A 288,358-nucleotide genomic window follows, 5' to 3' on the forward strand; every position below is an offset into this window, starting at 1 on the left:
TACCTGGTACTCCAGGGGGCCAGAAGAGGACCCAGAACTCCCACTGGAGCTACAAATAACTGTGAGGTGCTAAGCAGGTGTGGGGAACTGAACCTGGATCTTCTGCAGGAGCAGCCAGCTCTTCTTCACTGAGCCTCTCTCCTGCCCCAGCCAGTACATTCTCTACATCCCAGCTGTGACACTTCTTCAAAAGACTCTCACCACACCCGACAAAGGCATTCCCAGCTCAGCTGTGGCTCAATAAACTTTTATTATTTTTTATTTATTTTTATTTAAAAGAATTTGTTTCCCTATCACAAAAATTAGCCACACTGCCAACAGCAAAGTTCATAGTTACACTGATGGCGGAGAATTCTCTGGGTATTCCCAATGGCGTAAAAGGAGGAAAAAAAGTACTCAGTACAAATCCAAAACCCAGGATGACTTTGGAGAGACATCACATGTCATTTCTTTCTTTTCTCATCATCTGCTGCAGATGGTTTTCAGGAGGATCAAACACAACTTGACTTCAGGAAACCCTTTACACCAATTCTAGCACCTAATGGGGGAAACACAAAGAAGAGTTTCACAGAAGAGTTCTAAAACATCCAAAGTTTAAAGACACTTTACTGCATGTACTTCTGGAAAATACAAATGCCTACTAACTGGTATAATGCCAAGGAACTGGAAAGAACCAGATGCTCATTCCTTCTTTCAATTCAAGCACTGTATGAAAAATTTCAAATTAGTTACTGCGCCAATTAGGAAGTCTTTAAAGTAAACTACGTGAAACTGTTGGATACAAATGGTGAGGTGAAGCATGCACGGAATATCTTTGGAGTATCTTTTGGTATTTTAATACATTCTTACGGAAAAATATTGTAAAGGATTTTAATATTTCTTTCTTCCCTTAATGAGCACTGGGTCAATGCTACAGCAACAGTGATCAAGACTTTAAAGGATATCAATGCTGCCTTTCCTGTTGTTTCTTTCAACTTCAATGCTAACCATCTGGTATCAAAAAACTTGGTTAGATTTTTAGTGTTACGTTATTACCAAGCCATGAAAGTAAGCTGTTATGGTGATAAAAATAAAAGTGAGGAAAACAAGGAAGACAATGGCTAAGAGAGAACACAAAGGTGGTTGGGGGACTGTCAAGGACTGTTCCATGGACACTGTAATTTTAGGTCATAAAGACCTGAAATGTGCGATCCTTCACCTTCTGCTTGAGCTTTACAGTGCTTTTTGTATGCACTCTGTAGTACATTAGGGTCTTCTAGATATGACAGGTCAATGCTGAAAAATGTTTGGTTCTAAGAATCTATGGGATTCCATTGTAGCCTTATAGGGATGTTAATAATTCCACTTGCTCCTTATGGCTGCTGATTAAGATGTTCTATTTTTAATTCATGTCTTGCCAAGAGAATATGAAACTGAGAGAATAGGGACTTCAGTCAAATTCCAAGACCTACCACCTTGCTTGAGGCCTCCCAAAAGGAACTAATAGTTTCAATCAAAGGCCTAGCTGTCAATGGAGCTGGGGTCCCTCTTTAGGAAAGATATTACCAAACAGACTACCTGCCTAGAAAAGGCGACTGTCATATGAATCAGCTGACCAGCTGACCCAAGCAGTTCTGCCTTGAGTTTGTACGGTCATCTCCACAGGATGAGGTTAGTTTGGATTTTCTCCCTTGGATGCTTCAGGTTACTTATTTATGAATTATAGGATGTTGTGGCAAAATAACACACATCATAAAAAATGCTTTCTAAAATTTCCAAAAGAATATATAAGAGAAGGCTGTTCTCTCAAAGTATGTGTTAGCATCAAACTTATATACATAAAAATTTCCATCCAAACAAGGTTGTGTTTAGAAAAACTTCACTGCTTAGCTCATCATTTATTTATATAAATAATGCATTATGCCCAAGGGCTAAATACTAAAAGTTATAATCAAATGAAAGTTTGATTTCCTTGAACCATTAACTAAAAAAGAAAGCATGTGGAACACTATGAGTCTGTGACTCAGACTATGCTGTTGGGTGCACACAGATTTTCAGATTACAGAACACTAGAATTTCTTTTCTATTCTGACTCCCACCTTAGTAGTAAAAAACTCTACTTGTTATTGAAGAGGAGAAGAGAAACATGAGGAAGAACAAAGTACAGATGAAGGCTGCAAATATATAGGCACTTGTGTCCTGCCAAATGTCCTACTAAATGTCCCATGTATGGCTGTGCAGGCCCAGAGTAAACACCCAGCAGCCCTCACCTGTTTCTCTTTGACCATTTATCAAACCATCTAGCCCTCAGCCCCAACAAGAATTATCGTCTCCATAGCTGTGAGCTACCTATTTGTTTCAATGTCAATTAACTCATTTCTGAGTGCTGAAACCCCTAAGTTGGAACGATCATAAAGGCTCAGTATAGCTGTATATTTCTAAGAGCCAGTTGCAGTTTAAAAAGTGGATCTGAGTTTAAACTGAGGGATGTATGAAATGGCTTACCTTAATTGTACCCTGGCTGTTAGCAGCAATCAACACATTGGACTCCTAGGGAGAAAAACAAAACAAAAACAAAAGCTTTAGGAACAGAGGAGATTTCCTGAAGGGCAGATGAAAAGAGTAATTTCTTCCCCTTCTTCTTCTACTTCAACCTAAGATACCAGGGGAATCTAAAATGGAAAGCCAGCTTTTAGCATGCGTAAAGATAACTTGAGAATGAGCAACTGTTTGTCTAGAACATTCACTGAGTTAGTTCAGACATTTTCACTGGGACCTTAGCATAGCATCAACGCTCTCACACTGAGAGGGTATTTGAAGTGAAAGGAGCAGGAAGTAAATGGGATTTATCTACTCTTTCACTGATCTGAATTTAGAAAGCTGAGACTAGACAGAATTTCTATACCTGCCTCAGAAAAGAGTAATGCTCAAATGAAAGCTGTGTGTATGATACCAAAAACTACCCCTAGACACCTGGAAAGGACTGGCTTGCAGAGAGTAACAAGAACTAAAGCAAAAAAACAAAACACAACAACAACAAAAACAGAACAAAAACTCCAATGTAGTGATACTTTCTTTATGTTTTAACAAATAAAGCTTGCCTAAATATCAGAGTACAGAGCTAAACCATTACAGGCCAGGGAGTCTTGTCATACACCTTTAATCCCAGGACCTGAAAGACAGAGGCAGAGGGATCTCTGTTAGTTCAAGGCTACCCTGGGCTACACAAGATCGAATCTGTCTAGAAGAGAAATACAGCTCATACAAAGGACGTAGTGCCTTTAATGCCAACACTAGGAAGGTGGAGACAGATGTGATAAGGCTGGTGCAGAGAGGAATATGAGGTGGAAAGAGACAGCAACTCAGTGCAGTCTGAGGTTTGGTGGAGAGAGCTACAGTCTGAGACAGTCTGAGGACAGGATCGCCCCTTCGGCCTGAGTGGTGAAAGAACTCTCTATGTCTGACTGCTCTGTTCCTCTGATCATCAGCATTAATTCCTATATCTGATTCTGTTTTTTGTTTGTTTGGTTTTTGTTTTATGAGACAGGGTTTCTCTGTGTAACAGTAGCTGTCTTGGAACTAGCTCTTGTAAACCACTAGCTTCTGTTGACCAGGCTGGGCTAGAATTCCTGCCTCTGCCTTCCAAGTGCTGAGATTAAAGGCATATGCCACTGTTGCCCAGCATGACTCTGGGTTTTTATTAATCCCAATTAGAATTTGTGTCATACCTCTATCAACTGGTTGCTGCTTAAGAAGGGCTAAGACTCCACACTTTTCAAGAAGGCTATTGCTAGGAACAGGTACCATGAGGTGCTGGGGCCCTTAAGAACCATTCACTGCTATGGGAACATATAAGGACAATGAAAAGCTTTTAGATTTAGCATCAGTTCTTTCTTTCATTTTAGTTCTAGTGACTTTTTAATGTAAAGGGGAAGGTAGAAAGGAGAAAATGAGGACTGACTCTGCAATTAGCAGGGAAGTCTTTTTGCTGTAAATTGAGACTATAAATTATGTAATTCAGTCATCTGATTCCTGGGGAAAGGGAACATGGAAAAATGTGTTATATACTGACTGAGTATTCTTGTCTGGAACAGGACAGATACAATTCCTTTTATTTCTGTACATATTATATACACAGCCTTTTAGTGTGCCTGCATTTATCCTGCAACCTGTTAAATAAAATCAAGTATTTAATTTTCCACCTGTAGTAGCATGCTGATGTTCAAAAGTTTTAGCATTCAGATTAGTATCCTAACAGACTATCTCACAATATATAAGTTTAGAATCAATATATAAATAGGACAATTTATCTAAATGACCACACATAAGGAGTTTGAAGGCTGTAGCACGTGAGATCAAGAAAGAAGACATCTGATAACTACCAGCCATGTATAGGCACTTTTTGTTTGCAGTCTTAGGATTGGCATTTATAGATGACGCAACTGTTGTTACCAGAGGTCCTAACACATTCTGTCTATGGAGACAGATAAATACATAACCTATTAAAAAGTCAATGTATAAATTGAGTAGCTCAAATGGTCTTGTAGGATTGACAGATACAAAGCACGGTGTCCTAAGAATTCTTACACACACTCAAAAAACTATTCAACACAGCAAACAATGAAATAAAGAAAATAGCAACATCATCGTATCTTAGTACACCCTTCCTCAAAACACTATACAAAGGAGTGATTTAGTACTAGATTTTATTTTCAATCTAGCAGAAAAATAAAACCAGAGACATTACTTCTGTTATTAGGGGTTATTACTTAAAAGCTTTAAACAAGCCAAGACATATTTGCATCTTGGATGACTGGTGTTTGCTCGCTGTAATTGCAGTCTTGCCAGATGTAACTTTTTACTTGTAAAATAAAAATGACAGCAATTCTCATTATCTTTTTCTTTCCTTTTTTTTTTTTAAACTGCAAAACTCTCCTCAAAGAGAGCTAGTACTTTGTGCCCACTTTTTCCTCCATCTGAGAATTAGAAAAAGACAACGAAAAACTTAGCAGGACTTTTTATAAAAATAAAAATCACATATACCAAAATTTGTCATAATACCAGCACAGTATTTTCTCTACAACAGTGTTTAACAAAAGCAGTATGTTAAAGTCCTGACTAACCTGACAAAAGAATAAGTATTTGCTTAGTTTGAGATTTATTTCTTGAGAGATATACTTGAAATGTGAATATATTATAAAATGTATTTTATAGGCACACACACAAATAAAATATGCATAAATATAAGTATTATTTCTGGCCAGGACACAGTAAACAAGTGGGATTTGTTCTCCGACTATGAACAACTAGGAGAGTGAACAAAACACATATGGCACCATTGGAGTACAGACAATATAGCATTCTCAATCCCTGAGAAAAGAAGTCAATGCTGTGACTCTCCTAACCACCCTAGGGCTTTCTGCTTAGAGCCAATTTATGGACCATAAAGTAGGGAAGGGGAGTCTAAGCAGAAGATGGGGGCTCGCTGAATTGAGAAGGCAAAGAATGATGTCCAGAGTTCTGGGAGGATAGGATGCACTGATGGACTAGAATTTGTATGCAAAATATAAAGAAGCAATGCTTCAGTAACTTGCCCAGGGCTCAGTTCCCCTTGATTCTGGGTCTGAATAATAAACTGTACTTTTATATGTTAAAACTATACAGTGTCAGAAATATAGTAATTTTTAAAAAGCAAAACTGTTAATGCACATTATTAAATCCCAGAGTTCCCAAAGTTCAAAGTTTTAAACAGCATGCAGCATAAAGAAAGCAAGCGCAAGGAACTGCCCTACTTCTCTGTATTTAAGTTTTACTAGAGCACAGCTATGCTTATTTATTCATATATTGGCTCTGAAAGAATGCAGTGGCAGAATCCTAGCCTATGAATCTGAAACATTTGCTCTCCAGTTTTTCTTAACTGTCTCTTTATATTTACTCTAATACAGCTTAAAGAAGGAAAGATCAACATAATCAAGTTCACCTGAAAAAAAATTTAACTTTTTTAAAATTTAACTTTCTAACAGAATAAATTTCAACATTTAAAAAGAATTCAACAAAAACATGCATTATATAAAAACAAAGAGATGCAGCAATGACTAGGACAATGAAAATGAGAACATTAAAAGTAGGATATCATAATTATATTCAAGTAGACAAATGAAACACGGAAGACATAATTATAAGGACCCAAAGAGAAACATACAATATTGAAAATGGGAACACAACAGTGAAAAAAAGGACAAGGCAAAGGAGAACACAAACCATATCTGGCAAGACAGAAACAAACAAATACAACCAAGGCAAGGGGAAAACTGGTGGAAATTCAGAGATCAGCACTTCATTGATCAACAAAGTGAACACAGACATTGTGTACATGTATAATTGGAACCCCAAGTAGAGAAGGGGGAGCATATGAAGATGTGTGACAGGAATTTTACATTATCAGAAAAAAACAAAAGGTAAGCTAATATCAGGAATGAAGGAAGATATATCAGTAGATATCCCAGGCATTAAAATAATATCATTATAAAAAACTTTATGGCAATAAGACTGACAACTAATAACATGAATTATACAAAAAATGCAAAATACCTCAATATGACAGAAGGAAAAGTTACTGACTAAGGAATGAGGAACATTTTCAAACATTCATAAATGAACATTTATGAATGAAACAAAGCCAAAAAATCATGAAAATAAAACTAGCCAATTGTCTTTATAAGCAGATTTTTAAAAAACCTTAAAATATATCATTAAAGGAATTAATCTATATAAAAAAGAAAAACACATTGGGGGTTGGTGATTTAGGAAGCTGAGGAATTGAGCGCTATCTCTAGGATCCACAAACATAGGAACAAAGCTCCCTCCCACAAGTTGTTCTCTGATTTCCACATTCAAGTTGCAGTGCATACACACCCACACACAAAATATAAGACTTACACTGTAATAAAAATGTAAAAACAATACATGGCATATAGGTAGGATTTATCCCAACATTAACTTGGTCTCTAGCACAGCGAAGCTTAGCAATTATACAAGTCCCTAGTATCAAAAAATTTAAATTGTCAAAGAATACAATTCATTACGTTGAGAAGACAAACTCACATATAATACAAAATTCACTTGAACTTATCACTAACAGAAAAAAAACTTTTATTCAAGGCAGCAAATGATCAACGTATAAATGTGCAATTAAATCTTGAACGCACCACACTCTGACACAAAAAAACAATATTATAGTCAGAAGGCAGTAAAACTATCCACACTTGCAAATTACATGTCTGTCCATGTAGAAAATCCCAATGAGTATTAATAAACTATCTCCTGGAACTATTAAACAGACTATTGCAGGAGTATACAACATCATTTACATGAAAATCAGTTTTTCTATAAACCAGTTATAAATGACAAACAAATGGAACTTTACAAGTGTTACTTATAGAAGCATCTAAAACAATTTTCCACTTACAGATAAAGACTTAATATTAAAAATTATAAAACAATTCTGTGTGTTGCTTAAAATCAAGACTACATATATCTATGTGGGTCAGAAAGCATTTAAGATATTAATTATTTTTGCAATCACAATTAAAGTTCTACGACTTTAAAAATAGAAATTTAGCTGATCTCTCGGCACCAGGAGAGACAGCGTTGGGCCCACCCAGCTCCCATCCAGAACCCTCCCCACTTCGGCCCCACTGTCCTCTTTCGGCACATAACATCACCCAGCCCAGCCTGTCTGGGCACTGGGTCCGATTCCTTGGGGCACCCAAGTGGGCGGGAGTCCCTTTGTTTCTATCGCCTGCCTGCACCAAGCAGGGTAGGCGCTTTGCGACCTGCCCACCAGCACGGAGGCCTGATATCTCGGTGCCAGGAGAGACAGCGTTGGGGAGAGCCAACGTTGGGGAGAGCCAGCGTTGGGTAGGCAAGGAGACCTGATCCGGTAGAAGAAGATTCATAAGGGAGCATTTGGAAAAGGAGATGGGCAGACGCCAAGGCAAGAATTCGCCCAACAAGCTGAAAAGCAACATGAAGCCACCAGAAACCAGCGACCTCACAACGGGAGGACATGAACACCTTAATCAAGAAGAAGTAGAAAAGACTGACTTCATGAAAGTGATTGATGCCCTTAAACAACATGTAAAAAACGCCCTTATAGAAATGGATGAGAAATATAACAGAAAGTTTGAAGAATTGAATAAATCAGTGAATGATACCCTAGAAAACCAAGGAAAAACAATCAAACAGATAATGGAAACAGTTCAAGACTTGAAAACTGAAATGGAGGCAAAGAAGAAAACACAAACAGAGGGCCGGCTGGACATGGAAAATTTAAGTAAACAAACAGAGTCTACAGAAACAAGCATAACCAACAGAATACAAGAGTTAGAAGAAAGAATCTCAGATTCTGAAGATACCATAGAGAAAATAAACACACTGATCAAAGAAAACAGCAAGTCCAACAAACTCTCATCACAAAATATTCAGGAAATATGGGACACAATAAAAAGACCAAATCTAAGAATAATAGGAGTAGAAGAAGGAGAAGAAGTGCAGCTCAATGGTCCAGAAAATATATTTAATAAAATTATAGAAGAAAACTTTCCCAACCTAAAGAAAGATATACCTATGAAGGTTCAAGAAGCATACAGAACACCGAATAGGCTAGATCAAAAAAAAAAAAACCATCCCCTCGCCATATAATTATCAAAACACAAAGCATACAGAATAAGGAAAGAATATTAAGAGCTGCAAAGGAAAAAGGCCAAATTACTTATAAAGGTAAACCTATCAGACTTACACCTGACTTCTCCATGGAAACCATGAAAGCCAGAAGGTCCTGGATAGATGTACTGCAGAAACTGAGAGACCATGGATGTAAGCCCAGATTACTATACCCAGCCAAGCTTTCGTTCACTATAAATGGAGAAAATAAAATTTTCCAGGATAAAAACAAATTTAAACAATACGCAGCCACAAATCCAGCCTTACAGAAAGTACTAGAAGGAAAATGACTAACCAAGGAGTCCAACAATGACCACAATAACTCAGACATCTAGAGACCCTTCACCAACACAAATCAAAGAAGGGAAACACACAAACTCTACGACTAATAAAATGACCGGAGTTAACAACCACTGGTCATTAATATCACTTAATGTCAATGGACTCAACTCACCTATTAAAAGGCACAGGCTAAGAGATTGGATACGAAAACAGGATCCAACATTCTGCTGTTTACAAGAAACACACGTCAACCACAAAGACAGGCACCTACTCAGAGTAAAGGGCTGGGAAAAGGCTTATCAAGCAAATGTACCTAAGAAACAAGCAGGTGTGGCCATACTAATCTCTAACAAAGTAGACTTCAAACTTAAATCAATCAGAAGAGATGGAGAGGGGCATTTTATACTCATAACAGGAACAGTTCATCAGGACGAAGTCTCAATCCTGAACATCTATGCCCCTAATATAAAAGCACCCACGTACATAAAAGAAGCATTGCTAAAACTCAAGGCAGCCATCAAACTGCACACACTAATAGTAGGAGACTTCAACACTCCTCTCTCACCAATGGGCAGGTCAATCAGACAGAAACCTAACAGAGAAATAAGAGAATTAATGGAGGTAATGAATCAAATCGACTTAACAGACATCTATAGAACATTCCACCCAAATAGGAAAGAATATACCTTCTTCTCTGCAGCTCATGGAACCTTCTCAAAAATCGACCACATAGTCGGTAACAAAGCAAACATTCGCAGTTACAAAAAAATATTAGTAACCACCTGTGTCTTACCAGATCACCATGGATTAAAGTTAGAATTCAACTACAATCCTACCCCCAGAAAGCCTACAAATTCATGGAAACTGAACAGTCAACTACTGAACCATACCTGGATTAAGGAAGAAATTAAGAAAGAAATTAAAGTCTTCCTGGAATTCAATGAAAATAAAGAAACAACATACTTAAACTTATGGGACACTATGAAAGCAGTCCTAAGAGGAAAGTTCATAGCACTAAGTGCCCACTTAAAGAAAACAGAGAAAGCTCACATTGGAGACTTAACAGCCCACCTGAAAGCTCTAGAAAAAAAAGAAGCAGACTCACCTAGGAGGAGTAGAAGACTGGAAATAATCAAACTGAGGGCTGAAATCAACAAAATAGAAACACAGAAAACAATCCAAAGAATCAATGAAACAAAAAGCTGGTTCCTGGAGAAAATCAACAAGATTGATAAACCCCTATCCAAACTAATCAAACGGCAGAGAGAGAATTTGCAAATTAATAAGATCAGAAATGAAAAGGGGGACATAACCACAGACACAGAGGAAATTCAGAGACTCATTAGATCTTACTACAAAAGCCTATATGCCACAAAACTGGAAAATGAAAAGGAAATGGACACCTTTTTAGATAAATACCATATACCAAAGTTAAACCAGGAACAGGTGAACAATCTAAATAGACCTGTTGGTCGCGGAGAATTAGAAGAGGTTATCAAAAACCTCCCTACCAAAAAAAGCCCAGGACCAGATGGCTTCAATGCGGAATTCTTCCAGAACTTCCAAGAAGAACTAATACCTATACTCCTTAATGTATTTCACAATATAGAAACAGAAGAGGCATTGCCAAATTCCTTTCATGAAGCTACAGTTACCCTGATACCAAAACCGCACAAAGACTCAACCAAGAAAGAAAATTATAGACCAATCTCACTCATGAACATCGATGCAAAAATCCTCAACAAAATACTGGCAAACCGTATCCAAGGACACATTAGGAAAATTATCCATTATGATCAAGTAGGCTTCATCCCAGGGATGCAGGGCTGGTTCAACATACGAAAATCTATCAATGTAATCCAGCATATAAATAAACTGAAAGAAAAAAACCATATGATCATTTCATTAGATGCTGAAAAAGCATTTGACAAAATTCAACATCCCTTTATGATAAAAGTATTGGAGAGATTAGGGATACAAGGGTCATACCTAAATATAATAAAAGCTATATACAGCAAGCCGGCAGCTAACATAAAATTAAATGGAGAGAAACTTAAAGCCATCCCACTAAACTCAGGAACACGACAAGGCTGTCCACTCTCGCCATACCTCTTCAATATAGTGCTTGAAGTTCTAGCAATAGCAATAAGACAACATAAGGGGATCAAGGGGATTCGAATAGGAAAGGAAGAAGTGAAACTTTCGTTATTTGCAGATGATATGATAGTGTACATAAGCGACCCCCAAAACTCCACCAAAGAACTTTTACACCTGATAAACAGCTTTAGTAATGTGGCAGGATACAAGATCAACTCCAAAAAATCAGTCGCCCTCTTATACACAAAGGATATGGAAGCAGAGAGGGAAATCAGAGAAGCATCACCTTTCACGATAGCCACAAACAGCATAAAATATCTTGGGGTAACTCTAACCAAGGAAGTGAAAGATCTATTTGACAAGAATTTTAAGGTATTGAAGAAAGAAACTGAGGAGTATACCAGAAAATGGAAGGACCTCCCTTGCTCTTGGATTGGGAGGATCAACATAGTAAAAATGGCAATTCTACCAAAGGCAATTTATAGATTCAATGCAATCCCCATCAAGGTTCCTTCAAAATTCTTCACAGATCTTGAGAGGACAATAATCAACTTTATATGGAAAAACAAAAAACCCAGGATAGCCAAAATAATCCTATACAATAAAGAATTGTCTGGAGGAATTACCATCCCTGACTTCAAACTCTATTACAGTGCTACAGTGATGAAAACAGTGTGGTATTGGCATAAAAACAGAGAAGTCGACCAATGGAATCGTATAGAAGACCCGAATTTTGACCCACAAACCTATGAACACCTCATTTTTGATAAAGGAGCCAAAAGTATACAATGGAAGAAAGAAAGCATCTTCAACAAATGGTGCTGGCATAACTGGATGTCAACCTGTAGAAGAATGAAAATAGACCCATATCTATCACCATGCACAAAACTCAAGTCCAAATGGATTAAAGACCTCACTATCAGTCAGAACACATTGAACCTGAAAGAAGAGAAAGTGGGAAGTACCCTACAGGAGATGGGCACAGGAGATCGCTTCCTATGTGTAATCCCAACAGCACAGACATTAAGGGCAACATTGAATAAATGGGACCTACTAAAACTGAGAAGCTTCTGTAAAGCAAAGGACACTGTCACCAAGACAAAAAGGCAACCTACTGACTGGGAGAAGATCTTCACCAACCCCGCAACAGACAAAGGTCTGATCTCCAAAATATATAGAGAACTCAGGAAACTAGACTTTAAAATGCTAATTAACCCAATTAAAAAATGGGGCACTGAACTGAATAGAGAATTCTCAGCAGAGGAAGTTCAAATGGCCAAAAGACACTTAAGGTCATGCTCAACCTCCTTAGCAATCAGGGAAATGCAAATCAAAACAACTTTGAGATATCATCTTACACCTGTCAGAATGGCTAAAATAAAAAACTCCAATGATAGCCTTTGCTGGAGAGGCTGTGGAGGAAGGGGTACCCTCATCCAATGCTGGTGGGAATGCAATCATGTGCAACCACTTTGGAAATCAGTGTTTCGGTTTCTCAGGAAATTCGGGATCAACCTACCCCTGGACCCAGCAATACCACTCCTGGGAATATACCCAAGAGATGCCGTATCATATGACAAGAGCATTTGTTCAACTATGTTCATAGCAGTATTATTTGTAATAGCCAGAACCTGGAAACAACCTAGATGCCCTTCAATGGAAGAATGGATGAAGAAAGTGTGGAATATCTACACATTAGAGTACTACGCTGTGGTACAAAACAATGACTTCTCAAATTTTGCATGCAAATGGATGGAAACAGAAAACACTATCCTGAGTGAGGTAACCCAGACCCAAAAAGATGAATATGGGATGTACTCATTCATAATTGGTTTCTAGCCATAAACAAGGGTCACGGAGTCTACAATTGGTGATCCTAAAGAAGCTAAGAAGGTGAACCAAAGGAAAAACAAATAGTTGTCCTCTTGGCTATGGGAAGTAGACAAAATTGCCGGGGAGAAAATTGAGATCTTGGGGGTGGGGTGGGATGGGGGTAAGGGGAGATGGGGAGAGAAAAGTAAGAAGGGGAGAATGGGGGGGAACTTGGGGAAAAAGGAGGATTGGGATAAAGGACGGTTAGATAGGGGAGCACGGAAGCACAATTCTTAGTTAAGGGAGCCACCTTAGAGTTGGCAAGAGACTTGAACCTAGAGTGGCTCCCAGGTGCCCAAGCAGAGGTCCCCAGTTAGTTCCTTGGGCAGCTGAGGATAGGGAACCTGAAATGACCCTATCCTATAGCAATACTGATGAATATCTTGCATATCATCATAGAACCTTCATCTGGTGATGGATGGAGATAGAGACAGAGACCCACACTGGAGCACTGGACTGAGCTCCCAAGGTCCCAATGAGAAGCAGAAGGAGGGAGAACATGAGCAAAGAAGTCGGGACCACGAGGGGTGCACCCACCCACTGAGACAGTGGAGCTGATCTATTGGGAGCTCACCAAGGCCAGCTGGACTGTGACTGAAAAAGCATGGGATAAAACTGGACTCTCTGAGCATGGCGAACAATGAGGGCTGATGAGAAGCCAAGGACAATGGCACGGGGTTTTGAACCTACGTAATGTGCTGGCTTTGTGGGAGCCTAGCCAGTTTGGATGTTCACCTTCCTAGGAATGGATGGAGAGGGTAGGACCTAGGACTTACCACAGGGCAGAGAATCCTGATTGCTCTTTGGACTGGAGAGGGAGGGGGAGAGGAGTGGGGGGAGGGGGAGAAGGGTGGGAGGAGGGGGAGAAGGGTGGGAGGAGGGGGAGGGAAATGGGAGGCTGGGAGGAGGTGGAAACTTGTTTTTTTTTTCTCCTTTTCTCAATAAAAAAAATGGGAAAAAAAATAGAAATTTAGAGGTTGATTACAGCATGTCACCAAAAAGAAACTATAGCAGATAAGAAAATAGAAAGCTCAGAAACAAATCACTATGCAATCATGTGAATTTTCAAAATAACTTGGCAAGAATAATTAGAGTGACAAAGAGTACTGAAAATACTGAAACAACCATTGCTTTTACGACTCTAGTCGGCAGTGTAAACCTAGAGCCCAAAACTGAGGTGAACTAAAGTCTCATGCAATAGCCAACTTTATTCAGAGCATCAGACAATTTATACTCAGGGTTAAAAATCATATGAATAAAGTGTCCAATCACAAGGATAAGCAAATGTGCCAGGCATAGAGGCACATGAACAAGTAACAATAGTCAGCTGTAATGAATAATCAAAAGGAAACTCACGCCTAACTGCTACACCTGGGAGGAGCACAAAAGCACATTCCAAGAACAATTCCTTGTTTTTGAAGAAACTGAGGCGACAAGACTCTTTGTTGTTGTTGTTTTTGATTTTCTCACAAGAACTTCAAAATTCCCCTCACATTCTTGGACTGTGTTCTGACAAGCTATATTTGAAAAGCAATTGTGTGTCTGCTGAAATGTATATTAAAAAATCCCTCAATTATATTGTATCACCCTAAAAATTCTAAATGTAAAAAACAACAAAATATAGGATTAAAAAAAACACAGAAAATAATGTTTGAGTTTGAAAATATTCTTAGAATGAAAAAAAAAAGGCCACCTTAAGACCGCTGACAGTTTAAGAAGAGTACAGTCCTTGGTAAATGGACTACATCCCAGTGGAAGTCCACACATCTAAGAATATTGGGCAACACAAACTGGACCTGATGGGTTAAAAAAAGAAACTAAAAAGAGGATAGCAAAGTTGGATGGAGAGAGTATGGGGTGGGGTAGGGGTGGAATCAGAGGAGTTGGAAGAGAGTGGAGTATGATCAAAACACACTGCATGAAATTTTCAAACAACTTAAAAGAACTGCCCACACTGAGGTTAAGAAGACAAATAAAACCAAGGACTTTATGGCTTTCCTCATAAAAATGTTGAAAAACTTATCTCATCAAAATTTAACATAATTTTCACTTACTAGAAGAAATAAATTAAACCAACAACGTCAAATATGGGCAAGGGTAAGAAGCAAGTAGGTGATCACAGTCTCCTGATAAGAACAAAAAATAAGATGACAACTTTGGGAAAAGGTCTGAAAGTTCCTTACAAAGCTAACTTCATACCTATCCTATGATGTAGCCATTCTACCCTGTAGATATATGCATGCAAAAGAAAGAATATTAAACCATATAAATATTACTCAAAATAATTAAAAACCAGAAAAATGTTTTATGTTCAAAATGGGTGAACCTCTGTGTGTTAATGGGTTATAAATAAAAATGTTGCTTACATAAAAAAAAACCCCACAACATAAAACTATATATACAAGCTGGGTAGTGGTAGCACATGGCTTTAATCCCAGCACTCAGGAGGCAGAGGTAGGGGGATTTCTGAGTTTAACGCCAGCCTGGTCTACAGCTACACAGAGAAACCCTGTCTTGAAAAAAAAAAAAAAGAAAAAAAAGGAAAAAAAGAAAAGGTGTCTAAGGAGATGTCCTCAGCTTGTTCCTTGAGCAGCTGAGGAGAGGGCGCCTGAACTGGCCCCATCCTATAGCCACACTGATGAATATCTTGCATATCACCAGAACCTTCATCTGGCGATGGATGAGATAGAGACAGAGACCCACACTGGAGCAATGGACTGAGCTCCCAAGGTCCAAATGAGGAGCGGAAGAAGAGAGAACATGAGCAAGGAAGTCAGGACCACCAGGGGTGAACCCACCCACTGAGACAGTGGGGCTGATCTAATGGGAGCTCACCAAAGCCAGCTGGACTGGGACTGATGGAGCATGTGATCAAAGCAGACTCTCTGAATGTGGCTGACAAGAAGGGCTGATGAGAAGCCAAGGACAATGGCACTGGGTTTTGATCCTACTGAATGTACTGGCTTTGTGGGAGCCTAGCCAGTTTGGATGTTCACCTTCCTAGACCAGGATGGAGGGAGGAGGACTTTGGACTTTCCACAGGGCAGGGAACCCTGACTGCTCTTTGGTCTGGAGAGGGAGGGGGGGGAAATGGGGGGGGGAATGAGAGGGAAATGGGAGGTGAAAATTTGTCATAATAATATATATATATATATATATATATACAAAAAGAAAAAAACAAAAGAAAAAACGTACACACATGAGGGGGGTGGAGGAATGGCACCAACAAAACAAGCTGAAGAAACCAGACAAAAAGAAAAATATATTTATTTATATAATTATAAATATTTATAATGTATATAAGAAATAACATATATATGTTGTTTCTACTATATGAAGTTGTAAGGAAAACTGAAGTCAGGAATCAGTTCGTGAAGATTAATAAATACATCAATATTGGTTTCTGTATTATTGAACTAGTCATCTTGTCATGCACCTAAGAGAATGAAATCTTAGGAAAGTATTTAACAAGTACAAGAGAGCCTCAACTCTCATCACTACATACAGAGACATTTCAAATTACACACATGCACACATCCAAGTGCTTTCAATAAAATAAAGGGTCTGGCTATGGAATGAAGGTTGAAGGGGGTGGTGTTTCTCAGTGTACATAGCTTAGTTGGGCTGCCAAATGTTCCCTTCTTTGACATCTGGGAGAATGGAGCTTCTTCATCAAAAGAGAACAAGCTTATCCCACTACATTCCAATCCCTTAATTCCTCTTTACTTAGGTGTTCTTGCTTAACATCATCTAGGATAATACTAAGTGATGATGAAGATGATTATTTGACTGACAGAATGAACCCTCGGTTTTTTGATTCATTCAAACAAATATCTGGTTTCTTAAAAAACTTGACAAATAAGAAGAAAGGATTTACATTATTAATTAAAGAGATTTATCATAGCTTCAATTCTGAGATTAAGTTTCTTAATTAAGACCTTTCTATGTGCAGAGTCAGTGGTTGTGTGGGGAGCTGGCCAGGTTTTATTTAGGCCATTTCTCAGTGAAGGTTGAACTTAACATTTCAGTAGACTGTTTTGTCAGTAAGCCCTTGGGTTCTGGGGTGTAGCACATGATGGTATGTTTAACTTCTTACATAAGTACTATGTAACCAACTTGGGCACTCATGATTGTGTAGGATGCACTTCACCCACTGACTCATTTCCTCAGCTCAAACTGAGATTTTTCTGAATGAGCAATGAAGATATTTTATATTGATATTTTTCCTTCTTATTTCTCTGTATAGGTGCTTTGCCTGTATGTCTGTGCACCATGTGTGTGAAGTGCCTGAGGAGGTCATACAAAGACACTGCATACCCTAGAACTGAAGTTACAGATTATGAATCACCATGTGAGTGCTGGGAATCGAACCTGTACCATCTGGAAGAGCAGGCCAGTGTTCTCACCTGATTAATCTCTTCATCCCCTGATTTTTTTAAAACATAATAATTCCAAAAAAAGATAAGACAGATCTTTTGCTGCACATAAATGTCATTTTAAGTGCTGAATAATTCCTAGTATCTTTATTGTCAGATATAAGAAAATATAGCAATTAGAGGAAAATTATGTATTAATCTGAACTTCAAATCTTAAGGTTATTCTAATGCAATAGTAAATAAACATATAAAACATCAAGAATAAATTAGCGACTGATATTTACCTCTATATGCATGAAAATCAGCATTAAAAACTGGTATTAGTGGTTGTTCCCTGGGGAAAATGGTCTTTTAACACACAGAGATTAGTCTAGGAATATTTTATATTTTTATAGGTCTAAGATGTTTTAACATTCTGGAAAAAAGGGACAATTTGCTACTTCAAAAATGTATTCAGTTAGTTCAAAGTAGTCAAAACTTGTGACTATTATTTTAGTGCATTTCCTTGCCTTTGTATTGGGAACTGAACTCAGGGACTTGTGTTTGCTGGGTAAACTAGCAAACACTATCACTGAGCTCAGCTACATGCCTGCTATTTTAAAACATGTCAGATGAATATAATCATAAACTCTTTGAGAAGGAAAAGAAAGATCCATCCCAACCATGAACCTACCTTCACTGGAATCAACAGATTCTCTTTCCTTTCCTTCCTGTTCTCCATTTAACCATGTTAATATTTAACCTTTAGATTTGTGTCCTCAAAGTCCTTAGGTTCACTAATAAGTAGTCCTCAGTGGTAAACAGCAAAAAATTTAAAAGCCACAGTCTCAACCTAACATTAAAAAACTAAATATTACACATGTGATTAGCTCCAGGTTTGGTATGTGATTATTCCTAGGCCACAAAAATAGTTACATTCAACCTTGGAGCATAACAATATAGACAGGTTCTGTAATTAATGATATTGAACAATGTACAGAATTATTATTAATATGGACATCAAGTGGCTCATAATTATCCACCTGGTTAGATAGATTATATCGAATAGCTTTTAAAGAAGTTTGTGGATGAGAAAAATCAAGAAAGGCATAATCATGTCAAAAAGGGTAAAAATATACACATATATCTACACACAGCAGATATAAATAAACTGATAGCAAAAAACAAGGAGACATCTCCAAAAGGGTACCCTAAATGATTTAAATAATAAAGGAAAAATACATTTCTTGGCCTTGGATTTTTTCTTTCAATTTCACCTATATAATATTTATGCCACTTATTAGTCAGGTCACTATAGAAAGGAATCTTAGATCTACATTAGAATTTATTATGCTAAAAAATAAGGAAAATAAATATAATGATTAGAAAATTTTAAAATTGTTTATTGAAATGAAGAGCTAGACCATGGATTTCTAATGAGCCAGGAAAATTCAACAAACTGCTTCAATATCTGCCTCAAGCAAAATTTACTCAAAGAAAGAAATACAGAAAGTTTAGAACCACAAACATGGTATTTCCATAATTAATTACAAATAAGACCAGTTGTAGTTGCTCACAGCTCACCCTAGTACTGTGGGCCACTCAATTTCTGCTCAGCTCCTTTCCTCCTGCCCTTCTCCCCAAAACTTAGACTCAACCATAACTTCAAACTTAATACTAAGAAACAAGAACTTTTAATAAAAAGTACTTCATGAAAGCTACTTTCAATAACTGATAACTTTAGATTAATTAGTCTAACCCATTCCCTAGAAAAATAGCAATTCTACATACATTGTACATTCTGGTTGTAGGTTCTTCAAACAAACAAGCCAACAGAAACAGTAACCTATTTTCACAAACCATCAACTAACCTGTAACCCCTGTACTTCAATAGCAAAGGAAGTAGTTCAAGGCTAACTTGAGTGACAAGGGACCTTGTTTCAAAAAGCATTAAAAAGAAAAGGGCCAAAACACAGACAACGCAATCATAAAATACTTCCAAATGGCTGAACTAACTTTACTTGGTTTTCTTTTTTGTTTGCTTCTACAATCTAATACACTCAGCCAGCAGAGATACTGAACAAAATAATAAGGAAAACAGTATTTAGAGTGGTAGTTCAAAAAGTTGTATGGAGGGGAACGATCAGACTTAGCCCGCTGTCCTAAGTCAGACAGAGACCTCCATGTTTATGTAGGATTGCTGCCTTTTGCAGACAAAAGATATTTTCTCATTTGTCTACATGGTTGACTCCGCAGCTTCCACTTTTAGTGCATTTTATTATTAATACATTTGTTATACAGTCTTTATATTTCAATATTTTCATGTACTTCTTTATAATTCTAATTTCTAACTGCTTTCTCATCTAGATATACCTTAATACATTAAAAACAACTTAAATGATAACAAAAAACAGCATCCAGGTAACAGAAAAGAACCATCATAAAGGCATATTTAACAAACAAAGGCAAAGTGATTCCTAGTCAGAAAGAAAAACTCTAAAAGTATGTACATAAAAGAAGGATGGAGATACACAGACACATTTACTCACCACACCTCAGTCACTCCAATGTCAAGTGGCCCACATCACATATTATCTTTGCTATTCAAGACATACAGATGCCTTCAAGTTCCATCGCATGCCAAGATCTCATACTTGATAATACCTTGCATACGCGTGAGAACACTATTCACAAAGATATCTATAACAAGGGAAACGATTCTGTACTAGTGATGAATATTAAAAACTTCTAAAAGAAAAACTGTACTTTCTGTCTTTAAAAAGTGATTTATTTTGGCTGAAAGACACTTAAGGAAATGCTCAACATTCTCAGCCATCAGAGAAATGTAAATCAAAATAACTCTGAGATTCAGAATGTCCAAGATCAAAAACACTGATGACAGCTTGTGCTGGAGAGTATGTGGGATAAGGGGAACTTTCCTCCATTATTGGTTGGAGTGCAAACTTGTACAGCTGCTTTGGAAATCAGTATGGCAATTTCTCAGAAAATTAGGAAACCATCTACTTGAAGACCCAGCAATACCACTGTTGGATATATATCCAAAGGATGCTCAATCATATCACAAGGACATGTGCTCAACTATGTTCACAGTAGCATTATCTGTCACAGCCAGAACCTGAAAACAACCTAAATGCCCCTCGATTGAAAAACAGAATAAAAAAATGTGGTATATTTACACGATGGAATACTACTCAGTGGTAAAAAACAAGGCCATTTTGAAATTTGCAGACAAATGGATGGATGGATCTAGAAAACACCATATTGAACAAAGTAATCCAGACCCAGAAAGACAAATGTAATATGTACTCACAAATAAGTGGCTTTTAGACAAAGCAAAGAAAAACCATTCTACAGTTCACAACCCCAGAGAACCTAGACAACAAAGAGGACCCTAAGAGAGACATACATGGAGTTACATAGCACGCCTTTAATCCCAGCACTTGGGAGGCAGAGGCAGGCGGATCTCTGTGAGTTCGAGACCAGCCTGGTCTACAAGAGCTAGTTCCAGGACAAGCTCCAAAACCACAGAGAAACCCTGTCTCGAAAAACCAAAAAAAAAAAAAAAAAAAGAAAGAAGAAAAAGACACAATCTCCTGAGTAAATTGGGATCATTGGGATCACAGGAGACGGGAGCAAAGATGTATAGCTCAATAAAAACAGTAAAAAATAAATAAAAATGATTTATTTATTTATGTGTATTATGTGCACCACGTGCCTGTAGAGGCTAGAAGAACATGTTGGTTCCCCTGGAACAGGAGGTACAGGCAGTTGTAAGCTGCTATGTGAATGTTGGAAAGTGACCCTGGTCCTCTGCAAGTGCGGTGATTTTAATTGCTGAGCCATTTCTCCAGCACCAGAAATTTGCACTTCTAAAATTGCGACTGCAAATTTCCCCTGGTCATATACGTAAAGCTACTCCTAGAGTTCTGTGCTATTTTTAGAGATACTCTGAAACACTATGGGGGAAAATACACATGCACTCAAGCAGTATGTATGAAATGAAGGGTAGGATACAAATAGCGAATTTAGGAAGTGGCACCAGGAAACAGGGTTAAAGACCTAGAGGCATATGAATGGGCAGAAACCTCTAAGGAACATCTTCAGTTTTTGTATTTTAGCAAAAATAATACAAAAAGTGACCTAAAATTCTTAATGGTCAATTTGTATAAAAATGAATGTTAAAAATCAGAAGGCTGTGCAAAGAGAGGTGTATAGCTAGAAAGGTGTATTTTATAGCAAAAAACCAAAACCACCACCAACAAAACCCAAAACCCAAAGCAAACCAAACCAAACCAAACCAAAACAAACAAACAACAACCAAAAAAACCCAACCAGCTAGCTACAGATAACTGCAAATTCTCTTCATCCCCTCCCTGCCTCCCCCTACACTCCCCTTTAATAAAACTTTGCATTCAGTCTCTGTCAGCATGATATACTCTGTTTTCTATCCACCTGGTCCCCCACCCGCAGGGACCTGCTAGATTTCCCTGACAAAATCTTTCATTGGTGTCTTGAACTCGGGCAGGCTCCCCCTTTCAGCTGAGGGCTCCCGGGGATTCTCTAATGTTTAACCCTTTCATGAGGTCACTTTTCCAACTCAAAATCATTCTACACCCAACATTGACACTAACCACTTCTGACCATGCCTCCATGATTTGTCTTGGAGGTGGTTCCCCCACATGAAAAGACCCAGTACTGGTCAATGACTTGTCTATCAGACTTACAGCCCCTTACTAGCCCCCAACTCCATGTGACAATGCAGGGGTTTGGTTTGTGTCCACCCATTCTCATGGCCCAGGACCTTGTAAGTGATGACTCAAGGCCAGGTCTGAGCCATGGTCCATACTGAACTTTTGGGATACAGGAGTTCAGTTTCTTGGACTTTCTTCTTTCCTTACTCATGGAAACTGCACCTCCCCCCTCACATATCAAGCTACATAGCTGCCCATCGTCAGCTTACATTCTGCCAATGATTGGTAGTTGGAAGTTTTATAAGAAAAAGAAAGATGGTAATGTTATAATTTTGCAGGCCTTCCCTGTCAGTACCCTGTCCCTTTAAGAGACAAGTTCCACCCACACCCAATCTCCCCCTTCCTGTTGAGGCCAGCTGGCTCTCTTCCTCCCTTCCTCCTCCCAGCTCTTCTTCTAAAGAGGCAGCTCTTTGATTCCCTCTTCCCCTCCTCTCCCTCCTTCTCTCTCTCTCTCTCTCTCTCTCTCTCTCTCTCTCTCTCCTTCCCTTCCTCCCTCTTCCCCTACACTCCCCTTGAATAAAACTTGACACTCACTTTCCATTCACATGGCATATTCTGTTTTTTACCCACCAGGCTCTGTAGGACCTGCTAGGGTCACTGTGTGAAACTCTGAAGGCAAGGCTTGCTTTAGTCCAGTATTTCCAAACTATACTTCTTTCCCTCAATTTTGGGATCGTAATGTGTATCCTGTGCTATTATATATTGGAAGTATGTGATCTGCTTTTTGATTTTTATTTCTCAGGGGATTACAATAAAGAGATTGTATAAATCTCAGAAGAAACTTTGAACTTTGGAGTCTGCATTAAGGTATGGCCAGGGAGTGAAATGTGGTGGTTTGAATAGGAATGGCCCCCACAGACTCTTGGGTTTGAATGTTTGGCCCATAGGCATTTGCTTAGCACTATTAGGTGTGGCCTTTTGGGGATAAGTATGTCACTTTGGAGACAGGCTTTCTTTCAAGTGTCATATATGCTCAAGGAACACCCAATTTGGCAGTCTCATTCTCCAGCACCATGCTTCCTGCCTTGACTATAATGAACCAAAACCTCTGAATGTTTTTCATAAATAATCTTCTTCTTTTTTTAAAATAATTCACTTCTTTATTTGGTAAAGTTTCTAGCTTAAAATCTAAGCCGTATATTTCAGCTTAGGCCCATACATTAATCTTAGTAGTCTCTTTCTTTGACATGATTGGTCCTCCTGAAAAGCCTTCTGCGGTAACAACATATACAAAATTGTTTTCAGTAACACCAATACCATCTAGACTCCTTAAAGACAGGTGTGAGACTCACAGGACTTGTCAGACATTTCAGAAGTATGAACATGAGGCGTGCAAATGTGTAACATGTGTCTTTGTTCATCACAGAGTTGCCTGCACACAGAGGGCTCACTGCGAATATCCTGTCCTATGAAGGAAACCCTTCTGATATTGGTAACCAGGTTTCCAACTTTTTAAGGACATTGTTAGGACTGAAAAGAGTTCTGCTGTTTACTAAAAAGTTTCAAGTTCTTTCTTGGCTCTCCAAATTCCTGTGTTTGTTGCCCCCTTTTCAGCTATACTTAATAAATAACATCAATTTTTTGAGCTCTGGGATAAGCTGAGATTATTGCCACACATACAACTTGTCACCAACAAACATATACTCATGTGATGTGTTACAGCGCATGAACTTTGGTATAACTTTCATAATTCTACACGGTGAGAAGGCTCATACAAATTACACAGTTCTATTATTATCAAACCTGGAGGCTGAGTCACAAATTTTAAAAGGACACCAAGAGTGTATCAAATAAAACTGCACCTGGAAGTCAAATACTTTAAATTATGTGTCATGTCAGAATTTTTTATGTTGAAAATAAAATTAGGGCCAGGCAGTGGTGGCGCACGCCTTTAATCCCAGCACTCAGGAGGCAGAGGCAGGCGGATCTCTGGGAGTTCGAGGCCAGCCTGGTCTACAAGAGCTAGTTCTGGGACGGGCACCAAAGCTACTGAGAAACCCTGTCACGAAAACAAAACAAAACGAAAAAAAAAAAAAGAAAAAGAAAATTAGGGCTATCACTCAGTGGAAGAATTCATTTTTCCTTGTACAAGGCCGAGGGATCAATTCACAGACCCTAAACTGTAGGGATAAGTCCCGCCCCTTGGGGGGCGTGCTCGCCTCGGGCTAATGTCTGCCTATAAATTTGGCAAGCGTGCTCCCAGCCGTAGCTTCTGCTTTCCTGGTCTCTGTGCAAACGGTGGTTCTGTAAGTCTATTTCTACATTAAAGCTATAGATATATATATTTTTACAATCTGTCTGCATTCGTTTACGCCGTTACACTAAACACAACCTACATACAACAACAACAACGATAAAATTTCTCCTTCTCCCTAATCAAGCATTAAAAGACTTTTAAAAAAATAACACTGACAACTGTTAAGACATAAAATAATAAAAATATTCTTTCTACATATTTCATTGAAATCTTTAAAATGTATAAAGTGAAAAATTTGATGATCTGATTTTTATAACCTAGCAGTGTGACTCTCTTGTAAATAAATTGATTAAATATTACTATATATCTGTAGAGTAAATTCTACCCTGAAATAGTATTTAATTACGAATACATGAGCTAAGCCCTTTTTTTGATCATTAAGAATGAGACACAGATGATATTCTGGAGGAACTTCTAGTCTTAAAAAAGGTAACTGAGGTATGCACATGTGTCCTGGGTATATAAGATTCATCAAGACACTGCTTTACTGGTGACATTTTAATTAGTGCCTAAAACATCCATTTTCTCTGATGATAAAATGCCAGAATAAAACAACAACAACAACAAAAAAACAGAAAAGAAAAAGAAAACACCTACCATTTATCTGGCTATACCTTAAATATAAAACAAAGACAATAAAACAACCAATGCTAAGTATTCATAAACATTATGAAATGCCATGGTTAAAATTACATGAAAACTTACCCCATCTGATAGTGCCCGCCAACACACAGCACTAACAAATTCATTTGTATCATCTTCTTTCCGGTCTTTGTCCAGAACACTCTTGACTGTATCAAACTTAAAAGTCAGCAAAGTCTTAGAAAGTCCTTTATAGTACAGGTAGAGGGAATTGTTTTCACTTCCTGAAAAGAAAGAATAAGTGCAATCTTTTTAGAATGGGAGAACCTGGAATTAGAATACATACATACATACATACATACATACATACATACTCACTTGAGACACTCTTGCTATGTTGCCCAGATCGTCCTTAAATTAAAACTGTCTTCCTCTGCTTCTCAAATGCTGGGAGTCATAGGTGTATGATACTACACTTAGCTAAGAATACCATCCTTCCTATAATCCCTACCCTCTGTCCTAGAGATTGAATATAAGGCCTTTGGCTACAGTGAACTACATCTCTAGACCCAGTTCCAGAACACAACATTTAGATAGTAATTATTAATCCAAGTTTTAGCAATGAGACCAATTATCTTTTATATTCAAATCTGAAAGACAAGACTAATTAATTGGCAACTATGGGAGAAGGAACAAAACTACAGCTTACTAACCTAAAGAAATAACCATTGCAAAATGATGTGACTGTGCTTATAATTCTAAGTTTGAAATGTTTCATATTAAAAAGAAAAATACCTATAGCAGAGGTCTATACATTTAAAAAGCATCTATGAAACAAGAATCTTAAACTGCATTTAAAAATATTACAATGTACAGAGGAAAAAAAGTTGTGGTACTTGTAAAGGCCAATTTGAACAGCCTAAACAACTCAATTCTCCATTCCCCATACAACATTACCCTACCAATGAGAAAGTTGAACTAACACATTTCAGGAGCCTCCTAAGGATAAACGTGCTGTATATCTACTTTGGCGGTAATCAAGCTCATACATTAGGAAAAAATACAATTTACTGAATAAGGGCCATGTCATTTAAAAGTGTTGACAATTCTTTTATTAGAATATTTGAAAACAGAAAATTGAATTTTTCCACTTCTGATTTAAATTTGCATAAATTATATATTAATAAAAAATTTAGAATAACATATTCATGCAATCCAAACAGACTGTTTAATGAAAAGGATACTAGACAGGACAAAATGATAATAATGTTTCTGAAAACATGTCTTCTTGAAATACTAGTAGCAGAATTTAATAGTTTTTATAGTTTAGATAATTCCAATAAAAATTATGGCATGTTTAGAAATACCAGAAAGCAGTTAAAGATCTTTTTCATTACTAAGAATACAGGGCTTGGGTTCAGAAAAGAAACACTAATGCTCTCCAGCATGACTGGAGGAAAGAATTCAGTCCTAAGCATTAAGTGATGCTGTCTTCTGAGAACACAGATCATTTTTCCACTGCAAACTACCATGACGTGTCTTTGCAAAAAGTTTCTTTAAAAATATAATTTCACTTACCACAAGCTATATAATCTCCATTGGAAGCAAGTCCTACGAAGTTTTTTTCATTAATATGACCCTTGAAGGAACGCAGACAGTATGGTTTCCCCACATTCCACAGTTTTAGTTGGCTGTCTGTTGAGCTGAGATAAACACAAAGAGGACTAAATTTTAGATTTCATAGTATGAAACTCATCACCATTAGTAATTAAAAAGCAATCCAGTTTTGTGGTTAAGAATGCAGACTTTGGTGCCAGTGTGTCTGAGTCTTATGTTCTCATTGGCCAATGTTTTAACAGGTAAATATGATATATAATTGTCTACTTTATAGAATTAAATGGGCTTGGACCCAACACTGTGAAAACCAAATTCATCTAACATGCTTTCAATAATGCCTGGGTAAACAGGAAATAGCATTGTCACACTATCAATAAATAATGAGTCTTTGCACTCAGAGATGTGCTCCATTTTGGGAAGACCCTCATTTTTCTTGTTACTGGTATACTAGACATAAACTTTTCATGCAATTCCTACATGTGAGAGATACGGTTGGAAAGCACGCAATGTAGTTTATTTTGCTGACAGAATATATAGATCTCATTGCTTACCCAAAACTCTTTTTTGTTTTTTTCTAAAACCCACTGGTAATTCTAATAGACAAATTTAGGACTCATACTATTTTGCAAACTGCTTTCTTATATTGAATTGCTTGCTTTAAACTTTTTGTATACTTTTTTAAGGGATTGTATCAATATTTATTAAGGACTACATAATTAAATCATTTTGAGTAGGACACTATGGTACACCTTTTCCATATATTATTTAAAGATTTAAAAATTTAGTGCTGCTATTAGCCCCATTTTGAAGATGAGGAAATTGAGGTTCAGAATGTTACAACTGTATATAGACAAGATTCAAACCGTTTGATTTGAGCTCCTTTAGAAATCCCAGCACTTGGGAGGCAGAGGCAGGGAGATCTCTGTGAATTCGAGGCCAGCCTGGGCTATAAGAGCTAGTTCCAGGACAAGCTCCAAAGCTATAGAGAAATCTTGTCTCAAAAAAAAAAAAAAAACACCAAAAAAACCCACACACAAAGAAAAAGAAATGTGCTTTAATCTATTTTATTCCACAGTATTGCAATGACTTTTCATTTAAAACTTCATTAAAGTCATTTACTGCCTATAATAGTTATTCTAAAGATAGAATTCTCTTTAGCTACCACCTAATTTAAGTTTGTGAATTCATTACCCACATAACTCCCTTGGAAAGCTCAGTTTTGAATATTTTTTGTCCTCTTTTGTAACTGAACTGAAATCATTTTTGCAACATCACTAAATTCTTATTTACAGCAACCAATGTGAAGATGAAGGAGAGATGCAAAATTCAAGGCCCTGGTGTAAACAAGCTTCTAAGAGAGATAAGGAACTAACTTAAAAAGAAGAAAGCAAGAAACCAGTAAGTTTGTGTGTGTGTGCAGAAATTAAGAATGAGTATTTACTAGATAATAAGAAAACTATGAGAATGATAAACAAAACATGGAACTACCCATGTTAGAAAAGTTCTGTAGTTTCCCATTGGAGATTACTTTGTATCACTGATATTTTCTTACCTTCAAAAATAGCAACTAATATTTTATAAAAGGACATTTGCTGAGTATAAACAGACACACTTAAAAAGTTATCTTTAAAACAGATTTTACTGTGAAACTGATGTACGTTATTATAAAATCAACAAAATATTTAAAACCAAAAACCATTCTACTACTATGTTGAAAGCAGACCTATAAGTAACACATACTGATTGACTTTAATCTAATAAATTATTTTTCTTTATATTGCATCAACCATGTTGGTTACCTCTTCAGGAGAAGCAGTGGCAGATCAAATTTGAAGTTCAACTGTTAATTAAATTATAAATATCACTTAAGAGGGCTTATCAGAAAGTAACACAGCCTTTTATTTATAAGTAACATAAAATAAACAATGAAGGTAAGATACATGTATTTTAATTAAAGACATGTAAATCTGTCACTTGAGAAAGAAAATACAATCCAAGGTCAATCTTTGCATATACCCAAAACATCAATGCTGAGACCTCTGTACCAAACTCACCCTCCAAGGGGAGTAATACTCACGCAGAGACAATTTCTTCACCACTAACAAACTTGGCATAAGAGACTGCTTTTCTGTGTCCCTTGAATACCATTATTGGTTGTTTAGTGTTACGAAGATCATAGTAGTGAACACAGTGATCTAAAAGAAAATAAAGAGATAAACGTAGTTAAATGAAGAAAAGGAAGAAAAAGAACTGAAATGGATTTGGTGTTTACAACTGAGTAAAGTAGTGGCTGAGTAAGAGCGATCATCTTCACATAGAAATATTATTTTGAAGCCTTGTTTAAAAACTACCCTCGCAAAAGTTAGAACGGAGCCCAGGAGAGAGATCTCAGTATCTTGTTTATGCCTAACAGAAGCAAGCAGGCTATAAAATACAAAAGACAACAACAAAAAGAAAAGAGTTGCCCACAAACCTCTCCTTAATTCCAAATAACACACCATACAAATAAGCCATTAGGTAAGGGAAGAAGAAACTAGCTTTTTAGACCTAAAACGTAGAGCCTAGTAACAGAACATGAAGATGCAATCCAGTATCTGACAGTGCCTAAGGTCGATTACCAAGCCAGTGCTCATGCACCAAAACTTTGGGTGAAGCTGACCTGGTGTCAACAAGCTGCCCCTACCTCTTCCCTGAGTCCATCATTGCTCCATTCCCTGGAGCTAAGGAAAAACCACACAACATTGCCAGGCCACTGAAACCCAGCAAGCTTTTGGTCTTCAAGAAAACAGCATCTGATCTCACTGTGATGTTAGGCAGGAAGGGATCTGTAGCCACAGTAAAAGCAATCTGTATTTTGACCAGCATCTCCTGTGGCTGACTTAGCTACCTAAGGCTCCAAATATACCAGAGCAGCAGACAGGCACAACACCATGGTCCTATGTTCAGTCCGTGCTATGCTGGTCTTAGGTGTGGGCTCTAAGGATGACTCTATACTGAGGTGTCATCCTGAACCCAACAGAACAAGGAAAGAGCCAGTTTTACTTGGGATTAAAGGAAGTAGTTGACAATTTACTGCGTAAGATCACTGGGTCTAGTTTGTAGTCTAATGAACACTTTGGCATATTAAGTATCACTGTTCATTAATCTAGAATACATTTCCATTATTTAGGGTTTCTTTATTAGTTGCTGTGATAATAAACCCTGATCAAAAAGAGTTTCAAGCCAGGCGGTGGTGGCGCACGCCTTTAATCCCAACACTCGGGAGGCAGAGGCAGGCGGATCTCTGTGAGTTCGAGGCCAGCCTGGTCTACAGAGCTAGTTCCAGGACAGGCTCCAAAAACCACAGAGAAACCCTGTCTCGAAAAAAAAACCAAAAGAAAAAAAAAAAAAAGCAGAGTTTCAATGTTGTAAACTCATAGGCAGATTTTCTTGGGCTATTTAACCCCCCTTAATAGTGAATCCCTGCTCACTTGTGTCTGACTCAACAAACCTGAACTACCAAGTAAAATACCCTGGGATGTATTATCTTAACAAACCACTAGATTCCACCAATCCTAAAGGCTAAAATGTCAACAAATAGCATCTGAATCCAATATCAGGTATTTTCCTATCTGTCTGTAACTCTCCTGGCCTGATGTTTTCACCAATGTAGCTAAAAATGCCTTAATTTATGTTTTCTGTTGTTCTATGTTTACAAAAACAACACAATTCTGAAATCATATTGGAACACGGTATTTGGGACAAAATCAGTCAGTGTGCCAGGACCACGGTAACTCCTATTGGGCTTCAGATATACACTCTCTTTTTCCTTTCAGTGTTTTGTTATCTCATTTACAAAAAGTATTTTGAACAAATACCTAATTCTGGGATTACACACTTTTCCTAACTTTTAAGAACTTTTTGTGATAACTCTGTTGATCTCTTGGTCTCATGTACTTGTTGATGCTAAGTCAGCTGTTAACCTTTACCTTATTCTGAAAATATTTTTGCCATCAAAGTTATTGCTTTCAATAGTAAGCATTATACCAAACTATAAATGAATGACGCTGACCACATGTTAAATGATCCTTTTTTCTTATTTTCTATTCTGAGCCTATTCAACATTATGAAAACAGTTAAAGGAGAGAAACAATAGTAGAGAAGTACAGGATATGGATATGGTTGCAGTACTAAGAAGAAAATCAGGTTTCACTGGATGAATTCTATCAATTATGTTCAAGCCATGGTGAATTTATTCAAGAAAGACAAACAATTCTGGAAGATGTGTACAGGTGTACACAGTAAGCATCAAAATGAGAATCTACTGTAATAGCCAATGGTTAGAGACAACTCGCGAGACAAGTTAGTCAACTTGCTCAAGATTACATTTCTCGCTAATGGAAAAAAGAGTAAACAAACAGGGAAGTAAGAAGATTTACAGAAACAAGTAGCACTAGTAACGACAAGGTTTAAAACATGTTCTCTTAAAGTTGTTATTGTTCTCATTACATGGTGTCAGCTTATCTTTTTTAAAAAAAAACAGACATAATATTAGAAAAAATAACAAGGAACTTTCACATTTTAAATTGTAAGTATTTACTTTTTATTTCAGTAAGAATTAAAGAGAGAAAAAAAATTGAGTAGGGTGAGCATATGACTTACTCTGCAACTCATGGCCCTCTCAAAATGAAAACTGCTACTACTAGTAACGTGAAGGGACCAGTGTAAAATAGGAGTGCAAAATACTTAAGGTGATTTGTTGCTATAACTAGAACACCTATCTTTAAAAAAATAGACTACACATCAGCATGTCTCCATGCTAAACAACTGGCAAGTTCATTCCCCTTAGGTGAGTGCATTATGCATAGCAAGAACTGAATAAATAAAGTCAGAGGAATTAATAGGCTTCTTAAAAAATCCTGACCCTCTATAGTACAGCTGTTTAATAAACACTATTCTGTTAGTCTCTAAGAAAAATGCACACAAACATTTAACAGACAGCCAACAAAAATTAGCATGCCCATCTCTATTATTAAAGATATGTGACAGAATAACACAACTAGGTATAACAATAAATGAGTAATAACAATGTACTTCTCACTAAAACCTAACAACAAAAAAATTTAAGATTACAAAAGTATAATTTATTTTTAATTGCACTAGCAGGCATGGGAATAAAAAGTGAAAGAGGATAAATCTACTTTTATTTTTTACCTGCACAGCCAAAAGCCAAATGGTATCTGGAGGAGGGGCTGAATTTCACACAGCAGACGTTAGCCTTTGCCTCAATGCTTGCCACGGAATTGTCTAAATTGGTAGACCACAGCTTCACTAAGGTAATGAAGATAAAAATAAAAAGAACAATACACTGAGAAAATGTTTCTGCAACTGGACAAGTGCTACCAATGTAGCTTTTGTGTCAATATAAAACATTTTATTAGGACAAAATATTAAGATGAATAATCATATAATAGAACAATACTTGAATCTGAGAGCAAGCTTTCAATGCTAAAACTCAACAGATATGAGCAGTGATTTCACAAAGATATGTGGGACCCATAAGACAAAGGAACAAAACAAGATTCTGGAGCTAGATGGTGGGTCCATTATACATAAATTAATATCAATATTCAATAGTGAAGATATAACACACATTTAAATAAAACCCACAATTTTCACATGTATGAGATTGTTAAAATAAAAATGTCTCTTAAAACACTTCAAAACTTCCAGCGAAGGTAGATCTGGGCTGCTCTTAACCTCTGTCAAAGAAGCAACTTCTTTACATTGGAAAGTAGTTAATGGAGAGGTGTGTAACTTGTCAGACACCGAGAAGAAGAGACTCAGTGCTCTCAGCACTAAGTGGGACATTGATATTCCTAGCCCTTCCCAGCAGTCCCAACACCTTGGAAGAGGAAAGAATGTAAGGACTGAAATATGGGAGGAGTGCTGTCAAATGCTGACTTCTGGATAGCACAGTCATGTGGTTACATACCTAAAACCTGCAGCATTGTAAACTACCCCCAATTCTGACACAAATGTGATAGATGACTCTAGGACTCAGCCCAAACCAAGGAGCAACAGGAAGTCGATACTTGCAGGGAGAGGAAGAATCATTCTTTATTGGTACTGGTGGGTCTCCCATGCTCCATTGTGTGGCTTCATAACCAAGAACACACATGCAACTAGACTTAATAGGTTATCAAAAAACAGCAATGTGGTGATGCGGTTTGCCACAGTGCTTGGGAGGCAGAGGCAGGCAGATATCTGGAAGTTCAAGTCCAGCCTATTATCACAGTTCCAGGCCAGTCAGGGGCTAAAGTGAGGACCCCGACCCCCCCCCCCCCGTCTCTCCACACACACACACCAGAAAAACAAACAAACAAAAATTATGTAAATTTTATTTTTCTATGGTTTATGTAAACATAAATAACAGGATATGAAAATCCATGGCTATATTTTAAAGTTCTTTATATGATACAGTCTATTCTAGTGGAATATACTAGAATTTGATTAATTAAGAATCAAATTAGAGCAGATCTGATCTGAAGCAGAAAAGTAAGCTGTTATTTTACAAAAGTACCAGAGCAAATTTTAAACAATGAAAATATATGAGAATAAATATAATTCACAAAACAGAATTTTAAGGCACAAGTTGCCATCCTGGCTGAATAAAAGAATAAAAGCATTAAAAGTACGGGGAAAGGTTTACCAGACAACTTTATCCATCTTTTGGTCTGTTTCAATATCTGATTCAGGAATATTTCTTAGACGGTGCCAGGTAATTGCAATTTAAATAAACATTTTTTTTTTTTTTTTTGGTTTTTCGAGACAGGGTTTCGCTGTGGCTTTGGAGCCTGTCCTGGAACTAGCTCTGTAGACCAGGCTGGTCTCGAACTCACAGAGATCCGCCTGCCTCTGCCTCTGCCTCCCGAGTGCTGGGAAACATTTTTTTTAAACAAAACACCCCAAGTGATTCAAACATATTTTTGGGGTTGGAAGCACAGAAAACTTCAGGGCCTTTAAAGATTACTGACAAAGTTACCTCTAAAAATGAGTAACTAAAAAGAGTCACAATAAAGAGGACTTCAATGAAGATGGCTTTCATAATTTACACATGAAGTCTCAGTAAAAACTACTTATAACCAAAATAAGTAAGCTTTAAAAGAGACACTCACCAGAGTAAGGATTTTAAACACAATTGTTTGTTTTGTGCTCTTTACTAATAAGAAGATTCTACTTCAGTAAACATAGATTCACTTGGTTAACACATATAAACTTTCTATGGTTATTAGTCACTAGTACCTTGCTTTCCATTTCAGATAATTTTCTATCACCATATAACCAAATTACTAATTTCTGTATACTCATTTTGTGGAGATGGGTTGTTTGAGTCAACAGAGTGTTTTTTTTTTTTTTAAATTGGCAAGCCAGGGAGTGGTGGCACAGGCCTTTAACCCCAGCACTAGGGAGGCAGAGGTAGGTGAATCTAGTGAGTTCAAGGCCAGCCTGGCCAATGGAGGGAGTTCCAGGCTACAGAGAGAAACATTGTCTCAAAAAGAGGGGTGGGTGTGGGGTTAGAAAAATCAATGTAAAGCTATTTCTCAAGAGAACACATACAAATGGGAAGCAAATACACAAAAACAAGCTCAACATAACTAAACAGAGGAATTCAAAGAGAAACCACAAATAGAAACCACAACTGGTGGTTACTCCAGTAAGAATGATTATTATGAAAATGGCAAAAGGTACAAAAGTTGTCGGGGCTGTGGAGAAAGGGACCACCATGATCCAGTAACCCCAACACTAGGCATATATCCCACAAAAGCAAAATGTGTTTACTGAAACACCCACACTCACATATTTATTACACTATTTATAATGGCCAAGTTATACAAATAAGCTATTTGTTCATCAGACACTCAAGCCTGTCCACTTGGCAAGGACGCACCTTCCAACCCTCATCAGAAAAGCTTTTATGGCTACAGATGATGATTAACACAAAGAAACACAACTGGGCAAGGTGCAGAGAACAAGTGCCATCAGAATACTCAGTCCCAAATGGAAAATTTATACTGCACCCTCTCCTTAAAAGGGTCAAGAAAGAGGGAGCAGAAAGACAATAAGACCCAGAAATGTGAATGAATACAAGAAAATAGTGTCCTCCAGACACAGCCAGGAAGCTGCACTCTGAATTCAAGCAGTTAAGACTACAAACAATCCCTGTGCAATCCCTCTATGGAGAAGAGAGGTAGACATAATGTCCCACCTTAGGGCTAGTGGCAATGGATAGCTGCTGGGAGAGACTCGTCTTCTTTACTGGTAGGTAAACTAAGCCCCAGTGGAAGATCATATATTCATGAATATACAGACAGAACAAGATGAGACTTGTGGAAAAAAAGAGGACACAAAGTTGGCCTGAAGAAGAAGAGGTGGTGGTAAATGTAACTAAAACTCAGCATATGAAATTCTTAAAAAAAAAAACCTAAAAATTAATTTAAAGACAAGATCCAAAGCAATAAAATCAAACAAAACACATATTTATTTACATATGCTCTCCTTTAGTTCTAATAAAAAATATAAAAATGAGTGATGGAAAAACCATATAGCAATGAAGGACGAGAAAAACAAACTCATTATCTAGTTGGCACTAGGAAATAAGTCTGATATGTAACATTAAGTGTTCTATAAAAGTTTTATTACCTCAATGTTACTAGGTAAAGGAATGGTTTTTCCCTTAGTACCATCTGATTCCTCAGCTCAATAAAAATTAATAAATTTTCAAAAATTCAATTACCTTATAGAGCAAAGTTTATTATCTAGTAATCTGCAATATTTGAGCTAATCAATTCCCTAAATTTATTTTTCAAAATGCTATTTAAAAAAAAACAGAATATACATTGTATTTACATAAAACAGAAAAAAATACTCACAAATAAAATTGACAATGCTGTTTACCAGAACTATCACAAAACCTAAGATCTCATATGAAATACAGGAAATATTCTGAAAATAACCCAGGGACTCTGTGACCATTGTTTTTACAAAACATTACTAATACAGGCTCATGGTCTTGATTTATATATTCAACAGTTGGTTTTGTACTACAGCAATAGAGGGGAGTGTGTATAGCTGGCACTTCATGGTCCTCCTAGTTAACAATATTCACTATGTGGACCTTCACAGAAGAGAAAAGTTAAATCAATGACAAAGTATTGTCAAGCTAAGGGGAACATAGATGAGGGTCACAAGGGTCCCATGTAATTCACAGGCATGTTTTGTTTCCCTGAGTGATATCTGTTTATAGAGCAAAATAAAAAAAGAAATTTACTTTGAAGAATAAAAAGAATGTAGGAAAAATTTTAGAAAAATGGAGGTAGACAAGTGAATCAGTAAACTACAAAATAAAATAAGAATTAACCTGAAGAATAAAAATACTGACAAGAAAGAAAATAGTATATTTAAGGCTCATAAAAGAAAACAGAAAGATAAAATATTAATACAAATAGGTATAAAGAAGAGATTTCAGATTCATGAATATTCAATGGTGTAGTTCTCAGAAGACTACTAAGAGACTTAAAGAATGGTACTATGTATTAATAAAGGGGCAATTTACCAACATATACCAACCTTCAATTGGTTTATGCCCTTAAGATAACAGCTTCAAAATACACGAAGGCATACATCTCTACTTTATGTGTCAGGCAGAACTGAACTCAGGTTTTTCTTTTTTGTTTTAAAGTTTATTATGTGTAGGTATGTACGTGGGCCTGGGTAACTAAAAGTACACCAAATGCATGCAGGAGCCTGTGGAGACAAGAGGGAGTCATATCCCCTAGAACTGAAATAGAAGTTGGTTCTGAATTGTCATATGGGTGCTGAGAAATGATGTAAAATGTCCTTCTGTATTACTGTGTTACTTTCATTGGCTAGTGAATAAAGCTGTTTGGCCAATGGCTTAGTAGAGTAAAGCAAGACAGGAAATCTAAATAGAGATATAGAGAGAAAGCAGGTTGAGTCAAGAAAACACCACGTAGCACCAAAGGAAAAAGACAACAGAACCTTACCAATAGGCCACAACCTCATGGTGATATATAGATTAATAGAAATAGATTAATTTAAGATGCAAGAACTAGCTAGGAATATGTCTGAATCATTGGCCAAACAGTGTTTTAATTAATACAGTTTTCGTGTGATTATTTGGGTCTGGACACTGGAAAATGAATGAGGAGTCTCCGCTTACAGAGAACCAAATATAGCCCTCTGTAAGACAAGAAAGTACTTTTAATTGTTAAGTTATCTCTTTTAATGCTGTCTCTAAATATAGCTTGTGTGAGGTTTTTATTTTTAAATAATCAATCAGAGCCATTAAACCCCACATACTCTTGATTTCCCCAGCTTTTGCCCTAACATGTACAGAAATTAAGGGAAAAAAAAGTGTACCTCAAGACTGTGTTGTAGTTTCTTACAGAAAGAGTCACTGGCATGCTACCTTCCTGGTCAACTATTGCAGGTTCTATTGGCATATGTGGGACTTCAAAAAGGGATTATTTGACACAATGAAAATTGCAGCTAGTGCCAGATTATGAGCAATTCATTGACTAATTCCTAAGAAGTAGACAGAAACAAAACTCATTTAGCAATTGTAGTTACTTCTTTTGAATAAATAAATGGGACACACATTTATTGTCACCTATCTATTTTTTTGTCCAGATTTATTTTTAAATTTTGAGTATGTGTGTGAGTGTGTGTGTACATGTAAATACAGGTGCCCTGGGAGGCCAGAGTCCTTAAAGTCTCTGGAAATGAACACAGAATATCCACTTAACCACTGAGCCAGCTCCAGAAAACATGCCTGTGTCACTTCAAAGATTTATTTTTATATCTACTCTCATATAAATAGTCTGTAGTTTGCAGGAAAAAAAAGAAAGGAAAAACATTACACAGAACATAGAAATAAATTAGACTTCATGTTTCTATCTCATAACCTGAAAAATCAGTAGGATATGGAAAACCAGAACAATACTACCAAGAGTTCCCTAAATGACACTTATTGAATTCTCTATAAAAGACAGAGTAGAGATTCTTCTCAATGCCTCTGAAATATTTACCAGGGTAGTTCATAAACTGGACCACAAAGTGAATCACAACATATTTAGAGGAATTAAAATTATATAAACTGTTTGTACATAAATTAGATTTCTGAAAAATTTAAAATACATTTTATAATGATCCACAGCTAAACAAGCTACTCAAAAAAAAAAAAACCATGGAATTAGAAGTTGAAACTAAAAACAAATGTTAATACATGAAATCTAAGGATTAGCTAGAGCAGTGCTTAGAAGAAAGTGTATGAAGAACAAAGCTTAAAAGAGAAGGTCTCAAGTCAGAGACATGAACTATAATAGGACGAAAATAATTACACAGAAATACAGAAATATTAATGAATAAAATTCACTGAAGTCTGAACAGCTTCCCTACAAACACTCAATTGTTTTACAGAAATAAAATATATACTGTCAATGGGCCCAAAACAGCCAAAATGGGTCCTGAAAACAATCAAAGATGGCAGATTCATACTTCTTGATTTCAAAACAGCACTATAATTATTAAAACAATGTGGTACTGGAATGAAGATACACATAAAAACCAATGGCATACAATAAAAAGACAAGGGCTAAACCCATGAATGTAAAGTGTAATTTTGTTAATTGTTCCAAGATTATGAAATGGGAAAAGAATAAATAATCTTTTTAGTAAGAGACGTTAGAAATTCAGGACATTTGTGTGTAAAAACAAAGTTGTATTTTTAAACCATATACAAATTAAAATGGGTCAAAGACACAAATGTTAGACTTACTGCAAAACTCATGGAAGAAAATACAGGAGAAAAGTCTCACAACAATGAATTTGGCAGTGATTTCTCAAATATTCTAAAGGCATATACAACAAAAGCAAAAATTAAACAAACTGAACTTTATAACAATAATTTATAAATGTACCAAATGCTATCAACACTATAAAAAGGGAACCCAAAGGTGGAATACAAACTACGCGCTTGGTTAATACCCAGAATATAAAGATAACTCTCATTTCAAGCAAAAACAGAGAAAGAAAAATGAGAATTCTGTTTTTTTTGTGGGTGTGTGTGTGTTAACTTATAATTCAACAAAGATAGCTAGATTGTTAACACACACACACATAAAGAAAGATGTTATGTATCACGGCACTGTAGAGAAATTAAAATAAAAACTATATTCAATTACCCCCCCCAAACCCACTTTTAGACTTTTCTATATATTTTACAACAAATCAAAAACAGCGGGTAGAAAGACATGAAGGCACGTAGGCAGGCAAAAAAAGAAGTTAGTGAATGAAAGCAGGGGGATATGGAAAGAAAAAGGAAAGGTGGGAATAAAGAAAAAGGCAGAGAGGGATGGAGTCAGCTGGGCAGGTAGGCAGGTAAATCCAAACTAAGAGGCTAAGGATGTTGGCATGAATGTGGAGAAATCAGAACACTCAGGCACTATACCCATTATATATGGGATCTTAAATGGTATAGATAACATGATAAATATGGTGACAGTTCCAAAAATGTAACCACAGATTATCATGATAGGGCAATTTCACTTCTGAGAACTAAAACAAATTAAATAAACATATTTGCAGATAGATAGATAGATAGATAGATAGTAATATTGTTCCGAACAGTCAAAAGGGGCCTTTATATATAAAAAGAGGGAAGAAAAAGCACAATATGTGAAATAAAGGCTCCAATGCTGGGACCACTATTATTTAGTCCTTACTGTGGAAGCTACACAATGAAAGGAATGAAAAAAGGCAAAGAAAATTATGGCAACTCTCTTTAAAAGTTATTTTTAAAAGGTTTATATTTTTTCCTTTATATGATTGTATGTTTGTGTGTATACATGTGTGTGCAGATGCCTGTGAAAGCTTGAAGAAGGAATCTGATCCTCTGGAGTTGGAAATACAAATAGAGAGAGACTTGTCTGGCTAACTTACAAACCTACAGAAGTGGGGACTCCAGACAAGGTCTCTGATTTGCCAACTGAGAAGTATCACAGACATACTAATATTTGTTTAATTATAACACAAAAACTACTTAGAAGGCAAACTGAATGTAAAAATACATTCTTTGTTAGTTACACAGACATTCAAAAATGCAGCATAAAATAGAAAAATTCAGAAACTGGAGTACAGTATTTTCTAACATTATTTATTGCTTCATAAATAATTATGTTACAAAAATAATATTCACCATCATTTTTTTTCAATACAGCCACTGCTGAATCAGTTGACAGTTTCCATAGTAATTAATTTTTATTTCCATCTAAAATTTTTTGGGACATGGTCCCCTTTAAATCTGTATAAAGCTGGGTTTATTGGCATTTATTATCATAGGTCACACACAAAAAAAAAACATTCAAAAGGCATTAGTATACTTGATTAAAAAGTAAGTTAACCTGTTCACAACACCTCTACAAAAACAGGAAAGGAAGAATAGTAGAAAATAACAAATAGTAAAGAACGACAAAGAAGAAAAGCAGAAAAGGCCAATTGAGATAAAAAAAAGAGATATAAACAAAAATATTATACTACCATGAGGCTTTAGAATATATTGGATATTTCAAATAATTTCAGATGGAGAAATTTCTAAATGCTTCAGGAAATAAAGTTTACTAAATGGTATATCTAAAACACTTGGTTAAAAGATAATAGTAGGGGTAGACACTGGTAAATAGCACTTGCTATAAAATTGTAAGGAATGGAATTCTGACCCAAGTACCCACAGTAGTGTGCCACTACTGCCTGTAACTCCAACTCAGGGACCTGACACCCTCTTCTGGCTTCTGTACACATATGTGCATATACACGGACACACAAACACACAGACACACACATGAGGCAGGGGGAGGACATACACACACATAAGGAAAATAAGAATCTTTAGGAAGTTGCTAGCAATTCAGAGGGCACCGTGTGACACAAATAGAAAAACCTTATTATGAAGAAGCAGTGCACTCATTTTTCCTTCACTCAGGAAAAACTGATGTCTAACTCAAATTATTTTTGATTCACAAAGGACTAGCATGAGTTTCAATAAATAACTTACATAGCTGTGCCTAAAAGGAGTTCTGGGGAGTGGGAACTCCTGAGGGAAAATTATAGTACCTTTTGCATCATCAGAACCTGAAGCCAAAAGTTTGGGATCCATCAAATTAAAGTCAACACTCCAACACCTCTTTTCATGCTCCTTGATATAGAAGAAAAAAAAATAATTTATTGATATGGGTTGGTGGCACAAAATGCATCAAATGTAAAACAAAGACACTGGTAGAAATCCTCACACTAAAATTAATGCTTTGGTAAATGTATTTGATATATTCTAAAAATAAAGTATGAGAAATTTCTTAGAAAAGCATTTGGTACTACCACAGTTGTTATAACTATAAAAACACTAAACAGTGACTGAAATTTTTTAATTATAAAGCACATGAATATCATAAATTACTGCAAAACAAAAAATTGTTTTAACATGTAGTCAGTTTCCATACTTACCTGATAGACTTTTGACCTCTGTCCTGTGAATCCATCCCATAGTATAACAGTGCCTTCATAGTCACTGCTGGCTAGCAGATTCTTATGGTAACTACTCCAACTGATACAGCTGAATGAAAGAAAAGCTAAAGCTTTAGGATGTAAATAAGTAACAATGGAGCATAATGAATTTCAGTGTGTTCACTCCACTCCTCAAAATGGTTTATATCACTTCACAATCATTTAGAAAGAGATGATAGTATTACCTACATTTCATTTCCTGAGTGAACTATCCAATGCTAAAGTTTACACTTTTTACTCTGATCACAGTATGATAGATACGAACCAGAAGCTGCTACTGATCATCTCTACTACATGTGAAAAGCATAACCACTAATCACAATGATAAATGCCCAGGTGACTCAGAGAATGTCACAGCACAATGACAGATATGAAAGATTGTTGAGCTCTATATTAAGCTTTGCCAAATCATATTAAGAAAAATAAATGAATATAAATTACATTTCTGTTTATATTCAAAAGGTCTTAACCAACATAAGTTATGATTAAAATTCCAATTAAAATACCCCAAAAGATTCAAAGTTTGAACATTTATGACTTTAGCTATTCTCTAAAAGTCTGCATCTAAGGCAGTAAGCTACTGTTGAGACACATACATGTTTAAATCGGGCAAAACAAGATGTATATTACTGAACAAGGTATTAAGAAAAGCAAGTAATGTATTTTGCTCTCTATTGTATTTATGACAAATCTTAGGGCCTGGGAAGAGATCGTTTGCATTTTAAAATATACTCAATTTTCCATTGATGGATTTAGACAGACCTGCACTCTAATTCCAGACTGGATAACTTAGTGTATTTCATAACTGGCGAAAACAAACTGGACAACTCTTGTTAGCTTTGCTTAGGTACAGGTCCTTTTAACCCCACAGATTTTGGCCATTTACTCCAATGTAATATGCCATAAAGTACTATACTAAGCATTTGCCTATGTGCTATGGCAGAGCAGGCGGCAGCACACTTAAACTCTAATTATGTTTTCCTCAAGGGAACAATGAGGATGAATACTTGTCATGAGCCAAGTATTCTGCTGAGTTTACTACTATGATGTTTTAAAGTACAATTTTATACAAGTGATATTACTATAATGGCCACATGCTATAAATAAGTATAAAGGGGTTACAAGTACAAACTCTAGAATTAATACTACCTCAATTTGCTACATATTACCTAGCTCATCCCAGGCAAGCTATTAACTTTCGGTTTTAGCACTCCTCAGCTGTAAATGCGGCAATAATGGTAACCATCTCAGACAATTGTTAAAGCACGCAAGACAATGCCTAACACATGAGCATTTAATAAATTCATTTTTGCAATATATTCTCTGCTTAGAAGACAGACTGATGTGGGATCCCCCTCTGTATGCTGTGAATAAAGAAGCTGTTTCGGCCTAGGGCAGGGCAGAATAGAACTAGGCAAGAAAAGTAAACTGAATGCAAGAAGAAAGAAGGTGGAGTCAGGGACTTGCCATGTAGCTGCCAAAGGAGGTAGATACCATGTAGCTGCCCAAGAAGCAAGAGGTAACATACCATAAGCCTCACAGTAAAATATAAAATAATAAAAATGGGTTAATTTAAGATATAACAGTTACTTAATAAGAAGCCTGAGCTAACAGGCCAGACAGTGTTGTACATAATATAGTTTTTGTGTGATTATTCAGATCTGGACAGCCGGGAAGTAAAAGGCAGTCTCCATTTCAGACAGACTGAAATAGATTCTCAAGTATGAGTGATACTGATAAATAGACGGCTCGTAAACTGTTGTGGGTGAATTAGGAAACAAACGAACATAACACTAGTTTATTACTAACATCATTAAAATGCACATAAAAACACATATACCTTGGATTCAACATCTTTAATCCAAAAATGTCCCAGAATCCAAAACATCTGGAGCACCAAGTCTGTTGGCTAAATATACACAAACTCTTTCGTAGCAATGGATGTGAAGATACACATTCATGGTAAGTGAAGTCTGTGATTAGGTTCACATCTTATCTCCAAGATGTTTTGAAACGCACATGGATGAAAAGCTTAATCAGAAACACTGTGGTACCAAACATTTCAGATAAAGGATACTTAAAACTGTATGTATGTATTTATCAAGATAATAAGGGTACATGAACGACTGATTTCTTTTAGAGCTTACACTAATAATCAGGTGCCCTTGAGAACAGATAGGGAAATCTATTTCTTCTATGAGGTAGAAAAGAGAGGGAGAAAAAGAAAGAAAAAAGAAAAGGAAAAGGCTGATTGTGGAATTCCTGACATTCCTGGGAAACACGTTAGCTCTGCACTGCTATGAACTATAATCCTTATTGAATTAAATTTAAATAGTGTTCTTTCAAAGAAAAACCTAATATTTGTGTGAAAAACATCTTAAAACTAGAAATAACTATAATATTTAGAGACACGTACATATTATGGATTATTTCTGATGTTCAGATACTATTTATAGGCAAAAGTAAATGATAACTTCCACAAAAAGCAAACAATGTCTACAGGAAAGATACTGCTTTAAAACAAAGCATCTCAACATATAGAATCACAGTATTCAGTCTCATGGAAAAGGGAAAATAATGTCATACCTAACACGAATATGGACAGCATCTATATATATATGCTACTTTGGGGCAACAAAAAATAAATACCTGATTTTGGAATTGCAGGTCATTTCATTCTCAGGGTAATGAATATCCACTGCATCCTGGATGACTGTGCCATATTCATAGACTTTAATCTTCTTTGTAACCCCAGCAATTGCAAAATAGTCACAATCCCGATCAAATTCGATACTAATGGGGAGGGAAAAACACATCTTGTTTGTGAGATCATGAAGCAAACCTTATGATATTATACATAGCAACATTTCAGGGTTTTAAGTTTTTCTTTCTTTCTTTTTATTCTTCCAATGCTGGGGCTTGAACGCAAGTACAATGCCAATGAGCTATATCCTCACTGGCACTTTCTATTTCTAAGAGTTGCCTCTACAGATAAGACAGCTTCTTGACATAGTTTCAAGTTTCCCTACACCACATGTCCAGAATAAGTCATCAAGACATCAAATTACAAGAATTAGGAAACTATATAGATATATACCTGTCAAGGTGAACTTTTGTTCCTAGACAGCTGACAAATTTTTAAGTTTACCTTTAATAACCACATTACACCTCAGTATAGAAACCTTTAATGATTTGAACTATTACACGTGTCAATTGAAAATTACCAATTAGTTTTTTTCATAAATTCTTGTTATTGCTCTTTCAGGGAATGTGATATTATTTTAATAAATCTGAACAAGCAGAATTACTGAAGCAATTGGGTAGTGACAAAGGGACAGAATATTAATAAAAACAGAGTAACTAAATAATCCTTACTCCCACCGAGACCATTCCTTATTCCCAAAACAAATATTATCTCTCTGAATTACAAAATGTTAATGCACATCCCTTATTGCACAAATAGGGAACTCTCTCTAAAAAAACAAAACAAAAACAAACAAACAAACAAACAAACAAAACTCCTCTGTTCCTTTTTAGAGGACTTAGGGAATCCACCCCTTTCCACTCTAAATACAAATTCCAAAGTAAGCTATTTCAATACAATATCTTATTCACTCCTATCATACAAGCTAGAAATCTAACTCGCCCTGATGTGGGTAAAAATTGAAATGAACCATCATATTTAATACTTTTCAATATAAATTTAGTTTCCTTCTAGAGGTTTAGCTGTAACTCTAGAGAATACAAGAGTTCCCAATGATCTATAATTACTAATTCTCTTAACAACCACATGAGGAAAACATTACTACTATTAACAGTTAAGATTACTGAGGGTTAGAGTGAAGTAATCTGCTCAAAGTTGGCTGGTTTTCAAGTGTATGAGATGATAGTTATCAGGTAATCTGGCTTCACAGTCGAGGCTACTAATATTTAGGTTAAATCAAAAATCAAACCTCCTATGTGCAAGTCAAACTATAAAGTATAAAGGTTAAAAACTCGAACTCTAATAAAATCTGTTATATATTTCTGTACCTACATATATCTTCCCACCAATAAATATCAAAGTACTCATTAAATGCATATAAATACAACTGCATTATATATGTGTATAAATACAAATACTTATATGTGAGGTATTTAGGAGTGCTAGCCAGATGATATACTTTAATGGATTACTTGTGCAATACTCATGCAGAATTAACTAAGTTACTACTTAGTTAATAATTCAATAGGAAGCTTATTTAGCTGATGACTAAGAAAAATATACATTAAAATTTTCTTAAAGACACATTAAAATACTTTTCTAAATTAGTCTCAAATCATTTCTTAATTTCTAAGTCTTACAAAAAATTTCAGTTAAGTGCCAGCAACTACAGAACAACTCAGCTAATAACCCTGCCAAAAAACACAATCCAATAAGACAGACTTACTGGTATTATAATATTAATGTACATCTGCCTCAGCTACCACCTGTGTTATGAATTCTAACACCAGAATTATATTGATGACAACTTTTCTATCCCAGTGCGTATGCACAGACACACAGATACACAGACACACACACAAATGATATCTGTGCTGGATATGTCACTTTAACCTAAACTATAGTTATTTAGAAATGGCCAATCACAAATGAAAGAATGGCCCCATTATATTGGTCTGTAGACAAGCATGAAGAACATTTTCTTAATTAGTGATAGATGTGGTAGGCCTCAACCCATTGTGGATAGTTCCACCCTGGGCTGTTGGTTCTAGGTGCACTAAGAATGCAAGCTGAGGAGGTCACAAGCTAATAAACATTTGTTCATGGCCTCTGCATCAGCTCCTATGTCCAGGTTCCTGTCCTGTTTAAAAGGTCCTGCTTTGACTTCCCTTAGTGATAGACTGTGCTGTGGTACTATATATGGAAATAAAGCCTTTCCTCCCCAAGTTGCTTTTGGTCACATGATTTTATCATAGCAACAGAAATCATGACTAAGACAGACTGGCAAGTGACAGATATTGGAACTGAAATCTACTCTTAACTGAGTTGGTTTAGAATGCCTAGTTCAAGAACCAGTCATATAATTCCTAAATATATTCCCTCCATCTATACTCCTAAAAAAATGAAAAGTACTCTAACATACAAGTGAAAGTGTGTAAGAATAGGCAAACTTCTAGTTTTTAATACAAACAAGTTTAAGTGTTAACCTGTTATCAACTGACCAAAATCCCCACACAATGGCCTGCAGACACAGCCTTTGCTGACGCTTGGTCTCAGATATCCTTTTCCTCTGTCAGGATGTGTCATTACTTACTTTAATTCGACTGTGGAAAAAAAAGTCAATTTTTATTTTTTTTGGTTTTGGACTCATTGCTATTTTCTTCCATTTGGTTATTTAATGAATATTTTGGGGAGTAAGACATGATGATTCATTTCTATAATCCTAGTGCTCAGAGGCTGAGGATTCTAAATCTGAGAATGCCCTAGGAGACAATCAGACATTTTCACAAAAAACAAACCCAAACCCAATACAACTGAGCCCAAAACCTATTACACTAGGAACATCAAAGCCTTAGCATTATACTAAAAAGTAAAAAAGAAAATGAAAAGGAAAGATCTGAAAAATGCACCATGTCTGTGAACACTAACTTTTAGGTGCTTAGGGATTTCTAGAACCCATCTAAAATGAATATTCTCTTATTCCATAAAATGGCATTTCAGTTATTTTGATTATGATGTCAGATAACACAAGAGCAGTACAAAAGTTTAGCAATGTCAAATTAGGATGAAATAAAATAAAAAGTATGGAAACTAATCAAAATGTACCTGTTTGTTCAATTAATTCCCCCAAAGAATAAGAAGGCTTACTATTTACTGTTAAATAAAGCTTCATTTCTGCCTTCTACTATTATCTACAATTATTAAAACTACTGATAGAAATTTATTACAATGAAAATTCAATTTCATCAACCAAGAATGTCCTAGTAAGATACGCCGCCACCACCACCACTACCACCACCACACACGCACTTAGGTCATCTGAGAACCCTCTGTTCCAGAAACTAGTCATATGACTTCTTAGACCTGATTCCCCTGATAAGGCCCAACCTACACTGGCTGTGAGGCCAGATCACACAGCCTAGGGATCTCCAGTACCTGTCTTCCTCTGTGAAGGTAGGCCCTACAGAGGCCATAACACTTCCTAGGAACCTCAGGCACCAGGTGACCAGTCTGCCCACAAGATTTCTTGCACCCATCTTCCCCAGGTAAGGCCTGTATATATTATAAGTACGCCAGGGTCCACCTTCATTTTCACCAGGCCCATCTACAGTTCCCAGAAATATTGCTTCAGGAGGCCAACCCACAGGCCTTCAACATAACCTATCCACTAGAAAATTTCTTTAACCAGGTACCTAGAGGAAGACAGTTATTGCCATCATACTGAATTAGTCCTCTCCTACACTGTAAATGCTGCATGGAGGCAATATAAATCAAGACAAAACAAACTGAACCAACAAACTAAGTCAGATGTGCAAGTCTCAAAAGAAAAACAAAATGAAAAAAGCCAAACATACCAAAAGATGATTAATTCCATAATAATGGTGCCTACTGAAATTATTCTAGTATATGAAGAATTGCAAGAGTACTACCATGTTTAAACAAAGACATGAATATAGTTTAAAGAACAAAAATAAAGAAAAGTCAACCGAAGACATGAAAACTCAAGGAATAGTATTGCCAGAGAAACTCCAAAATGAAATGATTCTGAGAATGAAAACCCCAGTAAGCCAAGTGAAAAACCTCACTATGTACAGCACAGAAATCAGGGCTAGAAAATAAAGTAAAGGAATTTTATCAGTTAGTAAAGGTCAATGATAATCTTTTAAAAATGAATAAAAGGATAGTTATGGGACACCATGAAAAGATATAACCTTTCAATTATGAGGATAGAAGAACAATAATATAGCAAAAGCATAGAGAATATTCTCAATAAAACCATAGAAAGTTTCCTAAACTCAGAGAAAGAGATGCCCACCCAGGTAAAAGAGGTCTACAAGACCCCAAATAGACAGAATCAGAAAAGAAACTCCCCCAAACCCAATACAGTTAAGACATTAAAAACATAAAATAGTGAAAAAATGAAAGGTTCCAAGAGAGCAAGGTCAAGTTACTTCCAAAGTCAAGTTCATTAGAATAACATTCAAGCTGAAAAATTTAAAACCAGTGGACATGGAAAGATGTGTTCTAGGTTCTGAAAGCTAACTAGTATCAACCTAGAATATTATACCCAGCAAAACCATCTGCAAAATTTAAGGAAAACCTGAAACTTTGCACGATAAAAACAGACTAAAGAACTTAAAAGCACTACTTCAATTCTATCAGATGATATTTGAAGGGAAGACTGCAATCTGGAGACAGAGATCACAGAGAATAAGCCACTCAAGAACAGTTCAAATGAAAGGGGGTGAGAAAAAGACAGAAAACAAAATGACAAAAATTAAAACACATCCTTTAGTAAGTCTTGAGTAAATGGGAATGGAGAAAGCAAACCAGCACTGACAAAGATGCTTCACCCCTATGGCTAGCAATGACAGTAATGTAAGGTTCTATGCTTAAGAGGGAACAAGCAAATCAACAATCTTACCCAGCTTTGAACTTTGCAGCTACAATGAGGATTGACCTGACAAGGGTTATCTTCATTGGAACAATAGTGGTATGCATGTTATGAGTAGCCAATGATTTTCTCAATAGATTTAAAGCACCAAAACCTGTGACTGACTAGGTCACAGACATTGAGGGGGAAAACCCAATACTAAGTCCTTATCTTTATATCCATAGATTAGTGTACCTCTCAACCCTCATCAAAGTTTGTTTGGCTACCCTATCCCAGTAGATGGCAATAAATACAAGTGAACAAACTGAGGAGCATAAGAGACCGTGAAGTGTTCAGCTCTAAATGGGACATCCACATCAGACTTCCTCCTCCACAGGGTTCAGGAAACACCACGGAAGAGGGGGCAGAAACACTGTAGGAGCCAGTGGGTATCTAGAGCAAAATAGTTTTGCCAGACACAACAGTGCACTGTGCGCACGCGCACACACACACGCACGCACACACACACACACACAGCAGTAGTAAGTGAATCATAGCTACACAAGATCAATACAACTTCTGTGGAGAATTTCTTTTCAGGGATCTAATCTCTGAGAGACTACCTAGGCTTTGGGGGATAGCTCTACAACCATGCACATGAATGTAGCATGTAGGCCTAGTGGATTCAGTGGACTTATTTTATAAAATTAAAAAACAAAGCACAGAGTTTGGAAGGGAATGAAGTAGGGTGGAATTTCAGGGGGAGGGATGGAAGGTAGACCTGATAAAAACAAATTATATGTATGAATGAAACTGCCATTAATAAAGAATTCAATCTCACCAAATTTATTTATTTCCAAACATACTTTTTTCTTTTGAAAAATAGTATTATTGGAGATGTACTTAAGCATGGCAATAAATTGCATTTTCTTTCACATTTTGCAATTTTCAATTGTTTAAGAATGTGATTTATTTCAACAGTTGAAAAACATAATTACACTATAAGAAACTGACATATCCTTTGTCAAAAGGGCCATAAGTCAAGTGATTAAGTAGCAAGGCAACAGACCATAAAGCACAGCTGATTAATGCATCTTTCCAGTACAATGTAGCTCAGGCAATGAAAAGTTGTATGTGCCCAAGCAGTTAATTCTGTCATTATGCCTCACAGTCTGTTATATCTTTATGCAATTATAAAAATAAAAATGAGTATTAACAAACAAGATAGATTAATGTCCCCAAACACTAGAACCTAATTTATCAGAAAAAACATAGTAAGAACAGTTGGTAAAAAAAAAAAAATCCTATTTAACAAAATAGTGTGCCTCAAGAGTCACAAGGAGCTATAATTTCAAAGAAACAGATCACAGCCTTAGAAAGTGATTATTATAATGAAAAAGATATTGCCAGATCTTTAGAGAACACAAATACGTGCAAAAACAAAAACAAATAAAATTAGTGTCATTCAAAGGACTTTCTCCTAAAGCAGTAAGTTAAAGCTCTATAATAGTTATTACACTGAGGGTTAAGCACTATTTTAAACATTAAGTTTAACTCCAAATGTCTACTATGTAGATGTTAAGTCATTTGGTGTAGGTCATATCAAGTAATTAAAATTCAAAGGGCCCAATTTCAGTCTATGCTCTCAGTCATCACTCAAAACTGTCATTTAATGAGAATAGGCTGTTCTTCAAAGAACATAACCTTAGGCAAGAGCATACCATAGAATAACACTATACTCTGCTACTATACATATAATAAAAAAAGAATAACCCTAGAAAACGAATTAGAGGGGGAAAAAAGAATGAGAAAGTCTTAAGGATTTTCAATTAATAGGCAAAAATACACAATATAAATGAACGACAAGCATGAGACACACAAGACACAGCAATTCAGAAGTCAATGATAACTCAAGAAAAACAGAATGATGCATGAATATTCTTAGCTATCAAACATCTAAATGTCCTTTTTCTGCTAGTTAATCCAGACACAGTGTTCCCCAAAATTACAGAAGTACTGGATGTGCACTAATGCTAACTCAAGCTACTTTAATAGCTCCTTACCAAAATCTAATCTTACATATGAACACATACGCATGTATATTTACTTTAATTATGGTCTCTGTGTGTGCACGCACATGCATGTACGTTATATTTGTACCACATGCATGCAGTTGTCCAATTAAAGCATTTGATCTCTTGAACTAGTTACAGGTGGCTACGAACCATCAGATATAGACAGAAACTGAACCCTCTGCAAAAAGAGCAAGTGCTCTTTAACAGCTGAACCATGTCTTCAGTCCCTCTAATCCATTTAGAAAAGGAATTAGAATAAATTTCTCAAACCAGATCGGTGACATAATCATTTACTATTGTATAACGTCCCAATCTTAATGAGACCCATTACAGTATCACTTGAATGCTTTTAAAATTTAATTTTTTTAAAAAATTATACCCCTCAACATATAAAGGAGGGAAAAAAAAACCCAAGTTTCAATTTCAATCTTGCCAAATATGTAATCAACTACCCTACCTACAAGTAATGGGTAGGTTCAAACTGTATGTATGCTGTCTGAGACTTCCTAAACATAAACAAATATATAAGAATTTGTACTGTTTAAAATAAAGTAGATGGGATGAGATCACATTTACACTGTGGTATCAAGTAGCATTTCTTGGCAATCATTCTGCATCTGTATATTTTAAAGTCACCTTATTTCATTGTAGTGGTTGTACAAAATTCAACTGTAAGAATGTTTTTCTTTTACATCACTAAAAGTCATTTAATTTTGATTTTTGTTAGTGTTGTTCTTTTGTCTGGTTTGAGACAGTGTCTCATGTAGCAATGTCTGACTTTTGTAAGTGAGGATGACCTGGAACTTTTGATCTTCCTGCCACACCTCCAAATGCTAGGTCTTCTATAGTTTTATTTAATTTTTGGACTTTGTCACAGATTACAATCTGATATGATTACGTGTCTCAAAAAGTAAAATGTTTATTTTCTCTTGAAGATTATCATGAATAAAAATATTTATAACTAAAACCTCATTCTATTAGTTACTTTTCTATTGCTGTGATAAAAGACCATGATTGAGGCAACTTAGAAAAGCAGGCATTCACCTTACAGTTCCAGAGAGATCTAGTCTTTTTGTGGTGGGAAAGCACAGCAGCAAGCAAGCATGGTGCTGTAGCTAGACACTGAGAGCTTACATTTTGAGCCTCAAGCAGGAAGCAGAAGAGAATGGACTGGTAATGACATAAAGTTTTGAAACCTCAAGGCCTGTCTTTAGTGACAACTTTCCCCTAGCAAGGCTATACCTCCTTCGCCTCCTCAAACAGCACCACCAACTGGGGATCAGCATTCAACTGCCCAAAACTATGGAGAATGTCTCAGTCAATCACATGCACACTTCATGATGTGTGTGTAGGGAATACATGAAATCTCATGTTTCCATGTTGAAATAAACTATTAATTTTCAGTTTTCAAAGTTTTAGTTTTAAAAATTCAAATACAAACACAGGTTTGTTTTGATGTACTATTAAAGTATTTTCCTATTTATAATTATCAATCACAGTTGTTTTCTTTTATAGCTGTTAACAAATAAAATCCGTGGCCACCTCATCTCTTTCATTATTCTCATAAATGAGCATTACAACATTTCTTTCTAGCAATCAAAAAAAAACTTTTATGATTTACTGTAATAAATCCATCAAATCTTTATTCTGAGCATGGTATAGTTACTTTTATCTACACACTTTCCTCTTTGACCTCTACTGATTGCAACTATTGCACTTTGTACTTCCATACGTTATTTATAGTTATCAATCTTGTGCCAATGAAAAGCTATAAATAAAGATCTGAGCACAGAACAAACTTAAAGACAAACTATTCTACCATTTCCAACATGGAACATTTTGAACTCATTCATTATAAGTAATTGTAAAGGTCTAATTATTACATTTTTAACCTAACAGATGTGTGCCTGTTATGAAACTAAGAAATAATTCCGAATACATATTTGCTGGATAAATTATCTATTTTTTAATATTTAAGAATATCAAGTATATTTTATTCCTCTTTGAAATTAGACAAATAAAAGGCCTCATATATAAGAACTTAGAGCTAATGTCCATCTTCTCTGAAACATGACATCACTCTTCATCAGATCCCATACAAAATTTTTAGTGACATCAATTATTGGAATTCAAATGTTTATAAACCTAAGAATATGATAGACATAGTAAGAGAATAAGTTATGGAAGGGTTCATTTTGCTAGCTGCTTCTACAAAGAACAACCACTCAAGCTACTGGAGGCTGTGGAGCTTAGAAGCCCAATTTATCAAAACAACCACTACCTTTGTACTTAAGGGGACTTTACATGTAGTCATGGATCTTTGCTGTTTTGATCAAGCTAGTTCTAAGAAACAACTCAATCTGCTTTATTCCTTAAGCAAACTTTACTTCACATAAAGGCCTGCTCCTACTTTATGGAGCAACCAGATTTTTACAGTTTTGGAAGCCATGTGCTTCATCTATTTTAGAGTGCATTCGCCACAACGTTTATTCATAGTTTCTACCTTTTTTCAAGTATTATAAACCTGAGAAAAATAGTTTTCTTTTATGTGGTGATAATGTGACCACTGTGTATCTAAATCAAGTCACTATAATTATCATTAAGTGTGTTTGGGGAAGTAATATGTATTCATTTTATTTCAGAAGTATTGGTGTTCTGATAAAACTTTATTTATAAGGACCTAGGTATGTAGTTCAGTTAGCATAGTGCCTTCCTAGCATCTAGGAAGTTCTGGGTTCCATCCCAGCAATGTACAAAAATGGGTAGTACATGCCTGAAATCCTAGCACTCAAAATGGAGGTATGAGGGTCAGAAGTCAAAAGATCATCCTTGGCCACACAGCAAGAAGAACCTACCTTATCTCAACAAAATAAAAAGCACCATGAACTTATTTATGGGAACTGAAATTGAAATTTCATATAAACCTCACACCAAAAAAAATAGTACTCACTTTATTTTCAACATTTTCAGTGTAAAACCTATTCTTGCTTGTGGACTACCTAAAATGAGGTAATGGAGCGGGACTGTCTAGCAGGTATTTGCTGACAATTACTCTGACTTAATGGATATACTCATTACATTAAGAAGTATAAATTGAGGCTACATTTTAAAGTCCCCATGTATTTTTATCTGATTATTTTATCAGTTGGTTCATTTTGCCTTTAGTTCCATAAGTCCAAGAAAGCTTGTTTTAAAACAATTACTTTCTACAGCATTTCCTCTGACATTCCCTCTGGCTATCAGCAAATAGCTGGAACAAATACCCGACCTGACAGACTATAATGAAACACTGCAAAGAATGTCAAGTGCTTAGTGTGGTAAAATGTCCTTTTCCTTAGGGCAATTAAAACTCAAGTTGTATCCTGAAACCGTTAAAGATCAATGCACTGATAATCAACTCTTATCAAAGTCAGCAAAGCGTATATGATGTCATAAGCTATATTCATTTATACCAGTGGTTCTTAAGACCCCTTTGAGAGTGGAATGATCTTTTCATAGGGGTTGCTTAAGATCAATAGAAATACAGATATTTACAATTAGATTCATAACAGTAGCAAACTTCCAGTTATGAAGTAGCAACAAAAATAATTTTATGAGGAAGTGCATTAAAGGGTTGCAGCATTAAGATGGTTGAAAACTACTGATTTAAATCAACTGAGTGGTAAACTCACTTATCCTAAACTGTCCTCTTCTATGCACAGTAAAAAGCTATCCTCTGTAGATTCTATACACCAGAAATCTTTGATAAAATGACAGTAACTTCTAAAATTAAAGGTCAATAAAATCTACGAAAGCAGAAAAAGCCAAAATATATTTTGTCTATGATCTTTTATCCTATCAGAAATGTGTACTTAGTAATATTAGGATTAAATAGAGAGTAATTATGAAAGCAATTATTTCAATTCTACACTTCTGACTGAAGTAGAAAATATTTCTCAGTAGTGTTCTCAAGTAGTATTTACAAATATTAAATAAAAATGTCACTACTACAATGCTTCACACAAAATAAAACTATAATTTAAACAATCTGTCATACAACTGATGACTAAATTTAAAGCAAATAATTATAGCCTAGAAATATTTCTTCATGAATATTAAAAATTGTGTTCCCATAATATTAGTTAATAGGGCAGATGTAACAAATAATAAGCTGGGTAGAGGAGACAGCAATGAAGTGTTTGTGTATATACATGAGGCGCCAACACACAAATACACGCGCACACACACACATGGGCATGCACAAACATGCACACAAAGAAAGACAAGAAACTCATTTCCTATTTCCCATTAAGAGAAGCAGATAAAACACTAAAGAAAAACCTAAAAATCAGCTAAATCCTGTTATACAATCAATGGGAGGGAATTTAAATGAAAATGGCTCTTATTGTAAAACATAAATAGAAATGCAAAGGGAAGTTTTAAATAAAAAACCAATATAACTTTGAACATAAGACAGAGGGTGGGGATAAAACTCAGTGGCAGAATAACTGACTGCAATGTGTAATATCTTAGATTCTCTCCACACCACCAGAGTAAAAAGTGACTAAAACATTGAAGACCTCTATTACGTGATTTCTTGCTTCACTTTCTGAACTATAATAACCAATACAAAGCATTTTGACAGTACCTTTTGATCACATAATTTTACAAATTTTATTTTGGTGGTGCTAAAGATACAACTCAAGGTCTCATCACACATTGTTTTCTAGAAGATTAAGAAGTTCCCTCCTAAGGACCCAGACCTGGAGATCAATCGTCATTATAAACTGCCAGTGTTTGTATTAACGAACTCTGCTGTGAAATGCAGTGAGTGGCCCATGATCCCCTAAGCAACCACTCTGAAAACAGATCTCTAGCAACGGGTTTTCTAAGTCCTGCAGTAGATTATCAATTGCTGTTCTGAGGGCTGTATTTCTTCTGAAAAGATAGAATACTATTACCAGTTAATTAGTGACTTAATATTTGTGGGACAAAAATACTAGAATAATTTCCTGATCTCATTTCAACTCAATTAAATAAGATTAACTGAATTTATTTCTAGTTAGGCTAGACAATTAAGAGAAAGTGCCTTACCCCCACTCCCTAAAAAACTGACAGAAGTTCCTATCCCCATTTCAAATTACGCGCTACACTCTAAGCATTTATAATAATTTTCTCCCATAGAGACCATATGAATATATGTAAATACTTTTTGCTATATTTCTCTTGTATATTTTTATCCAGAGAAAGCAAAATTAAATTTTACCTTCCTCTAAACTTGTTATGTACAAACATGCCAGTTTTCAACAACAATTTCTATAATGTAGGAGCCCGCTCCTACAAAGTCAGCTAGATCCTGGATAGGGGATCCTCGAGGCCAAAGAAAAGTGAGATGAAAGAAACCAAAGACAGGATAGAATTGGGAGGTCTTGTCTGGTCATGCCGAAGCAGCCAAACGGCCCAGAGTTTATTTAGAACTTGCTTATATACAAAAGCAGAGTAGAACACAGCACAGTCAGTCAGTCAATATCTAACCATAAGACCATTTTTGTCCTTGAGTGAGTAGCCTCCTCTCGAATATGTGCTTGCTGCTCAGAAGCAGCCTTTTTATCTTGAGGTTTGTTGCCAGCAGTATACTTTTTTATTAGATGATAGAGTGTCTTTTACAGGATAAATTAGAAGTCTCTCATAGCCCTCAAGGTTATTGGAAAAAGCAGAGCAGGCAAGCTTGAACTCAAATTGACTTTTTAAAGTGAGAAATGACTCCAGATAGAAACTGAGTCACACGTGGGCTTCCCACGCTACAACACTAAAAACTTTTCTAAGAAATTACTTTTTGACTTAGTGGGATTTTTTGTTTGTTTTGCTTTTGTCGTTGCGCTTTTTAACAGTCTCACTCTAGAGCCAGGCTGAACCAAACTCAAAGCTGACTAGGAAAGCTTTCCTTCAGAGGAAAACTTCAAAGCCACAGTAGGAAGCAGCCAATTTACCAATGACCAAAAGGGCTCTCCTTGAGACTGTTTTTTTTTTTTTCCCCTGCAGTCATTCATTCACTCAGCAAATATCTGTCACTAAGTAACTACCATGTGCCAGACCTAGGAATACAGCAAGAAATCAGATAGGTAAGAACCCTTTCTAATGAAGTTTTCAGCCTCAAATATAGTTGTAATATACTGCTTTTGAACACTGGCCCTAGAAAACATTCCTGAAGGAAATCTTGTCCTATGCATTCCTGTTCATCTCATTTTTCCCTAACCCTAGGATAATTCTCTTTATAGCAGAAATATATTATCAAAAGAGAAAGAACACTGGTGCTCACTCCTTAAAATTCACCTCTTCTTCAGAAATCAAGTTAAAGATTTCCTGGAGAAAAATAAAACTGTTTATAGAATTCTTATTCTGTAAACAGCACATTAAAATTTACCCAAACTCTGGATGAACACTGCTGTCATAATAAATCGATGTGTAGCAAAAGAAATATTTGTAAACATCAACTATAAAACAAAGTTTAATTCTAGTAGTTTCAGTGAGCATTTGAACAGCATACACTATAAACACACTACACTGTGTTGATCCTGAACAAGTTACATTTTTCCTTACCTCACCTTCCTTCCTATAAAATAGAGAGACTTACTCTAAAGGGGAGAGTTAAAAGCACAGTTAAAATAGTTACAATTGTCTTAAAACAGGGCAGTGTTTAATTACTTGTAGTAATAATTAACACCAGTAATTGATTAATTACAAGTGACTAATTTTACATCAATCAATCACACAACTATAAACATTTACTTCTCATGAGTTTACAAGTGCTGAACACAACACATCTGAACTTGAATAAACATAAGTCAAAGGCTAAAACCAATTAAATGATGTAAAGTAGTTAACAGCTTCGTGTATAACACTATTGCATTGGTTCTCAGCCTGTGGGTCACAACCTTTAGGGGGTCCAATTACCCTTTCACAGGGGTAGCCTAAGATCACCAGAAAACACAAATATTTATATCAAAATTGTAACAGTAGCAATGAAGTTGGCCAGTAGCAGAGCAGGCCTTTAATCCCAGGAGACAGAGACAGGTGGATCTCTGTGAGTTTGAGGCCAGCCCAGTCTATGGAGTAAGTTCCAGGACAGGCTACAAAGCTACAAAGAAACTGTGTACCAAAAGCCCCTGCTCAAAAAGAAAATATATGAAAATAATTTTATGGTTGCGGTCAGCACACATGAAGAAATGTATTAAAGTGTCGCATGCAGCATTAGGAAGGTTGAGAACCACTGTACTACAGGAATGTGAAATTCAAACCAGAAATTCATGAAGCAACGTGCACTACTACTACATGCTGAGTTACATTAAAAGACACAATTTCAAGTCAATCCTCTCTGGTGGCCATAGAAAAACCTAATAAAAAACAAAATGTAAAATATGATATAATTGCTACATTTAAGGAAAAAGTAGGAAGCATCTTTCCATAATCTGTTGTTAATTCAGGACCATATAATAAACAGAACGAACTTGTATTAGCAACCAATTTCTAATCTTGTCAACTATGTAAACCCAGAAATAGTGTAAACAAATGCTGCCACCTTGTGGACTAATGGATCTGGGATTAACCTCAAGCAAAGAAAGGATTTCTGAAAAAGAGATTAACTTTAAGAGTGAGTACCAATGTTCTTTTTCTTTTGATCATAATATATTTCTGCTATAAAGAGAATTATTTGTGTTGGGGAGAAATGAGATGATCAGGAATGCAGAGACAAGATTTCCTTCAGGAATCGTTCAGGCTTAGTGCTTTTTCCTCTCAGATAAGAATCAGAGCAATAAGGTAATCAACACCACACAGATCTTACATAACTTTGATAAGAAAAATAATTTCTTGCCGGGCGGTTGTGGCGCATGCCTTTAATCCCAACACTTCGGAGACAGAGGCAGGAGGATCTCTGTGAGTTCGAGACCAGCCTGGTCTACAAGAGCTAGTTCCAGGACAGACTCCAAAACCACAGAGAAACCCTGTCTCGAAAAGGAAAAAAAAAAAAAATTCTTCTAGCCAACACTGTTTTAGTGGTTTTTAACCATCTTTCTGAAATTCATTAGCTTCAATATTAATTAAAAGGAATAAAACCTTAGAATGAATTTATTACCACTGTTTCAATATCAGAAGAGCAAAATGTCTTCAAAATTATGAAAATTTCAAAGCTCCTTCATTTTGGACTTCACCATCCTATCTTACTTCCTATTATTCTTCATCTGTCCAGTTTGCATAACAAATTTCCAAATTTGGAAAAGTTTCATTAAGAAATGTTAATTCAGCATAATTGAGAGAAAATGATGAAGGATTTAACTTTGTAAAATTCTAATTTAAAATATGTAAATGTGACTGACCTCACTTTGACTGTCTAGAATTTCCAGTCTGAAATTCTAATTTTAAGCTACTTCTGTTTTAGGATATAAAATGTTTTGACATGAATGTCTTGATATGGTAAAAAATTTAAGTACTTTTGTTAAATTCTGGAATATATTAAATTGAACAAAACTAGGTTTTAAAATGTTAAGGATATATTCCTGTTGAAATGAACTGACTATAGGTCTTAAATCCCTCAGACAGAGATGTTGCTTTTGCAATATGCTGTTTAAAAGAAATTTTGATCTTGTTTTTAACTGAATAGAAAAATATGACACATGATCAATCAACAATAGTAAGGGACAGTAACTGGAATCACAACAGGGTCCAAATACTTTAGCCTGTGTATAGTCCTATTATATTACATCAATATTACAAAATCTTTTGAGAGAGAGAGAGAGAGAGAGAGAGAGAGAGAGAGAGACTATCCCATTATATAGCAGATCTGCCTGCCTCTGCCTCCAGAATGCTGGGCTTTAAGACATGTGCCACCACACCAGCCCTCCTTTCATAGTTATGAATTTTGCACCTGAACTACATTTCTGAAGCATTTACCAACAACCTATGTCATATATTCTTATCAGAAGTTAAAAACTTATGTAATAATATTAACCTGTTACTATAGGATAGATTGTTTTATGAACTACCCAATTATATGTTAAAGACATGAAAGTAAGATTATGAGGCCTCCTGAATGTAATCAACTGTATGTACCCTCTTCACTAGTATACATTTACTTTAGATAACAGGTAATCAATGAAATTTTGTTAGAAGAATTATGCAATTAAATCAAGTTGAAATTCCACAGCAGCTTTAAATTCTATTCACCCAAGAAAAACTAAAATTTCCAAAAGGAATCAATGTAAGGATTTTTCATTTACAAGCAGCTAGAAAGCTCTGGAAAATTTTTTGCAATCTTGTTATCTTTAATGGCTCAGAGTTAAGGATTAATCTACATAAATGTAAAACAAACAAACGAACAAACAAAAACCCGCTCTAGCGTTCCCCATGAAAAGCATGCAAAAGTTTTAGTAACGTTCAGGAATTAAAATGGGACTGGGGTCAGGGAGTAGCTTAAGGGTACAGTCAGCAACCAACAATAATAACCCAACTGGTCAAATTGTTCATCTGTTTAAAAATGTCTTTTAAGCCTATATTTATTCTAGTAAATTGGAATATTGACAATTTGTAGATACCAAGGGATTACTGAAAATGGGCTAAATGGTATACAACCTAGTGGTTTTGCAATATCCATTATTTTAAGAAATGGAACTCCCAATAGATCAGGCCCACTGTCTCCGTGGGTGGGTGCACCCCTTGTGGTCCTGACTTCTTTGCTCATGTTCTCCCTCCCTCTGTTCCTCATTGGGACTTTGGGAGCTCAGTCCAGTGCTCCAGTGTGGGTCTCTGTCTCTATCTCCATCCATCGCCAGATGAAGGTTCTATGGTGATATGCAAAATATTCATCAGTATGGCTATAGGATAGGATCATTTCAGGTTCCCTATCCTCAGCTGCCCCAGGAACTAACTGGGGACCTCGGCTTGGGCACCTGGAAGCCCCTCTAGGTCAAAGGGGGCTGATCTATTGGGAGCTCACCAAGGCCAGCTGGACTGTGACTGAAAAAGCATGGGATAAAACCGGACTCTCTGAGTAAGGCAAACAATGAGGGCTGATGAGAAGCCAAGGACAATGGCACGGGGTTTTGATCCTACTTAATGTGCTGGCTTTGTGGGAGCCTAGCCAGTTTGGATGTTCACCTTCCTAGACCAGGATGGAGGGGGGAGGACTTTGGACTTTCCACAGGGCAGGGAACCCTGACTGCTCTTCAGACTGGAGAGGGAGGGGGAGAGGAGTGGGGGGAGGGAGAGAGGAGTGGGGGGAGAGGGAGAGGAGTGGGGGAGGAGTGGGAGGCTGGGAGGAGGCGGAAATTTTTTCTCAATAAAAAATAAATAAATAAAAATAAAAAAAATAAAAAAAGAAATGGAAAACTGCATATTAGTGAAATTTGTGTCTGTTTCCAAGTAAACCCACATGTGTGCAGGTGAACAAATGTGCATGCAAAAGTCAGAGTACAATTTTGTTTGCCATTCCTCAGGTATTGTCCACCTTTCTTTTAAGACAGGTTCTCTTCCAGGCCAAGAACTTGCCCGCACAGTAGCACTGGCGTAATAAGCATGCACTACTATAACTGGCCTTCATTTCACATGGGTTCTGGGTATTAGCTCAGGATCTCTTGCTTTTGAGGCAAACAATTATTGGCTGAGTTATAACACCAGCCCCCAAATACATTTTTTAAATATACTCTTGTCAGTTTGTGCTTAATACAGTTAGACCATCTACAGTTTATATCTCTGAAGTTCCCAAGTTATATGCTAATTGTACAAACTATATAATTACTTTGATTATATTCTTATCTTCAATGGAGTTTCACAGGAGTCAAACATTATATTCAGGAAAGAAATATACCAATTCTATCTAGACTTGCAAAATCAAAGGGAGGACATAAGGAGCACCTTACAGCATTACACCAGACAACAGAAACACAATTATGAAGAGAAGCTGCAGCCTTCTCTCAGATTGGTACCACTGAGTACTCCAATTTGCTAAATCTTAGTAACGGGAAGGCATTTAGCTCTTGAATTCCAAATTTCAGGGATGTTACAGCTGCTTCACAAATTTAGTAAGTTTGCTCATATTTGAATAAGGGAACACAGTAAGAAGTGTACCAAATACTTACCTAGAAACTATGCTGGAACCATTATAGAGATCACTAGCATATGATAACGTGGCCAATGGTCTTACTGAGTTGTATCGAGTAAACTTGGACAAGCATTCCTGAAATTCGTCTAACTGGCTTGCAGTTCTACTGTCATCTGCATCAAAAAAAAAAAAAAAAGATAGTAAGTAAATGAATAACACTATAAAAGAAGTAAAGAACAATGTCCTCATATTAAATATTATCTTTCAAATAACAAATATTTTTAAAGATTCTAAAGAAGACCAGCACGCTCAAATTAACTAGGTGATCTTTAAACTTTAATAAAAATGGTCTACGGAATCACTATAACGCCTTTTTATGCCATGAATAATATAAAGGCAATCTCCTCTACTTTGGTTCTAACTAACTTCAGGGAATTAAATACTTTTTAAAAGAGCTTCTAGTGAACAGAAATCAAATTGTTCCTTAAAATTAAATTCTGATTACCAATGTTGACAGTAAAGGAAGACTGAACTGGAGGAAGATCTACACATGACTTGGTATTTCTTAGTTTAACAAATGTGTTTATAAGGTTGAACATTTATCTCACATTTATGGTCAAAGTAAAATTATATAATAAATATTAGGAAAAAGATTTGAAATTATCAAGTGTGCTGACATAACTGAAGTATTTTACAATGTATAAATGACCGATTCTCAAAGACAACTGTAAAGACACTCAATAGAACACCAGACAAAGTCCCCTCCAGGTAATATACTCAAAACAGATATATGAGATTCAAATCAAAAAATTAACTTACAAGCATCTGGCAAATTATCTATTCACTAATACAGAGGTATGCTTGCAGGAAAACACAGATAATAAAGTACTTAGGTTTTAAAGGATATTGAAAATCTGATTTGTAAACTTTCCCCCAAAGAATTGAAAACACAGAACAAAAAATTACAACACAATTACTTTAGCTTTCTAAAGACCAAAATTTGAAATGATCTATTTTAACAGTATCTTCTCAGAAAGAAGAAGTAACTTCCTTCTTGTCATCCACATACAAGCATATAGCACATTCAACATAAACTTAGTGATTCCACTTATTACATACTATCTGAAGTATAACAGTAGGCATAATGAAATTAAGATGCAAAAAGTACCGAACAAAAATAATTCTTTAAAAAATTGAGATGGCTCAGAGGTTAAGAGCATTGCCTGCTCTACCAAAGGTCTTGAGTTCAATTCCCAGCAACCACATGGTGGCTCACAACCATCTGCAATGGGGTCTGGTGCCCTCTTCTGGCTAGCAGGCATACATACAGAATATTGTATACATAATAAATAAATAAATATTAAAAAAAAAGAAGAACTTAACCGTCATTTTAAAAATAAAAATAAAAAATTAAAAATTATCTTGACTTACATGACATAAAATCTAATACTTATAATAAAACCAAAGTCATTTGAAGAAATTAAACTTCGTCATTGATGCTGTCATAAATACTAAACATTTAAGCAGTAAGTAAAAACAACCTAGACTAAAAGAGTCCAAGTTAGTGTGTTTTTATTCTAAAAACAATACAAGAATGACCTAGTTAGCATATGATATCATAACAGAAATAAAAGTCTTATTCCATAAAAGTTACAGTGGCACAGTCCAAACAGATTTTAAATAAAACATGGGTTACAGAGCAGGCAATCACTAAAATCAACTACTACAGAATGCTATAGATGATTTTTATTTGTAATCCTATATTGTGAACTATTTAATATAAGTACATGAAAGACAACTTATTTATTCATTCAGGAAAGTTTTTAATATTACTCTTCTTTCACATTTTGCCTTTAATTCCTACTAAGTACATAATCACATAATCACAGGCATTCAAGAATGAATACTCTGTTGAAAAGCACAATTTGTTTCTAGTGTTCATGTACTCCTAGCTATCAATCAAGCTGATTAATACAAACATATTGCATTTTATAATAAAAAAAAAAAACAGGGGCTACAGAGATGGCTCAGCATTAAAAGCACTTGTTGGGGATGACCTGGGTTTGGCTCCTAGTACCAACATGGTGATTTACAACCACTCATAATTCCATTTACAGAGGACCTGAAGTCCTCTTCTGACCTCCACAGGCAGCAGCGGAGGCACACATGTGGTAAACAGATATACACGCAGCCAAAAATTCATATATGTAAAGCAAAACAAGTCTACAAACAAGTTCTTGCTATTTCAGTATCTAAGTGCAAACCAGTTCTTTTTCAAATATCTGGTTATAATGTTTGGATTTTGTCTGCTTGGCTGTTTTATGATCAACATCTGTCAGCATATCACCTCTCCATCTTACTTATAGCTTAGAGAAGTAATTTTAATGTCTCTTTTCCTCTCGATGACATTGCATTTACATGCTGTTTAAATTGCAATTAAGAGGTCAAGATATTAATATTCTAATAATTACCTGTCATTTTCACAACTGAAAAACAAGGTAGAGATGGAAAAATAATAAAGTGCAATCAACATTTTATGGACTCCACTGGTACAAGTGAAGGTTTCCTCCTAACTGTTGAAAGAACCTCATATTCAGTAGTACAGTTAAGGGTAGCCAATGTGCAAAGCTAGCATCAGTGAAGATTTCTAAAAGACAGAGACAACATGCCTTAAGTGTGCTTTTCGCCTATAAATATATATCTTCTAGAACCAATTACCTGGTTACCACTTTTACTATTCATAGTAAGCATATCTGTGTTGTCAGTGACTTAATTCTATCTCAAGCTCTTTGTCATCTCTACTTTAAAGAAATTATCTCAGTATCTATCCTATGATCTATCATCTTCAGCATCAAAATAACAAGTCATGTTTAAAAGAGTCAACAATTCCCTGCCTGTTAAAATATAGGTAAGAAATTATTAATTTAACCACTCCTTATTGCAGTCTATATTCATAAACAATAATAGACACTTGATAAAGGACTTAAACCCTTGGCAGGCAATATTTTCATCCATAAAAAAGTTCACAATTTCAAACAGGCTTAAGAACAAATTTTAGCATTTCCCTAAATGTGTGTATATATGAATGCATGTATGTGTATAGGCTGGCCACCAACTATACAGTCAAGGATAGCCTTGCACTTCAAATCCTATTGGCTCTAACTCTTAAAGGAGGATTGCAGGCCAAGCACACCATGCTTATTTTTACTTTTAAATATAGCATTGGCAATCAAATTGAGGATTCTGCATGTTATGCAAGCATTCTACCAACTGAGCCACATACTTAGCCTGCATGAATCAGTATTTTTTCTCCATCACCAATTATGAGGTAAATTTATCAACAAGATCTAAACCGTCTATATACTATCTTATAAAGTGTTGATTCATTCAAGAGAAAAATCATAACTCAGTTTTCAATAACCAGTATACTACCAGACAATTTTCCCCTGGATGTTTTTCATTTACAACAGGCATACTACTAATGGAATCAGTTAGTTGGACACCTAACATGTACTAAGCACTGTGTTCTAAACACTTCACCTATAACTATTTTTTATTTATTTGTGTGTGTTTGTGTGTGTGTGTGTGTGTGTGTGCATGTGTGTGCAAGTGCGCACACGTGTGCTGTTGATCAACAGAGGTTAGAAGGAGTCGGATCCTGTGGTGCTGAAGTTACAGGCAACAGAATTGGGAATTGAATTTGGGTCCTCGGGAAGAACAGCAAGTACTCGACACCATCTGTCCATGCCCTCATGTATAATGCTTTAAACACTTGTGGGCTTATTACTAATACCCACCGCCCATAGATGAATAAAGATGTTGAGAAAAATTGAAGAACAATCTTATTCCTCTAAAATTAAAATATCTTATGTTATCATGTCCATGTGGTCCTATGCTATTTTGTATGTTTCTAATTATTTTTTAGTTAATTTATTTGCCTAAACACAATCTAAGTCCCACTTAGAACATTCTCTTATGTCTTTCATTTTCACTTATTCCAGATTTTTCACACGCAGTTGTACCAATGAATACTGCACATTTGTAGCACATGGTACACATGAAATTATTAACTGCTGCTTTTGCCTACAGATTTATAATATCCCACCGTATGATAAATAAGAACCAATTCTTCCATCTTTTAATCCTTAGTACAAAGAAAAGTGTTTAAAACTTATTAATGTTGAATAGGAGTTAATTAAATAGAACTTGTTTTTGCTAGGTACATATCCATGGTTATTTTTTCAAATTTTATATAGTTTGCTCTAGAAAGAATAAACATTCCTGAATGAGAAACAGAGATTGCCAATAGAAAATAGCATTCTTCATGATCTCTAAGACCCTCCACACTACGGATAAGACGGCCAAAAAAATAGAATTTGCTTTGACATTAGAACTTTTCATATATCTAGCATATGAACCTGTACATACATCTGAAGAATGATTTTCAGACATGTCTGAGAAATCCTGAACATGTACCTGAGATACGAGACATCCTTGTAGAAAAATAACACTGCTCTAAGTCTTCAAAATGAGCAGTGAGTCGCTTTCGTCTTGATGCTAATGTGCTGTTATACCAAGGCTGTTTCTTTGTCTAAGGTGATAAGAAAAGACACTTACAACTCCATGTAATCCACATTCTTACACAGAATAGCCAAATGCTTACTTATGGACTTTCAAATAAAGTGAACACAAATGGTGAAAACCTATAATTCTCAAACCTATACTTCCAATTTTTCTTTTCAAGTAAATATATAAGATGGGGAATAATCCTCTCAAAGAATGTTTAAGAAATAAAAATGAAACATTCTTTTTAAAACAGTGATGTGAAGGTGATAGAGATCAGCTGGAAGAGTGCTCGTCTGTCATGCACAATGCCCTGGTTTCCACTCCCTATACCACATAAAATTGACAGTGGTGGCCAAGGCCTGTAAACTTGGTACTTAGAAGGAAAAGGCAGGAGGATGAGTGGTTCTGAGTTAACCTTGGCTATACAGCAAGTTTAAGGATTAGCCTGGCCTACAGAAGACTGTCTCCAAAGTGTTAAAAAAAAAAAAAAACAACCCACCACCACCACCAACAACAAAAACAGAGAGCAATAAGGAAAAAAAAAACAAGAAAAAAGAAATGAGAGATTCATCAGCTAAATGAGATACACTATGAAAAAATTAAATATAATTTTCTAGCCCTCAACATACTTCGAAAACATTCAATTCAAATCCCTATAGTGATTGTTTTTGTTGTTGTTTTTTGAGGCAGGGTTTCTCTGTAGCTTTGGAGACTGTCCTGGAACTAGCTCTTGTAGACCAGGCTAGCCTCGAATTTACAGAGATCCGCCTGCCTCTGTCTCCCAGGATTAAAGGCGTGCACCACCACTGCCCGATCCTATAGTGATTTTGTAGGCACCAAATCTGCAACATCCAGAAATAATTATTTCTTCTATGAACTACTCTTCTAATCCAAAGCTTTATGGATTCACCTCTTTACCCCTTATTAAGATCATAAAATGTAGCCTTTATTATGCCTGGACCCTTGTATAGAAACTATTTTATTATTCTGTGATGAAGCAGGAAATATGTATGAAGCACTTTACAAGTGAGTGTACTTAAATTTACTCTTAGTTAGTTGCTGTTATCATGAAATATAAGAATAACAATTCATAAGGAAGCACTGAATAAAAGAAAAAATGGTAAATATAAATTTCCCCCCACCAGGGACAGAGAAAAATAGTTGAATTGGTAAGATGTTTGCCTTGCAAGCATGGTGATTTGTTTGATCCCCAGAACCCACTTTAAAAAGCTGTGTATAATGGAACACACTTGGTATCCCACCGTTGGGAAGGAAGAAATAGGTGGATTGGACTTCACTGGCCAGCCAGACTAACCTATTCAGTGAGCTCCAGGCCAAGGAGAGATCCTGCCTCAAAAGAGAAAACAAAAAACTTTGGGGGTTAATACTTCACTCTTTGCCACCATGCCCTCCATTGCAGAACAGACTGTGACACCAAAATGTGAGGAGGATTGGGGTAGAGAGAAGAAACCCTCTCTAAGTTATCATTACTTATTTTGAGAAAACAAGAAAACTGTCATTTGCCAACCTTCTCTCTCATTAGAGGCAGAAAAAAAAACCCTCAGACTGGTTCTTTAAAACCAAGTGGACAGTCCTATCTATCATCATATCCCTACAAGTAACATTATGCAGACTGCGTGGGCATATTTATACACTTAGGAATATAAATGATAAAAAGAAAGGCATGAATTTGAGAGCAATGGAGGTTAATGGGAGAGGCTGGAAGGAGGAAAGAAAGGGAAGAAAATTATACAATTATATTTTAATTTAAAGAATTGTAAAAAATAGAAGAAAACATCTTCAACATGATCAGGGGCATCTACAGAAATAAAATACTAATATAATAGGTTAAGGTTAGGAGGGAAAGGGAAAGAACAAAGAAAAGAGCACCGAGTAAGAAGGAAAAGGTACAGGAGGAAATAAATGCAGGGAGAATAGAGACATTAAAATTGTAAATCAAAACTCACTTTTGTCAAACCCCAAGGAGAGCCAGGAAAGCCACTCAGAGGTTTCCTGCAGCACTGACTGCATCACAAAAAACTGCTAGAATCACAATTTGAATAAAAGCCCCCTAAATTATACAACAAAAATTTTATGGGAGAGTGAAGAATTAGCCCTCACAGCTGCCTGTTCAAGCTTAGGTCAATCCCATTCCTGTCAGTTGACCTTGAGTCAAAGACAGTAATTTCAGGACAAATGGGGTAACCCTTTTCATTTTACCTGTACAACTGCCTATGTTCCCTTTTGCACATAATTTACTTTGGAACACAATGCTCGTTTTTTTCCTTTTTTTTAAATGAAATTTTTAATTTTTTTTAAAAAAGATAACAGTTTTTTTCGTTATACATACCAATCCATGCTCCCACTCCCTCTTCTCCTTCCTTTCCCTCCATATGCCCCCCCCCACCCCCATCCACTCTTCAGAGAGGGTAAGGCACATTGCTTTGGGGAAGGTCCTGAAGAATAACTTATCTCTGTTGACAAAACCAATAGGAACATGTCTATACAAATTTAAATGAAAATATCATAGGATACCCATGCAACTATCAGAAAAATAAATCATATTAAGATGACAAGATATAAAAGATAATTAGCATAAGTTATGTAAGACCTCTATATTGTAAGTACAAATATATTAGTTTCTGTTTTACAATTACATCTTAGTCCATGATAATCTCAAATTAAGTATCATTTTAAAAATGTATTTTTAACAGTAAATTTTCAATATTTAAACTTCTTAGCAATAAACATCCAAAAACATGAGCAGTATAATAAAATCATCCATCAGCCCTCTCTTGGATAGTTTCTAATGTAAAGGCGGGGTCTGGATTGAGAGAAAGAGAGAGAGAGAGAGAGAGAGAGAGAGAGAGAGAGAAAGAGTGTGAGTGTATCAAATTTTGGGTCTTAAGCAGAGAATCTAACACTAAAAAATATCCCTGTCTGTCCTCATCCCCTTTCAAATGTTCTTTACTGAGCTAAATAAGGTAGTACTAAAACTCATAGGATAAAATGAATTGGAAAACTTTACAAAAGACTGAAGAACACAGACTACTATGGTGAAGAACCAGGAGGGAGCTTACCTTTAAAAGACACCCTAACAAATAAATTACACTCTTCAAAAGGCTGGCAGGAAATGGAAAGATACATGACAAATAAACTTAACAGTGATTTTAAGCCAGTCCTGGACCATTAGGTAGTTCCCTCCCCCCCTTTTTTTTTCCACCAGGAATGGTGTGTCTCATGCTTGTAATTCCATCATTTAGGAAGCTGAAGCTAGGGAACTGTTCTGAATATGAGGTTAGAATAAGTTATGACAGTGAGTGTCTGGACAATCTGAGTAACAGTTCTAAGACAGACACACAGCAGTAATAAGAAAATGGCTATTCAATTTAAGCTTTAAAATACAAGTCCCTATGATTTTTAATAATAAATTCTTAATTTGGCTCATAATATAAAGCTATAAACAATTCTAAAGCAAAAAAAAAAAAAACCCAGATAATTAATAGAATGGAATACCTATACTATAAAAAGGTCAACATTTCTGGCTCTGATAATCATGGTAGCATTTCAAAACTTTATTTCACCCATTAAATTGTTTTTTTTTCTATTTGTATAACACCTCTATAATTATAGGATAACATTCTTAAATTCTTACTTATTTTACTATGGCTGGTCATGTTTATGTTCCAGAATTTGCTATACTACAACCCCATTTTAAAAAGGTTAGTTACAATTTTATGACTTACGTGCCTGTAAGAATATATGCTGCATGTGTGTGCTGTCTATGGAGGCCAGAGAAGTGCACTAGAATCCCTATAACTGCAGGTGACAAGGTGACAAGCAGCTGTGAGTCACCTGACATGTGAAATCATGACCTCTGGAAGAGCAGCAAGTGTTCCTAATTGTTGAGCTATCTCCAGTATTATCAATCTTTTTGTAGCACTTCAAATCATTTCTTTAAGGCTCCCCATGAGGATAATTATCAAATCAAATATTTCTAGCAATTACCATATATATATATATATATATATATATATATATATATATATATACACACACACACACACACACTACCAACTCATGCAGTAGGAGCTGTGGGCCGCTTCCCGCCTCCCAGCTCCCGGCCACCGGCTAACTTTACCCAAAATAATTACACGGAAACTGTATTCTTTTAAACACTGCTTGACCCATTAGCTCTAGCCTCTTACTGGCTAATTCTCACATCTTGTTTTAACCCATATTTATTAATCTGTGTAGCACAAGGTGGTGGCTTACCGGGAAGGATCTTCACCTGTGTCCATCTTGGAGAGGAGAGCTATAGCGTCTGCCTCACTTCCCTTCTCCCCAGCATTTTGTTCTATCTACTCCACCCACCTATGTTCTGACCTATCAGGCCAAGCAATTTATTTATTAATTAACCAGTGAAAGCAACAGATAGACAGATGGCCCTCCTCCATCAAACTCAACTTCTCCATTTTCTTCTGTCTACCCTTTCTCCTACAGACACAAACACAAATACGTATGCATGACTAAGAGCACAAATGTAGCCATGCAAAAATAAGGATATAGTCATATTATACCTAAGAATGCTTTGAAATATAATGGCTGGTTCCACAGTGCTAACAGCAGAAGAATTTCAACTATCATACTACTGCTAACATACAACTCCCATATCTGAGCACTGCTGATTAGTAACAACCTCTTGTGTTGTCAGCTGTACAGGTCTATGCCATAGGTAACTGTGTTCAGTACGCAACATTAATAATGATAGTATAAAATAGAACTCCCAGGGAGGAAAATCCATACTTATTTTGAAGACTGACTGATTGGAATTTCGTTACAGTAGTGCTGCAGGAACACCTTCCGCTCCTTCAGCCAATAGCTGCTGACATACCAGCCCACTGGGGCGTGGTCTATTTTTCTTTAAAAAAGAGCAGCAGACCTCTGCTTGCTCTCTTGCTTTTGGCTCTTGCTCCAGTGACTAGACTCCTTTCCTGGCTGTCGGTGTTCTGTAAGTTTTTCCCCGCAAATAAATACCCCTTTAAATCCAAAATGGTGTGGGATTGTTTGTGCATTACAGTAGAAAGTTGAAACTCAACAAATTTAGAGTCAAAATTACCTTGGACTATTTTCATTTAGTCATTTTGATAGCCACTTAGTGCTCACCTACAGTATGATGCTTAGAACACTTTCCATCATCAGGCGTACCTTAGAGTGCATAAACTTAGCAGATGGCAGGCTTTCTCCAAGCCCAAAGCCCAACAGCATCTGAAAGCTATTAGCAGAGGCTTTTTGGACTTGGCACCATAACTGATCTGATGTCCTATTTATGTTAGTAAGTGCATCGACTCATGACATTCTTCTGTGACATAAAAAGTTTGTATAAGTACTTCTTCACAGGAACATCTTTGTACAGGGCATGTTCATTCATATTTTACACAGAATAAATTTCCTCCTATTCCCTCTGTTCTAAGAAATATTTCAGTTAGGCATGCATGGAGGCTCATGCCTTTAATACCAGCACCTAGAAGGCAGAAGCAAGTTGGTCTTTGTTAGTTTGTGTCTGCCTGGCCTATGCACTGAGTTCCAGATCAGCTGGAGCCATATAATGAGACCCTGTCTCAAAACCAATTAATAATAATAATAATGTTTCATGCTGACAGCATTAAACAACTCTGCTCTTAGAATATATACTTATAGTCTACCACACATTTTTGTTAGTTTGGAATGCATTCTTACTTGTATACAGTAAGTTAACTATAAAATGCTCTGCTGAAAAGCAGGTTCATCATCTTGTTTCTAAAGGCAAATGACTGTATTAGATAAAGTGCAGTGACTAACCTGCAACACTGAGTTTGTCTAACTATATTCATGATGTTCATACAGAAACTATCAACTAATGATGTGATTCTCAGAATGTACCCTCATCTCAAATGATTCCTAATTGGGTTTCTCATTCTGAACTGATGTCAGTAGGAACTATTGCAGGACTTCTCTCTTCTTTAGGAAATTTCTCTCTTTTTTAGGAAATTCATAGCAGATGACATGAACATAGGCATTTTTATCTCTTTAATCACGTCTTTTTGCAAAATGTTTAACCCTATTGAAAGTTTGTATTAAAAAAAACTATCAATATCAGAGTTGTTTCGTTTCTTTCTTAACATTTTATAGCAACATACTGAAGATGTTTCCAGTATGGGTCTACATTTTGTTTGTGTTTCTAGATTTTGAATGCTGACATATTTCACCATTTCTATTTAAACAACTATGTATTTGATCTGGATTCTTATTAAGTACATACAAGTAAATACAAGAAATATTTCTATCAAATGTTTTCCTAGTTATCAAATCAACACATATTTGATCTTTCTTTATGCACTACTTTATAAATTCCTTCATAAATATTAATGATATTTCCACTAGATTGTTAATTTTTGTTTTGCTCCTTTAGCAACAGTACTCTTTTATGTTGACTGTACACGATCTGAGTCATATGCCTGGTTTAAAACCTCAGTTTTCTCTTCTTACTAGCTACATTTTCTTGGTCAATCTCTTTAGATGTTCTATGTACCAGTTTATTTCTTTAAAAATGCAAGGTAGTATTTTAAGTTACAGTGTTACTAGCTGGGAAATAGCCACAAAAAGTAATTATGAAATAAAGCTTACCTAATTATTTCCTTTAGTTTCTAACAGCATTTCCCTCACATTCATTCATTCTAATTCTTTACAACACTGCACAAGGTACAGTTGACCCTTCACATTATCAAGTTTTGCACCTACAGATAGAAAATAGTTTGAAAAACGAAAATCTATACTGAACATGTGCGGACCTTGTTAAAAACAAAAAGATTATTCCCTAAACAATATACCCCAGTAACTAATAACAAAGTTTTTTACATTGTAGTAACTATTACAACTAAGTAATCTAAAGAAGGTCCCAAGTATATATGGTTGATATACATAAGCAGACATTACACTATTTTACAAAAGGGACTTCAACATTCAGACTTTTGCTACCACAGAAAGGAAGTATGTGTATGGAAAGAACTCTGGCAGGTGCTATTTTGGGGAAGAACACCTTTTATAAATATGAGAACAGTATACCCTAAGTTTCTCCTTAAGTTCTACTTTGGTCTATGTTTTGTTTTTGCTATACTCCTTAGCTCATATTTGCCAAACTTATGCTCATCTCTGTTTTTTTTTTTTTGGATACTTTTGTATCAACTTCTTTTAGTTTTGTCTCATACACTGTGATAACTAAAGTGAAAGGCCAAGAGCAGAGGCTCATACCTGTAATCCCAGCACTCAGGAAGCTGAGAAAAAAATTATTTCAAGGGTGAAAACAGTATGAGATCCGTGAACAATTATGCCTCAAACACCACTAACAAGAAAATAAAAGGTGAGAATTGAGAATTCCTTAATTCCAGTCTATGAAACTCCAGTAGGACTTATTCCCCAATAGTTGCCCTGTTTTCTAACAGGCTGGATTCTGCAACAAAGCTGTAGGACTAGAGTCATGTAAGCCTTTTGAAACCAAAGTGCCAAATATTGACATGGAGTTGTCAGATCCACTTTTTCCCCTGTTGGGTTTCAGTCTTGCTTTGTTCCATTCTTTTCTCATTACATCCTTAAGCTTCTCTAATGCAATGGGAATGTATACTCTGTGTAATTGTATATAAGATGTATATAATTTGTGGGTTTTGCTTTTTGTTTTAAAGAGATTGACTTTAGTATCAGACTTCTGAACAACCTTGAGACTGTTAAAGACTATGGGGAGAGATAGAATGTGGTAGTTTCAATGAGAAATATCGACTATAACCTCTTATCTGTATGCTTGGGTCCCAGTTGGTGGATCTGTTTGGGAAAGTTTGGAACATTTAGGAGGTGAGGCTTTGATAGAACAAGGATGCCACTGGTGCTATGTTTTATAGCTTGAGCCCACATCCTCTGGACAGATGAAAAAATAATCTCTCTGCTTCCTGACTCGCAGGCTATCTGCACTACAATAAACTCTATGCCCCTAAATGTAAGCAAAAATAAATCCTATTCTCCTCAAAGTTGCTTCAACAAGACTTTTTGTGGGTAAAGACTAGAAAGATACTAATGCAATGCCTCAGGGTACCAGAAGTCTTTTGACTACATACCAGTAAGGATATAAAATTAATAAAGTCATAAAAATTCTCAACTTATCCAAGGTTTTTTACATCCAGATAAATTATGAACTCAAAATATTGTAAAAATGCATTTAATACTTCTAGCCTACTAAAAGCAAAATTTAGCAAAACAATCCAATAGACTACTTCCTGTTCACCTTGCTGACTGCCTAAAAGGGAGCTGAGGTCTGCTGTCTTAGCCCAGTGCCACTAGAGATTACTATAACACTATATTCGCTTGCCTGGAAAGGATCACATCACAAGATTCTGAGATTGGTTTTAACTGATTATACACTACTTTTAAGCCATTACACAGATTTAAAAGTGGAAACCATCAAAAGTAAAGAATAGCTACTTTACTCATTTTCGTCTTCTACTAGATTCTGATTTTTTCCTAGTTCATGGAATTTGACAGAAAATCCAAAATAGTGCTATAACATAGCATAATGAAAACATTTTCTTTTTTCTGCCCATCTAAACTATTCACATTCCTCCAATCACAGACATGCATAATTTTACTGCCAAAAGAAAGTAAGAGTTGGCTTAGAAGAGTGTCAAAAACAATCTATAGGATTAAGGATCACATAAAATGTATAGGAGCATTCAAGAAAGTTAAATTTTACTCAGAATCAGAGTAAAACCATTATGTGGGATAAATCATCTCATAATAAATCTTAATCTATTCAGAAGTGGAGCTGGGGTATGATATAAAAGCTAAAAACTTTCTTGCTTAAGTCAGCATGCAAGATGCCCTGGGTTCAAGCCCCAGTACCACAAGCAAGCAAGCAAATAACAAAAAGTCAGAAGAGGAACAAAGGAGTGCAGTGAGGTGTACTGGTGAAAGGCAGCAGCCATTTACACTAATCTGGATGGCGAGTGAAGTAGCAGCCGTTCACATTACCTAGGAAATGTAGTGCTTGTTATTTTCTGCTTTCCGCAAGCAACTGTAAGTGCTTGAAAATTGTGGAATAATGCACTCTGTTTGTTTGACGTTATTAAAGACATAGGAACGCCTTGTCTGACATTTAGCCTGTGATATTATACTCAAAAGGAAAGCATTAAAGCCTTGCTATAAACACTAAACCATTTAGTGCCCAGACTCAGGATCGGCTTTCATTAATCAAATTGTTATAGTTTTTGTGGCTTTAAAAATTCTACCAACATATGTAACTATATATTATAAAAAACACCCAAGTCAAATGTTTTAATAGCTATAAAGAGATAAGTCACTCTATGAACCTTAATATAATTAAGAAAGTATTATTACTATATATTTTAAAAAGTTAAGGTGCCTTTTACTGTCTAGTTTCTTGAGTTCTTTATGTATTTTGGAGATCAGACCTTTGTCAGTTTCAGAGTTGGTGAAGATCTTCTCTCAGTCAGTGGGTTGCCTTTCTGTCTTAGTGACAGTGTCCTTTGCTTTACAGAGGCTTCTCAGTCTCAGGAGGTCCCATTTATTCAATGAGGTCCTTAATGTCTGTGCTGCTGGGGTTATACGTAAGAAGTGGTCTCCTGAGCCCACGTGTTGTAGAGTACTTCCCACTTTCTCTTCTATCAGGTTCAGTGTGTTCGGACTGATATTGAGGTCTTTAATCCACTTGGACTTGAGTTTTGTGCATGGCGATAGATATGGATCTATTTTCATTCTTCTACAGATTGACATCCAGTTTTGCCAGCACAATTTGTTGAAGATGCTCTCTTTTTCCATTGTATACTTTTAGCTCCTTTATCGAAAATCAGGTGTTCATAGGTTTGTGGGTTAAAGTCAGAGTCTTCTATTCGATTCCATTGATCGACTTCTGTTTTTATGCCAATACCAAGCTGTTTTCAATACTGTAGCTCTGTAATAGAGTTTGAAGTCAGGGATAGTAATGCCTCCAGACGATCCTTTATTGTATAAGATTGTTTTGGCTATCCTGGGTTTTTTGTTTTTCCATATAAAGTTGATTATTGTCTTCTCCTGCACCTCTGGGAAGAATTTTGATGGGATTTTGATGGGGATTGCATTGAATCTATAGATTGCTTTTGGTAGAATTGCCATTTTTACTATGTTGATCCTCCCAATCCAAGAGCAAGGGAGATCCTTCCATTTTCTGGTGTAATCTTCAATTTCTTTCTTCAAAGACTTAAAGTTCTTTTCAAATAGATCTTTCACTTCCTTGGTCAGAGTTACCCCAAGATATTTTATGCTACTTGTGGCTATCGTGAAAGGCGATGCTTCTCTGAATTCCCTCTCTGTTTCCTTATCCTTAGTGTATAGGAAGGCAACTGATTTTTTGGAGTTGATCTTGTATCCTGCCACATTACTAAAGGTGTTTATCAGCTGTAGGAGTTCTTTGGTAGAGTTTTTGGGGTCGCTTATGTATACTATCATATCATCTGCAAATAACGAAAACTTAACTTCTTCCTTTCCAATAAGAATCCCCTTGATCCCCTCATGTTGTCTTATTGCTATTGCTAGAACTTCAAGCACTATATTGAAGAGGTATGGAGAGAGTGGACATCCTTGTCTTGTTCCTGATTTTAGTGGGATGGCTCTGAGTTTCTCTCCGTTTAATTTGATGTTAGCTGTCGGCTTGCTGTAAATAGCTTTTATTATATTTAGGTATGACCCTTGTATCCCTAATCTCTCCAAGACTTTTATCATAAAGGGGTGCTGAATTTTGTCGAATGCCTTTTCAGCATCTAATGAAATGATCATAAGGTTTTTTTCTTTCAGTTTATTTATATGGTGGATTACATTGATAGATTTGCGTATGTTGAACCAGCCCTGCATCTCTGGGATGAAGGCTACTTGATCATAATGGATAATTTTTCTAATGTGTTCGTGGATTTGGTTTGCCAGTATTTTATTGAGAATTTTTGCGTCGATATTCATGTGTGAGACCGTAAAAGGCTAATCAACCCAATTATAAAATGGGGCACTGAGCTGAACAGAGAACTCTCAACAGAAGAAGTTTAAATGGCCAAAAGACACTTAAGGTCATGCTCAACTTCCTTAGCAATCAGGGAAATGCAAATCAAGACAACTTAGCAGAAGGAGGGAGAACATGAGCAAAGAAGTCGGGACCACGAGGGGAGCACCCACCCACTGAGACAGTGGAGCTGATCTATTGGGAGTTCACCAAGGCCAGCTGAACTGTGACTGAAAAAGCATGGGATAAAACTGGACTCTCTGAGCATGGCGAACAATGAGGGCTGATGAGAACCCAAGGACAATGGCACGGGGTTTTGAACCTACGTAATGTGCTGGCTTTGTGGGAGCCTAGCCAGTTTGGATGTTCACCTTCCTAGAAATGCACGGAGGGGGGAGGACCTAGGACTTACCACAGGGCAGGGAAATCTGACTGCTCTTTGGGCTGGACAGGGAGGGGGAGAGGAGTGGGGGGAGGGGGAGAAGGGTGGGAGGAGGGGGAGGGAAATGGGAGGCTGGGAGGAGGAGGAAATTTGTTTTTTTTTTCTCTTTTCTCAATAAAAAAAAAGTTAAAAAAAAAGATACCATCTTACACCTGTCAGAATGGCTAAAATCAAAAACACCAATGATAGCCTTTGTTGGAGAGGTTGTGGAGAAAGGGGTACACTCATCCATTGCTGGTGGGAATGCAAACTTGTGCAACCACTTTGGAAAGCAGTGTGGCGGTTTCTCAGGAAATTCGGGATCAACCTACCCCTGGACCCAGCAATACCACTCTTGGGAATATACCCAAGAGAGGCCTTATCATACAACAAAAGTATATGCTCTACTATGTTCATAGCAGCATTGTTTGTAATAGCCAGAACCTGGAAACAACCTAGATGCCCTTCAATGGAAGAATGGATGAAGAAAGTATGGAATATATACATATTAGAGTACTACTCAGCAGTAAAAAACAAGGACTTCTTGAATTTTACACGCAAATGGATGGAAACAGAAAACACTATCCTGAGTGAGGTAAGCCAGACCCAAAAAGAGGAACATGGAATGTACACACTCATATTTGGTTTCTAGCCATAAATAAAGGACATTGAGCCTACAATTAGTGATCCTAGAGAAGCTAAATAAGTAGGAGAACCCAAAGAAAAACATATAGGCATCCTCCTGAATATTAACCTTCATCAGGCGATGAAAGGAGACAGAGACAGAGACCCACATTGGAGCACCGGACAGAAATCTCAAGGTCCAAATCAGGAGCAGAAGGAGAGAGCACGAGCAAGGAACTCAGGACCGCGAGGGGTGCACCCACACACTGAGACAATGGGGATGTTCTATTGGGAACTCACCAAGGCCAGCTGGCCTGGGTCTGAAAAAGCATGGGATAAAACCGGACTCGCTGAACATAGTGGACACTGAGGACTACTGAGAACTCAAGAACAATGACAATGGGTTTTTGATCCTACTGCACGTACTGGCTTTGAGGGAGCCTAGGCAGTTTGGATGCTCACCTTACTAGACCTGGATAGAGGTGGGCAGTCCTTGGACTTCCCACAGGTCAGGGAACCCTGATTGCTCTTCGAGCTGATGAGGGAGGGGGACTTGATCGGGGGAGGGGGAGGGAAATGGGAGGCAGTGGCGGTGAAGAGACAGAAATCTTTTATAAATAAGTAAATTAAAAAAAAATAAAAAAATAAAAAGTTAAGGTGCTACAAGAGTTTAGCAGTAGTATGCTTGCCTAACAGGCACACAGTACTGGAAGCAATTGCATTAGTGTCAAAACAGAACAAAAAGGGTTTAACAAAACAGGTCAATGCAAGATTGCAAAGGAAGATGATAACAAATGTACCAAGTAGTTTCAAAATTATGAAACAGGTAATTATCCAAGTACTTGGGAAGAGAATTAACCCCGAAAGCTCCATATTCTGAGTTTTCATTTACAAAAGATAACTTTTCTACATAAATATATATAAATAAGTCAGCATTCAAAACATTTTATTTGTTTTAAAAAACACTTTCTCTACAAATACTAGATCAAAATAGCATACTATTAATGCTCACTTCCTGAATTTTACAATTATATTGATTACAACAGACAGCATTTTTGTTTTCAAAGAAACACACAGAATAATCATAGGTAATATGTGTCTATACTTTAACCCAGGAAGGAAAAACTACAAAATATATGTGAAACAGAATTAAATACTTTAGAAAGGAAGAACAGCATATATAGGTAAAAAGAAAATACCTGAGAATGAGAAGATTTTCAGTGTTTGGAAAACTATTTGAATATTTGAATATTTGAAAACATAAAGGAGTTCTTTTTAGTAGTCTTCCTACTTTTCCCTGAATCTGAAATTATTTGAATATATAGGGTTTTTTAAAAAAAAAATACTCAGAACTTAAAAACTAAGGATAGCAAATATCAACCCCCCCAGTCAAAGATGGAAAGAATAAAAGTTAAAAGAATCATAAAATTAACTGGTAAAAATGGGGCTACTGTTAATTTTATTCAAACCTCTAATTTATATAAGAAATGCTTAATGTTTTTAATATAATGCTATACAATGAATCAATAATTCTGCCTTTCCTATCCCTGAGACAAACAATGGCTGACAATATTTTCTTCTTCTTAAGGTCTGACATTAACTCCACAATATTAAAAACACCTCTTAAAAATTCCTACCACTGACAGGCAAATAAGGAAGCGATTCTTGTTTTTTTTTTTTTTTTTTTTTTTCCAAGACAGGGCTTCTCTGGGGCTTTGGAGCCTGACCTGGAACTAGCTCTTGTAGACCAGGCTGGCCTCGAACTCACAGAGAGCCGCCTGCCTCTGCCTCCCGAGTGCTGGGATTAAAGGTGTGCGCCACCACCGCCCGGCAGTGATTCTGTTATATATCAAAAAAGAAAAGAAAAAGAAAATGCTAGCATGCCGGTGGTGGTGCATGCCTTTAATCCTAGCACTCGGGAGGCAGAAGCAGGCTGATCTCTGTAAGTTCGAGGCCAGCCTGTTCAACAAGAGCTAGTTTCCATGACAGGCTCCAAAGCTACAGAGAAACCCTGTCTCAAAAACAGAAAAAAAAATTAAGACTTACTAAAAGGGGTATGTCATTATCCAAGAATGTTTTAGTAAACTAACCTATTATTTTACAAAATAATACAATGTATTACTTTACAATTTTACCATTCATAGTACGACCAAAACATACTGTCAAATGTATAACTTACCTGAGAAGTCCCACTGAAACCTGAAGGTTGGCTGTATTCTGTAGAATCAATAATACTACTGCAAAAGGAAGAACAATGTAACTTCAGTGTTTACATTATTTTAGTAACAGAAAAAGTTGATCTAAAATGTATCGTTTATAAACCCATTTATTTATAATTTTAAATAAACATCTATTACCAATCATTTAATTAGACATCAAATGGCCCATCAACATTTACTCCTCCCAGTTCTTCAAACATACATATCAAGAAAGGTTATGAAATGGGAAAAAAAAATATGGCCACTGTATACATACTATTTACTTCCATTTCCAAATAGGTTAGTAAGGTTTGTAACTTTAAGGAAAAGAGGATTTAAAACACTGGGAAAACATTAGCATGCACTTGATGGCAACAGTTAACAAGCCCTGTCATGGCACTAGTGGCCATGTGCTCTTGAGCCATTGCAATCACTCAGTTTCCTCATTGCCAAATGAGGTGAATAAGGACTATCTATCTCTACGTAAATTTCCAGCCCCCAGATGGCATGACAAAACCTGGTAAAAGAAAACTATCAAAGGCATAAAATAAATGTAAAGTGACAGAAGTCTTTCTCAAAATCCCAAACCCATATGATACTAGTTTCCTCTGTCCCAGATACAGTCTGGTTTCTATGTTGTTTTTCATGTGGTTACACCTTCTCCTATTTAACTCTAAGACAACCTTTAGAAACTCAGGCTAGTTTCTTATTTTCTTTATCTATTTCATTGCTATTGTTTCTCTGCCATCTTAAAAAAAAAAAAAAAGTAGGCTTATAAAAACTCCCAACAATTGAAAGGTACTCAAGCACTACAGCTCATAAATGCCTTGAGTCCCAGAACAGGGAAAGTTGAAGTTGAGGCACGAGTATTGGCTTACACAAAAATCATAAATTACTTTATCATTGAAATAACCTAAAGGTTCTGAGAGGTACTTTTGGAGTTTGGATTTTTAATTAAACAGCAAATAACTTGACTCTGGGAAGGCAATTCTTATCTGATTAGCAGTTTCTACATCTATTAAAGATGACAACATGAGACATGAGTATGAAACTGAAATGTAGCATTATATACAACATTAAAACACAGCAAACAGTTGCTAAAATGAAATATAAAAATTAGCATAAACCCTCACATTTTTAGAAATATGATAAATCATATAGAATATCCATACGATTTTTAAAAACTATACACTCCTACTGTCTACACAGGTCTCAGTTCATTATATTCCAGGCTATTTCTTTAGTAAAGTTCAGTCACAAAGCCAAGAATCTTTATTGACAATATCAAGAATATATGGACTCTTGGTATCAGATAAGCAATTAGGGACTTCAGTGAACACCAGATAAACTCAGTAGATTTTAGTTACAGACACACACCCGCACATGTATAACTATAATAATTTTTTTAAAGGCCATGAATTTGAGAGAGAGTGAGAGATATTGGGAAAGGCTGGAGGAGGAGTCCATGAGAGGAGCTGGAGGTAGGAAAGTTAAGAAGGGAATTACAGAATTATATTTTAGGTAAATCATGAACTTATCAAATCGCTTTCTTCTAATGGAATATAATTAATGTGTACATTCCCTGTAGCCACGGGTGTGTGTGTGTGTAGGAGGTATCACATGCTGTTTTTGGTTTCTTCATACAGGTACTAACAGCTGAGAAATACATACAGGTACTAACAGATGGAAGCCTGTATTAAACATGTTTTCTTTATTAATGAAGCAATTCCTAGCATTTCTATATCACTAATAAAATACACGGCTGTGGGGCTGAGGAGATAAGTCAGTGAGTAGAGTACCTGCTGCTGTGCACACACCACATGCTACAATCCCACACCCTTCCACACACAAGAAGTACTGCTCTCTGGACATTACCATTAATAAAAAGGTTGGACAATGTGCCATATCCTCCCATGGCTTCCATAAAGGCACTTGTATCCATGCACATATGTGTGTAACATACACACAAATTTATAAAAATTCTGAAATGACTATACCAAAAAAATATTCATTAAAATTTCAGAGGTAAATGAATCCTGACGGATTTAAATTCTTGGAGTCCAAAATTCTACTCTTTCTGTACTTTATTAAACAGAATGATTAATTTACTGACGCGATTATTTTCCATCCCAAGTCAGCATAATCAAGGGAGTAAGTCTTGAGGAGTTGTCATATTTACAATTTTATCATAGTGTATTCCCACAGTGTTTTATGTCTGCTAGATACAATCCAAATTTGGGATAATTGACCTAAACTCTTCAAGTATTTTAAATAAAGAAAATTAAAGTTTTAAAACAACTTTAATCACTGTTATTAAGTTATGAACAAGTAATTAAAAAGCATTTTCTATACTCATTTAAAACTTTATGCCTTCTCATGCCTATGGCATCAAACTAGAGGCAAGGCATAAGGTAACGAAAGTCACCTCTAGTCCTCCCTGTAATATCCCCAGGCTCAGTATTCCTGAGTTTTGTTCAAGATCTGCTACCTCACACTTCACTTGGTTGTTTACTTATTTTGTTGCTGTTGCTTGGGGAGTTTTGTTGTTTTTGAGAGAGGGTCTCACTATTTTGTCCTGGATGGCACTGTGCTCATAGAGATCCACCTGACTCTGCCTTCTCAGTACCAGGTGTAAAGTTGTCTTTCACCATGCCAAGCTCATGCAACTGCCTTTTCCATCATCATCAATCATAGCCCAAGCTCTCACTCATCTTTCTTAAGTTTTCTAGCTTTTCTCCAGACTTCCAATGGTATGAAATCAGGAATGACATAAAGTGTCTCCTCTCCTTCCACATGGACATTGAAAACATGTTCAAACATGGTTAGGCTTCACTCCATCAGTTGTTATCTCTTTGGAAAGCCCAACAACCTAGAAACGGAGTATTCGTGCAAACATCTAGTCTGCTAAACTGCTCTTCCGAAAGCATCATATTTATGTCATGGACTCCTAAGATTATTACACATTTGCCTGTTTAGCATCTCTGCTAACCTTAATATACATACCCAAAAGCCATAAAGGCATGAGCTTTGTCAGAAAAAAATTCAGCATACAAAAAAACTGCCTAACCTATCAGGGGCATTCAACAAATAAAGAAATTAATTTTCAAGACTCATAAAATCTAATAGACTGAGTAATATAGTAGTTAAGAGATGCTTTCTGTTAAACTGAGTGACATGACAATGGGAATGAACTGCCAGTTTGTTACTGAAATGTTTGTGGTAGAGTTATCATGTCCCTATAGCCACACACACACACACACACACACACACACACACACACACACACACAGAGCCTGTTATCCAAGACATCATATATCAGAAAGTAAATGATAGGTTAATGATAACAATATCCCACATTAGGATTGTTGTAAAGAAATTTAAAAACTGGTAGGAAAAAGGTGAATTACAAGGTGGCTTTTGCTCTTATTCGACTATTTTAAACATAAAACCCAGAAGTCCAAAATTTAGATACCACGTATTTCATGAAATAAATTTACAGCATAATGTATCATATGCACTTACTTTATTATATAAAGAGTCAAATAAAACTAAGCGTTATTCTAAATTCTAGGGAGATGGAGCAAGAGCTATATAATTATATATAATTCCTGCTGTAATAAGCATAAAGATGGTAAGATTTTAATAATTTGTAAAATGGAGTTTGTTTTAGCTATTTTTATTTTGTGAAACACTTTGTTTTTTGTAACTTAGGTTGGACTTGAACTAGCTATGAAATCAAGGGTGACTTTGAACTAATCCTCAAGCTTCCATCTTCCAAGATAACAAGAATAAGGATACAAAGACAGGCATGGTAATACGTGTCCAAATCCCAGCTCCTTTGAATGCTGAGATGAAAGGACTGTGAGTCTGAAACTAGTCCAGGGAACCTAGCAAGACTCAGCCTCTACTATCCACCAATACACCCACACCACAAAAAAAAAAAAAAGGTAGGCAAAGTGAGGAGGTCCACACCTTGTAACCCTAACACTATGGCACTTGGGAAGCAAGTTCAGCAGTAGTGGAAAGATTCTGAGTTTGAAGCCAACCCAGGATAAATAATGAGAATCATAATAAAAGACTCAGGAAGACTTAAACTAACACATCTTTCTAATGCCCTCATTTAAAAATTGGGCAAAGTAACCAATGCTCCAAAATACAGTGAGTTGGAAAAAAAGATTTAAAATTTTACTTCATCATTATCATTTTAATACAGATCTTACTTTGTATCCCTAGCTAGTCTGAAACTTGCTATGTAGATCAGCCTGGCTTCAAACTCAGAGATCTTCCTGCCTTTGCCTCCTGGGTACTGGGATTTAAAGACATGTGCCAGTATCAAGGCTTTTTATTCTTTTCCACTAATATTACCAATTTATGTTTCTAAATTTTGACATAAGATATAATATTAATTTACAAGACATCAAAAAATTCACCAAACTTTTTATCCATCTCAAAATTTAAAATACTGTAACATCTACCCACTAAACTTAATCCAAAGGATCATTGGCTATCTGTGTTTCATTTCTCAATGATTTCATCATCTGCATTAAAAAGGCTCCTGAGAACTAGAGTACCATGAACACATAATACAAAATCCCAAACAATTACGAACGTGAAGCTTTGTACCTGTGTGATGGAGAAGGAGCTTCAAATTGAGGCACTGTGCTATCTTCACTGACAGGAGAGTACAAGCCACTCATTTCCTGAAATTGTAATTATTTGAGTTATCATACACACTCCAAACAGAAAATGTCTATTTCAAAAAAGCATATAGCATTATATTCTGTTCTAGCCCCAGGTTCCCATCAGTCCCTTTCTGTCTTCAAAACCAAACTTGTCAAAGATTCCTTTCCATAAAGTACAAAAGCGAAGTTAATCTGAAATTAAGAAGGAAGCTATTACTAGTGTTAAAGGACTATAAATCCCATTAAATACTCTTCTAACTAATGAAAGCACTGAATGCAGAAAAACTCAAAAGGAAGTATACCAGAAAGGACATACAGCACATTCTGTACACAGTGAACTGACTACTCATGCAGGTGATGATCTATTAATGTATATTAGCATAAATATGTTGGGACAGTGACTAGATTACAACATTCAATCTTCAAAGTAAATGACAAAAACTCTCTAAAAGTAATCTACAAATAATAAGAGTAATACTTCTTGAATTAATTATTGACTTTAATAAGAACATAAATTATAATTTTTGCTCATTAACCCAAAGGAAAGGGGCTGATCAGAGATGATCACATAAATTACATCGCTGAATATTAATGATTAGCTTCCCTTTTTACTTATGTAAAAATTTTGTTTTGTGGAAAAACAGCAAATTTGAAAATGAAAACCATAGGCACATAAAAAGGTAAAATTATTTTTGGCTTGGCTCAAAAATAGTCAAACAGGTAATATAAACATAAGGGATACTGAGTTCCCATTGAAAACTATTAATACTCATTATCCTTTGACATGTATTATAAGTCAGCAAAAGGAAGTCATGTGTGTAAATAAGTAAAGTGCACACTAATTTAAATGTAGCCAAATGTAGACCTCAACTCACAATAGTCTATGAATAGCCCAACAAATTTCTAGAAGTAATCTGTATTTTATTATAAACTCCTTAACAATGTATTTAAATCACTAAATTATCATTAGTAGCCAATAAAAAATAACTAGTAAAAATGTAATATTTTTAAAATTAATAAAAGAATAAAACCATAAGTCATTTTTAGAAAATAATGAAGGATTAGTAGGAAATTATTTAGATTACAAATAGAAAACTGAACAAATTTTGTTCCATTTAATCAAGAATCATAGCAATAAATGTCAATATAAACTTAAGATTACAATTTATCTTCAAAAAAGCATTCAGACTTTGTCCCCTGCACCGCCAGCTGAACTGTCAACTGAGATGAAGGTAAAACCATGAAAATGTGAGAATGTCTCAATTTCTTACTTCCACTCTTTTAATATCCTCTTCCAAAACACTTAGTTCCTTCTGGATCTGTTCCAATTGCTGTAGATTAAAGAAATGGAAAAAAAAATTCTAATCTAAACCACAATTTCAGCATCATGAGAAAAAAAATTAGATTTGGATAAAAGAAAAAAGGATACTAAACTGACAACTAAGAGCAAAAATAAGGGGACTGAAAGAAAAGAAAATCAGAAGTAAATTTGAATGTTACCATTCAAATAAAGATACTTGTCTATATGGAAACACAATATTATGTTTATTTACAATAACAATGACTGATTTTTACAATAAAAATATAAAAATGAACAATAACAATAAAATTACTTAAAAATACAAGATATCCAAAATCTTTCACATTTCCTCATTTAGTTGACTGTTTTTTTAAGGCACATTCTATAACCACTTTATTAGTATGATAGTGGTTCAGCAAACCTCAAAGAACTATAAACTAAGCATTTAAATAAAAACATTTAAATATTTGGCTTTTTATATTGTCCCCATTAGATCATAATCATTTGCATGTATATTTAAAGATTTCTTTAATACAGAGATTTAGGATGTTTGCAACTATCATAAATCTAGAACATACAAGTATCTCAAATATTATCACTTTTATCATATTAAAAGTTTATTTTAGATTTTATTGAGAGATGATTAATCAACAGAAATAGCTAAAAATCTTCATTATACACTAAGCTTGTAGCACAGGTAATAAAAACCTAAGATCAGAAAAGCAAACAGCCAACCACTAGAAAGATCTTTTACCTCTACCAAATCTTTAGACAGAAAGGGCAAAATTCTGTCTCCATGAATCCCCACACTGCACACTGCACTCAGTTCCTGTCTCCTGTCTCCACCTCCCCACAGTTAAGATTAAAGGCATGTGATCCCAAGTGCTGGGCTCACCTTTGTGTGAGCTCTGTTTCTCTTTTAGACAGATTCAATCTTGTATAGCCCATGGTGGCCTTGAACTAACAGAGACCCTCCTGCACCATGCCATGCCCCAGTCCTGGAATTAAAGGCTTGTGCCACCACTCCCTAGCCTGTACGGCTAACTAGTATGGCTGCTTTGCTCTCTGATCTTCAGACAAGCTCTATTTAGTAAAACACAAATAATAAACCACCATATAAGCTGCTTTCCAGAAATTCTAAATACCCCAAGTAAGCATAACTAGGTGTTTTACTTTAACACAAATATATTGAACCATTTAGTTCTTTTTTTTTTTTTTAAGTTTTTCGAGACAGGGTTTCTCTGTAGCTTTTTGGAGCCTGTCCTGGCACTAGCTCTTGTAGACCAGGCTGGCCTCGAACTCACAGAGATCCGCCTGCCTCTGCCTCCCGAGTGCTGGGATTAAAGGCGTGTGCCACCACCGCCCGGCATATATTGAACCATTTAAAACTATGAAAACTGTAACAGATAATTGCCTAATACTGATTGCTAGATTTGAAGCAGGTACTACATATATTAGGAAAATGAGGCATAGAAAGGCTAGGTAATTTGTTGAAGAGCATTCAGTGGTGAGCAAAGAACTGAAATTAGAATCAAAGCAGCCTTTTTATTGTAGTAAGCAAGCTGTCAATCATAGCAACACTGTCTCAAGACAACAGCACCTTATAGCTTACGCCTTAATGCCAATACGAGAACATTTTTAAAGGTCTCTTAGTATGAGTAGTGTCTATTGCAGCAAAATAAGCACAGTGAGTATTGTTTAATTGGTGAATTTATTGATATAAATGTTTGTCACAGCATTCTGCTCAGCATGGAAAACAGTACAATGGAAGTAATGTTCAAAACAGAATCTAAGTAAAATTAGATCTTAAATCAAAGATGGCGCCCTAAAAGACTTACAGAATTTTACAAGAGGTAAAGTCAAAATAAAAAGAGTAAATAATAAGAAATGCTAAGGCTATGAAGAAAGGAAATAATAAAAAGAGCCCATAGCAATGAATATATTTGCCTACCATCAATCTAATCAAAAAAGATGAATCAAGTACTAGACAGTAGAGAAAGCTAACATTAAAGAAGCAGGCAAAGTAATATACACATTAAGTGGAAAGAGAAGAAAGCCAAATTTAGCCACCGACCCAAGGGAGAAGATATATTCATCAGAGAAATCAATGGTTACAAAACAGTGATTAGTATTATCAAATGTTTTCAATTAAACATTGCATCTACTTTAAGAAAACTTTGCTCATTCATAAAAAGCATAACACAAGCATTTCTACCTTAACTAAAACAACTTGGTAGTCCTTCAAATAAAGACTGGTCAAGTGGTCAGTTTTCAATGCCTCAAATTCACAGCGTACACACAAACCCACAACTTCCTCTACATTCGTTCCACTGCTGTTTCCAACAATGTGTGCTCCATTCTGATATAAAAAGTACTCTAGCACAGCTCACATGAAAGCCATGCAGTTCAATGGCTCTCAACCTATTTTACATTCTGTAAACAACCCAGTTATTCCTCACCAACTGCTGAAGTCTTTTGTTTCACAGATACTAAAATTCCAATGGCTTTTGCCAACATAGTATTCTTAGGGTCATCTCTTAAATATTTTAATTCAGTTATTTTAAAAGGTAGCGCTCCTAAATATCTTTATGAAAAAATATTTTATTCTGAGGGTTATTAAAAAGAATGCTAGAAACAGTTGATATAAAAAAACCTATATCAACATAGATAATCCAGATCACATTTGATCATTAATATAGCCAGAAAAAAATTAGTAATTTTTCCAATATATGAAAACTTGAAATATGAGAAAAAATCCTGATGTCACCTGAAATGACACAACAGTCAATTCTTATTTCTGTCTCGTCTTTCTAGAGTACTGACATACCTATTTTAATACATAGGAGCTGCTGTATTTTTAAGATGAATAATTTAAAAAATGGCTAATATCAAATAATCTATACTTTTAAAAGCAAGATTTCAGGGCTAGAGATAGCTCAGCAGCTAAAGTACTTGCAGTTCTTCAGAGTACCTGTGTTTGATTCCTAGCACCTACATAGCTCAGAACCATGTGTTAGCTTCAGTTCCAGCGATCCCCTGCCCTCTTCTGGCCTCCACTGGCACCAGCATGTGTGTCATATACAAACATACAAGCAGTCAAAACATCTATGCACATAAAATGAAATAAAATTATTTTAAAATAAATCACTATGCATGGTGGCACATGCCTTTAATCCCAGCAGTTGGAGGCAGCCACAGGGAGATCTCTGTGAGTTCAAGACCAACCTGGTCTACATAGGGAGCTCCAGGACAGCCAGGGCTGTTACACAGAGAAACGCTGTGTGACCTTGTCCAAAAACAAAAAACAAACAAACAAAAATCAAGACTTTCATATGGATCTTAAATGAAACAAATAACCAAGGTAAAAGTGTTATCCTAATAAATATAAAAATGGTGCTAAAAGTTATTTTGGATGTCAGGCAAGAAATTAAAATGGAAAATTAAAAGAAGTCTGAAGAAAAGAAACTGGTTAGAAATTACATATTAGATTCAAGGCATTTCCATCTCAAGATATCGATACAGGATATTTTAGTACTAATACACGGAAGACAAAGAATAAACATCTGAGAGAACAGTGCTAAATTTAACCTCTAGGCATCATAAACCCAAAATGCAGACTGCCAGAATAAGACAGACAGAGGTCCAAGTTTGTTTTGGAAATAAGTAGTCCATGAAGGTGACTGCTATCATATAAATGAAATTCACAACTTGAGAGTAATAAATTCAATCAAATTTGACTTAATAAAAATGCAGAATTTAGAGCTACTAAATAAATACTAAATAAATAAACTAAAATAAATACAGTAAATGACAGTGCTGATTCAGAACACGTTCCTAAGACATCAGTAGCAAGCACTTTCTAAATAGTGTTTAAAAAAAAAATCAAAGAAGAAATACTTAAACATTTAAAAAGAAAAGTGTCTCAGAAGTGCTCTAAAAACAGAGTTTGAAATTGAGGACTACTCTATTACTGACAATGGTTTTAGAACAGGTAGTAATCTTTTGTACTCACTTCTTTGAGCTTTTCCTAATTGTTTGATAAAGTGGATATATGTGAATATTGAGCTCACTTGTGAATTCAATTGTGTAACAATATTACTTCGAATAAATTATACATACACAATCTAAAATAAAGGAATGTGCTATTAGAGAAAAGGCTGGTAATCAAAAGAAAATAACAAAGCGCAGTGTATACTAATTCTAAACAAGAAACTACTAAGAGCAAAGTATAAAGTCAAAACCCTTATTGTTCCATATAGTAATACAGATATATACTTAATTTACTATTTAATGGCAGGCTTAATATTAATACTTCATTTAGCTCTCCAGCAGCATTTTATTTTTAGCCAAGAAACAAATGAAACAAAAAGTAAATGAACAAACTAGGGAAAACAAGAAGGTATAGTTTAAAAAATGTAAATGGCGGGCTCACATGTCAACCCACACACTGGTTTGCACATGCATACTCAAAAAGACACAAATTATTACAAATTAGTGCAACAACTGGGGGGATCTACAAATCAGAGATGTACTAAAAACAAACAAGCAAGCAAACAAACACTCAAATGGCTGAATACATGCCTCTAATCCCAGCACGTGGGAGACAGAAACAGTATGTAGTTCAGGCTGGGCTATATACAGGTTAAAGTACACCCCGCTTCCAAAAAAAGGTACAGACAAATCAGAAGAGAAATTTTGAAAAACTACTCAAGAAATCAAATGGAGAAAAATATTCTAACAGAACAATGAGACAGTTCAGTGGGAAAAAACACTCGCCTGGGGAGCTGAGCCCAAAGTGGAAGGAGAGAACACACTCCTAGAAGTTGACCTCTGACCCTCATACCCATGAAAGTACTCATGTGATACCCTCGTACACACACAACTGTAATAGAAAGTAATGTTTTTTTAAGTATAATAAAAATTTTTAAAAAAGAATAAGCACAAAACAATAAAGCAACAAATCTAATTGGTGTTGTTTACAATAGATCTACACTAGGTCTAAACACAAAAAGAGAAACTGTAGATTAGTTGGCAAATGCATGCCTCTAAAACACAAGGACTTTTCTTTGTAATTTCTAGAATTTATGGCCCATGATTATAATCCCAGAACTGGGGAAGTTGAGGCATCCTGGCCAGCCAGCTTAGTCTAGCTGGCGGGTTCTAAGTCAGTGTGGTTGTCGTCTGGCTTCCAGACACATGTACAAATATGCACCTGCATGCACACAAAAGCATATTGCAACTATATACATACAGTCAGAGGTAAAAATCACCTCAAATATAACAGTTCTAAAATGACCATGACAATATCACAAAGATTCAGTAAAGAAGCAAAACAATGTCAACACACATTTAACAAGTTTATACTGCACAACACTTGAGAAGTGCAGAACTTACTATCTACCAGATGGTAAATAGTATATGCAAAGAAACCAAATCCTTTTCAAGGAATGTACCTAACAAAAGAAGTGAAAAACATCTATAAGAAAAGCTATGAAACACTAAAGAAAAAAACTGAAGGAGACACTAGAAGGTAGAAGAATCTCTCGCATTCAGGGATCAGCAAAATTAATATTGTAAACATGACAATAACACTGAACAAAATTTACAGATTCAATGTAATCTCCAACAAAATGTCAATGATATTTTTACAAGAATAGAAAAATAAAGATCTAAAATTCAGGGGAAAAAAATCCACAAAGACCCCAAATAGCTAATACAATCCTGACCTAAGAGAACAAACTAGAAATACCATTACATATAATTTCAAATTACACAGTAGTGCAAAAATGAAGAAGATAAAATGGCTACCACACAAAAACAGGCAAGACTAAAATAGAGGATCCACAAATGACCCATGTAACTACATCTACAGAATTCTCAACAATGGATTCAAAACAGATCTTGAGAAAAACAGTCTCTCTGGTAAATGGTGGCACGAAAACTGGATACCCACATGTAAAAGCATAAAAATAGATCCCCACCACTTACCCAGAATTTCAAAACACAACAAATAAACAACAACCACATAAAGAAAACCATTAAAATACCTTACTATAAGACCTCAAATTGCCAGGCAGGAGTGGCATACACCTTTAATCTCAGCACTCGGAAGGCATAGACAGGTGGATCTCTGTGAATTCGAGACCAGATTGGTCTACAGAGTGAGTTCCAGGACAGGCTTCAAAGCTACAGAGAAACCCTGCCTTGAAAAACCAAAAGACCTGAAACTTTGAAAACACTGGGAGAAAACATAAAGCACAAAGATTCAGGACAGACAAGGACTTTCAGAATAGTATTCCAATATCAAGAATCAACAAGTAAAACTGAACCAAATTTTAAAACTTCTGCATAAATTAAAGGTGTGCCTAAGACTACAGAGTGACTTCAAAGGCAACATGGTAGAATGAAAACTTATTTCAAAGAAAAAAAAAGAAAGAAAGAAAAGAATAAAGGAACAAAGGAAGCCTGGGGATTTAGCTTAGTAGTAGAGCTCCTTACTGCCTAGCATGCATAAAACCTTGAGTTTAATCTTCAGTACCAAAAAGAATCCCTGGAGACTAATAAGGGAGCTTTCCCAAGCATAAGGGTAATGGAACATGAACAAATCAAAGAGTGCTAAATAGTATAGAGTACAAACCTGAGATCCCAGTATTCTAAAGGCTCAGGCAAAAAGACTGAGAATTCAAGGCCAACCTGAGCTACAAGACCCTCTCTCAGAAAAGAAAGAATTAAAATTGAAACAATAAAAGTCAGAGTGTTTCTGTTATGGTAAAATTAAATCAGCAAATGACAAAAAAAAAGAAATCTTCATATTCAAGTAATGTTTATTTCTAAGTAATCCACTGTCAAAAACAGTACCCCACATAAAGTACGTCCAAAAACATTCGATGTAGCTAAAATGAAAAAGGAAAAGTACAACCACAGGCTCGTTTAATTCTAAGTAATCCACTGTCAAAAACAGTACCCCACATAAAGTACGTTCAAAAACATTTAATGTAGCTAAAATGAAAAAGGAAAAGTACAACCACAGGCCCTTGTATAATAAAGCCCACATAACAAGCACAAACAGTAACACATGAGAAACAAACAGGAAAGTAGCAAGGGAGTGATAGAAGCTAAATTATAACAGAACACAGGATAGTCAAAAATTAATTTTTAGAGTAAAATTGATATGTCCTTGGTAAGAACCAATCAATGATTGATAAAAGAACAATAATGCTATAGGCAATATCACAAATAAAAGAGGTCATTAAGTTTTGAGAGAACAATAAAAAATTAAGAACAAACTTACATCAAAAGTTCATGGTAGAGAACGTCTCAGGAAAGTGTAACATATAAAAAGTAACCAACAAATATCTGGATCCACATATAACTATTTAACTGGATTAATAATCTGAAATCCAGTGAAAACAAATCAGATCTAGATGGCGTTTCTAGCTAGATTCTAAACACTGAAAAACAGACATGCATCATCAACTGCATGAATTCTGCTCACCCCAAACAAAAGAACACCAGGAGAGTATATACCTCCCAAATCATCTGTTAAAGTTAACAATCTTTACAGCAAACCTGCACAAGATCTGCGTAACAAAAACACAACTTCACTATCTCACCCATGAACATCAACACACAAAAATATCTGAAACAAAACACTAATGATCCAAATCACACAAAAGAGTACACAAAAAGCACACAGTTTGCTTTACACAAAAAGGTGAATTCAAGTAATGGAATAAATTATCCTGATGGGCCTCCTAGAATACAAAACATTCTATAAAAGACAACCCTGCAACAATCTTGGTGGCTGGTCACTACAGATACATAACTGACTGACTTTCTAATGTTAAACCTATTATTTATCCAGATTAAGAAAATGAAAAAGAAAAATTCTATGATTATCTCAGATGTACAAAACTCCTGAAGTATACTCAATCCCATTCATAATTGAAGAAAAAAATCCTCTTACTAAGGAGAATAGAAATATATTTCCTTGAATGATTAAAAACAAAACAAAACCCTAAGGGGGATAAAAACCTACAGAAAACTCCATACCTAATGGTGACACGTCGAATGATTTCACTTTGAGAGCAGCATCAAGACTAGGATGCTCAGCTATCACCACTTCTATTCATCACTGTACCGGATGTCCTAGCCAGCAGAGTAAGACAAGAAAAATAAATAAAAGATATAAGGATCATAGAGAAAGACATTGAATTGTTATTGCAGATTATGGTGTGTACATAGAAAACATAAAGGAATCTACAAATAAGAATTAATGAAAGTCTACAAGGCTGCTGGGGACTAAAGTTATGTACGTCACTTGAATTTCTATGTATCAGCAATATTAAGAAAATAAAATAAAAAACAGATAAGCACTGAAATTATAAAATCTAAACAAGATATGAAAGACTGGTAGTCGTTGAAAGTATCAAAAAATTTAAAGATGGTTTAAAATCTAAAGTATGTAGAAATATCAAGCACAATGCTATGAAGATATATTCTTCTCAATTTTCTATAAAGTCAATGTAATCCCCATAAAAATCTCAGCAGGCTTAACATGGAAATGCATTAGCATATTCAATTATGTGTAAGAAAATGCAAAGAGCCATAAATACACAAGAGTTTCTTGAAGAAAATCAGTCATTTAAGGTTCTAGCACATAATATGGTACTTCCCAAAAGATAGACAAGTCAAGCATGGGGGCAGAAAGAGAGTCCAGAGGCAAATATACATATACATAGACACATAAGAAATGAAAGTGAAAAACCTAAGAATAATGGAAGAAAGAATGGACTTTTAATAAAGAATGTCTGGGCAGCTGGGGAGCCGTGTAAAAAGATCTCTAAATACCACATAATACAACAAAACAAAACGAAAACAAAAACCTCCAAGTAAAGCAAAATTCAAAATGTGAAAGATAACAAAACAAAGTTTCAAATGAAAGACAGTACAGGAAAATATCTGCATAACCACAGGTAAAGATTCTTTACCTAGCACCAAAAAAAAAAAAAAACTAAGAATGATAATTTTGGTACTATTAAAGTTAGAAACTTCTATCCATCAAATAGCCATCAAACAGCGCAACAGAAAAAAAAAAAGTATCCCAAATAGAAGAAAACTTGATCCTTGTGTTAGACAGATCAATATAACAAAGAATTTATATCAAAACAGTTACAAGCAGTAAACCACAAAAAATTAAGTAAATGGAAAAGCTACAACTAAACTTGTGTAAGTAGTGCTTCATTCAGATGCACATAAAAAATAATCCACAGAACCAGCAAACATAACACCATGTGCTCAACCTGTTAATCATCAAGAAAAAGGCAAATTCAAACTCCAAGAGATAGCAATGCATACCTTTAGGAAAAGTTTTTAGTTTATAAACTAGAAAAAGTCACTGATAACTTCTGGTAAGAATAAAACGCAATACAAAAACCCATACAGGTCTGTAGAAGGAATATGCAATCCAAGGAGTACTGTTTAGAAAACACTTTAGCATTCTCTCTTTAATGTAAGATATACATACCCTACAGCTTACTGATTTACATGTATCTTATATGAGTAAATATTCTAATATACACATATGCACAATACCAGCATTGTTTATGAACAGTCCCAACTAAAATCAACCCAATGTCTACCAACAATTATTTTTATGAAAATAATATATACTTATTCAGTGAACACTATGAAATACAATCAGAAAATATCATGGTAAAGTTTTTTGTCAAGCAGACGAGCTAGGATCATTTGGGAAGTGGGATTCTTAATTGTGAAAATTTCCCTACCAGATTAGCCTCTGAGGCATTTTCTTGATTAATGGTTGGTATGGCAGGGCCCAGATTACAGTGATTGGTGGTACCCCTGGGCAGGTGGTCCTGAATCCTATAAAACCAGCAGGCTGAGAAAACCATGGAGAACAAGTCAGCAAGAACACTCCTCCATATCCTCTGCTTCAGTTCCTGCCATTGAGCTCCCACCCTGACTTCCCTCAGTGATGGAAGATGACTTGAGACTTGTTAGCTGAAATAAACCCTTTCCTACACTGGTTGCTTTTGATCATAGAGGGGTTTTTGTTTTGTTTTTTGGTTGTTTGTTTTATCACAGCAGTAGAAACAACTAATTCAGACATCCAACTAACCATGTATATCCATATAGGTGAACCTTAACACTGAGGCACATAAGGGCGGGGCAGATTACATACTGCACAAACACATTTACATAAAGCTCAAACACAGAGATCTATAAATGCTTAAGCAGCAAAACATTCAAGAAAGACAAGAGAAGTTACTACCGTAAACATCAGGATGTTAGCAAACAGGAAAGGGAGAAAGGAATCTGAAAGGGTAGTCAGGAACCTTCTGGAATCCGAGCAATGCTTCAATGCTTTATTGTATAATCAAGAGAGTTGTGTGCATATTATTCTATTCTAAAGCATACACTCAATTGATACAGCTTTCCATGTTTCATTTCATATAAAATGGTAAAAATTCAATTCATTCCAACTGAAGTCAACTATTTAATAAAGAGGGTCCAAAAATTGCCAGAAAGTCTATTTCAAAAATAAAGCAAGTGAAAAATTAAACAATGATTCTAATACTGGTACAGATTTGAATGGATAAAAGTACTTTTTACCTGGAATCCAAAATTCTTCTACCGTTCTATAAAAAAAGACATTCATCTAGATACAGTTATTAAATGCTGTGCTAGGAAAGCTCTCATGTGACTGCTAAAGATCCTCTCCTCTTAATATTTATATCTATGTGGGGAACTCCCTCTTAAGTTTAGAGTAGAACATTATTTTTTATTTTAAACAAAGAAAAATTGGTGAAACTGTTAACGTAAAAATGAAGTGTCAGACCTGTGAGATGGCTTACGGGATAAAGGCACAGACATCGAGTCAATGGTCTCAGTAGGATCTCTGGGTCACACAGGGTAGCACAGAACATGTTCCCTCATGATGCCTTATATTCTGTGTATGCCACCCCTTCCTAACCCAACTGCACAAAGTAAATAAAATAGAGTAATTATTTAGACTTTAATAAATTAGCTCCTCGGTCACTTGTAATAATTAAAACTAAAATAACCAAAATTAAATCAATCATGGATACACTAAAAAAAAATGCAGTAATGCCTGTATGTGTATGTATGCTTACTATAGGCTCCAATATCCAGAAGCACTTGGAATTAGTATTTTTTTTTTTACCTAAACTACCTATAAAATACAGTACAAGTGGAAATCAATCTCAAGGATATTAGACTCAAGCTAAAGGACCCAGCACAATTTCCCAAGAAGTTTAATGACAAAAACAGAAAACCAGTAACAAAGCCATGGGATTCAATGAAGTAATAGAGATAATACTAGAAATTACCAGGTACCTGAAAAAAGACATAATAGACTCGTTAACAAAATTACTGTTGGCACACAATTATCCTTCCCACCCATCATTCCAATTTTTGCACTTTACGACAGGTTCTGTTCAAAAATTTTTGAAGGCAAATATTCATACCACAATGACTAAACAGAACTGCTCCAGAAACAAGGACAGATACATTTTGTGACTAATATGATAAAAATAGTATCTCTACAGAACAAAGACTAGATAGACTCAGATTTCCTGAGCTTAGGATCCCTTAGCTATAACACAAATCCTTTAGCTGGACCAATCAGTCCAGATGGACCCACCTCCACACTGCTCTACGGGGTCTGAGAGTCAAAGCAAACTCATGCACAGATGAAACACCTCATGGGAAATGAAGTCTTTCATCTCAACCCACTAGGATCAGTTCTTCGGCCAGCACCTACTAAAACTGTGGTAGTGCTAACTTCTTAGTTTGCTAGTGAGAGTAAAAGACTCTGCCCTTTTGAGGTTTTATGGATATAAAAAAATTAATTGTTAACACTTGAAACTATACAGAAAAAAAGAAACTTAATATTGAATAAAAACTTTAAAATTTTCAGTATACGGAAAATTCTCAGACATTTCATTTAACTTCTTCCATCCTGATGGATGGATTATTCACTGTACTAACATGTTTAGTCATCAAGGCCTTTACAAATATCAAGTACTTTACAACTAACCAAATATCATTTAAAAGGAAGTATAAGTCTAAGACAAAAAGAAATACGTAAAATGACTGTAACACTATTTCATGCATTCGGTTTAATAAGTAAAGTAGGTAAGAAATATGAAAGCTAATCAGTTTTATAGATTAAAGTTTTAATTTTTCACCACAGGAACAGGAGACAGGAAGGTTCACAACGTACACACTGCATTTAAAACATCCACGAATCATATGTTTTCAGTTTTGTTACTTATAGTGATCCAAGGATCAGGGCTTCAATAACATCTAGGACTTGCTAGAAATGCACAGTCAGGGTCCAAAGATTCCCTTTAATTTAATAAAAAAAAAAAAAGAGAGAGAGAGAGAGAGAGAGAGAGAGAGAGAGAGATCGATCCTAGGGTGACTTGACTGAATGCAGAATGACCTCGTTAGCTTAGGTACTGTGTGTAGTGCTACAGAGATGGCAATCAAGAGTATTTGCTCCTCATGCAGAGAACCTAGGTTCAGTTTCTAGCAGCTAAGTGGCTCACAAGCATCTTTGAATTCAGTTCCAATGAAGCCCATCCTCCTCCTCTACCCTCCAAAAGCACCAAGCACACTTGTGGCACAATCACATACATGCAGGCAAACACTCACACAAATAAAATAAAAACTTTTTTAACTTTAAAGAAGCACTGTGCTCCACATCCCAGCACTCGGGAGGCAGAGGCAGGCGGATCTCTATGAGTTCACGGCCAGCCTGGTCTACAAGAGCTAGTTCCAGGACAGGAACCAAAAACCTACGGAGAAACCCTGTCTCGAAAAAAAAAAAAAAAGCACTGTGCTATAAAAATAATGTATATAAATGAATAACTGACCATTACCAGCTCTCTCACAAAAACCACCAAGAGACAAGTGACTGTTAAACATATAATAAAGATACTGTTTCTGTTACCATACAAAATAAAATTCCACAAAAGTTGGGATTAAAAGAGTATAGTCACAAACTATGGAAAGAGTGTTTAGCTATTTACACCAGCATATTCCAAATCTTATCTTAACAAAGCCAGAAGTTAGTAACAAGATGAATAACCAAAAAGGAAACTACTAAGATGATATAAAGTTCTATAAATATTACTAATAATTTTTTAATTTTCAAGTTAATGATCTAAAACATAGTATTAGGTAGATTACATATTTTAATGAGATCTTAAAAATAAAAATGTTAGAATTAGGAAGAAAACATATTTCAGAGTTTTTTTTATATGTGGTCAAGAGCACAGACTTGATCTTTACATATTATCTGTGTGTGTGTGTGTGTGTGTGTGTGTGTGTGTGTGTGTGTGAAATGACTGAGGAAATGTGTGTACTAAATTAGAACATTCTGGTTATAAATCAGTGAATACAAAATTGTTTTGGGTATCCTACATGACTTGAGACTTTGAAAATAGGTTTTAATTATTTTTTTCACGCACAATTTTCCACATCAAAAACTACAACTTTTCAAGTTTTATTTAAATCTTTCTGTTTTTGATGAAAATTCATGATGGCTCTATTTACTACTTTTTATAACTTTAAGATGAATCATTATGGTAAGTGCTATACACTGGAGTATTCACCAGGGTCTTCGTTATTGTATATAGTGGCAAATACTCTACCACTAAACTATATGCCTAGCCATTAAAGTAAGATCCACTGAAAACTATGTGGCATATACTTTCAAAAAGGGATCTTGAAAATAGTGAATTGTGCTGGGCACGGTGGCATGCACTTTTAATTTCAGCACTTATGATACTAAGGGAAGCAGATCACTACGGATCCAAGATCAGCCTGGTTAAGAGTCCCAGACCTGCCAGGGCTTCATAATAAGACCTTGCCAAAAAAAAAAAAAGAATACAACAACCACAAAAGAAATTGTAAGGTTTTTTTTTAATGACAAAGATTAGGACCCCCCCCACACCAAATTAAAGGCTTCTAAATAAAAATATTTAAATGTTTCAACCTAAAATGCTTATACACAAAAGGAACAAGAAATAACAGAAACTAAACATAAAGTAAACATGAAATAACATACCTCTCTCTTATTTCTCCTTGCAACCTTGAGGAATTCCATAAGGATCTGTAGTTGAGCTGCATGTGATTCCTAGAACATAAAGTTTTAACATTCCTTAACAAATACAAGCTCAGAGTTTTCACTAACAAACTGCATAACAAGTACTACAGATCTACTTAAATTAGTTTATTACTCCTATCTAATCAGTTTTCCCATCTGCTAATTGCAATTTCAAAAACCAAGATACTTTCTATAAAAAAAAAGAAACAAACAAAAACAAGAAATTTGTGCTCTGCATGTTAAAAAAAAAAAAAAAACCCACCATGTGTAGGTAATGGCTTCTTTTCCCCAACCAAACTCAGCAACATCAAGACAAAAATAACAATGGACTTAATATAGTTCCTAAAAATGAAAATGATTTTCCAGAATGTCTCATTTGCTAGGACAAGCATTAATAAATAGGAAGCTATCTCTACCTTTCAGAAACGTAGGCTCTCGTAAGACTGAGCCTCCTACCATTCAAAGGTGTTAATATGGGGCTCTGAACCCTCTGTCCTGTAAGGAGGAAGAGGCTCTGTCAATAGAATAGCTACCCTTAAGAATCCCTCTAAGGAACCCTTATTTGAAGCTTTGGTTTCTGTGATATGAAGCTGCTGTCTTCTTTTTATGGTAAACAGAAATACATTGCCAGGAAGTCATACAACACCTACTCACACACATATGAGAATTAATATAAATAAATTTTGACAAAGTTTGCTAAAAAGAAATTAAGTTTGAAAACACACACAAATAAAAATTATATATATAGCGGATCTCTGTGAGTTCGAGACCAGCCTGGTCTACAAGAGCTAGTTCCAGGACAGGCTCCATAAACCACAGAGAAACCCTGTCTCGAAAAACCAAAAAAAAAAAAAAAAAAAAAAAAAAAATTATATATATATATGTATATATGAGGATAGAGTACCCCAAACTAATAACTGAATGATGACTGTATTGATAAATAATGATTATGACCATGACATTTGGTATGTATCCTAAAATTCACACCACTTACTGCTTCCAGTTGTTTCTTCTTCTGCACTAGTAATTCCAACATGAGGTTGACATTGGCCAAATCAAGGTTATCCTGATCAGTTCCTAGCAAATCTTGAAATATTTGCCACCTATGCCCATTCTAAAATTAAAAAGAACATGGAAACTTAACACTGTTTTAGATTCTAAAGCAAACACTGAAGAAGTACTTTCTACAGCAAAAGCAAACTGCATTCTCATTCTTACTTCTCCCCAATTCGTGGAGCACAATTTAAACACTAACTCCACTTTTAATGAATATATAGCTAACAAGTATAAAAGGCACACAGAAGACAAATATTAAGTTGATATCTCTAAGTAATTAAGTATATTAATTTGACATGTCAAAACACTTGGATTTTCAGCCTTGCATTTGGTAAAATATTAATTTAATCACAGCTGTCTCAACAATTTGGGGCTAATCCTTTTAGTTAAGAAACTTTGCACAGCTTGTTCAAAATACCTTGACATATGACCTGTCACATGCTAGCTACAAATAAATCCTATCTAAGGTGATATACCACCAGGTCCTTCAAATGATGGTCAGTCTGGTAAACTACTACAGATAATACAGTTAAACAAGTTATTATTTACTTATTTAAGTATTCTTAAATAAACTTCTTTAAGAAAAGTCAATTATTTCTTAGGTATTAATATCTATTATCAAATAAAAACATTAAAATGAATTTAGTAGAAATAGGAGTAAGGGGGGGCTAAGAATATTGTTTAGTTCATAGGGCACTTGTCTACTATATACAAAGCCCTGGGCTCAATCACTAGTATTATAAAACGAATAAAAACAGTAATAGTAATAAGAGTTGAAACATACGCTGCTACTCACTGAGTGGTCCAATTTGAACCTCTTTTCCTCAAATCTTTGCTTCTGTTTGAGAATGAGTTCATTCACTGAAAACAAAATAAAAAAACACACAAAATTTGTATATTTGTTATATTTATCTTCTACTTGTTCTGTTCAGGTAGATTTTATCTTAACTTTACAGAGTCTCAAATTTAAATAAATATAAAGAAGAAATTGTTAGCTTTCTATTCTATTTTGAATTAGGAAAATATTTTCTATAACTGTTACAGGAAATTCTTTATAATTAATTCTATTACTGCAGGAAATTATTTATAATATATACCCCTCTTTTATATGTTTCTCAATACTAATACTACTGGTATCTGGAAGACATTATTTTTCACTGTGTGAGAACACATGGATTCGATGAGACAAGCACTGAAGATTTCACTTTGTTTTAACTTTTCTATAAATCTAAACATCTTGGAAGAGACTGATAATTAACTATTCAAAACCATTTCATTGTTCTTAGTAACAAGATTATTTTTCCAGAGCTGGAGAGATGGCTGAGAGGTTAAGAGCACTACCTGCTCTTCCAAAGGTCCTGAGTTCAATTCCCAGCAACCACATGTTGGCTCACAACCATCTGTAATGAAATCTGGTGCTCTCTTCTGGCCTGCAGGCATACATACAGGCAGAACACTGCATAAATAAATAAATAAATCTTTTTTTTTAAAGTGTCACTCATGTACCTGTTTTTTAAAAAAAAAATAAATCTCAGACTGCCATATATAACTTTCGGGGATGCCAAATCTCTTCTCGATCGTGTGACTAATCAAAGCCAAACTAGTGACTTTGTTCTTAGCCAGGAATTGAGGCGAAGTCAAAGTCACACAGTTTGATTTTGGTTTTCCAGACAAAGTCTTACTATGTACCAAGCTTGACTAGGGTTCCTGATGCTCCTACCTCAGCCAGGGTTATATGGATGCTACACACAGCCCAGAAACACACACATTCCTACTCAATGAGAGATGTGTTCTCTTTCAGATGAAAGAAAAAAATTTCTTTTTCTCTCTCCAGAAAGAGATGGTATCTAATACTTCTTAAAGCCATTTTGAAGTTCTGGGGTAACTATGTAATGGATCAAGGCAGATCCTCATGAAAGAAAAAAATTAATAATTATCAAGGAAGTGCTAAATAATTCTGGAAATTCTCTATAAATGAATATAATTTAAACAATGTTTAAGGGACTTTTACTTGTATTTGGGTTTTTTGTTGTTTTTTGTTTGTTCTTACAAACAAACATACTAATACCAAAAGAGCTGATAAATGGTGCTAGAAAATTCTATTACGATGCAGAAATTATTTGAGAAACAAATGGACCAAGACAGAGTTGATATTCAAGATGAAATGCTGAATATGGTCCACTACACAAATAAATCAAAATAGATTCCAAACCCACCTTGGGTTTGAAGCTTCAAAACTGAATGAAATGATCTACAGCCTCAAATAACTCAAACTAGCAAAGAGATACATATGGTGTAGTAGTTATAATATAATGGGCTAACTAATACTATCATTGATGTAGACTTACAGAGTACACGGGCCATCTAAAGGTCAAATAAGAATGGAGCCAAACTATGCATAGACTCTCTAGATATAAGGATGAATAAAAAAATACAGAAAAAAGTATGTATTTGCAAGTTGTGACCTACTCATGAAACATCAGAGGGTGGTTTTGTGAAGGTTTGTTAATAGGGCTAAGATTTAGAACCTGAATATTAATACATCAGTCTGGTTATAAAAAGTAGGAAACAGGCCGGGCAGTGGTGGCGCACGCCTTTAATCCCAGCAGGCAGAGGCAGGCGGATCTCTGTGAGTTCAAGACCAGCCTGGTCTACAAGAGCTAGTTCCAGGACAGGCTCCAAAAACCACAGAGAAACCCTGTCTCGAAAATCCAAAAAAAAAAAAAAAAAAAAAAAAAAGTAGGAAACAAACGCCTCATAAAATTCTTACAATCTGATAGAGAGTGAGAGAGAGAGAGAATCTGAAATAATACAATGAAGAATGAACAAGTAACAATAAACCAGAGTGGTGCTGGAGGATGGCTAATCAGTTAGGAGACTTTGCTTCACTTAGAGGGGACCACCTTCAGTTCCCAGCAACCGCATAGCAACTTATGACCACCAAAGCCTTTGTCTGGCCTCCTTGGCATATACTTGGTACACAGAAATATATGCAAACAAAAAGCTCATACACACATAATAAACCAATCTTTTAAAAAGAATAAGCTAAGTTTAATGTTTCAGTTACATTACATTATTAGCATTTAAATAAGAACTGTGACTTAAATAGTTACAATACTGTATGCTATTAAGTATCTTAAAAGTCTTACATGCCACTCTGATTCTTACCAACACATTACATCGTTTTTAAAGTTTACAAATTGCAAAACAGTTATAGAAAACAAAGGTTAAAATGAAAAAGAAAACACATTAATAGGTATGAAGTATTATAGCATACAGCACTATAGAAAGATTATATTATAAGAAAAAGGAAAAACAGGCATGGTGGCACAGGTTTATAAACACAGCAGCATTTGGGAGTACCACATCGTAAAATTAGAAGCACAAGGACAAGATGAACTGTACAAAAAAGAAAAGCACCTCAAACATTTTTAGCAAGGAAATAATGCAACTAAGCAAAATAAGCTTTAAACATTGACTCAGAACTTTTGTGTGGATACTGAAAATACTTGATTATTTTTCCCTCCAAAAACTATACTTCAAAGAAGGTGTTATGCACAATACCGGAGGAGAAAAGCAACTGTCAATCTTATGCCACTGTGAAACATTTGATCTATATTAATAGCCTGTCTAGCAAGACATATCTATCTCACCAGTACAAAAATGGAACAACCACTACGGGATTAACCATCCACTTTCTGATTGGATTTAATGACCAATCCACAAAATGAAACCATACCTGACACCACTGTCAGGCCTAAACCTGTGACTGGACAGGGACCTAAGTTCTAGAGGAGAACCTCCTACGATTATTCTGCTGAATGGACAAAGAATTACACTTAACTGTCAACTAATACAAGGCCACACATCTAAAACTATATGGGCACCACAAACTGGACTTGATGGGTATAAAAGAAAGAGGACACAGACTAGGTTAATAGGGAAAGAGGGGATAGATTTGGAAGGAATTGGGAGAAGGGTGAATATAGTCAAAATACAGTATATAAAATTTTCAAAGAATAAAAATTACTTTTTTAGCTAGGCAGTGGTAGGCCATGCATTCAATCCCAGCACTTGGGAGGCGGAGGCAAGTGGATCTCTGTGAGTTCGAGGTCAGTCTGGTCTACAGGGTGAGTTCCAGGGCAGGCACCAAAGCTATACAGAGAAACCCTGTCTCGAAAAACAACAACAACAACAACAAAAATTTAAATTATGCCTTTAATTAAACAGCAGTTTGGCTGTGAAATAAAAGAACTGATTTTTCTTTCTTACGTATATTTTACTTCTTATAGAATTTCTTTAAAAAATATCTTTTAGTTTTCACTTTAAAATGTGAATAAAGTGGAAGTCTCTTCAAATACAAGCTATATATGATTGACTATTTGGAATGCAACTTTTAACCAAGTCTTTTATATCTCTAATCAGATCTCAGAAAAATGACTGAGAAGAAAGGTAAAGTCTATATTACTTTACCCGAGTTACTCAACTTGTGTCTCAGTGTCATCATTTAAATAATAAGTATAATCATACTGTATGTCATAAGACATCATAAAGATTAAATTAAGCCATATCCATAAAGTATATCATATAGTGTCTGGAGCTCTGACTGCCTAAGAGTGGATGTATGTATGGGACAGACAGACAGACAAATGGGAAGAGGGGAGAGGGTAGGGAGTGAGAGAAGAGAATGAGGAGCAGGGAGAAGGGGAAGAAGAGAAAGAGAGAGAGAGAGAGAGAGAGAGAGAGAGAGAGAGAGACTCCCTGTGCAGCCATACTTAGAACTAAATTTAAAATCCCCCTACTTCATCCTCTGAAATGCTGGGAGATGACAGGTTTTCACCACCATACAGGTCTAAATATAGATTTTAATTTAGTAGAATCTATAAAAAGAGGTAGATTCATAACAAAACTAAGAAAAGTTAAATTACAAACTTTATAAACAAAGAAACATACAAGTCCTGAAAATGGTGGTGATACCTCAAGACTGAAGGGAGGAAAAAAAGGAGCTCTAAGAGTACTGGGGGTGTTATAGGTTTGGTCAATTTTCTTCCTTTTCCAGTCTGAGTAATATTCTACTTTGTATTTTATCCATTTGGCCTTCCATGGCTCCAGCTCCTGGAATAATGACCATAGGAATGTGCACATACAAATACTCCTGCGGAACTCTGCTTCCAATTTTTCTTGGTATCTACTTATAGTAAACTGTTGGATCAAGAAAATATTGTTTTAAGAAAACACCATACTGTATGTATTCCACTCCAAACATAACACACACAGCTTCTCCATGTCTTTGCTTTTCTTTACTAGCTAGCAGCCACTTTATTGAGTATATATCTATGCTTTTTGAGTTCCCTTTTTTATATTCTTTAGTTTGCTTTACATTTTCTGACTTACTACAAGGGATACCTAAAAAAGTAGAAGAACCGGGTCTAGGTTTTCACAGGGTAAGGTAGTGAGGTAGGCGGGAAGGACATGTGTAGTTGCCTGCTCTCTCCAGGCATGCCACTCTTCCAGTACCTCACATGCTCAGCAACGTGCATACCTCTGCACCGGACATCGTTTTGTTTCTTACAGAGGCTTTTCATTAAGTTGTAGAAACTGATTAAATCAATGGTCATTAAATCAACTGACCCTTCAGTTCCTCTCATCTCCCTGTTGATGAAGGTGAGCTTGAAGTTACAAACATCTACAAAGTAGCTAGTCCCCTGAGCAACCTAGAAGCTCCCAAACAGCAGACAATTCATTTTACCTGTTTTTCATAGGCAGTAGAACATTCTACATGGAACTAGTCATCCCCATGAATTATTTATGTTTATCATTAGTATATAAGATTAGTCTTAATATTTCTGCTGTGTTCTAACAGTCCTTAGTCCCTTAATTTGTATTGAAGTTAAACTGGGTCTGTAATTTTATGTTAAGAAATTTAGTGTGCAAAATTAGTACTAACTTATTTTAAGACAGGTCTACCTGAACCACACAGGGTTTGATATGGTTAGTCTCCCAGTGCTGGGTATGAACACATGCCACTACATCCAACTAAAGCCATTAATTTTTAAATTCACAGTTCGCACTTGACTACATTACTTCCAAGTTTTTACCACTTATAATTAAAGTTATACTACTATTCTTACATTTCCATATCAAATTCTTTATTTATATCTTCCTCCTCCAACTGGGAGACGACCTTTCCAATTCATACACTCTATACCCAGGAATATCCATCATCAGCATTTTTCTTCTCCTGTCAATCAACAATGACTGAGCACATGTCCTCCCTCCCCGTCAAACCTTTCCTTTGTTACTTCTCACTGCTAAACTGTCAGGAGAAACCTAGAAACACAGAATAAATTCTACTTACAGAGACACAAAGAGTTCTAGACCTTTGACAACTTCTTGAAACCTTACATTCTGTCCAAATATGTGCACAAAACTCTAAAGTGCATGTTGGGTTTTGCTTTTATGAAACTGAAAAATAACAAGAAATGGTACTAACCATGTATAGAGTCTATGCCATAGCCCAAGAAGATGAAAGCACCCTGGTGAGTAACAGAGAAAAACTTGCTTACTTCTGAGTCGGGATTTCTGAACAAACTATTGTCAGCATATATTTTGTGGAAAGAGTATAATAAAAATAATTTAAAGACTCACCCAAGAAATTAGGATAGAGATGGTCAATATTGTCCACAACATAATTACACTTGGGACATCTATTATTATTGTCCTCCAAACTCTGATGAATACACTTGTAGCTATTAGCATGGGGGAAGAAAAAACACAAACTTAATTATAACAATGAAGAAATTAACAAACTGGCCATAAAGAACTATCTATTAGTGTTCTCACTTTCAACGTAACTAATATAGCCAATTTATTACCACTTATATCTCTGTATAACAAAATACATAAAGCATTTATTGACTGAACAATATATAGAACTATTTCAAAATAAATTCAAAAAGTCCTATATATAGCATAAAAGACAAATGAGGACTAAGTTCTAGGTTTCGCATTTATACTATATTCTAGAAAAGCAAATGCTTATGGTCTAATGAATCTTGGGAGTACTTATATTACACAGAGCTCAAACAAAACTCTTAACTACTCAAGCAAAGACAAAAATCTAGTCAAGAAGAATGAGAAAATCATCACCTTCACTATATAACAAGTCATATTCGCTTCACAAGAACAAAAAAGTGATTCATAATTACATGTTAATTTTTACTAACAGGAATGGAAAAATAAAAGAAAATATAGTTATATTCCAGAAGACATAATCGTAAATAGCTGAATGAAATGAAACCAATACAACTTTCCTAAAAAGCATATGCAGAAAAAAACCTCAAAGTTTCATATTCTTTTTAATATGGTAAATTTTATTTATAGGCATTTATTATGAGGAAGCAACAGAGTTATCTAACAGCATCATGGCATCGTAATAGCAAACTATAATAGAAGCAACCTAAACTACACAAACTGAATAAATCTATAATTATCAAACCAATACAATGTATACTAGCAATAAAAATTACATTTTACCTATGTACTATACCATATATTATTTAAGAATGTGTTATATATATAATAAGTATTTCATATGTACTATACGAAATTTTCTTTCTTAAATTTTTGTGACATACTACTTTTTCAAAAATGCTAACTTTACTAGTACTCTATGTGTGATGCTGAGAAGCACATTCAAAAAATCAGAGGTAAGCCAAATCCAAAAAGAGGAACATGGGATGTACACACTCATATTTGGTTTCTAGCCATAAATAAAGGACATTGAGCCTATAATTCGTGATCCTAGAGAAGCTAAATAAGAAGGTGAACCCAAAGAAAAACATATAGGCATCCTCCTGAATATTAACCTTCATCAGGCGATGAAAGGAGACAGAGACAGAGACCCACATTGGAGCACCGGACAGAAATCTCAAGGTCCAAATCAGGAGCAGAAGGAGAGAGAGCACGAGCAAGGAACTCAGGACCGCGAGGGGTGCACCCACACACTGAGACAATGGGGATGTTCTATTGGGAACTCACCAAGGCCAGCTGGCCTGGGTCTGAAAAAGCATGGGATAAAACCGGACTCGCTGAACATAGTGGACACTGAGGACTACTGAGAACTCAAGAACAATGGCAATGGGTTTCTGATCCTACTGCACGTACTGGCTTTGGGGGAGCCTAGGCAGTTTGGATGCTCACCTTACTAGACCTGGATGGAGGTGGGTGGTCCTTGGACTTCCCACAGGGTAGGGAACCCTGATTGCTCTTTGGGCTGATGAGGGAGGGGGACATGATCAGGGGAGGGGGAGGGAAATGGGAGGCGGTGGCGGGGAGGAGGCAAAAATCTTTAATAAATAAATAAATTAATTTAAAAAAAGAATGTGTTATATATATAATATGTATTTCATATGTACTATACGAAATTTTCTTTCTTAAATTTTTGTGACATACTACTTTTTCAAAAATGCTAACTTTACTAGTACTCTGTGTGTGGTGCTGAGAAGCACATTCAAAAGATCCGAGGACAGCTTTGTGGAGAAGGTTCATTCCATCCACCTTTTCATAGCTTCTGAAGAGCCAACTCAGGCTGATAGATTTGCATTAACAACTGTATGGCTGATTTCCATACTTTTCCTTCAAGAAAGAAAGAAAGGCCTGTGATAGAGTCAAAAAGAATTGTCCTTGCTAATATGGAACTGACTTTTCATACTGGACTGGAAAATATCAATCTATACTAAAAGAATTAAGGTGCAGCAACTTACATACCACCATATAAAACTTAACTAACTATAGGTGACCTCTAACTCATTAAAGGCAAATATTTATTTTACTTTCCTCTTTGCCTTATAATCTAGTCTGACACCCTGAGTTAGAAATCAATAATGCATGAAGAAACAGATGTAACAAAGAAGAGAGAGGGAGATGCACCAAAGTTGCAGGGAAGAACTTTTAGTGGCACGACTTTGTTTTGGTGGAGTAGAACATGCTTTTTTGGGAGACACCAGCAAGGAGAGAAGGTTAGCTAGTTGTTACTCAACCCCTCTGAGCTAGCAGGTTTTCACCTCAGCCTTTGAATACTGAATCTATCTATAAATACAATGATAAATATTTAGTTAAAGCTACCTTTAGCAGCAACAATACAGCCAGTGCCTGCACGAACAGAATTCCCACCAGACCTGGCAGCACTGCCACATAAGCAGGCCAGAAACTGCAGAGTTGCCAATTACTGGCTGAAATAGCAGCAACTGTGCCAAAGATAAAACAACATAACATTGCTCTCAGAAGCCATTAAGTTATTAAAAAAAAATATGATTGCCACCTCTATATAAGTAATTAGTCAGGAAGGTCCCAAAGGTCCCAAAGACAATGCAGGCTGATGTTACTTCTCTTTACTGTCTACCAGACTAGATGATAGACAAGACCCTACTGCTGAAATATACCCCACACTTATGTCAAAGGACTTAAATCAAGCAAGAATTGTGCTAGAAGCTTTCTTCCTTCTCACTAACATTTATAGTAGTGAAAGCATTATGCAGATTTCTGGAGCAGAAGGGTCACCAAGAGTCTTACCCATCTGTGAACCTGGCAAGCTACAATAATTACCTCCCATGCAAGATGTGCCCATATGTGCCAATAGTAGCATATCTGTTATGGGAGTAACCAATTATTTTCTGATGAGGTTTAGGCTTGCTGCACAGTATGAATTCATGTCAGGCAGTATAAATCTGTTCAAGGAGGTTATTGAACCTAGGAGAGAATCTACCACTGCTGTTCTGCTATATGGATATGATGTCAAAATGCTTCCTAAATAATTGTTTATGCCCACATAGTAGTGCTTCTCTTTGTAATGGGCTATAGTTAACCAAAGACTAAAAATAAGTAACTTTTGAAAGGTCAGCCCAAAAAGGGGGGGGGGCATGTTTAATCCTCCCCACCCCAATCTTAAGGAACATGGAAGAAGAGAAAGCAGAGATGGGAAAGAAAGACTACTGTGAAATGCTGTCTCTCGGACATGACACAACTTTTGTAACCCAGATCTTACCACAGCAGAGGCTACTTACACAAGACCTCTAAAAGACTGGGTTCATCAGTAAACCATCACAAATGGGGGAGGGCCACATAAGTCCCTAAGTTTTTTCCAGGAACTATAGACAGTGGTCACCAGGGTGGGAGGCACAGATCATATTCAACAGTGTGGTAGCCCTGGTAAGCTGCCCTTGCTTATGCAAATAACTGCCTGTCTATGTTCACACAGGCACCCTTTAATAAATGCAGTTGGGCCACAGAAACAACAAAGACATGAGCGAAAGAAAAGGACTAGTAGGAGTGAGGAGGCTTGGTAGGAACAGGAGGGAGGTAAAAGAAGAATGTAATCATAATATATACATGTATGAAATTTTCAAATAATCAAATTAATCAATAAAAAATGAAAAACGACACACAAGTAGGAAGGGGACTTCTTGGTAAACATATTTGGTGGGAAGGAAGGGGATAAGAGTATATAATGAGTAGGGTATTATGATTACAGTACATTATTTATGTATGAATTGTGAAAGAATAAAATTTCAAAGAAAACTGAAAAATAACAAGGCAAAAGAAGTTCTGAAAAAGAGATATACTCATTCCTTAACAGTGAAAACTTCTGACAATGGAGAAAAAAGCAACTAAGAGATATTTACTTTCTGTAGCACAGCATTCTATACGACAAAAGTTGCTTTTCTAAATCAAGAATATATAGTGCCATAATTTTATTTTAATGGAGAACATAAATACTACAAATTAAGTAAATTAGCTTAATCTGAACTTCTTATCTAATCTAACCTTGAAACATCATACTCCAGATCAATGGCCTCACCCACTATTAACTCAAGGATATCTACCTGCCAAATGTCATGCCCACCCATTTTCAACATAAAATTATAGGCACAACTTCCAATATGGACTAAAGAAATATTAATGTTAATCTTACATGCTAACAGGACCCATAAATAATTCATGAATATGGCTGATCCCAAGTAGAATATGCTAGTTCTAATGGAAAAAATAAACAAATAAAGCCAGGTGTCTGCTGTTTGGGAGCTTCTAGGTTGCTCAGGGGACTAGCTACTTTGTAGATGTTTGTAACTTCAAGCTCACCTTCATCAACAGGGAGATGAGGGGAACTGAAGGGTCAGTTGATTTAATGACCATTGATTTAATCAGTTTCTACAACTTAATGAAAAGCCTCTGTAAGAAACAAAACGATGTCCGGTGCAGAGGTATGTACGTTGCTGAGCATGTGAGGTACTGGAAGAGTGGCATGCCTGGAGAGAGCAGGCAACTACACATGTCCTTCCCGCCTACCTCACTACCTTACCCTGTGAAAACCTAGACCCGGTTCTTACTTCCACCCTTTTAGGTATCCTTTGTAGTAAGTCAGCAAAAGTAAAACAACCAAAAAAAAAAAAAAAGGTGGATATCAAAAAGAATTGGAAGCAGAGTTCTGCAGAAATATTTCTATATGCATACTGTAACGGTGTGAATGAGAGTTCTTCTTAATGGCTCATATATTTGGCAATGTTTGGGGAAGCTGAGAGGTCCATCTTTGCCAGAGAAGTATATTACTGGTGGAGGGTTCTTAGTGTTTATAGTCTTTCCCACTTGTTGTTACCTCTCTCTACTTTGATTTGTATTTGAAGATGTGAGCTCTCAGTTTAACAATCCTGCCACCATGCCTGCTGCTTGCTGCCATGCTTCCCCACCACAATGCACTCCTTTCTCTCTGGATTGGGAAACTCTTGACTTTTCCATCGATAAGCTGTTTCTGATTATGCTGTTTTACCACAGCAACAGAAAAGTAACTAATACACATTCATGGTAACATTATTCATAAGCGTCAGGAGGTAGACTCAACCCAATCATCATAGATGGCTGAATGGATAAACAAAATGTCACCTGTACATGTAACAAAATACTATTCAAACTTGAAAAGGTAATTGTGTCACAATAGAACACAGAAGAATTCAAAGGACATTATGTGAAGTAAGTCACTCATAGAAAGACACATATGATCTGTGGTGGTTTGAAAGAAAATGGCCCCCAAAGGGGTTGCTCTAACAAGAGGTGTGGCTTTGTTGGAGTGAGTATGGCCTTGTTGAAGGGAATATGTCACTGTGGGGACAGGCTTTAAGGTTTCCTATTGCTCAAGATATGGCCCATTATCTCAGTAGACTTCCTGTTGCCTGCAAGAAGTAGAGCTCTCGTCTACCTGCATGCCACCATGCCCCTGCCATGATGATAATGTATGTACTGAACCTCTAAGACTGTAAGCAAGCCACCAATTAAATATTTCCCCTTTGTAAGAGTTGCCAAGATCACGGTGTCTCTTCACAGCAATTAAAACCCTAACTAAGACATGATATAAGTACACATATATGTGATATCTAGAAGTGGCAAACACAAACACAAAGCAGAATACTGGATTTTGTAAACTGCAGAGATGAAAAGTGAATCATTGTTTTAAAAAGTATAGAGTTTCAGTTTTGAAAAAAGAACAAGTCCTGGAGACTATACAATAACGAACAACCATAGCACAGCATAATTATCAAGATGGGTAAGACTGCAAAATAAATAGATCAAAATAACACAATATAGTCTAAAGACAACCTGTGAAGTATTAACAAAGACAGCATAGGATGTTTTAATCCACTCCATCCTTTTCCTAGGTTTGTGCCACCTGTTTTAAGGGTCCTCTCACCTTGCTTCCAAGTGAGTAATTGGTATCTTGTGCTTAATGACTGATTACCCACCTTAATTTTCTAAAACATCACCGTTTCTGCTAATAGGAAATAACCATAAGATTTTACAGCCTCTATTTCACAGATGTTATGTACTAAACACATTTTACATCTTGAACTGTCAAACCTATCAGTTGAAGAAACAATCTAAAATGAGTTTAAAGGGCATAACTTCTTGTTAGTTGCACTTATATTGAATGAAAACCATCTTACCAAAAGCTATGGCCACATTTTGTCATGTACGCTTCTTCAATCATATCAAAGCAGATGGGGCTACAAAGAAAAGAAAAAACCAATCACTAATAAATGTTTATTAAGGCAGAGTACTACACATTGTAAAGGGCTAGTGACCTAAAATCAACCAAATCAAATTTAATATATGGCTAAGAGTTAAGTATTCTAATTTTCTTAACAGACATTTACAGGACTATTAGTAAAAGTAACATACTCAAGCTGACCCAGGGAGCAATACATTCTAAACTAAGCGCAGTGAATACACTTAGATTATTCAAACATTAACACAGCCCATATATCCTGATGCTGTGAGTTAAATTTCAATTCTAATTCTCCTCTTCCATATTTTTCTACAGAAGATCAAAACAACACTCAAAATCCCTGCATTCTTTGCACTTAAGATTAGCCATAAAGGGGCTGGAGAGATGGCTCAGTGGTTAAGAGCATTGCCTGCTCTTCCAAAGGTCCTGAGTTCAATTCCCAGCAACCACATGGTGGCTCACAACCATCTGTAATGAGGTCTGGTGCCCTCTTCTGGCCTGCAGACACACACAAGACAGAATATTGTATACATAATAAATAAACATTAAAAAAAAAGAAACTGAGGAACTGTCTTAAAAAAAAAAAAGATTGGCCATAAAGAGTATGATGAATGGTATAAGGTTATCATTAGGTAGGACAAGTATCTTGAATGATCTAAATCATAATATGATAACTATGGTTAACACAAAGAAACTAAACATTTTAATTGGCTAGGACAGGATATTTTCAATGTTCCTACCACAAAGAAATGGTAAATCCCTAAGGTGATAGACATACCAAACTGTATTAATCCAACCATTACATATTATACACATGTACTGAAAAGCTGGACTCTAAGTACACAAAATAACTGTGTCAACTAAAAAAAATAAAGGGAGTTGGGGTGGCTCAGTTGGCAAAACATTTGCCTTACAAGCAAGAGGACCTGAGTTCCAGTCTTCAAAACCATGTAAATGTGTATGATTTGTGAACCAGGGAGGCAAAGACAGAATTCCTGGGGATCCCTGGGTGGCTAGTATAGTCTAATTGGTGAGCTCCCAGCCAATAACACTGTTTCAAATAAGGTGAAGAAAAATCCTAAAGATGAAAGTCCTCTGGCATGCTCCTGTTCACACACACACACAACCTCTCGAAAGGGCCCTATGGAAATATATTTTCAATTGTTATCTTCTTTTATTATGTACATGCATCCACCCACAGTGATTTTGCACATAGCCTCATACACACTAGGCATTCCTGATCTAAGATATGTCCCCAGCCAAAACAGAATTTTATTATACTTTTCTCTTTAGATTTATATAAACTTTGTCTTATATCATGTATGTAAACTACACATAAAAATCAAATCGGGGCTCTTACAAATGTGTATGTTTTAGTATTTAACTTTAATGATTTAATTTCTTTTTTGGATGGTGTGTAGTATATGCATGTGTGTATGTTCTTATGTCCGAATGCTAGCCCATCTGGATGAGTGTAGAGGTTAGAGGTGAGAGGTCAATGTTGGGATGTTTTCTTCAATAACTCAACCTTTTACATGGGGGCTAAAGGGAAGAGTAAGTCTCTCACTGAACTTTGGGTACACTTCTTCTGCAACATTGGCTAGTGAACTCCAAATTCATCTGTCTCCAACCCCTAGCACTGAGGTTACAGGTGTGTACACTGCCAACTCCACCTTTTGATGTGGATACGAACACAGGTCCTTATGCATATTCAGCAAGCACTTTATCTACTGAACTATACTCCCCAGTATGAATTAGTTTTTATTTTTTTATTTTTTCAGAGGCAGGGTTTTTGCACAGCCCTGGCTAGCTTGGAACTCAGAATGTAGATCAGGCTAGCATTGGAATTCGCATATATATACTTGTCTCCTCCCAAGTGCTGGGATTAAAAGATGTACACCCAGCTAAACTTGATTTTATCTGTGTGTGCAGGTCCTATGGCACATGTGCAGGTTAGAGGACTCAGCAGCTGGCTCTCCTTCTACTAAGGTTCCAGAACAGACTTTGGACTGGTTTATGCAGCAACTGTTTTATCCATCATGCCTCTTCACAGGATTCTCCATAGACTGTCACCAACAGCCAATTTTCCCACACAATAATAGCCAGTACTTTAGTGATGCCTCATCACTAAAAGATTTATTTAAAAGAGTCCATAATAGAACCAAACACCATTGTCACTAGGATCTTATGCCACCTTTAAACTTTACCATGTATTCTACAACTGATTTCAATTGTGGAATTCTAATTTTCTACATCTCAGAATCACCTATTCTTCATTCCTACAATTAGCTCAAAAAGAATGAAACAATTAATTCAAAATTATTAAGGATATTTTCTTTTATTTTGCCAAAACCTACATTCATGCTTTGAGGCAGGTTTTTGTTGTTGTTGTTGTTTTTGGCTTTTCAAGACCGGATTTCTCTGTGTAACAGCCCTGGCTGTCCTGCAACTCACTCTGTAGACTAGGCTAGCCTTGAACTCACAGAGATCTGCCTGCCTCTGCCCTGGCTGGAATTAAAGGCAGTACAGGTATTTTATGTTCACACATCTGCATGAAACGATAGCTACATCTAACCACAACTGTTATGGTACCATCAACTGTAACATACAAATCAATGCTTTAAAATGTCAAAAGGTAAAACAAGTAAAAGATAGTTAAATTTATTCTCAGAGAAACCTAATGAAGTTAGTTCACTTGCTTTTGAGGCCAACATCTAACTGGGGAGAACTTTCCTTTGACCATGTTACTCAGAAAACTAGATAAAAACAAACCACCTCTTTTATGCACTGAACACTAGTCAGCACAGGACTGGACCCTTGAGAGAAGGGAAACAAATGAACATATTTTTATGTGGACCCAGTTTATTGTGGCCTCATTCTTTTGCCTGAAAGCATTTTGTAGGTTGTCATAACACAAGCAGAACAACTAATCGAGCACTTAAGGAAGCACAAAGGGACATCAGAAAGAACTCTGGAACAGCCTCATAAGCTTTCTTCCCTGTTAGTAAGTGTGACTGTATTAACGGTCCAACTGCACAAGATCAGGAATAAAATGATGGAGCTATTGTTCAAACCCCAGGTGTCAGTAGATATCCTAGAAGAGACAGTAGAAGTAGTCCCAGCCTATCAGACACTAGGAAAGACTTAGTTCTTGAAACTTGCCTTCAAAGTGCTGCTTAATTTTAATTAAAAAAAGAAATCAAAAAGAGCAAACTGATCTTTAAGACAACAATGTCTACCACCAAAGTGTGTGTGTGTGTGTGTGTTCAGCCTATGGCATCATGCTAGGCACCCAAATGAAAACATAATCTATGAACAGGAGGGGAAACAGCCAATAAAGAAAACAGACTGATGACAAAAAAAATGTCTTAACAAGTATTACTAAAATAGTCAGTAGTTACAGGGAACCATAACCCAACACTGCCACTAGCAGCCTGCATTCCACCCTCAGGGACCTCCACTTAGATAAAGGCTGATTCTTGGCTCTGCAGCTACGGACACTTCAAGATGATCTAGAATTAAGCTAAGTCGGTGAGTTTACTAAATAATTGCTTAGACAGCCATATATGAAAAGGACGACATACATTTCCAAAACATGGGTGCAGTCTTCTGCAGAGAATTCTGCTTAGGTATGCCATTGTAACAGCTGTGTATGGGATCCTGTAACTTTCTATTTTACATCTTCAGAGGAGGTAATTTATGAGTTTTAAAGGTTAAGTAAGACATAGAATTTAAATTTAAAAATTAAGAAAAAAAATTATGAACTAGTTTGTACTTTATTATTCTTAAAAAACTCCCTTTTGGTTTTATGAGATCATCATTTAGATTTAGAGATTGAAAGTTGATATGGCAAAACCCAAGTCACCATGTAACACAGTTCATTTGCCGTGTTTAACATCCTTGCATGAGATGTCTTTAGGAAAAGACACTATCTTTCTAGGCAATTCTGACATAAGTTGCTGTTGAAGGTTCTTGGCTTTCATTTAGCAAGAAAAGCATACTAAATTCCAGAGTTAATGTACTGGGACTTCTCATGTCACCTTAATTTTCTTTGACATTTTATCCTGTGAAAATACCCACAACTTAATACTGTCAATCATTTATAAGATACATAAGACTACAAGCTATAAGTATCTAAAATGTCAATCAATCCTACAATTAAATGCAAACCTACTTTCAAATATGATAAAGCCAAGAGTGTTCCTGAAATTAGGTATGTGACTTTATTTTAAATAACTGTTCTCAAGTAGGGTTTGGATGGGGGTGGGGGCATGTCCTTATCTACTGCTGCCCACCCTAGCTTCCCATTATAATATGTCTTAGAATAGGGACAGCAAGGGGAGAAGTGGCTGGCTAAGGAGAAAAACATTAAAATGAAAACAGCGTCTTACCTCTAATCGAGCCCGTTTAGGAACCACTGGACAGTATGCTAGAACTCAGAGCTCAAGCTTTCTAAACACATAAGTGGAAGTGCTAAACTGAGACCCCAGATCGGATTTCTCATTTTGTCTCTTAGACATCCCACCTAAAACGGCAGGGGGAAATCATCATACTAGTGTTATAAAATAAGAAGAGTCTACATAACTCTTTACAACTACTCTAAGGATAAAATGAGACGTGAAATACAAATGTATCTTTTAAAAGGTGTTATCAATGAGTAAAGAATTAACATTATTTGAACTTAAACCTCATTTCGATATAAAAGATTACAGTAATTTGAATTGCCTCACAATCTGACACTGAGATATAGGAAAAGACAAAAACACCTAGAGACCAATTAGGAATAAAAAAGGGTTTTTAGGACTACCTAATACATATCCTACTCCAAGAGTCTGATCAAAATTAAACCTAGTTTAAGAACTGCAACATATACTCACTGATTAAGTCTTCTGAATAGCCAATCTCAACACACACAAAGAAAAGTAATAAATTAAGGTTCTTTGTGAAATATTTGGAATTTTAACTAAAAATATTCACTGAACATTTTCTCATTAGAATATAAAATATAATACTATACAACATAGGATAAGAGGGTAGGCTTAATTCTAATTATTTATTTTATGAGTGTGTATGGGTGTTTTTGCCTACAAGTATGTATGTGCACCACTTGTGTGCCTGGTGCCTACGAGACCTTCCTGAAAATGGAGTTACAGACAGTTGTGAGCAGCCATATGGGTGTTGGGAACAAGTCATCTGGGAGAATAACAAGTCATCTTAGCCACAAAGTCTCCTCTCAAGCTCCTAGGCACAATAATCTTTTTAAACAAACAGGTGATGAAGTAATAATTTAGTTCTACTCCTGAGCTGGTTAGTTTTAACTGTCAACATCACCTAGAACCCCCAGAATGTCCAGATCAGGCTGAGCACTGGCATGCCTGTGAGGGATTTCCTCCATTCTTAACGTTATAAGACAACCCAGCTCATTTGGGGCAGCAGCATCTGGTTAGAAGTGCTGAACTGTACAGGAGTGGAGAAAGTCAGCTAGGTCAGAGGCAAGAGAACAGGCAGCATGGAACATTCCTTTCTACTAGACTGCATTGTTCTCTCCACAATAATGAACTGTAACTGAAATTGTGAGCCCAATAAACCTTTTCTTCACTAAGGTGCTTGTAGTCAAGGTGTCTGACACAGCACAGAAATGAAACTAGGACACACCTAATAACAAACCTAGGGCCAACTGCTCCTCATCCACCTCCTGCTCCCTATACCACAGCCTGTATTACTCTCAGACAGATGGTTTAACAGTCAATGTCTAAGTTATCTGCAAAATAACTGATTAATACTCTGAGTTCCCACACATTTTACAATATTAAATGACCTAAGGATGATGGCATGTTTGTTTTCTCTATTTTTTGAATACTGAAATGCAAATAATGGCTAAAAACTTTTGCAAGCTGCCTGTTTTACCAGCTTCTACCTTATCATGTGACACTAGGCAGAGACAGGCAGATCTCTTGAGGTCAAGGCCAGCCTGGTCTACAGAGTGAGTTCCAAAATGGTCAGGGCTACACAGAGAACCCTGTCTCAAAAAAACAAAACAAACAACGAGAAATGCAACCATAAACTATTTAAATTGTGTACAAACAGTCATGTGTTTCAACAAGTGTTACTTCTAAACCTAAAGAAAAGCAGATACACAAATTATATTCCTGAAGAAGCAAGAGACTATAGCCAATATCTTTCTCAATAGCTACAATCTCTAACCCTATCGTATTTAATAACACCATCTTCAACTCTAAAGTGAACCAACTTCCCCAAGAATGACTATTCAAACCAACTTCCTACATCAAGTCAGTCAACAAAGTCCCTTCACAGGAGAGGCCCAGAAGTCTACCAATTTTTGAGCAGGAAAGGTTAACTAAGTTCTCTTAATCTTACAACTAGCATTTCAAATCCAATTAAAACTCAAAAATAATTTCAAAACAACCAGATTCATCTTTTTGCTTAAACCCCCCTTAGATGCCAAATGACTGAATTCTACTGTGTCATTCAAGATGTCAGCTGTGATGCAATGATACAGAAGTTCCACTATTTTATACAGTTCTCTTTTTTGTTTTGTTTTGTGTTGGGAGTTTTTCGGGGGGGTGGGGGGTCTTTTCAAAGCAGGGTTTCTCTGCGGCTTTGGGAACCTGTCCTGGAACTACCTTTTGTAGACCAGGCTGGCCTCGAACTCACAGAGATCTACCTGCCTCTGCCTCTAGGGTGCTGGGATTATAGACATGCACCACCACAGTTCTTTAATATTTCCGTTCATCACAGGAACACTAAGAAATGGGTTTCTCTCATTCCAATAGTTGGAACGTGAAATTAAATGGTCGTGAACAAATTTTGACTACATTATTATCAACAACAGAATTACAAGTGTTTTATCCACTCAAATAGAAGACATCTACATATTCCCACGCCTGGTGGGTACTTAAAAAGATCACTCTGTAAAACATCCACAACTGTGTTTCGAGCACCACCTACTGTATTTACAATACACAGGTGACAGGCAATTCTTTAACTCAGAATGTCGGGCAGTAAGTCTTCCTCTGAAAATCTAATTCACATGAACTACTCCAGACTGGTGCCTAATTCACTAAATGGTCAAAAAGCATTCACGATTCAAACTCCTGGCTCAAATATTTCCTTTTCTACTTAACCACTTCCTGGATCTCCACTTCCATCCTTAGGCAGTCCCTTAAATGTCTTCCGTTCCTGCATACCGGCAACCCACCTCAGCGTAATCATATTTTACCACTTTGCCTCGGGACCCCCGTCCACCTTCACCCCCCAACCAGGAACCTGTAACTCTGCAAACACTCAACTCCTCGACACCCCCAAGCTGCGCTCTTTATCAGGCCTCCCCACACCGGACCCGGCCAGCTTCAACAGTAGAAACTCATGGTCGAGGGTGCAGGGGCAGTTCTGCGAACCCACCAAACGAAGTCGTTGCTTTTGTCTTCGTAGGAGTTGTGGATCCCGTTGCAGAGCGGGGCGAGCAGAGGTCGCTTCCTGCTATTGCTGCTGCTGCTGCTGCTGCCCAGGCTGGTGCTGCTCCCTCCAACACCGGCGCTGGGCCTGGCCGCGCAGCTGAGCCGGGACAGGCCCGCGGACACCGCCCCGCCACCGCTGGCGCCGCCGCTGCCGGACACCGCGGCCGCCACCAGCACAGGCCGCCCCGGGCCGCCGAGGCCACCCGAGCCCGCGGCCGGAGCCGCCCCGCCGGACACCAGCGTCGCCGCCGAGGCCGCCGCGGAAGGCGGCGACGGAGACGAGGATAAGGACGAGGAGGCGGAAGTCACCGAAGAGGCCGCCGAGGAACCGGGGCTCGTCCCAGCGGAACCCGAGCCGGCCTGGCGGCTACCTGACATGATGCTTCCCTCCCTCCCTCCCTCCCTTGGTCCTGCGCTCTGAGGCGAGGGCCCGGTCGGACCGCGACCCTCCGCCGCCCCCGGCGCTCAGCCCCCGAGCATCCTGAGGACGCGCCGGGAGGTGGGCCGGGGGAACAATAAAGTTGGGCTCTCCACCGCCGCCCCGCCGCCGCGTCCTACGCGAGGGGGCGGGGGAAACTATCACATAAGAGATGCCATGACTGCCGAGGAAGCCGCCGGGGTAGCCAACCCGGGCGCGCCGAAGCGGCCGGGCTTGCGCACGAGCGGCGGAAGGGGCGGGGCACCCGGGGCAGCTGCGCACGCAGCGGCCGGCACTGGGCTCTGCCGGGAGGCCTAGCGTGTGGGCCTGCGCGGGGGAAGCTGATTCCGTTCCTGGCGCTGCAGCGGAATGGCCATTTGAATAGAGTCAAAGAGTGGAAGGGAGTGAAGTGGAGGGAGATGTAGCGGCCTTGGTCTGAAGGACCAGGGACTCTCGAAAAGCAGCTCCCCGAGCGGACGCTGACAGATTGCTCTGCTGGACCGGAGGCGGTGCGAATCAGTGGCGTCTGCGCGTGCGGATCCAAATTGGGACCTACTGAGATCGCTTGTCTTGGTCTCCTGAGCCTTCACGTTGTTGCCCAATGGCATGGCAGGTGGCAGGAATGTAATTTGTGTTTCTTCTTTTGTTTAGCTCCAGAAGGCCTACGAAAAGGAGCAGCAGGGGGCCAGCCAGGGCAGTGAAAGGGTAATGAGCCATGGGTTTCAAACATTTTATGGTACCGGAAATTATTTGACTTCTGTTCCCTTTGTCACTTATCTAAATTATCTGTAATAGTTTGTAAAGCCTCTTTGATAACTCCTGCTTTGTTATCATAGAAGGAACAAGCCTAGTTTCATACAAAATCCTCCCTGGAGAATGCAAACTAAACCTAATCTTTACTGGTTTGGGAGGACTACTTTTGCCAGAAGCATCTTCTGGACGTGGGGCATACAGGGGAGAATTCACAACGTCTAATGTCGCATCTGTCCGATGACTTATTTGTTGTAGGTCCATTTCCCCCTGATTAGGGACTGTTTGTTGCCTTGAGTACTATTTCAGCCCTATTCTGAGGAGAAACAGGCTTACAACAAAAAAGTCGTGAGATAGGTACAGACATTGTCCTTACCTTTCCTGTCTCGGTTACTGTAAACCTTTGGGCCTCCTCAATGAGTTGAAGGTTATCATTCCTGCAAAACCCCCTAGCTTTTGAAATTTTGAAATTTTTTGACAATTTCCAAATTTAATACCCTTGCATTTTCCAGAGTCAGTGGATCAAGAGCGGTTTTAGTCCTGAATTTATTTATTTATCTATCAATCTATTTATTGTGATTACTCAAAAAATGGCCCAGGACTCTTGGACGTTGAGTTCTTGTATAGGAACCTCAGTGGTCTTATACAAATTAGTGGGGTTTTTAAGCTGCACCCCAAATTCCAGTTATAACGTACAGGTGGAAAATGTTTAAGGCCTGAAAGCCTGTGTACACATTGGGGTCCCAATCAGGGTACTTGGATAAAGCTGTCTCAAAAGCAAGGCCAAAAAGACCTTCCTTGCCACTGCCCCAATATGCTTCCTTTTATCTGAAGTAAAAATTCAGAAGGAGTAGCTAGCAATCATCCCAGGTGTAGAGGACAGATCCCAGGAGGGCAGGTGGGTTTAGGTCTTCCAGTTAAAAAAAAATTTGAATTAGAGAAAGGAGTCGTCTTCCTTGTTAGTATAGTGGTGAGTATCCCCGCCTGTCATTCCCCGACAGGGAGACATGCCTTCCTTTGCCTGGCAGTGGTGGTGCACGCCTTCAATCCCAGCACTCGGGAAGCAGAGGCAAGCCTGGTCTACAAGAGAAAGGAGCATAGATCAGAAAAGGATGACACCATTCCCCTAAGTCAGCAATTCTCCACCTGTGGGTTGCAACCCTTTCATGGGGGTCCCCTAAGATCATCTGAAAACAAATGTTTATATTAAAATTCATAACAGTAGCAAAATTGCAGTTACAAAGGAGCAACAGAGATAATTTTATGGTAGGGGATCAGCACAACATGGCCTATATTAAAGGGTCGTAACCTTAGGAAGGTTGAGAACCACAACTCCAAGTTGTTGCTTCCAGCCCCACTCCCAAGGAAGGACAGTGATGTCTGTAAAGGAAAAAAACAAGTCTAGGGAGACCAAACGGTACAGCCTGCTCTCAGGCACTTGGGAGGCTGCAATGCCCTGGCCAAGGTCCCAAGGACCTTACCATGTAAAGTGACCCCAATCTGGGGGGCTGTCCATTTACAAGGAACCACTGCCCACTGTGGAGCCCCATGAAGGAGAGGCACCAAGTGAATGTCAGCGGGGAGGGGGGACTCTACATGTGGGTTGGTATGACTAGAAATTTCTCAGCCTAGAGAGTAAAGGAGACTCTTTTTTTAAAAAAAACATAAATTAAAAAAATAAAAGACAAATCACTAACAGCAACATGCAGAAGGAGTTACCTACTGGCAGAACTCTGAGAAATGGGCAGAATTTTAATCAAGTTAGCCAGAGTAAGCACACGCTAGCCTCATTTTGGGGAGAACAGACAAAACAACAGCAGCACCAAAATCAAGAAAGCAGATAACGTCCTAGGCCAAACTTCCCCTCATTCATTTAGTCATTCACACAGTTGGCCAGTCATCCTTTCAAGCAAAACCTAAACCATGCATCTCATTCCAGACAGAATCAGGATACCCAACTTAGTTTGGGAGGACTGGAGACGAATTCCCATTGAATTTTTTTCCCAAACCAGAAAGAGAGCTTATAATGGTATTTTATTTGTGTTTTAATAAATAAAGCTTGCCTGAAGATCAGAGTGCAAAGCTATCCACACTAGTCAGCCAGGCAGTGTGGTACACACCCTTAATCCCAGCAACCACACTAGTTATACATGGAAGCTGAACAGTGGTGGTGCTTTAATCTCAGCACCAGAGAGGAATATAAGGCAGGATGAGATAGGCACTCACTCTCTTTTCAGTCTGAAGATTTTGTGGAGGTAAGAGCTCTCTAGCAATTGACTGCTTTGCTTTTCTGATCTTCACGTTGAACCTGCTCTGGGTTTTTATTATTCTTGCCACATTTGGTGCCCAATGTTTGTGGTATGGATTCATGAAAAAGCCTTTTGCCTGTGGCTTAACAGCCACCACCATAGACTGGACTACATGTGACTGGAGTCACCATCCTACTGGCTAGGTTCCCCTTCCTTCTCTCCTAGCAGGCTCTTCCTGAACCTTCTTTTTGGGTGGAGATCCAAAACTGTGAGCCTATTTCCACCTTGTTGTCTGAAGATCAGAGAGTTGGAACTTACTTCTGTTCCTTCTACGTTATCTATTTCTACCACAAACGAAGTTCCTAGTTACTTAAGGAGATAACAATGATTCCACCCAGGGAGTGGTTGGCCTACAGAATGCTTTTGTCTAAGGTGTGAGCATGACTTGTCTTGTTCTAGCAACAGAATGTTTAACTGTGAATGTAGTCCTCAACCTTCAACTAGTATGTTCATTTCTTTGTATCCTGTTAATGCAGGTTTTTTTTTAATCTTTCTCCTACCTTTTGTGATCTAGGTATTTTAAGCAAGTGGAAATTAATTCCTGTGTTCTGTTTTGTTATTTTCACTGTTGTCTTTATTATCATTACTTACTTTTTCAATCCCCATACTCCTACCCTGGTAAGTGGTATTTTTGGCAAAGCTGGTCTCCAACACTTGAGCTGCTGCCAAACTAGGTAGCTGCCCTGATATCCATCAGACTTTTACTGTTCTACGCAGCACCAATAAGCCTCACAAGTCTTCATCATCACCAGTGGCAGATTTGGTGAGAAAATTGGGAATTCTTAAGGAATGGGTTAAAAATTCTTTACAGAGCTTTATCTGCCACACTCACCTGGAAACTTCAGGGCCTGATTGCCCTGCGGCTGTTTAATCAGATCTCTGCCCACTGATTTCTGAGTTACTGTAGTATAACTGACTGCATTATTGTTGTAAAGTAGAGTAGTAGAGCAATAAACTGAGAACCAGGCCTGATGGTGCTGAGACAGCTGAGGCGAGAAGATTGCAAGCATAAATCCTCCTGTTTTACAGAGCAAGACTGTTAGCCTCTTCTTCTTTTTTTTTTTTCATTGCTAAATACTCTTTATTTGATATATTATACATAGACCACAGTAAGTGCCTTTCAATGGTAAAAGGCAGCATCCTTTGACCTAGGGAAGTCTAATAAAATAAGACCATTGAGTCAAGAATAGACAGTTGCCTCCTGACCTTTAGCAATTGCCTGTAACAGCAGTACAAACTTTACCACAGATGAGTCTTCTCATTTCTGAGATGGTGACAGAATTTCCCCAGTGTTTAAACATATTCATATGTCCAATTATATAAATTTAATTGTAAAACCATTTAGTAGGTTTGAGGTGACACCCCCATCTTTGTGGAAAGTAGAACTTTAATAATTAAGTCCAATCTTATCTTGAGAAAGGGAGAGCAGTGACAGTGTTTATGCAACTGGAATCGTTACTTTAATAAAGATCATATCCACTTTTCTACAAGTCAGCTTTCCTTAAATCAGGACTGTCCAACAAAAAATTGTTAGCCGTTCATGATCTGAATTTTGGGGTATGAATTAAATTACGGTACACATTAAAAGTCATGAGACATTTGTTTTGTAATAAATAAGGCACTGGAATTACTCCTTAGTAGCCTTTTTAAGATAAGCTATTAGGTCCGCCCTCTCTCCCTTCTTCTTAATTCCAGCGAAGATCATTTTTGTTCCAGGGATGTACTTTTTGGGATTCTCCAAATACTCCATCAGGGTGTCCTCTCCCCAGGTGATGCCTTTGTTCTTGTTGGCATCTGTGTACGAGAATCCAGCCGCCTGACCTGTCTTCCTCCCAAACAGACCGTGGAGGTTTGGTCCAGTCTTATGCTTGCCTCCCTTTTCCACAGTGTGGCACTGGGCACACTTCTGAACAAAAATCTTCTTGCCTTTCTCAACGTCACCCATTTTTAATTCGCTCCCGGGTGATCAACCCCACCAACGCTGCTGCGACCCGAAGACGGACGTCCCGCTCTCTACTGTTAGCCTCTTCTAAACCATCAGAGAAGTTCAAAATAACTGCGGTGTAGCTGATCAGCTCAACCCTTAGTGCCAAACACTAAACTCATAAGAGAAAGGAGAAATAGTTTTTCTGTTGTTCATTCTCAAAACGAGAAAAAGGGAAATCTTTATGAACCCAATAACATAACGCTACACCTAGTAGAAAATAATCCACTAAAATCACACGTGGCGAGGTGATTCACATAAACTGACGTTTCCTTGACTTTTCACTTGAAGGCATATATTTCTCTGAAAATATCTAACCCACTTTTATCATTGTATAAAATTTTACCATTATCGCAAACATGTAAAATCACAAGCATTTCATTAGTGAAGTTAAACTAACAGCATCAAAGCCCTCACAATTAAGTCATATCGTTTTAAAGTTGATTTTCTTTATTTAAGTATTTCTGACATAAGGTGCTGCGTCCAATTTTGGCCAAGGTGTTGCAAAATATGGCCTGAACCTATCAGAAGTATTGTAACAATGTAAAATGATATGAAGAACTGTATTAATGTGAATAAGAGTTACGTAAGGCTAATAATCTTTAGAAACGTTCCCCAGATTAGAAAAAAATTAACATTTACTGAAAAAACATACCACTAACTTGTGTATGCATTGTTATGGTTTTGGTCCCTTTAAGAGACAAGCCACACCCATTCCCCTCCCCATCTGCTGAGGCAGACTGATCTTCAGCTTCCAGCCTGAGCTCTCTCTCTTTTCTATCTTCCTCTTGGAGAGGCGGCTTCGCTTCTGCCTCTCTCCCCACTTCTCTGCTTCCCCCTTCTCTGTCTCTTTCTCCTCTTCTCTCTCTCTCTCCCCCTCTCTCTCTCTGTCCCCCCCTTCACCCTTCCTCTTTCATAACCCCCTGAATAAACATTCAACCTCACCCTGCATGTCGTGTCTATCCATGTTTCTGTCTTCTGCCCGCCCGCCATGTGTCTCCCTGCCTGGAACCAGCCACTGCTCAGGGACCAGCAGCCGTCTTTGCCTGGGGCCCACTGCCTGCTGCCACATGGCCCACCACCACTGCTCTGGGACCAGCAGCCATTTCTGCCTGGGACTGGCTGCTCCCAGGGCCCACTGCCTGCCACCACATGGCCCGCCGCCACCATTTGGGACCTACAGCATTTCTGCTGCCTACTGCCACCGGGGATCTTGCAGCATTTTTTAAAAGAGAATAACATGCATTCCATGAGACTCTTGGAAAGTTTGGCTCCACTGAACTTCATAAGCCAAATAAAAAAATGTTTGATACATTCCACGAGAATGAAGCAATTGGTATCATGTGATTGTTTTTAATTTCTTTGCATTTAAACTAAATATGGTAATATTACTGGTCTTTTCCTTGAATTTCAGCGTCCAAACAAAACTGATATGGACAAACCACAAAGCTAGAATCAAGAAATGTTTAAAACAGTCCAGTGTGGAGATATTTTGTGTTCAAACAAATAAAGCTTGCCTGGAGATCAGAGTACTGAGCTAGCTGCTAGTTAACCACAGTGGTAGCATTCATATTTAATCCCAGCACTTGGGATCCCATGCCTTTGATCCCAGATGATGTATAAAACTTATTTAAGGACATGGCCTGGTAGTCAGAAAAAGGATGCGTTTGTGTGTGATGAGTACAGAAAGGAGGACTGTAATATAAGATGTACCATTGAATTATGTAATAAATTAATAATATTAGCATAGTGATAAATTATGAGCCCATATAATCAACCTGGAATGAAAAAGATTAGATATTTGAACATAAAAATTTTAGTTCTATTATTAGCTTGGATGAGAAATTTTCCTGGGCACACTTTCAACTTTTTAAGGCGATGTACTGGCTGGTTTTGTGTGTCAACTTGACACAAGTTAGAGTATCAGAGGAAGGAGCCTTAGTTGAGAAAATGCATCCATGAGATCCAGCTGTAAGGCATTTTCTCCATTAGTGAGCAATGGGGGAGGGTCCAGGCCATGGTTGGTACCATCCCTTGGGCTGCAGGGCCTGGGTTCCATAAGAAGGTGGACTGAGCAGGCCAGGGGAAGGAAGCCCTTAAACATGGCCTCGGCGTCAGTTTCTGCATCTGGGATCCTGCCCTGACTTCCTTCAGTTCCTGTCCTGACTTCCTTCAGTTCCTGCCCTGACTTCCTTCAGTTCCTGTCCTGACTTCCTTCAGTTCCTGTCCTGACTTCCTTCAGTTCCTGTCCTGACTTCCTTCAGTTCCTGTCCTGACTTCCTTCAGTTCCTGTCCTGACTTCCTTCATTGATGAGCAGCAATGCTGAAGTGTAAGCCTAATAAACCCTCTCCTCCCCAACTTGCTTTAATGGTCATGGTGTTGGTGTTTCATCGTAGCAAAAAGAAAACGGTGATGTCAACTTAAAGCAAGCCTTTCTCCTCCCTCCCTCCTTCCCGTCCTCCCTCCCCCTCCCTTCTTTTCCTTCCTTCCTTCCTTTTTTAAAAACAATCATCCCTCATTTTACATACCAATTCCAGTTCCCTCTTCCTCCCCCCTTCCTGCTCCCCCAAACTTCCACCCACCCCATCTCCCATCCACTCCTCAGAGAAGGTAAGGCTTCCCATGGGGAGTCAACAAACTGGCACATTACTTTGAGGCAGGACCAAGGCCCACCCCACTATTTTTAGGCTAAGCAAGGTTTTCCTCCAAAGATAATGCGCTCCAAAAAGCCAGTTCAAGCACTAGGGATAAATCCTGGTGCCACTGCCAATAGCCCCACCAACTGCCCCAGGCACACCACTGTCACTCACAATTAAGAGGGCCTATTTTGAGCCTATGCGGGTTTCCTCACTTTCAGTATGGAGTCAGTGAGCTTCCCACTAGCTCAGGTCAGCTGTTTCTGTGGGTTTCCCCAACATGGTCTTGACCCATTTGCTCATATTATTGCTCCTCCCTCTCTTTGCCTGTACTCTGGGAGCTTGGCCCAGTGCTAGCTGTGGATCTCTGCATTTGCTTTCATCAGTGGCTGGATGAAGTTTCTATGGTGACAATTAAGGTAATTATCAATCTGATTATAGGAGAAGGCCAGTTCAGATACTCTCTCCACTATTGCTTAGGGTCTTAGCTGGAGTCATCTGTTGCGGGAGGTCCTCCCACTCCTCCAGCCTATAGCTGCTGAGATACCAGCCCATTGGGGCGTGGTCTCTCTCCCTTTAAAAACGCGGCCACTTCCCTCTCCTCTCTCTCTTCACTTCCTGCTCAGCTGGCGACTAGACTCCCTTCCTGGTTGCATAGAGGGCTGTTGCCTGGGACAGTGATCTGTAAGTTTTTTCCCCTTTAAATAAATACCACCCTATTAATCATAATTCCAAACTGGTGTGGCATTTTTTGTGACTTACACCTTCAGTCATCCCTGTGGATTCCTGGGAATTTTCCTAGTGTCAGGTTTCTTGCTAGCTCCATAATGGCTTCCTCAATTAAAGTATCTCTTTCCTCGTTTTTCCTCTCTGTCCTTCCCCCCTTCTCTGGCCATCCTTTTCCTTCATGTTTTCCTTCCTCCTTCCTTCCTCCTTTCCCACTTCACTTATGCCCTCCCTTCTTGCTCCCCCGCCATGCTCCACATTTTCTCAGGGGTTCTTGTCTATTTCCCCTTCCCAAGGGTTCTTCTCCTAGGGTTCTCCTTGTTACCTACCTTCTCTGTATTTGTGGATGATAGGCTGGTTATCATTTGCTATATGTCTATTATCCACTTATGAGTGAGTATGTACCATGTTTCTGGGTCTGGGTACCTCACTCAGGATGTACTTTTCTAGCTTCACCTATTTTCCTGCAAATTTTAAGATGTCATTGTTTTTAACCACTTAATTGTGTGAATGTACCACATTTTCTTTAGCCATTCTTCAGTTGAGGGTCATCTAGGTTGTTTCTAGGTTCTGGCTATCATGAATAATGCCGCTATGAACATAGTTGAGCAAATGTCCTTGTGGTATAAGTTTGCATTCTTTGAGTATATGCCCCAAAATGGTATTGCTGGGTCTTGAGGTAGATTGATTCCCAATTTTCTGAGAAACCACCATACTGATTTCTAAGGTGGTTGGACAAGTTTGCACTCCTACCAGCAATGGATGAGTGTTCCCTTTACCCCACATCCTCTCCAGCATAAGCTATCATTGGTGTTTTTGAATTTTTTGCTATCCTGAATGGTAAAAGATGGTTTCTCAGAGTCATTTTGATTTGCATTTCCCTGATGGTGAAGGATGTTGAGCATTTCCTTAAGTATCTTTTGGCTATTTGAGAGTCTTCTGCTGAGAATTCTTTGTCTAGAGCTGTACCCCCTTTTTAAATTGGATTATTTGGTATTTTGATGTCGAGTTTCTTCCGTTCTTTATATATTTTGGAGATTAGTCTTCTGTCTTAAATGGATTTGGTGAGGATCTTTTCCCATCCAGCTGGCTACTATTTTGTCTTATTGATTGTGTCTTTTTGCCTTAAAGAAGCTTCTCAGTTTCAGTAAGTTCCATTTATTTATTGTTGCTCTCAGTGACTGTGCTACTGGTGTTATATTTAGGAACTGGTCTTCTGTGCCCATGTGTTCTAGGCTACTTCTCACTTCTCTTCTATGAAGTTCAGTGTAACTGAATTTATGTTGAGGTCTTTGATCCATTTGGACTTGAGTTTTGTGCATGGTGATAGATATGGGTCTATTTGCATTCTTCTACATGTTGACATCCAATTATGCCAGCACCATTTTTTGGAGATTCTTTTTTTCTCATTGTAGAATTTTAGCTTCTGTGTCAAAAATCAGGTATCATAGGAGTGTGGATCCATATCAGGATCTTTGATTAGACTTCATCGGTCCACTTGGGTTTTACACCTATAACAAGCTGTTTTCAATATCTAGCTCCATAACAGAGCTCGATGGCAGGGATTTTGATGCCTCCAGAAGGAAGTTCCATTATTGGACAGAATTGTTTTGGCTATACTGGGTTTTTTGTTTTCCATATAAATTTGAGTAGTGTTCTTTCAAGGTCTTTGAAGAATTTTGTTGGGATTTTGATGAGGATTGCATTAAAATTGTAGAGTGCTTTTGGTAAGAGTACCATTTTTATTGTATTGATTCTATAGGTCCAAGAGCATGGGAGTTCTTTCCATTTTGTGATATCTTCTTCAGTTTCCTTCTTCAAAGACTTAAAATTCTTGTCAAATAGGTCTTTCACTTCTTTTTTTTTTTTGTTTTGTTTTGTTTTGTTTTTTCGAGACAGGGTTTCTCTGTGGTTTTGGAGCCTGTCCTAGAACTAGCTCTTGTAGACCAGGCTGGTCTCGAACTCACAGAGATCCGCCTGCCTCTGCCTCCCGAGTGCTGGGATTAAAGGCGTGCGCCACCACCGCCCGGCTGGTCTTTCACTTCTTTAGTTAGTGTTACCCCAAGATATTTTATGTTGTTTGTGACTATTGTAAAGGGTGATGTTTCTCTGATCTCGTTCTTGACCCTTTTAACATTTGTATATAGGAGGGCTACTTAATTTTTTGTGTGGATCTTGTATCCTGCCACATTACTGAGGGTGTTTGACAGCTGTAGGACTTCCCTGGTAGAATTTTTGAGGTTACTTATGTATACTATCATATCATCTGCAAATAGAAAAACAAAAAAAACAGACAAGCAAACAAATATTGGCAAACTAAATCCAAGAACATATAAAAAAAATCGTCTACCATAATCAAGTTGATTTCATCCCAGAAATGCAGGGATGGTTCAACATATGAAGATGTTGACTTCTTCCTTTCCAATTTGTATTCCCTTGATCTCCCTTTGTTGTCTTATTGCTCTAGCTAGAACTTTGAGTACTCTATTGAATAGATATGGAGAGACTGGACAGTCTTGTTTTGTTTCTGATTTTAGTAGAATTGCTTGGAATTTCTCTACCTTTAATTTGATGTTGGCTGTCAGCTTGTTGTATATTGTTTTTTATTATGTTTGGATATGTTCCTTGTATCTCTGTTCTCTCCAGAACCTTTATGATGAAGGGGTGCTGGATTTTGTCAAAGGCTTTTTCAGCATCTAATAAGATGATACTATGGCTTATTTTTTTTCTTTCAGTTTATTTATATGGTAGATTACATTGACAGATCTTCGTATGTTGAACCTGCATTTCTGGGATGAAACCAACTTGATTATGGTGGATAATTTTTTTTTTGATATGTTCTTGGATTTAGTTTGCCAATATTTGTTTGCTTGTATGTTTGTTTGTTTTTCTTTTTGAGACAGGGTTTCTCTGTGTAGTTTTTATGCCTGTCCTGGAACTAGCTCTTGTAGACCACGCTGACCTCGAACTCACAAAGATCCACCTGCCTCTACCTCTCGAGTGCTAGGATTAAAGGCACGCGCCACCATCGCCCGGCCATGTGCCAGTATTTTATTGAGTATTTTTGCATCAATGTTCATAAGGGGGACTGGTCTGTAATTCTCTTTCTTAGGTGAGTCCTTGTGTGGTTTCGGTATCAGGGTAATTATGGACTCATAAAAAGTTTAGCAATGTTTCTTCTGTTTCTATTATGCAGAAAAATTTAAGGGGTATAGGTATTAGCTCTTCTTTGAAGTACTGGTAGAATTCTTTGCTGAAACCATCTAGTCCTGGGATATATATATATATATATATATATATATATATATATATATATATATTTGGTTGGGAGACTTTTGGTGACTGCTTCTATTTTCTTAGGGGTTATAGGTCTATTTAAGTTGTTTATCTGGTCTTGATTTAGTTCTGATATGTGGTACCTATCCAGAAAATTGTTCTTTTCTTTTAGATTTTACAATTTTGTGGAGTAAAGGTTTTTGAAGTATGACCTAATGAGTCTCTGGATTTCCTCGGTGTTTGTCATTATATGCCCCTTTTCATTTCTGATTTTATTAATTTAGATATTTTCTCTCTGCCATTTGGTTATTTTGGATAAGGGTTTGTCTATCTTGTTGATTTTCTCAAAGAACAAACTCTTTTGTTTCATTGATTCTTTGTATAGTTTTCTTTGTTTCTATTTTATTGATTTCAGCTCTCAATTTTATTATTTCCTGTCATCTACTCCTCCTGCGTGAGTCTAATTCTTTTTGTTCTAGAGCTTTCAGGTAAGTTGCTAGTGTGAGATTTCTCCAAATTCTTTATGTGGGCACTTAGTGCTATGAGATTTCCTCTTAGCACTTCTTTCACAGTGACCCAAAGATTTGGGTATGTTGTGGATTAATTTACATTGAATTTTAATAAGTCTTTAACCTCTCTCTGTCTCTCTCTCCCTCCCTCCTTGCTTCACTCCCTTACCCCTCTTTCTTTCTTCCTTCCTTCCTTCCTTCCTTCCTTGACCCAGGGGTGATTCAATTAAGCATTGTTCAATTTTTATGAGTTTGTAGGCTTTCTGCAATTAGTGTTGTTGTTGAATTCTAACTTTAAGCCATGGTGACCTGATAAGGTACAGGGGGTTATTCCAATTTTTTTTTGTATCTGTTGAGGCTTGCTTTGTTACTGAGTATGTGGTCAGTTTTAGAGAAGATGGTGTAAGAAGTTGAGAAGAAGGTATATTCTTTTGTGTTTGGGTGAAATGTTCTATAGATGTCTGTTAAGTCCATTTGAATCATGACATCTGTTAGTTCTCTTATTTCTCTGTTAAGTTTCTGTCTGGCAGACCTGTTCACTGGTGAGAGTAGGGTATTGAAGTCTCCTACTATTAGTGTGTGGGTTTTGATTGTGATTTAAGCTTTAGTAATTTTTTTTTTACATATGTGGGTGCTCTTGTATCTGGGGTATAGATGTTCAGAATTGAGACTTTATCATGATGGATTTCTCCCATGATGATTATGTAGTGTCCTTCTCCATCTCTTTTAATTGATTTTAGTTTGAAGTTTATTTTGTTAGATATTAGCATAGCTACACCTGCTTATTTCTTATGTCCATTTGATTGGAAAATCTATTCCAATCTATTCCAAAGCATATGAGTTAATGAACAGGAACTACAGATGCAAGCATAACCAACAAAATTCAAAATATGGAAGAGAAGATCTCAGGCATTGAAGATATTATAGAGGAAATAGATTCATTGATTAAAGAAAATGTTAAATCCAATAAATTCTTAGCACAAAACATCCAGGAAGTCTGGAATACCATGAAAAGACCAAACCTAAAAGTATTAGGGATAGAACAAAGAAAAAGACACAGGAAATAAATTCAACAAAATCATAGAATAAAACTTTCCCAACCTAAAGAAGGATATGCCTATAAAGGTAAAAGAAGCTTACAGCTGGTCTACAAGAGCTAGTTACAGGACAGGCTCCAAAACCACAGAGAAACCCTGTCTTGAAAAACAAAAACAAAACAAAACAAAACAAAACAAAACAAAACAAAAAAAAAGAAGCTTACAGAACATCAAGTAGACTGGGCCAAAGAAAAGTCCCCTCACCATATAATAACCAAAACACTAAAATACAGAATAAAGAAAGAATATTAAGAGCTGCAGAGGGAAAAATAGCCAAGTAACAAATAAAGACAGACCTATCAGAATTATACCCAATAAAATTACTATGTTTGGGGCAGGGGGGCCTGGGGTTTTCCCAGGGGGACTCTAAGGACTAGAGACTGGGCTGTCCAGTTAGGGGGCTGGTTGCTCACCTTTTGGTCCGCTCTGTTAGTCACAGTCTGTGTCTCAGTGAGGACAAGCATTCTTCCTATTCACTGCATTAATTAACAGGATTTGTTGTTGTTGTACTGTTTTTTTTTGGGGGGGGGAGAATAAGACAGGGTTTCTTTGTGTAGCCCTGGCTATCCTGGAACTCACTCTGTAGACCAGACTGGCCTGGAACTCACAGAGACCCATCTGCCCCTGCCTCTGCCTCTGGAGTGCTGGGATTGAAGGCGTGGGCCACCACACCCAGCAACGTAACAGTTCTACTATTCTTACTCTGAGTTGGCAGATACAGCAGGTGTTTCTTTTCTCACACAAGGAATCTGTCCACACCACACCCTGGGTATCTGTCATTAAACCAGTTTATCAACTGCTTTTGCACTTGCCAACTTGAAATAAGATGGCAGAAACTGATAGTATCTCGTCTTCATTTTGGAAAAATTAGGTCCAAGCAGTGATCCTGTTGGGCAAAATTTTTGACACCCCACCCTATATTCAGTGACTGAGCATTTCTGGCTGAGCAGAATCATCTGTGTTGCAAGGAGGTGGCTTGTTTGTCCCGGCTGCCCAGAACTGAAATAACCACACAAAAACTATATTCATTAAATCACTGCTTGGCCCATTAGCTCTAGCTTCTTATTGGCTAACTCTTACATATTAATTTAACTGATTTCTATTAATCTGTGTATTGCCACATGGCTCTGGCTTACTGGCTAAAGTTCCCAGCATCTATCTCCAGTGGCCCCATGGCTACTCTCTGACTCTACCCTTCTTCCTTCCAGCATTCACTTTAGTTTTCCCTACCTATCCCTGTTCTTTTGCCCTATCACAGGCCAAGACAGTTTCTTTATTCATTAACCAATAAAAGCAACACATAGACAGAAGGACTTCCCACACCATCTGTGTTTGACCTTACCTCAACTGATACAAAAGAAAATCTTGGTTTTTAATTACTTGAATCAGATTATTATATAGCAGTTATTCTTTGTTGTATGATACCATGTTACTCTTGGGCACTTAATGTTTGCTAAGGTATAACTAGATGTTGGTAAAGACTGTGAAGAAATTACAAATGGAATTCTGTATTGAAGATCCAATTAAGTATTGGCATGCAGGGCAATGTCAGTTACTGTGTGTGTGTGTGTGTGTGTGTGTGTGTGTGTGTGTGTGTATGTGTGTGTGTTGCTTTTCTGTTTTTTTTCCCACAGTACATCACAAGTCTAACATTGTAAAACAACAGCCAGGTGGTGGAAACAACAGCCTTGCTTCAGATGAATTATTAATCAGAGCTTCACAAAACAAATAAAAAAGTTAGTATGGCTATGTCACCCACGAGCACTTTGGGATAATCTGCCTCTAGACTCAAGAAAATTATCTGTTGGTTCAACAATTATCTGTTAGAACAGAAGTTCCCATTTTCTTGCTGTTAGACAGTGTAAGGGATATTGAGGCAAGGGACGTCTAGGGAGCTACTTGTTCTTTGACTAGTATTATTTATAAACAGACAACAAAGATATTAAATTTGGTATTTGCCAGTGATTCAGAGAAGGAAGAAGTTATTGACTAGGTGGAACATCAGAGGCTTTTAGGGCAATGAAACTTTCTGATTTATACTTTATTTGTAGATATGAGGATGGTATGCCTATGTCAAAACCCACAGAATTGGATGAAACAAAGAACTCTACAATAAGATATATTACTTCATTATATACTAGCATCTGTAGAAGCATACTTCTCACCTGGTATATTAGCTCCTTTCTCCTTGCTATAGAAAAAGACAGAAGCAACTTAAAGAAGAGTTTATGTAGACTCATAGCATAGGAGGGCACATCCCATCGTGGCAGAGGAAACATGGCAGTAGGAGCATAAGCCTGCTGTTCACATTGAGTCTGTAGTCAGGAAGCAGAAAGAACTCAATGCTCATTTTCAGTTTGTGTTCTCATTTTCTTCTTTCTAGTTAGTCTGTGTCCCCAGCTATGGGTGGATCTACTCTCCAGTTTGATCCACCCCCTCTAAACATTCTCACCAACATTCCCAGGAGTGTGTCACCTAGATAATTCTAAACCAAGGCAAGTTGACAATGAAGGTTTTTCTGGTTAGTTTCTTGTCAACTTGACTCAAGGTAGAGTCATGTGGGAAGAGGGAACCTCAACTGAGAAAATTCCTCCATTGGAATGGCCTATACACAAGTCTGTGCATTTTCTTGGTAAACGATTGATATAATCAGGCTCAGCCTAATGTGAATGGCACTAACCTGGGTGGGTATTCCCGCAGTGTATAAAAAAGCAAGTCATGGGGAGCAAGCCTGCAAGTGTTATTCTTCCATAGTATCTGTTTCAGTTCCTGCCTTGCGCTCTTGCTCTGGTTTCCCTTGATAATACACTGTGATAAACCCTGCCATCTCCAAGCAGGTTTTGGTCAGTGTGTTTTATCATAGCAATAAGAGCAGGTCAGATTAAGTACCACACAAGGTAATAAATTCATTCATAACTCAGGGTTCATTCTTTTACTTTCTTTCTTTTTTGTTTTTTGAAAAGGGTTTCTCTGTAGCTTTGTAACCTGTCATGGAATAAGCTCTTATAGACCAGACTGGCCTTGAACTCACAGAGATCCACCTGCCTCTTCATCCTTAGTGCTGGGATTAAAAGCATTTTCTCAAAAAGCATTTTCTCAATTAATGATCAATGGGAAAGGGCCCAGCCCATTGTGGGTGGGGCCATCCCTGGGTTGGTAGTCCTGGGCTCTACAAGAAAGCAGGCACAGTAAGCCAATGGAAGCAATCCAGTAGGCAGCATTCCTCCAGGACCTCTACATCAACTCCTGCCTCCAGGTTTCTGCCCTGTTTGAGGTCCTGTTCTGACCTCCATCAAGAAACAGTGCTGAGGGACTATACGTCAAATAAATCCGTTCATTCCTAACTTGCTTTTTGGTCATGGCATTTTATCACAGCAATAGGAACCCTAACCAAGACACAGGGGAAATTTCATATACAATCCAGTCTTTTTTTTTTTTTTTTTTTTTTTTTTTTTTTTTGGTTTTTCGAGACAGGGTTTCTCTGTGGCTTTGGAGCCTGTCCTGGAACTAGCTCTGTAGACCAGGCTGGCCTCAAACTCCCAGAGATCCGCCTGCCTCTGCCTCCTGAGTGCTAGGATTAAAGGCGTGCACCACCATGGCCCGGCATACAATCCAGTCTTAAGCTAACTAGTGAATTCCATTCTAAGTATTTCTGTCAAAGAATGCTTCAGAGACAGGGAAACAGCTCAAGAGGAGCTTCTGCTGAAAGAGCTAAGAAAGGAAGTTTGGCTTTGCCATTGAATTGGGAGCATGATGTATCAGATAGGGACTGAGGCTGGTGCTGCCATCACCTTGGTACCATCCAGCTACCATGTGGACCTAAGAGTAAGCCTAGCATAGATGAAACAGTGACGGAATGACTGGACATAAAATACTGACTACATAATTTTAGCCCTGAAGTTAGCCAGGCCTGATAGCAGCATTAGCCTAAAATCTATAGTTATGTAGGCAGTAAACTTCTTTACTGACATCCTTGTACTTATCATTGTAATTGCCAGTACTTTTCAACTAGACTGTCAGACTCATGAATGTGATGACTGTCTTCAGTTCTATTCCTGGTATCTGGTAAAGCACCTGACTCACAGAGGATATTGTCAGCTTATGCTTCCGGATGGATGCTTAGTTAATACATTTTGCTATTTAAGTATTTTAGAGACTAATTAACTTTCTGTGTATTTCTGGCTTTACAACTTCACAACTATATTTTAAGTATAAAGTGAATACATGACTCAAAGAACTCAGTATTATCTTCTGAATATCATGACTTGTATTTTTGGTGGCTGATGTCATTTAATACAGTCTGTAACATCTCCACAGTAAAAATCTACCCAAAAGACATATTTTCTTCTTATCAGTTCACATCCTGTCTATCACCTCCAACCAGATCTAGTAGCACTCTGATTTGGAATCCTCCCATAGATCCATATTTGCCTTTCTCCTTGGAAGCCCTTCCTGCCTCCTTCAGGTTGATGTTTCTTGTTCATTTGTTAACTCTCTCATTCATGTGTTAAGCTTGTGACTCATGGGTTTATTGCTATATGACAATGTTGGGTCTACAGACTTAAACAGCATCTTACTTGGTTCAAGACTGTACAGTCTGGCTGTCTCTACTGAGCTTAGCTGGGAGATCCTTAAGATCTTGGACTCTCTTAAGTACCTGTACTCAGTGACTGGGCTGGTGGTTACCTCGTCTGCAGCAACCTTGGCTAGAACAGCAACAATTTGCCTTGTGCATATTTTATTACATTATCCTGAATATTAACTAAGCTCCTTTGCATTCATGATATTGCAGGATAAAAGATATTAGAGGAAATAACTGGTGGTAATGTATAATAAACACAAATCTGGACCTAATACAAAGAGGCTTTATTGAAAATGGTTGCTGCAAAGGAAGAACGGCCATTGTTGCTGTGGAGAGAAGGAGACAAGAGTGAGCCAAGCATCAGACAAAAAGAAAGAGGAATAAACACATTGAGACTGCCAGAAAAGAGGTGGAACAGCAAGGCCACAGCTATCAGTAACAAAAACAGCAGAATCTCTATGCCTAGGCCTTGAAACTGAAATGCTAGCCAATGACAGTGTCTAAGGAGTCCACATTTCCTAGGCCTACCAGAAGCTATTAGCACATGCAGGGCTAAGGGCCCAGGTACCATGGCCTACACAGGAGTGGAGTGGTAGTAATGAAGTGTTCAAACTACTGCTGCTCCCGCCTGGCTACTGTCACTACCCACTGCTGTCCAAGTTCGAGGGAAATAGAAGCTAACCAACAGGAGCCTTAGAAAACTCCTCACTAGCCATAACTCCTATCCAGGTAGAGCAAAAAGAAGCCACTGCTGAAGATTGAAATATTTGGTATGCGAAGTCTTTTTATTTTATTTTATCGACTACACATTTTTCTCTGCTCCCCTCCCTTCCTCTCCCATTCCCTTCAACCCTCTCCCATGGTCCCCATGCTCCCAATTTACTCAGGAGAGCTTGTCTTTTTCTACTTGCCATTTAGATTAGATCTATGTATGTCTCTCATAGAGTCCTCATTGTTGTCTAGGTTCTCTGGGATTGTGATTTGCAGGCCGGTTTTCATTGCTTTATGTTTAAAATACACTTATGAGTGAGTACATGTGATAATTATCTTTCTGGGTCTGAGTTACCTCACTCAAAATGCTGGGTTTTTTTTCAGTCATCCATTTGCCTGCAAAATTCAAAATGTCATTATTTTTATCTGTTGTGTAATACTCCATCATTCACCTAGGTGTAGTTGACCTCCTTGGGTTGGGAGTTTTTCTTCTAGTACCTTTGAAAGACCCCCAGTGTGGGGAGACTCTCACTCAAGTCTCGGGATAACATGACCCCCCCCCCTCCAGTAACTCACGAGAGACCATCCTTGCTGCAATCACACAAGGCTTATTTGACAAGCCAGGAACCAGTGGACTGGGGCCGAGAATCACAACCCACGCAGGGGAGGAGTTCGACCCCAAATAAGTACGCTACATTTTTAGGTGGTAGATAAAAGAGCTAAAAGAATCAGCAGGCTGCTGCTTTTCTTCCAGTACGCATAGAGGCTAGCAGATAACCAGGCAACCTGGGGAAAACTAATAGCAATTGATCAGATAGCACATACACCAGATGCTGAAGTTTCTAATGGGCCTAAGACTAGAGTTAGATTTACTGCTGTAAGCAAAAAAGAGACCCAAGTCTCTAAATTATCAGTTCGGACCTATGCTGTAATCACCATTTTGTGGTTGGTGTTGTGGGTCTTTCTCTGCGTAGCAGTTAATTATCTCTTCTGCTGTCCTTGAGGGACCTGAACTAAAATCAGCAGCAAACTGAGGTGAAGGTGAGTATAAGGAGTTAGGAATCTTTTGAGTGAGGTAAAGTCAGAGCAGCAATTTGGGCTGCGTCCTTGGATATCTGTGACTATCTTAGATGGAACGCTTATGCCTGGGCCCTAAGCACTGACTAAGTGCCTACTGGATAAAGATAATTGCAGGAAGGCAGATCTCTGCATTTACCTAAGAGAGAGGAACAAAGCCTGGCAGTGGGAAACTGTTCTGAACTAGGGAGTTAATTCCCAAATGTGCAACAGAAGAGAAGTCAGCTAAGTGAAAAAATCTGCAGCAAAAGACAGCCACTTTATTCACAAAGCAATAACACCAAAAAGCCTCGCCTTTTGGTTTAGCCTTTACCAGATCCCTTGGTTCTGATAAGCTGTTTGTGAAAAGACAACTGAGCAATTACTGTATAATGTTGGGGATTATAGCTAGATGGATTTTTTTTAACCCTGTTTTCTGTTTCCTTTCTGGTCTTTTGGCCTGAGTGGCTTGTGGTTCTGGTGACCAGTGCGTCAGTGGACCAGTGAGTCAGGTCCAGCAGTGTTGGAGCCCACAAGACTATACATTGAATGCACAGCTGACAGACTGATAGACAGATCCACAGGAAGTGTGTACACAACCACATGGAATCACCCGTTTTACAGAGCTGCAGGAGCACTTGTCTTTTGGAAAAGTTGCTCTCATATCTGTAAAAACCTTGTGTAGCCATAATTCTTCCCTTCAAAATGGGATTCATTCTCAGAACACCTCAGCAGTGTAAAGAGAATGACCTTGCTCCATTCCTCCACACCAAGAGGCCTTAGAGGGATAACATTCACTCTTTGTTCTAAGAGTAAAATTTACATAGAGTCAATCCCACAAAATTATCTGCTAAGAGACCACATAGAAATTTTTATAGAAGACAGGCCCTGAGCAGGAAGGCAGCATGCCCCACCTTTGCTAACAAACAAATATGGCAGACCCCAAAGCTGGTTATCACAGAAGAGATTAGATGAGGAGAACGGGTAGGTCCAGGATTCAGGGCTGTTTAGTAACTTTATCTAATGGTTTGGAATGTCAGATACTTCCCCTTGACTGCTAGCTCTTTCCTGGCTTGGGTTACCTGTTGCAGAGTACAACTTTGTCAGGTTCTACCTGCCCTTTTTGTGATTTTGATATGCATATTATCACTGTCCTTGCCTATGGAATTTTCCAAGGAAGTCTGTACAAACTAGAAACCCTGTGGAGATCAGCCCTTACTGTTACTCTCCTTCTTCCCACTTGTCCTTCCTCTCCTCAGTGCCCCCTTTCATTCACTTTCTCCCCTCTCATGAAAAATAAAGAACATGCAGAGGTAACATATTTGAGTTATTTTTTTTTTTTTTTACCCTCAGATCCTTGCCTGCTGTAGACACCCATTTCTGAGGGGGTACTGAGGCTGGTACTCAAGGCCATCCATACAGCAGGGTAACTCTGCTGGGGTTTTAGTGGCCTGTTTACCCCCAGGGTTTTGGGTGGCAGTGTTGCCTCTGGGGTTCTGGGAGCTGACCTGGCTTCTGTGGTCTGTATATTGGCATGGCCTCTGATAGAGCAGGGGGGTCTCTGGGTTCTGGATACTAGAGTAGCCCCTGGTAGAGCATGGGGCTTCTGCTGGAGTTGTGCAGAGGATTGCTCATGTTTTTTTTTTTAACCTCTATTAATTCGGTATTTTATTGTGAACCTTTCACAAAATTTTATTGCTATGTTTATTTTACTTATAATGTTTGATAACATTGATAAAATAATGAATTTTAGTTAAAAGAATGAGCAAGACAATTGATAAAAGGCAATGTTGGGTCATCAAACCCTTCTCCACAGTTGTGGTTTAATGAGAATGGCCCCCATAAGCTAAAATATTTGAGTGGTTCCTAGTTGCTGCACTGTTTGGGGAAGGATTAGGAGCTATGACCTTGTTGGAAGGTGGTTGACGTCAGGATTAGGCTTGGAGGTTTCAAAAGCCCAATCATCAGAATCAGTCTTGCCCTCCCTCCGTCCCTCCGTCCCTCCGTCCCTCCCTCCCTCCCTCCCTCCCTCCCTATTTCCCTCCCCCTCTGTCTCCCTCCCTCCCTTTTTCCCTCTCCCCCCTCCCTCCCTCCCTTCCTCCTGCTTATGGATCAAAGTAAACCCTCAGGTACTGCTCTAGCGCCATGCTTGTCCGCTTGCCTGCCATGCTTCCCCACCTTGATAACCATGGACTCACCCTCTATAACTATAAACAAACCCCCAATTAAATACTTTCTTCTATAAGTTGCCTTGGTTATGGTGTCTCTTTGTGGCAACACAAAAGTAACTAGGGTACTGCCAGAGACTTTTTTTTAACTCACTTTTTCTAAGTGGGTCATTTTGACAAATATATTCAGTGACTAATGTCTAATTTCTGTATTCTGAGCAGCTGTTTCCTTGTTTAATTTCCATTTACGCAATTATTTTCCATGCATTTTCTTCTCTTTTTTCCTTGTTTTCTTAGTGCCCTCCATTCCCTCAGGCTCTTATACTTTTTTTCAGCCTCCTCTTCCTTGGGGTTCCCTGAGTCCTGAGGGAAGGGATTTGATAGAGACATCCCATTCAGGACTCAGTGTTCCAAGGTTTCTCACTCTATGTAATTTGTCTGGTTGTGGATCTCTGTTTATGTTTCTATCTGCAGGAGGAAGCTTCTCTGATGATGGCTGAGCAAGGCACTGATATATGAGTGTAGCAGAATGTCATTAGGACTCATCTTAAATCTATGTTTGGGGCTGGAGAGATACCTTGCTCATGGTTACAAGAATTTACTGCTCTTGAAGAAGACTGGGGTTCAGTTTCTAGCACTTCAGTGGCTCACAACCACCTGTAACTCCAGTTCCAAGGCATCTATTGATTCTTCTGCAAGAATCAGGTACACACATGGTGCAAACGCATGTGTGCAAACACTAACACATAAAATAAATAAGTTTTCAAAGAAATTAAAACTGAAACAATTAATGCCAACATTGTTTGGACTTATCTGTTATTCATGTTCTAGAATTATCACTTGCTTATTTTCATTCTTCTTAGTCACAGTGCAAAATAGGCTTAACATTGCTCCATTGCAAGCATGTATGCTGCATGTGTAGCATGTTCTGTGTTACTGTTTTGGTTATGTCATGCATTCCATTTTTATTCCTTCTTTTAATGTATCAGTAATTCATAATTTATAAACATGATTTAGGGGCATATTACATAATCTTTTTATTTTTAATTTCAAATTATTACATTATAATTGCAGAATTTTTCTTGTGCACACCAATTTTTTGGAATCATTAGACATTTTTTGCAACCTAGCTAAAAGCTATTTTTCAATATTCTGTGCATTAAATGTAATGTTGTACATTATCAGCGTTGTGTTTTTAATGTTTTTGCCTAGTCTTATTGAAATTGTATATGCTTGAAATATCAGCTTTTAGAAACTAAATTTTGCCTAAATTTCTTCTTTTGTTGATTCTGATGTTTTTGTCTCAAAGCCTATATGGTTTGATTTATACACAGTGTTGTGCTTTCCTGTCGCTTTAAGGGACAAGCCACGCCCACTCCCATTATTTCTGACCTGCCTGCCGCCATCTTGGGCCCTTCCTTTTCTGCTTCCTTGACGTGCGTGCTTTTTATTATAAGGAAGACCTGGGAATGTTATGGTTTTGGTCCCTTTAAGAGACAAGCTACAACCACTCCCCTCCCCATCCGCTGAGGCAGACTGATCTTCAGCTTCCAGCCTGAGCTTGCTCTCTTTTCCATCTTCCTCTCGGAGAGGCAGCTTCGCTTCTGCCTCTCTGCCCACTTCTCTGCTTCCCCCTTCTCTGTCTCTTTCTTCTCTTCTCTCTCTCTCCCTCTCTCTCTGTCCCCCCCTTCACCCTTCCTCTTCCATAACCCCCTGAATAAACATTCAACCTCACCCTGCATGTCATGTCTATCCATGTTTCTGTCTTCTACCTGCCCGCCATGTGTCTCCCTGCCTGGAACCAGCCATTGCTCGGGGACCAGCAGCCGTCTCTGCCTGGGGCCCACTGCCTGCTGCCACATGGCCCGCCACCACTGCTCTGAGACCAGCAGCCGTCTCTGCCTGGGACTGGCTGCTCTCAGGGCCTGCTGTCTGCCGCCACATGGCCCGCCACCACCGCTTGGGCCACCGCTCTGGGACAGGCAGCCCTTTCTGCCTGGAACTGACTGCTCCCAGGGCCCGCTGCCTGCCACCACATGGCCCACTGCCACCATTTGGGACCTACAGCATTTCTGCTGCCTACTGCCACCGGGGATCTTGGTCAGGCTGCACCGTAGCGGACGAACACCCAGGCCCTGTGAACAGGTGTCCGAGCTCACAGGGGGGGTGCTATAACCTGGCTGAATCGACTCGAGCCTCCGACAGGAGAGGGATTCCTGGGCAGGAGGGATTCAGCCAAGGTCAGGCCGCACCGTAGTGGCATGCTGCACCGTAGCAGCAGTTAGGATGAAAAGAAGGAAGAAAAGGAATGAAAAAAGAAAAAGAGGAAGAACTGGAGACCCTGGGCCTCCAGGTGCGGGTGAGCTGAGGGGCTGGCTAAGGCCAGCCGTCTCAGGCATAGGCTTAGCACAGGAGACAAGCCGAATTGAATGCCAGCGAAGAGAACAACCGAGGCCCTGAAGGCCTGCGGTTGGAGGTCCCCCATCCCTAGAAACCGCAAAGGGTTGCCGGGAGCTCAACGGTCAATCCCTTGGGTTAAAAGAGATGGTTAAGCTGGTCGAGATGGGGACACTCATGATTAATTGACTTGTTGTTTGGAGGAGCTGCATCCAGGCAGATGGAACACCTGGGTCATTGTAGAGAAGGTCCTCGAGTCCTGATTCTGCCCCAAGAAGGAGCTCAGAGTCCCGGATGGCACCTAAAGCCGGAACTCCGGCCCCAGGTGGAAGTCCGGGGCAGGCGAATCATCCGAGTCACGCGGCACCAGAATGTTGTTCTTTTTTTAAAAAATGCTGCAAGATCCCCAGTGGCAGTAGGCAGCAGAAATGCTGTAGGTCCCAAATGGTGGTGGCGGGCCATGTGGTGGCAGGCAGTGGGCCCTGGGAGCAGCCAGTCCCAGGCAGAAATGGCTGCTGGTCCCAGAGCGGCGGCCTGAGCGGTGGTGGTGGCGGGCCATGTGGCGGCAGACAGCAGGCCCTGAGAGCAGCCAGTCCCAGGCAGAGACAGCTGCTGGTCTCAGAGCAGTGGTGGCGGGCCATGTGGTAGCAGGCAGTGGGCCCCAGGCAGAGACGGCTGCTGGTCCCCGAGCAATGGCTGGTTCCAGGCAGGGAGACACATGGCGGGCGGGCAGAAGACAGAAACATGGATAGACACGACATACAGGGTGAGGTTGAATGTTTATTCAGGGGGTTATGGAGGAGGAAGGGTGAAGGGGGGAACAGAGAGAGAGAGAGAGAGGGGGAGAGAGAGAGAGAGAAGAGGAGAAAGAGACAGAGAAGGGGGAAGCAGAGAAGTGGGCAGAGAGGCAGAAGCGAAGCTCCCTCTCCGAGAGGAAGATGGAAAAGAGAGCAAGCTCAGGCTGGAAGCTGAAGATCAGCCTGCCTCAGTGGATGGGGAGAGGAGTAGGTGTGGCTTGTCTCTTAAAGGGACCAAAACCATAACATTCCCAGGTCTTCCTTATAATAAAAAGCACGCACATCAAGGAAGCAGAAAAGGAAGGGCCCAAGATGGCGGCAGGCAGGTCAGAGGTAATGGGAGTGGGCGTGGCTTGTCCCTTAAAGCGACAGGAAAGCACAACACACAGGTCCATTATTATGATTTCTTCTTGGTAGTCGTGGTTTCTTTGATAAAATTGTTGTATTCTCTTTTGTCTTTTTTGTTGCTGCTAATAGCTTTTTTTTCCTAATTTTTTTTGAATAGGGAGGTTTTGTTTGTATTTTGAAATAGGACATTACTGTGTAGCCAAATCCTCTTGCCTTTGCCTCTTAATCACAGAGCTTCTAGATGTGAGCCATCACAGAGAAGTGGAATGCTAGAGATCAAGAGCCAAAATTATCCTGGTCTGTCTTCAGTCATCTTTTAAAAGTATATCACATTTGCTTGTGTGAATGCATGCCACAGTGCATGTTTGTAGCTTAGAGGATAACTGTGGGGCTCCATTCTCTATTTCCAACATGTGGGATCCAGGGATCAAACTCCATGCCTTGGTCTGCAGGGCCATCTCACTGGCCCGTTCGCCTCCTTAGTAGGCACATATTAACATCTCTGAGATTTGACCAAATTAACATATTTGTAACTATTGGGTAAAACTTTTAGATTGTATTAACTTAGCAAACTACTTACTTCTATCAACCCCAAAGCTAATAGTGTCATATGATAATACCTGAAATATGTAGCAGAGCCTTCTCTGCTTCCTTGTAACCTTCCTGCCTGAGATCCCCACCGATGTATTTGATAAATTCATGGACCCATGGTTTTTACTTTATTTATTTGTTGTTCTATGTTTATAAAAACTCTTCCATGATGTAGTGTGTTACTCTTAACAACTTAAATCCATGTTCCTGGGCTGTAGTTGTTCATCTTTGGTTCAGAATAAACTATATTTTATCCATTCATTTAATCAAGAATGATGAAGATTATTTCATGGTTTCCAGAGGGAAGATGGCAAGAAAGCCAAGTTCATTAATTTCAGACAGTAACTGGAGAATTTTCAGTTGCTAGAAAGTAATCATTTATAAATGTGGACATCGTGATGCAGTAGGTGGAGGAGAGAATGAACTGTAATGTTCTAATAATATCAAAGGAACACGTGTGGGTGTCCGTGGTACTGCTATGCTGAAGATGTGCTAAGGACTTAAATGACTGCTAGCATAGGAATGAGGACAAAGCGTGAGTTAAGAACAATCTAGGCCCTTGATCACTCTGTGCTGATGATGCCTTGACCCCAAAGCCCTTGGGATATGTCATAAATGATGGCTATTTTACTGCCTTCTTTCTCATTTGGATTTTCTCTACTTCCTTCTTTTTATTATTGCTCTGACTACAATTTTCGATGGTTTACTGACAAAAGAAAAAAAAGGAGTGAGGTTGGGCAGTGGTTGTGCAATGGTTGCACACACCTTTAACCCCAGCACTTGGAAGGCAGAGGCAAACAGATCTCTGTGAGTTTGAGGTCAGCCTGGTCTATAAAGAGAATTCCAGATTAGGCAGGGCTGTTATACAGAGAAACCCTGTCTTGAAAAACAGAAAACCAAAATGGTAAAAAAAGGGCATGAACTTAGAAAGCTTTCAGCTTTTCCTCAGTTTGATGTTAGACACAGGCTTACAGGAGATCTCCCTTCTTAGGTTGTACAGAGCTCTTATTATGGAAAGTGTTAAGGGGTAATGTCTTAGTTATGATTTCTATTGCTGTGGCAAAACACCATGACCAAAAAGCAAGTTGGGGAGGAAAGGGTTTATTAGGCTTACACTTCAGCATTGCTGTTCATCACTGAAGAAGTCAGGACAGGAACTCAAATAGGGTACCGTCCTGGAGACAGGAGTTGATACAAAGTTCACGGAGGGTGCTTCTCACTGGCTTGTTTCCTTCCCATGGCTTGCTCAACCCACATCTTATAGAACCAAGACCACCAGTCCAGGGATGGTACCACTCACCATGGGCTGGGCCCTCCCCCATTGATCACTAATTGAGAAAGTGCCTTACAATTGAATCTCATCAAGCATTTCCTCAACTGAAGCTCCTTCCTTTGATGACTCTAGCTTGGGTCAAGCTGACACACAAAGCCAGCCAATACAGGTATCCATCAGAGAAGACTGCTTGGACATGGGTTTAAGTCAACAGAAAGTATGTATTAGTCAGCCAGAGACCACACTGTGTATTTGGAATTCTAGAGTATCACCGATCAACTACAGAAGTTAAAAAGCGAAGTTAGTACATCATGAGACTTTCCCAGAACTATGGGCTTTGATGGATTAGGCCTTTGTTTTAGCTTTCAGCAGGTACCACTGTCCATGTGCTGAGTTTTACAGCTGGGAGGGTACTTTAAACATGGAGTCAGTTGTGCTAAGGGCTCTGAGCCTACTAAGGTCTGGGACCTTGCTACTGCAAGCATGTCAAATTTTATGAAATGATTTTTCTGAATCTGCTGAGATCTTCATGTTGATTTGTCTTCAATTCTGTTAATATGGTAAATAAGAGATTTATACGTATTGGATCATTCTTGCATCGCTGAATGAAACCTGTTTAGTCATGGTGATAATCTTTCAAAGGCGCTTTTATAGTATATTTGCTAATGTTTTGTTGAGAAAATTTGTGTCTTTGATCATCAGAGATATTAGTCTGTACCCTGTGTGTGTGCGTGTGTGTGTGTGTGTGTGTGTGTGTGCCTGCATTTCCTTGGCTTTGATATTTATGCAACCCTCATAGAACCAGATTAGGAGAATTGTCTCCTCTTAACAATTTTTAAGAAAAATTCTTACTCATTTTTCTCTAAATATTTATTCGAAATCAGCAGGCTTTTTTAAAGATATATTTATTTATTATGTATATAACATTCTGCCTTCATGTGTGCCCACACGCCAGAGGAGGGCGCCAGATCTCATTACAGATGGTTGTGAGCCACCATGTGGTTGCTGGGAATCGAACTCAGGACCTCTGGAAGAGCAGCCAGTGCCCTTAACCACTGAGTCATCTCTCCAGCCCCCAGGGTTTTTTTTTTTTTGATGGAAGGCTCTGGGTTATTTTATTGTTGTTCTTGTTTTGTTTTGCAATTGAATCTAATTTCTTACTAGTGAGGTGTTAGAGTTTTATATTTCACTGTGATTCAATATTAATAAAGTTAGATGTGCCCAAGGACTTGTCTGTATCCTCAACGCTGTCAGGTTTGTTTGCATCTAGATACTTATAGTATTCTCCAGTATGCCTTTTAGTTTCTGTGGTATCATTTCAAGTATTTCTTTTTCCATCTTTTTTATTATGATAGTCTGAATGTAATGGGCCCCATTAACTCATGGGGTGTGGCACTATTAGGAGGTGTGACTTTGAAGTAGGTATGGCTTTGTTGGAGGATGCGTGTCACTGTGGAGACAAGATTTGAGGTTTCTTATGCTCAAACTGTGACTAGTGTCTCAGATCACCCAACATAATTTCTATTAACTCTCATGTAAATGTATTAATTCTCAGCCCCTTCTCCAGCACCATGTTGCCTGTATGTCACCATATCTCACCATGATGACAATGGACTAAACCTCTGAAACTGTAATCTACCCAGTTAAATGTTTTCCTTTATAAAAGTTGCTGTGGTAATATTATCTCTCCACAGCAACTGAAACCCTAAGACAGCTATTTATTTAATTATTCTTCCTTCTATTCACTCTTCATTACTTGCCTGACAGGCATAGACAGACTTTTCTTTTTGGGTTGCCAGCTCACCAAAAATGACACTGATACTTATTATTAATTATAAAAGTTTGGTCTTGCCGAGTGGTGGTGGTGCACGCCTTTAATCCCAGCACTCAAGAGGCAGAGTCAAGGGGGCTGGAGAGATGGCTCAGCGGTTAAGAGCACTGACTGCTCTTCCAGAGGACCCGGGTTCGATTCGCAGCATCCACATGGCAGCTCACAACTGTCTGAAAATGTAGTTCCACGAGATCTGACACCTTCACACCAACGAGCATAATAAAGTTAAATAAATAAATAAATAAATAAATAAATAAATAAATAAAAGAGGCAGAGGCAGGCGGATATCTGTGAATTCAAGGCCAGCCTGGCCTACAAGAGCTAGTTCCAGGACAGGAACCAAAAGCTACCGAGAAACCCTGTCTCGAAAATCCAAAATAAATAAATAAATAAATAAATAAATAAATAAAAATAAAATAAAAGTTTGGTCTTAGCTTAAGCTTGTTTCTAACTAGCTCTTATAACTTAAATTAATTCACATTTTTAGATACATTCTTTTTTTTAATTAATGTATTTATTATATATACACATACCAGAAGAGGGCACCAGATCTTATTATTGATGGTTGTGAGCCGCCATGTGGTTGCTGGGAATTGAACTCAGGACCTCTGGAAGAACAGTCAGTGCTCTTACCCTCTGAGCCATCTCTCCAGCCCTTTAATCTACATTCTTCCATGAACTCCTTACCTCATCTTCATTATGCTCATCTTGGTTATCCCATGTCTGGCTGATGACTCTGGCTCTGTCTTTCTTCTTCCCACTGTTCTCTGCCTGAAAATCCTGTCTAGCTATTGGTCATTCGGCTTTTTTTATTAAACTAACTAGACTGACACACCTTCACACAGTGTAAAGGAATATTCCGCAACAGACAGGTATTGCTGTAGAGTCTATGTTGCATTCCCCTGCCTCAGCCTCCTGAGTACTGGCATTTGAGATATGCACCATCTCACCCGGTTTCTTTTATCTTAATCAATGAAAGGATTTCTTAGTTTTTAAAAATCTCTTTGAAAAACAGATTTTGAAAAGCATCTATTTGCTTTTTTTGTTTTGTTCTAGTGTTTTCTTTGTAAGTGAAAGACCTGGGTAAATCCAGACCTCCCCTAGCAGGAAAAAAATAGAGCCAAAAAAATCTAAGCAGGGAGGGAAGAATCAGAAATCTAGGATTAGCTGGTTCAGTGGTTCAGTGACTCTGTTTCAGGAACTAGCTGAAGATAAAGTTAGATTGTAATCTTGAAAATAATCTTGAGAAACAGGGAGTTGCCCCCTTGTGATCATCACTGGTATTTTCGGAATTTTCTATGACACCCTCCCTACCCCCTTGCAAGAAAAAGTTCTGCCACTGACCCCACAGCCATAAAAAGAAAATCCACATTACTCACCTTCTATCAGTTAAAGACACTGCCCCGGCGGAGGGAGCCCAAACTTTATTCAGGAAAAATAAGCTTGACCCCTGTGACTGAAAGACCACTAAGTTCCCCTTGACCACTGAGTCAGCCATTAAGAAAATATATTTGTGTTTATTGTGAATAGTAAGACTAATAAACACCAGATCAAGCCAACTGGGTCAATCAGCAAACCCCATTACCCTGAAAGAAGCAAAGTCAACAGCTGATCAGGTCTGTTAGAAAGAAGGCATGCATTTGACTCTCTCCTGCTTAAAATGGTTTAGGTATTGCTAAAAAAAAAAATTGAGATCATCTAAATTGAGTCCAGCTAACTAATTATAAATACATATTTTTCCTTCTACAAAAATAAAATGATTGCAATTTAACAATGAATGTAAATAGAGAAAATACTATTTAAAAACACTACCGTTTCACTGCATTCTTTCCCACATTTTAAATATTATGTTCCATTTTTTATATTTTTTTTGTCTATTGCTCTTAACATATGAATAGAGTTACTATTTTAAATCATCTCACCTTTTAGTCTAAATACAAAAATTATAAATCTTATTCCCCATTTACAATCCTAGTGAATTCTGAATTTACCTATATAGTCTTTCTGGTGAATATTATGCATTCCAGACTTCTTTTTTAGTATCTCCTTCCATTTGAAGGATATCTTTTAATATTTCCTGCAGAAAAGGTTTGGTAGTTCTACATTCTCACTGCTGTTGTTTGAGCATGCCTCTAGCACTCTTGAAGCTCTGAGGGACAGCTTTGCTATGACTTCGTGTTCTTTTAAAAACAGGTTTTGTTTTTGTTTTGACCTCTAGGGCAGAACAGTTCCAAATTGGTCTTTAAAAACCTATTAGGTTAAGGTTCTCATAATTTTTAAAGGTAGTCTTTATACTTACAGATTTTTGTCAATTTAATAAAATAAAATGAATCTTTCCACTTCTGATTGTAGATTTGCCTAATCTCTTTAACACAAAATTTTCTTTATCAGTTTTAAAGTTCTCATATTTTTACAATTACTATGTCTTCTTTAAATACAGATCCATTTACCTTTATAAATGTCTCTCTGTGTGTAGCCTACTCCCCCTCTTCCTTCCTTCTCTTCTTCTTTTTCCCTTTCTTTCTTGTCCTCCCCCTCTTCCCTTCCCTTCTCTTCTTCTCCCTTCCTCATTTTTTTCCAGACAGGGTTTCACTGTGTAGTCTTGTCCTAGAACTCACTTGCTCTTTAGACCAGGGTGGCCTTGAACTCAGAGATCCTCGCTGCCACGGCCACCCAAGTGCTGGGATTAAGGGTGGGAACCACCACTGCACAGCTTCCTCTTTTTCTTTCTAAGACTTATCTTTATGAGTATGAGTATTTGCATGCATGTATATATACACATATATACAAGCATGTTCAGGCCTGGTACCCGTGGAAGTCAGAACAGGGCATCAGATTCTCTGGAACTAATGTTAGTTACAGATAATTTTTAACTGCCATGTGGGTGGTGGTAATTGAACTCAGGTCATCTGTAAAGGCAGCAAGTGTTCTTACCTACTAGGTCTTGCCTCTGTCCTTATTCTTATCTTAAAGAGTATTGTGTGTGTGACATTTAGAATGTGATAGCTTAAATGCAATGTGGTATCTTGGGTTGCATTCTGGAGTAGAAAAAGCATATTAGTTGAGAAACTGGTGAAAATCCAAGTAAGGTTTGCAAGTTTATTTAATAGTAATATACCAGCATGGTGGGGATCTTATGAAACATATACATGTGAAAACACCATAGTGAAATACATTACTCTGTGCATCAACTTTAAAAATTAATATAAGAATATAGCTTTTTATAAAGAAAATGTGGCACATATAATAATGGAATTTTATTTAACTGTAAGAAGAATGAAAACAGATGGAACTGAAAAATTATGTTAAATGAAAAAGCAGACTTGGGAAGACAAATATCACGTTGTTTTTCTTATGTATAATATAGATAGATGATGGATAGATAGATAGATAGATAGATAGATAGACAGATAGATCTTATCAAAGTAGAAAGGAGACTATAAGAGGGAAGGGAGGGGCCTAAAGAGAGAAGGGAGGAGGAAACGAGAGAGTAAAAGAATGTATATGTCATAAAAGTACAGGAGGAAATTTGAGATATAAAAAGGGGCAGGAAGAGGAGGGATTGAGGAGGGTAGTAAGGGCAGTTAATCATAATGAAATATATGTGTATATAAAGATATAGTAAAACCACTTGCTTTGTATGTTAAAATGTTAATAAAAATAAAGAGCAATAAAACTATTAAATTTAGCCGAAGGACTTTGAGGTTCTCTATGAGAGTGGGAGGCCGCTGGCTTTCCGTGAGGAAGTGACATAACATGATTTGCATTTTCAGAAGGTTTGAAATTCATACATGATGACTCATGCAGGAAAATAGAACTTTCTATAATTTAGCTTGACTAGCTTAAAATTTCTTACTTCCTCCTACTAGTAAAAATAACTTGAAGACATATTTTTAAGGGTACTAGTCATTCTGGGGAAAAAAACTACTTCTCAATCCCGTTTCCCTTGGGATAAATATCTAGTGTTTATTTCCTCCCTTCCTTTTCTGTTCCTATCCCTTGGTATAATGGTTAATGTTTGATTGTCAGCTCGGCACCATCTAGAATCACCTATATGAGACTAACCTCTGGGCATGTCTGGATTGGATCAAGTAAAGTGGAATTGGAATGGCACACCCTAAATACAGACAGCACTGTTCCAGGTACTAGGGTCCTGGACTGAATCAAAAGTGAAAGTGAACTGGGTATCAGCATCAGGCTTCCTGTGGATACAGTGTGATCTGGTGCCTCACAGGCCTGCTGCTCCTTTTCCCCATAATGATGGAATGTAGCTGCAAACTTTGAACCAGAATAAACCCATTTTTTCTTGATGTGCTTCTGTCAGGCATTTTGTCACAGCAAGGAGAAAAGTGGCCCTGATCACTTGTTTGCTGAGGACTAACTGCTGGATGGCTTCTGCAATGATCAGCGTTGGGAAGGAATGTATAATGTCGTTGTCTCCATAGCCATGGTCCTTAAACACATATTACCATCTACTGAGGCATGACTTCTCATGCCTGGACTTATGCATCATAGAGCAGCATCTTCAAGTATTAGCATATGTGTCACATTGTCTTTTTCAATAGGTATATTCTTAATTATTTTTTAAAGTGAGTACACAGAGGAACCCATCACCCTCCCCCTAAACAGACATCCCTGGCAAGATCAACAATCCCTAGAGACACAAGTACCTCCTGCACCAATTGGAAGAAGTGGTCAGTGGTTGGTCTCCCACCTAAATTGTCCCCATCTCTAGGCCCTAAACCCCAGAGCATATTCTGTGCTCTTCCTCCTCCTATCTAGTGCCTCAGGCAGCCAACTTGTAAGAATCCTGTTGGCAGGCTGCTCTACCACCTCTGCCACCCATTGGACACTCTAACCTATGATACCCACTCTGCCAAACCCACTGAACCCATCATCCTCCCTTTGGCCAACTATCCCCTGCAAGTTCAGCAGCCCCTGGAGGCACAAGCACCACCTATATCAATTGGAAGAAGATTAGCTTCCCTTCAAAAGAGCCCTCTCCAGAAACAGCAGATCCTGCTCCAGTAGGAAGAACAGGCACAAGCAAAACCTATACCAGTTCGCAGAATGGAATACATAGGCACAATCCACACCAGTTGGAAGAACCGACCCCATAGGTACAAGTAAAGCTCACACCAGCCAGAAGAACCAGACAATAGGCTAGATCTAGACATCCAAACCCTCACAAATCTCAGCTGAGACAACCTTACTTGATCTGACAACCAGCCAATCACCTGAATCCTTGGCCACTCAGGCCAAAAGAAAATGAAGGGAACAGACAGTAAAGCAATACCAGCCCAGACTACCATACCCAGTAAAAATTTCAGTCACCATGGATATAGAACACACGATATTCCACGACAAAACCAGAACTAAACATACCTATCCATAAATCCAGCCCTACAGAAAGCATTAGAAGGAAGATTCCAACCCAGGGAATTTAGCTGTACCCACAAAAACACAGGCAATAGATAATCTCACCCCAGCAAAACCCAAAGAAGGGAAACATATACACACTACCACCATCACCACCAAAACCAAAAAATAACAGGAATTAGCAGTCACTAGTCATTAATATCTCTTATTATCAATGAACTCAATTTACCTATAAAAAGACACAGGCTAACAGAATGGATACGAAAATAGGATCTGTCCTTGTGCTGCATACAAGAAATGTACCTCAACCTCAAAGACATTAACTCAGAGTAAAAGGTTAGGAAAAGATTTTCCAATCTTATAAACCCAAGAAACATGCTGGTGCAGCTATCCTAATATCTAAGAAAATAAAATTTAAACCTAAAATTAAGCAAAAGAGACAAAGAAGGACATTTCAGGACATTTCAAGATGAAGTCTCAATTCTGATTATCTCTGCCCCAAATAGGAGGGCACACATATTTGTAAAAGAAATGCTACATGCTTCTAAAGCTTAGATCACACATCAAACCCCAAACACTGATAGTGAGTGACTTAAACACCCCAGTCTCACCTGTGTACAGGTCTTTCAGACAGAAATTTAACAGAAATAAAGGAACTAAAAGATGTTATGACACAATTGGATTTAACGGACATCTATAGAACATTTCACCAAACACAAAAGAATATACCTTCTTCTCAGCACCTCACGGAACCTACTCTAAAACTGACCACATAGTCAATCACAAAGCAAATCTCAATAGCTACAAAAAAATTGGAATGACCCCATTTATTTTATTGAATCACTATGGATTAAAGTTAGAATTCAACACAAACTATAGAAAGTCTAAAAACCCATGGAAACTGAGCAGTTCTCATCTGAATTACCAATGGGTGAAGGAAGGAAGGAAGAAGGAAGGAAGGAAGGAAGGAAAGAAGGAAGGAAGAAGATATTAAAGACTTCCTAGTTTTCAGTGAAAATGAATGCACAACATACCCAAACCTATGGTTTACTTTGAAAACAGCACCAAGAGAAACGTTCATAACACTAAGAGCTCACAAAAAAATTTGGAGAAATCTCACACTAGCAATTCTAGAGCAAAAAGAAGCAAATTCACTCAGTACTAGAAGGCAGGGAATAATCAAATTAAGAGCTGAAATCAACAAAATAGAATAAAAAGAACAATACAAAGAACCAATGAAACAAAGAGTTGGTTCTTTGAGAAAATCAACAAGATTGATAAACCCTTATCCAAACTAACCAAAAGGCAGAGAGAGAATATCCAAATTAACAAAATCAAAAATGGAAAGGTGGCCGGGTGGTGGTGGCGCACGCCTTTAATCCCAGCACTCGGGAGGCAGAGGCAGGCGGATCTCTGTGAGTTCGAGGCCAGCCTGGTCTACAAGAGCTAGTTCCAGGACAGGAACCAAAAGCTACAGAGAAACCTGTCTCAAAAATCAAAACAAAAAAAAAAAAAAAGGAAAGGGGGACATAACAACAGACACCGAAGAAATCTATAGAATCATCAGGTCATACTTAAAAAACCTGTACTCCACAAAATTGGAAAAATATAAAAGAAATGGACACTTTTCTGGATAGGTACCACATACAAAAATGAAATCAAGACCAGATAAACATTTTAAATAGACCTGTTACTCATAAAAAAATAGAAACAGTCATTAAAAGTCTCCCAACCAAAAAAGCCCAGGTCCAGATGGCTTAAGGGCTGAATTCTACCAGAATTTCAAAGAAGAGCTAATATCTATACTCTTCAAATTTTTCCACACAATAGAAACAGAAGGAACATTACCAAACTCTTTTGATGAGGCTATAGTTACCCTGATACCCAAACCACACAAAGACGCAACAAAGAAAGAGAATTACAGACCAATCTCCCTCATGAACAATGATGCAAAAATACTCAATAAAATACTGGTAAACTGAATCCAAGAACACATAAAAAAAAATCACCCACCAAGGCCAAGTAGGCTTTATCCCAGAGATGCAGAGTTGGTTCAACATATGAAAATCTTTCAATTTAATCCACATATAAACAAACTGAAAGAAAAAAAAGTATGATCACCGTATTAGACGCTGAAAAAGCCTTTGAGAAAATCCAACACCCCTTCATGATAAAGGTCCTGGAGAGATCAGGGATCTGGATTTGCTATTGCCATGTGATGTAAAGACCAGCTTTAAAAATCTCTGTATGAGTCAGTTTCAGTCACTATAATAGAAGCCTGAAACAATTAGCTTAAAAGGAGAAATGATCTATTTTGACTTAATGATGTAGAGACTCCAGTTCTTGGGGTTCATGGGTGGACCCATGCCTTTGGTTCTTTATAGTGGTAGCATGTCAAGGAGAGAACACAGGATAAAGCAAACCTACTCAGATAGTAGTCAGGAAATAGAGAATAGAGTCCTTTAATGGCTTACTTCTGGCAGCCTAAGTACTCCCACCAACCCCCATCTCCTGGTACCACACTAAGCATTTAACACCTGGGCCATTGTACAACATTTGAAATTTCAACTGTAGCATCTGGTGTAAAATAACCAACAGACACACAGGATTGGAGCTAAACTGTCAGAAGGAAAGTCAACCCTCAAACCAAGACCAGTGGATTCCTGCATCTTGGACAGAAGTCAAAGCCTGCATCATAGAATAAAGGTGACTTTTGTTCAAGCCAAAATGTACCTGTACATTCTTGGCGATGATGGCATCAGTTCAAAAAGCACCACATAACTTTCCAACAATATTTACAGTATACTAGGAAACTGTGTATGTGGGAGAGGGGGAGTAAACCTAGGTTACTCAGAACCAACATGGCTATAGTTAGGCCAAGTGATAGCTCTGTATTAAATGATGACTTTTTGAAAGAACCCATGTTTGGAGAAAATAGTCATCAAACAGCTTAAGTTGACAATAAAATGCTTTGATGATTAGTATAAAAGGAGAAAGATCTTATTTTGATCCATGATTTTAGAGGCTCCACTCAGTGATGGAAAAGTATCATCTAGCAGTAAAAGTCTATGATTTTTACATGATTTAAACTGGAATTTTGCAGAATTTAAATTACTTTCTAACAGTGATATCTGTTTACAATGGAATTTACCCTTGCTGAAAGCTGTATGCTTTTTTCCCGTGTAGCATTTAAAATAGAGGAACTCAATAAGTAATCAGAAAAAAAGAAAAAGGTTATAGAGCAAATTCAGCGTCTTGAAATGGGCAAAGCGCATGAACAGTCATTTCTTCCTAGAAAATATATAATTACCACATAGCCTCATGAAAACACATTCAAAACCTTTAGCTATTAAAGATGTTGAATTAAAATTAATTTAATGAAAGCAACTAAGATGTCTTAGTTTGGATTATGATTACTGTGATAAAACAGTATGACCAAAGCAATTTGGGGAGGAAAAGGTTTATTTGGTGCACACTTCCATATTGCTGTTCATCATTGAAGGAAGTCAGAACAGGAACTCAAACAGAGCAGGAACCTGGAGGCAGGAGCTGATGCAGCAGCCATGAAGGGGTGCTGCTTACTGACCTTGCTTGCTCAGCTTGCTTTCTTGTAGAACTTAGGACTACCTGCCCAGGGATGGCACTACCCACAATGGGTTGGGCCCTTGCTCATTGATCACTAATTAAGAAAATGCCTTACAGGTTTGCCTACAGCCTGATCTTATAGAGGCATTTTCTTAATAGACTTTCTCTCCTCTCCTGTGACTGTTGCTTGTGTCAAGTTAACATAAAACTATACAAAAAGTATCCTGCATATCTGCCTGAGAAACTACAATATTAAGTAGTGACAGCACCAACAGTTGGGAAAGATGTGTAATAACTAAGTCCCTCGTTCACCGGTGTTAGGAATACATAAAATGGTAAATCACCTGGAAAATAACTGGTTTCATATAAAAATAAGCAAACAAGAAAGATCATAAGCTATCCATGAAGCCTAGCTATTCTCACCCTTCTACTGCCTGAGGGTCTAAGCATCGCAAGGACATTTTCATGCTGTAAACGTGGCACCTATTTCTACACTGGCAGTGTTACTTGTTCCAGTGTGATAAATACTCTCTCAGAACGACATGTGCAAAGCTTCTCACAGCGTGCTGTGCTTACACAGGCCTTGCTTGAGTTTGGTACACCCTTCCCTACCTTTTCCACACCACTTTACAATGTTTGCCCATTAATACAAGCATGAAGGAAGCCCTTGGGCATGGCTGTTCTTAGGCTTCTTAGGATTCTCTCTGGAGACTCCATGTTTCAGATTAATTACAAATATTACATTACTACGTATTTCTCAGACCGGAGCAGGTGCAGCCCTAATTCTATTTACAGAAGGCAGAAAAGATCAAAATATATGGGACATCTTCCTTTATCATCTATTTTACAGCAAAATGGAAAAAGAAACGCGAGCGATTTCCAAGAAGCACTTCGTCTTCCTACAGACATGGAAGGAAGAGACAGAAAGAGAAGGCAGAAGAAAATTTCCCCACCCTAAAAAAGAATTTCATAATGCCCTGCCATTTACACATGGGAGTACAATCTCCAGCTGTGGCTTATTAGCTTCTCTGGTCCCCTAGATGGCCCCAGGCTATACCTTATACTAAGGCCACCAGCTACTTTGTCTATAAGGCTATTCGATGAGATGGGGACGCTGGATAGATTTTGATTTGGAATTCACACAGAGAGCACCCTGACAGTTTGATGGAGGAAGGTCATTGGCTAATAAAGGCACTGCCCTGGCCCATTTTATTGGTTAGAGGATAGGTGGGAGGAGTAAACAGAACAGAACGCTGGGAGGAAGAGGAAGTGAGGTCAGAGACTCGACAGCTCTCTCCTGCGGGATCAGACGCCTGAGAGAGACGCCATGCCCCGCTCCGGGATGAAGCTCCGACCCAGGATGGACATAGGCTAGAATCTTCCCGGTAAGACCGGTTCTCACAGATTATTAGAGATGGGTTGATCGGGATAACAGGATTAGCCAGTAAGGGCTAGAGCTAAAGGGCCAAGCAGTGCTTAAAAGAATACAGTGTCTGTGTAATTATTTTGGGGCATAAGCTAGCCGATCAGGCGGCCGGGGTGCTGGGAACGCAGCCCCGCCGCCCCCATTACTACAGTTTGGCGCCCAGACGTGTGGACAACTAAACCCATTTAAAAAACCTGAGAAGGCTTAAAAATAAGGGAGAGAGAGTTTAACACAGATTTTTGCTGTTTGTTGGTGGCGTGCTGTAGAGAGATTTCCTGATTCGGCAACAGTAGCAGAAAAAACGCTGTGTCATTTTAAAGCGCGACTTCCTGGGGCTGTGCTGCCACTAAGATCTCTGTCTGGCTCCTGCGGGAGACAGAGCTTTTGAATAGAGCATTTGGAGTAAAGTGCTACGATTTGTTTGATGGCAACTAGACTCGCTGTGTTCTCGGGTCTGCTCTGCTTGTTAGAGGCAAGCATGCGCTTTCTTCTAAGAGAAGCTTCCTGACTCAGCTTTAGCTGCAAAGCCTGCAGCTCATTAAGAGGTCCTGCCACGAAACACTTAAATGGTGTTGACGAAAAGCTGAACGCATGCTTTTCGGTTTTCAGCCGTAGCAGGAAAAAAGCTGCGCCATTTAAAAATGCTGGCTTTCTGGGCTGTCCTGCCAGGGCAAACTCTGACTCTTTTACGCAGGCGGTTTGTGCGGTTTGCAAGCACAGGCTGTTGAAGCTCGCTTGCTGGCTACAGCCAGTACCTCAGCCATGAGGCTGGAAAGCTAAGGAATGGACTGGATCTAGCCGGCAAAGCCATGCCTTTAATCCTACTGATATTGTTTGGTAAATTAAAGGCTCTTGTGGTCAGAAAAAGAGAGATATACAGTAAAGAGAGATTCAAAGACAAAGAAAATTTCTAAATGGTTTACTGTGTGTTAAAAATATGTGCAAGCTAAAAATTTAAAGTTCATAAAGTAACAAAAAAAAGGAAGAGACTTGTTGTGTGTGGTATACACCTTTAATCCCAACACTTGGTAGGCAGAGGGAGATAGACCTCTGTGACTTCAAGGTGTGGTAGCACACACCTTTAATCCCAGTGCCTAGAAGGCAGAGACAAACAGATCTCTGTGAGTTCAAGGTGTAGTAGCAAACACCTTTAATCCTGAATGCCTGGGAGGCAGAGACAGGCGGATCTCTGAGAGTTCAAAGACAGCCTGGTCTACAGAGTTACTTCAGGTCAAAGATACAGAGAACCTGTCTCAAAAAGCAAAGAGTTAAAAGTAAAAATAAACAAAATAGAGGTTAAAGCAAAGCTGCACAAAGATGGAAAATACACAGAGAATCTTGATACTGTATGCTATTATGCTCTCTTTAAATTATTTAAACGCTGAGGAAGGAGCAACAGATGCTAAAAGATATTTATTTATAAATGCTGCTGAACTAATCCAATATAGATACTTTGAAAATGCCTTGACTTTGAAATTTGGATCTAAGGACATGATGCTTTGGAAAGGAGTTTCTTATTTTGTTTTCACAGAGGATGAGACGCTGTTCATTTCTTCTATTCCGATTTGGTATGATGGACCACGCCCTCCTGAAGGGTTGGTGTGAACGCCTTCAAAAAATTGCTTCGCTCAACTGCCAACTGAGATGAAGCTAACACACAGGTTATACCGTGAAAGACCTAATTAACGACGCCCCCATTCAGCAGGAAGCAGTTTGGAGAGAAATAACTGCGCCCATATTCCCAAAAAATGTTTATAAATGTTCTTTTACATTTAAAGGGGGATATGATATAGGTATGAATAATGTGCATTAGTATAGATTTTGCTAGAGATTTACAGTCAATTCTGTTATATGTATATGTATTTCTGATATTGATTAAGGTATTGTGATTGTGTAGTTCATTATTAAAATGTAATGTATAATTAGGAAAAACAGGTTGTTGATGGATAATCATAAATAATAGTCAAGTTTGTAGTCATGTTAGTTAATATTTTCTAGATGTGCGTAGATATATTTTAGATAGACATTCTTCATGTCTTTCAAAGATTACAGAATATGGCATTTTAAATGTTTTAATAACTTAGGACTTTTCATGACAATGAGACACTCTGCTCCTGGCAGCACCAATCTACTTCAAGAGGAAGATGGGCATCGAAGAGGCTCGTTATGGAGTTTGATAGCCATTTGGGCAAGAAACTGCTCTTGCCAGGACTATTGCGTAAACTGGACACAGAGAACCCGCAGAGAGAGGACTACTGAACTTGCCTAAGGTGAGATGATCTTTCGGGGTTCCTGATTCATGAAAGAGTCTGCGAGACATTCTGCAGGACACAACAGATAGTGACTGAACTGACTTTGAATTTTCCTGCTTTATGGAAATGTCTGCTGGATAGCATGGGCCTGAAGGCTGAAGATGGATGCCCCAACGGTACAAAAGAACTTTGGGTGACTGTCCAGGCAGCGAGATGTCTTTGTCATTTCTAGAGTTTGAAGTTTCTTAGTTCTTGTTTACTTAGGTAATATATCTTTCTGGAGTCTTTGATGGAGTTAAAAATAGTTAGTTATAGTTATAGTTTTCCTTAGTTATGATAAAGATTATTGTAACTTTTACTTGATAACTGTTTTGTTATATGTAATTTTGCTATGTTAAAGCCTTTTTTTTTGTTTAAACCGAAAAAGGGGAAATGATGGAGGAAGGTCATTGGCTAATACAGGCACTGCCCTGGCCCATTTTATTGGTTAGAGGATAGGTGGGAGGAGTAAACAGAACAGAACGCTGGGAGGAAGAGGAAGTGAGGTCAGAGACTCGACAGCTCTCTCCTGCGGGATCAGACGCCTGAGAGAGACGCCATGCCCCGCTCCCGGGATGAAGCTCCGACCCAGGATGGACATAGGCTAGAATCTTCCCAGTAAGACCGGTTCTCACAGATTATTAGAGATGGGTTGATCGGGATAACAGGATTAGCCAGTAAGGGCTAGAGCTAAAGGGCCAAGCAGTGCTTAAAAGAATACAGTGTCTGTGTAATTATTTTGGGGCATAAGCTAGCCGAGCAGGCGGCCGGGGTGCTGGGAACGCAGCCCCGCCGCCCCCATTACTATAACAGTTTGTAAAACTTAATCTTCCTCTACATAGTATCCTCTGGGCTGGGTGTGTTACACATTTATAGTGGCATGTTCTTGCTGATCAGGTGCCGATTAAACTGTGCCTTCTACCTAGTCACCTCTCATGGAGTACAGGACCTTCTTTTTCCATGTAAAGTGTATGGAGTTCCTTGGGCAGTTGAGGATAGGGAACCTGAAATGACCCTATCCTATAGCAATACTGACGAATATCTTGCATATCATCATAGAACCTTCATCTGGTGATGGATGGAGATAGAGACAGAGACCCACACTGGAGCATTGGACTGAGCTCCCAAGGTCCCAATGAGGAGCAGAAGGAGGGAGAACATGAGCAAAGAAGTCGGGACCACGAGGGATGCACCCACCCACTGAGACAGTGGAGCTGATCTATTGAGAGCTCACCAAGACCAGCTGGACTGTGACTGAAAAAGCATGGGATAAAACTGGACTCTCTGAACATGGCGAACAATGAGGGCTGATGAGACGCAAAGGTCAATGGCACAGGGGTTTGATCCTACGTAATGTGATGGCTTTGTTGGAGCCTAGCCAGTATGGATGTTCACCTTCCTAGATATGGACGGAGGTGGGAGGTCCTAGGTCTTACCACAGGGCAGAAAACCCTGACTGCTCTTTGGACTGGAGAGGGAGGGGGAAAGGAGTGGGGGGAGGGGGAGAAGGGTGGGAAGAGGGGGCATAGGGTGGGAGGAGGGGGAGGGAAATAGGAGGCTGGGAGGAGGTGGAAACTTGTTTTTTTTTTCTCCTTTTCTCAATAAAAAAAAAAGTGTATGGAGTGTAACTTGACCTTTCCATGTCCTTGTTTTGTATTCTTAAATCTGCTCCTTACACAGGGTGTTTGACAATTTCCACTGCTTTCTGAGTAATGTGCCCATTTTTTTTTCTGATTTTGAGACACAAAGTTGTCCTGAGATAAATTTGATTAGACTTTTGGTGTGTTCTTACAAGTTCCAGATTTTGTCACAGAAAGAGTCAGGAGTCACACATTGGTCTGTCTAATGTGGAAGAGATTTCTTTCACTGACATACTCTGGAGATAGTGGGCTTCATCAAGGGCTCTCCTTTCATTGCAGGTTCTGTAGGTGCAGGAAGAGGCTGTAGACTACCCCGGGGGTTGCCCTGTGGTTCATCATCCTCATCTGCAGGGTTGGTAGGGGACTGGCAAACACATTGGCTATTCTAATAGTGTGTGGCCCTGATTCTTAGTGTTGCTCATGCTGCTGATTTTATTGATTAGACCATGGGGTAAAATTAGATTGAGCTTGGCGATATAGATGAATTTGTGTTATTGATGAGATTCCCCAGAAGACTATTGCTGCATGGTAGAATCATCTACCCATGCACCCTTATAGACTCAGATTAAATAGGTAGTCGTGGCTTTACTTTACTTCTGGAGGTAGTCCTCCACATGTGTCTCCCAGAGCTACATTCCCTATGATGTAAGATAACATGATTGTGGAATTTTTGCCTTAGTTATTCGTGCTAGCTCATATTTATACATAAGTGCCCCGATGGTTTTCTCTAAGGTGTTTTACTCATTGTATTTGACGATAAATAATTTCTTTTAGGTCCTCAAACTTCAGGTCATGAAGAAAGGAATGTCACATATGCTACCAAGCACTCATTACAACTTTTTGAAGTTTTTATTTTTTTCTCACAAAAGAAAGGCATCATAGTATAGAAGATGACACCAGGTCCCACATGTTCATCACAAAGTCATTGCACTATGGTTCCTAAATAATTCTGGGCAGAAAAAACGAACTGCTATACAGGTGTCCAGATTGTGGCCATCAGTGATCCTGTTTTTAAAGCAAAGCCAGACAGTTGGTCAACATCTAAAGACAAGTCTCTGACTTTAGGTCACTTTGGACAATACTTCCTGGAGCAAATAGTGCATAAGAGACTAGAAATTTTCCCTAGGACTCTCTCACTGCCTAGGAGACAATTGAATCCCACCCCTTCATTAGCAAAATTTGTGATCACATATTCTCCATGTCTCAATGATTGTAAATAGTTTAATGATGTAATTAATTAAATAACTATTTGAAATACTTAGTGTAGTTTATGATACATAATAAGCATTAAAATAAAATAAAATTGCTAGTTTATTAATCAAGATGTTTAGAACAATGGTACTAAGATTCACAGCAATTTATTTATTTCGTATGACTTTAAAAGAGTAAATTGTTAGTGTTTCAACATTAACTGTGATGTCTAAAAGAGACAGAATTACCTTGAATGAAACTTCAGAATTGATCTTATTACACATGCCTTCAAAGGCCCTGGGTAGTGGATTCACATGAGCACACTTTTTTTTTTTAAATTTGCAGGAGTAAGCAATTTGAACACTACTGGATAAGATCACCACTATCTCATGCTGGTTTCTTTTGTATATTTCAACCACTCTCATTAGATGTTAGAATTATAATAGTACTAACCTGGCATAGTGATGTAATCCTATCATCCAAGCTATATAATCAGTTAAGGCAGGAGAATCCATGAATTAGAGCCCAGGCTGATTGGCACAGTGAGTTCAAGGACAGTTTGGACAATATAGAGATCTTGTCTTGCCAGATACGGTGCTGCACACATATAATCCTAGCATTGGGTGATGGTGAAAACAGAAAGATCAGGAGTCCAAGATTACCCTGGGCTACATAGGGAGTTTGAAGATAGCCTAAGTTATGAGTTGCTGTATAAGAAAATGAGAGAGAGAGAGAGAGAGAGAGAGAGAGAGAGAGAGAGAGAGAGAGAACCTCAAAATTTACTGTTATGCCAATTTTCTATCATTGGATAAAAACACTAAAATAACAATAATTCAACCTGTGGGTGGACAATGTTGACTAGCCTTTTCTACTTGCTGCTTCTGCTGTGCCTTTCTGGGCTCATCTGTGATTGCAGTGGATGGCTGGCTCAGGGAAATGTCCTCAGGATTTCACTCACATGTCTGAGGTTGTGGACAAACTAGGATGATTTCCTGATTCTAGTATCCTTCATAAGATATGGTCATAATACTTTCTTCTTATGAGAACTATGTTCCTTTTGCTAGTATCAAACTGTTCCGATTTATTATTGTTAAGTTTCAAACCTGGCGGGGGGAAAGACTGAGGTGCCTTTTTTAACGTATCAAAGTGGACGTGGCCCCCATGTTCTTCCAACAATCCCTCAGATCCTACCTGTTAAAGGGTATGGCTGGCATACCCTGTCCCCTATCCTGAACTCTCCAGCTGAGCTGCCCTTCCCCAAGAGGCTTGTCCCTATATATTGCAGGCATTTCGGTTACCTGCCCATTTTTTTTTTTTTATCTTTTACCCTCCTGGCAACTACACCTGGTTCTTCTCTTTCCCTTCTCCATTGCCCTCCCTCTCTCCCACATGGTCCTGCTCAGTCTGGTCATGTTCACTCCACTCTGGACTCTCCCAGATGACCATACCTCTACCTATCCTCTCCCTTTTAACTTCAGTAAACTTTCTCCTCCATCAAACCTAGGAGTGGTCATTTCCTTTCCTTTTCTTTCTTTCTTTTTTTTTGATTATAGATTTGAGATTCTTTAAAACTTCCTTGTGTTCAGAGATTTCTTGGCAGTTCTATTACCATTTCATATAAATTTTTGTGTGAACTTTAGAAGTAACCCTACAAAAGTCTTGCTGGACATCTACTGAGACTATTGTGCTTCTAGATGAAACAGGGAGTTGACATTCTGACAATAAAGTACTTACTTTGTAGACGTAGCATACCTTTCTATTTATTGAAATCTTCTTTTAGTTCTTTCATTGTTGAATTGTTTTCAGCCTACAGATGTGTTCAAATTTTGTTAGATTTTCTTTTTATCAGTATTTTTTTCCTTTATAAATAATTTTTAAAATAAAAAATTTATACCATTTCCAGTTTCCTCTCCTTCCCCCTCATCCTGCTTACCCCATTCCTCAGAGAGATTGAGGCCTCCCATTGGGAATCAACAAAAGTCCGGAACATCACTTGAGGCAGGACCAAGGCCTTCCTGCCTATATCTAGACTGAGCAAGGTATCCCTCCTTTGGGAATGGGCTCAAAAAAGCTAATTCATGCACTGGGAATAAATCCTGTTTCCACAGTCAGTGGCCCCACAACCTGCCCAAGCCACACAACTATCACCCTCATTCAGAGGACTTAGTTTGACTCTATACAGGTTCCCCAGCTGTCAACTCAGAGTCAGTGAGTGTAGAGAGCTGCTTGGAGCCACACCTAATGGCGATGTAGGGCGCTGTGTGGAGCCACACCTGATGGCGATGTAGTGCGCTGTGTGGAGCTGCACCTGATGGCGATGTAGAGAGCTGCGTGGAGCCGCACCTGATGGTGATGTAGAGAGCTGCGTGGAGCTGCACCTGATGGTGATGTAGCACGCTGTGTGGAGCCACACCTGATGGCGATGTAGGGCGCTGTGTGGAGCCGCACCTGATGGCGATGTAGCGCGCTGCGTGGAGCCGCACCTGATAGTGCTGGCTCCCGCCCTCCACGATCCTGAAAGCGAGTGCTCTCTGTGATAATCAACTCCTGTTAAGGCTAAGGCCTGACTCATGCTATTATCATGCAATGATTGTCAGCTGCTTGCATATGCGTCGACCTATGGGCAGTGCCCACCTGGCAATCCAGGATTAGTGGCCTGTGCCTTTTTAAGGGCTGGGAGAGGTTTTCGGGGAGGGGGGGGAGGGGGGTGGAGCAATGTCCTGAATAAACTGCTTGTTGCAAGAAGAGCTCTGGTGTTGCGTCTTTCTTGCTGATCGAGGCGGGCATGACAAGTGGTGGCCTCGTATGGGGAACCTCCAAACCTCTCGTTGTGGAGTCCAGAACTTGCTGGAGTCAGGGGGTGCACCGATAAATCCTCAGGTAAGATTGAGGATCCGCGGCAAAAAGCGGGTTTTCCGCTCTCGCCTGTAGAAGAAGGGAGAGTGGGGTAGCAGAGCTGCAACAAAGAGCGGACGGGTCAAAGTGAAACTAAAAGAAAGAATAGGATTTTAGAATGGGCGCGTCAACATCACACCTGATTTTTCTGGCTCTTAACGAGCTGTTACGTTCAAAAAATTTAAAAATAAAATGGAGCACCTTGGAGAGGTTTTTGGCTGAATGTGACACAATTGCCCCTTGGTTTGCCGTCTCTGGCAATCTTAATGTATCATCCTGGGACAAGCTTGGTACGATATTCATGTGGTTTGAATTACCGACACCTCCTGAAATGTTGCAGTGGAGTGTGAGCGGCAGCTCCAAGGCCAAGCAGCTCCAGGCGGCAGGCGCTGAGGGGCTGCGATGCGTGCAAACCCCGGAACCTGCCTCGAGGACCTACGAGGCAAGAATGCTAGGCCTGCTTTCAGCACAGGCCTCAGGACACAGAAGCGTAGCACAACCACAACAAGGCCCGTTGGCCTGGACCTCTGTCCCAGCCCGGGGCAGCCGGCCAGGCCGGGATCTGCCCCACCCCGATGTGGTAGTGGCCACCCGCTCTGCGTTGCCACGCCTCCACCTTCCAGCTCGAAGGGCAGTAAATTGTAGTAAATACCCCTAAGAATGCATCCCTGCTCAGCAGGAAGTAGCCAGATAGATTGACAACACCCAAATTCCCTAAAACATGGTGTAAGTGGGGCCCCTTCAGTGGTTGCAGAGCAGCAAGCCTGCTTTCCTGAGTTCTGCTCCACTCCATGCACCAGTTTGGACCCAGAACGAATGCAGTGGGGCTAGAAGGCAGCTGGAGCAGAGCTTTGCTAGGTGGCTGTGGTGGAAGGCACAATGCCTCAGCCCAGTCAGTGCCTAGCCTGGCGGGTGCCACAGCAGTGCCAAGAGTCTGGTGGGTTTGGCTGGGGCGTGGCTATCTCTATATAATCTGCCCCTGAACACAATAAAGGGGGCATTCTTGGGGAATTCAGGGATGACCCGTGTCAATTTACTCATGCAGCTAATTTGTCTAGAGAATTGTCTAGCTATCTTTTAGGTAATTGGTCTGGTGAATTCGAAAAACAACTGGAAAGGCTGCGAGTGGCAATTGCAACTGAAAATTCCACACGCATGGATACCAGCCTGGCCGAAGGACTATCCTCCTGGATCATCATAGCCATGGATCATCTGAAGGAGTGGGCGGGAGTAGGAGCCCTAACAGGCTTAATGGTGCTTGCCTCCCTGGTGTGCCTGTGGTGCATTTGCCACATAAGGGTTTCACAGCATCGCAATGCAGCTATGATCATTCAGGCCTTCACAGCCATTGAAGCAGGACAGTCCCCTCAAGCTTGGTTATCTATATTTGAGCACAGGATGTGAGGCTTGTGCACTGCACTTGAGGTCAGAAAAATCAACCTTAAGACAAGTCTGATTGCATGTGGGTTGGTATCTAACTCCCACCTCTGTAAAAAGACACCGGACAGGTCTAGTGTTCTCTGAGTGGATGACACCTGGACAGACACTAGTACATGTTCCATTTTTAACAGATCAGACCTCTACTCTTGCCTGTTGCTTTACAAAACAAAAAGAGGGAACTGTAGAGAGCTGCATGGAGCCGCACCTGATGGTGATGTAGAGAGCTGCGTGGAGCCGCCATCTGATGGTGCTGGCTCCTGCCCTCCGCGATCCCGAAAGCGAGTGCTCTCTGTGATAATCAATTCCTGTTATGGCTAAGGCCTGACTCATGCTATTATCATGCAATGATTGTCAGCTGCTTGCATATGCGTGGACCTATGGGCAGTGCCCACCTGGCAATCCGGGATTGGTGGCCTGTGCCTTTTTAAGGGCTGGGAAAGGCTTGCCTGGGGGGGGGGGAGAGGGAGAGAGAGAGAGAGAAAGAGAGAGAGAGAGAGAGAGAGAGAGAGAGAGAGCAATGTCCTGAATAAACTACTTGTTGCAAGAAGAGCTCTGGTGTTGCGTCTTCCTTGCTGGTCGAGGCGGGCGCAACAAGTGAGCTCCCACTAGCTTGGGTCAGTTGTTTCTGTGGGTATCCCCATCATGATCTTGACCCCTTTGCTCATAATATTGCTGCTCCTCCCTCTCTATGACTAATGCATGTGGTGTGTATACATATATGGAGGTAAAACATTCATGTACATAAAACTGAGGTTTGTAGAATAGTTAATATAAAGTCATATATTAAATTTTTATTTAAACTTGTTCTTGTTTAGTGTCCAAAGTAGAGAAAACAGAAGAAGTTTAAAAAATATTCAATGCAGTGAATCAATAAAAAGTGTTGTATAGACACACAGATTTAGTTAATCTTTAGGTAAGACAATGTTCTATAATAAATTCCAGCCGTGTAAAGCTGTGTTAATGTGTAAACTGAAGGGAAAGATTAGCAGTTGTCACCGGGGTTGAGGGGTTCTCACATAGTGTTCAGTTGGGTGACTAGCAAGGTCTTAAAGCCAATAGAAAGATTAGTCTATGCGCTGCAGGCATCGGAAATTAGTAACATGACCAGTAAGTCTTGGCAATGGAGGTGGTAAAGGGCTGTCATGAGTTGTTGATGGAAATTTGGAGCAAAGAACATTCATAATTTTATCTTTTCCTGTTGCTCAATTACTTAAGGAAAAAAAAAATTGGCTTCCAGTTGTGGAAGAGACTATGGCATGGTTATATTATCACAGCGAAGACATGTTTTAGTTAGGAGAACATTTGTGGGAAGTTTTGAAACTATAAGACAGTCTGTCTCTCTCTTGTGTAATCCCCTTGAGGACTCCTAGGTCCCTGTGGTTCCCCTTTGTCCCCAAGTGAAAACAGTTTTGAGTCATTGGGATTCTATATTCCATTCCTGTCCTCTTGAGAGTCCAGTTACAGGGATTAAATCTGTTGTCTTTGTGTGAAGAATTTAACTTGGGGCCCATGAATTCTATTTTTGTCCACCCAGTTGTAGTTTTACCCAACTAGCTTGCTTTTGTTTTTAATCCCCCGAGCCTTTCTAATTTTTCCCGGGAGTCACACCCCTAGCTTCTCATTGTTTAAGTCCACTTACAAATCCATTCGTAGTTTGCTTTCTTCACTTGCAGAATGAATTATATCCTCCTATTTTTTAACAGTTTGATGGAAGATCCCCTTTCCCACTCATCCTTTTCTTTTGTTATCGTTGCCATATGTTTAAGACTCAAGCATCCTTCTTCAGCAGAGAAGGTGGGATATAAAGGCTGCCATTCTGCTTTCTAGTAAGTTGAAAATGCGCATAGTGACACTTTTGAAGATATTTGCCAGCTTTATTTATGAGTCGAGTGTATCCTTTAAGGCTAGGATTAAAGTCTGTTTCCTTCCCTTTCCATCAAGGATGTCTGACAGATTGTCATGGAATGAGTTACATATGTCTGACTTATTAATCCTTCACAAAGCCCCACTGGCTTTTCTCTCACTGGACCACTAATGAAACGAGGAGCATGTTTGGTTTTTTCAGGTACTGAAATTAAGCTGACCCAGCTATCAGTTTTTAAGTTATGCCTTCATTTTCCTTTCAAAAGGTAGGGCGTCTCAATGACATTCTTCATGCTCTCGGCCTCATTGCTGTCCTTTACATGTTCAGAAAGATTCTATGATAAGGCAAGACCTGTCTTAAATATCCCTGGGTCTGTGCTGCAGGGGCATGCTGGTCTAAAAATCCATCTGTGTTTAATGTGTGACTCACTTATCTCTTAATTTTTATGAGCTTTGAATCCAAGTACACAGGTGGTAGAAACTTTGTTTGATCACTGTTGAACCTTTATACAGGCTTCCTCTTCCACCCAGCTGTAGATGAGAAGGAAAGCAATGATTCGTCTGAGATCTTTTACTTCTCCGCTTACAGCCTCTTCATTCTGAGGCTAGGTGGTAGGAAGAACCAGAGCTAATGGTATAAAACCCTACAAATGAGGCCTGATAAGAGGGTATACATACCTTTTTCTATATATTTATAATCTCTTAACTGCACATTTTTTAAGAAATTGGCTAAGGAAGTATAATTTCACATTTTATATTGAAAATTTCCAGTTTTGACACTTTGTTCTCCTAGTAAGCCAAACTCAAAGCCTGCCTGTGTGTTTCTTTTTCCTTTCCACAAGCTGAATTTACTTAAGTGGTTTACTGAATGAATTTAGGAAAATCATCCTGTGCATGTGGTGTGTGTGTGTGTGTGTGTGTGTGTGTGTGCGTGTGTGTGATTGTGTGTGTATGTAGTATTGGGGATTACACCCAGAGCCTCAAGCATACTAGGAAATGCTCTACCACTGAGCTATCCACAGCCCACAGGTTATTCCTTGTTCTTTCTAGCCCCTATGATGAGACTTCAGGCATATTCCAAGACTTTTTTGTCCCATTAAATAATAAAAAGACAATATAGACATAAATCAAAAGTCCAAAATTTTATTCAGTTTAAGTTTTTCCCCTTAGGCTTGGGAGAGTTGAGAGGTGAAGTCCAGAGGGTCTCTGCAGATGTGACATTTCCCAGCTTCTTTCATTTTCCACTGAATAGCTGCTGCTGCAGGCCCTTTAATATTAACCCAGAATCGGGAAGGAACTATAAGAAAACCCCATCTGGACTGTGTTGCTGTCAGCAAGTGATGGTGTTGTATGGCTACAGAGGACTCTAAGGCTCCGTGCTAGATTCCTTCTGTGGAGAGACTCTCTCCCCGAGAACCTGACCGGAAGTTTCTGACTGAGGCATGTTGCTTCCATGTGGCACCCTTCTACTTGGCTCTCTATAGCCTTCGACCTCTAGGAACTGAGGGTGTCTCATTTGTGGCAGGAGCTTTCACTGTAACCAATCACCAATGGACCAACTCACTTATCACCCTTCACTTTTCCACAGGGATAGTGCCTGCTCGCTGGAAAAGAGACCTTGCTTTCAACATATGTTAAATTCACTACTGATAATCCCTTTTTTTTCTCTAGGCAGATCAAACTATACTTTCCTTGCTTTGTTATGTTGTCAGAGACTGTTTGTTTGTTCCTAGCCACTCTAACCTGAAATTATCACACAGAAACTATAATATTTGCAATACTGTTTGGCCAATAGCTTAAGTGTATTTCTGGCTAACTCTTATATCTTAAATGAACCCATTTCTATTAATCTGTGTATCGCCATGTGGCTGTGCTTTACCAGCAAGGTTCCGGCGTGTCTGTCTCTGGCGGGACTACATGGGTTCTCTCTGACTCCACCTACTCTCTCTACATATCTCTTTCAGCCTGTCTTTACTCTGTTAAGCCATTGGCCAAAATCAGCTTCTTTATTAACCAATGGCAATAAAACATATTCACAGCATATATCACCTCCCACATCATTGTTACTCAGTGATGGTTAATTCAGTGATGGTCACACTAGCTTTCACAAGTTCTTCTGTAACCCCCTTCAATGGCCTTGAGGTAAGAGGGAAGCTTCCCTTCTGTCAGGCCCAGGCTTGAAGGGTTCATACATCCCAGGGTAGTGGCATGTGGATTAGAATGTTAGGCAGAAAAAAAAAAAAGAAATACAAAAGAAAAGACAGAGTCACAAGATAGAGTTGGGAGGGCAATCCAATGAATACTGAAATTGCTTGTGTTTATTTCTCATGATCTTCAAATACCTGAATCTAAAAGCAGGGGAAGAAGGCAAGACTTCTTTATTATGATACAAACAAGGAACAAAGTAAATAACATCTTAATACCCAAAATACCAAGTAACCGCACCCTAGGACAAGACATCCTATTACTAGTACCTTAAGTCAAACCTCCTGTCAATAACATTGGAGGAACAAGAATAGGCCTGAACTCTCTGACCCTTAGTCAGGACGGAACAGAACCACATCTGTGGGCTCTGAGACACCCCCCCCCCCAAATCAAGGGTTAGAAAATGAACTTAGAACACTGTAATAAAAATGCAAATTCCTGCACTTCAGTGTATATTCTTGACCGTGTCTTAGGAGTGACTGGGGAGCTGAGTTTCCAGTCGTCTACAGTTGTCCATTAGAAAGAAAACATCAATGGGGAAAGAGTTTTTGTCTGTGGAGGCAACTGCTTTGCTATGTATGCGTGTATTGCATGTGGCTTTAGAAGAGTCCCTGACACATAGGAGGCACTCTAGTGTGTATTAGCCATGAACACGAATGAAAGAATAGTGTAGTCCTTTGTTTTAGAGTGTGACTGTAACCTCTGTGATATGTTCTAGGACTTTAGGGTGTTTGTTGAACCAAAAAAGAACAAACAAAAACACCTCTCCTAAATAAAACAAACTGTAAAAGTGTATATAAGCCTTACTCTAGACATGTGTACTTTGTGGGTGCTGTGCTCCAGGAAGCCAGAAGATGGCACTAGATCCCCTGAAACTGGAGTTACAGGTGGTTGTTAACTACCATGTGGGTCCTGAGATCTGAATCAGAAACCTCTGGAAGAACAGTAATTACTCTTAATCACTGAGCCTTCTTGACAGGACCCAGATATAACTTTCTAATGAATTTATTCTTAAATTATATATGAAAAGAGAATAGATACAAACTTTGTAGATGATTTTCATGGATGGTATTGCAAAACATATGATTTTTTTTTCTTTCAGAAAACAAGGCTATAAATCCAAAGCCAGTGTTTAGCTAAATTTAGGCAGCACCAAATATATATGAAGTCTGTGACTTATTCCACCCATCTGAAGATTATAAATTCTAGCTAAAACTTTAACGATCTATGAAAGTTTTGTAAAAGTTGGTGCCTTGGGACCACCATCAGTAGTGTTCCTCTCTTGAATTTTCCTGATCTATGTCTATACTTTAGCAGTGACACTTTTGAAATTTGTTCCACCATGGATCATGTTGGAAATCAAGGCTATTAATCAAGCTGCACGTTGGAGAGTCTAAACATTAACAAAGATGATTCACTGGAGTTGTCACTGGAAAGATCTCCCTAAAATCAACCTGACAAGTGGCTCTATTTGAAGATAGGAGGGATTTCACAAGTAAATTATTTGCTTATGCAAGAATCATGAATGGATACACAGTATGGCAAATGATTTTCTTGCCATGAAATGACTTTGATTGATTGGCAGTGGTGTCTGGAAAACAAGAGTAAGAAGGATTTTGAGACTAAATCTAGTTCCTGTGCTAAATAGTTGATCAGATATAGCCCGTAGCATTGGGAGACAGCACATGTGAATTCTTAGCATGCTCAGTTACGGCTAGATAATGTGAGGTGCCAGAGACAGTTCAACTTGCTGATTATAAAAGAATGTGATTAAAGATGGCAAAAGTAGTTTTACCCTTTTCTCACGTCTGAAATCAATTTGAACATAAATCTCAAGACACTAGAAAATGTAGTCTAAGAATTTCTCTGTTTTATATAAATTTAATGTTAGAGAGAGAGGGAACAAATTTCAAGTTTTCCAAAATACACAGTTCAGATTTGAAGAACTTTGACACACCTTTGCTGTGAGACTAGGAATTTATTTATTTTTTTTTAATTTCCATGCCAATCTGGATGTAGTAGGATTTGTTTTCTTTCTTTCTTTCTTTCTTTCTTTCTTTTTAAAGATTTATTTATTATGTATACAAATTCTGCCTCCATGTATGCCTGCAAGCCAGAAGAGGGCGCCATATCTCATTACAGATGGTTGTGAGCCACCATGTGGTTGCTGGGAATTGAACTCAGAACCTCTGGAAGAGCAGCCAGTGCTCTTAACCACTGAGCCATCTCTCCAGCCCCTGAGACTGGGATCTTATCCTGTAGTCCACGGTGCCTTGAACTTGCACTCTTCCTCCTTCATCTTCTTGAGTATTGGAGATTGCAGGTGTTTGCTACCATAGCCAGCTCAAATAATACTCTTTACTGGAATTACAAAGTCGTGAAAAATAGTGAGACTTAGGAAGAAACTAAACTTTATTCTGTTTTTATAGAATTGCAGTGGAGGCAAGACGAATGAAAGGATTTGAAAACATAGCCACCATTTCATGAAGAAAGGGATGTGCTATGGCCTGATAAAGGAATGAAAGCAAGTGATATTTCACTTTTTATCTGCTGATCATTGAACTGAATTAGCAAATGACTTGGCTATATAAATAGCATCCCATTTGCATGGAAGATAGAATACTACCACCTAAAAATGCTTTGTAGAATAACCAGGCAGGTGTTTTCTCAGATAACAAACCGTTAGTTGTAGAAATTGCTTGTTATTTCCATGCACTTTGGAACCTTTTCAGCAAATTAGAGCCTCAGAAATAATTATTTAGAAATGCTCAAGGCTAAAGCTTACATGCAGCAAGTACTAAGACTGCCAATGGGAACAAATCAGAAGTTAGTAGTACTAAGCCAGAGTTTAGCATTTCAAATAAATACAGCCATGGTATCTATAAAATTTCACATGGTAAACTAAGAAAACCTGAAGAAATACCAGTCTTAAATAATTTAAGAGAATATAAAGAGATTTTAAAAAAGAACTGGAATCATGCAGAAAATAAAACTATTTTAAGATTATAAGTAACAGTAAAAAACAATGGGGTCTATAGAAGACAACTTTGTGGAAAAAAATGAAAAATAGGATATAATGTTAGAGTTAGTGAAAAATAGAGTTAAAATTGCTAAGAAAAACAATACGTATATAATGTAAGTCAGAGTTGATCAGAGTCCAACCACGAGGCAGAAGCTATACAGTAGTTGAATCTAGGCAAGTTTAAAGGTTTTGTCTATAGTAAATGGTTAGAGTCATCAAGAATTGGGTGACATACTAATTTTCTAGCTCTGCTACAACATAAAGTGCTATAAATTAGAATATTTGCATAAATAAATTTAATTTTTTTTCACAATTCTGGAAGCTATAAGGCCAAGACCTGAGTGTTGGCAGGACTTCCTTCTCAGGTTCTTCTCCATGGTTTCTACCTGTCTATCTTCCCTCTGGTGTTTTTATACCATTTTCTTTCTGTTCTTCATATGGCTTTCCTTCTATCTATGTTTATGTTCCAATTTATTTTTTTAAAGATGAAGGAACCATATTAATGGCTTTATTTAATTTTTCAAAGATCCTAGTCCCCCCAAATAGTCACATTCTGAAAGTACTTGGGGTTTGTATTTTAGTTCAAATTGTGAATTGAGAGAGGACAAAATTCAGCAATTAATAGCTAGTAGGGAATAAAAGGACTCAAACTACACAAATAGTAGTTTAAACAGATAACCACCCCTAGATATAAGGTAGATTTGTTGTTGGGGTTTCTGTACTGCCTGGTTTCCACAATTGTTAAGTCCCAAAGAAATCACACAGCGGTCTACATTAGTTATAAACTGATTGGACCATTAGCTCAGGCTTCTTAATAACTCTTATAACTTACATTAATCCATTATTCTTGTCTGTGTTAGCCACATGGCTCAGTACCTTTTTCAGCGAGGCAATCATATCTTGTTTCTTCTGTGGCAGGGTCAGGACTGCAGAGGAATGGACTTCCTCCTTCTCAGAATTCTCCTGTTCTTATTGACTCACCTCTATTTCCTGTCTGGTAGTCTTGCTTATACTTCCTGCCTGGCTACTGGCCTATCAGCGTTTATTTAAAATATAATAGACAGAATACAGACCATTTTCCAACATAGATTACTGAAGGACATAGGTTACCCAAGTTCTTGGAAAGCTCCCTTCTCTTTTGCTATAATTTGGGTGCTGAATATCCACTCAAAGCCCATGTGAATGAAGAGTTGATCCCTGCAGTGGTGCTCTATAGACTTCTGGTGGACTCCCAAGATGCACTGAGTGAGTGGTCCTCAAATCATTGGGGCCTAGCCCTGGAAGGGAATTAAATGACCTCGATGTCTCAGTCTTCCTTTTTCTTTCTGATTTCAGACATGAGTGTTTGGTCTAGTAAGTGTCCTGGACAGTATCCCAAATCAACAGATAGACTTGATCTTGGACTTGAGTCTTCAGAACAATGAGTCAATATAAAATCCTTTGTTATTTCATAAGTAGTCTGTGTCCAATATTTCATTCCAATGTCACAAACCTGACACATATACCTTTCCTCATGTCTGTAATTTAGACATTCTGAAAAGGCTGCATGTGGCTTACTGAAGGCAAAAGTTGCTAAGACCATGAAGCTGTCTGTCTAGGAGGAGATGCCAAGATAGACAAGAACACTCTAGGGAGGTATTTCTTGGGAAAATTCCATGTTTCTAGTACAAGAAAGATTCTCTGTACTCTGGCTACCAAAAACCTAGTGCTACAGAAGTCATGTATGCTTCTGGGTCAGGATACTGCAGAATCTGCATGTGTGACAAAGTCCACTGAGAGAAGGAGAGAAAGAGAAATTCGTTCTCCTTAATGTCTCTCCAGTGCCCTCCATTGACATTATGTCAGTTGACAACAGAGAAGTATGAATACAGTTTAACTTCTTTGTCACAGGACATGCGATGGAGGTAGATTTTGTTTGTAAAGGCAATAAGTTAATAGCATGGGATCTAGTTATAACATATTTGCTACTAGTGTTACTGAACATGTAACAACAAATGGAACATAAAATGTGAAGGGATGATCAGTATATAGACCCTAGAAGGGTAGTCTTTCAAAATCATTGGCTTCCATCCGCATACACATGTACATGCTTCTTGAGAGATACTATTCCTGGGGAGATGTGAATAAATGTCTACTCACCCAAGATAAAGAACTGATGACAGACCAAAGTATGGATAGCACTAAATTTTAAGTTGATGAATCAACAAGTCTTAGTATTGGGGTTACTTGCAGAAATATGGGTAAGGGTTTACTTGCAAAAGAAGAAATAACTCAAAGATAGTGACATTATTAAAGTTTACCATAGCAAGAAGGACAGTTCATAAAAACTGGCAACCTGGAGTACAGGACACAGCCTACAAGCAGTTCAACAGGTTGGCGGGTGTCCTTTCCAGGTGGCTCTGTTTGTCTGTGCCTTTCTAGGGAACTTGGCTTGTCTGAGAGTTTTTTGTGCAGCTTGGCTGGTCTCTGCTTCTCTCAGGTAGCTGGACTGTCTGAGAGTGACTCTCAGCAGTCTTTACTACTATATTCTCTTGAGTAGAGAGAGTCCTACTGTATCTGGTCAGTTTCAGGGAGTTCCTGGAGCTATTTTGAAATGTTTCCTTCCGGTCTTAAAAATCTTTCAGTATGGGTGGAATATTTTACTTACTTATAGAATATCCTGTTATTTTGCCCCCCTTTGCACATTCTATGTCTTAAGAAGTTTCTCTTAAAAATGGAAGGTTTTTATCTTGGGAGAAATTGCTACCCAACAGTGCTTTCCCACCCACATATGTGCACAGCAGACTAACAAGTACATACAGCACACATACATAGCATACTACAGACACAACAAATCACACACGAGAAAAAAACAAGAAATGCCAAGTTCAGGGATTGACACCTGACACCTCTCAGAGTTAACACCTCTCGAAACTCCAGAAATAATCCTAGTACTATTTCAACTGTTAGAGTTCACAAGGAATAAAAGCTTTCAAATACTCTCTATGATGCTAGAAAGCAACTGTCCTAAAGAATATTAAATGTAGTTTAGAACATGAAAAAATAAACATAAATAATTCATGAAAAGTATGTAAATTTAAAAAATACCAATTTAGGTATAAGTAAGACTTTCTAAATAAGATTTCAAAAATACCAAAGAAGAAAGAAAACATACATGTAAAAACTGTATTTTAATGGAAAGAAACATAAAGTAATAAATACTCTAAGCAAAATTAAATAAAAACTAGAAAACTGCAAATATATATTTTCATGCAATATTCAGTTCTTAACACAGAAAAACAAATTAATAAAAGGACATGCCAAAAATTTGAAGAAATGAGTAAATACGTACATAATACCCTGGGAAACCAAGAAAGAACGATCAAACAGGTAATGGAAACAGTTCAAGAATTGAAAACTGAAATGGAAGCAAGGAAGAAAACACAAACTGAGGACCAGCTGGATATGGAAAATCTAGGTCAATGAGGAGAGCCTACAGAAACAAGCATAATCAATAGAATACAAGAAATAGAAGAAAGAATCTCAGATTCTGAGGACACCATAGAGAAAATAAACGCTCTGATCAAAGAAAACTGCAAAGCCAACAAATTCTCATCACAAAACATTCAGGAATTATGGGACACAATAAAAAGACCAAATCTAAGAATAATAGGAATAGAAGAAGGAGAAGAGTCACAGCTCAAAGGCCCAGAAAATATTTTCAACAAAATTATGGAAGAAAACTTTCCCAACATAAAGAAAGATATTCCTTTGAATATTCAAGAAGCATACAGACACCAAACAGACTGGATCAAAGGAAAACATCCCCTCGCCATATAATAATCAAAATACAAAATATACAGGTTAAAGAAAGAATACTAAGAGCTGCAAAGGAAAAAGGCCAAGTAACTTATAAAAGTAAACCGATCAGACTTACACCTGATTTCTCTATGGAAACAATGAAAGCCAGAAGGTCCTGGATAGAAGTACTGCAGAAGCTAAGAGACCATGGATGCAAGCCCAGACTACTATACCCAGCCAAGCTTTCATTCACTATAAATGGAGAAATCAAGATATTCCAGGATAAGAACAAATTTAAACAATACGTAGCCACGAACCCAGCCCTACAGAAAGTAATAGAAGGAAAACCGCAACCCAAGGAATCCAACATGGCCAACACTGCCTACAATAACTCAAGCATCTAGCGACCCTTCACTAGCACAACTCAAAGAAGGGAGACACACAAATTCTACTTCCAAAAACAATAGGAATATCCGGCATAAACAACCACTGGTCATTAATATCATTAATATTAATGGTCTCAATTCACCTATAAAAAGGCACAGGCTAAGAGATTGGATACGAAAACAGGACCCAACATTCTGCTGCTTGCAAGAAACACATCTCAACCACAAAGACAGGCATCTACTCAGAGTAAAGGGTTGGGAAAAGGTCTTTCAAGCAAATGGTCCTAAGAAAAAAGCAGGTGTGGCCATATTAATTTCTAACAAAACTGACTTCAAAATAAAATCAATCAGAAGAGATCGAGATGGACACTTTATACTCATAACAGGAACAATTTGTCAGGATGACGTCTCAGTCCTGAATATTTACGCCCCTAATATAAAAGCACCCACGTATGTAAAAGAAATATTACTAAAACTCAAGGCAGACATCAAACCACACACACTAGTAGTAGGAGACTTCAATACACCTCTCTCAGCAATGGACAGGTCAATCAGACAGAAACCTAATAGAGAAGTAAGAGAACTAGTGGAGGTAATGAAGCAAATGGACTTAACAGACATATATAGAATATTCCACCCAAATAGGAAAGAATATACCTTCTTCTCTGCAGCCCATGGAACCTTCTCGAAAATTGGCCACATACTCGGAAACAAAGGAAACCTCCACAGATACAAAAAAAATATCAGTGTCCACCTGTGTCTTATCAGATCACCACGGATTAAAGTTAGAATTCAACAACAATCCTACCTCCAGAAAGCTGACAAACTCATGGAAACTGAACAGTCAACTACTGAACCACACCTGGGTCAAGGAAGAAAACAAGAAAGAAATTAAAGTCTGCCTTGAATTTAATGAAAATAAAGGGACAACATACTCAAACCTATGGGACACTATGAAAGCAGTGCTAAGAGGAAAGTTCATAGCACTAAGTGCCCACTTAAAGAAAACGGAGAAAGCATACATCGGAGACTTAACCGCACACCTGAAAGCTTTAGAAAAAAAAGAAGCAGACATACCCAGGAGGAGTAGAAGACTGGAAATAATCAAACTGAGGGCTGAAATCAACAAAATAGAAACACAGAAAACAGTCCAAAGAATCAATGAAACAAAAAGTTGGTTCTTGGAGAAAATCAACAAGATCGACAAACCCCTATCCAAACTAATTAAACGACAGAGAGAGAACACGCAAATAAATAAGATCAGAAATGAAAAGGGGGACATAACCACAGACACAGAGGAAATTCAGAGACTCATTAGATCTTACTACAAAAGCCTGTATGCCACAAAACTAGAAAATGCAAAAGAAATGGACATTTTTTTAGATAAGTGCCACATACCAAAGCTAAACCAAAACCAGGTGAATGATCTAAATAGCCCTGTTAGTCGCGAAGAACTAGAAACCGTTATCAAAAATCTACCTTCCAAAAAAAGCCCAGGACCAGATGGTTTCAATGCAGAATTCTACCAGAACTTCCAAGAAGAGCTAATACCTATACTCCTTAATGTATTTCACAATATAGAAACAGAAGAGTCATTGCCAAATTCCTTTTACGAAGCTACAGTTACCCTGATACCAAAACCACACAAAGACCCAACCAAGAAAGAAAATTACAGGCCTATCTCACTCATGAATATCGACGCAAAAATTCTCAATAAAATACTGGCAAACCGAATCCAAGAACAAATTAGAAAAATTATCCTTTATGATCAAGTAGGCTTCATCCCAGAGATGCAGGGCTGGTTCAACATACGCAAATCTATCAATGTAATCCACCATATAAATAAACTGAAAGAAAAAAACCATATGATCATTTCATTAGATGCTGAAAAAGCATTTGACAAAATTCAACACCCCTTTATGATAAAAGTCTTGGAGAGATTAGGGATACAAGGGTCATACCTAAATATAATAAAAGGTATTTACAGGAAGCCGTCGGCTAACATTAAATTAAATGGAGAAAAATTCAAAGCCATCCCACTAAAATCAGGAACATGACAAGGATGTCCACTCTCACCATACCTCTTCAATATAGTGCTTGAAGTTCTAGCAATAGCAATAAGACAACATAAAGGGATCAAGGGAATTCGTATCGGTAAAGAAGAAGTTAAGCTCTCGTTATTTGCAGATGATATGATAGTATACATAAGCGACCCCAAAAACTCTACCAAAGAACTCCTACAGCTGATAAACACCTTTAGTAATGTGGCAGGATACAAGATCAACTCCAAAAAATCAGTGGTCTTCCTAAACACTAAGGATAAGGAAACAGAGGGAAATTAGAGAAGCATCACCTTTCACGATAGCCACAAATAGCATAAAATATCTTGGGGTAACTCTGACCAAGGATGTGAAAGATCTATTTGACAAGAACTTTAAGTCCTTGAAGAAAGAAATTGAAGAGGACACCAGAAAATGGAAAGATCTTCCTTGCTCCTGGATTGGGAGGATCAACATAGTAAAAATGGCAATTCTACCAAAAGCAATCTATAGATTCAATGCAATCCCCATCAAAATCCAATCAAAATTCTTCACAGATCTGGAGAAGACAATAATCAACTTTATATGGAAAAACAAAAAACCCAGGATAGCCAAAACAATCTTATACAACAAAGGAGCGTCTGGAGGCATTACCATCCCTGACTTCAAACTCTACTACAGAGCTACAGTATTGAAAACAGCTTGGTATTGGCATAAAAACACAGAAGTCGACCAATGGAATCGAATAGAAGACCCTGGCATTAACCCACAAACCTATGAACACCTGATTTTCGATAAAGGAGCTAAAAGTATACAATGGAAAAAGAAGAGCATCTTCAACAAATTGTGCTGGCAAAACTGGATGTCAACCTGTAGAAGAATGAAAATAGATCCATATCTATCACCATGCACAAAACTCAAGTCCAAATGGATTAAAGACCTCAATATCAGTCTGAACACACTGAACCTGATAGAAGAGAAAGTGGGAAATACCCTACAACAGATGGGCTCATGAGACCACTTCTTACGTATAACCCCAGCAGCACAGACATTAAGGACCTCATTGAATAAATGGGACCTACTAAAACTGAGAAGCTTCTGTAAAGCAAAGGGCACTGTCGCTAAGACACAAAGGCAACCCACTAACTGGGAGAAGATCTTCACCAACCCCGCAACTGACAAAGGTCTGATCTCCAAAATATATAAAGATCTCAAGAAACTAGACCGTAAAAGGCTAACCAACCCAATTATAAAATGGGGCATTGAGCTGAACAGAGAATTCTCAACAGAAGAACTCCAAATGGCCAAAAGACACTTAAGGTCATGCTCAACTTCCTTAGCGATCAGGGAAATGCAAATCAAGACAACTTTAAGATACCATCTTACACCTGTCAGAATGGCTAAAATAAAAAACACCAATGATAGCCTTCGTTGGAGAGGTTGTGGAGAAAGGGGTACACTCATCCATTGCTGGTGGGAATGCAAACTTGTGCAACCACTTTGGAAAGCAGTATGGCAGTTTCTCAGGAAATTCGGGATCAACTTACCCCTGGACCCAGCAATACCACTCTTGGGAATATACCCAAGAAATGCCTTATCATACAACAAAAGTATATGCTCTACAATGTTCATAGCAGCATTGTTTGTGATAGCCAGAACCTGGAAACAACCTAGATGCCCTTCAATGGAAGAATGGATGAAGAAAGTATGGAATATATACATATTAGAGTACTACTCAGCAGTAAAAAACAAGGACTTCTTGAATTTTGCGTGCAAATGGATGGAAATAGAAAACACTATCCTGAGTGAGGTAAGCCAGACCCAAAAAGAGGAACATGGGATGTACTCACTCATATTTGGTTTCTAGCCATAAACCAAGGACATTGAGCCTATAATTAGTGATCCTAGAGAAGCTAAATAAGGAGAACCCAAAGAAAAACATATAGGCATCCTCCTGAATATTAACCTTCAGCAAGCGATGAAAGGAGACAGAGACCCACATTGGAGCACCGGACTGAAATCTCAAGGTCCAAATCAGGAGCAGAAGGAGAGAGAGCACGAGCAAGGAACTCAGGACCGTGAGGGGTGCACCCACACACTGAGACAATGGGGATGTTCTATTGGGAACTCACAAAGGCCAGCTGGCCTGGGTCTGGTAAAGCCTGGGATAAAACCAGACTCTCTGAACATAGCGGACAATGAGGACTACTGAGAACTCAAGAGCAATGGCAATGGGTTTCTGATCCTACTGCACGCACTGGCTTTGTGGGAGCCTAGGCAGTTTGGATGCTCAACTTACTAGACCTGGATGGAGGTGGGAGTTCCTTGGACTTCCCACAGAAAAGGGAACCCTGATTGCTTTTCGGGCTGGGGGGGGCTCAATTGGGGGAGGGGGAGGGAAATGGGAGGCAGTGGCGGAGAAGAGACAGAAATCTTTAATAAATAAATAAATTAAAAAAAATAAAGGACATGCAACAAAGTGAAAATTATTCAGTAGTATAAATAGGTTTTTTTCAGACAATAATAGTTTAACTGGATTATACATATATGGCCTTATGTTCACTTTTCTTTCAAAATTAAAGAAATGCATATGATAGCAAAGGAAACATATAAAGGAGAGATCATTTTCCACACTTATGATTGTTGCATAGGATTAAGATGTTAGATAATTCAATATTGTTAATGGGGATATGGGAAAATGCAGTTTTTCATCCCCAGCTTGTATGACTTATTCTTGATTATCCTGTAGAAAGCAGTCTAATAAATCTACCAAACTAGCCATACAAAAAGCTACTTATCCAGGAATTCCAATTTCAAAAAGTCAATAAGCATACATCCCCATAATTGAAGATAAGTATACACAAAAAATCACAGCATCATTTGGTATGGGAAGTTAGACAACCAAAATGTTCAGGATTAGGGAAACAAGCACATCTTTTAAAAATAAAGTAGACACATTATCCAAAACACTGAGAAGTCGTATTTCTTCATTTGTAAAGCAAAGGAACCAGAAAAATGGTTTTAAAACATTTGTGTGTGTGTGTGTGTGTGTGTTTGTGCACGCATGTGGGAATGTGCATGTGTGCATGCATGCATAGAACTTCTGAAATAACAAGGGGAAAATGCAGAGAGGTGTAATTGAGCTGCTAAGGATCCGGAGTATGGAAGAGGTCCCTGTTCTGTCCTAGTTGAAGTTTTTTCTCACCTGTCATGTGCTGTTTATTTTTATATATTTATTATAATAGAAGTAGTAAATTGCTTTTAATAATACTGATCATTTCCAGGTGTCCAGGAGAGGAATCATCACGCTGAACTTTTCCAGAATGACCTCGTTCTCTAAGTAAAGCACTTCATAAAGTATCCCAAAGATGCTGATGTCTTTGTGGTTATGATCAAGCCTTTGTGGTTCATGTTCCACTTGAGTAAGCATTCATGGTGATAAGAAATAGATTCTGGGGTCTACAAGGTTTTACCCTAATATGTGTTGACTGAGGTTTTTCGTCCTGCCCAGTTCCCACAGTCGTTAAGTCCCAAAGAAATCACACAGAGGTCTACATTTGTTACAAAACTGATTGTCCCAGTATCTTAGGCTTCTTATTAACTCTTACAGCTTACATTAGCCCATTATTCTTGTCTGTGCTAGCCATGTGGCTTGGTACCTTATTTAGCGAGGCAGTAACATCTGCCAAATCTGCTTCCTTCTTCCTAGAATTCTCCTGTTCCTATTGACCCACCTCTACTTCCTGTCTGGTTGGCCCTCCTATACTTCCTGCCTGGCTACTGGCCAATCAGCATTTATTTAAAATATAATTGACAGGATACAGACCATTGTCCCACAGCAATCTTGTTTTTCTCTCAGTCCTGCATAATAAGTTCACCTTTGAAATATATCTCCAGAGAGAAAATTTTCCAGATAAGGAGTAGAGGGAGTTGATTCAAGTACACATGAAAATAGAGAAAAGAGTGAAGTCAGTCTTTATCTGGCTGTTTCGCTCTTAGGTGACTCCTGCTGTGGGTCATGTTGTTATGTAAAAACTATCTTAAATTTCAAAACCCTCACTTAGAAATATAGAAACATACCAAATACACAGGTAATTGGTAAGTCTAAGCACTGTTACTCTTGCTCTATTTCTAGAAGTTTTATGGTAAAATGTTTGGAAAGTTCTAATTGTTAGTAGGTGAGTTTTAACAGTATGCAGTGACTCTGATGCAGACTTATCTCTTTACCCTCTATATTCTTTTTCTTAAAAATTAAATCCTTATATTCCATGTCTTCAGAATAATTTTATAATTATTACTTTATGAAAATTACTTAGAAAAAAGGAATTTTAAATACTGATAAAATAATACTGGCTTATATATTGCCTGTGTGAGTTTAGGCTTAGCATTGTTCTTTTGAGGAATGATTCCCACTTTCTCTATAATCTCATTTTATTTCAGTCTTAGTGACTCCTTTAGAATCTATTGTCTGACAGGTGTAGACCACCTTGGCGGGTCCGTTAGTCTAGGGGTTGTAACCCGCCTGGCTGGTCAGTTATTCCAGGGTCCCGGAAAGGCGCTATCTGAAAGACATGGGTGGGAGAGAGGAAGAAGGCCATGCTAGGTTTGTCAGAGCCTCCGTTTATTAGAGTCATGGTTACAGCTTATATAGCCCCTGGATGAGGAATTTGGGGGGGCAGGGGCATGACCAGAGCAGGAAGGGATCTTGCAGCGTGGTAAAAGCCGGTCACGAGGTTGTCGGCCAGGAGATTACCATCGGTCAGGTCACGATTCCTCGGTCAGGAAGTCGCAAGTTGACACACCTAGTTCTCTAGATGGTTTGAATGTGGGGCTGGTTCCGCTAACAGATAGCTCTCTATGAACAGATAATTGGGTGTGGGATAGGCTCTGCCAATTTTGGGGGGAAATGGCTCCTGACAGACAGGTAGATTATATAGGTACACTCCCAACTTTTGTTTATATGGGCATGTCTTAATTTTCTACAGATTTTTATTCCCTTTTTTTCTTTACTCTCTCCAACTCTTTCCATATTCCCTCAGCCCAATTCTCACTTGCCACCCATTCCCTCTCTAATTCATGTCCTCTTTCACTTTGATTATTATTCACACACACAAACACACACACACACACACACGTGTATAAATACAACCTGATGAGTCTGAAAAAGACCCGTTATTCTTACATATCAGATTATTTTCTACAAAATAATATAATAAAATTTAAAAGATAAATTGTGTTCTAAGAGCAACTAGCTGTGTTCTTTGGTGAAAAAGAATTCAATAACATCATTCTTTATGCATTTATAAAATATATTACCTACTTATTTTTAGTCATTGAAGTATCAAAAATAATAAGCTCAAGGCATCCTAGTTAATGAAGTTTTAAAACTTCTGCTTGAAATTATAATTTAAGGGTTTAAGATTTAATGAATTCATGTTTTGTAAGAGAATAGGTTTTAAAATGAATCAGACAGAGATGCTATATAGTATTAAAATAATAAATGGATAGTTTTAAACATTTTAAAATACTTTTGGCATTTTGTGTTTCACTTTTAGAAAATACAACTTGGCATGAATCTCTTTCAGGTAATTGCATTTGAAATTACAGAAAATATTCCATGTGTAGAAAATGCAGTATTAAGATGGCCCCATGACACAAACATCTTGAGACAAATTGTAGCATTAGTCATCCTTAAACATAAAAAAAGAGTCTATTTCCAGATATAATTACATTTACTGGTTTGGAAACTATTTTCTCCTTATATTAAAGAATATTACTTTTATTAAAAGTCTCTTGGGGTCTGGTGACATTTTACTGATTGAGTTTGAAAGCAAAGAACAAAGAGATGTTCCTTCTTATATGCTGCATATGTGGGTTTTAAAGTTAGGAAGATCTGGATCTGATTCTCAAGTCTGCTGGTAAACTGATGGTGTGAGCATGGAAAAGATGTTCAACTGCCCTGCACTGCAGACACTGACTTCAAATGGTAATGTGGACAGTAATGACAATGTGTCTTGGTTACTTATCGCTGTATCTGATACATAATGTGCTCAGTGAAAGACAAATTTCCTTACCTGTGCCTACTCCCTACTTTCTTCTTAGGTAGATTCAGGGTTACATTTAGTCATTTGGAGTAGAATTTTGTGTGGAGAAAGAGATAAGGATCTAGTTTCTTTTACACACAGCTATTTAGTTTTTTGAGCAAATCTGTTGAACATACTGTCTTTTCTCCAATTTATATATTTAGCGTTTTTGTCAAAAATCAGGTGGCTCTAGGAATGTGGAATTATATGTGGAACTTTAATTCTATCTCCAGTTGGCCACTGTGTCTGTTTTTGTGCCAGAACTATGCTGTTTGTATTGCTATGGCTCAGTAGTATAATTTGATATCAGGGATGATGCTTCATCTAGTGATGTTTTCGTTGCTTAGTATTGTTTGGCTATCCTGGGTCTTTTATGTTTCCATATGAATTTTAAGATTTTTTTTCAATTTCTGTGAAGAATTGCATTGGAATTTTCATAGAGATTTCAGTGCATCTGTAGGTTGTTGTCAAGCTATGACTTTTTGAGATAAAATAATATCTGGCCTGGCAAGATATGTCCATAGGTGCAACGGTGGCAAAAAATGTTTTGGGAGTAACCAACTGCATTCTGACTGTATTTAAGGCCTGTTTCGCAAGGTAGAACTCAACGCCTGGTACTTTTAACTTGTCCAAGAACCTGTGGCTTGGTAGATCCTGGGTCATAGGAGAGAACCTACCACACTATTTGGCCAATTATTATAATTATCTTACACCCATAAATAAGTATATTTTTCAACCTTCATCAGAGAATCTTCTTTTTGCCATAGACATTAATTAATACAAATGTACACAACTAGCCAAAGTGCAGGGAATAAGAGACTTACTCGGGCCTAAATGGGACATCTGACTCCCTCCCTTTCTTCCAGGGATCATGGCGCATCATAGAAGAGGAGGCTGATAAAGAGCCAGAGGCAGTCGAGGGCTGCTGTGAAACAGTGTTTCTGCTTGACAAGGTTATTGCACATACGAACGCACAGTGGTTGCTACTACATGAACAACACCACATAGCCAAAATGTCAGTATTGATGTGGGAGGGGATACCCATGAAGTCACACCCTTAGCTAAAGAGCTATTGGCAATTAATGGCTGCTAAGGAAGACTCAATTTTTGTTTCAGGTGCCTGTGCTATAGTAGATGACCCAATGCCCATTCACTTACTGGCAACATTGAATGGACTCAAAAGGTTTAAAAAAGAACACACAGTCTATTTTGTAATGCTGTGTATTACTATATTCCATCTGTACATGTTTATGAATAAATAATATGGTATGTGACTTTCAGTACTTCGTTTCTTTTACTTAATGTATTTTCAAATTTCTTGTGTGTCATAGCATATATTAGTAATTCATTCCATTTTATGGATGAATAATATTCAATTATATAGCTTTACCATATTTTCTTTTTAAAAATTATTTTAATTATGTGTGTATGTGTGTGTAGGGGGGGTTTATGTCCATGTGATTGCAGGTGCCTACAGAATCCAGGGGTGCTTGTTTCCTCTGGAGCTGGAGTTACCACTTGTAAGCAACCCAAAAATTAGTGCTGAGAACTCATCTCAGACCCACCAAAAGAGTGGTAGGTGCTTTTAATCATTGAATCTTCTCTCCAGGTCTTACCATATTTTACTTATCCATTCAAGGATATTTAGATTATTTCCACATTTATTGGCTAGTATTAGTTGTGTTTTCTGAACATTCATGTACCGTTACATCCAGTCCATTGTATCACAAAGAAGGAGAGAGACAATTTTTATGGGTTCCAAAAACCTTACTAAAAAATCACCACATAAATGATCGATCAGGGCTACAGGACAAGGACTCGGTAGACTTGTTTCTTCTGACAACCCCGAGCAGGGGCAGAAGTGGGGTTTATAAGCACAAAAATCACAAGCATTTGTTGCCAAGTTACAGTTACATTTTTCATCAATCAGGAGTCAAAGATTGGGACTTTTCTGTGTGTTCCATCATTGTCAACTGACATAGTATGTAAGTCCTTCAGTGCAACCAATCAGATTCATATGTTCTTCTGTTGTTAGGCACAGCCATAATGTCTTAGAGAACTAAGGGACATAACAGACTGTTAATATTGTCTAAGGAGTGGACTGGTCAGCCATTGGAAAGTTCTCAGCTCCCCTGGGGCTTGGGAACCTGAACTTTACTTCACCCTTCAGGTAAAATGGAGTCTGAAGTCAAAATGGCAGTACTTAGAATAAGGTGTTTTTAGGCAGAGGCAGGCGGATCTCTGTGAGCTCGAGGCCAGCCTGGTCTACAAGAGCTAGTTCCGGGACTGGCACCAAAGCTACAGAGAAACCCTGTCTCGAAAAAACAAAAAAAACCAAAACAAAACAGATTCTTTTAGGGCTGGAGAGATGGCTCAGAGGTTAAGAGCATTGCATGCTCTTCCAAAGGGCCTGAGTTCAATTCCCAGCAACCACATGGTGGCTCATAACCATCTGTAACGAGGTCTGATGCCCTCTTCTGGCCTGCAGGCTTACACACAGACAGAATATTGTATACATAATAAATAAATAAATATTAAAAAAAAAGAATAAGGTGTTTTTGTCTGCTCCCTTCAGTACAGTGTTCTTGTCTGTAGACAGAATGCATAGGGGAAATAGAAGTTTGTCATCAACATCAAATGATAGAATGATTAAGGAACATAACTGGCATGTGTCCCTTGGGTTGTATTTAAGGCATTTGGTATAGTCAATGAGCATGGCTTCAGTTTGCCTCCACTGCTAGTTGGTTACAAACCTGAGATCACAAATCAGGTGTTATGACTTCAAATCCCCCTTACCCTGTGCATGAGGGGAAACAACAGCTCATTGTACTTGACTTTCTCAAACAGAATTGACAAATGTCATCAGACTTCCAAGAGATTTTTTTAATGAAAATAATATTCTTTAATATGAAGATGAAAATAGTTTCCAAGCCAGTAAATGTCATTATGTCTGGAAATAGAATCTTTATTGCTGTGCAAGTATGAGTAATGCTACAATTCGCTTCAGGATCTGTGTCATGGAGTCATCTTCATGCTGAGCTGATCGTCTGTGAATTTATTCATTATTTCAGGCATGTTGGCCTAAAGCAGAGTCACACAATAGTCTGCTGGAGCAGGAAAGAATGGGGAGTGACAGAGGGCTGCCCCGCCTGGGGAAATGATATCGGAACAGAGACTCACATTAGAGAGGAGCAAATTTAGATATGTATTCAGGGCAAGACGCTCCTGTGGACAGAACAGCAGCTGCAAGTCCTAAAGAGGAAAGGGTGCATCATGTGGAAGACAAAGCAAGAGGGCTAAGACCCTTCAGCCTAATTCATTAGTGGAACTCTTACAAAAGTCTTAAAAAAATGCAATTTCCAGGCTCCTTTATGTCCTACTTTCAAATCTCCTTTGAAACAGAAAAATCATGCTGAGAGAAAAAAATACAAGTGCAGCACAGTAACTGTCTTCCTCTTCAGTAACCAAGGTAGATTTTTCCCTAAATAAAGATAAACTCCAAGGACAACATACTGAAAAAAAAAAACTCTATAGTATCTTTCAAGAGTTTTTCATTTCATGCGTGCGCGCGCACACACACGCACAGACACACACACACACACACAATGCTTATATAAATGAAAGCTAACCATGTTTATTGTGATTATGATAAACAGTGTCAATGCCTATTGTATTAGTCAGGAGTTTCTAGAGTAACAGAATTTGGAGGATATCTATCTATCTATCTATCATCTATCTATCTATCTATCTATCTATCTATCTATCTAGAAAGGGGATTTATTAGAATGACTTAAGGGCTGCAATCTAGTTAATCCAACAATGCTGGCTGTGTTTAATAATCCAGTAGTTGCTCAGCCTACGAGACTGGATGTCTCAACTGGTCTACAGTATACACCAGAATCTCAAAAGAAGAGGCTCTAAGACAATCAACTAGTAAAAGAATGGACTTCCTGCCAAGGCAAGGGCAAATAGACAAACAGCAAAGTTTTCCTTTTTCCATGTCCTTCTATAGGGGTCCAGCAGAAGGTATAGCCCAGATTAAAGGCTTGTGTCTTCTTGCCTCAAAGATCTGGATTCGAAGTGAATCTTCCTTTTTCAAATTAAGCTAAAATCCTCGCACGTGGGCCCTCTGCTATTGTATTTTAGTTAATTCCACTTGTAGTCAAGTTGGCAACCAAGAATAGTCATCATATTTATTCTAACTACATAGAAGTTTATGGAGTTGAATTGACTTTGGGTCTGGTTAATTTTGCAATGTGATGTTTTTATTTATTTGAAAGATTTTTTAAATAATAAAGTTTATAAAGTTTCAAAAAACAATATACTAATACCGGTTAAAAGTTTGCATAATAACAGATGATGTGGTATTTTGTAAATAATAAGTGTTTATTGAATGAACAGATGATTGTATGAAGGAAATACATTTGTATTCTCCAGAAGATTTTACACCATCACACATTTAATTCAAGTAATTTCTGATATATGTATGCTGTTTTATTTGTAACATCATATAACTCAGCATTGTTAAGACTTAAAAATTATTTTATAAACAGATATATGATAGTGCATTATTTTTTGATTGTTTTTATATTAGTCTATATGTTATAGACTAATAATTATGCTAAACATCATAATAATGCTAAAGCACTATCTTTGGTGAAGCTTTAAGGCTACAAATGTTAAAAAAAGCCTTAAATGTAATCTTTGTTAGTAATTCATATGTTAATGTTGTAGGTATTTGAAGAGGAGGTTAAGTATTTTACACTTCTCCAACTGAAGCATCCGAATATTGCTTCTAGATGACTCATTATGTGCTTATATTTTTGGTGCTCATTTGCATGCTTTATTCAGTTTTTAATTTTGGATTTTTTTACCTTTTCTAAAACTAAATCAGTCCAAATGAAATTAAGGTTGTAAGATGAAAAATAGTACTTAGGCTATACATACAAACACACACACACACACACACACACACACACACACACACACACACATCACTCATGTGAACTACTAATATGTGAAAGATGAGAAACGTACATTCTTGTTATTATCTTATTGACTGTAATACTAAATCAGTATGTAATAGGGCTGGCAGTTCCTTTCATTTATTATCTTGATTGCTAACATAAACATTTGTTACTTGTTATTTGTCAATAAGTATAATCAGTGAAAATTATAGTGACAGCTGTGACCTTTTCTGTTGCTGAAATAGTTGAAAATTATTTATTTAATAATAATCACTTTTGTGGCTTTATTAAGCTCAAAGCATTGGTTTTTCATGTCATCTATCTCCTAGAACTGACTCCTTGAAATCTCCGTATTGTTGGCGTATTCTGCTAAGTGAATAATAATATATAGTGGGATTCATCAATCTAGCCCATGGCTGTCTCAAGCAACACTGTCTTATAGACTGCCCTTCATTATCACATACATTGCTGCAATGGGGAGAAAGAAGGGAAAAGGAAAAAATAGGAAATAACTCAATTTAGAGTAAAGACAAACAGGCCAGTGGTTCTCAACCTGTAGGTCGAGACCCCTTTGGGGGATTAACAGCCCTTTCACAGGAGTCACACATCACATATCAGATATTTACATTACAGTTCATAACAGTAGCAAAATTGCAGTTATGAAGTAGCAATGAAATAATTTATGATTGGGAGGCACCACAACACGAGGAACTGTATTAAAGGGTTGCAGTAAGGCTGAAAACCACTGAAGAAAAGATTTAATGGTAGAGACCCACTCTGTCATTTACTGATTATGGCACCTTATAGTGTCTGAGAAATTTTATGCTGGCCATAGATATGGGCATCATTTCTAAGAGATGAACGGCTTTGAAAGAACAATGCTATCTTCACAACACCTCTGGCACTTTTGCTGCAACCTTGGTTCAATGGTGTCTAATTGTAATGTATCTTGGTGTTTCACATCTTCCCACTTGCTTGCCACTACCTTTTCCCTTGGGAAATGCATTCTTAGCAACCTCTTAAATACAACCAAAGGAAACCCATTATTGCAGTATTTACTGCCACTTCTAGGAATTTGATTTGTCCACTCTAATGTATGACTTTTTCTAGATGGTTTTTGGTGGCTTCCTATGTTGGGATCATAGGATGACTTCTTTAAGTGACAGTACAGGTACTACTCTCAGCTGGCTAACGTCAAACTGTGTTGATGTACAGCCTTCCCAGCTCCTGCACGTTATTGTTGGCAGTAACCTCTTGGATTAGCAAGATTTCCCCATTTGTGACCTTCCACTTCATGCTTCTGTGAGTTTAAGTGATTCATCTGTAAAAAGGACTTTCAGCAGTTCCTGACACATAGTAAGTACTAATGAAATACGAAGTAGCAAGGGCTAAATATCATTATATAATCTACACTAAATATTTGTGTTGAATTCCCTGATACCAAGCAAAATACTTTCCACTTGTGTGTTTCGAGTAGGGATTGTGGCTACAAGAAGTCTATCCTTGAGCCGGGCGGTGGTATCCTTGTGTTCTCCACTTGTTTGTAACTTCTGTTCCATTTGGATAGGGTGCTTTAAACAGTATTTGGAGGTAGTCACACTCAGCATCCACAGAAAAAAAATTGTGTCAGTTCACAAGCCTGTCTCTCTCCTAAATATAGGACAACTCTTACACAGAAGGATCTCGTGGGATAATTTTTTTTGTACACTGTGAAGATGTGTCTCTGCCAAGGCACCTTTGATTGGCTTAATAAAGAGCTGAATGACCAATAGTTAAGCAGGAGAGGATAGGAGGGACTTCTGGAGAGAAAGAGAGAGAGAGAGAGAGAGAGAGAGAGAGAGAGAGAGAGAGAGAGAGAGAGACTAGGAAAAATCTGAGGCACAAGGGAGTTTATCAGTGGAATGTGGAGCAAGTCAGATATACAATATGGACAAGAGGTAATGAGCTATGTGGCAGAATGGAGATTAATATAAATGGGTTAATTTAAATTGTAAGAACTAGTTGGGAAAAAGCCTAAGCTGAGGTAAAGTTTTCATAATTAATAAGAAATTTCCATGTCATTATTTGGGAACTGGAGGTCCCAAAGAAATTCTAACTACAGATGGAAAAGCCCAAGATAAATGTAAGTGCTTTTATAATCCAGTTTGTGGCATTACAAGTAAAGAGAATTTTAGAAGGCATACTGAACAGGTCACTGGAGAGTGAGTGTCTGCAGAGATGGGGCTGAGAAGAAAATTCGGGGAAAAATAGAGTGGCCTGACAAGGTACCCATCAGCTAAAGAGCTGCACAAAAGCATCTCTCCTCCTGCCCCCACAAACTGTATTTGACTGCTCAGGCCTGATTCTCCAGGTCGGGATAGAGAGATCAGCCTGACATAAAGTCAGAGACAGGGTGCTTCTGAAAGTGTTTACTGAAGACTGGGAAGACTCAGGCTTTTGCTTTTTTTGTCCTCTTTCCCCAAATTCCCTCTGGAACACCTTATGGAATCTTAGATATGTCCTAGAAACTATTAAAGTAGGCTTAATATGATGAAATCAAATCTCAGCCTAGGCTCTAACAAGTTAATACTATCTAGCAATTGGAATCTGCATCAGAGACTACACAATTCTACAACTCGAGCTAATTCTGTGTGTATTGAATGCTTGTAACTTATACATTTCTCCCATCATTCCATGCCACTAATCAAATGGTAGACCCTGTTCTCTTGTCAAAATGTAGCTAGGGTAAAATTGCTTAGTGAACTTGAATGGTGCATTGGTCTCATTTATGAAAGTAATAGATATTCATTAAGTGCTCTCTGTGTGTGTCTGTGTCTGTTTGTAAACACATAAATATTTACTGGTGAGTCTGTCCTTAAGTGTCTTCCTGTGTAGGAAGGGAGCCTAAGTGTTCTACTGAAAACTCAAACTAAGGTCTTAATGCTACACATTGTAGCTGTCCATGAAAATGAATAGCTGGGGGGAGTGAGGGTATTTTAGGTGGAGGAAACTCCAAAGGCCTTCCCACAGAGGCAATAAAGCTCATCTATTTATGTGCAACAGTTCATTCATTTCATAAATATGTAGAAAACACCTGGCATTTGACAAACACTGCTCTAGACCCTGGAGCCCTGTACTATAAAAAGAAAAAAATGTTTGCTCTTGTGGGAAATATACTTTGAGAGGCAAAGAACAAACGGTGAACAGATCAATTACATAACTTCAGAGAGTTATATACAGTGAAGCACCCACACCAAGTTGTCTCAGGACTTTTGCTGCTGCAGTAAAATATCTTAAGCAAAAGTAACTTAGGGAAGGACAATTTCATGATCACAAGCCCTCACTGAGGGAAGCTAAGGCAGGAACTCAAATTCCCAGCCTCTTCCTGGACTGTAGAGGACCACATCTTGACTCTTCCTGTTTTCTTTTTTTGGGCTATGCATGTGTGCATATATACGTGTGTGTGTGTGTGTGTGTGTGTGTGTGTGTGTGTGTTACTTTGGTATATCTCTCTGGTATCCCTTGTAATAATACTAACTAAGCCTACTGGATCAGTATCCATCACATCCGTACCATCTCACTAATTTCATTCTTAGACTATCATATCTTCAAATAGAACCATATTGGGAATTAAGGTCTTAAAGTATAAAGGCTGTAAGGAAATGAAATGTATCCCATAAAAGACAGAAAGGGGGAAAGGTTTCTCTTTGAAGCAAAAAGTAGAAAAACTTTACTACATTTGAACATCACACTAACCCTGACCTAAGAGAAGTACACTGGGCAGTGTGGGTTCCTGTGGGTGGGTATCCTCTTCAGCATTACCTGCTTGGTCTCTAGAGTCTCCTGTTGGGTAAGCAGTTTGACATTGATTGGACATTGACACACATCCTATGTGCTAGTGTGGGGAGGGTGGATTCTGTCTCTGTGGCTACAATGTCTATTACACTCTACTGAGTTTGGTTCCACATCAAATGCTGATGTCAAACACTGACTCCATCTATAGAGGCTTGGGTGGCAGATGTCAGATACTATCAAGTCAAAGCCAGGTTTTCTGTCATCAGAAAGACTGAGTGGGCTCTTTGAAGCAAGAAGAGAAATAACAGTGACAACTCTTAGACTCTCTTCATAGTGACAATTCTCAAACTCTGTATTCAGTTTCTTTCATAACTAAGCATGCAAAATCTATGGCTGATTAAAGTTAACGACTATTTTGCAAAATATTTGTTAATTCTTCTGTATTTAAGTGAGCTAAAATTATTGTCTCTGTGAGACAACTGGAGGCAGATTTATTGGTCACAAGCTAAGGCTGCATTTTTATTTTGGATGCTATGGGTTATTCAGTATGTGTATGGAGTGCAGAGGGTTATACAAGTTGAAAAGATGACTTCCAGGGTCAATGAATACTAAGTTCTAAGTGACTTGCGTCATTCTCTAATTCTGCATAGTTTGTCTAAAGCTTTCCTTGAATTCAACTTGGTTTTGAAATCTATTTGCTGTCCAAAAATTATAGAAAGGGAAAATGATTCTGAGTCATTGGCATCCTTTCATTTGATCAAATTTTATTGAGTATCTCTACCGAGAGGGTATTTTTAAGCCCCAGAAAAGGGAGCTGGGGAGACAACCCTATTGATAAAGTGATTGCCTGTCGCGTCCACCCTCAACCAACAAGGAAAATGCAACACCCGGAGTTCTTCTTGCAGCAGTTTTCAGGACTTTATTCACAGCAATCTATCTCCTTCTCCTTCTCTTTCTCTCTCCCCGGGCAAACCTCTCCCAGCCCTTAAGTAGGCATGGGCTGCCAACCCTGAACTGCCAGGTGGGCACTGCCCATAGGTTCACACATATGCAGGCAGCTGATAATCATTGCGTTATCAGGCCCCAGCCAATATTAGGGGCTGATTATCAGGTGTGGCTCCATGCTGCTTGCTACAGTTCCCCCTTTTGCTTTGTAAAGCATCAGGCAAGAGTAGAGGTCTGATCTCTGTTAAAAATGGAACATGTACTAGTGTTTGTCCAGGTGTCATCCACTCAGAGAACACTAGACCTGTCCGGTGCCTTTTTACAGAGGTGGGAGCTAGACACCAACCCACATGCAATCATACTTGCTCTTCTTGAGGCTGATGTATGCTTACCTCAAGTGCAGTGCGTAAGCCTCGCATCCTGTGCTCGCTTACATCTCTTTTAAGGTAGATAGCCAAACTTGGGGAGACTGTCCTGCTTCAATGGCTGTGAAGGCCTGAATGATCATAACTGCATTGCAATGCTTTGAAACCCTTATGTGGCAAATGCACCATAGGCATACCAGGGAGGCAAGCACCATTAAGCCTGTTAGGGCTCCTACTCCCGCCCACTCCTTCAGATGATCCATGGAGTGATCCAGGAAGATAGTTCTTCTGCCAGGCTGGTATCCATGCGTGTGGAATTTGCAGACACAATCGTCACTCGCAGCTTTTCCAGTTCTTGTTCGAATTCACCAGACCAATTACCTAAAAGATATCTAGACAATTCTTTAAACAGATTAGCTGCATGAGAATATTTTTCATATTGAATGCTGGTCACACACACAGCCCCAGATACTTCCATTCACAGCCACGCTGAGCCAATTGCCACAGCTGCAGCTGTGCTTGTGGCAGCAGCAAGGGCAGTCAGAACTGGTAGCAGAGGGGCCAGCACAGAGGAGAGGAAGGGGAGGCAATCTTGCTTTCCCCTCCCTGGCTTTCCTCTGCCTGCTCCTGTCATTAGGAGTGGCTTTGCCATGACCCCAGGAGCAGCCAGAAACCACTGCTCCTTCATCAGTCCCCTAAACAATATACCCCAGCTGCCATACCCCTGTGGCTCATTTATTCCTGTCAGCTGAGTGCATGGAAGACACCTTCTCCCTCGTGCACCTCTTTGGCTTCCCTAGCAGCTCAGCTGATCCTGCTTCTGCTCTGAAGGGGCCCTGCTTAAACTATGTTTTAGGGAATTTGGGCGCAATCTGTCTGGCTACTTCCTGCTGAGTGGGGACGTTGCATTCTTATGGGTTTTTACTGCAATTTACTGCCATTTTCTTTTTTTTTTTTTTTTTTTTTTTTTTGGTTTTTCGAGACGGGGTTTCTCTGTGGTTTTGGAGCCTGTCCTGGAACTAGCTCTTGTAGACCAGGCTGGTCTCGAACTCACAGAGATCCACCTGCCTCTGCCTCCCGAGTGCTGGGATTAAAGGCGTGCGCCACCACCGCCGGGCCGGTGGTGGCGCACGCCTTTACTGCCATTTTCTAGTCGAGCTTGGACTCTGGTTGCGGCAGCAGGGGAGAGGCAGAGGCTCCTCCCCACCGAGCAGGAAGGTGGAGGCTTGGCGCATGGAGTGGCTGGCCTGACCCGGTCCCAGCCGGTTGCCCCGGGCTGGGACAGAGGTTCAGGCCAACAGATCTTCTATGCCCTGAGGTAGGTCCCGGATGTTTGCAGCTTTGCAGACCCTCAGCGCTGCACACTCCACTGCAAACTCAGGAGGTCTCGGTAATTCAAACGACATGAACATCACTCCCTTCCTTAGCGTACCTTGTTCAGCGGCAAAATCCAGATCTCTACCAGGCTTATCCCAGGATGACACATTAAGATTGCCAGAGATGGCAAACCAAGGAGCAATTGTGTCACATTTAGCCAAAAACCTCTCCAAAGTGCTCCGTAACAGCTCTTTAAGAGCCAGAAAAATCAGGTGTGATTTTGAAGCGCCCATTTAAACAAATGTTAAATTCGTACCATTTCACTTTTAATCCGTCCACTTTTGTTGTGGCTCTACTGCCCTGCTCCCCCCTTTTCTACCGGTGAGAGCAGAAAACCCACTTTTGACGTGGATCCCCAATCTTTACCTTGAGGATTATCTGGTGCACCCCCTGACTGCAGCAAGTTCTGGGCTCCACAGAGAGAGGTTTGAAGGTTCCCCGTATGCATGTCCCCGTACGAAGCCACCACTTGTCACAGCTCTACTTCATCCAGCAAGGATGACGCGACACCCGGAGCTCTTCTGGCTGACTTTATTCACTTTCCAGGACTTTATTCACTTTCTCTCTCTCTTCCCCTCTCTCTCTTCTCTCTCCTTCCTCTCTCCTCTCCAGGAAAACCTATCCCAGTCCTTAAGTAGGCATGGGCTGCCAATCCTGGATTGTCAGGTGGGCACTGCCCATAAGCCCACACATATGCAAGCAGCTGATGATCATTGTGTGATCAGGCCTTAGCCATAATAGGAGTCAGGTCTTAGCCAATATTAAGAGCTGATTATCAGATGTGGCTTCACACAGCTTGCTACAATTGCCTATATCAGCATGAGGACTTGAGTTCAATCCTTACAACACACATATAAGCCAAGGCACTGTGGTGTGTATTATTCTAGAATTGTGAGCAACACAGAAGGCTCTCTGGGACTTCCTGGCCAATAAGCCTAGCCTAAATGGGTAAGCTTCAGGGCAGTGAGAGACCCTCTTAAAAGAATATACAAATTGCTGGCTTGGAAGAATACATCTTTGATTCCAGCACTTGGAAGGGAGAGGCAATGGATCTCTGAGTTTGAGGCCAGCCAGGTCTAAATAGCAATTTTCAGGTCAGCCAAAGCTACATACCCTCTCTCAAATCAATCAGTCAACCAACCAAACAAAACTTAAAGGTGAATCATGTTTGAAAGACTTATTGCTTACACACACACACGAGAGAGAGAGAGAGAGAGAGAGAGAGAGAGAGAGAGAGAATAGTTCCAGATAAAATAGCTATGATGATGAATCTAAATTGACAACTTGTAGAACTGCCTGGCCTTGGGCATGTCTGTGGTGGATTATCTTAATAAGGTTAACTGAAGTGAGAGAATCTGCCCACTGTGGATGGCAACATTCTCTGGGTTAGGATCTTGGACGATATAGAAAGGAAAAAGAAAATTGTGAAGATGCAGTCATCACTTTCTTGTGTCTGACTGCAGATGCAATGTACCAAACATTGTAACCTCCTGCTTCCTTGACTGCCCTGCCTGTGGGATACACCTCAAGCTTGGAGCCAAACCAAAGCCTTCCTCCCTTATTTTACTTTTTTCAGAATAGAAAAATTAGTTAAGAAAGTTGTCTTTTGGTGTAGTAGGAGCTGCGGGCCTCTTCCCACAGCCTGGCTCCTGGCCGCCTGGCTAGCTTATACCCCGAAATAACAACACACAAACTGTATTTATTTAAACACTGCCTGGCCCATTTCTATTAATGTGTGTAGCACCCCAAGGTGCGCTTACCGGGAAGATTCTAGCCTATGTCCATCCTGGGTTGGAGCTTCATCATGTCTGCCCCAGAGAGGAGAGCTATTGAGTATGAGCTCACTTCCTCTTCCTCCCAGCATTCTGTTCTGTTTACTCTACCCACCTATGTTCTAACCTATGAGGGCCAAGCAGTTTCTTTATTTTTTAACCAATGACCTTCCTCCATCATTTTGGAGCATTTATGATAGCAAAAAGTACAGGTTGATATGTGATGACTACTAGCTGTGTTACCAGAATACTTACAAAGGTCACCTTCCCTAGATGTGGCCAGATAGATTTGTTTCTGGAGAAAATGACCCAGGAGCTGAAGGTGAATAAGTTCAAACCATGGAAAAGATGGATATCTCAGGGATAGTTAGAAACTATTGCAACAATCTGGGCAGGCAGCGATGAGGCCTGGACTGATCTGTTAACTGTTTCCCAAAGACATAAAAGAATCCTGAGTGAGATGCTCTATGTGTTATTTATAAGAAAGCAGATAATACCTGGAAGAAAGCAGAGGTATTTGGTTTCTTTTTATATAAAAAAAAACACAAACAAACCTGTCAGTGCTGTCTCAAAGCTATGTGATATTTTAAATCATTTTTTTTTATCAAGAAAGCAACAGTTTGGCAGGCATTCAGTCCTCTATGCTTAGAGTAAGTCTTTTCCCCTTTTCAGGAAACTTAGGTAGATTAATCAGAACTGAATACATAAATTTCATCACAGTATATGTCCTGCCATCTGTCAGTGTATTTTCAAGTCTGTGCAGGTATGACCTTATGCCACAATGAACAAATGAACTGGAAAGATCAAAGTTATTTCATCTGGTCCTGTGATTTATAATTTTCAAATCAATGTGACGAGAAAATAGCAGGCATCAGACATCCATCTATGCTTGTACCAGGTCATACGCTGTAATTCTATCCAAGCACAAGTTTCCATGGTAAACAGGGCAAGACTTGCCAATATTTCACAGGTTTCCAAAAGGCAGCAATGTCCCTCTTGGGAAAACTCTGTAACTGGAAAAGAAAATCTTTACAGATGAAATCTCTAGCAAATAAAGTCGCAGGCTACATTTCTGCAAACAGGCTTCTTGTCAAATATCTCATCAACAAGTACAGCTGGCAGTGACCCATTCTATTGCAGAGGTGGTAAAATGCTCCCACCAATACTTGTTTTCATTTGCTCTCAACTTCCTAGAAAAAAAGAAACTCACTTTCAGTTGAATTTTTCCATGTTTCATCCCAGTCCAAAGGTGACTTAAAAAGATTTTTTTTTTGAAAGCTGAATTAAGTTCAAGTGACATTTGTAAAGTTTAGTTACTTGGGAAGTTACATGTACACAAAGATCTCACTGGGAAATACCAAAAATTACATTTTTCCCTTTTTTTTTCTTCTGGAAAACTAATGAATTTTGGCTGTTTCTCTTGTATGGGTTTAGCCCTGTTAGGATCATGCATCTTATTAAAAATCCTCCGATTCAAATAAAATTTCCCTATAAATAACATAAAATAATTTATGAATTCACTAAGTCTTTTTAAAAAATGGAATGTATGACATATATTTAATAGGAAAAAAAGTTTTTACAAATGAGAGTTTAAGTTGGGCATGTTAGTGCACATCTATAATCCTAGAAGTTGGGAAGCTGAAGCAGGAGGATGGAGAGTTTGAAGCAAGTCTGTGTCTCGATGGAAGAGCAAGAATAATTAAGCTAAATTTGCAAATTTATAAAATACAAAGCATTAAAAGAGAGGTGCATGTTGGAATATCGTCTTAGGATTTTTATTGCTGTGAAGAGACACCCTGACCACAGCAGCTCTTAAAAAGGAAAACAAACATTTCCTTGGGGCTGGCTTACAACTCAGAGGTTTAGTCCATTATCATCGTGGCAGATCATGGTGGGAATCATGGTAGCACCAGGCAGACATGGTACTGGAAAAGGAGCTGAGAGTTCTACATCTGGATCTCCAGGCAGCAGGAAGGCAGTGAGACACTGGGCCTGGCTTGAGCTTCTGAAATTGCGAAGTCCACCCCCAGTGAGTGACACACTTCCTCCTCCTAATGCCACTCCCTTAGTCTTCAAATATATGGATCTATGGGGCTATTCTTATTCAAACCCCAACAGATATGTAAAGCTACTCTTAAGTGATAGGTATTTTTTGATAGTAAAGAATAATAGGATAATAGAATAATAATAGGATAATGCAATAAATATTAGATTTGAAGACTAAACAAAGTGACTTTGTCACTGCTCTACCTCATCCGGCAAGGATGACACACAACACACCGGAGCTCTTCTCACTGCAGTTTTATTCAGGACATTATTCACAGCAATCTTTCTCCTTCTCCTTCTCTCTTCCCCTCTCTGTCTCTCCTTCCTCTCTCTCTCTCTCCTTCCTCTCTCCCCGGGGAAACCTCTCCCAGCCCTTAAGTAGGCATGGGCTGCCAATCCCAGATTGCCAGGTAGGCACTGCCCATAGGCCCACACATACGCAAGCAGCTGATGATCATTGCGTGATCAGACCCCAGCCAATATTAGGAGCTGATTATCAGGTGTGGCTCCATGCTGCTCTCTACCTGACTTGAGAATGCAGAATTGGGAGAAATTAACAGCGGCATGAGGACAGATGTTTAGTCTCTGTTTTGGGAGATTGAGAACTGAAAGGATTGGTGACTGGGAATGTCATTTCAGCTCAGAGTTTAGGGTGAACACAGACATGGGCTTAGAAACGAGACTGGCCAGAGGAGCTGGTGTGTTGCTTGCAAGAGGAAGGAATACAAACTGAAGTAGAAAATGCCAGCTGTTTCCCAATGGGTAGGCTACTGATATTTTGGGTGGCTGGATTTTTGTCATTTTAGAGTATATTTCCAATTTCAGCCTTTTAAAAGCCAGTACTGTTCTTTGTGATGGGGATCACTGAAAATTGTTCCTCAACATTTTCTAACACTGTCTGGGAGGAGGTATCATCTGCAAAATCGATTAAGTTTTAGGTACCCAGGTGACGAGGTTTTGATCAGGGAAAAGACATGATCAGAATTACGAGCATCAGCACTTGTTCTGGAGATTGGCTCAGCAGAGGGAAACATCGGGAAGCTGGAGAATCAATTCAGTCCATTGCAATTGTCTAGGCATGAGTTAATGTGCACTGGAGCTAAACAATTTCATCGCTCTCATGCTTGGAAACATTCACAGACATTTTTTTAAAGCTATTCTTCTTGCTTCTAAAGCCGCACCGCACTACACTGCAGAGCTCCGTGTGCTGTAGCTGCTTTCCTGTTTTCCACTTTCCCCAAATTAATATCATATGTTATATTCAGAATTACAAAAACAAGATTCTTAGAGGGTGATTGTAACACCCTCTCTACAACACACGTTCTAATTATAGCATCAACACACAGGGCATGGAAAACTCTGTTGAGAAAACAAGTCCGGTTCTCTGTTTCCTCTTAGATAGGATTTGGTTTCTTTCACTTTTCAACTCTTTCCCCTCTTTAAAGTAAGACTCTGTTGACAGTACACCGAATGGTTTGGAGTCCCAGATGTCAGAGCAGTGGGGAGTCATACGGAGCCTGTCAGGAGCACCCAGAATGGCCAAAGCAGGAGACAGTGCCCAAGGCAAGGGAGGCAAGTGAGATGTTTCCTCTGTGCAGCTGTGTGCAGGAAATCCAGGAGACTGGTGGTGATGGCCAGAGGGGGCATGGCTGCCTGACAAGCTTCAATCTGTACCAAAAGAGTGTCCCAGTTCAACACAGCTATGATTTCATCTTGGGATGTATCCTATCCCTGTTGCTGAAATCCTGCTGCCTTCTTTTCTGGAAGATCTCGAGAAGGGACTATGACAATGGGATAGAAGTATAGGCATTTTATGCTTAGATTTTCTTCTGAAAATCCATTTCAGGTGTTTTTCTTGCTTGTTTGAGATGAAATTGGATTTCAGCATTTTCCCCTGGCGAAGCTTTCACATTTATGTAAATGCCCTAGGATTTATCATCTCAAGTTTAAATCTTATTCTATAAGCTTTTATTTTCCATATCTCTTCCTTTGCTCTGGGTTCCTTTTAAATATTTCCCAAACTGACTTGTGTTCACATCCAGATTTTCTGGGGCTGTGTTCCCATTAGGTTTCCTTGTGAAAATTTATGAATTGTTCTATTTATTAAGGGATAGCCTGAAAAAATGGTGACATCATTTTTAATTTCTCTGTTGTTTTATATAGTATAAAATTTTTTATATATATTAAGTCATTAAATCATCCAAACCCCCAAAGAATTGAAAGGATCAATCCAAAGTCATAGATAGCATTAAAAGCCATAATTAAAGTCTAAATCCTCTACTAAAAACTCATGTGGTTCTGTTCTTGACAGTGTCATTCGGTGACTGGTGTCTTGACGCCCTGAATTAATGATAAAGAAGGATATGCTTTTGAGTAATAGTCTATCCAATTAGGGCATGGGATTTTCAGCCTTGAATAGTAAACCAATAGCAGTTCCATAGGAAGGTCTGAGCACTGCCTTTCTAGAAGTTCTGTCACCAGAACTTGGGATATAATTCAGTGGTAGATTAATTACAGGAGGGGGTGGGGGCGAGGAAGGAGGAAGAAGAAGGGGCGGGGGGTGAGCAATAAAAAACAACACAACAACAACTTGTTTTGGTGTCAGCTTCTGTGGGCCGTAGACCTCAGCAATGGGGGACACTAGTACCCCCCAGCTTGTGGTAAGCATTTTGTCTGTTGTTTTGTGTATGACGACTCACTGAAGTATTTTCCAGTGGCTGTAGTAACTCCCTATTGTTCCTGTCAACAGTTCTTTGAAGGCCTTCTGGGTCATTCTAGTCTTTGGCTTCCTAGAATAGCTATTTGGCAGGCATGCAGCTCAGCATCACCTCAATGATAGATCACATTCCTTGAGAGCTTACCAAAGTTTCTTCAGATTGACTCCCAAAGTGAATTCAGGAACTCAAGACTAAAGGGCCTGAGACTTTCCACTACTTCTTGGGAATTCCTGGAATCTTGAGGTAGCTTTGATTCCTTCCTTAGAAGTTCCGGGAAAAGTTCATGCCATTTCACTCTACAGGTTCATACTTTCGCTTGCTGTACATTTATGTTAAACAATCTCAGAATCTGTTCTAGGCATCTCTGAGTTCTCAAAACTTCATGGTTTTTTAGCAGTGGTCCTATGTTGCACTGGACTCAAATCAGTCCCCGTGACCTCTTAGCAATAACAATAAGACAAAGTCTGTTAGATTCTCTATTTGCCTAAATGGAGTTTTTAATGCTTTGGCTGCAAAAATCCTCACAATGATCATGATTGAAACATATTTATGCATGTATGAAACACTTAAAGGATAAAGAAATATATTTTTAAATCCCCATAAAATACTCATAAGAAAGTCTAGTTTTTAAAAACTTGGCATTTCCCGGGCGGTGGTGGCGCACGCCTTTAATCCCAGCACTTGGGTGGCAGAGGCAGGCAGATCTCTGTGAGTTCGAGGCCAGCCTGGTCTACAAGAGATAGTTCCAGGACAGGAACCAAAAGCTATGGAGAAACCCTGTCTCGAAAATCCAAAAACAAAAACAAAAACAAAAACTCGGCATTTAATTTTTTTTTCTTTTTAAGGTTATAATTACACCATTCCCCCTTCCCTTTCTTCCCTCCAAACCTTTCCATATACTCCTATTTGCTCTTTTTGAAATGTATGGCCTTTTAAAAATTAATTGTTGTTACATATTTTTAAGTCCAGGTATGTACATATATGTTCCTAAATACAACCTGCTCAGTCTGCATAATGCTACTCGTATGTGTTTTTAAGGCTGACCATCTGGTGATGTACAGCTGACTGGTGTGCTCTGTGAAGAGCATATTTTATTTTATTTTATTTTTTTAAATATTTATTTATTTATTTATTTATTATGTATACAATATTCTATCTCTGTGTGTCTGCAGACCAGAAGAGGGCAGCAGATCTCGTTACAGATGGTTGTGAGCCATCATGTGGTTGCTGGGAATTGAACTCATGACCTTTGGAAGAACAGGCAATGCTCTTAACCACTGAGCCATCTCTCCAGCCCCTGAAGAGCATATTTTAAAGAAGATTTATAAAGTTAAAAAATGCCAAGGAGTAGTGGATGGATCATTTGACTTTTGTTGGCATCTAGATTCAAAAAAATTTCTAGTGGATAAGCAATATATCTCTCATTAAAAATTTGAGGTATTCTTTATTGTCATGGAAGAATGTCACATTCTTTCTGAGTACAAACTTCTTAAGCCTTTTGTCATCTGGTCAGAAAGTGTTTGTAGTAAACACTTGGCTTACTCAATAGCCAGCACTCACTCTCCACAGATAGCCCTTGCTTTTCTAGGTAGCAATGCTCTTGGCCTCATCAATGCAGCTAGAGCAATCCTGTCCTGCTCTGTGTGTTTGGTGCAAGGACCAGCATGCGGTCTGGCTAGAAGGGAATTTGGAGGTCTCTGACAAGACTCAAAACAATGCAGTCCTCACTGGATGCAGACAGAACCACGAGAGAAGAAAGTCTCTTCTCCCTCCTCCTCCTGCTTTGGATAATGCTGAGTAAGGAAGTGGTTTCTGGGGTAGGGACATCTGGCTAGCAGATTGCAAGTTAGGGCTAGAAACAGATTATCTTGGGGATGGTACAGTGGAGAAAAAAAAAGAGTCTTGATCTTTGTTAACCAACTGGCTCTCCATATTAATCTTATGGCTCTGTCTGGGCTTCTGTGAAGTAAATTGAGTTGCCTGAATTTATATTAGTCTTGTTAAAACAAGCAAACAAAAACAAACAAAACCCCAAGGTGGTATGCGCAGCTGTCCACAATGCTTTGAAGCAATAAGAAAAGGGATTCAGCTTAAGAGACATTGTCATAACAACTTACATGGTAAAGCCTAAGCAAAGCCAGTGTATCAATGAACAAGGAACTCATCTTTACAGAATGGGTTGGAAATGAAAATAACAGTGCCAACAATAACAACAACTGGTTTTTTATTATAGATGAGTTGAATGTTTTCTTATGACCAGCTAGGGACAGTCCTTCCTTCCTTCCTTCCTTCCTTCCTTCCTTTCTTTCTTTTTTTCTTTCTTTCTCTCTTTTGTTTGTTGGGACAAGGTATTTTTATGTAATCCTGGCTATTTTGGATCTTGCTATGTACCTCAGGCTTGGCCTTGAACTCACAGAGATCTGAAGGGTCCTAGCAGTCCTGGGCCTGGCAAATATGGCACTGGCAGATCTTGCTCTCCCCAATTCCCTCTCCCTTGCAAACCATAGATTCCATCTCTAAAGCTAGCCACCAAGGTCTCGTCCTTTATTTGGACACTTTCTTGTACCAGACTCATTCCTGAGGCTCACTACCAAAGCCCAGCAATCAAAAGCTCCCTTTGGTTTACCTAATTAGCGTCAAAATATACCACTGCATCCTAGCCCATCCTAACACAGACCTCACCCTTTTCTCTTCTTAAAAATTAGACTTGTGAGGTCATTTGCTGCTGTTTTTCTGCTGGAGTCAGAAGGCAGTCACTTTAACTTTTCTTCCCCCAATAAAGAATCTGGGGTCTGGGAGGGAGTCTCCACTGTGTGATCCACCTGCCTCTGCCTCCCAAGTGCTGGCATTAAGGACATGAGCCGCCATGCCCCTCAGGAAAATCATGTCCATACGATTGCTACGCTCTCAAACAGCTTTATTATGCCAAGTGGTGGAGATAAAGGTATAACAGGCCTCGTGCTTAAGCTGCCTTAATAAAGGACCTAAAGTACTTTCTATTTATTTGATCCTTCTCTAAGTGTTATACTTTAGGGTAGGGCCAAGCCACTCAAGGTAAAGAGGCTGTATTAGAGAGTTCTCTTGGTAAATTCTGTGGACACGTGAAACTGCAACATTCACCCTGGTACTGTCTTCTCTTCAGAAGCCCTTCCCAGCCAGCAAGACTTTGCTCCCTCCTATTTCTGCTTCTTGCTTTTGATCTCAGTCTGACACCATATACTCTTTAATTGATTTCAACAGACATAAAGCTTAAAGCCTTTGGGCAGCTGGAGAATCACTGACCTGTAGGAATCTCTGTTTCTCACGTGTAAAAAGTCAACAATGTGATGCCCATTGTATAACTGTGGCTCCTAGTGGTTACTGTCAGCCTTCTCTGCACTGGGTACAGTTTTAAGCCTTTTATCACTATAATATAATTCTCTTAGCCTTTTGGATGCATAATGATACAATTTTATCTAGATTATGTAAATGAGGACTGCGTTTCATGGTTATACAGCTAGTAAACAAAACCTGATTTGAACTTTTGGTTTTTTTTGGGGGGGGGGCTTGTTTTTCAAGACCCGGGGTTTCTCTGTTTCTTTGGAGCCTGTCCAAGAACTCTTTTGTAGACCATACTGGCCTCAAACTCACTGAGATTGACCTACCTCTCTGCCTCCGAGTGCTGGGGATTAAAGGCATGCTCCACCACTGCCCGGACTTGAACCTGTAATACCACCATTGAGCCTACCTAGTTCATCAGCCACTATATTACAATTCCTTACTATCAGTATAAGAAAATATTAGTGTTATATAGTGGAAAATGTTGTATCAAAAATGTTCATAGACTAAGTATAGTGGTGCATTCTTTTAATCCCAGCACTTAGGCAAAACCATGAGGATCTCTGTGAGTTTAAGGTCTGCTTGGTCTACATAGCAAGTTCCAGGCAAGCCAGAGTTACATGATGAGTCCCTGATACTCCCCATAACCCCTCCCACCAAAAAGACTCATCTAAGTCATTTGTCCGTGTGAACCACCCATTCATATCACTTTGTATTAATATTATCTGTGTAGTTGGTACGGTTTGAGTATTTATGTCTCCAGGAATTCACGTGGTGGAGCGTTATTTTCCGCTGCAACACCATCTAGAGGCAGTGAGAACTGTAAGAACTGGTTAGGGCTTTAAGAAGGATTCATCTTGTTCTTAAAAAGCCAGATTGGTTACTATGGAACAGGCTGTTTCAGTGCAAGGACAAGACTCAGTGTTTTACCTCTTTTGCATGAGTCCACGTGCCCTTACCCCTTTCTGTCATGTTCTGATTTGCCAGTCAAGTGGTCACTTGAACTTTGACTTCCAGCCTCAGGTCTTCCACCTCTAGCTAGCCAAAGTAAATGTCTTTCTTTTTGTATTTTCTAATCTCTGCTATCCCTTTGTAGCTGCAGAAAATGGAGGTGTAATGAGCTATTTTAGGGGGTCCAGGAAAAGAGGAGGAGGGAGAGGGAGATGGGGGAGGAAGGAGAGAGAGAGAGAGAGAGAGAAAGAGAGAGAGAGAGAGAGAGAGAGAATTTTGGTGACTGATTTTTTGTTCAGGAATTTCCTAAAAGATAAATGTAATTATTGTGTTATTATTAGATTTGAATACATGGCTACATGGTTAGCTGAGAAGACATTGCCACTCGGATTAACCCTTTCCACAGTGATCATCACACAGCCAGAGACTGTGGGAAGATACACATCTCTGCTTCGTTTCTTAGTAATTAGACTCTTTAATGGGAGGAGACCCAAGTCCGGGCAATCAATCAATAAAGCTGGTGTGTAGGGATGGCTCTTTTACAACCTCATTAGCTGACCCCGAGCAAGCCACGTAACCCTTCCAAGTGTCAGCTTTCTGTGTTCCGAGGCTCAGAAATAACAGAGGTATAAATTGTTTGTAGACTCTAAAGCTTGTGGACATATGGTTGCTAATATATATATATATATATATATATATATATATATATATATATATAATATTTTTATTTCTATGACTGTTGAACCCCTGACACTGACCCTGTAGTGTATTTGGAAAGTCTAGTCTGCTTTCACAAACTTTTTCCTCTTTCAGACCCGAACCCATCTCTTCGGTCTTTAGCCTGCTGTAGCGATGCTTTTGTACCTGAAAACTGATAGGTATGTGGAGAGGTTTCTAAATGATGCTTTGGCCCTGCATTGTTTGATAACTAGGAATGCTGTGATACTTGATCATTTATTCATTTCCAAATAGGTGTGGTTGTTGTCATTCCCACAGGTTCTTCCTACACCAAGAGCAGGCTGTGCTGCCACAGTTCCTCAGGGTCACAACCTGGGCCCTATCCAGATGTCTGTTGCCTATGCACATAAAGAGAATCGCAAGTGCTTCACTGGCCCGGAAGCCATGTGAGCACAATACAATGATAGAGCCTTAAAATCGCAGGCTGCAGCTGAAATTGGGAGTGCCATTCATGCTTAGCATATTAGAGCTTCAAAGGTTGCTTTGGAAGTGAAGAAAGAGGTTCAGAGAGAACACAAGAATTGCCTGAGGCAGCTCCGTCCATCAGCAGTCTGCAGGCTGGAACTTGATTTTCAGACTGGCTTCTTTGCAATGTTCAGCATAACTCTGTTTACACAGATGACTTTAATAGAATTTCCCTGAGCAACTTTTCAGAGAAATAGGCACAAAAAACTTCTAAAATTCTTAGATGACGTATGTATTTTTTACATCACCTGTAAGATAGATACTTCAGCAACATTTTGAATGATGTACGACTGTGTATACATATTTAAATAAAATTTATTGTGTTATTTCTGTGACTGATATATAAAACAAAGATAGTATTCTTAATCAAAGTAATGAAATTTTATATTTAAATATTCTTACTACCCAAATTAATATGCTTCACAGATATCTTAGGCAGGTATGTGAGATATCTTTTACTTGTATGGGGCACAATGCAAACATTTGTTCCAGTTTAACCACCAGAAGATAAAGGGATGATAAATAAAGAATTGGAAGAGGCATGGCTTGCTAGACACAGGAAGAGAGGAAGGTCATGGTGGGCTAGCCAAATGTGAGTTTATAATGGATTATAGGAAAAACAAATATTATGTTTGGAATTTCAAATGGAGTAAGATGATTGTCCACCAGCATTACAGTAATTTTCCTATTATTTTTAGTATTCGTCAGTCTCTTAAGATAGCGTTGAGTCTACTTTAGTAGTTTTCCTCAAGTAAGTTGGTTAAATGGCTAAAGAACTGCAGATAAAGAGAAACTTGGTTCATTCCCTTAGGGGAAAAATGCTCCTAAGCGTGCAAAGATGCTATCAATGTTTTTGCTGCAGGAAGGCGTGAGTTTGAGGAAATACAAAAAATACACCTGAATATAATATTCATTGAAAGTTAGATGGCAAGGTAAAAGCTAAATTTTGGGCAATGTATCATGGCAAATGCTGTTTGGGAATGATCTTATTTATGCTCACAAATCTATGTGGCACAACTGTAATTATCCATATGTATTAGATAAAGAAACTGTTGAAAGAGAGGCATCTTTCTGAGCTCTCACAGCTAGGCAATGGTCACCAATCCAACAGTTACTCTTATTTTTTTTCCAAGAAGAACCCTACTGTTTTGTACTATTGGGGCATCAAGTTTCCTTCCTGTAAGAGGGAGTGACTTCTAGTTTGCCTGATTCAAACATGGTGATATCTGTGCTTTGCCAAGTAATTGGTTGTGTCCTGAAACACAGGATGGCTACTTGTTAAGTCTTTTTATTTTGAGACAGGGTCTTGCTAAGTTGCACAGGCTGGCCTTGAACTTGTGATCTTTGTATCCCTGCCTTTTGAGTAGCAAAGATTATGGACTGATGTTGCTAGCCCTAGCTTGAAGGCCACTGAGACAGTGGAACTGAGCTATGGGGAGCTCACCAAGGCCAGCTGGACTGTGACTGAAAAAGCATGAAATAAAACCGGTCTCTCTGAACATAGTGAACAATGAGGGCTGATGAGAAGCCAAGGACAATGGCACAGGGTTTTGATCCTACTTCATGTTCTGGCTTTGTGGGAGCCCAGCCAGTTTGGATGTTCACCTTCCTAGACCTGGACGGAGCGGGGAGGACCTTGGACTTTCCACAGGGCAGGGAATCCTGACTGCTCTTTGGACTGGAGAGGGAGGGGGAGAGGAGTAGGGGGAGGGGAAGAGGGGTGGGAGGAGGGGGAGGGAAATGGGAGGCTGGGTGGAGGCGGAAACTTTTTTTTTCTCAATAAAAACACACACACACACACACACAATAACTTTTGCTGGCTATAAAATTTAGGTTCTGTAGTATTTTTCCATGCTCTTCCTGTTTCTTGTGTGTTCAGATTCTGTTGTGATTATGATTTTTATAATTATATCTATTGAAAAGCCATTTAACATGTAACATAACAATTTATCTGACAAAACAAGTTGATTCTGAATAAAGTCATACTTAAAATTAAAAAAAAAAAGATTCACTTGCAGGATTACTCCCGCCACTAGCTTACATAGTACTGGTTTCTACAAAGCTTTTTCATATATCTTTAGTTTTGGTTAATCTGTCTTACTCACCTTTTTCCCTGCCTGCTACCCCATGCCACTTAACCCTGCAATCTCCGTATTGCCTCTCTTTACTTTCATATCATATGCATTCTACTATCTCCACTCCTTCTTCTGCTTCTCAGGGGCCCAGTGTCTGGGAGGAGCAGCACACCCTTTGCAGTTTGAACAGCTTGGTATGGCTGTGTATAGCTTGAAGCTGGGCTTGGTCTCTGGGTTCTCCTGCCTGCTATCCTGAAGATATTCCCAGGGTTTGCTAATTTCCTCTACAGATCTTGTTTCTGGCAGCAGAAGAGCTCACTGAGTTTTATCCTGTCTGTGTTCTTTCTTGGAGTCTAAGTCATGGGATTTCTAATCAACCATCTTCCTTACTGTTCCTAAGGAAATAGCTTAAGATGACACCTTTTCTTCTCTTGTCTCAGGCTGCTGTCTTGTGAATGTGTGCTGTGTGGAGCAGTGGAAGACACCAGACAAATGGGAAGGAGAAAACCAATGAATAGAGGTGACCTTTCAAGAATAGCAGAATAGACAGATGGACAGACGTCAGTGAATTAGTCATTCATCTCAGGGGTTCTGTGGGAAAGAATAAACACTCTTAGCACTTAAGAATAAACTAAAGAACAATGGCAATGGGTTTTTGATCCTACTGCACGTACTGGCTTTGTGGGAGCCTAGGCAGTTTGGATGCTCACCTTACTAGACCTGGATGGAGGTGGGTGGTCCTTGGACTTTCCACAGGGCAGGGAACCCTGATTGCTCTTTGGGCTGACGAGGGAGGGGGTCTTGATTGGGGAAGGGGGAGGGAAATGGAAGGCGGTGGCAGGGAAGAGACAGAAATCTTTAATAAATAAATAAATTAAAAAGTAAAAAAAAGAATAAACTAAAGAATAAACACTCTTATCGCTTTTATTTGCTTTTCAGCTATGTGTTGCTGAATATATTTTTGTCAAAGTGAAAATACAAAGGTTTGTCTCTCAAGTGTTCAACTCTGTTTTTAATCACTAAGAAATTCAAGGGAGGCAAACCAAAGTTGTGTTTGTAAGAGCAAAGAGAAACCCAGGAACAAGTGGCAGGTAAGTGAGGCAGATCATTTCAAATAGTGTAGAAATTTTAATAGTGTTAATAGTTTTTTAGGCATGAATCCAAAATTTTTTACATTGATTTATGCTCTTTTCTATATATTTCCTCAGTGTTTATGGTTTCTAGCACATGGATCCTTTATTCCTTTGTGTTAATTTTCTTATGTTAAAGACCCTGACCATTTGTAGGTTTTATAAGTAGGTAGTCTTTGTCGTTTCCTTTTGGGGGCTTGCTAGTGTATAAAAATATTGCTTTTTTGTGTTTGTTCTGATTTTGTATCCTATAACCTCACTGATTTCATCTATCTATTCTAAAATTTGTAATGGGCGCCAGGGCTTCCTATTATCTGCAGCAGCACAGTTCACCTTTTTCCAGTTTGGAGGCTTAATTTTTATTTTCTTGTCCATTTGCTCTTCTCGACTTATGCTGAATAGAAGTTGTTTGAGTGGCACTTTTGTTTTAATCTTAGAAAAAATGCTCTCAACTTTTCATAATCGAGTACAGTGTCAGCTGTGGGTGTGTCATATATGGCTTTTATTGTATTGTGATACATTTCCTCCATAATAAATTTGTTTAGAAACTTCATCATAAGAGTGTTTGAATGCTGTCATGTGCTATGAGATGGTCAAATCTCTGTCCTTCATTCTGCTTATGTGGTCTATCATATTTTTAGATTTGTATATATTGAGCCATCCTGCCTTCTTTGGAGAAATCTTTACGTCTCAGGGAACTATGCAGAAGTGTGTAAGAGCCAGAGGGCATGGAGGACACAAAGGAAACAAAGCTCAAGCACAGCAGGACTGCTGCACAGTTGGACTCACAGAGACTGTGGGAGCATGCGCAGGGTCTGCAAGCATTTACACCAGGTTGGGGTCCCAGCACTGGGAGGGGAAGTGAACACAAACCCCCATCCCTAACCCAGGAGCTAGCTTCACTTGATAACCACTTACAAATGAAGTAGTAGTTTTCTCCAAAGGAGTCTCACTAATAAAACAGACCATTCCTAAGGGTAGGCTCCATGCCCAGCAATAGATGGCCAACATAAAAATGAACTCAGCGGCATCTTTAGAGGTTCTTTGTCCCATAATGTGTGTGTGTATGTGTTGTTAGCCATACAGATCCTTTGCATATTTATTATGGCTTCCAGTTTTGTGGGTTTTTTTTTTTTTATGGGATTCTGGTGTGCGTGATCAAGTGTCTCAGCATCTAAAAATGTAACTTGTGCTTTTTCTTTGGCATTTTTTCTCCTGTTTGTTTGTTTTGTCATATTCTGGTTTGTTTGATTTGTTTTATTTTATTTTAATATTATTCCTTAGATGCCTGTTTGTTTTCTTTCTTATTTTTGATTTTTATTGAGCTCTACATTTTTCTCTGCTCCCCTCCCTGTCTTTTCCCTCCCCTTCTACCCTCTGCCAAGGTCTCCATGCTCCCAATTTACTCAGGAGATCTTGTCTTTTTCTACTTCCCATGTAGATTAGATCTATGTAAGTCTCTCTTAGGGTCCTCATTTTTATCTAGGTTCTCTGGAATTGTGATTTGTGGGCTGGTTTTCTTTGTTTTTTGTTTAAAAACCACTTATGAGTGAGTACATGTGATAATTGTCTTTCTGGGTCTGGGTTACCTCACTCAAAATGATGTTTTCTGGCTTCATCCATTTTTTCTGCAAAATTCAAGATGTCATTATTTTTTTCTGGTCTGTAGTACTCCATTGTGTAAATGTACCACATTTTCTTTAACCATTCTTCGGTCGAGGGGCATTTAGGTTGTTTCCAGGTTTTGGCTATGACAAACAATGCTGCTCTGAACATAGTTGAGCACATGTCCTTGTGGCACGATTGAGTATCCTTTGGATATATACCCAAAAGTGGTATTACTGGGTCTTGAGGAAGGTTGTTTCCTAATTTTCTGAGAAATTGCCACACTGACATCCAAAGGGGCTGTACCAGCTAGCATTCCCACTAGCAATGCAGGAATGTTCCCTTTACCCAACAACCTCTCCAACATAAGTTGTCATCAGTGTTTTTGATCTTGGCCATTTTTACAGGTGTAAAATAGAATCTCAGAGTTGTTTTGATTTGCATTTCTCTGATGACTAAGGATGTTGAACACTTCCTTAGTGTCTTTCAGCCATTTTAGATTCCTCTGTTGAGAGTTCTCTGTTTAGGCCTATACTCCATTTTTTAAAGGATTATTTGTTCTTTTGATGACCAATTTCTTGAGTTCTTTGTATATTTTGGAGATTAGACCTCTGTCTGATGTGGGGTTAGTGAAGATCTATTCCCATTCTGTAGGCTGTCATTTTGTCTTGTTGACCATGTTCTTTGCTTTACAGAAGCTTTTCAGTTTCAGGAGGTCCCCATTTATTAATTGTTTCTTTCACTGTCTGTGCTACTGGGGTTATATTTAGGAAGTGGTTTCCTGGGCCAATACATTCAAGTGTACTTCCCACTTTCTCTTCTATGAGGTTCAGTGTGGCTGAACATAAAGCCAGCCTGTTTGTTTTCTAATGAGAGATAGAAAGACCTGGATCTAGATGGGAGGGGAGGTAGAGAGAAACTGGGAGATGTTGGGGAGGGGAAACAATACCCAGAATATATTGTATGAAAAAAAATCTGTTTTAAATAAAAGATGGACTTTTAGAATGAATCACATAGACATTGAAATGAATAGGTAAATTAAACATTAGTTGTAGCTAAGACAGAAGGTGAACTAGGAAATAAATCTGTATACTTATTTGGAAAGCACTTCAAAAAATTAAAATATTGGAAAATATGAAACATCCTGAGATACTAAGGCTATGAGAAGCTGAAACATCTATTATGAATTTTATCAAGAAAGGAAAAGAAAATGATGAAGAGGTAATATTCAAGACGGGAGTTCAGCACCATTTAAAACAAACAAACAAACAAACAAAACACCAAGTCCTAACACAGCAGAAGCACCAGTTTTTTTTTTTTGGCAGAATAAGTAAAGTAAATCTGCATATAGACATATTTTAGTGAAGCTACAGAAAGTCAAAGTTAAAGTATAGTAAAAGTAACTCTAGCAAGAGTACAAATTACTACCAAGGGAAAACTGGTTTGGCTGGCTGAAGACTTCAAGATGCTTTAGAATTTGAGACAGGATCTCTCACTGTATGGCTCTGACTAACCTGGAACTCAGTACAAGAGAGGTTAGCCTCAAATTCATAGCAGTATTTTGCCTTTGCTTCCTGAGTTTGGATTAAAGGCGAGCACTATCAAGCTCTGCTGGCTGAAGACCTTTGAAGAGGCAAGAATAGATGTTAGGAGACAGGCAGCTTATGTTCTGCACGGAAGACATTATCAGCTTAGATCTTATAGCCAGACAAACTCTCAGCGACAAATCACACTTCAAAACAAAACAAAGTAAGACACATTCAGACAAAATAATAGAAAGAATTAAGATCATGGGAACTCGCCGGAAGAAATACCAAAGGCTATGATTCAGAAGAAAGGAAACGGAACTGAAGAAGAAAAGTCTGAAAAGGAACGTTGAGCAAACAAGCCCTTGCATTTTCCCTTTTTGCTTTTGGAGGACCAATACCTTCCTTAAGGATATGGGCAGGGTCACAGTGTGGAGAGCAAGTAGGAAGACACGTTTATATTTATGCACATTTGCTCATGTGGTAGTGCTAGAAATAGTGGATTGGGTTCCCTTGCTGTCATCCAAAGCCTGTTGAAATTAGATTTTATGAACATATGAAGTTATCTGATAAACAAGGATGAAATACTTTGACCCCTAAAGAATTATAAACAAAGAAAGCAAAGGATTTCTAAATCATCAAGTCTGAAATCCTAGAGCAGTGGCAGTAGCAACAGTGCTAGAGGGGTGGAGAGAATGTGGAGCTGAGCATCACATTTGTGAGGTAAACCTTACCTCTGGTGCAGGAGAAAGTTTCTCCCAGATTCTAATTAGATTTTTGCATTTTCTTCTATGGCTACTGAAAGTGTAAGTGAACAACAACTGTGGATGAAAAAAAAACCCACTATGATTTTAAAAAGGAATGTAAGTGCTCACCACCCTTTGGAGTTCACAGAAAGGACCATTTTAGCAAATGTTTCCTTGGTCTAACAGCCCAGTTGAGTTGCTGCAACACTGTTTAGTGCCCAGCTGTTTTTTTGGAAACAAACTCACTGGCAGACTGTAGATTAGGTGATTTTTTTTTTCAGACACAGAATGCCTAGAAACCTTCTGAAGGGGAAAAAATGCCAAAGTCCAGCAGGGAGTGGGCACTGAATGTCAGGAGAAGGGCAGAGAAAGAACAGATGCTCTGGGCTTGTGCCAGGGAGCTGTAGCAGGCTGGCTCATAAACATTCTCAAGCCTGACCTATGCCAGGATGGGTTAGGGAAGGTAGAGTGTAAAGGGAATTCCCAGGGAAGTGGAAAATGGACAATTTCTAGAAAAAGGAGCCAGCTAACTAGGAAAACTTAGTTACCCTTTATCTACCTCCATATTCAAACAGAGATGATACGGGCTCAGGAGGAGAATTAATGCCTGAGGGCATTGCTTGCTTTATAGGAAAGAACAGAAATTGCCCAAAGCATGCAAAACCAACAGCTACCATGTCTTGCTTTAATCACCATCCTTCGGGTGGCATAAAGGTAATCAACTTCTGTTCAGCTTGAAGGTGTTATTTAGTGTGATGTGGCGAAACAAAGTGAGGCGTCAGGAAGTCCTTAAAATAGACTGCTTTCCACAGAGGACTCCGAGTTAATAAAGCTTCACTGCTTATAGAATAAAACAGTTAATATTCTGCAAAGATGCCGACAAGCTTAATTAGCTGATGTCATAATTAAGGAACTTGGCAGAATAGGAGCTGAAGAGCTGGCTTGAAGGGTTATGTTAATTGGGAAAGTCATTTATGGTAATCTTACCTTCTGAGTACCCCTCCACCCCCATTTCTTTTATTATTGTTTTTAGTATTATTATTATTGAGAAATATGGACAGTGGAGTGCTATCCAACCTCCTCCTGTCTCCATAGCTGTGTCGTTGCTACTATACTACTAGTAGACAGTTTCATTGTTTTTCTCTATGAATCTTTTATCCTCACAGGGTTATATATATATAAAAACAGATAGCTATACCAATTAAGTTTAACTAATATGTGTTGAATGTTTATTGTGTCAAGTGATACACCAGGGACTGCAGCCACCAAGATGGGACCATGTGCAGATGAGTGGGGGAGGCATACAAGTGAGGTGTGATCCCGTGGAGGCCGCCCTCCCTCATCTGCACATGTTTAGCATTACATACTGGATGGTAAGGGGCTGGCAAGACTTTATGTAACCTGAGGTTAATATTAACAGAATCCCAGTCCTTAGGAAGAGGTTTCTTCAGACTGGCTAGACACCTAAGGATATTATCACCTATGTTCCCCAGGACTTGTCTCGTAGATTCCGAACTGTTCCAGTGAAGCTAAGGCCTAGTCTTTTCAGAAGTTTCTCAATCAGGCTTAACAATGGACTGCTCTCATCCAAACCTTGGTTTTAGATCTATCCCTATCAGGTTTTAATTTACTTCGTGCTGAATAGGGGTAGGGTTGGTATTCCCCAGGATAGACATGCCTTGGCTTTCCACTGAGAGCTCCCATGGGGCCTGCAATCTGCCAGTCCCCTACCTACCTATGGTGAAAATGAGGGGATGGCCCTCAGAGAACCTTACCTCACTGTGCCATATAGAACATAGTAGGCCCACTAAGAATTCTTCTGTCATTGGGAAAGGCAAGGGGAAGAGCAAGGGAAGCAAGCAGACGCAAGAGAACAATAGAGAATGTTGCCTCCCACCTACCACGGGAAGTGTGTAGGCTCGAGGCCTCCAGTAGTTCATTTCCCTACCTATGCCAAGAGTGACTGTCTGAATGCAGCCAACAGCTAGAGCAGAGAAATGAAAACGATGATAGCATCCTGGTAATGTCATTTGATTCCGTGGATCCAGCCTTTTCTGAAGCCAGAAATACCTACTCCTGGGGTTTTCAGTTTGGTGACACCATTCTCTTTGTTGCTAAGCTATTTTGAGTTGATGCTGTTTTATTTGTTACCAATGATTCTGTCTAATAATAAATAGTTTGAAGTTTCTGTGAGGGTAAAATGAAATAACGCAGATAAGTCATGATTCCTGGAATATTGTAGACATGGTAAATGCTTGTTGTTGATGTCATAACCATCACTCTCTGACCTTTTCTTCCCCTCAGGGCTCTCTCTTCTCAACTGACCTGTTAAGTGAAACACAGTTTCCAATATTCTCTTCTCCTTCATATGATGTTTCTATAATAAAATAGATAGAAATTTAAATTTTTTTCCCATAGTTTGTTTTATTTTTAGCCACGGTTCTCTTTTCCATGAAGATATGACCAAAGCTTTTATGCTGAAGCAGGCAGAGAAAGGTGTATCACTTTCAGAACGTGTTTGCTATCTGTGCTCTCACCATTAGTTGAAAAGTAAGTCTGTTGCCTACTCTTTGGTTGACTTAAAGTTCCCTGATGTATCCGCTGCCTTGTTTTACCTCTACCTTACATGGTTGCTCCTATTTGCCTCGATGTCTTTCCTTGACTTCACCCCATCCTATTCAGCTAAGGCTGGTTGCCCTTCAAGACTAAGATCTATTTTCATGTTCTCAAATGCTGTCATAACTGACTTGCCTTTTCTGAAGTTCCATTTATATCCTATTATGGTTCATTATTTTAAAAAATAAAATTATCTTCTCAACAATACCTTATTATCACAGAAAGCAAGAAAAGCTTGTGTGCCTCTCTGAATCATTTTACCTGAACCAAATTCTCTGAGAATATTTATTTTAAAACTAACATTCAAATTATGCAACTTACTTTGAGGCAGAGCTGAAGTGTTATTGGCTAGTTAAAATGCTGTATGGGAAATCTGGCTTTAAAAAGTCTTTGTTCGTTATGACTCCACCTCAGAGAATTCTGAGCACCATTTTTTTTTTTTTTTGGTTTTTCCCTCTGTAGTTTGAGGCAGAGTCACCTCTCATCCATCTCTTTCCCTTGTTCATGAACCTCTATTTCTGCCACAAGACAATTTAGGAGATTAGTGTACACAGATAGGTACCATTGAGCTAGATATGAACTCTGTCTCTGTCTCTGTCTCTGTCTGTCTGTCTGTCTCTCTCTCTCTTTCCAGGGTTTCTCTGTGTAACAACCCTAGCTGTCCTGGAGCTAGTTCTTGTAAACCTCAAACTCAAAGAGAACCGCCTACCTCAGCCTCTTGAGTGCTGGGATTAAAGGCGTGCGCCACCACTGCCTGGCTTAGATATGAACTTTTATCATTTATTCTATTGTCTTAGTTTCTTTCCTGTTGCTATAATAAAATATCTTTAAAAAATCGACTTATAGGAGAAGAGGTTTATTCAGCTCACAGTTTCAGGTTATAGACTATCATGGCGGGGATATGACAGTGGGAGGAACTTGAAGTAGCTGATCCTATTGCATGTATAGTAAGAAGAGACCAATGAATATACAGTTCACTTTTTCCACTCTTATATGGTCCAGGATCCTCTGTCTAGGAAATGGTGTCATCAATAGTAGGCAAATCTTCTTACCCCAATTAATGTCATCAAGTCAGTCCCCCACATGGATGCCCAGAAGTCAATCTCCCAGGTGATTCTAGAATTTATCAAGTTTCTAATACTAGTAAGTCATAATCTGAGTATATTCTAGGAGTCTATTTCACATTTCCAAATTGTTTTCCTTGTTTTGCTATGTCAATAAACTATATGCACCACCCAGCTGGGTCATTTTTTCGTGTATGATGAAGCAATTTATACTATTTAGACAAATTTAAATATTCATTTAAGATCTCCTCCTTAAATATGATTGATCCTGTGGCATTAAAGCTGGATTTAAAATGAATAGTTACCTGATTCATTTTTCCCCCATCTTTCAAACATTTTAGGTTCTTAGTATTTTCTTAATGTTATTTGATATTTTTGCCAGGATTGTGGACTATGGGAGCAGAGGGGTACTTCACCTTAGAATTCCAGGATGTATTGGCAAAAGATTCCAAGAAGACAAACAGCATTTAAAAGTTCTTCAGAAATTGTAGAACATTACAAAAGTCAGGGATACTCGGATAGTAGATTGTTTGTGATACTGTTTTATTCTAGTTTTAAGAACTTCAGGAATTTAGTAACATTGTGCTAGCATGTGTACACACACCCTCACCCTCCACACGGTTTTCTTACACATGCAAGGCTGGCCTTTTCACTGATAATGTCAAATAAATCCAATACATACATGGGGATGCTTTAAAGAAAAATGTTGAGCCTAAGAAGGATAATTGCTAAAAGCACCTCTTGCGAAACCGTTAACTACTTATTAATCTATCACATCTAAAACTATGAAACACACTGTTTCCATGTTGGCATATGATATTAATATGCATGATACATGTAGTGTAAAGGGGGTAGAACACCATCCTGGCAAAAACAACTTTGTCAGCTGGGAAAGAAACCATCTTTGCTGATCAGTGAAGATTGTATTATACTTTACAACACAAAGATTAGAGGCAAATTATGAGATAAGAAGAGGAGCTATATGCCTTTTATCTTCTGTCTGAAAGCAAACAGAAAGTGAGCTTGATTATGACTCCTGGAATACACTAGCAATTTTATAGTACATATTTTGAACAAAAAAAAAACCGGTCAAGAACAAAGAACAGTGATGGGTGGGACATGGCTGGAGATTGCTTTCATTAACTTGCAAACAACCGACTCTCTGGATACTTTATAATAATATCTTGAAATCCATCATGGTGGGAATATTTATACTTTAGAAACTGGCAACGCTTTACATCAACACTGCAACCCCACATCTGGATGAAGAAATAGCTAGATGCAAATGAGTATCAGTAGATCATAACTTTCCTAAGACTCAGGAACAAATTCATAGTTGCTAGCACTGTGCAGAGCTGCAGAACGCTCCATTAGGTCCTTTGGAAATCATGCAGTCAGTTTAATTATAAATCAAAGATCCACTTTTCTGAAATGTGCTGGATAATAGCTTTTCAATTATCACAATAATTTCAGTAAATGCAGTGTTCCTCCAACTCGAGTCATGGGTATATCGGCTGTTGGAAAGGATCTGGAGTACCAGGGGTCTCAAAGTTGCAGGATGACTGAATTTTTTTGCTTTATTCATGCTACATTTTTATTAAAAACACCCTTCTTATTTCCTGTAGTTTCTTGAGACTTTTCATAATTTATATAACTACCAAGAATGATCACTCATTCCTTTTGCTAGGAGGATAAAAGCAGCCATGTCTGATAACCAAGTTCTTGTCATCTTCAATAGGTTATGGTTTTGTAATTAGAAAATTTTAACTTTTTTTTTTGATTTTTGAGACAGGGTTTCTCTGAAGTTTTTGGTGCCTGTCCTGGAACTAGCTCTTGTAAACCAGGCTGGCCTCGAACTCACAGAGATCCGCCTGCCTCTGCCTCCCGAGTGCTGGGATTAAAGGCATGCGCCACCATTGCCCAGTGAAAATTTTAACTTCTCTGCCTATGAGTGTGTCTTTGTTTTCAAAGATAAGGCCCATTTGGCTCTCTGTCATCTCAGGTACCTGGCAGGACAGGCTACCATGGTTTTAGTTTGCTCTTTTTAATTTTTACTTTGGCTCAGGTCTTTTTTCTAGGCTTTCCTCGTCTTTTTTCTTCTCCTCTTCCTTCTCTCTTCCTCTTCCTCCTTCTCCTCCTCATTTCTCCTCCTCTTCTCATTTTTGTCTTATTTTTTTCTCTCTCTCTCATACACCCTTCTCCCTCATACCTCTTTCTCTTTCCCCTTTTACAACTGGTTCTCATTGTGTATCCCAGGCTGACCTTGAATTTATGATCATCCAGAGCACTGTAGTCTTTACTGGGGTTATAGACATGCACCAATACTCCTGGCTTTCTTTTTCTTTCCCTAATTTCTTTTTCAAATGAGGTATTATTTTCTTCTCTGGAAATTTCTTTTCATCACAATCTTTTTATAAACATGGACTCATGGATGTAGCCCCAGTCATCCTCCTAGAGTTTATATTTCTAGAGTTATGTTAATGTGTATTAATAGTGACTTGCCATCCCTCTTTCTTCCACCATTTCCCAACTAATACTAGCTCCAGAATCCTGCTGCGCAACATACATATGTATAAGTTAAGTCATGCATCCACCAAATACATATTAAGGACACACCATACACAAAACTTCATACTAGGGTAGAGATGCCCTTATAGTCTAGTAAGGTAAAAATGAAAAGAAGAATTGTTTAGAAAATTATAATGTGGGGACATGAGTGAGAACACAAAACAGGAGTGGTAGACAGGCACAAATAGTGATCAGGGTTCTGATCAGTGTGAGTCACACCTGAAAAGTTCGGGAGGATTAAAATGAGCGTCTGAGAAAGTGGGTTTGTTTGTTTATCTTATTTTTCCACTGCAATATAAGGAATAAAAATATACAGAAATGGTCAGGGCTATGATGAATGGACCACTGTGATGCTGAATGGGAATTAGAGGTCTTGGTAAATTTGTAAGCTAGTATAGGTATGAGGCAGCATTTGTTTACATATGCATGTTAACTTGCACACATAATATGTGTTCCAGTTCTGCTCACTGGAAGGGAATGGATATAGCAATTCTCCAGCATCCTCTAGCCCAGATCTTGATTTCTAAATATTACCTTTCTTTTGAAGAAATGATGGTCTCTAGGGCAGTATCAGCAAAAGCAGAAAATAAACCAAGAACTTTGTTTGCAAATTTTTGGACATGCGCATGTGTGTTAGAAAGAAAAAATTTTTCAAAGAATGACATAGAAAAGAGGGACAAAATCTAGAACAAGTTAGGAATCAAAATAAATCATAATAGTGATATATTATTCTAACCTACTGAATGAATCAGCAATTGGGGAGTCCCCATAGATACACAAAAAAGATAACAGGGAAAACACAAGTTCTTGTGCAAGCAAACTGCCGAGTAAGCATAGAAGGAATGATGGCTTTAACAATTGTCATTGGCATCTATGAGAGGAATAACTGACTTAGACAAGAAACACATTGCTAAAACTAGTGAGTAAAAATGGGACAAAGGGCTGGAAAGGGTTCAGTGGTTAAAATGTTTGCTATATAAACATGAGTGCTAGAGTTCAGATTTCAAAGAGTTACATACGTGTGTGTGGGGATCAGTGCACTGCCTGTGTTCCCGGACTTGGAAGACGGAGACAGAGGATGCCAAGAGCAAAATGACTAGATAGGCTATCAGGTGGTTGCCAATCATGACTAGAAGATAAGACCTTAAGATGAAGATATCAAACACTTTAATTGCAGGACACAGAGAAATCAGTCTTGAACGACAAGGACACTGTCCCAACTGGCTAGCTTTCATAGAGCTGGATGGTTCTAAGGAGGCTGCCTGGAGGGAAAATGAATGATCTTATCTTCATGATACAGTACTGACCTCCCAGGCAAGAAGAAGCAAATGGCAATAGTGGCAAGACTGTACACAGGGGTAACCAACCACTCTCTTAATTGGATTTGAGGCTTGCTGCGTAGAAGAAAATTCATGTTTGATACTCTCAACATTGCCACAAACCCTAGTCAGGAAAGTCATAGGTCCTGGAGGAAAATGTATTTGATGTTAATTTTCTAAATGGCCGTGTTGTCAAACTACACTCTCAACCTTTGTGTTTTTATCTATAGATTTATGCTGCTTCCAGACTTCGACAGAGATGCTTCTCATTGCAGTGAGTAGTGGTTAACCAGGGAGACATTGCTGTTCAGATTGCTGAGAATAAATAACTATAAGTGTTCAGTTGTAGATGGGACATCTGTACCATTTCCTGCCACTGCCACAAAGCTAAGAAGTATAACAGACAAGAATGTAAGAACTGGAGGGTGGAGAGGAGTGCTGTGAAATGCTATCTACACACATGAATTCACAGCAGTTATGATGCTTACCTAAGACCTGAATAAGATCAAACCAGATGAAAATTCCAGTATGGATTGGGAGAGTCTCCTGAACCTCCCTCTTACCTAAAGAGCTATTGGCAATTAATGGCTGTTTGGAGAAGGAGAGTGGATTTCCTTTAGGAATGTGGCCACTGTCACTTCTATGCCCGTGTGCTTACAGGTAGCATTAACTATACTCAGTTGATTAAATAAATGAGTCAATATAAAAATAGGACATTAAGTTGTCAGGGAGATGTAGTAAGAGGTCCTTGGGAGAGTTCCAGGGGAATGTAAGGGAAGATATTATTTAGATACCTTATATACATGTGTGGAAATTCAAATTAATAAATAAAAATTAAATTGTGGGATAAGTGAAACTTTATATGGTCTCTAAATCAAAATATTTATTAATTTTAAATGAATAATGTCATACAGGCAAACCTGAAGGGCACCATGTCAAGGGAGCAAATGAATCATCACACCTTTTATTACTCATGGCTTTCTAAGTACATTCTGGTTGTTGTACAGACAGAAAATGGGAAGGAGAAAGAGCAGGATTAAAGGCCGACTAGAAGGATATGTTGGACATGCAATGGCTTAGGGAAAAGCAACAGTCACAGAGGTACAAGGAGTGACAAGGATTGTGACAATGGTAAATGGAATTAAAGGGGCATGGTGATGAAATTAGAAAATAAAAGAGGAAACTTGAGGATAATTTGCTGAATTTTGCATAAATATCTGGGTAGATTTGGAGGCTGTTTATTAAAAATGAAAAGCCAGAAACAAGAGTAAATTGGCAGTGGGAAAATAAAATATAGGATACTGATCCATGTGTGCCTTATTCTTCAGGGGGATGCTATAACAAAATATCTTTGTGTATCCGTTTATAAACACCATGGATTTCTTTCTCAAAGTTCTGGAGATTGAGAGATCCAAGATCGAGCAAGGGTTAATTGCCAGATAACTTCAAAGACTTGCTCTCTGCTTCCAAGATGGTACTTTCTGCATCTTCCCATGATGGAAGGGAAAGGATACTTTTCTATTTTTATTTTTAAGGGCACTAATGTACTTCATGAGAGCAGAGCCCTCATGATGTCATCACTTTGCAGAAGACCAAATTCTTCATACTATCATTTTGGGCATTAGGTTCCAACACATGAATTTTAGCTGGACACTAATATTTAGACACTAACAATATGTGACATGATATTTCAGTTATCTATTATGTAAATCTAGTTTTGGGGGAAAAATAAGAGGTAGAGATACATGAGTCATAATCATTAACATATTGGTGACATTTAAATCCACAAGATCAGAGAGAGCTTAAACTCAACACCCTGAGCACGTCAGCGTACAGAATTCTGGCAGAGGAGACCGAATTGAGAGATCACATGTATGTGATTTCATGAAATCCAGGTGAGCAGAAAGTAACAGCTCATTAGTGCTACTGAAAAAGCAAGAAAGATCAGACCAAGAGGAAACCTTTGAATTTGGTGACACATGAGTCGGTATTCATTTGCTAAGTTATACTGAGTGTCTACTGAATGCCAAGTATTATGTAAGACAGTGGAGAAAAAGATACAAGGAAAAAGCATTTAGAATAAAATGCAATACATTTTTTATGAGAGTCACAGCCATAGAATTTCATAGGGAGAACTATCCTGACCCTAGATTTTGAGGTGGGAAAGAGGGACCAAAACCCTAGGAGGCAATGATGCTGATGTAGAGTGTGAGTTTAAGAAGGAGCAATGAGCTTGCTTTGTGCAAATACAATCAATATATTGGATATATAGACTATGTAGTATAGAATTAAGTAGGAAAGACAGACAGGGACCAGAAGATGAAAGCTGTATCCCCAGCAGGCATCACTTCATGCACGAAGGAGATGACATAAACCTGTGGAAGATATGCTTGTTCATGTCACCTTCGGGTTTTGTAGATTCATGATCAAGGTCACGAGAAGTTGTCCTTGAATCCAAAGTTGGGAAATGGCTTTGTGAACACAGGTCTTTGGATGATAGTTTTGGGAAAGAGACCACAGGCAGAGAGCTTTAGTAGATAAAATAGACATGAAATCATAGATACATATATGAAGTTCAAGGGCAGATATTTACTCCAAACTTATTGGTAAAAATTTAAAGGGGTAGTATACAAAATATGAACAGGCTACCAGGAACATAATGAAACACAATATAGTATAATATAATATATATAATGAAGAACTTTGTCCTTGGATATGAAATATGTGTGTGGCTGGCAAACCACAATGGAATATTTTGCTGTAATTAATATAATACTTAATCTTGTTTTACTAAATAACAAATATTGTTATTTGTTTGATCCCAAATTTAGCATTTTTTTCCTATTTTAGTTAAAAATGGTTCAGAAAGATAATTAGGTTAAATTTACTCATGAGTTAATATTAGCACAAAACTTTGAATCCAGACATAATAAGTTGGAGTTCAATGGATCATTTTGCTACCAAGAGAGATCCTGAAATAGTTTCCATCTGGGAAGACTTGGGAATTGAATCTAGTTTGAGATGGAGGTGTCAAAGCACAGTGCATACATACATCTACCACCAGAGGGTGCTGTTACCTCAAGAGAGATTTGATAATCCTTGTTCCCTCAGTGAAGGTGCTGCTGGTTTCTTTCCCAGCGATTCTTCCCTCAGAGGCAGGAGGCAGCGTGTCAAGAGCTGGGCTGTCTTAGACTAATGGCTGCAAAGCACGATGACGACATAGCTCCACATAGCTGCGTCAGAGAGGCACATTGAAAATAATCTCAGTTTATATTGCACGTAGGAAGAAAGAAAGAGATCCAAACAGCTCAGAAACAAGGGCTTTCAGATGTTCAGAGGTGGAATAAGAATTTCCTGTGATTCTAACGAAAGCTGTAGTTCACAAAGTATAGGAATTGCCCAGAAATGATTCTGAGTTGTCTTGTTGGTGCTGCTCTTAAAGGGATATACATACATACATACATACATATATATATATATATATTTAAATAATTTAAATATATATTTTGAATTTCACCTTGATAGATCATAGGTTGTTTTCTTCTTCAAATTTATTAGTATAATGTTTCTTTTGCTGAGCATATTCATTCATTACTACTCTCACACTTCTTTTGTGCCTTCTTTCCTGGCTTTCTTCTGTTACCAAAGTTATTTCCGCAAGGGACAAGACCTCATTCACCTTGTGATTAAAGCGGCTCATAGTGACCACATTTAGAAACAATACTGATAACTGAGACAATTTTATCAACATTTTCTAAAATAGTTTCTGGAGGGGAAAAAAAGCTGAGGCATATAGGCGGGTGATCATCAGCATATTAGTGACTGTCTTAGGGTTTCTATTGCTGTGATGAAACACCATGACCAAAACAACTAGGGAAAGAAAGGGTTTACTTGGCTTACACTTCCGTATGTCTGGTCACTACCAAAAGAAGTCAGGACAGGAACTCAAGCAGGGCAGGGACCTGGAAGCAGGAACTGATGCATAAGCCATGGAGGAGTTCAGCTTACTGGCATGTTCCTTTATGCTTTCTCAGCCTGCTTTCTTATAGAACCAAGAACTTCCAGCCCAGGGATGGAACCACCCATAACAGTCAGGGCCTTCCCCACCAATCAATAATTAAGAAAAAGCCTTATAGCTGGATCTGGGAGGCATTTCTCAGCTGAGGTTCCCTCCTTTCAGGTAACTCTAGTTTGTGTGTCAAGTTGGTATAAGACTAGCACAGTGACATTAAAATTCACAATAGTAGCACAGACCGTCTAGTGATGGCATAAATCCAGGAGAAAAGCTCAAACCAGAGCTCCAGTCTGCAGCTTACAGGATGCCTCTGTTCCTAGGAACACCTTCACTAAAACAAAACTTTAGGTCTTAAGCCAAGGGGCTAGAATTCTTTTTAAAATAATTTTAATAAGTTTTTGAGAATTTTAAAATGTATTTTGATCACATTCCTCCTCCCCCATTCCTGGCATATCCATCCTTTCCTCCACTCACCTTAGCCATTCAACTTTGAGCTTTCTTTCTTTTTTTTTTCTTTTTTTCTTTTTTTTTTTCGAGACAGGGTTTCTCTGTAGCTTTGGTGCCTGTCCCGGAACTAGCTCTTGTAGACCAGGCTGTCCTCGAACTCCCAGAGATCCGCCTGCCTCTGCCTCCCTAGTGCTGGGATTAAAGGAGTGCGCCACCACCACCCGGCTGAGCTTGCTTTCTTTTGCTCCCTCCCTCCCTCCCTCCCTCCCTCCCTCCCTCCCTCCCTCCATCTATTCCTCTCCTCCTTCCTTTCTCTCTCACTTTTTTTATTTCCTCCTCCTCTTCCTCCTTCTTCTTTGTCTCAAGTTTATGTTGTCCAACTATTCTTGGGAGTGGGGTCTGCCCTGATCAACCTACCAGGGATCTCATCGCTAAGGAAAGCTGACTCTTCCTCTTTCAGCGGCTATAAAATGCCAATGGCACTTCAGATAGTGGTGGAATTTTATATCTACCTCCACTGCTCTATGCTGGAGTTTGTCTATCATTAGCTTGTACACATCTTATACTATCATGCTGTCATAGTTGGTGTGAGTTCATATGTGCAGCTACCCCATTGCATTTAGAAAGTATTGTTTTCTTGAAGTCCTATTTCAACTCTGGTTCGCACAGTCTTTCTGCCCTGTCCTCTGCAAAGTTCCTGGAGTCTCGAAAGGAACAAATATGATGCTTCTACCCCATTTAGAGATGAGTAGCTGAGTACACCATAGTCTCTTATTCTATGCATATTAAACAGTTGAGGATCTCTATATTAGCTGTCATCTACTACAAGAAGCTTGTGGGTTGAGAAATATTCAATACTACAGCTATAGCATTAAGTCATTATAAGTCACTTTATTGCTAAGTCCATTTAGCATAATAATAGTATTAGGTTCTCTTCTGGGGCCTATGACCTATCTAGCTTCATATGCTTGGCTGTTATATTAACTTATATGTTAACATGTATGTTAACAGTGTCAGGAGTGGGTTCTATCTCATAAAGAAGTCTTAGATGCGATTAGAGAGTGGTTGGTAACTCACATAATGTTTGTGCCACCATTGCATTAGTGGGCATATCCTGTCAGGCCAGTCGTTATGTAGTTTGCAGCATTTACAGGTGGGTGAGAGTCATAATTACTTTTCCCATCTAATAGTGTGGATATCATCTTCCAGCACAGTGAAAGCTAGCTGTTGGGGATGAAGCGAATACCACCATGATTTCTCTGTGTTCTATGAGTCTGGTGTGTGGTATCCTTAGAAATGGAGTCTTACTATCGAGTTCAGTCGGAAACTGAATGTATTGGCAATAGCCTGTAATGCTTTATGGTCTAGCAGGTTCCATTGACCATCAATATACAAAGAGTTAACCCGTTCTTGATACTGAAGGGTTTTTTTTTTTGACAATATTTGGTATCTTAATAGGTTGTGTGGAACATCCAAGATCCTAGGTGACGGGGAACTTTTAGGGAGAGCAGACTTTTCTACCTGGAGTTTTGGAGTCGTTTTCTTACATGCAATCTTCTGCATGGCCTCTGCTTCATCCTTGGAGGCCTCACTTCAGTATCATTTGTTCTTTTTCAGAAAACATGATTTGACCCAGAAACTTTTAACAAGAAACTCTCCCTTGCTCTCATTCCCCCCACTCCTTCCCACATTTTTATAGCCAGTTTCTAATACTATAGTGGACAGCAGGATCATCTAGGACCAAATAATTGTGACCATTTGTAGCAGGCTTTTTTTTTCTGTCCAGCTCCCAAATAATGATATGGAAACTTATCATTAATTATGAATGTTTGACCTTAGTTTAGCCACTAGCTCATACAACTTATATTAACCTTTTCCTCTTCAACTATGTTTTTCCTCGGGGCTTTTTAACTTCCTTCAATTTTGTATATCCTACTTTTCTGCTTCCTCTGTGTCTGACAGGCCAGTGTCTGCCTGGCTGGTCCCAGGAGTCCCCCTTGTTTTCTCCTTCTTTCTCTCTCCAGCCTAGATTTCCCCCTCCCACTTATTCTCTCTGCCCACCAACCCTGTCTATTCCGCCTGTGCCTAGCTATTGACCATTCAGATTTTTATTAGACCAATCAAGAAACTTAGGCAGACAAGGTGAAAAAGCAACACATCTTTACATAGTTAAACAAATGCAGCATAAATAAATGCAACACATCTTTACTTAGGTAAACAATTGTTCTGCAACACAACAAATGTCACACATCTCTACTTAGTTAAACAAACATCTATTCCACAGCCATAACTCTCTACCTTTGCCTGCTGCTCCAGTCATGGCCTTGACTTTGGCTGGAGCAAAAGTGACCCTCTTCCTGTCAGGGTTCACTGTCTTTATGCTCTACAGAACTCAGTCTGTGTGGACAGGCGAACATTGGAGATACCACATTCACCACATGCTTTTCGAGGGCTTCTCTCTCGAAGGTCTGCCATAGCTTTTCACGGAAGGAGTATTTGACCTACAGTTAAAAAAAAAGCTTCATATCATATACTTAGAATAAAAAGATGTTGTTGATACAAAGCTAGAAGCCTGTGACAACCTGCCACGTGGACAGTAGTTCTAGGCTTTACTTTTGTTTGGTTAGAGTTGGGAGACAAAGCCTCACTCTTCATTGAGTTCCTAACACATACTTTTCTTTGGGGCTTGGGCCACAATGTCAATGCCACGGAATCGGATGTTTAACTAGTAGGCGGATTTGGGGCAAGTTCTGGTTTGTGGTTTAGTTCTTATGGTTTGAATTCAAGAAAGGATAGCAGCCTTATTGAACAGACCTGCCATGGCATTCCCTCTTTCCGATGATTTCTGTCCTGTATCTCTCTAATAGTAATTTCAGTAGCCAATCTCAAGGATGGTGTGATAGAGAGCCACTGAAATAGGCGCCTCCTTTAACTGTGTCCCTAAACGGCTCACTCCACCTCTGTGGTGCCATCTTTTTAGTATTGAGGATTTGTTGTTTTGTTTTGTTTTTTTTTTTTTTTTTTTCAGTTTCAGGAACCATCTGCAATAGTTCCAAGATATGTTCTACAAAGCCCCTTAGTTTATAGTTAATAATTTAGCAGGGAATAAAGTCAGCAAAGTTTTTCTTTAGAGGATCTTCAGATATTAATTTACGTATGAAGAAGCTAAGGACAAAAAGAAATTACAAAATCCAACTTAAGCTACATGTCTGGGGGGAATAAACAGAATCAGAACTACAATTGATCCCTTTAACGTGCAGACTTTCTTTTGTGTTATCTGCAAATGAGGTTATTTTGGGTGTAGAACTGAGAGAGGGAAAGGCCATAAAAGAAGAAATGAACACTTATGAAAGAAGTAGGTTAGCTATGCAACCTTCATTCTGAAAATCTGTACTGAGGTAGATACTGAAGACATTAAAGACAAATGCAGGGGCTGGAGAGATGGCTCAGTGGTTAAGAGCATTGCCTGCTCTTCCAAAGGTCCTGAGTTCAATTCCCAGCAACCACATGGTGGCTCACAACCATCTGTAATAAGGTCTGATGCCCTCTTCTGGCCTGCAGGCATAGACTATTGTATACATAACAAATAAATAAATAAAGATGGGGCTGGAGAGATGGCTCAGAGGTTAAGAGCATTGCCCGTTCTTCCAAAGGTCCTGAGTTCAATTCCCAGCAGCCACATGGTGGCTCACAACCATCTGTAATAGGGTCTGGTGCCCTCTTCTGGCCTACAGGCATACACACAGACAGAATATTGTATACATAATAAAAAAAGATGAATACAACATTGTATTCATTTTATAATCCCTGGGATCAAATACTTGACAAAAACAGCTTAAAGGAGGAAGGATTTACTTGGGTTCATGGCGTCACAAGTTTAGTTGCTTGGCCCTGTGTGTTTGGGAAGAGCATCATGGAAATGGGACTGTGTTGAGGTGGAAGGCATTCAACTCGTGAAGGACAGGAGACAGAGTGTATGTGTGGAGGGGAAGAGTACTATACAAAAGAGCCAGAGCAAGAAATAGTCTCAGTGATACAACCCCAAATGACCTACTTCTTCTAACTAGGCCCCACCTCAAAAAATTTTCCCATTACATCCCAAAATAGCACCAATAGTTGGGGACCAATTTGCACCCATGATAGACATTGCATGTTCATGACACATAGTCACTATTCTAAGCTCACAGTCTAGAGGTTGTGATAACAAATCAACAATTAGAGTATGATGACAGAAATGAGAGCCATGGGAAGCTTTGGGAGGAAGGTCTACTTCAGGATTCCTTTGATTTCAAATGGCAGAAGATTTAAACCATGTCACTCAGAAGAGAGAATTCACTGGTCAATATGACTCAGTTTGGAAGTCATTTCTGGTTTTTAAACAGAGCAGTATTTAGAGTTTCAACAAGTTTTTTCAATGGGGCAATATTTTTCAGCTTTTGTTTCTTTGCCTTGATAGCCTGTCCTTAACACAGATCTAAGGCAAAGTCAAGCACCTGTGATTTTATACCTTTTCAGCTTAAACAACCCTAATGTAAAGAGGTTTGTTTGTTTTGTTAACTGATCTCATTGGACTTACTGGAATCATTTGCCTAATCCTAAAGCAACTAGAGGAGATAGACTGGCAGTGGCCAGGATGGGGTCAAATGCAATTGCAGAAGAGGTTAGTCACACTCACGTGGCCTTGGCAAATTGTTGAGGAGGATTCTTGAGGCAAAAATAACACAGAGAATTTTGTACCAGCTGTAGGAGAGGTAGACAGTAGGAATCAGGGAGTCCATCTGGTTATGAGACTCAAGGTAAAGGAAGGATCTTTTGAAAAAGAATATTTGCATTAATTCTTTGAGAATTTCATGCAATGTTGATTGTATTAATCCTCAACTCCTCACAGACACTTATGTCTCTTACCCTTCCCTACTTCATGCCTTTACAAAGATAACTTACTGGTATGAATTTGTGTTGCCCATATAGCCTAGGTGTGGGCCCATTCTCTGGAGGATGGTTAAAGTATGGCCAACCATCAGAAGCCACACCCTTAAAGAAAACTCAGAACCCATCAACTATTCATAGCACCACAGTTAGGGGTGGGAACCCATGAAGCCCTTCCCACTCCATGCTGGGATGCTGACTGGCTGGATCTTGTGCAGATCTGTTATGCAGGTAACCATAGCTGCTGCGGGTTCATGGGCGAAGTGGCTCTGGTATGTCCAGAAGACACTGCTTTTTGGACTTTTGGTTCTTACTTTTTGTTTTGTCTGTTTGTTTTGTTGTCATTGCCTCCTGGCTGAGTCTTGAGGAGGGGTGTCCTAGAGATATCCCATTTGTAGATAAGCATGCCACTGACTTACTCCCTGTACTTTAACTAGTTGTGACTTACGCTAACCTCCGCTCATTGCACAAAGAAGCTTCTCTGATGAAGTCTGAGAGCTGCACTAAGTTATTAGTAGTCAGACACAAGCTCAGAGGGCAGTTATTTGGTACTATGTCCAGGTAGTAAAACAAGTGGTAGGTTCATTCTTCGGCCTGGAAGTTTCCCAGCTAGGACTGATCTCCTATGAGACTGCTTTTTCCTCAGGTTTAGCTGTATTCTGTGGGTCCCCAGGTCATCTAACATCCTTCCAACTATCTATAAATTCTGCGATCTCTACAATCCCTCGAGTTTGATATTTTACTGAAACAACTTGAAAATTTATGAAAGTACTATATTTAGAATAGTATATTATTATAAAGGGTGTGCTTGGGGGTAAACATTGACCATGGTCATATTTTTTTTTTTATGAAATCACCAATAAACTTTTTAAACCAGTAGTTTTAAGAGACAATAAGTACTGCTCGTGATATAGCAGAGGAAGTTGTAAAGATCAGTGTGTGTCCCCAGCTGGCAATGCTTCACAGGTCTGCTTCCAGCTTGAACAAGCGACGGGGCAGCCACTGAAGCACCGGAATTTTAGCTTAAATCTTTGGTAGTGGTGTGGAGAATAATAGGCGTGTAAGCAATACAGAATGAAGTGAGGGCAGTAAGGAGACAGCATTGAGGTTCCAGAAGTCCAGCAGCACCCCTAAGCTATTCTGCCAAGGACGGGCCTTTGTTTTGTGTATCCTAGGGTAGGTGGAACAGATTGCTATAACCAAAGGTTGTTACAGGTTTGGAGGCCAGAAGCTGGAAGTCAAGGTGGAGGACAGATTGGTTCTCCATGTAAAAGTGTGTGCTCCAAACCCATCTCCCAGCTCCTCTGGTTGCCAGGAATTCTTGGCATTCCTTGGCATTCAGATGCAACGTTCTAATCTCAGTGTTTGTCATCACACAGTGTTCTTGCGTGACTCTGTCTAAGTTTCCTCTTCTTATAAGGACAGCAGTTGCTGGATCAGGTCCCATATTAATCCAGAATGTCTTCGTCTTAATTTGGTTACATCTATGGAGGTGCTATTTTCAAGCGAGGTCATCAGGTCTCGGGGACACAATTCAACTGAGTCACATGCCTTCCCGAAGGCAGCCGACGAAGTGATGGGTTATCTGCAGTCTCATCGCTTTGCAGCTGCTCTCTTGGCTTCCTGGGCAAGAAGATCATACGCTCCAGCAGCTCATTGGGTGGAGTGGCTTTGGCTTTGGTAGTCGGGATGAACTGAACTATGGAGCAAGGACTGCCTTTGCTACTTTGAAGGAGGAGATAGATGATGGTTACTTCTTCCATTTTTATTCAGTGTGGGGGAGGGGTGAAACTCGAGTACAGCCCCTCTCCCCACCCTGCACTAATCTGTAATTTGTGTAGCACTCCACCTCTCTTGAGAAAGAGAGAGAGAGAGAGAGAGAGAGAGAGAGAGAGAATAAATAATGAATGACTTAAAACCCAGTGACTGTTCATCTCTTACTGGAAGAGGAATGGCTACTTGAGTAATTACAACTACGGTGCCTTTTTTCAACTTCTCTCACCCCCTTCTCAATTGATACATTGGATGAGCAGCGTCTGTCTGGTGTCTTCACTGGGTTGAGATTGTAATCCTCATAATAAAAGTGTTTCACTGATCGTGTCTTATCCTAAATGTGTAGTTGTGTACTGGGAGTTGTAAAATTGCTTGTTCAGTATGTATTGAGTCTATTTCCAAGGTATAAGCTGTGTCCTGGGAACCACTTAGACACATTTAGGGAACTAATTTGTTAAATGGCATGCTATTGCCTTGACAAGACAGGGGCCTCTAGGCAGAAGCTGAGCAGTTGAGGTCATGAATGTTTGGGTGTTTAGCCAAGGGAGCTTACATTTCCTGTCTCTCTGGAGTCAGTGTTCTAAGGTCAGAAACCACTGACATCCCTGTAGTTTTTGAAAAAAGATTTTATTCACTTCCTTCTATTGATTATGGATTAAGGCAAAAGAGTTAAAACTCTCAATACCTTATTTTATAGTTGGGAGAAAGAAAGTATATTTAGATGAAATGAATTTTCCATATTCATATCTAAAAGTAGTTTGTCCTTGGCTTTCGTAGGTTTCAAATTAAGAATCCAAGCTATTGAGGAGCCCCTCAGACACCATATACTTTAAAGAAGAACTCAGATTCTTCACTGGCAAAAATTCAACCATGTGTCTTTCATATTTACCATCTTGCTTCTTTTCTTTATTTTATAATATCCAAGATAAAATTAACATATATCTTCCATTCAAAAGAATGTCAACTAAGAAACCATGTTTGCAAATGGTAGAGGGAGTCCCCCTAACCTGCAATGTTTGACTTTGTCACATTAACATCCTGAGAGTTGCAGAGACTAAGGGCAGGAGGAAAAGCGTAATGGAGCTATAGGATGTGAGCTCAAAATGCTAATTACAGTTTAGGAGAAGTCTTCTGGCTCCTGGGTCTTCTCCAGTGGCCAAACAGCTCCCAAATTCCAGAGGAAGCCCTGAGAAAGGAACTTTTTCAGTAATTGCCGTGTAAATTTCCCTGATGAGATCAAAGCAAGCATCCCTGGATGATGTTCTGTTCCATTTCCTTTCACCTCTGGGGAGCAGCCCACTGATGCAATTTACGGACTGTGATCAACCAAATGCTTGTCATAATTTCATAGTCAAAGTGTATTTATACGCTTGTTGTTATGGTGACCATCAATAATATCAATAAAAGTCTGTCTAGTTGAAACAGATGAATGGAACATGTAAACACAGACAAGAATAATGACCTTGGATGTCAACATAGAAAAACATAAACACAATGGTGTGTATGCTAGTTTTCACCTTCTACTGCACCCGGGCAGCCACATCTCTGCTCCGTTCCTGTCTGAAATTCATTGACTTCTCTAGTGGCTGTGCAAATAGGAAAGGAATGGGGAACGGTTTCTTTTTACCTCTGAAATGAAGAAGAAAAAAAACAACCTTACCATGAGTTCAGTATTTGCCAAAACAAGGATCCCCTGTATGATATTTGTACATTGTTCACCAATTAAGGTCATCATGAGCCACATTGTCTCCAAAGCTTGTTTTTTATTAAGCGTTCATTTTGTACATGTTGATGTCTGAAACAGTCCTTGATTTCAGCCCGAGGGTAAATGGACACAATGGCCTGGTGATCGCCACATTCAATCCGATCCCTTTTTAAAATGGATGACTACCTTAGGGACTATCCTGGCAATCTAATGAGATAATGTAAGCAAAGTACAATGCTATTGTTAGGCCCAGATCACAGAGTCCCCCAAAACTAACTAGGAGACTGAGTCCTATATATAAAAGTAGTTATGTAGTCTTTATTCTTCTTCAAGTTCACACTCGGACTCTCTGTGTGTCCAACATATTGGCACAATTGGAGAGCTCCGAGCTCAGTTGGGGCAGGTTAGGGTGAGGGATTTCTAAGGTTCAGGACCCTGACTGACTGACATTTGTTTAGGGGTGTCCTGCTGAAAAGCAATGGGTGTGTGCTGGCAGGTGATCCTATCTACAATGGTTGTAAGGTTAGGAATTTCTTTTGGATGGGCTGTTCCTGGGTGGTGACTGGGTTGTCTCTGGTTGTGGTCTTTCTGGGAACCTGGTATTGCCTTAGGGTAAACTATTGAGACTCATGTCTCTATTGAGCTTGTCATGACTGGACCCTACAGTATCAGTTCTTAGCAAAAGAGATTCCATCAAAGTCTCTCTCATCATGTAGTCATGGACTTTGAAATTAGCTGAATGTCATTGCTTTCATCTTCCAGTTATGGAATACTTACAAAACTTCCTTGGGCAAGTTCTGTAAATATTTCTCAGCCTCAAATGAATTTCCTCTTCTGCAGACTAAAGAGATTAACAGTGTCCACATTTTGTGATGATTGTGAGGATTAAATGACAATGTGTACCAACGGTGCTGATCTCAGTCCTTGGCCTTGATCAGGCCCTCACTAGAATACAATAAGCAGTGGCAGTTGCTGATATTGCTTGTAATGGAGGACTATACTATCACTTTGGGGTGCCCAGGGTATGGGAAAATAGGGTTATAGCAAACCATTGGGGGAGAAATGCTTTAGTGACATGTTTTGGTGCTGAACATGGTTGTGCAGCTAACGTATGGAGGATGTGCAGCTAACATATGGAGGATGTGCAGCTTCCCCCGTTCTGCTTTAGTCTGCTGCCTCAGATTCTCACTTTCCTTCTACAGACTGCAAGCACTAGCTCTTGGAAGGTGTCTCTAGTTTTTAAATCTCACTCTTAAAACCCCACATATGAATGAGTGTTATAAGTAATCAGATTATCGTATTTGTTTATTTGCTGTGTTTTAATGAAAGCATTGCATGTGTTGGGGTCAGGAAAATTTTGGGGTGATGGAGGAAGGTCATTGGCTAATAAAGGAACTGCCTTGGCCCATTTTATTGGTTAGAAGATAGGTGGGAGGGGTAAACAGAACAGAATGCTGGGAGGAAGAAGAAGTGAGCTCAGACTCAACAGCTCTGCTGGCTGGAGCAGAGACGCCATGCTCCTGGCTCCTGGGCAGACACACGCCATGAAGCTCCGACCCAGGATGGACTAGGCTAGAATCTTCCCGGTAAGACTGGTTCTCTCAGATTATTAGAGATGGGTTGATCGGGATATCAGAATTAGCCAGTAAGGGCTAGAGCTAAAGGGCCAAGCAGTGTTTAAAAGAATACAGTGTCCGTGTAATTATTTCAGGGCATAAGCTAGCCGAGAAGGCAGCCAGGGTGCTGGGGACGCAGCCCCGCCGCTCTTATTACTACATTGGGGTATTGCTTCTCTCCTCCCATCTTGTTGAGGCTGGGTTTCTCTTGTCTCTGTGTTGCTCCTTCCAGGCTGTGTGGCCTGCAATCTTCCGGCTGACTGCCCCGTCCCCCATCTTGCTGCAGGGGTACTAGGATGACAGCTGTCCCCCAGTGCACCTGGCTTTTTATGTAGGTTATAGGATTGGAGCTCAACCCATCCGGCTTGCACTGCAAATGCTGTCAGTCACTGGGTTATATCCTTAGACCTATCTAGTTCTTTGTGAATGAGGTTTTCTCTGAAACGTCTCTAGTTTTTAATAGCCTCTTTTTTTTTTTTTTAAACCAAAGCTTTGCCCAGTCTTCCATCAGCTCTGATCTTTCCCTTTACACACGTCACTCACTAGAGCCTTTGTTCTAGATGTATGGACTGTTTACCAGTCAGAAAACTCTCCTGCCACAAAGGAGAATGAGACGCTATTAACGTGACAATGTCCAATCATAGTGTTCCACGGTGCAGAGACCTTGATGCTTAATCACCCTTTCTTCTAACTTTCTTTCCTCGCTCAAGTAAGAAAACACATTGGTTTTAAAGATAACCTACTGTTTCTAACTTCTTCTTCTTCTTCTTCTTCTTCTTCTTCTTCTTCTTCTTCTTCTTCTTCTTCTTCTCCTCTTCCTCCTCCTCTTCCTCCTCTTCCTCCTCCTCCTCCTACTCCTCCTCCTTCTTTTTTAAGACTTCACCAGGAGGTTTATCCAAATCCAGATTTCTGCTAAAAATACACTTAGAGTAATTTAGGCTTTCTCTCGTGGTCTTCCCAACTCTTTTGATCTCTATCCACTGCCCAGTTCCAAAGCCATTTCCAGATCCTAGGTATTTATTATATTAGCTGTACTAGTTATCTGCTCATAGAATTACTCCAGAACTTAATGACTTTGAATAACAAATACTACCATGATTTTTGTGGCTACAGAATCAAAGTGTTGCTTGGTTAGCTATCTCTGTTTCAAGGTCTCCCTCAAACCTGCCAACACATTTCTGGCTAGTGCCTCATCTAATCAGAAAGCTTAGTTGAGGCACAATCCATTCTCAAGTTGACTGTCCTTGTTGACAGAAATTCTTCATGGGCTACTGAACTGAGGGTTCAGTCAGTTTCTTGCTGTATAGGTGTCTCCAATGGTTCAAGTCATAGTATTGGAACTGGTTTTAGTTAGATTAAATAAAAGAAAACATTGGTTGCAAAGCTCTTATTTTTACCCTATTCTTGGAAGGTATATATTTTTATGTGTTTTTTTTTTCTGGGTTAGCTGTGAATTTCAGGGTTCATCACACACTTAATCCTCCAGATACAAGGAGCTACAACTTCATGAGTATGAAGATGTGGCGATCCCTAGGCGTCATGTTGGTGACTGGCTTCCACATACAGTCATCATGTTCTATGAGTCAGGTAGAGGGAAAAAACAGGGTCTACAGAAACTTAGAGATAAGTCAACAGTATGCCTTGATTCCTCAATATCTTTCCAAGACCTAACGGGGGGAGTCAAATGTATTGCTGGCCTCCAGCTTCCATGATACACTCTTACAATCTATGTAATGCATGATTTTTTTTTCCTTAAGATATCTTGAATGATTTCTGTCTCCTGTCACTGGAAAAGCCCTGACTGAGACAGGACTATGCCCATCAATACAACTCTAGGTCCATGTTAGAGTCCCAATTATGGTTGAACTAATTAAAAAAGTTCTTTTTTCTAGAATATTCTTAGGAAGCCAATGATGGTGACACCTTAAATCTAAGTGAGCACCATCAGGAATAACTTCTGTTTCAATGCGTGGTGTCAAGCATAGAATCAATGAAGCCAAGAGGTTAGGCCAGACCAGAGGTTAGGTTGTGTGAGTTCCTTACGGCTCTGTTTTTGTTCACTCCTCCTGTTGCTGCTGTGAGCCTCGACATTCCAAGCATAGACCACAGTGCTGGGGGAGATGCTGAGGCTGTAATAACTGGGGGAAGAGAACAGAAAGCTGCCCACAAAGCATTCCTTGCTGCAAATAGTCTGAGGCTGAGGCAGGGGCCTTTATCATTTGTCTCAGTTTGGTCCGATGTGTTTGAGAGTTTCATTCTTTGACTTTTCACTGCTCCTCCTGGGCTAGGGTCTGTCTCTGTGGTCATGTGGACTGACTATGCAGTGTTCAAACATTTCATGTTTTTGGCAACATGTGGAAATTCTTTCGAGCACCACTGCGGCTTGTTGTCAAAGATAATCCTTTCAGGAATTCCATGTCTGGCAAACATGGTCTTCAATGTTGGACTCTTGTGGTAAATTGGTATTGTTAAGGCATTCCAGGCCTGCAATTTTTATTGTAGTTCTTCCCTTTAATGATATAGTCTCCATTACATTTTCTTCTAGATAAACAAACTGGTGCCAGTGTTCTGTAGTAGTCTGGTTCTAGAGTTTTGAGATGTAATTAATTAATATATATTATATTATTATAGCATGTACATCTTTTTAGTGAAGTTAGAAATTTGCTGATGTGTTGGTCTATTTACTAATCAAACTGCTGAAATGTAAGAGTTGCCCGTTGGTGGTAGTGTAACACTCTTCCTTGAACTGTGGCGGAGCTGGAACACTCCTAGGGAACCTAGGGCTTACACAATTCAGTAGTGCTCGGGTCAGTCAGATTTAACTGATCCAGTTCTTGGACAGGCTGTGTATTGCTGGCCCTCTACCACACTATTTTTAACTTCAGCTAGTCTCCTATTGTTAAACTGTAGAAGCCAAAAGAAGTGGAAGTTAACTTTTCAATGAACATACAAGTACTCTCTTATTTCAACTAATATTCCATTTCCAAAAAAAAACCCAAACAAAACAAAAAACAAACAAGCCTCCAAAGATATTAAATTCACATTTCCTTAGAAACCAAACGTAACTTAATGTTCCCAAGTTCTCCAGACTAACCAGTCTTGGCATTTTTTTTTAGCATTTGAATGACAATGATTGGATTCCCTTGAGTTATGTGGCTGTAGGAAGTTCAGTGCTTTAAATATTTCTGAGAATGTTTAGATTGCACCAGGAATGACTGGCTATCACATAGTCACTCATTTGCTCTCTCCCATAACACAGACACGCCAGCCAGACCCATCCCACTAGCCTTTCCACCAACAGTGTGATTTGCATTCTCTTTCCCTCCCCTTCGTGTGGTTACGTGACTAGCTAGATACATATTTAGGTTTTTAATTTCATTTTCTTTTTACATTTTTGGAAATGAGTTTTTGAAATTTCTTGCAACTATGTGCATGATCCCAAAGTTGAATCCATAAAACAAGACATATTTAGAGAAGTCCTGAATATCTTCATTCCACAGCATTCTTCCATGTAATTAATTCTGAAAACTATGATTTATCTCTCCATTTTTTCTGCTTGCTTTATGGCTCTATTGCATGAGTCTGTTTTGCTATGTGTTTTTTACAGTTAGAATTTTATTCTAATTATTAAATTCATTTTTTCATATTTCATTTCTAATGTGGACATGTTGTATTGTTTTCTTGTCGAATTGAAATGTCCAGGAATTCTAATATGAGGCTGCACCAAGTGGTGAGTGTTAGATTTCAAACCCAGGACAAAAAACTGGGGTACTTATGTAGCATATCAAAGCCAACTTGGCTGCCTGTTCTTACCTACCTGATACAGAGTATGAGTCCCATACCCTGGCCTCTACCCTAAATCCTCCAGACCAGGGGCTGGGCTGCCCTTCTCCCAGAACTCTTCTCTATGTAACCCAGACCAGATGTTTGGTTCTTAGGAGTGAATAAGGGAGGAAGAGAGAGAGGCTGACACCCTCGGGGTCAGCCAGCCAAGCAACTACCTGTCAGTCAGACGTGGAGGAAGCAGGAAAGTAGGACATACAGAATGAAAGAAAGGGAAAAAGCCCTGAGACAAACATAAACGAAGAGAAACCGGTAAATTAAGTTATCAGAGCTAGTGGGACAAGCACAAGATAAGGCTGAGTATTCATAACTAATAATACGTCTCCATGTCATGATGGAGTTCAAGAAAGTGGGCTGACAGTTGGAGAAAGCCTGCTAAAATCTACCGGTAAAGGATGTGGGCTGGAATTTCTTCAGTGAAATGATTTTAAGGTACAGATTAAAATTTTAAGTTGGCAGCCGGGCAGTATGGGTACATGCCTTTAATCCCAGGACTCAGGAAGCAGAGGCAGGAGAATCTCTGTGAGTTCGAGGCCAGCCTGGGCTACAGAGTGAGCCAGAACTGCTATACAGAGAAATCTTGTCTTGAAAAAAAAAAAAAGAAAGAAAGAAAGAAAAAAAAAGAAAAAAGAAATTGGCATGTCTTTTTTCTTTTAAACACCCATTAAGTCCTGTTTGTTTCTTGTGTTCTAAGAAGGGTGGCCATCTATTGGATAAGAAAGAGGACACAAACTCTGGAGGGTAGAGAAGAGGAGTGCATATTGGAGAAGTTTGTGGAGGGGTAGATATGATCAAAAGATATCATAAAAATTCTCAAAAAATAAAATTATCTACAAGCCATAAAGATGACTCTAAAAATAAACATGTATGTCCAAATTTTTATTACTTCTTAAGTGAACCTTAAGTTTGTGCTTTCCAAGAAAGTACTCTGTAGCTCTCTCCTATGAAACTTTTTTATTTACTTATTTTTTTTTAAAGAATTTATTTACTTTTATTTTATATGCTTTGGTATTTTACCTGCATGCATGTTTGAGTGAGGGTATTGGACCTCCGAGAACCGAAGTCACAGACAGATTTTAACTGCCATTTGGGTGCTGGGAATTGAAGCCAGGTCCTCTGGATGATCAGTTAGTGTTCTTAACCACTGAGCCATCTCTCCAGCCTGTATTCTGTGAAACTTAAGCTGCTAAGTTATTTATAACATTTCTAGCATCTCTAACACTAAGAAATTTTTCCACTTTATTCTTATTTTATTTAACAGTCTGACTAAAAGTTTGTAAATTTTACTTATTATCTTGAGCTACTCTTTTATTTAATAATGACTTTTCTCTTATTTATTTCAGTAGTTTTCATTCCATGTTTTATTATTTATATGTTATTAGTCGAATGGGTTTGTTCTTTTCCTTACAGTATGACATGCTGGACTAGAGAATGAGATCATTTAATCTAAACTTTGATATTTTATAATGAAGGTACTCATTTCTATAAAGGTGTCCCTGCTTGATTGCGTCACATAAGCTTAAAGTTTTTTTCCCACTATTACAAAGCTAAAAACATCTTAAGTCCCTTTTCGATGTCTTCTTTAGTTCATAGTTTGTTTAGATATATTTTTTGTTGTATAATTTTATGTTATATAGTTTTTGTGTTTCACTTCTAATTTAGTTCTGTTGTGGTTTTAAGCATATTTTGTAAGATTGAAAACCTCTTAATTTCATTAAACCTAGGTTAGTATGTATGTAAATATCTTATGTACCACTGGATATACATAGAACATATGTGGAGCTGTTTGAAGCATCTTCCCTTTTGAAAATAACTTTATTGTATGCCCATGGGTGTTTCACCTGCATGTATAGCTGTGCACTGCGTGCATGTTTGGTTCCTGCAGAGGCCAGAAGAGAGTGTCAGAGACAATAACACTGGAGTTACCAAGGGTAAAACCCAGTACTTCTCAAGGGCAGGGAATCCTCTCAACTACTGAGCCATCTCTCTAGCCATGACTGGAGCATCTTCTAAAGGCCAATTAGGTCAGGTTGGCTCAAGTTTTATTTGAATCTGTTATAGAGTTGTAGATCTCCTTGCTGCATTTCGAATCCATTATTAATGCATGGGTGTTAAAATCTCTGTCTGGTTTGTGGTTCTATAGCTCACCAAGTCTACTTTAAAGCTGTGTTATTAACATAATCATTTAAATTGTTGTACCCATTTGATAAAATGATCTCTCAATGATTGAAATGAACTTTTTCCTCTGAAAACAACATTGTGTGATATTAACGTAGCCAGCCATTCCAACTTTCTTTGATCAGTATTAGCTTCTCCCATTTCCCCCTTTGATTCTTTTATTTTTAAATTTACTGGTGGTTTTGCTCTTAAAGCAAATTCTTTTTGTTGGAATACTGGGTCTGATTTTTAAAATCAGATTGTTAATAATTTTCTCTGCTTTGAGTTACTTATACAGTTCATAATTATGATTACTAAGGTAGTTGGGTATGAACTGATATCGTGTTGTATAATGAAACAAAATTTGATTTATGTTTCCTTTTCTGTCATTTTTTGCATCGGTTGTGGTTTATGATTATATTTAATTTTCCTTGATAGTTTTTTTATCAATAATATCACTTTTCTGTTTCTTTTCTATTCTTCTTTCCCCTTTCCTCTTTTCTTCCCATCCCTTATCTTCCTTTGAGATTGGTTCATATTTACAGAACAGTCCTTTAAGTTATAACTGTTTCCCTTCAAATGGAAGTATATCACAATTTACAGATTGTAAGAACATCATAATGTATATTTCCATCCCCTTCTAAAGAATTTTGCTATTATTTTACACGTTTCTTTTCTGTATATAAGTTTTTTTTGACATACTGCTTTTTTAAACTTAAATCTTCCATGATGTTTTAAAGGAATTTAAATAAGGTTAAAGGTAGGTAACCTTTTATATTTACTCAAATGCTTACCATTTCTAATATTTTAATTCTTTTAAAAATCTTTGGGGTTTTGTTTATTTGTTTGTTTGAGACAGGGTTTCTCTGTGTAGCCCTGGATGTTCTGGAACTCATTCTGTAGACCAGGCTGGCCTTCCAAGTCCCTGTTTCTGCCTCCCAAGTGCTGGCATTAAAGGAGTACACTACCACTGCCCAACCAAAACTTTGCATTTTTATTAAATTTCCTTATTTTTTTATTTATTTTTTATTATCATTTTTATTATCTCATTATTATTCTTAGACCTTTTAATTCTTGAATATTGTTATATCACCTGGTCTTCAAACTATCCTTTTACTTTATACAGGACTCTAGACTGACAGTGGTTCCAGTTCTTTAACCATGCTATTCTATTGTTGGGTTTACGTTGTTCCGATGACGTTCTGTTCCTCTGGATGGCTTTTTAAAAGTGTTTTAGGTCTTTGACTCCTCATGGATTTAGGCAATTTCTTTAGCATATACTTTCATTTAGTTTTCTTACTTTTTCATGTACTTTTTCATTGGGATTCTGTGATATGTAGTTTTCATTTGTAGTAAATCTGGGCAAATTCTAGAAGATTATCCAAAAGTGTTTCTTTCATTTGTGTTAATTTCAAAAGTATTTCTTCCTTTTTTTCTTACCTGGAGACTTTAATTACGTGCCAACAGAGCCTCTGAACCCTTGTTTAAAAATCTCTTCCACTCTATGTGCTTTGTTTTGGCTAATTTCTAGTGCTTGGTTTTCTAGCTCACCTGTTTCCTTTGAAGTTTATTTTTAAAATTCATCTTGTATCGTCTTTAGCTCATATTCTTCTCTAGAAGCTTTATAGTTTAGACTTCCTGCATCTCCATTTAAAACAGTCTGTGATGCCTTTAGTTTCATGAACAAAGAATATTACAATTTTTAGTATGCTAGAAAATGTTTAAGGTCTCCCTTTCTGGGAAAAAATAACCTTGTTTTATCGTATTTACTTCAGATGATCCATTGGTAAGTATTTTTAAACTACCAACACGCAATCAGTAAATGTATATTGGGAAGACATGCACAATGGCAGCACAATGATTATATAGGATCATCATCTTGTAATAGAATAATGATAAATAACCCCAGGAACACAGGTTACACTAAAATAAAGCAAAAAATAACCAGTAAATGATGAGTCTTAGTATATAGTACCTTTCCTCTAAATATAAGCTAACTGTATGTTTATTTAATTTTTAAGAGATGACTATATTAATAAATTGGTTTGTAAACTTCTCAATAATTATGGATACCTGAACCATTGGCTGTATAAGCCTGTGTAGTATAATTCCAACACAGCCCTGGATAGTAATTACTTTAGTGTCCTTATTAATTCTCTATAATTGTTGGGTCAGGTTTACCTCATTCCTCCCTCCATCATGGATTGCATTTCTCTCTTGTATCTTCCTAGAAAATTTGGATGGATGGCAGATAGGGTGTTAAGATTACTTTGTTGTATGGTGGGCTTTTTATATAATTATAAGTAGTATTAACTCTTGTTTTGTGACTCAATTTAATTTCTCCAGAACAGTTTGATCTCATATCATTTTTATTTAATTACTTTGAGGAAACAGAGCAACATTTATTATAGAGTTGATTTTTCTCCAAGAGCATGACAAAAATCTTGTGAGTGCAATACTAAATCTCCGATGTGTTAAGCTCTCCATGTTGACTGGTGAGAATCAGAGCCATACCCCAGAAGTCCCAAGAACTATTCCCCCAAGAGGCTTCTACCCCTTTGGGGCCATCTTTGCTTTGATTCCATGATTAATATGCAGATGAGAACTCATGGGGTACTTTCTGCCCATCTTGAGCTGTAGTAGCATTAATTACTGAAATTATAAATTCTTTCATTTCTAATCCTTTTCTGATTTCTATGTTCTCTTTTTTAAGGCCAGTAATTATGATATATGCTGTTCTCTTAATGCTGCCATTATTTTCTTAATTGATTTCTAGCTCATTTAGAAATATTAGGTTATAGTTTTTTTTGTGTTTTATAGGCATGACCTTTTACAGAGCTTTTGTTGCTGGAAGGATTTTATTCTACTCTTTATTTCCTTTTTCTTTAAAAAAAAAAGTATAACATTTTATGGAATTGGACCATAATCCTTGCTTGTGGCTCACTTTAAGAGAAATGAGTTTGGGGTATTTTCAGAATGGTGGGGCTGGGCTGAGTCGCCTTTTCCAATGTCTTGGCTCACCAACTTCCTGTTCTGTTGTTTCCACAACGTGACTAATAGGCGGCCTTAGACTTTCTGAGCTCTTCCTCTTACAGCTGCAGGCCTCTGGCTCCACTTGAATAGGCTCTAAGTGGTGTCTCCTCTTTGTCAGGCATTCAGTTTTAGGAGTCTTTTAGCTTCATAAGAACTGGCCCCTTCGTGCCCTGCCCTGGCCTGCTTGTGCTTACGAAGACGGTCTAGTTCAGCTGCTGTTCGCAAGCTGCTCCACTTCCAGTGAGTTTCTAGGATTGGAATTTGTGTGGGGGCTGCTTCTGGAGAGCTGTGCTCCTCGCTCTTAGATGCCCTGCTGTTTTCCTCTGTCAGATCCTGCGAAGTCTTTCTGGCTTTGCAGTGACTGCTGCTTTTACTCTGTCTCCGCTGCTGCCTCATTTTTCTCTTTGTGTTTGTGACTATTTTTTACACTTAATTTTATGATGAGAACTTGTTTCGAGATGTGTGGTAGATAGAAAAATATCCTCATTCCCCAATGTGTTCCCAGTCTAATTCCAGGAGCCTGTGCTTATATTACGTTGCATGATAAAATGGACTTTGCAGATGCACTTAGAGGTCTTGACAGAAGTAGATTATACTGGATTGTAGTCCCATTGTAAAGGACAGAACCCTCTGTTTCCTACCTGCACATGGTATGCCCTCTTATACTGCCTTAGTTCATTTTGTGCAGTGGTTGCAGAATGCCACAGACAGACTAATGCATAATCAGCAGAAAAATTTTCTTCTTGTGGTTCTGGATGTTGGAAGTTCAGGATCAAGGGGCTGGCATCTGGTGATGGCATTCTTGTTGCACCATGCCATCATGGAAGTAGGAGGGAGAGGGAGGGAAGGGGAGAGGAAAGGGCATCGGGAAGGAGGGAGAGGGAGACAGAGAAAGACTCAGAGAGAAAAACAGAGACAAAGTGGCAGACAGGGTCAGCCAGGTAGAGGCAGAAAGTGAGTACCTGTTGTAATAACCCCTTTAGTGATAATAAAAAATTCTTGCTTGCTGCTGTGGTGGCAATAATCTATTCGTAATCTCATGGCCTGATTGTTCTATAACCCTGTGCACTGGAGATTAAGTTTACAACTTGTGTCTTTTGAAAAACATATTTGAATGAAGGACAGGGGCATCAGTAAAATGCAGACCAGCTTGGTCTTCATAGTGAGTTCCAGGGACCCTAATACCTTCTTTTAGCTTCTGCAGGCACTCATATATACGGGGTATAAATTCACACAAAGACATGTACATAAAAATGAAAAAAATAAAACAAAACAATACAGCCAGACCGTGGTGGTGCATGCCTTTAATTCCAGCACTTGGGAGGTAGAGGCAGGCAGATCTCTGTCAATCTGAGGCTGTCCTGGTCTACGGAGTGAGTTCCAGGACAGCCAGGGTAACCACAGAGAAACCGTGCCTTGAAAAATAAAAAAAAAGAAAGAAAGAAAGAAAGAAAGAAAGAAAAGAAAAGACATACAAACAACAACTAAATCTGATAAAAGAATCTGCTTACTTTCCCTCATAGTCTAATCATCTGTCATCAGGCCCCACTTGCTAGCATCACTACGTTGTGGATCAAGTTTGCAACCCATGAACTTTGGGGAATGTTTTCAAACCATAGCACAGAGCATTGCCAAAATTCAAAGAAGGACAATACCTCATTTTGTCATGGAAATAGAAATTTCACACATGAGAAAATCCAGGGATGATTCTCTTAGCTGACCAGGACAGGTCTGTCCATGTGCGCATGTTAAAGCATGTAGGTTAAGACTGGCCTGCCTCTTCAGAGGAATGGGCGGGACTTGTCCCTAAAGGGGCCTTCTGTGCTTACATACAGAGCAGGGTATGCTCTGTGCAAAGGGGTGACACAGTCTGCCAGGTCCCCAAGGGGCGGGGCTAGGTGTGCCTGGATGCTAGCATTTCTCCCTTCTTTATTTATTAAAAAGGGGAGGAGTTAGGCATGGTAAGTTAAGGGAGGGAGGGTGTTGAGATCTCAAGACTGCTTCCTGCTGACCTGGGGCATCGACCATTTTTGGGGGACCTGAGAAAGTTGGGTGTTGGCCATATCCCGGGGTATCCAGTTGTTTCACTGCTGTCCACGCTATGTAGAACTGTCTGGTGTCTCTTGGACCTGGCAAGATGTTGGCAGAGCAGAGGACAAGGTTAAGTTTAGGGAAAAACCCTTTTTCTTAGGTTCTGATAACTGAGGGAGGGGAGTGTCAGTACAAGGGAAAGGTGGGGAGGCTTAGGCGGCTTGGGTCCTGGGAATTGGAGGGGTATACCTGACCTGTTCTAGGTGAATCCAAGTTGACTTCCTGGAACTTACAAGAATTCTTTGAGTTTGCAAAAAGATAATTTTTAGACACATCAGAATTCCCACTGTTTATAATCTGTACTGAAATTTATATCATAGAAATGGCAATATACTCATGCCAGAAATGATTTTGGTTAAAAGCACTAACCGTCTTTCTTGTATCCAAAAACCTGTGATAGATGTTTTTAGTATAATAAAAAGCACCTTTGAAATCTATAGTTAGGAAACAACCAAAGGGAATTTGAAATCTTGAGCTTGTGGCTATGATGATAGTGTTAGTACTTTGCCAGAGCTAGATTAATAGTTTATCAGAACTTCACTGATTAATGTTAAGACTATGAACTTCTGGAGTCTTAATATAACAGTAGCATAATGAGAGAGAGAGAAATCTGGAACATGCTTCTTTCCTTTAAACATGCAATCACTGCCTCTTTATCAGCACTCAAGCCTTTCTCCTCAGACCTGTCTAACTTGCATTTACACACCTCAATACCTTGTATTTGCATATCATTCTGTTCATCCTCACTTAAAAAGCTATTGGATCTTTCTGCCTTACTCATGGGAAACAAGCCAACAACAACAACAACAAAAATGTAATCCCATCCACTTCTCTGGGATAATTTTTAGAAAACCTAAAACCCTTACATTTAAATCCATATGTAAAGGCTTCTAAACTCGCTCTCCCCTGTACTAAAATATGGCCCAAATTTCCCCTAGATAACAACTCAAATTGGCTCTCTAATGGCTCTTTAGATCCTGGTATTTCATGGGGCCTTCACAGCTTCTGCCAGCGATCCAATGGATGGAAAGGGACTCCCACTTTCAATTTTCTCTGCCCCAAGCTCCCTCAGTTCTTCCTCACTATCCTTTTTGCCCAAACTGGCTGTTCTCTTTGCCTGTCTGCGTGTATGTCTGATTCTTGTTCCCTGCGTCTTTCACTGACCACTACACCAGGGCTTCAGTCTCCCGCTGCCTCCCACTGTGGCTAAGGTTTAGCCTGTCTTGTTCTTATGTTTGTTCTGTCTCTATTTGTTCCCTCCTCCCTTCTTCCTGCTGCCTCTGCCACAGCCATGCCAATACCCAGTCGGGGGTCGCTCTTTCCCACCTAGCAGGGCTGCTAATAAAGTTCGCCTACTTAGATATACCCAATAGACAGTCCTCGAACATTCAGAAATCTGCAGAATATGATATTTAAAACGTTTAATTAAAAGTCTTTTTGTAATAGAGAGACATGCCAGCTCCTGGCACCATGCCCATTTCCTCCTAAGAATACGGGTGGGTACTGAAGACCCTCCATTGGAACTTGCCTCATTAGCGGCAGCGCTAGCCACTGGGCAAAACTACCTTTCTCCTCAATTGCTGCAAAACCCTCTTCAGACTGTGGACAACAGGACACTGAGGAATCGATTGCCTCAAGCTGCCTAAGACAAGGGTAATCTGATCCTCCGATGACTCCTTACTCCACCGAAGCTTGTGGATCTTCTGGGGCCTTGCAGGCCTACCTCTTCCAGCTATAAGGTGGATGTTGCCCTGAGACCTCTGCCCTCAGTGACCATGGAGGACCTGGGGTGGCGGTCTAAGTAGTCAAGGAAGTAAGTCTCTGCCATTTTAATTGCTAATTAAATTATTAAATTTATTTTATTTATTATTATTAAATTTATTATTACTAAATAAATAAATTTTATTTATCAGGGAAAATTTAATCTTCTCAGGATCCTGATGCTCTTTGATGACTAGTAGCTTTGCCAGCATAACAGCAGGAACCAAGACTTCAACTGCCTTCTCCATTCTCTGTGTGAAAACTCAGGTCACAGGCCTCACTCTCCTAGAGCTAATACTAAGCCTAGACACAAGCTACCTTGTTACCAGACTCAAAAAAGAGTCAAACACACAAAACAGATTTCTCCTGAGTGTTATGGCGATGCCATGAACATGATCATAACGAAATAGGTACTTTAAGGTTTGCTTATCTAAAGATAGAAAAGCTTAAGATATGAGGATCTAAGAATATTATAAGGTATGTCTGGATGCTAACAGTAAGTGGTACCTTAACCTGTGGTAGTTCAGCCACATCTCAGATCAACAGCAGATTTCCTTTTGTCCAGCAGAGGAAATATAGCTGTAACATTTTAGAATGTTTTATTAAACATTTAGAATGAATTATTAAACAAATAGCTTTAGGGGTTTCAAAAGCATGCTGTGGTTTGAAAGAAAATGCCCCCCATAGACCCATAGGGAGTGGTTCTATTAGGAGGTGTGGCCTTGGAGGAGGTATGTCACTGGAAGTGAGGATTTGGGGTTTCAAAGACCATGCAAGCCTGTCTATGTCTAAATCTCTGTGTATGCCCGCTGTCTGTAGATCAGGATATAAAGCTCTCAGCTACTTTTTCAGCCCCATGCTGCCTACCTGCCTGCTTGCTGCCACTGAGAGGATAATGGGCCAGTCCTCTGAAACTATAAGCAAGCCCCTAATTAAATGACTTCCTTTTTAAATTGTCTTGATCATGGTATCCCTTGCCAGTAACAGGACAGTAACTAAGACAAACAGGCTTCCTAGTTAATTGTGGACCTTTCTTCCTGGAAGGAATCAGAAAGAAGTTTGATAAAGCATGTACTCCTATACGCATTTCCAATCCATTTTGATTGTTTACTTTGTTATGGAGGAGACTAGTCTGATGTCTTAGCATCTGAGCCACATTTACTTATAGACATGTTATCATATACAGCTTCCTTTATCAGATTAGTGAGTCAGACAGACAGACTTTCCCTTCAGATGGGGTGGATCCTCCCAGCGCCCGACAGTCTCTAGTTTAAAGGCATATATTGCAGGAACAAAATAGGGACCCCAATTTGTATGGAACATAAACTGTATTCTCCAATTTAGCTTCTAGGACTTTTGTTCTGGGCATTCCTAGAAGAGTTCCATTAAATTCATGAAGAAGCTATTATGTAGAATAACATTTAACATGAAATTTTATTGCTAGATAGATAGATGTCTGAGCTAGAAGACAGATGAATCACATGTCCATTAATACATAGTACAGTTGTTGGCTTTTTTTTTCATTCAATAGTATCAGAGAACTAAGATTTGAACTCTAACAGAATCTATACGGCTTTTAGTTGGATTTAGACCGTTAGCTCTCAAGTGTTATGGAGCCTGGATGCTCCAAAACCTCATCTATTTGTAGAGTTTGTAATATTATTTTAACAATTTTTCTTTAGTCTGTTGATAGTTAATATTCATCTGTCCAGTGGTTGGACCTCACTCTTATCTTTACTTCCATGGTTTTAGGAAACCTCAGAAAAATTTAGTTTCTCACATATAATTCAGAGTTGCTTTTATTTATTTATTTAGCAGATAATGGTACACACTGTGGTACTCTGACTCCATCCTTCTTTGAGGACTAAAACCATCACTGTTCCAGTTGTTAGGAGTTGGCTTCTGATTGTAGTAGGAGGAGCTACTAGTTGTCCTGGCCACTCAGAACCAAAATAACCACACAGAAACTATATTAATTAAAACACTGCTTGGCCCATTAGCTCTAGCTTCTTATTGGCTAACTCTTATGTAAATTTAACCCATTTCTATTAATCTGTATATCGCCACATGGCAGTGGCTTACTGGCAAAGATTAGGCATGTCTGACTCTGGTGGCTCCATGGTTTCTCTCTCACTCTGCCTTCTTCCTCCCAGCATTCAGTCCAGTTTTCCCCCACTTACCTAAGTTCTGCCCTATCAACAGGCCAAGGCAGTTTCTTTTCATTAATGGTAATCACAGGAAACAGAGGGGACTCCTACATCAACCGATAGTGAGGTCCTTTGCCAAAGATCTTCTCTCTTGAATATCATCTCAACCAAACTGACATTTCTTCCTTGGAGAGAGTCCAAGGGGTGCAAAGCTTAACCTCTTGTATTAATATGTGACAGTTCTGGAGAAACATTGCAGTACCATATTTTTTTATAAGATAGGGACTTTGATATGACTTGTCATAGACTAATCTCTGTGGTCTGTGTTGTTTATATTTGTATAAATTTGCATACACATGATGTCAAGTGGACTCCCCATGTGCAAGTTATCTAAGAAGTCTTGTTTTTATATACCTTGCACATGCACACACACACACACACACACACACACACACACACACACACACACTCTTTTTAAGTATAAAACAAATTGTTTAGTGAATATAATACGACAGGGAGAAAAGTGCCTACAGTAAGTTAGCCTGTCTGTTCCAGTTACCATGCTTATGTGTTAAAACATGCTGTGCACTCCCAGCTTTGCTTTGCTGTTGCTCTCTCAGGGCACTGCTGCCCTCTATTGTAGATGTATCTTCTGACTTCTTATGGCTATAACACTTGTCACAAACATCTTGGTAGAGAGTGATCTGTTTTCACCCTCCACCCGCATTGATAGGATTATTTTTCCTACTGGTCGAATCTCTCTGCCCATCCTCTCTCTCTGGGGATTTTGCTGATGGGAAATCATGCTTCCCTTCTCTTGTCTTGTACCTGCAGAGGGATCTCTTAACCGAACAACTTGGCTCTTTGGTAGTAAAATCTTCCCTGGTTACCATCTGGCCCTTGTTGGAGGTCGTTTTTCCCTCAGGAATGCAGGTATAATTGAGAGATTCATTTCTTTCATGTGTTTGTTTTTAAGCAACTCTCTTCTGCCCTAAATACATAGACATCCCCGGAGATTGGTTGGGGTGTAGGGGCAGTGTTTTAAAGATAGCCTCATATTATACCCAGAATAACTTCTCCCTTTCCTACAATCAGTCCTCAGTTCTAATTCTGTCCTTTCTGACTCCATCCCACTTAGAGCAACTTTTCCTTTGGTGGCTTGGTTGTAACTTTTTAGAGCATGGTTTCCCATGAGACTGCCCCAATCTGTCAGAAATGTCTGTATTTGTCTAGACTTCAATTATGGATGCAGTTCAAGTCCTTTCCCTGGGGGTCTCAGGCTCCATACCACTAAGGGGATGCTGTTAGATTCTTATCTAAGCATCTACAAACATTCCACTGCAGTTATTCTGGATAGCACGGTACACACAGATGACCTCTGGACAGGAGGGTGCCTTATTCCACATGGAAACATATCTGAATCTCAGCCAGAAAGCATTTCTGCATACAACTTCCCATTTCCATGAAGGATAGTGTGTAATGGAGAGTTGGGTGAACTTGCAGAGAGGAGACCTAGAGACCGTCCTGTTAATGCTGAAAATAATCTGTAGCTTTATGTCTTGGACCCCAGTTTCCCCAGCTATAAGCAGGGGAGTTAGACTAGATTAGTTCTAACACTCCATGGTTCTTTCTAGCTAGTTACGTTGTCTTTCTACACTCTTTATTGCCATGACTTTAATTGGGTTTGGCATGAACTCCTCTGAGGGATGACATTTCCAAAAAAAGTTTGCTGTTGGAATGTAGATGATTCGTTTCCAGGGTTGAGAGACATATGCATTTCTTCATATGACCTCTGAAGGCCAGTACAGAATTTTCCAGCATTTGGATTAATCAAAATGCCTCACAAGAGTCCTATTAGGATGCTCCCCTCCCCGCTGAACCAGTCTTAGTAGCAATTGTAATGTTCACTTTGTACCCAGAAAATATTGGGAGAATATAGTTGGCCTGTAATAGACTTACCACCTTGATAAACTAAACTTCTTAACTCAGCATGTATCAACATGTATCAAAGTGCCAAACACAACAGTGAGTGTATTGTAAACCCATTGTGCATCTCACAAGGAACGTGGTGGTGTGAGTACTCATAAGCTGATTTATAGCTCAAATGTCAGGTCATCGAGTGAGTGCTTTAAACAGAGTAGAAAGCCAAAAATAGAAAGGCTAAAAAGGAAACAACAACAACAACAACAACAACAACAACAAAACCCCTGTGTAGTGGCATCTGTGCCCCTCTCCCCATTATTATTATTATTATTATAGTGTTCCCTATTTATAGTCTTCTGGAGGAAGTACTTTATCTTCTTGCTTGTAGTAATTGATTAACTAGAAAGTTTCTAGCGCGGTTTCTATTCAAAGGTGGTCTCGGGAAGGCAACCAGTACAGTAAAGTTGGCCTTCTGTGGTGTCCACTCTCTATGGCTCCAACTAGGTTTTTTTTTTTTATGGCACCCCAGTCCAGTCTGTTCCCTTTGCACACTTTGTCCATCTTGGTTTAGAGTGTGAACTTCAGACCCTCATCATTTGGAATCTTCATCCCTATAGTTATTTTAGTAAGCTTCAGATTAATGGTGCAGGTAGAAAAATGGGACCTAAAACAGTATCTAATATTTCTAGATTTTTGAAGCACACAGCTGAAGTTATTCTGTGAACATGGAAGAAATGTTAGCCATCAACTGGCCAATCAGCATGAAGAAGGGAGTTAGAAATGGGAACTCATACAGTGCTGGCTCTGCTAGGACCTTGGGACTATAAACGTTATGAATTGTATTCCTGGAGGTCACATGTAGTTGAGAGGTAGGTATGACTTTACCTGGGTCTTGATCAGAGGCTGTGACCCAGCTTGTTGCTATCTTACCATACCCTTTCTCCTTCTTACTCTCAGTGTTTGGTGTGGCCCTGGGCTTGGGTTGTGCCATTCTGTCATGCTCCTCCACTGCAGACGCATACGTGCTTTTTCTATTACCCTTTCAACCCACTCTTTTCACCGTTGCCAAAGTGAACTCTTTCTAAATGCAAATCGTAATATTGCTACTCAGTCTACTTGAGTGGCTCCCAGCTGCTTCAAGGGTACAAACTTTGTGTTGGTTTGTATAGCAACCTTTGCTGTTTACCCATTGTCCACCTCTTCTGCTTCCCCTCTGTGGTATCTCCGTGCCTTCATACCTGGTGACATCTGGTAACCTACACTCCCTCACTTATCCGGATATGCAGTTCCTTTCCTTATTTATGCAGGTTCCCACAGAATCTGGAGCTCGCCTCTGTCGTGACATTCACCATCGTGCATTGCAGCCACCTTTCCAAGTCTGTCAAATATATATATTTAAAAGATTACAGTCTTAGAAAATAGCTCCTTTTATACAATATACATTTTTGTTTTGGGGTATTATATTTGCTAATTTTGATCCTTCTCATGGTTCAGTGCAGATGAATCCTCCTTCCAAGATGTTCTAATAACTCAAACATTTTGCTGGTATAATGATAATTTAGTTCTGCTATCTCTGTTTAAACAATTGGATCAAATTTATTGTTCCTCATAATTCCTATAGAATCCTAAACATTTCTTCTGCAGTTTCCTTTTTAAGTCTTTGCTTTAGGAGTTAACTGTGTGTTGAGAAGACTTGCAACAAAGCTAATTCCAAGAATGACCAGATCTCAGGACCAGGGAATGTGAAAGGAGGACCAGGATTTAGAAGGCCTTTGAGCCGTCTGTCAGTGCCATGGGTATCTACATCATAACCATGATAAGGAAGTGGATAAATACAGTCAAAGGGGGAAAAGTTAGGGAAGTCAGACCTCACAGATTAGACATAACTGAGGGCCTAAGAACTTGGCAGAATTAAAAAGGGGATGGGAGGAAGAGAAGAGAAAAAAGAGAGGAATATGATAGTGTGATGGTTAGTTCTAATCCACAAAGTTGACAACCAGGATCATCTTAAAAGAGGGTCTTGGTGAGGGATTGTGTAGGGCAGGTTGGGCTATGGGTGTATCTGTGGGAGACGCTCTTCATTACTTTCATTGATGTAGGAACGGCTAGCCTACTAGCCTACTTGAGCCAATCTACTGTGAGAGATGCCATTCTCTAGGTAGGGAACCCTAAAGGGTATGCAAGTAAAAATATGCCAGCTGAATACTAACCATGCATGCATTTATTCTGTCTTGGCTGTGTACGTGAGTGTCTTGGGTTACTATTGCTGTGATGAAACATTATGACCAGTTTTCCTGCATTTACTTCCTCACCATGATGGACTAGAACCTGGAATTTGAGATAAAATAAACCATTTCTTCCATGCATTACTTTTCATCCAGAATATTTTATCACTGCAATGAAACTAAAAAATGTAACTAAGAAAACCAGGCAGAAAATAAGTTAACCAAAGTAGGAAGGGCTAACAGATCTTGGAAAGAATGTTGGTTCTCTCAAAATATAATTTAATAAAGACTTTTATTTTATTTATTTAACTATTAACATGATATACATGTTATATGTATATATGTGTATATATGTGTATATATATATATATATATGTGTGTGTGTGTGTGTGTATCTGGTGCCTGTGGAGGTCAGAAAAGGGCCTCAGATCACTTGGAACAAAGTTGTAGATGGTTGAGTCACCATATGGGTGCTGGGAACTGAATCTGGTCCTGTGCACGAGCAACAGATGCTCTTAACTGCTGAGCCATCACTCTAGCCCCCAAGAATATTGATTTTTTTAAATAGAGTCTGACCTCTTAGAAGATTTTTGATGTTTTTCAAGCAAGCAGATATTAATGTCATTACTAATTCAGTCAAGACTTAAAAGTGCTATTTTTCACTTGGCTGGAGGCAATCTGATTACAGTAAATAGGATCAAATCCCTATCAGAGTGCAGTGACATTTCTCACAATGCATTCACTTGTTTTATAGTTTCTCCCAAAGCTACCTAATATCTCCTATTAAATAAGTAAAGTCCCTCAAAGGAAGAGCTCTGGTTTCTATCTTAAACATCCCTGTTTCATTTTCTATATTACATATTTATCTGTTTCTACCTGATAATTAAATCACAAATAATAAACTAAATCAAAACAATGAGATTATAGTATTAATGTTCTCTGTATATAATTGGGAGATTATGTTTGATTGATTAGAAAATGTTCACTTAATTCATATGTAGATTTGTTTGTTTTTATTGCCAGTTGTTGATTGTTTTCTGGATAATTGATTATTTGAGGTCTGCGTAATCCTGGAAAATTTGACAAATCTGAGGAGATGCTTTGATAGCTTTGATGAATCAAAAACAAAATGAGTTTTGCTGGGACAAGTGTCAGGGCCCGTAGCCCCAACATAGAAACTATTTTTCCTTAACTGGACTGGTACGGAGGCATGTGAAATAAAAAAGACACAGTTCACACTGCCATCTCGGAAGGGCATCTCAGGCTTCATCCATCCTAAAGATCTACCCGCATTTATTCTACAAAACACCCTTTATCAGGTAAACCAAGATGGAGACTCATAAATATTCTCTTTCCAGGGAACGTGGGCTACCAACACACCTGCAACTTAAGTCACCAGCTTTAGAAACAACACCTCTCCCCAGGCCATCTACATTTAAACAAAGGAGAAGGAGCCATACATCCTGGCCTTTGTCAGACGGCTAGCTTGTTTTGCAGGATTGCAGCTGCCTCGGAAATTAAGCATGGCCAGACAGCCTGCCTGTAAATATTTTGTATGAAATATGGGCCCACAGACAAGTTTCTTGCAGAATCTCTGCTTATTGGGTAAGAATATTAGATTGCATGTTCACAAATGGGTCACCACATGACACCAGTGAAATAATTTTAAGATTCAAATACAAATTCTCATATCAGAGCCAAGAAATCCAGTGCTGAACACTGCTGAAGCCCAATACCTTAGGTTAGTTTTCTGGGTAAATTATTGTTTTGCCATCAATACTGTGCACCTCTGTAGCCAGTTGCAAATGCTAGAATAATGGTTCTCAACATGTGGGTCACGACCCCTTAGGATATGGAACAACCCTTTCACAGGGGTTTCCTAAAACCATTGGAAAGCACAGATATTTATTTACATTATGATTCATAACATTAGCAAAATTACAGTTAGGAAGAAGCAACGATATAATTTTAATCTTGGGGATCGCCACAATATGAAGAACTGTATTAAAGAGTCACAGCTGTTGAGGGCTGCAAACCCCTGGCCCCTTGACTTTTCTTTGCCTGCCTCAGACCCTTTGCCTGCTGGAGTGAACTGAGCAAAACACCTGTGCCTGCAGCTGCTCTGAGCAGGAGACCCTCATGAGTTCCTGATGGCAGGGCAGTGAATTCTGGTGGGTTTTACAGCTGGAAAGAGCTAGGGTGTGGCTTATCAGTTAAGAATCCCTAAATAAGCTTCCCTGAAGCATAATAAAGGTGGCATTCAAGGATGACCAGTGTCCATGTGCCTCTGTCTATGTGTATGTATGTTTTTAAATCTCCAGTCTAGTTCCTGGCTCGCATACAGTCCCAAAGTGCAGGCGCTACACACAGCATTTGGAAGGTTGAGAAGCACTCACTGCTCTAGAAGGTATAGCCATAGTTGAAAACATTTGGTTTTCAGTCAAGTGCACTTATAATTTAACGTTAGATCCTGACAAATGAATTCCAGAACCTTCTAAGAAATACTCATGGTTTTATTTTTCTGAATTTATTTCCACACAAACTGAAGTGAAAATATTTTTCTACTTACTTGGTCTACTTGCTTTTAAATTACTTTTAATTGTTTTCTCTTCCTGCTAAGCCATGAGTGACTAAAATTTATACTTTGCTAGGTTTGGAATGGTATCCCTATATGAAGAGTGAGTTTGAAACAAAGAAATCTATTTTCAAAAATAGTTCAATTCCATTTTCTTGAGGCTAGTGCTTCTGCTGACTTGCAAGGGGAATTTAATTGGCATGTGGTGGATTTTGATGGTTAACTTTATCCTCCCTCTTGTCAGCAAAATTTCATGTCAATGTGGAGCCTAAAATCATGGACTGGAGTCCCAGTTGCACACTTCATTAGCTAGATGAATGTGGGGTTGGTTTTCTTTTTGGTAAAATTAGAGTAACACCCCTGCTCCATGGAGATTAGAAGGCAGACAGAGAGCAATAACCATTATTTGACATTTTTTTCTTCTCTTTGAAGCCGGGCGATGGTGGCGCACGCCTTTAATCCCAGCACTCGGGAGGCAGAGGCAGGCGGTTCTCTGTGAGTTCGAGACCAGCCTGGTCTACAGAGCTAGTTCCAGGACAGGCTCTAAAGCCACAGAAAACCCTGTCTCGAAAAAACCAAAAAAACAAAAAAAACCAACCAAACCAAAAAAAACCTCTTTGAAGCTTGGTGCCCAAGTCACCTTACCTTTCTGTGCACAGTCCTTAGTGTTAGATGCCACCAACTGTAATGAAAGCCACCCAGAAAATAAAAATTATCATCGACATTGTCAACACCACGGTACAAGGTACAAGATATGTAGCAAGAGGGCCTGTGAGATGGCTCGGTGGGTAGAAGCACAAAAATCTGGTGGTCTGCGTTTGATCTCCAGAACGCACATTAAAGCTAGAAAGAGAAAACTGAGTTCCCAAAGTTGTCCTCTGACATACATGTGCCATGGTCAGTGCATACACCTGCTACACATTATACACACATGTACACACACACACACACTAATAATAGTAGTAATAATAATTTAAATAAAAATAATCATTAATAAAAACAGTACTAGCCCAAGAAGACCCTCCACTGCTTGGAGGAACAGATGCATCAGTGGACTAAACTGTTAGGTGTGAACTGGAGCTGCTCACTAATTCAGTGGAGAAGTGCCATGTAAGTGTTATTTGAAGGATAATGAATACCATTTTTGTACTAAGATAGAATTCAGTTAATGATTTACAGTGGAAAGTGGGAATACCATGGGGGAATGTCTGTGGTCTGTCTGTCAGGAGCCATTTCCCCCCAAAAGTATTGCAGGGACCACTTTCCTGGGGAGTTTGCAGAGAGCCCCATACCCCAACGGTATTAAGAACTGTTTTATTGGCAGAGCCTACCCCACACCCAACTATCTTGAGAGCTATCTGTTAGCAGAACCCGCCCCACATTCCAACTATCTAGAGAACTAGGTGTGTCAACTAGTGACCTCTTGACCAAAGAATTGTGATCTGACCAATCGTAACCTCCTCACGGAAGACCTTGTGACCGGCTCAACTATCGCTGCAAGATCCCTTCCTGCCCTGGTCATGCCCCTGCCCCCCATCCCAACCCAAATTCCTCATCCAGGGGCTATATAAGCCGCAACCATGACGCTAATAAAGGGAGGCTTTGACAACACCTTGCTTGGCCTTCTTCCTCTCTCCCACCCATGTCTTTTCAGATAGTGCCTCTCCGGGGCCTTGGAATAACTGACCTGCCAGGAGGGTTACAACCCCTAGACTAACTGACCCCCAGGGCAGTCTACAGTCTGTCCTCATCTTCTCTAGAGGATGGATGTTCAGTTGCCTTAAGCAGGTATAAAATCTTGGGACAATTGGGCTAGGGAGATGGCTCAGTCAATAAAATGCTTGTGATCTGAATTTGATCCCTAGAGCCTACATAAACAACAACAACAACTAACCCAAAAGAAACTAAAGCCAACAGCAAAAAAAGCAACAACAATAGAAACACCTGGGTTTATTTCCTATCTGTAAAATCTTCTTGTGAGAATGTTTGTAATGTCAGTGCAGAGGTAAGAGAGAGAGAGCATATCTCTGGGGCTCAGTGGTCCACCAGCTTGACAGAATGAAAAAAGTTCAGGCCAGAAAGAGACCTTGTCTCAAGGGGGGGGGGGGGTACTGGAGAGATTGCTCAGTGGTTAAGAGCACTGATTGTTCTTCCAGAGGTCCTGAGTTCAATTCCCAGCAACCACATGGTTGCTCACAACCATCTTTAATGAAATCTCATTACAGATGCCCTCTTCTGGCCTGCAGGCATACATGCAGACAGAACACAGTAAACAAAATAAACAAATAAATCTAAAAAAAAGAAAAAAGAAAAAGAAATAAAAAAGGGTAGATGATACCTGTAATGACATCTGAGGTTGACCTTTGATAAAATGTACACATGTGAACATGTGCCTGTACAGAGGAGGAAACACACACACACACTCTCACACACACACACACACGCACACACACACACACACTCACACATACACTCTCTCACACACACACACACGCACACACACACACGCATGCACTCACACACACTCACACACACTCACACATACACTCTCTCTCACACACACACACGCATGCACTCACACACACTCACACACACACACTCACACACACATTCTCACACACACACTCACACACATTCTCACACACACACTCTCACACACTCTCTCACACACACTCACACACACACACACACGCATGGAGTTAGAATGAAAGAGAAGGAGAGAGCTAATTTTTTAAAAAAGAATCTTGGGATAATGTCAGAGGTATTATTAAAGGTTTTAATGATCATTAACATCTAACAGTGGTCTAAAAATGTTGGTCAGATGTCCGAGTTCCATTCTTTTGGCATGGATATAAAGTAGGTGTACCCAGTGGAAGGTGAGAGAAAATCATATGCATTCCAAACACCCTCTGCACGCACTCCATTGGTTGAGGGCTCATTGCCGCTGTGCACTAGGCCATGATGATCAACAGAGTATACTGAGCTTCAAGGACCAGGCTTCTATCTTTGTGTTACTACTAACTTTCGTTTTAACTTTCAGTGCTTCAAAACCTCAGTTTATGCCTTTATAAAAAAGGGAATGGAGGAATAGTCATTTAGTTTCATGTCTCAGAAAACATTAAGCCCGTGATACTTGTTTGGTATGCTCTAAGGTCTAATGTTATAAAATGAGGAAAACAAAGGTTTGGCCTTCAAGTTACCAACCAATCAAGTGCACAGGGAGTGGAGGGGGATGTGTCAGCAAGGACTGAGGTGTTCAGCTACGTGTCTGCCCTGTGTTTTCTAGTTCTAATATTCTCTTGTTTTAAACATCTCTTTAAGAATTAAATTGCTAGCAAGGTACAGTTCAACTATCTTGCAGCTTTGTCAGATGTCCTGTTTAGAGTGACCTTCCTATGACTGAAAAATCACCTGACAAAATTTTCATGGCCTGTTTCTGGCATCTCCCATCATGTGAGAAGCATGTAACTTCAGAAGGGATTTTTTGATGCACTTGATCTAAGTTGTTCACATTTATCTCAGACTTATCTACAATAATAATGATCATCACTAATGTTACTAGTAATTCATGCCATACACTAAAGCCATTCTAGAATTCTCCAGGGAGATTTAGGCATTTTCCCCCATGATACCCTTTCATTACCTATTTCCCTCTTATTCTTTTCTTTTCTCCTGTCCTTTCTCCCTCCCCGCAATACCATTAATTTTCTGTTATCTTGTCTTCTATTAGCCAGTGTGTTCCTCCGGTGCCCTGTCTCCTGTTTCTGTAAACACCCTGGCACTTCCTACATGGCTGGGCTCTGAGGAGATATTAAATACACATTCTTTAATTGAAAGAATGAATTTGATTATCTTTACTAAAGGTCTTTGAACAATGGGGTTTTTTAAAATAATACTTTCTCATGACCATCCATCCACATTCTGCCTTTAGGTATTTGAGCTGTATTACTGTATTGGAGGGCTGGTGGACGTTATACATCTGTTTATGTTTAAAGAAAGGGACTCTAGCTGATGCCATTATACAGACTCTTAAATCTGGCTTCTTTTTTTTTTGAAAAGATTTCTTTCTCTTTCTTGAAAGAACCTATTGTCTCCATGACCTGAATTATCCAACTCCCACTTACTCCTCTCCACAGTTTGTTTTGCTTGTATATGCACAATGTGGTGGTTTTTTGTTTTTTTGTTTTTGGACAGAATTTTTTTGGAGGAAGAAACTGGACCCATTTAGGTGACAATGAGGTAAAATAAGATCTTACTCCTTTTTTTGCTTTCTATTTCTTTTTTCTTGAAGACCTGCCGAGAGAGCCCGGATGAAAGAATCTGAAGACTGGATTTGGCGGTATGGGATATCCATGCGGTAGCGGGCAGGAAGAGGGGCTGTGGGTATTTACAGAAGAGGTTTGGATCTAGATCAGCTCTCACTTAGCAACTGACCAGATAGTTCTTTGGTTTCCCAGATGTATTCATGAAATTTGTTTCTTTGGGAAAGTTTGTTTTGTGTTGGTAGATGTCTAGGTTACTTTTCTATTGTGGTGTTAAAACACCAGGGCCAAGGTGGTTTATGAAATAAAGTTTATGAGGGCCCCTGGTTTCAGAGGGTGAGTCCCCGGCCATCATAATGGTGAGCCTGACAACAGGCTGGCAAGCATGACATTGGAGCAGGAACTGAACGCTCACATCTCACTCGAGAAACACAAGGCAAAGAGCTAACTGGGAATAACGAAGCCCAGTCCCAGCGATACAGCTTCTCCAAAAAGGCCATAGCCCCCAATCCTTCCCAAAAGTCTCTCCCAACTGGGGTCCAAGCATCCACATAGATGAGTCTGTGGGGGGTCATGCTCATTCAAACCACCGCAGTAGGAAGCATGCTTTATTTCACTGAGTTGAGTTTTTAGTGCTTTGTATTCACTTTCTTCGACACTCTTGCATTTTTCATCAGCTGCTGTTTGAAGTATGGAAATACCAAAAAGCCTTCCTGGTTTAATGAGCAGATTCAAGGTTTCCAGAGCACACCAGCCTTACAGTTTCGATCCTTATATCATTTGGATGTTTTAACTCCCGTAGAGATGAAGAAGATGTTGTATCAGGTAATCTGCTCAAGACCACAGACTAGGAAGTCACAAAGATAGGACATATGCCTTGCTCTTTAAGGATATTGTTTTCATTAGTATTTCAACAAACACCTTGTTCAGGATCACGTTTCTTTGCTTGCATGCCATTAAACATGACTTCTGCTATTTACTCTATAGGAAATTCTCACAGCTTTACATTTTATATTTAGGAATAGAATATTTAACCCATGTATCTAATTATAAAATTTCAGGTGTTATGCCAGGCTTATTTAATAAACACTCCTGTATATATTTATTTAATTCCCCTTTAAAAATCATGGAAAAAAATCCCAACTAGGATCCAGAAGCCTAGCATGGTCTACATAAATTTGTCTCATCTCCTCCTTTACAAAACATCTTTGCTATTGTTTCTCTTCCTCCTTGAAGCATTGTTGTGAGGTTCAAGAACTTACATTCTTTGGATGTCTTTCTAAAGCATACATTGCAGTGGATACTATCATATTTTGTGGTAATATGAAATATTCATGGAATGTGCCTATTGCCTTAAAGAATTTTTGTTGAAAATAAAGAGTCTAGCTCAGGAAGGTTTGGTGACGTGAGCTTTTGTTGTTCAGGTGGCTGGTTGGTCAACTTCCTTTACCTGCTTTTGCCACTGTTTGCAAGGACATGAAAATAATGAATGGCTCTTATGCCTTTAGTGTGAACAAAGAAAAGGAGCTGGAAAAATCTTTGAGGAAGGCTGTGCTATGGAACTATAAAGACTCTTTCCAGGTTCTTATTGGTATAAACAGATGTTTCTACCACATTTGAGTTTGAAGGAAAGCTTGGCGTCCTCTTCATGATAGTGTGCAATGAGCTAAGTCACTTTTCTCCAGGAGACCAGAAGACTCAGGACCTATATTCTGGATGATTCACGAATAGGAACTATATACATATAGAAGGTTGACATGTAGGCAACAGACTATTTGATTTTCAGAAAAGATATGCAAGAAGATAAAATACATCAGTGAGACAAAAGTACAAAGAAAATAAACTTAATTCAAGTAGAAGAAATGTTTAGGAGAGGAAATTGCAAGAAAAAAGGAAATGTTCTTGGGACTGAATAAAGAATCTTAGAGTAAAGGAAGTCCCTTTTCACCCTGTGACCAGAAGGAAGAAGCTCACACAAAAGGGGTCTTTTCCCATTCACTGTTGGTGTCCAAAACAAAAACAAACAAAAGCAGGAAGTAAAAACAAAATAAAATATTAATTCCATTCCAGAGAATGGGAAAGTAAAGTCCAGGTTTGAAAATTAACTAACCAACCTGGCCACTTATTGGTTTGGCTAAGTTGTTGGGGAATATTATTTTAAGGTGTGTGATTTTTGTTTACGCTACATTTGTTTAACTCTGTGAAGCTGTGTTACTGTGCCTGTCTAAAACACCTGATGGTCTAATAAAGAGATGAATGGCCATTGGAGAGGCAGGATGAAGGGTAGGTGGGGTTGGCAGGCAGAGATGATAAATAGAAAAACTGAGGCGAAGGAGGAGCGAGAGAACAAGGAGAGGAGGACATCAGGGGCCAGTCATTCAGCTGTACAGTAAGCCACCGAGAAAGAAATAAAGGTATGCAGAAATAGAGAAAAATAGAAGTCCAGAGGTAGTCGGAATAATTTAAAGTTAAGAAAAGTGGACAGGAAACAAACCAAGCTAAGGCCAGACATTCATTACTAAGAATAAGTGTCTGTGTGATTTATTTGGGAGCTGAGTGGTGGGCCCCTCAGAAACGCAAAGGGGTAAAACATCACACAACACTAAGCCACAAATATAGAAGAAAGACATGATGGGCTCGGGAGGAGAGAATGCAGTGACTAACTGGAAGAATAGTCACATATTTTCTAGAAATGGTTGAAGATTTTGAAAGAAATATGACGCTGTCTCTTTCTGGTCCTTCACAGCTCTTCCTGGTTATAGGTCATGTCAAGGCTTACCAACTGTCATGACGCGGAGGCCACCTAGCCTGTAAATGGTATGATAGTGGGATCTGTGGTGGATTTGAGGTCATGTAGGTGGCACATTTTGTATTTAACAGGTGTCCTCTGGTCTAGTCCCTAAGGTCTGTGAGCTACAAACATTCTCTTCTTGAAGATAAACAAAGTTGGGGTGAGAAAGAGTTTAAGCAGGCTCTCTATTTATTGTTCTGGTTAACGACAGGGATGGCAAGGAGTTTAAATTAGTTTTGGAAGGCATGAGGAGCCGAGAAAGAGGTTAATTGCATTAGCTTAATATAATAACAGAATAATAAGTATAATAAAATGCTGCTTGGTGAAGGGTGGAGGAGAGCAAGCGCGAAGTCTAGTGTGTTTCTATGAAGCTTCAATTGGTGTTACTGTTTTGTGAAAAGGTGAGTTTTGTTGTTTGTTTGTTGTTTTGTTCTTATTTTACTATTTCTTGTCTCCCTCTGTCTGTGAACAAAATTCCATTCAGAAAGTCACCCACAAACACGCCAGCCTGGCAAGTTTTAGGAGAACTGAAAACATGGCCCTAGAATAAAAATATTGTACATGTATATTTTTTTTAAATCAGACTAATGTAAAGGAAATGGTGGTGTCTTCAGAAGTGGAGTTTTGATAGGTCAAAGAGTTATCTCCCCCCAGCCATTTTAACTTTATGTTCATGAGAAAACCAATCAAAATTTCGGTGTAGGAACTTTGGGAGGGGCTGGTTTAAGCCCAACACTTCCGTTTCTCTGATGAAAACCTCAGTTGTCGAACAGATCTTGTTTGCATGTCTAGGGAAGGCTTCCCCCTTAAGTCCTGTGTAGGGTTGCTAGTTCTGAGCCAGGGGCACCTTGCTGAGGCCACGGGCAGTCCAGACCATCCTCTTTCCTGCGTCCATAGCCCCTTAGAAGAATGCTGAGGTTTGGGGACTCCACCCTGAGGTACCCAACAGTAACTTCAAGGAGCTAACCAGGAAAATACAGTTAAAAAGAATTCGTCCCAATGAGCTTGTTAAAAAACTGAACCACAGCTTTGGCAAGGGCAGGAACCATTGTCTGGAACTTGTTTGTGGACTCGCAAAGTGTTCTAGGATTTCTCCATCCCTCACCCACCCCTCAGAACAGAGAGATTAGCAACAAAAGATAGATTTTCAAAGCCCAGCAGAGCTGTGATTTACACTCTACTTAGAGACTGTCAAGAAGGCTTCTTGGTAGGATGTAAGGGGTAACGGCCAATCCCTGTTCTAATGGTCCTCCTGGGACTTCTGCTGTGGTGTGTGTGGAAAGTGGGGTAGTGCTGATCCAATCTCTATCTCTTGCAAAGACTCCTTTGTAGTCGCTTTTGACTTTGTGGAAACCACCTCCTACCAAAACCAAAATCTGGGTTAAAGTGCTATCAACCATCTATCATGGGACTCTGGATCACAGAGTAGAAATGCCCCAAATTTGCCCTTTGAAAAACCTCTCTGGAATGAAGATGATATGTTTGGAACATGTTTAGGAATGAAAAGTACTTCTGGGGACCCCAGGAAGTTAATGTGATTCAGGGACCTACCGTCAGCAAAAGAGTTGGGTGAAAGCAGGTAGTTCTCCACAAGTTTCTCATTAACGGGACTAGGGTGGAGGGTGCAAAACCACAGGGAAAAAGTGCAACAGGTGGGGATCAGGTGTAGAAGCACTGAGGCGCTTGGATTTATCAACTGCAAATTTGAACTTCTAGGTATACACCTCAGAGGAACACAGCAAGCACGGGTACAAAAATGCTTATAGTAATATTTGTCATAATAGCCAAATCCTGGAAACAACACTAATGCCATTGACAGTAGAAAGGATAAATAAATCACGGCGTTTTTACACAATGGAATAATACACAGCAATTAGAGTCAATGATTTACACCTAAATGCAATGACACGGATGAGTCTCAACAAATAAGGTTGCGCAAATGAAGCCAAGCACAAAAGAACTCACACAGTATGAGTCCATTCATTTAAAACACAAAAACAGGCTAAACTAATCTATGGTGTTAGAAGTCAGTAGAGTTTTAACTCTTGGACTGGGTGTGTATGTGCAGTTATTAGACAGGAACACTAAGAAGCCTCCTGCTGTGGCAATTAGACTCAGTTTGCTCATTTAGTTTGTGAAAATTCATTAAGCTTTACAGACTCAGGCATTTTTCTGCATATGTATTATACACGGGCAAAGAAGAAGCATAAACAAAGGACTGGTCAATTTCATCTTATTATGTTATTGCTTTCCAAACTCCAACCTATGAAATGTTACTTAGGAAAGGCATTGCTATTACTTGTTGGTGCTGGTGGCTAGCTCACAGTAAACCTATCTACACAATCCAAATTTTAAAAAAAATTCAAATAGTACAAAAACTAAAGCTAAAAGTTTAAGCTTTCCCATAAGTTAGCAACACTGCTGCTCCTCACTGGGCTACACCCTTTTGTCCATGCATGATTTTAGATGACTTTGTAATAAGTCCATTGAGTAGGGAGGTGGTGAACATTAATTTTTTTTTTGCAAGAAATTTTTTTTAAAGCGGATTTTTTAAAGAAGAATCTTGTGTAACCCAGACTGGCCTCATACTTATTATGTAGCTAAGGATGGCCTTGAACTTTTGATCCTGTTACTTCTCGTTCTGAGTATTGGGATTATAGACATGTGCCACCACAGGTACCTTAAAAACAAAAACAAACCCTTTCTTATCGATGCATAATATATGGAGATTAATACTTCTCTTTTGTCAAAAACCAATAAACTGAGACATAACACTTTCACCTACTTCTGGAACATAGTATACATACAGTATATCACTGTAAGTATACAATCTCTAATGATTAAGTTAGGAACATCAGCCAAAACAAAACAAGAAAACAAAACCAGAAAAACACAAAGCCATTCCCGTGTTCCATTTGCTTCTCTACCCTTGTTGCCTCTTTTCTCATGAATGCCTACTTTTACTGAAAACTTCTCTGAAGCTCATTGTATCATGGCAGAAGGTCACACCCTCTTCCAAGACCTCTTCATTGGTTCCCAACTTCCCTTTAGAACTCAGAGTCTTAACAATTTTCCTAGATCTGGACTTCAGCAGATCCTTTTTAAGGATACTTTAAGGCTAAAGAAAGTGTACTTTTCCAGCTAGAAGATCATGTAATATGTATTACTCAAAAGCTTTGTGTTGTTTTTACCTGTGTCTGTCTGTCTGTCTGTATGTCTGTATGTATGTGTTTGTATGCCACATGTCTGGGGTACTCATGAAGGTCAGAAAAGGGTATTTGCTAATTGTTACTCATTTGTTTAGTTTTATATAAAAATTATATTGCAATCTTTGGCATGCCTTCCCTGCTCATCATAGACTAGGAACTGAACTCAAGGCCTCTGGAAGAGCCCCTCAATTACTGGGCTCTCTCTCCAGCCTTAGAATATATGTTCTTGTATATAGCAATAATGTTGTTTTAAGAATTTACTTTTAGGAAACAGTAAGAGTTAGCAGACAGTATTATTAAAACCATTGCTATAGCAGTAGTCATACTTATAGAAAATGGCATTTATTAAGAACCACTAACAATTCCAGGTGGTGGTGGCACATGCTTTTAATCCCAGCACTTGGGAGGTACAGGCAGGCAGATCTCTGTGAGTTCGAGGCAGGCCTGGTTTATAAGAACTAGTTCCAAGACAGACTCAATGCTACAGAAAAACCCAGTCTCGAAAACAAATAAACAAACAAAAAAGAACCACTAGCAATTGCTTATCATGAATGTGCCATGTTCTTTCTCAGTTCTGAGCATCCCACTACCCAGTTCTCTGGCTGAAATCGATTCCTTTTTAAACATGCTCACCTTCAACTTTGCTAATTCTTCCTTATTTGTTTTATATAAAAAAAATATATTGCAACCTTTGGGATACCTTCCCTGCTCATTATGGACTAGATAAGTGTTGCAGTATATGTAACACTCTCTACCTCCTTAACCATGCATTATGCTTATGGTTTAGTGTTATTGCTTTCCAAATAATTTCTACTTCCCGCAAGATTCTGAGACACTTGAGAGACGAGACCTTGCTTGCTTTGTTTCTTTAGAGTCCAAGAACCTTGCCTGGGCCATCAGAGAAGACTAACCGGTAACCTTTGCTGCTATCATTCTCCTGCAGCACAGTTCCTGACACTGGCTGATGTGTTCCTGTCTGAGACAGGGTATCAGACTCAGGCTCCTTAGTACCTGGGACTTCGGTGTTGTAATAGGAGCAGCGGGCTACGTTCCTGGCACCCGGCCACCCGCACAGCTAGTTTTACCCGAAATAATTACACAGAATCTGTATTCTTTTAAACACCGCTTGGCCCATTATATCTAGCCTTTTCTTGGCTAACTCTCGCACCTGGACTAGCCCATTTCTAATAATCTGTGTAGCCCACGAGCTGGCTTACCAGGAATGTTCTTTACCTGTGTCTGCCTGGAGTGGGAGAATCATGGCGACTGCTTGACTCAGCTTCTTTCTCCTAGCATTCTGTTCTGTTTATTCCTCCCACCTATGTTTTAACCTATGGGGCCAAGCAGTTTCTTTATTACTTAACCAATGAAATCAACAGATTGATATATGACACTCCCACATCACTTTGGAAATGTAGGCTGAGATCTTTAGATTCTTGATTTTAAATTAATATAACAACTCTACAAACTCTACAAATCCTCATGGGCTGGAAATGAAATTGTGGCTCTCAGGCCTTCAGTGAGGCTGATAGCTAATAAATACCAGGGTTAAGACAGGAATTAAGACTTTACATTATTGATACCACTAGAGCAGGAGTTCAGGATATTGGGAAAGGTGGTAGAATGAACTCAATTTTTCATGTTAATGTGGCAGAGAAATTTTGACTCAATTTCTGAGATTGATGTCTTGACTTATTAAATCCTAATGTAACAGGTATGATGAAGTAGATGCTGTTTCTTTTTCTTCCATTTTAAAAATAACATTGTTTTTATTTTATGTGTCTTAGTATTTTGCCTGCGTGTACATATGTGCATTGCATGCATGCCTGATGCACAGGAGGTCAGGGGAGGATGTCAAATCTCCTGAACCTAGAGTTACAGAATGTGGGTCCTGGGAACCCAGTCTAAATCTACAAGAGCAGTGAGTGCTCTTAACAGCACAGCCATCTCTCCAGCCCCCCTTTTCCTTTAAAAATCTGTATGTATGTCATGTGTGTGTTTAAATGTGTATACGTGTGTGTGTATGTGTGTTTGAATGTGCATATACATGTGTGTATTCGTATATGCATGTGGAAACACAAGTTGACATCAGGTGTTTTTTCTAATTGTTCTCCACTTTTATTGAGGCAGGGTCTCACTGAACTCAGAGTCTGTAAATTCTGGCTGGCGTAATTAGTCACTTTGGTGTGAGGATTCTCTATCTTCATGTCTAAAGTCTTGACATTACAAGCAGCTTTTTTTTTTTTAAAGTGGGTTTCTGGGATCCAAAGTCTGGTCCTCATGCTTGCAAAACATACTTTGTCCTTGGAGCCATCCCTGCAGCCTCTCTTTCCTCTTTTACTTCATGAAATCCAGCTCTAGTTAAGGAAATCCTTACACCTCTTCCCTTAACCACACACAATAAGTGTTTTCCTGAATGCTTTCTCTATGACTGTATTGATTAGAAAGGGGGGTACCAAAGATGAAGAGTCATGCAGTCTGCCCTTGTCAGCTGCTTTTTCTTCTAGTGGGAGGACCCAGGTGGAAGTAAATAGTGCAATGCCTTGTCACCAGTGGACAGCTGACTTACTCTGCATCTGCTCTCTCTTCTGGAGATGGCAGTCCAAGTTTTCTCCCCAAGTGATTCCTTGGCCCTTAGCCCATGTCAGATGGGGACTGGCTGGTCAAGGGTCAGGCAGACAAAGAGACACAGGCCCTGCTAGGCAGAACCCTCTATCAGCTGGTCACTTGTGTTGTCTCTGGAATGCCATGTTTCAGGATAGGACAAGGTAATAAGGCGGGATATGGGTCCGTATTTGGATCCGATACAGGAGGAGTAGCTTCCTTCTGTGTAGGATGTTAGAAAGCAAGAAATGCCGGAGACTTGTTCCTGGAGAACATCTGGGTGAGATGGACGCTGACCCTAAGGAAAGTAGTCCCAAGAGTCCATGGCATGAGTTGACTGCTTGCTGCTGCATTAGGAGTATTTTCCTACAATGTTTAGAGCTGGACTTTATTAAATTAAACATAAAAATAGCTGACTCAAAGGGTTAGTGTGCATAAAGGGTTAGTTAGGGCCATGCGCAAGCAGGAGGGAAAAGAATAAATAAGTCAGGTGGTCTCTCAAGGTCACAGAACTGTAATAACTTACCCAAGGGAAATCCTACAGTTTCTAAGGATTAAAAAAATGCCCTTGAACTGCTATGTCAAATTTTAAAAAGATGATGATTCAGGGAGAAGTCACTCTATCAGACAGAAAATCGTAACCACAAAACCACAAGCGCACACAGTAGCGAAAACTATGTAACACAAGAAGAATAAGGGGATTGTGTAAAAGAATTAAATTCCATGTAATTGTGTAAAAGAATTGAAAGTAGACCATGTTTATCTATGGACCTCACCTCATACAAGATAGTGCTGTGCCACAAATATATGTCAACGGGTTGTTTGAATATTGCGTAGGAAAATTGGTATAATACAGAGGAAAAATAGATTCTTAGAAGAAGCTAATAACATCCTAGCAGAATTAGACATGAATTAGACAGGAACATAAAAGCTCCTGGAAATTTGTGAGCTTGGGGTAAGTGAGGCTGTTTGAAGTACCATCCACACAGCAATCAGCTCAGGTATTTAGTTACAGCCAAAAGGAGGATTCCTTTTCAGGAAAAGTAGACCAAGCCAATAGACTGACTATAAAACAGTAATTAGTGATTGATATCTCAATAAAATAATGACTGTTAGTGGGAATAAGAAATTCACAGAGGGATACTGAATGACCAGCAAGTATGTGAACATTCACTCAAACTAAGAAGATGAATGAAAATAACAATGAAATATTGTTTGCACTCATTAGAATGGAAAAGTTATAAATAGTAAGAGAAGGACTGAGGACTTAATTCAGAGGCAGAGTGGTTGCTTTGTGTGCAAGACCCTGCGTTTTATCTAATCTAAGACATGGTGGTGAGAACCAGGAGGTACTAGAACTCTTGAACTGTGCTGGCAAAACACACCCCAGTGTACCCACTCCAGAGAATTATCTGGCAGTAGCCGGCTAAAGAGGTGTCTGTAGTAAGCACTGTGTATAGTCTGGGAGCCCCAGGTACGAGAACATACCCCAGATAAGTGTTCCACATATAATCAGAAGGGACATATACATGGCTGATCACAGGGGCATTGTTCATGGAGGCAGGTGATTAGAGTCATGAATGTAGAAAGAAAGAGAGAAAAGAAAGTAAAAAAAAAAAAAAGGAAGTTCATCATAGAATGCCCAGCCCAGCATCAATTCAGTCCATCAAAATCATAACTGTATGATGACTTTTAATGGTAACTGTGTATACTCAGATGCATATAACATATCATACGAATATATCAGACACATTAACACAGCAGATTTAGATAGGAGGAAGGGGGATAAAGACAGAGGGACTGAGGGAAATGGAAGTGGGATCAGTGTAAAAGAGAACACAATAGTATGTACAATGACTACACGCCAATAAAATGTTTGACTGAGAGAGCCTTGTGAAGAGAGATAGATAGTGACAATGGGTTATGAAGCAAAGAGTATATGATCAACCCAACTCTCTATTTTAGTTTAAAAAATTACAATTGAGATTAAAGTTTTTAAAGTGCCTCTGAGGATCAGATTGTCAGGAATATGAGCAGTCTAGAACATGCCCTTGTGATGTGTGTGGGTAAATCCTATGCATAATGCCAGTCTCCTCCTGCCTGGGAGTGTCATGAAACCCAAAGCTCCTGAACCTGACATGATGGTGCTTCTGCTGGCCTCTCTGTTGGAAGAGTGGAAGTCTATCTTATTTACAAACCACCCTTGAACGCAAGACAATGTGAGGCCGGCGGCTTTGCTTCTGGGGTCAGACAAGAAGCAATTTCTATTTTAGTTTATAAAGCAAACAAGTTGTTTGAAATCAGTTTTCTATTATCTAAAATTGTTGGCTTAAAACAAGCACTTCTGTCTTTGTCATAACCTTCAGTTAGGGAGTTCCTAAAATATTCAGGATTGTGCAAACTTGAGCTGTCTTCATTAGCTTATGCAGACTGTATTGAGTCTACTTCCTAAAAGGGTATTCTAATTATATCTAACACTTCTTTCTGGTGTTTGAACCCAAGTCAAATGTATTCTTAGAGGGCACAAAAGTCCCTACACAACATAGCTGCTAACATATGGTCTCTGTTCTACCGTGAAGTAAATTCTGCAAACATACAAGTAGTATGAAGGTCAAAGATTTGAAAAATGTGATCAGAATATTCTAAGGACGTATTCAAGAAGGTGTCCACTGTATCTCTACACATGTCTTCACATCTGAATTGTAGTGCTGTACAATTGAACATACATACACACACACACACACACACACACACACATACAGACTCACACTTTGTGGTTCTGGAAGCTGAACCCAGGGCCTTGCACATGCTAGACAAAGCCTCTGTCATTGAAGTACACTACCAGCTCTCTTCATTTTGTTGAATTAGGTACCCAAGCCAAGAGGGATGGATGCTGTAATTCCAGTACTTAAAGGGCCAAGGCAGGAGGAGGATCTTGAATTCCAGACCAGCCTCAGTTAAATAGTGAAATATTGTCTCAAAACCCAACCCAGTCCAGACTAAACCAAAGCAAAACAAAATCCCCACATTACTAAAAACCAAAAATCAACTCTATGCCAAAGAACCCCCATTTAAGTTAGCTGTATTATAATGTTTTTCACTAAAATGCCCTATGTACTGACATCAACGTATGACCTGCAAGAAATGAGAGAGACAGAAAGAGCAGGAGAGAGAGAGAAAGAGAGAGAGAGAGAGAGAGAGAGAGAGAGAATAACAAAGAATTAGCAGGGCAAACAGAGGGGAGGGAGACACAAGAATAAGCCAGTAAACACGTTAGCACCAATAACACTGTTTGAAACCTAATAGAGAAAAAGACATAGAGGGTGGGTCGGAAGGAAATGAGGGAACCACCATGCAGCTTGTGGATACAAAGCTGTGGGCTTCAAGTGCAGCTCAGGGTTTTGAGGGCAGGGTGAGATGGTTGCTGAGAGAGCTGGCCTGGAGAAGAATCCCCCACAAAGTTTTGATAGGGGCACCAGATTCCGAACAAGTCACAGTGGAGAACTCCCTGTGCTAAGCAGCTGCTAATGGGACGCTGCCCCTTCTGTGTTGGAAGAGGTTGCAGGGAGAGCTTCTGCAGGAACATCCTGCGTGGAGTGGAAAACTCCATCCCAGACCCAAGGAGGCCAGAAGGATGCTCGTATATGTGAACGAGAAAATTGTGGCCAAAAAACCAATAATACAATGAGGAAATCCACAACCCTGCGTCCAGGGAAGCTTGGTTTAGCAATCATTGTGAGCGAGTGGAACCAGCTCAAACAGCGTCAGCAATTTGAAGACATCTGGTCTTTATTTTTGGACTTTTGTACCCTGAAGAGGATTACGGTTATGTGATGGAGGGCCCATTTAGTTTTGTCAATCTACAGATTTTTTTTTTTTTATAATGGAAATCCCTCACACTGAGAATAGAACCATTTTCTCCAGAGTCTCTTTGAGGCATTCAAACATTAACTCTTTATTCCCCACAGTGACTTTCTGACCTCAAGAGAGACTCTTTTAGGAGAGAAGTTGAGTCATTGAGGAGATTTTTTTTTCCAAAGGGTAATCTAATAGTTGGTGGGGCCCCCAAGAACTTCCACATCCAGCAACTGCCAAAAGCAAATCTTCTGTTCTTGCTAAACCCCTTGACCTTCATTTCTTTGCTCTTTGCTTTGTCTTCTCTTCCCTGTTTGTCTTTAACTCCCTCTAATCGTGCATGTTCTAGGAGAAAGTACTCATGGGCTAAGGACATCGGAGACTCAGTCTTTCCTGCCCACTCCTGCCCTTCATGTTCTTTGGCTAACTGCCTTGTCTCCCCCTACTCCAGCTATGACCCCATGTTTCCCCACTTCTTCACCCTTGTGCCCCCATCATTATTGACCTTCCCTGTTTCTGTCATTAATACCTGTGTTGGATTCCATTGCCCAAGGCTCTGCTGGGTTCATTGACTATGCCAGACCATTTGTAGCAGGGCTGATAATGGCCTAAAAGTGGTCCAGAAACTTCCCCCTTGTCGTATAATAATTTCTTTTCCTTTCTGGGCTTTCAATGTCAAAGTAGTTCTTTAGGATTCTTGTACCTAAAAGGTGGTCTTTCCTAAGATTCCCTTCTCATCTTTCTGTCCACTGAATTCACCTTTATAGCATACTGTTTCAGGCCACGATTCTTACAGACTGGTTGGGATAGTATCTCTCTCTCTCTCTCTCTCTCTCCCTCTCCCTCTCTCTCTCCCTCCCTCCCTCCCTCCCTCCCTCCCTCCCCCCCCTCTCTTACAGTTTAGGAGCAAAGGCACCAGAGAAGGCAGGTGGCAAGAAAGGAAGGAACGTTGTAACCTGAACTGAGGTACTCGATCTATGGAAAGGCCCACAGGGCACCAGTGATATTTCTGTGCAGTAGGGAAAAATCCATAGACTTTTTAAAAAATGTATTATTACCTTAATATATCAGGAGCAGGCACTCTGCTATGCAATTCCTGAGGCTTTATGGATGGCTGGGGTTAATGGTTTGAGGTGTTATTCTTTTCTATGCTTCATTAATCTCAGGAAGTGCTTGTGTTGCAGTGGTTGTTTGACCTCATTGGGCCACAGTCACACCCACCCTTTTTACTCCAGCTCTAACATGGGTACCCAGGCCTGAGACATGCTAGCTCTCAGCTCTTGCTTAGGATATACCACCTTTCTGGGTGCGTGAGCCTACAAATGACATGATGAGTTCTAGATACAATTTTACAGCTTAGTTGCTTCCTTTGTTGATCTGACTCCATGGCCTCTGTCTACTCATCACTCACACTCACAAAAACTTTTGGAGGAAAAGATGCAATTGGCTCTGTCTGAGAAGTGATGAGAGCAATCTTCCTCATATGGTGAGTGACAGAAGAGCCCTTTAAGGGGCCAGAATCAGGAGAGATGGCATGTTCGCTCAGGAACACATGCGCTCTGATGATGAAAATGCATACTCTGCAGGGGTGCTGGCCAACTTTCTGTAACTATCAAATTACTTCAGACAATTGACTTACAGAGAGGAGTTCTCCATCTCATATTTTTGGAGATTCCCACTCATGATCAGTTGTCCCTGTTGTTTTAAAAGTTACTGATGAGGCAGCTCATTGTGGGAGTCTGCATAGTGGGGAAAAACTGTCTACCTCATGATGAAAGAAGGGAGAAAGAAAGAAAAAGAACCCCAGTGGTGGCATTCTAGGACACTCCCAGCATCCCAGTGACCCTCAGTAAGCCCCAGAAGATTTTAACCACAGCAGAGAGGAAAACCGTGACTTCTAAAAAGGCAGTTACATAATTAATGAAATATAGAAAGATATTCTGTATTTCTAAAGAAAGATCTTTGATCTTTCTGCCCCTCCTCCCTTCCTTCCATAAACAGCACTGGTTCTGCACTTCCCATGCCACCTGTATCCTGGAGACAAACCTAAGAGCAAGGGTTCCTTCAAGTTTTCTGCGCTTGTATTTGTAGCATCTTTGTGAGAGGTACAGACATGCATCAAGAAACAATTTTATATTTTTAGCTACAGCTTCAATATCTGGTTTGCAAGATGTCCCTATGGGCTGGGTACACAGCTCAATGGTAGAGCGCTTGTCTCATGTGTATGAGACCTTGAGTTCAATGCCCAGTATTAACATTATGGGACCAGAAAACATCAAAATTAAGCAAAAATAAACAAAACAACCTTTTTATTCCAAACAGAAACAGTTGGTTCACCTCTTCTTTGAACTAATGGCATGCTATTTATTTTAACTGTGAATGGAAAAATGCTTCAGAAATTGATTTCCTTAGAGTTGCCTTCATCCCTCCTTCCTTCCTGTTTACATCCCCATCTTTAGAGGACCACCATCACCTGGAAACTGTCAAGATCAAGCCTCAACCCCAGCAATGTGCAAAGAGCCACTGGACCTAACTCAGGGAACTTTGTGTCTCAGACCCAAGATTAGCTAAGATTCCGACCTTGGGTCAGTCATTCATTTTCCTAAAGCATAAAGTGGAGTTTTAATACTGTCCTGCCTTGTATTGTAAGTCCTTATGAAGATCACAAAGGATGTGAAACGTGGCAGAGGTTTAAAAGGAGCAAAATGCTCTGTGCATGGGGTTAGCATTACCACAATTGTGATTATGTGCTAATGTGCCTGCCCATAGAGGAGAGAGTAGGCTCTGCTAACTTGGCTGGTGTGATGGGATATTAGAATTCTCACGTTCTTTCATCTGAATGCTTGCTTATAGGTAGCTCTGGCAACTCAGGCAGGCAACTTTCCTGGGCTTCATACTCCCCATCCAAAACTCCTTAAAAACTGGTTCTCCAGTCAAACATTGCAGCAAGCAAATCATCTTCTTTGCTTCCTAATGACATTACTTGATGCCTTGCTTTCTCTAACATTCTGGTGGCTTCTACGAACAGGTAGACAGTTCTCCTGGTCCTAGCCAGGCCTGAGCAGGAAGACTGAGGAGGAAGAAGGGTAAGGTTATTCACCTCCTCTGCAAACACCTTCTTATGCTCCATGTCTGCTTGGCTGGCATGTACTGAAGGCGGATGTGTGGGGTGAGAGAAGGGAAGGACAGGTGGGCAAAGTTCTACTGTGGAGCTTAGAGAGCTGCAAGAGAAGTGGGTTGGGGAGGAAAAGTCCAGAAGGGAGGATACCCTAGGCAAAGCCAACTGTCTTATTGGAACAGACAGAAGAGATCACGTTTACATTTTACATAAGGAGATTGATCATGTTGTCCTGGTCAGATGTAGAGACTGTGGATTTAACAGGTGTGTTGATGAGGGTAACAGTGGCATACTATCTGAATAAAGTCTGGAAAATTCCTAGAAGTGTGACTTTGTTTTCACGCCCTCTCACCTCCAATCTTGTAAAATCTAGCTTGGCCAATAAAAAAAATGGAGAAAGTTGTATTTGGTAACCTCCTATCTACTTATCCTTTCTTTCTGTGCAACAAATAAGTATTGAGCGCTTCAGTGTGTAGGCTCAGTGCCAGCTCTGGGGACGTAGGGTTTCTCTTGTAGTGCAGGACTACATGTGGAAGAGGTCTGTGTTGGGTTAGTTGCTACCGCTACTCTCTTGAAATTTGTCATATGTCCAGGGCAAGGAATTCTGAATTTTCCTTCTGTGTTGGGTCCCATAAATTACGAACTCCACTCTGGGTTAGGTACAAGAGTGACAAAGATGAAAAGACCCAGCCTTTTCCTTAGTTTTTTTTTTTTAATTTTTCTGTTTGAATTTTGTGTATATGTACATGTACAAGTGTGGATTTATGTATACAAGTTTAGTGCATATGATGATGAAGGCCTACATGGAGGCCAGAAGAAAATATTGGGTGCCTCGGAGCTGGAATTGCCAGCCATAGTGAGCTGTCCACGGCGGGCATTGTGAACAGAACTGAAAGAGCACATATTCTTAACTGCTGGTCCATCTCTCCAGCGCACCAAAGCAGTTTCCTAAATAAAATCTGCCCTGACTTCTACCTGCCCTGCCTAAAGAATATACCGGATGCTGGCGCTTGCTTTCTGTATAATCTCCTAACTGGAGGCTTAGATGTTTCATTAGAACTCCATCACTATAATGCATCACAAATAACACAGATAACTTTCTTGTTTTGAAAGTACGAAAGAAAATTAGAAATACGTAGAAACAGACGCATCACTCATATGGATCACTCACATGTGCTGCTCACATACATCACTCACATGCATGACTCACATTCATGATTCACAAGTGACACTCATGTATTGCTCACATGTGACATTCATTAGCTTCACTCACATGTATCACTCACATTCATGATTCACATGTGCCACTCACATGCATGACTCACACGTACCGCTCATCTGCATGACTTAGATGTGCCACTCATGTGCATCACTCACACATATCACTCGCATGTGCCACTCACATGCGTGACTCACATGTACCACTCACATGCATGACTCACATGTACCACTCACATGTATGACTTACACCTTACACGTACCACTCACATGTATGACTCACACGGACCACTCATCGGCATCACTGATATTCCGTGCTTATCTCACAGCATGGTGGGATCCAAGGATGGTTTCAATTTTCACTATTTATATTTACATTTTAAAACAAAATTAGAATGCTGTCTTAGTTTGGGTTTCTATTGTTTGAAGAGATACCATGACCACAGCAACAACTTTTATCAGGAAAACATTTAATTGAGAAGGCTGGCTTACAGTTTCAGAGGTGGGGAGCATGGCAGGGTGCAAGCAGACGTGGAGCTGAGAGTCCTACATCTTGCAGGCAGCAGGAAGTCGACTGACTGTCACACTGTATGAAGCTTGAGAAAAAAGATTTCAAAGCCCACCTCCACGGTGACACACTCCCTCCAAGGCCACACCTCCTAATAGTGCTACTCCCTTTGGGGGGCATTTTTTTTTAAACCAATACAAATAAACAAGAATTTTCATAATCTTTCCTTTTCACTTCAAATTACAAGAGTGTACCAAGATACGGTTTCTTATTTTCTTTCTTTTGGGTACATTGCTTCATTCATCATTTTCTTTTTCTCTTATTATTATTATTTTTGAGACAGTGTTTCTTTGTAGTTTTGGAGCCAGTCCTGGAACTCACTCTGTAGACCAGGGTGCCCTCGAACTCACAGAGATCCACTTGTCTCTGCCTTCTGAGTGCAGGGATTAAAGGCGTTTGCCACCATTGCCTGGATTCTTTTATCATTTTCTTAAGACAAATTTCAACAAGCAGAAGCAATTCAGACATTGTTTGCTTTCATTAGCAGTGAGAAGACTTTTTCATAAACCTCCATTTTGCATGGGACAAGGAACTAATTAGCTTGGTTATCATGTCAAATGCCTTTGGGAATGATCTGGAAGCTGTTCTTAAACATGCGATCCATGAAGTTTTATGCAACACAAAAATGTTCATTGTTGTTCACTGTGGCCACCGTGCAGTGTAATAAAACAGTAGAATTTCCTAGTTCTAAATTTGACTTTGTGCATGTCTCCTCTTTCCATTAGTTTCTACCTTCACCATTAGCCTGGGATAACTACCATTCTAACTACGACTTCATTGGAGAATTATTTCTTACATAGAAAGCTTTATATAGAAGTTTGGTGTGGTGCTCTTATTGGAATAATTTACTACAAAGAGTGTGCAAGTCCTGTGACCAGGATTACCACCACGACTGAAGCCGGCAGATGAGAGAAAGGGGCTTCATGTATTTGGAAAGAGGTTTAACTAACTGGGTAATGTCGATTTTGACTCTACTACTCTGAGGCTAGTGGTAAAATAACAGGTTAGATTGTGTGTCGAGCTGAGGCCCTTGAAATGCTAGTCTAATGTGCACTACTTCTGGGTACATTCAGGCATTCCTAGGTCAAGTATGTTATCCCATTAATAGTGTGTTATGTAAGACCAAATGAGGTTAAGTTCCAACTGGTATGATAAAAAGGACCCTGCATAACTTTCGTAGGGTTCTCATAGGGGTCAGAGAAGGGGTCATAGGGGTTGTAGAAACCAGGAAAATGCTCAG

General features: G+C 38.7%; 3 protein-coding genes and 1 non-coding gene across 9 annotated transcripts in view; 1 reads left to right on the plus strand and 3 right to left on the minus strand.

Moving 5' to 3' along the window:
- Positions 1 to 231: 231 nt before the first annotated feature.
- Cop1 (COP1 E3 ubiquitin ligase) lies at positions 232 to 123,149 on the minus strand. 6 transcript variants are annotated; one of them, XM_041662938.1, is made up of 21 exons: positions 122,432 to 122,512; positions 114,948 to 115,007; positions 108,604 to 108,704; positions 108,449 to 108,491; positions 102,752 to 102,816; positions 101,894 to 102,013; positions 100,861 to 100,929; positions 86,713 to 86,772; positions 85,383 to 85,459; positions 80,741 to 80,798; positions 66,359 to 66,473; positions 61,920 to 62,055; positions 43,806 to 43,949; positions 41,097 to 41,205; positions 40,710 to 40,791; positions 31,731 to 31,847; positions 28,615 to 28,732; positions 26,499 to 26,623; positions 25,044 to 25,204; positions 2,485 to 2,529; positions 232 to 538 (listed from the first exon to the last, which is right to left on the minus strand). In XM_041662938.1, exons 3-21 carry the CDS (start codon positions 108,643 to 108,645, stop codon positions 521 to 523), a joined length of 1,704 nt encoding a protein of 567 aa, XP_041518872.1. In that variant the 5' UTR covers positions 108,646 to 108,704; positions 114,948 to 115,007; positions 122,432 to 122,512; the 3' UTR covers positions 232 to 520. The 6 variants fall into 6 exon arrangements, with proteins under 6 accessions (XP_041518872.1, XP_041518871.1, XP_041518868.1 ...); XM_041662937.1 differs by having other exon boundaries at positions 102,740 to 102,816; XM_041662934.1 differs by lacking the exon at positions 108,449 to 108,491 and having other exon boundaries at positions 122,432 to 123,149.
- Positions 19,434 to 19,573, minus strand: LOC121455493. The gene has a single exon (XR_005975514.1).
- Positions 123,150 to 127,401: 4,252 nt separating the features above from the next.
- Positions 127,402 to 127,977, minus strand: LOC121455103 (cytochrome c, somatic). The gene has a single exon (XM_041662652.1). It carries the CDS (start codon positions 127,907 to 127,909, stop codon positions 127,592 to 127,594), a length of 318 nt encoding a protein of 105 aa, XP_041518586.1. The 5' UTR covers positions 127,910 to 127,977; the 3' UTR covers positions 127,402 to 127,591.
- A 141,750-nt stretch (positions 127,978 to 269,727) lies between these two features.
- Pappa2 (pappalysin 2) overlaps positions 269,728 to 288,358 on the plus strand; it is a 360,123-nt gene continuing 341,492 nt past the window's right edge. The window contains exons 1-3 of the mRNA XM_041662449.1: positions 269,728 to 269,732; positions 269,785 to 269,850; positions 270,433 to 270,580. Of these exons, the coding sequence (XP_041518383.1) occupies positions 269,728 to 269,732; positions 269,785 to 269,850; positions 270,433 to 270,580 (219 nt within the window). The remainder of the gene's footprint in view (positions 269,733 to 269,784; positions 269,851 to 270,432; positions 270,581 to 288,358) is intronic.

This window comes from Microtus oregoni, unplaced genomic scaffold, assembly GCF_018167655.1.
Source record: "Microtus oregoni isolate MIOR12 unplaced genomic scaffold, Mior012 000013F_ref0000133, whole genome shotgun sequence".
Lineage (NCBI taxonomy): Eukaryota > Metazoa > Chordata > Mammalia > Rodentia > Cricetidae > Microtus > Microtus oregoni.

What these genes read in the sequence shown, in the direction of transcription:
- Cop1 (XM_041662933.1), bottom strand. Translation starts at nt 122,865, where the DNA reads ATGTCAGGTAGCCGCCAGGCCGGCTCGGGTTCCGCTGGGACGAGCCCC. An exon ending in TCTCTATCCTAATTTCTTGG is followed by an intron (nt 102,817 to 108,603) that starts GTGAGTCTTTAA and finishes TTTTGTTTTCAG; the next exon opens with TGAATGAACTCATTCTCAAA. An exon ending in GCTCCTTCTCCATCACACAG is followed by an intron (nt 80,799 to 85,382) that starts GTACAAAGCTTC and finishes TTCCTTTTGCAG; the next exon opens with TAGTATTATTGATTCTACAG.
- LOC121455103 (XM_041662652.1), bottom strand. Translation starts at nt 127,909, where the DNA reads ATGGGTGACGTTGAGAAAGGCAAGAAGATTTTTGTTCAGAAGTGTGCC.